The sequence below is a fragment of the Lampetra planeri genome, chromosome 40, assembly GCF_965212315.1.
Source record: "Lampetra planeri chromosome 40, kcLamPlan1.2.h2, whole genome shotgun sequence".
In the NCBI taxonomy this organism is placed as follows: domain Eukaryota; kingdom Metazoa; phylum Chordata; class Hyperoartia; order Petromyzontiformes; family Petromyzontidae; genus Lampetra; species Lampetra planeri.
The window spans coordinates 4,480,644-4,722,982 of NC_136146.1; the positions used below are offsets into that span (position 1 = coordinate 4,480,644).

A 242,339-nucleotide genomic window follows, 5' to 3' on the forward strand; every position below is an offset into this window, starting at 1 on the left:
TGACATCAATGTGACTGTCTATGCAACTTTGTGTGCAGTGTTTCAGCAGAAATGTATTCTTTTTTATAAAAATATATATATCCCTGTAGTTAGTTATATCAAGAACAAAAGATTTCGTAAGCCCAGCTTACATGTGCTATATCAATGTATCTACAAGGCTAAAACTCGTTGCTAATTTACTTTTTGAACCTTCTAACGCGCTCCGGTCAGAGCTCTCATTGTTACCCAACTCCAGTGACGCTTCGAGTCACGTGGTCTCGTCTGCACGTGCTCGGAGCACGCGCTGTCGTGTTCGTCGCTGCTCGAGTTTTAATAGTCGCTGATTTTATCAAGTTTGCTGGTGTTTTAGCGACAATATCGTGGTGATTAGTATTTGTGAACATATATCAATAACTTGTTTGGGAATGAAGTAGTATTTCGATTTAAAGCTTTCGTGACTGCAGGGATTCATCTTCTTGGTTCTTTCGGTAAAGTCACGTAGAAGGGAAGTAATACAATAATAAAAATAAAAATATTTTATTATGTTTTATTTTTACTATTTTATTACTTCCCTTCTACGTGACTTTACCGAAAGAACCAAGAAAATGAAGTAGTAATTTAAGGAAATATTGTAATTTAAAGGTGTCATTTTAATTTTGCTCGTTGCTTACGTCACTACTCTTGCCATTACATTCAGTGATGTACGGGAATGACGATGTACGAGTAACATCAGTACAAGAAACATGACTAAGGAGTCTGCATGGTCTGGTACGGGCGGAGGGGGTCCACGAGGGGTGACACCTCCAACACGAGTGACGCCACTGCCTGAGACGCAGCACATTTCAAGTAACAGGAATCGGTTAAAAAAAAACGAGACGGTCAACACGCACGATGGGGGGGGGGGCTGACACTGTGTCCAATCAGCCCACGAGGTTTTGACTCTCAGGGCTCTGAAAGCTGCCTTTCATAAAAAAAAAAACGCGTCTTTTACGTTTGACAATGTCTTCTTGCTTTCGTGCAGCTGTCGGTCACCTGAGTGCGCTTGGCAATCCGCGTGAATCTTGCGTTGACGGCAGCGTCCCAGTACCAGCATCCTGGCACAGCTGGCATCTTTGTCTTCGTGGAGAGCAGCGGTTCTTCACCTTTACTGCAGCCTTGCACCCCTCGAAGTTCCCAATCATAACGACATTTCACAATGCCAATAAAAACTCAGGGGTTTGATGAAACAAAGTAAGTTGCACACATACGTGCCCTTGCCTAATTTGGTTTTCGATTATTTACCTCCTAAAAGAGAGTCTGGCCACGTCTCGCACCGACAGAGAGGGCGTCTCGCACCCCCACAGGGGTGGCAGCGTGCACCCCAGGTGAAGCAGAAGAAGAACTACTAGCTTAGAAGACTGGGGAGCGGTGCTTCACTGCGCAGTGCACTGACTTCAGTGCGTGGCGATATCGAAACGGCTCCTCCTATGTCGACTGGGCCCCACAATGAGCGCCTGTTGCGATGTGAAGACATCGCCGCTGGGCAGACAAAGGCGGCGGCGGCGGTGTGGCGGTGGCCAGTCACACATACAGCCACACACAGAGCCACACACACAGACACACACACAGCCACACACACACAGCCACACATCTGCCACACACACACAGCCACACACAGCCACACATACAGACACACACACATACACACACAGCCACACACACAGCCACACACACACACAGCCACACACACAGCCAAACACACAGCCACACACACACAGCCACACACACAGACACACACACAGACACACACACAGCCACACACACAGCCACACACACACACAGACACACACACAGCCACACACACACAGCCACACACACACAGCCACACACACACACACAGCCACACACACACAGCCACACACAGACACACACACAGCCACACACAGACAGACACACACACAGCAACACACACAGCCACACACACAGCCACACACAGAGCCACACACAGACACACACAACAACACACACACAGACACACACACAGCCACACACACAGCCACACACAGACACTCACACAGCCACACACACACAGCCCCACACACACAGCCACACACACAGCCACACACAGACACACACACAGACACACACACACAGCCACACACAGACACTCACACAGCCACACACACACAGCCACACACACACAGACACACACAGACACACACAGCCACACACAGACACACACACCTCGTGTGTGCCGTGCCGCTCCTTCGTATAGCTGCCGCTCGGTGACAGCACTTGCCCCAGCAAGCCTGCTGGAGGCTACCCCGGCGTGGACGTGACCTTTGTCTGCTGTGTGTGTTTCCGTGTCAAGGTGCGGCGCTGTGGTTTTTTATCATTAACTGGGCTGACTGGGAAACGAGAGGTTATGGGTAGAACCCATCTTGCCACGGCCCCCCCCCCCCCGATAATGGACATCAGGAGCCCCCCCCCGCCACCTCCTCATCGCTGCCTCGTCTCACTGATGGGTTCTCCAGCATCGGTTCTCGGGGATTTTCTGTCCATGTATCTTTATTTCACGAGACCTCCTTTGCCAGTATTAAATTATGATAATCGATTCTTCCCCTTTCTGGCAATAAAACAGCTGTGTTAAGATGTTAAAACAACAAACTGAAACCTTTGCAGGGAATCATGTCTGCATTAGCCACAGATACGTGTGGTGAACATGCAAACGAAACAACACGCTCTGACAGTATGTGCAATGTCTTTGAAACTGATTGGTCCACCCCGAGCTCTCAATGTTCTGATAGTGGCATGGTCTTTGTGCTGTTCGCCTTTTGGCGTCCTCTGGTCTAACGCTGTTTGAGACGAGGCTCTAAAGAAAGCTGTCTCTGGTGTGGACCAATCAGTTTCAAAGGCAATGCACATATTCATCTTCTTGGTTCTTTCGGTAAAGTCACGTAGAATGGAAAAAATCAAATAATAAAAATAAAACATAATAAAATATTGTATGTTTTATTATTTTATTATTTCCATTCTACGTGACTTTACCGAAATAACCAATAAGATGAATCCCTGCAGTCACGAAAGCTTTAAATCGAAAAATGCACATATTGTCAGAGCGTGTTGTTTTGTTTGCATGTTCATCACACGTATATGTGGCTAATGCAGTAACATGATTCCTTGCAAAGGTTTCAATTGTTGTATTTGTATCCCCCATCTTGGCTGGCAGCAGCGAGACAGATTCCCTGTTGATGACAGTTGGGGTGAGGAGGGATGAGAATAGACTTCACTCTTCATTCCAATAAAACAGGAGGTGCTAATGATGATGATAATTTACATTTGTGAAGGCGTATTTCATCCAAGGATCCCAACGCGCCGCCGTGTCTGGAAAGCAGGGAAGTGAGATCGAGCAAGCCGCGTAGACGTCCACAGCTCTGGGGAGAAGACAGATTTAAATAGCACGAGAGAGATTCTCATCGTCTTAGTGTCAGAGGCAACGCGTTCCACAGTCAGGGGGCTGCATTGTCAAAAGCCCGATCACCCCCAGGTAACGAAGCTTTGACCTCAGAATACTAAAAAGAAGGTGATTAGAAGATCTCAAGGACCTCATTGGTGGTGTATGTAAGTGGATCAGTTCCTGAAAGCAATGCGGGGGCTAACACATTGACAGCGTTGTAGGTCAATAGCCGGGCCTGATAATCAATTCGATATTTGATTGGTAGCCAATGCAAGAGCACGGGTGTGACGTGCTCACGGAATGGCGATCACGTGAGCGTTCAAGCAGCACCATGCTGATGTCCACACACCAAGTGGACGCACGTGCTTGTGGGAAAAACAAACGTAAAACAAACACGCTCTGATAATGTTTGCATTGTCTTTGAAACTGATTGGCCTACACCAGAGACAGACAAGTATTAATAGCTTTACATAATTGCACCAATATACAGAGTGGGCACATGTCCCTGTAACTTTCTGACCCCCCCCCCCCCCCTACTAGACATCTGTGAAAAAGAGCTTCATAGCTCATCGGATTCCTCCTATCTAAATAAAGATTCTGATTGTGACAACAGCAGCAGCATGGGGAAGCACCTCATCCAGCAGTGGAATTTTTTTTTCATCGGATTACGTTCAATTACTTGCGACAACAACAACAACAAACGTGAAACTAGAGTTATTCGGATCGATAACCAGATGGATTTTAAGGAAGCCGGACAACCGTCGACATCTCCGTGTCATCTCAATGTCAGCGTGCGGTGGTGGGTCGCTCCAGGCTCTAACCACTCACCTGCCGGCAGAGCCGCCTGTGACGAGAGGTTGAACGTGGGGGGGGTTCACTGCCAATCAGCATCGGCATCGTTTCTGGAAAGCGCGGGGTGGGTGGGGGTGCATGTCAAGCCGTGCTAGTCGGAGGTTGCGGGGAGGGGGGAGTTGTGGTGAATGGAGTAGGAAGTGCCGTGTGGTCAAATAACCAGGGCGGCCGATTGGGGCCGGACCGCGTAGCTCTGCAACAATAACAGTTGAAGCGTTCATATTCTTGGTTCTTTCGGTAAAGTCACGTAGAAGGGAAACAATAAAATCATAAAAATATATTTTTATTATTTAAGAAAAAGATGTTTGTATTATTTAATCATAAACTTTTTTTTATTATTTAATACAAAGATATTTTTATTATTTAAGAAAAAATATATTTTTCTTATTTAATAAATATATATATTATTTAATAAAATATCTTTTATTATTTAATAAATATATATGTATATTACTTTATAAAATATATTTTTATTATCTTCTTGGTTCTTTCGGTAAAGTCACGTAGAATGGAAATAATAAAAATAAAACATTATAAAATAAACGTCGTGAGAATTATTTTTTTAATTTTATTATTTCCATTCTACGTGACTTTACCGAAAGAACCAAGAAGATGAATCCCTGCAGTCACGAAAGCTTTAAATCAAAATTTAACTCGAAGCGTTGTCTCTTGGTTTCTTCTTCCTCCTCCTCCTCCCCCTCCCTCTTCTTCCGTCAGATTTTTGCCATCCTCGCCTTCGCGACATGCTGCGGCTACCACGGGGAGCTGCTCTTCCAGCTGCCGTGCGGGAACAGCTCGGAGCGCCTGGGAGATGTCCACGTGCCCATCCAGTACCCATTCCGGTGGGTGCCGTCTGTGTGTGTCTTTCTCTCATCTCTCTCAGCTGTCAACCTCGCTCCCGGATTCGCCTGGTGGGGGCCCTGCCTGGCAACAGTGCGTCAGGAGGAGGATGCGCGTGACACGGGGTGCCCCTTATACATCTCAACGTTCATCCCACAAAGTCCCATCACAAGGGAGAAACACAAACAAATAGACACAAACATTGTGTATGGGCGTATTGAAACGGCTGTACGCCGTATGGACCTGAAAACTCGACTTCCCTGTACAAGAATACGGGTAACACATATGGGTTGACAGGTTTGCGAAAGGTGTATGTACTAACCTAACCCATTACCTTAACCTAGTTTTATTTTACCAGGTAAGTCGCACTGAGATATATAGCTCTTTCGTTCAGAAGCGACCTGGCTAACATTAACGATAGCTCAACGAAGTGGCTTTTCACGTGGAAATGTATAGCAGCCAAATACTCTCTAAAATGTACAGGCGTCAGGGTCGGGATCGAACCCACGACTTCCTGTATACTAGGCAAGGTAGTTAACATCTGGCCACCGCAGCACCCCTGCATTGACGAAATGCTAACTCCCACATACTGAATGTGGTGTGCCGGGTAGGGAAATACGTCCCGGGTCTCTGGTGGACTGGAATAGCCACGGTCATCGTGAGATGTTCAAACACTCGATTCTGGGGCGCTGGGTGCAGCAATATATTCTGGGACGCAGGTCAACATGGAGACCCCATTGCGAGAGGGTTTGAACCACTTGACGTGCTGTTGTGCTGGGTATGGAAATGTGTTCCGGGTCCCTGGCAACGGTTGGCTACGTACGGTGCGTAAGAAGTTCAACATACATTCACACACGTGCAGAGGGAGGGATTTGTAGACTCTGCGGGAGTGCAGCAGCAGCGGCGGCGGGATTGTTTTAACGTGTGAATGTGTGAATGTGTGCATTTCACGGTGCCCCGCGTGTGATCACCAACTCCCCACACTTGAAAATCCGGTTTCATCACAACTTGGTCTCTGTGAGTCTATGGATCACCATGTGAGTCTGTGGGTCTCTTACGTGAGTCTGTGGGTCTCTATGTGAGTTTATGGGTGTCCATGTGAGTCTATGGGTCTCTATGCGAGTATATGGGTCTTCCGTGTGAGTCTGTGAGTCTCTATGTGAGCATATGGGTCTTCATGCGAATCTATGGGTCTCTATGTGAGTCAATGGGCCTCTATGTAAGCCTATGGGTCTGCATGTGAGTCTATGGGTCACCATGTGAGTATGTGGGTCTCTTATGTGAGTCTGTGGGTCTCTATGTGAGTTTGTGGGTCTCCATGTGAGTCTATGGGTCTCTATGTGAGTCTGTGGGTCTCTTATGTGAGTCTGTGGGTCTGCATGTGAGTCTATGAGTCACCATGTGAGTCTATGGGACTCCATGTGAATCCATGGGTTACCGTGTGAGTCCGTGGGTCTCCGCGTAAGTCACTGGTAACTGTTGTGAGACCATCACCTGGCTACACTTGAGAACCCAGTTTCATCACAACTTGTTCTGTGTAAGTCCACGGGCCTCTACGTGAGCCCACGGGTCTCTACATGAGTCTTGATGGGAGTCTGCGGATCTCTGTGGGAATCTGCCGTGTCTCGGTGCAAGACATCGATGACCGAGCCGAGACCACGGATTCACGTCCCATGATCCCTGCGGCCGCCGGCTCAGCGACCCTGGCACGGCCCATTCCCCCGCATCGGCCTCCTGAGATGCGGAGAGTCGCCAGGTTCCAGTAACTTGAAGGTGGGGGGCGAAGGGTGGGCGAGGGGTAGGAGGCGTGGCCAGGCGGCAGGCGCATGGTCAAGGATTTAATTTTCACCGACATCTGGAGAGAGAAGGGGGGGGGTTGCCCTCCTTCCTCCCCCGACAAACAAAAAAATGCTTGAGCCACTTGCAATAGCGGCGGCGGTATGAACACACAGAGCGGCGCCGCGTGTCATCTCAGGGGGATAACGCCGCATTGCCACTTGAGACATGGACATCCGCACGTGTGTGTTTCTGTGTTTGTGTTTCTCTGTGTTTGTGTGTGTTTCTGTGTGTGTTTGTGTGTGTCTGAGTGTGTGTCTGTGTGTTTGTGTGTGTTTATGTGTGTGTTTGTGTGTGTTTGTGTGCGTCTGTGTGTTTGTGTGTGTCTGTGTGTTTTTGTGATGGTGTTTGTGTGTGGTTCTCTGTGTGTGTCTGTATGTGTTTGTGTGTGTCTGTGTGTGTTTGTGTGTCTCTGTGTGTGTTTCTCTGTGTTTGTGTATGTGTCTGTGTGTGTGTGTTTGTGTGTGTCTGTGTGTTTTTCTGTTTGTGTGTGTCTGTGTGTGTATGTGTCTGTGTGTCTGTGTGTTTGGCCAGATTGTGGGGAGCGGTAGTGTAGAGGTTAGCGCTACGCTGCGCTACGAACCTGCCCACTCGAGTTCTATTCCCGCTCACGGCCAACACCAGTGACGATTATCTGAACCGGTCCCGGGCCTCCCCTAGGTCGACTCAGTACCTGGTGCGTGTGTAAACATCGCCACTGGAGAGACAAAGGCGGCCGGGCGTGGAGCTGGCCACCCACCCCCTCGTGTGCCGTGCCGGCCTTCATAGGTGCTACTCGCTAACAGCACTTGCCCCACAGTCTGTCAGAGGCTATACGGGGGATCTTTGTCTTCATTCGTCATCATTGAAACTCGGACGCGGCTAACATCAGTGGCGCGACATTTTCAGACTAACGTCCGTGGCCCTCTCCTAGGTCGACTCAGCCTTAAACGAGTGTTTGGCACTGGTGGAGAGGGGGGGGTACAGGAGACGGGTGACCTGGCGGAGTGCCGATTTTTTTTTTATCCAAATTGTCTTCTTGGTGGGAATGCCGCCACCAAATCGGGGCGAGGGATCTCTTCACTGACCCGGCTAGCGACGATTGATCGAGAGCCGAAGTGCTCGTGTCAATTTTCTCCTCCTTCAATTACTCATCGAAAGGAGGGCGGCTTGCGGTCACGAGATGGACGCGCGCGTGCCCCACGTGGTCACGCATAGACTGGGCACCACGTGGACGAGATGTTAACTACCTCGTCTGGTACACAGGAGGTCGTGGGTCCGATACAGAGGTCGCAACCGGGTACCCGATACCCGTACCCTACCCGATACCCGGCTACCCGTACCCGGCCGGGTACGGGTACCCGTTTGTGACCCTGGTGCGGCCGGGAACGGGTACGGGTTGGCCGTGAGTCACTGATGAGTAACTGTTTGTCACTCATTTCCCAACGTCTTGTCTCTTCTCACAATTCAAGTTCCTAGAATCAACCCACCCGCGCCTGCAACATGGCTTCATCCCAGAGGTCGCAATCAGGTACCCGATACCCGTACCCGTTTGCGACCCTGGTGCGGCCGGGTACGGGTACGGGTAAAGAATCAAAACTTGTTTGCGACCTCTGGTCCGATACCGACCCTGACGCCTGTTGTAAATTAGTAGTTTGCGTGTCTCTCTCTCTCTCTCCGTGGTCGTGTGGTTTTTTTTTTTCCGGGTCCTCCGGGATTGTCCCTCCACATTTAAAATTAACGTCACGCGTTTCGAGTATTTGGCTTCTATACATTTCCACGTGATGAGCTGCTTCGTTGAGATTTCATTTGTGATAGCCAGAACGCTTCTAGAAAAAAACAGCTATTTAACTCAGTGGGGTTTACTTGATAAAATAAAAAATAGAGAGAGTTTAAACGTTTCGATCTAAAGCTTTCGTGACTGCAGGGATTCATATTCTTGGTTCTTTCGGTAAAATCACGTAGAAGGGAAATAATAAAATAATTAAATGAAACATACTTACGACACGTCGTGAGAATTTCATTTTATTATGTTTCATTTTTATTCTTTTATTATTTCCCTTCTACGTGACTTTACCGAAAGAACCAAGAATAAGAGTTGAAACAGTTTTATAGATTGTTGGGGTTGATTTTTTTTTGGCGAGCACCTCGTTGAGGCCGGAACGGTCAGGACGCTCCGGCCTCAGCGTTGTCTCCACAGTTGCCCGTAGTTACACACCGCACCAGGTGGCAATTTAAGGCTGAGTCGACCTAGGGGAAGCCCAGGACCAGCTCAAACATCACTTGCCACTCACAGACATTCTATGAATCGGCACAATTCCAAGTTTGCCGATTGGTAATTACCAATCCGGATATTTAAAAATGGTTGTGGATGTAGCGGCCTCTGATGTCTGCAGGGGTAATGCGTGAACTCAGTGTGTGTGTGACGTGAATCAATGAAAACATTCGTAGTCCACGTGGAATCGAAATTGAATCGGGGAAACATCGGACCCTCCCCTATAACATCCTCAACGCGTGTCCGCTTGGATATTGGGTCGATTAAGTAAGTAGCATGCAGCGAGTGTGGTGTTTATTAAAATATATAAATATATAAATTCTCATCGAACTAAATCGTGGAGGACGTTTAATATGTTTCGTGCGATCCTCGTAGCGCACGGCTGTGACGAGGGAACGGGGCGATTGACGGGCACTCTGCAGTTGCTTCACAGCAAATGTTGCTCAGAGTTCCTTACAACCGGCACGGGTTTTTTTTTGTTCCCGAGTAATTTGGACCATGGCAACCGGCACTCGTTGTGCCCAAGCTCGTTTACGAAGTCCTCGCCGCTTAGCGCGTGGCGGCGGTGTCGCCACGACGTGCTTCTGCCATCAGGGAACTACTTTCTCGCACAGCGCGCAGAACGTGTACCCCATTATAACCCAGAACGCGCACCGTTATAACGCGGAATGTGCACCGTTATAACGCGGGTTTCTGAGCGGTTAACGAGGGACTACTTTCTTGAGATGCGTGGCTGGGCGCAGTGATACAGTCCGCGGAATGAGACAGCAACACGGAGGCGTTCCCTCGGATATTTGTCCCGCCATCTCTTTTATAAATTTCTGCTTCAAATTAATGTGCATGTATTTATATGCTTATTTATACGCGGGGTTATTCATCAGTGCATTGCGTGTGTGTGTGTGTTTTTTATGAGCCAATTAATTATTTTACTCCCACGTTCACACGACGACATCTATTCACCAGCTCTAATTGCATTTTTACCTCATTGAGCGATTTATTTACTAATTGCATTTACAATATGCATACTTTAATTTTGAAGCGATCAGGGTATTTCCGAAAGACACTTCTGCACTGCATGCGTATTATTTTTAAAATATCTATGTTTAGATTTTTATAAACAAATACCTACAAAATATCTCCCATTACCATCGACAAATACATAGCCGAAGGTCCCCTGCATAACGCCTGTTTTATCTCCGCAGTTGGCGATGTTTACACACCGCACAAGGTACTCATTTCAGGCTGAGTCGACCCAGGGGAGGCCCGCGACCGGTTCAAATAATAGTCAGCGGTGTTGGCCGTGAGCGGGAATCGAACTCGGGTCGCCGGGTTCGTAGCGCGGCGCGCTAACCGCTACACCACCGCTCCCCACAATCAGGCCAAGACAAAGACAATAATCCCTCGTGTAGCCTGTAACAGACTGTAGGTGCAAGTGCTGTTAGCGAGCAGCAACCATGAAGGCCGGCACAGCACACGAGGGGGTGGGTGGCCAGCACCACGCCCGACCGCCTTTGTCTCCCCAGTGGCGATATTTACACATTGCACCAGGTACTCATTTGAGGTTGAGTCGACCTAGGGGAGGCCCAGCACCCATCCTTATAATCGTCACCGGTGTTGGCCGTGAACGGGAATCGAACTCGGGTCTCTGCCAGATCCGTAGCGCAGCGTAGCGCTCACCGCTACCCCCACCACTGTTACACATGCACACAAAACGCATGCATCACGCGGAGATCATTGCAGAGCGCTGTGGCAAAGTGCTTCTGGAGAGCGCAATTCGGGCTGGCACGGCGCGCGAAGGGGCCGCGTCACCGACCACGAATCGCCAACGGGTGCCGATTCAGAGGCCGTAGCTTCGCAAGCCAAAGCGGGGGGAGGAGGGCTCATTTTGTGCTCACTAAAAGTCAGAGATCGGAAATTCGAGGGAGGGTTTGTTTTCCTTCGTTTGTTCACAAGTTCTCCGAGATGTTTTGCGGTGGATTATTTTTTTTACTTGGTAAGCAATTCCCCGTTGCCTCCGCGTAGCCGGCTCGGACACGCGAGTCCACTGCCACAGTAAAATGCATTCTTTTTTTTTCAAATGCCGCGCAGAAAACGTCAAAACTATTTCAGATCTGAGACTTTTTATTTTGCCCTTCCCAATTTCACTGGTTGATTTTTAAAACTTCCAGTTTGACTTCAATTTAGATTCATCATTTTTTTTTCATCCTAAAATTTATTTTTTTGCGTGAAAATAATTCACCTTTAACCAGACGGGAGCCAACTTTTTCATGACTTCAAATACCACTCGCGTGGAATGTTCCTTCACGTTGGAGAAGAGCCGAAACGTCGAGCGCAGATTTGCCAGGATCAGCGATCCTTTGTAGTTAGCATCGAGGGAGCAACACTTTCCCTACTCGTCGCACGACTGTCACAGCGATATTTCAGGCATTATCAGCGCTGAGATTTATCCAAATTTAAGTGCAGCATCTTTGTTGTTTTGTGTCGTCATTGGGTGACCGGGGCTGAGACCATCAACTCGCATCGCTTGAGACTCCAGCGGCTGCCCTCGATTCGAACCCAGGATAGATCAGCTGTTCCGGCTTCGCACTCTGACCTCTTGAGCCGCCTGGCTGCCTCGCCTCTGCTGGCGTGGGGGAATGGTGGCGCAGTAGTTGGCAAGCTCCGTTAAGAACCAGATGCCCCAAGCTCACGGCTAAAACATCAGTATCGAGCGATATCCAAACCAGTCCTGGGCCTCACCTAGGTCAGCAGGTACTCGTGTATGATTAGTAGCCGCTGCAGTGTGGAAGCATCAGCACTGGCGAGACAAAGGTGGCCCACTGCGCTACCACTTGCACGCGGCACCGGCCTTCGTAGGCGCACGCTAACAGCACTTACCCCGACATCCCGGTGAAGGCTACACGGGGGATATTTGTGTCTGTGTGTGTATGTTGAACTTCTTTTGCACCGCACGTAGCCAACCGTGCCAATCGGAGGTTGGCACGGTGTGAACGCAGGGAGCGGTAGCCAAGCGGTTAGCGCGTCACAACTGCAATTCCGCTCACCTGGGTTGGATTCCTGACCGTGGCTATCATCGGCAGCGAGCGACGTCTCAACCGCTCCTGCCCAAATTCTTGGGTTTTTTCGGTAAAGTCACGTAGGTAAAAAATTAAAATTAATAAAAGTAAAATAAAATAAAAATCACGACGTTTCGGAGGCAACACAAGCTTCCGTCTTCAGGTGGAACCGTCACAGCACGATAGCTGTATCCTGCCCACCCAGCCCACCCCGGGCTACGTGAGCGGGCGGGCAGGCGGGCGGCAGGGGACCGCGACGTCTGCGTTGCGTGCGTGCGTGCGGTTTGGGTCGCCCGCAGGCTGCTGGGGGTGGTGGCGCGGGTCTCCGGCTGCGTGCCCGCGGGCCTGCACGTGCGTCTGGCGAGCGACGGCGCGACCGTGGCGATGGACGCCGGACGGCCGTCGGCGCTGCCGGCGGGCCTGGCCGGCGTGGTGCCGTCGGCGCGGCTGCTCGTCGCCGTGGGGGTGGTGTCGCTCCTCTACTCCCTCTGCGCCACCGTCGCCACCATCTTCTACCAGCGCAACTACCTGCGCAACAACCGCGGCCCCAAGATCGTACGTGCCCGCGTGCGCACGTGACCGCGCGGCCGGAAATTGATTTGAAGCCTCGGTGCCAAATATTGCCTAAGCTCTGCCGTCCTCGATATATATGAAGATATTTTCAGTCAATTAATGAGGGATACGAAGGCCAAATGGCGTATTGTATGGTTGTGCAATGTAACCTAAAAAAATACACAATCGTGAACCGTAATATCGATCGCAAAAATCTACGCGTTTTACTTATAAAAATGTTGGGCACGTAGCTGGGAGCGATGACACGAAGTGATGCTGAGGCTTTTATGACCAAATTAGCTCGGGGATTTCTCGTGGTGCTCCAGTCTTGCATTTCAGCTGTTATTAAGCAGCGAATATTCTTGGCAGTTGCCCTCAATATCCAAGGCCTCAGGCTGCTGCCTCTAAAGTCCCAGCGCTCACCCAGCCCTGGCTGCAACAGCGAGGAAATACAATTAGCATTTTGAACTACAACACACTTTGATCTGCAACGCACTCAACTTTGTTCAAACCCCATTTTAAATATTTTTCTTCCGCATATTAAACGTGGTCTCCTTCTTTCGTACAGCCCATGGAGAGCAACTGAGAGATTCAGTCGCAAGTCATTTAGCCATTCAATTGCTTTGTCTGAGAGTAGGTGAATGGCAGAATCACCGATCCACCAATAAACACCCTCAATCCATCCACTCCCTCACCCACCCTATAAGGGTAAACGGAGGATATGTTTTAATTCACGTTAAATGCGTATCGCACATTTTAATTCAATATATACATACTTTTCGGTATACACATCTTGGCAAGCAATCATCCAAATTTGACATAACCGCGGGCGTGTAGTGCCACATCTACGCACGTATACGTACAAGTGGGACGTCAAGCGATCGGTGTTGACAGAGGCTTAAATGCCGTTACCAGATTTGACACAGACTGCATTATTTAATGCGCGCTGGCACTGACGCTTAGAGGCACACAACTCCGATGACAGCGCGCGAGAGAGACGGTGAGAGGATGCGACGGAGAGAACAACACGGCCACTGACGCGCACACACAGACACATCCGCAGGCACCGCGAATGCGAAGGCAAAGATCCACCCCGCATAGCCTTGAACAGACTGTTGGGGACAAGTGCTGTTAGCGAGTATGAAGGCCGGCACGGCACACGAGGGGGCGAGTGGCCAGCACCACGCCGGGCCGTCTTTGTCCCACCAGCGGCGATGTCCACACGCGGCACTCAGCAGGCAGAGTCGGTGGCGAGAGTCTGTGTTTGTGCTTGCAACTCGAAGCGCACCTGTGACAACGACCGGACACGTCTCTGGGAAGGGGAAAAACAAAGAGCTTCATGGCTCATCGGATTCCTCCGGGACAAATAAATCTTCTTAACATTCCGCTTTGTGAGCCGCACGGCCGCGTTAACTCCCCGCTCCCCCCCCCCCGCCGCAGGACGTGTCCGTGTCGCTGGTGCTCTCCCTGCTCTGGCTCCTCGCCTCGTGCCTGTGGGCCGCCAGCCTGGCTGAGCTGCGCGCCTCCCTGCAGCCGGCACACCTCGGGGCGCTGGTCCCCGCGTGCCGCGCCGCCGCCGCCGCCGCGGCCGCCGCGGCCGCCGGGAGGGACCCCCGCGCGGCCGCTCTCCCCCAGGCACTGCCGGCGGGGATGGTGGCGGCGGCGGCGAGGGGGGCAGGAGGAGGAGTGGGAGCGGGAGGCGTGGGGCGCTCGCGGTGCGAGTGGAGGTCGGCGCCGACGCTCTCCTCCCTCGTGGTGGCGGCGGTGAGTCGGGCCACGCGGCGATTCCTCCTCAGGGGGGGCCCGGCCCCCCTCTCTCTCTCCGCCCCCCCCCCTTCTCTCTCTCCATGCCACCAGCGGCTCGGACGGGGCTCGTTTGACCGCGGCCCAACACGCCGGGTCGGTGCGGTTTGGTGGGGGGGGTGCATGGATGTAGAAGCATAGAAGTACAGTGCAACGTTAGATTTGGCTGTACTGCTCTCCACTTTGGTGTGAAAACCCCTCCTCAAAATTCGATTAATTTCTCTTTTGGGTTTAAAAATTCGCTCCGCTACTTTTTAGTTTGTCCTCCCATTGGCCAACGTTTTATTTGTTTATAGTGGTGAACAGTACTTTATAAATGCTATAAATCGTTATCACAATTACTGCCCACCACATAGCCCCGTAAGGCCTGTGACTCCTGGACATCTGTGAAAAAGAGCTTCACAGCTCATCGGATTTCTCAGAGAGAAATAAACATTCTGAATAAAATAAACATTCTGAATAAAATAAAGGCGACCTGCTTTGTCCATGGCGTTCACCCATTCAAGCACTACCCGGGGCTTAAGTCCAGGAGAATCATAATCAATTTAGTAATAGTAGTAGGTTTTTAACCTTTCAACTGGTACAAAACTGACACCTTTATACAAGGCATCATGTTTGCAATAACCACAACACAAGCAGTCAAAATGCAAACAAAGAGAAACAACTCTGATAATGATAATGATATGCACTGTCCTTGAAGTTGATTGGTCCACACCCGAGACAGCTTTTCTTAGAGCCTAGTCTCCATTAGTGTTGGACCAAAAACAGCGCACTATCAGAGTATTGAGAGCTCGGGGTAAGCATTTAATACATTTATACTGAAGGAATCCAATAAGCTATATAAAGCTGTTTTTTACAGACAGTCCTCTTGGCCTGTGAGATTCCCGATGAGATCGGCAAACACGAGTCGTGGAGCTCCGGGCGTCGGGCGGCACCATCGTGACCACGTGGCGGAGACGTGGGAAGCGCCGGCGCGCCGCGGTCGCCGCGCCGAGTCCCTAACGAAACGCTTCCCCCGCCGCCGTTCGCCCGCAGGTGTTCGGCTTCATCAACTGGCTGCTCTGGACGGGCAACGTGTGGTTCGTCTACAAGGAGACGGGCTGGCGCGCGCCGTCCCTGCGGCCCCTGCTGCGCCACGGCTCCGCGTTCTGCGCCTCCGAGCCGGACCTCGCCGCGTCCACCCGGAGGGGCGACCGCGGCGGCGGCGGCGCGGCGGCATCCTCGGCGATCGGCGACCGCGACTTCGAGCGGGCCGCCGGTGACCACGTGCTGATCGACCTGGGCGGGCAGCTGGGCACGAGCCCCAAGGCGCGGCTCCTGCAGCCGCAGGTGTCGTACCACGAGTACGACAACCCGTGTTACACGCACGGCGAGGACCCCCCGCTCGCGGAGGCCAGGGCGGCGGTGACGGCGGTGGCGGCGGGCCCGGCGGAACGCAAGGGCGACGCGCGGATGATGCTGGCCGAGGAGGTGCAGGAGGTCCTGTACCGGCGGCTGGGTGTGGCGGCTCTGCCGGCGGAGACGGTCGCGACGCTCGCCTCGCTGTCGCCCTCCTCGGTCGTCCTGTCGTTCTTCTCGACGACGTTCTGGACGCCGGCGGCAGCGGGGGGGGGAGGGCGCGGGGGCGGCCGGGCTGACGCAGGCCACCGGGCGCCCCCCGCGGGCTCGGGGCGCGCGCCTCTCGACGGGACACAGCTTCTCGGCCGACGACGAAGACGAAGACGACGAGGACGACGGCGGCGACGACGGCAAAGACATCGACGGCACGCAGCGCCCCAAGAAGGTGTACGTGAGCATCCCCAAGCTGGAGTGCCACGACGACGACGACGACGACGAAGACGCCGACGGGCACGGGAGCGGCGGCAGCGGCGGCAAACGCGCCCGACCGAAGATCGTCCACCCTAGCGCCGTCCGGAAGGCGGACGGCGCGGAGGAGGCGAGCAAACGCGACGCCGCTATCATCGACGACCTCATCAAGAAGGGCTACCTCATCGTGCAAAACGACGGGTGCGGCAAGAGCGGCGGCGACGACGACGACGGCGCGGGAGGTCGCCCAACCCGCCTGCGGAGGCAGCACCCCATCGCCAAGAGGAAGTACGCGAGCGGCGGGAGCCAGAGGTCCGCGCTGGGCCGCCAGAGCCTGGACGCCGGCGGCAGCAGGTTCTACTGCGACGACGGCGACGGCGGCCTGGCCGACCCGCACGAAGCGCGGGCCAGGAAAATTCACGTGAGCGTGCAGCGGCGCCGCTCGACGGGCGCGCGCAGCCTCAACGACGTCGACTTCGACGACGAGGGCAGCCGGGAGGTCGGCTCCTACGGGGGCGACGCCGGGGGCGGCGTCAGCAGCGCCGAGGAGATCATGGTGTCCTGCGGTTGGGGCTCACGGCGCGGCGGCGGCGGCTCCGGCATCGGCGGCGGCGGCAGCTCCGGCATCGGCGGCGGCGGTGGCGGCGTCGCGGTCGTGAAGGCAGCGCGGCCGGCGTCTCCGACGCGAAGGTCCAGCGCGACTCTGTCTCGGCCGCGCTGGGCCGAGAGCCGCAGCTGCAACTCAACCGACACGCTCAGGGTGGACGCGGCCGCGTGCGCGGGCTCGTCAGGCGGGTCCATGAGGCTCAAAAGCCCCGAGCGAGCCTGGGGTGAGCGTCGGGCAAGCTCCGTGCGTCACCACCACGCGGCAGCCGGCGCCGGGACGGAGCGTTTTAAAGGCGAGGCCGGCGGGGACGCCAGGGACGCCAGGGGCGAGGGTGGGGGCGTGCGCAGCCGGGGAAGGTCGACGGATGGGCGGGGACGAGAGGGCGGCGCCGGCGCCGGCGCCGGCGGCGTTGATAGGGGACGGTCGATGGACGGGAGAAGGAAAAACAGCATCGACGTCGTCGTCGACAGGGGGAGATCGATGGACGGCCGCGGTAAAGACGGCAGCGGTTGCAACGAAGTCAGGGGCGGTGACCAACTTGGCAACCGGCTGAACTTGAACAGGACGAGTGACTACATGTTCGAGAGACGCAACAGCACGAGCAGGATCCCGGCACGCAGCGGGAGCAAGAACCTGATCGTGACGAACGGCGGCGGCGGCGGACCACGGAACGCCGCGTCCAGCGGCTACGCCACGTGGGCCACGGCGGGCACGGCCGCGATAAGAACGTCGGCCAGCGCGGGCGACCAGAGGAACATGGCCAGCGGCGCGGTCACGTCGGCCACGGCGTCGGCCACGGCGTCGGCCACGTCGTCGTCGTGGAGCAGGAGGGACTTGGACGAAACGACGGGACCGGCGCGGCGGAGACGCAGCCGCGAGCGCAGCCGCGAGCGCGGCCGCACCGCCCCGCGGAGGAAGCGACGCAGCGCCACGGTGGAGGGGGCCCCGCGGCACGCCGAGGACGACGAAGTGGCACGGCCCGTCGGCCGAGAGGCGCGGGGGGAGGGGTCGACGGCGGCCGCGGCGACGGCGACGGCGGCGGCGACGGCGGCGGAGAAGCAGTGGTGGTGGCGGCGGGCGGCGGCCGACGCGACGGAGACATGGGGGGTCGACACGCTGCTGCCCGACCCCGAGAGGTGGCGCCGGCACGGGTGGTGGCGCGGCGGGCCGAACGATGTCCAAAGCGAGCGGCACGGCGACGACAGCAGCGAGGGCGACAGCGACGACGATGGCGGCAGAGTCGTCAATGAACAATACGCGTACGCTGCCAAACGGAGGCCGTCCACCAGAATTGAGAATTTGTAAAGATGTCAACAACAAAAACAACGCGTGTACAGAGTTTAGTGTGCTGGCTTGTGTGGGTGCGATGTCAGGGGGCGGGGTCAGGATTTGCACATGAAACTCCCACGGTTCATTCGCTGCAAGTATGTTTTGTTTGAACACGTTTAAATGCGCAAAGGAAGCGAGGCTGCGTGCATTCACCTCGCGTAACGACAGGGGTTACGTTACGGTGGCCCTGTGGTTGAAGTCGAATGGTGCCATATTTCTGGACCGTTGCTTTTTCCCAATGTTATGCAAAATCCTCCTTTTAAATTGCACACAACCCGCCTCACTTGTGTCGCTTTGTTTTCAGACGACCCAGCCAAATGAACTAAATGGAACCAGGCAGAAATGTAGGCGAGGTAATATTTCCTGCTCAGCGCATCAAACTAAAACAGTGTTAAGGTATTTAGGATAATCAAGTTTACACGAGAAAATGTGTAAAAAAGAAATAAGTTGGGCATGTTATTTACCTTAAATAATATTTACTCATCCAGTTGTCTAATTAAAACTCTGCACGACTTCATCCAATCACTACTATACTGTTGCTAGTACTCTACAACAAAATAAGTTTCGTATCCCCTTATTTTTAAAAAAATTTTCCAATGTAACGGAGCAACAAGGCTTTGAACATGTTTTTAAAGTTGCACAGCAGAACATTTGCGACACAGCATGACAAAGAAACAACGTGCACGCAATGAATGCATGCGATTTTTAATTCCCCTGATTGCAAACGGGATGGCATCTTAATCCAACAGTAAAACAACAACAAAGTTGTTATCATATTCTTTGGGTCTTTCCGTAAAGTCACGTAGATAGGTTCAAGGAAAAATAACAAAAAAACTACGACGTTTCGATCGCAACACAAGCGCCCCCACCCCCCCATTTTTCCTGATGACGACCGCTTGTGTTGCGATCGAAACGTCGTAGTTTTTTTTTCTTTGTACCTATCTACGTGACTTTACCGAAAAACCCAAAGATTATGAATTCCTGCAGTCACAAAAGCTTTAAGTCAAGATTTTAAGGTGTTATTACCGTAAACTAATGTCGATGACATTTTGTTCGATCCAACAATCGACGGCAACACCGTTGTGACATGAAGTTGCACGCTGCTCTGCAACTTTGTTGGAACCAAGCTTTGAAATGTGTTGCCCCCCCCCCCCCCATACGTAACACAACGTTCTGATTGGCTGGTCGTGGTCACGTGGTCAGCACGTGGCGATGTTAAATCCAACATGGCGGGAAAAAAATGTCATGCATGTGGCACAAAGGCATTCTCTTTATTCTATGGAAATGTTCGATAAGAGAGGCAAATAATATATGTGATGATAAGCAACTTACGTAACTTAGTGATTTCATAGTAATCTTATTTATTCATCGTAAATGCCATGCCACCTGCAGAATCACCCGACGTCAGTCAAAAGGCAAAGGACAAAGTCACGCGATCCAAATCACGTGCACCCTATTGGCAGAGACATGTCACGTGGCTGAGTGGCCGAGTGATCGAGTGGGCATGGCTATGTAAAACTAGGTGGGGCCGAAACAGAGGAGGGGGGGCACTTCCAGCTCACCGCGTGTCCATGTTGAGCCTCCCAGAAATGGTGTCTCTTTACATTAACCCTTTCGCGTTCCGAGACATCTGCAAATTGCAAGATGGGTGGTGGTATCCCATTCACTGCTGAATCCCGTAATGCGTAAGCGGCTCAGCGTTAGTTTTATTTATAGGGGCGTAGCGCCCTTGGAAGAACAATTGATGACGTACACGTACGTACGTTATCGGAACGGGAAAGGGTTAAGCATCACCCTTGCAACGGAGGGCAGTGGCATCGCGTGCATCCCTAATGCGCTGTTGCTAAGTTGTTGTCCTGCGTGACGTAACAAGGCTCACAATTGGACGGTTGCGAATTCAATTTCCGATCAGGGGGTGACTCGGCCCATTGTCCCTTTAGATCCAGCACCTTACGCAATGACTGGTGGGACGTCGATGGAGGCTGTCCTATGGACATTCTGTCTCCCCGCCATAGGAATGTGTGCCGGATCAATATTCCTAGTAGAGTTTAGTTAGCATGGAAGTTGAATGTATACGACTACGACTCGCACGGTTAAGTTAATTCGAAGATGGCCAAAATGTAACGCGGCCATCGCCAAATTGTCACACAATGCACACGCATCGGGCAGGCTTAGGCACTCGCTGCGGGTTATAAAAGCTAATCGCAATTGTTTTATGCAGGGACATCGTAACAGGGATGCGACACAGGATGCCATTACCATTGAGATTAAAAAGAAAATAATACAAAAATAGTCCTCCCTGTTGTCAGCCCCACTGTGTTGCAACAACTTTATTAAAAGTTTGTATCCGCCTGGCGTTTCCGCGGGATTAGCGTGCCACTAAGTCTTGACCCGCTGTTGCCCATCTGCTCGCCTGGGTATGAGCAATTTCCCTCATTTCAAAAGAATGGGACTTAGTGGACACTTTAGGCATGCTGCTAATACTTGATAGCTGATAAAAAAAAATTGCCCTTTTGAATTTAATTTAAAGTCCAAAGAAAAAACGCAGACACTAATTTGTTTTGTGAGCTGAATTCATAATGTCTACTCCAAAAAAAGATTGCCTTCCCTCGCCTCTGCCCTCCCAGCAGTATAAATAGGTAGACTGCAGTCAGTTGATTGGCAGGTCGCGTATGGTGGGGCAAAGTGTGTGTATTTTCACCTCTACCAAGATTATCGCTTTGTGCAAAGATATCCATCGTCATCCTGTTGCTAAAACTGGCACCAATCATAAAAAAACTGTAGAATACTTCACAAGTGGCCCAGGACTCGATAAAGATTTAAGCAGGCTCCGCTTTGAGTTAAGGATTGCAGATCTAACTAAAACATTCTTGCGGCAATGCATTCTGGGAGTAGGTGTACAGACATGCCGGGCAATATAGCCGTAATGAAAGATAAAAACCACTGCCATGAATCAGGTGAAGTGCTGTAAATTTGATTGTTTTTGGCCAATAATTAGTATCTACGTTGGTTTAAAGATTACTAAAAAAAGAAATGTAGTGTTTGTGTTTGATTACCATGGTCAGTAATTGGTTATTAATGATATCTGTTTGATTACTTGAGATAAACGCATGCAGCTTTCACCAGTGATTGGCTAAATTGAATGTTTGATTTTTTGAAAGGTAATAATTATCATTGCAGGCACTTTGCCTGCTCTCCCTCCCCCAACTGTGATTTGTGCATGGCTGTTTGTGCTTTGAATTTGAAAATAAAAGACGGGCGACTGGGAGGTGTCTCGGTGGCTCGGGGCTCACGATGGCCGTGTCAGCGCGCACAGCCAATAGATCGTGAGCTCAATTTCAAGCCGCCACATGTCTCAAGCCGGTTAGCAATGACCACACTTAACAATAATCCCGTAAATTTTATAATTTTTTGTTGTTGCTTAATTTGGTACGGTTCTTCTTCGAGGCATAAGATTTCGGTTTGATTGCCATGCGACAAACGCAATATTATGCAGGGGGGGATTTAAGGGTGCACTGGCCAGTGTGGATAAGAGGCCCCATGAAGTGGATTCAGAAGTCGTTCTGTGGCATCTACTTCCAGGGGGAGAGTTTCTGACACGGGGAACAACAGGTCGGTGCACCTCTTGCCCGTGAGAGTTCCGAATTTTAAAAAATGACGTTGCCTCGGATCGTAACGGTTTTTGCCGATAAAAAAACAATTGTTATAAATAAATAAATAGATGATGGAGATGGGTGAACGGCTCAGGGGACTCATAATGGCCGTGTCAGAGCACCGAGCAAGTGCCTGCTGTAGATCCTTTCAAATCCCACGCTCCCATCTGTGATTAAACCAGTTCAAGTGTAGCCGGTTTGATGACGGTCTTAGCCCAGTTATCAATGACTGCTTTGAAAAAACCCGTCATTAAAATAAGTAAACCATTGATTTTGTGCCCGTATTGGTTAAGGCCGTTTATAATGATTTATTTACGAGCTGGCGGAGCAGAGCAAATTGTGGCTACAGGGAATGCCATCTAGCGGCTGGGTAACCATAGCGGCCCTCGAAGAGAGTCGGTGAATGCCCTGACACGATGCGTGGTGACATAATGAGGCTCTGCTCCCTACAGAGAGGGGTCTGGATTGGATCTTAAGTTCGTTTCTAAAATAGTATTGTTTTGTGGGGTTTTTTGTCAATCAAAGAAAAAGCCTCGCTGAATCTCAGGACTCTTTTATTTCTGCAGGAGAGTCCTTCGTCGGAATATTTGGGCAAAGTTCCATTGGCGCGCACGTTTCATTTGCGTGCGAGGAAACCGAGCAGAGAAACCCGTAACACGTCCCCAGAGCAAACGAACGAATACGCTGCGGTCACTCCAGCAACCTGCTTTGCTGTACGGCCATCTCATGCTCCCGCAAGGCTGATAGTCTCGCTCGATGAGCCACCAGCCCTGCGTGATTGCATCCATTGTTGTCAGTACGTCCAGAAAAGAGACATCAGGCGTGGCCTGGGGGAAAAAAAAACAACTTGATAACCCACGAATACAGTATGTCCTCGTTTAACGCGGTAAATGCGTTCCTGAAAAGCGCCGCGTGTTACAATGTGCCACTACGCACACACACGGTGAGCTGGCGGGACAAATAAACGAGGGAACACCGTCGCGTTGCTGTATCATTCCGCGTACTGCACCGCACCGCTCAGTCGCCCAGCTGAAGAAAGTAGTTCGTCATCGTCCGCTCAGAAACCGCGTTATAAGGGAGCGCACGTTCCACGTCATTACGGTGCACTCACTCCGCGTTAAAATAGTGCGCGCAATCCGCGTTGTGCGAAAAGTATTCCCTGATGGAAGAACCGCGTTGCAACGACAACCCGTTATAGTGTGGACACCACGCGTTAAGCGAGGACTTACCGTGTACATGGACCTGACGACCCACGTGTTTTAAGATCAGCCATGCGAGAGTCGCCAGACGCATTAGTTAGCGATGTTGCATTGCCAGTGGTGCACAAGCAATGGTTCTTCATAATAATACTAATCAATAATAGCACGTGTTCATAGTACATACACCCTCATGTGCTATGAATAAGTGATATCATGGGCCATGGTCTGAAATGTCGCATGTGATATATTTTTCAATTTAAGGCCAATGTGTTAATGAGGAATGTGTTGAGTTTTTTTTCATTAGAACACTTTAACAACTATCCACTTTTGCAAGGGGGTTTTTTCTTCATTATATTATCTTCCCACACTTGGCCGCAAAACAATCATTTTAATATTTCACTTGATTCATCCACTTAATCTCCCCGATGCAGCAAAAGTCTACATTCTGCAGAAATAACTTGTACGGGTTATGAATATCTATATATTTTTCCCAGGAGTGTTCTTGCTCTGTATATTAATTGAGTGATGGCCAAGGCCAATGGGACCCAGAATCAAATATCTAGAAATTAAAATATGAATCCAGGAAAAGTTTACTGAGTCTCAAAACTTCTTCAGGAGGGTGCTGCGTGGGGCTGTTTGACCCATTCCATTCAGAACGATTTGGCTTGTGGGAATAAACTACGGTACCTGGAGACAATCCACTACTACTAGGGTACAATACTCAAAGATGCTCCGCACAGACGAATTCAAGAATCCGCTCTGTGTACTGCCACGGTGGCGAGACGTCCACTCCCCTCGCCTGCATGTTCTCTCTGCCCGTGGTCGCGTGGGAATTTATCTCTGGGTCCATCCACACGTAGGAAGGTGCGTGCAGAGCAGTGGCGCTTCACCTGGAGTGCACGCTGCACCCTCTGGAGGTGCGGGGTGCCCTTTCTGGGGGTGCCGAAACGTGGCCAGATTTTTGTTCGAAGGTAAATCATCGAAAACACAAATTAAGCACGGGCACGAAAGTATAACTATTTTGATTAATGAATCCCCGTGTATTTGTTAACGTTGTAACAAATGTAACGATTGAGAACGTAACGGGGTGCAAGGCTGCTACAGTAAAGGTTAAGAGCCACTGGTTTAGAGTATTTGGCTGCTATAAATGTCCACGTGATGAGTCACTTCGTTGAGCTATCATTTGTGGCCAGGTCGGTTCTGAGCACGAGCCGTACAGCTCGTGGACCTTACCTGGGAAATTAAAAATAGTTTAGATCTCCTGACCACCACCCACATCGAGTGGGTTTGGTAGTTTCACGCATTAGCACGATTCACCAACCCCTGATTCCAAAGGGCAGAGCATAGGTGCGCCTGAAGGGGCTCTGGCCAAGTGTTTTGGGACCAGCTCTTGAATGTCGAGCCAGCTACCGCATTCTCCAGATTAGTATGCACCCCCCTCCCCCACCCCCCCCCATATATTTCAAATCAAACAGTGTGCGTGCGCGCTGACAGATTTGTAAAGGTCTGTTGACACCGGGAACGAGTGTGTTTTTGGCTACGTCTTACAATCCAGAGAATGCGGTACGTGTATGCAAGGCCAGCTGAGTGAAGTGGAGACGGCACCACAGCAGCGGCAATAATTAGACCCTGGGTAATCATAGCGTCTCCCCCGGGGTAGTGGGACCCTGGGTAATCATAGCGTCACCAAAGACAAGATGGGTCTCCAGTAGTGACGGTAACTCCGCAGACACTGGTGAGAAGGATTAGCTACTGCTCAGCGCCGCTACCAGCCAAACAACCGCTTTTCCGATAGGTCGCGGGTACAACCGAGTGAGAAATTGATGAGTTTCTTGTGGAAATTGTGGTCTTAAAAAATTGTAAACGTGCAATGCTGTAGTAGCGATTAAGACGATGTTGCACAGTCGTTGTACCAGTGTGCGTTCAGCTCGGTGTGAATTTCCCATACGGCAACTGAACCTCGTGGCAACGAAAATCGCGGATTTCAAGCGCTCAGAAAGTCGGAAATGTCTGCGATGGATTTGTGTCATGATTAAAAAACTTAGAAAAAAACTGTGATCGGTGTCTCTGTCTTCTCTGTCGTTTAACTCTACAGCGGCGATTCTAATGACTCGGGAAAGCCTCACTGGGTCTCAATTGCTTGTTTTGTTTGTTTTAAAAATACGTAAACATCCCTGTATTATGTTGGACTTCTTTCGCACCGTACGTACGCAGCACAGCCGTGCTCATCGAGAGGTGCGGGGGGAAGGGCAACAAACTCCAATTCAAGAAGCAGCTCTGAAGAAATTCGTTTTCAAATCTAGATTTAAAAGTACATTGCTCCAGTGGCGTCGCGATATTGGAAAGAAGAGCGTTCCAGACGGCCGCAGAAGCGCATCTGAAAGCGCGCGATGCAGTGGCCGTCTTTGTTCGATAGCCAGCAGCCAAAATCCGCTGCTGCAAGGATGAGCGGAAAACGCGTGGTGATGGTTTGTGCTTTGTGCTCGTGGAGAAAACTCGCGCAAACCAGTGGGTAAGCCTCAAACGACATGCAGCAACGTGCTTGGTTTAGTGCTGTACCTCGGGGTGGTGTTGGCGATGGTTATGACAATGGTGATGATATTTATCGGGTAATTTTGGCAATGGTGAAGCTGGTGATGCCTGTGCTGCAAAGGTAAGCCACTGCATGAATCATCACATTGCATAACTCATCCAGATTTCTATTCAATTGTAACGCAAGGCATACGGCAACCTTCAGCACCAATACGCGTTACATTCAACCAAGTGGAAGACTCATTCATCCGTGTTTAAATCCGGCTCTGCAGTCTCGCCAGCAGAGGGTCTTATCCTGGCCACTGTGTGCATGTGTACAGCTCTTTGGTCAGTCCGGTGCGAGCTGAGGGCCTCCAGGTGTTGTCGCGGATGTTGGGGGCTTTTTCACGACCGTTCTACGCCGCACCGGTCAGTGCAGGCGGAAGGTGTGGAGAGCAGAGACCTTTGCCGGATTAAGCGAATACGGGGCCTGCAGCATATTTTATAAAGGGGCCATACATTTTTTTTGATAAACACGTAAATATGAAAACACACACTTTTTTTACTTGCATAGTAAAATAACTGTATGTGTTCATTTGATATACAGCCAGATAATACGGCAAATCGCTAACCTTAAACACCCAGTCGTTCATGAAAGTTGAAGGCAGTATAGTACTATAATAATTGAGCAAGTGCAGAATCACTGAACCGGAATTTATAGCTTGAAAGCATTTAGCGCGGGGCCCTTGAAAGTGCGGGGCCCGTAGCAACATGTGTAGCTACTTTTGCTACCAGGATAATCCGACACTGGCATAGACGTGGGCGCACATATGTATGGTACGGCAATCGATTTTACCGCACTGCCCACTGTGTGCCTCCTCTGCCTATAACGCCGGGGCATGCGTACTACTTGTCAGCTTATAACACCCCCATCAAAGCACACTCCAGCCTGAATCTTGCTTAGCTTTCGGAGAGCCGACGATTTCCGACGCAGGTGATTTGGTCAAAGGCAAATCTTGGTACTGTATTTTAAAATATATATTTCTATTTTTCCTGTCGCTTACTTGTAAAGAGAGGCCGGTTTACTGTGCGGCAATATTGCTTTTCCGTCCTCCTTGCTACGTCGTAGAGATACTGGGGGCTGCATAGCAATTAGTTTGTAAAATTTAAATATATATCCGTGGTGTTGGCTCTTATGATTTCTAAATTAATAAAACCGTATTCTCCGATTATAAAACATCTGTTATCCCCCATTGTATGTTAAAGGAAACGGGGATGCGTCTTATAATCCAATACATCTGTGTGTGCGTAACAGACACTGGTCACCAGTTCAGGGTGTGTGTTACTATCTGGAGCGTCTTATCATCCGGTGGGTGGTTTTTTTTTCTTTAAAGACAGTTCTTAAAAATTGTGCCTTCAAGTGGGAGTTTCATGGCTCCAACCTTGGAAGGTCATTTTGCAAGATTGTAGTCTCAAATTCGGCGTAAAAAAGTAAGGTTGAATCAATAGGTCGGGAGGAAAAAGTTGGCCGCAATCGAAGCTAGCATTGAAAATAAGAGACAAAAAAATCAAGCTGTCATTCATTCACTCACTCATCGATCATCACCGTGAGTTTTGGCCTCGTGGCGGTTTGTCAAATAGTAAATCATTTATGGCACAGTGGCCTATCGGACCACCTCTGTCCACCCAGCAGTATAAATGGGTGCATCACGGGCGATCAGCGGGCCGCGCGTGGTGAGATGAAGTGTCGGTACTCTCGTCTCTTCCACGACGTTTGACCAGCACGGAATTAGGCTGAACACCCTTTCGAGGGGGCTCTCCAGAGCTCCCTGCAGTGGAGGATAATCTGCCACCGTTGGCACGAGCAGGCAATTGCAGGGCTGCGCTTTTACCTTTAGGCCACAAGGCAAAACCTCAACGCTTTTGCGGCGGGAATATATTATTTCATGCAAAGTATGTACATAATAGAGGTTTTTGGGTTAGATCGCGCAAATTATGTGTCGTTAAACCCGCCACCACCCGACAGAGCAAATTAGCAAGGTTCGTCACGTAAGCCTAAACATGCCAATGCATTGCTAGCTCAGCACACCGGTGTGTTAAAGAGTAAACCCACAACATCTACAATTCGAGTTCTTCTAGCTACGACGTAAAGTATGCCGTAGCTAAGTTTCCCATATGGAGGGAGGTGGCACCAGTGCCTTTGAGCGCCACGCGTCGAGCCTGGGGTAACCCGAGTCCGATTCCACGTCACACTGAATGCCAGCGATGAGTGATAATCCCAACCATTTCTGGGCACACCCCCTTCACTAACCAAGTAATTAGTCAACCCCCCCCCTCCCCCATGAGTGACAAGGCACTAGGAGGCCTTCATTCAACAGTGGGTTGACAAATAGCTGAAAATAATTGCGTAGAATTTTTACTTAAAACGTTCGTGAATGCAGGAATTAATTTGTTTGAGTTCACTGGTTAGGTGTTCATGGTCGGAGATACATTAAGCTCTATGGTGTCGCGTTTTGATGAGGGAATTATCCTAATCAAAAAGAGACCAGATGGCTCAATGAATCATTATGTTTACAGAAAAGTAGCCCATACTGACGCCGACCTAAAACCTGATTCCCACCACCATCCGTCCCAGAAGAATTCCCTCATCAAAACGCTACACCTTATGGCTCAATGTATCTTCGGCCATGAACACCTGACCAGTGAACTCAAACACGTACACCAGGCTCTCAAGGCGAATGGATATTCTGACTACACAATCCGCAAAGCCATCACCCCAACAGTGAGGAAGGAGCCATCTGAGGATCCAATCAAAACCATCATCTTGCCATACATAGCACGGGTAACCAAAAATATTTCCAAAATTATGAACAAACACAAGATGTTGTTGTCTCCTGCATTGGCATTGGCTGCGCCACCCACGCTGCTGCTGGTGCTGCTGAGACACTTGGGCCACGCCCATCTCCAAACCTTTATAAACAGTTTGCCTTTGGAGGCTAACCCTCCTTTTCCTGATGACGACCGCTTGTGTTGCGATTGAAACGTCGTGGCTTTTTTTCTATTAAAAAAAATTTCAGGCTGCAGTCCACATTATAGACTGTCAGTACACTCAGCCAGCTTAATAACCATTGCTACAGTCTACATTTTAGACTGCCAGAAGAACACTCACCAAACTTAATAACCAAGCTACAGTCCACATTATAGACTGCCAGTACACTCACTTCGATTAAGAACCAGGCTACAGTATTATTTTTATTATTCACTTACATTTTTTTTCTATATACGTGACTTTACCGAAAGAACCCAAAAATATAAAAATAGTGTAGGTTTACATTTTACTTTGTTTCGCCAGGTGAGAGCTCAAGAGACCAGGATGACACTCATTTACAAGAGTGGCCCGGAGCATTGGTCGGGGTATAAATTCCAGTTTGAGTAATTTGTGGGTAATTTTTTTTTTAATTGGCAAATGTGAACCTTGACGCCAGCTGAAAATTGCCTGCTCACTTAGGCCGCGTCACCGCCCAAAATATAAAATAATCCGCGGCCAGATGGCCCGATGGGTAGAGCGAGCTGGCTTGCATTCGGAAGGCTGCGAGTTGAACTCCTGGTTGGGGAGGAGGGACTGACTCATCGCGGCATTTTAGGCGATTTGCTCCATCACATCTCATTTTTATGCTATCGGCATACCCCATTTTCATTGATTTTACCCGATATTAACTCTGTGACTTATGATTGCAAGTTGTTGCGAGTCAGTGACTGCTTTAGTGTTAAAATATGGTGCTGTATTTTTAGGATAGTGTGTTTATAATATCATTTTATGTAGATATCCACATTTATTTTATATTTTTCTTCCGCAGTTTTTATTGAAAATGCAATATTTGATATCTCAAAAACCTGATGTGATAGACAAACACTGATGCCAGATTTGGAATCAGCACCCCAAAATTACCTTATAACCATTGGAATACCTTATGCCAGAAAAAGTGTGTATAATCCCAGCCGCATTGGTGGCACACCAGCAAACGCTCGCCCGGGGTTGAAATTCAGAGCCTCGTCAGCATTGCCTTAACACAGGTGGGGGGGGGGGGGCAACCTGCCGCTCCGGAGCAGCATGCGGCTCCTCAAGGGCTGGGTCGTGACCCCTATTTGTTCAGGAGCGGCTCTTGCAATATTGAGGGAAGGGTGGGGGTTGTTAACCAAATTCGAAAAAAATGGCTCTTCTTTGTCATTTTCGTTGCCGACCCATGCCTTTACCAATGCTGGAGAAATTATAGCAATGAATTACGTGCTGAAATAATTGGATACCCCAGCTCCAATTGTAAAAAGAATTACAATCATCATTCTGCATTCCTTGACCACAACCATGGCCACGTTATAATTGAGGCAACAGCGCCGTCTGCTGTAAGCATGTGTGAACTGCAGTCTTCACACGATACATTCAAGACGCAGTAGAGCGATTTCACGAGTAATGTCGTGTGTGTTAGGGTCGTGCAGGGTCACGCTGAGGTTCGGCGCCGGAACAAGACACCACAGCCAAGATGATTTAAGGGCCACGTGGGGACACGGGGCCATGGCCAAGGGGAGTAAATTAAAGAGGACGCGGTTGATGAAGGCGCGGACAACGAGGTAGGGAGATGGCAAGAAACCCGCTTGTGGAAAGTTCCAGAAGATGCGGGAGAGTGAGAGAGAGAGAGATAAGGGGTGTTTGTCGAAAACTCACGAGCTCCACAAGAAGATAAAGGGGCTGAAGAAAGAGCGTCCTGCGAGTGTGTTGTTGCTGAGTGTGCGTCACTGGAAAGATACAACTCCCATTCATTAATAATGCACATGACCAGTTGAACACGCGACTCATGCAGCCAGCTATGGCTGCAGGGTTTTGGTAGTACATGTTGTTTGTCGTTTATTGTGAAAATTCCGTCACAGTTCCTATGATCACTGTTTCATTGCTTTATTTTGGTGATTTCGAAAAGTTTACTGGTTTGGCCATGTTTGTTTGTTGTAGTACGCAGTAAGACTGATGGCCTTAATCTAAGTTGTCTTGTGGTTGTTATTGTTGTTTGACTTGCATCCCACTGGGATTTTTGCACAGCGTTGGTGTACGGTGTTTTTTTCTGCAATATTTTGCTGTCTTTTCTTGGATTTTCTGTTGGCACTCAGTCACATATTCACTTTAAGATGTTTTCTTGTTCATGTTTTTGTTTTTTGTTTGTTGCGGTTGCACCCGATTCAAGAGCCGAATGGCTCACAGGGCTCTATACCTAATCAATGAACTTGAACTTGAACCAATAGCATCCATGAAAAATGTTGGGGGTTGTTTTGGCTTAGATCGCGTAAATATCAATGCGTCGTTAAACCCGCCACCAATGTAGCATCTGGAACGCGCCAGGCCGACCGCATGAGACCTGTGACGCCACGTGGGTTCGGAGCCTGGACGGTTCAACGGTTCGATTCGGCCACCCTGGTCAATGCTGCGATATTAACGGTTGACGTTGAGGGCGTCAAGGTACAAATACTGGACATTTGTGAAAAAAGAGCTTTATAGCTCGTCGGATTCCTCGAGTATAAATCAATATTCTGATTCTGAATTTTAAAAGATTATATTTATGCTCGGCAAACTTAGCAATCCCCCCCCCCCCCCAACTTCGAAAACTTTGCAGGAACTTCCTAATAAAAGCGTTGGGACTCGGTGAGTCTTTCATAGGTGAAACAAATCGTAATAATATGCATGTATGTTGACCTTCTTTTGCACCGTACTTAATCAACCCATAATACATAACACTTTTATAACATTAGAATCAAAATCTGTAATTGTATTGGAGGAATCCGATTAACTATAAAGCTCTTTTCTTGGTTCTTTCGGTAAAGTCACGTAGAAGGGAAAAAGGGAAATAATCAAATAATAAAAATATAAAACAATAAAATTCTCACGACGTTTCGACTACAACACAAGCAATCATCATCAGGTGTGAAATCCACAGCAAGAAATTTTGAAAAAAGTGGCGATTTTGTCTTAAGGTCAGCACCACGGACAGCGATTTGGCAGTTGGTCAGATGGACGAGTCGATCTATGTTCGGAAAAGAGGAGGGGGGAGAAGAAGAGAATGGAATGCGGTCTGAAAGTCACCGTAAGCGTGAACACAATCAATTAAGACCCGAAATGGTTGATCAAATCCTTCCAATGATTGCTAAGCCAGAATCCATCTTCTCGGTTGAAATTGTCTCTGTGTTTGTATATGTGGATAGCCTCATGAACGAATTTCCCTTCTACGTGACTTTACCGAAAGAAACAAGAATATAAATCCCTGCAGTCACGAAAGCTTTAAATCCAAATATAAAGCTCTTTTTCACAGATGTCGAGTAGTTTCACAGATGTCCAGTGAGCTTGGGCAGGACATGTCACTTCCGACCCTAACGCCTGCTGCACATTAGGAGTTTTTATTGTTCTCTCTCCCACGTGGTCGTGTGGATTTTTCTCCAGGTCCTCTGATTTTCCCTCCACGTTTCCACACTATAAGCCACTTTACATTTGAAGTTTTCGTGACTGCAGGGATCCATACTCTTTGGTTCTTTCGGTAAAATCAGCAATTGTTTCTTGCTGTGGTTGTCCCACCTGATGACGGACGCTTGTGTTGCGCGTGATTTAACTTAATTGATTTTATACCTCAGTGACTTTATCGAAAGAACCAAAGAGTTTTAGCCACTTCATTTAGCTATCATTTGTGGCCAGGCCGCTTCTGAAAAAGAGCTCAATAGCTCAGTTGGCCTTACCTGATTAAAAAAAAAAAGTTCATCGAAATCTATTTTGACTTTGGACTTAATTAGAAAATTTGCATTAAAAATATTCAATATCCTGGGTCCGGCTATCTAACAAAAAAAAATCTAAAAGCTTATTGGGCTTCATCCAGTAAGATGTAGCATCGTTTCGTTTTATTTGTAAATTTTTGTTAAGTGATTTGTTTGACATTTCCTATACTTTGCACTATCGCGTTTTTATATTGTTTGTTGTTGTAACATTCTGACCTTTCCCCTACTGGATTTCTCCGGTATAAATAAATATTCTGATGAAGTCTCCCAACGTGACCAAGCCCAAGCCTGCCTAAGTTATGAAAACGACGTTTCCGGCGTTGTCCATATAAGAAATAGTTAATGCGCAGATGATCTCAATCCATAAACTATGTAGCCTATAGAAAATTTACATAATTTATGCAACCGTGTATGAAGCACCCACGTTGCCCATATAAGGAATAATTTATGCACGGATTATCCGAATCCGTAAACGATGTAGCTTATAGAACATTTACATAATTTATGCAACCGTGCATGAAGCACCCACTTTGCCCATATTAGGAATAATTTATGTGCGGATGCTTCGAGCCATATCGCGCTGTAACAGGATGAAATGATCTTGACTTAAAGCTTTCGTGACTGGGTCTTTCGGTAAAGTCGTGACTGGGTCTTTCGGTAAAGTCATGAGGCGTGGCTTTGACCATATAAGGAATTCTGGAACGGGAATCCACGTGTTTTTCATAATTCAATGCTCGATTGAACGGGAATCGACCTTCATCGAGCACGGATCAAGCATGGTGATTCCTGTCACGTGATTTTTGGAACGAACCCGACGAATTGTAGATCTAAAGATTTAATTTGTGGATCAAAAAAGCCCATATTCAACTGCCCCTTGACGCTGATTGGCTTACCCCTTCATTAACATAATTTATCATTCATTCGGGCGCGGATTAAGTTGATCTGATTGGCCGTGTCGGGTGGTGAAGGGTTACGACACATTTATAAATAACGCGATCTAACCCAAAAACGTTTATTATGAATAATTTTGGTCGCGAAAGCCTACGTGTTAAACTAATTTTATCTGTTAACAACGCGCCTCTTATAAATTAACATAATTTATGTCCCAGTGTCGCACGGTCCCCTCCCATGTTGCCCATATAAGGAATAATTTATGCGTGGATGATCTCGAGCCGCAAACCTTGAAGCCGCGCCTCTTTGAAAAATTAACATAATTTATGCGACCGTCCCGCAAGGTTCCCGCCCACCTTGCCCATATAAGGAGTCATTTATTCGCACGCCTCTGCCATAATCTTCAGTTCTTCGCGCGCACTGCCCTGCTCCGACATGTCTGGAAGAGAAGGTATGAGCGTTAAATGCGTTTTAATTTACCGCGTTTCATTCGTTTTACAACACTCGCTTGCCGTGGATGCGTCCTGCCTTTTGTTGTTGAAATGGATTTTAATTTCGTAATTCGTCGTCTAAGAGATGGGGAGAGAGAGGGGGGGAGAGAAACGTGGTGTTTTAAGGATTCTAGAATAGGCCGTTGAAGGTTAATGTTTTTAACGCTTTGTTCCCCACAGGCGGCAAAAAGAAGCCTCTGAAGGCGCCCAAGAAGCAAGCGAAAGAGGAGGATGAGGCGAGTACTCAAACGTAGAAGATTATGAAGATAACTCGCGATGATGGCAATCTAGTACCACGGGACAGATTACATTTCGTACGGTGCATTGGCGTAACGTGCACCGTCCACCGTTGTGATTGGCGCATTGCGGCCACGTGACGTGGGGATCCGGCCAATGGGGTGCGGCGGCTGTTGCCTTCGACGCTTATCCGTATTAGGAAATGTTTTCTCTGCAACAAGGCCCCTTGAATAATAGCAAATAAAGAGGCTTAACATTTTTTTACTTAAAGATTTTCTTCAGTAACCGAGTGCAACTGTGGGTACTGGTTTTGTAGACTATCAGCAGTGGGTTGCCTTTGGATGGACTTTGCCCCCGGCATACGAATATGGAATATCCACAGCAATCTGAGGCCTGCGGGTTTAGGCACTGTCAGCTTCTTGGTAATAGAGCCAAGTAGATGTTAACATGAACATTGTTTGTGATAACTTGAATCATTAATCGGTTTCCCTTAATTAAAAATCCTTGTCTTGGTCTAATAAAGCAAGCTTGACGTACTGGTACTTTAGATTATTTTAGCCAACTTGTTTAATATTTGTGGCTCGTGAAAAACGTGTGTGGTTTGTTATGTTGTCCAATATTTAATTCCTTATGAGCAATGTGTTTAGGTGATACAAAGCTACGAGGTCTGCAAGTCTTAAAATCGGTTTTGTTGAGTTGAAGAATGAGGCGTCAGTCCACTGTTGAGCGTTTTCATTTATCTGTAAACGTTTATTAAATACGGGCCTACGTCGTTGATGATATCCGCAGTTATCCCATAGAGGCCTTGCGTTTTCCCTGCTTTAATACTGTGAAGGGCAGTGTATGATGTTTAGAATGTCCTCCTTTTCGTCTGACGTTTATTGCCATGGGTATTTGTAATGTTTTGCGACTGAGATCTGCATATAAACGTTGGGCAAAGAAATGCACTCTACAAAACTATTCACAGCGACCTAAAATGTTTTCCAAAAACTAGATTTAGGAATAATATTCAGGAATATAAGGTTTTCAATCCGTGTATATGATTAACTGTTTAAACGTAGAGATCAAAAACATGGATACTGACAGTGGAGCACAGGCTTAAGACGAATGCAAGAAGCAAGGGGAGATTCATGTTAAGAATTGCACTGATAGATTGAGGAATACATTGATCGTGGAACAAATGCTAACCTAACACAATTTATTGACTTGAGGAAAGTAAATTGGGCTTGGGCAGGACACTTCACTGGACGGTGGTCGATGACGAGACCGGTTACAGAATGGCAGTCGAGGGAAAGAACACTCGCAAGAGGATGACCACCATGGAGATGTCGCGATGAAATATGCTCGTGCAAAGTCGCGAGATGGATTGCGGCCTCGCAAGACAATGAGGGATGACGTAGTTTGTGGGGGAGTCGATCATCCAGCGGTGGATGGATAATGGCTTCTGGTCAGAGGTAATTGTGTATGTGCACTGTGTGTTCAATTTATAACCCCTTTGCAGAATGATGCTGAATTCAAGCAGAAGAAGAAGGAGGAGCAGAAAAAACTGGAGGAGCTAAAGGCCAAGGCTGGGCAAAAGGGACCACTAAGTACGTACTCAAGATGTAGAGGTCCATTGTCGGCAATGATTAATGATCTGTACGGAGGAGAGACATATCCCTTAGCATCTTTCAAGTAAAACCCTGATTGGTGCAAGTTTCTTTGATCCTTTGAATTACATTGAGATACATGAAGAGACACGTGGATTCGAGAACATATGCGGGAATAATGACCTCATTGTTGAGGCGTTTAAGAAAAGTAAGTGAATCATAATCAAAATATGTATAATGGATGAATCCGATGTGCTATTATAAAGCTCTTTCACAGATGTCCAGTGAGCTTGGGAAGGACATGTCACTCGTAGGGATGAAGGCTGATGGTCAAGTATCATTAGTGTGGAGATAAAGGAATGGAACCTAAGGACATCCATCGACGAAATGGAACAGTGAAATCGGCTCATTGGCAGGTGCTGCGTGGATTATTACACCGTAGAATTGAGAGATAGCGGCGACTCGGGGAGCCCTAAGACCCAGCAGTGGATTGAACACGCATGATGGTGATACCAGGAGTGGGGGGACCTATGGTCCATGACTTAATTTAATCCGGTCCACTGCCACATGGCGCCTACCACTTTGAAATGGCCCACAAAAGATATTTTTCCATCGCTGCAAGCACCTTAGCTGCACTATAGCTGCACTCATCTGGTATTGGAGGGGAATATTTTCAACTTGGCAACACTGTTTCAAATATTAGCACACTCAAGTCAACCAGAAAATGTGAGCCCTAATTAAAATTCACATTATTATTGGATAACACCGAGGTGTGTGTCCTAGTGTGTGTGACACTAACAAACGATATATGAAAGTCCTATTCAACCCTCGATAAGGAAAATGTTCCAGAACCCTGACCAACATAAACCAATTTCAAATAATATTGAGGTCACCTTTAGTTTTAAGATATGGATGTTTGAGGCGGTAGTAATGTCTCTTGGATGTATGGGTCAGAGAGACGGATTTTAACAAAGCAACTCAAAAAGATACGTCTGACATTTGAGTTTAGGTGCAAGTGGATAATTCTAATTATTTCCTGGCACTGTGGGGCAATTGACTTTGAAGCTTGGATGATGTGGCAAGACAGCATTATATCTCTAACCAGGGAGAGGAGGCTGTGAAGGGTAGAAAGCATGGACACAATGGAGGAAGGGAGGTTGCGGAGATGGGCATTGGGGTGGCACCCAGAGATGAACGATCAAGGGGATTACTGTGCAGCAGTTGCTCCATCTGGCAGAAAGAAATAAGCGATAAAGAGACGTGGAGGGAATAAAGAAGGAGCATACATTACGTTGAGGAATATGATCAGAGTAGAGTAAGGCTCCTTGGAGGAGTGGTCCTTTGATAAAGGTCAGAGGTCTCCTTTGCCCAGCTGAGCAAAGGACTGCTCCTCTACATTTGCAGCCCTGAACCACTGGTCGAAATTCCTCATTTCTATCACAGAGATGGGTCTTCCCCATAGGACAAATGTTGTAGATTTTGAATGCACAACCTAAAGAGTGCAAGTCGGGCTCTGCAACAGCGCTAAAGGTATAATTCAAGCGCAGTTGTCAATGGGAGACAAAACCGAAAGCAGCAAACACTGAACTATGGTGTAATCATGGGCAGTTGGAACCTGAATTGGAACCCAACTCTCAAGTGTTTTTTGCTTGGGGCTTCTAGAGAAAGCAGTTTCATTCCCCCCGACACCCCCCCCCCCTGCCCCCTTTGAGCCGCTCGGCTATCTACATCATTTTCAAATGCAATTGAAATGTTTGAGAGCAAATTGCAATGGCTTTGAACGTGTCCCCCATTACATAAAAAAGAATTGCCTCCCCACACCAGAGGTAAGTAATACACCAACCAGACTGCAGATCACGAGCACATACGACCCAGATAACAACTTAACATACTGTTGAAAAAGCTATAACTCTGTGAAGGAAAGGAAATTGAATGTTTGCATGTGATATCTATAATACAAAAGTATAAGCATGAATTAAAGAGAAATATGTAGTGAATAGACTGCCATTCTACGAAAAAATGTGCGCACATTTGTGTGATACTTTGTGATTCTATTCCCTTTGTTGTAAAGGTTAATGCTGGAAAATATCCGATATGAACCTGCGGTGTACACCATTTATTTCTGTTTGATTGCAGTGTGACATTCATGCACGCTACCTCGGCCATCTTGTACAAGTTGTTGATGCATATATATATGTACTTTATATTGTATAAACACAGTCTTTCTATACATACTTTTTCTAACAGTGGTATGTATGTGATGCATGACATACTGGACGCACAAACAAGGTGTTCCATCTTAACGGATTATCCAGGTCAAATATTTAAATCCATTCAACAAATTAAAGCGTCTTTTTTTCCCCCTTACATATAACAAATTAAACTTGTTTTGTTTTATTAAGTCAAAGCTTGAACTTTCTTAAATAATGTGGAGCAGTGCTCTCCTTTGGTAGCCCTAGATCAGGGATGGAAATTCCGTATTCCTGTGACGAGGCCCAGCCGCTTCAAAGCACAATGACGGTCGACCGCACACACACACACACAGTACATCTCATTTTGTCGTCTTTGCCGGGGACCCTTGACTGGAATATAAACTCGACCTTGCCATTGTGAGTTGGGTACTCTGACCAAATCGCTGCTCCACACGTATAATATTTTCGTAATAATAAGGGATAATGCTGTGTTGTGTTATTTAAGACGCATTGGACTTACAATCCAGAGGTCACCGGTTGAAACGGTGGAGCAAGTTTCTTAAATCCCCACCCGCCACTGCCCACCCAGCAGAACAGACGGCTACACCACGGCATGTCGATCGGCAGGTCGCATGTGGTGGGGTGGAAGCCCTTTCGCCGGCAGTGATGTGAGCAGATCAAATGCAGGGCTGTGCCATTTATTTATTTAATATGTATTCAATATTTATTCGTTGATATGAGCAGGTGTGCAGAAGTTAATTGTGAGCGTTGTCCCTTTGTGTTTGTTGATTTTCTTTTGAGCGCTCGATAAGCACTGGATTTTCTTAGGCCACTAAAAACACTCAATAAGCAATTGGGCAAACCGCTCAAAGCAAGTGGCATCTGAAAATTAGTCTTGAGATTGTCTTTCCTGGGAAAATGGCTGTTGATTTTTAGTGTTATGTAATCGAATGGAAATGCAGGCATTGCGTCATTTGGTTTGTTAAGTCAAGTCAAGAAATCGGTTTTAAATGTGACGGTTGCCAGTTTATATCGCAATCATCTCGGTGTTATCCCTCCATGGTTGATCAAGATGAGCACCACTTTTTAAATCCTTTATATTAAGTTCGCTTGCTTGCTTGCTTGCACGCTTACGACCGTGCAAATCTTTTGGTCGTTTTTTAACCCACTTCCCGTGATCCAATCGAGCTGACATTTTGCACACAGACTCGTTGTGCGTGACAATTTATTTTCGTGAAAATGTTTTTCCATAACTTTACACTTTTTAGGAAAACAAAATTCTATTTAATTACCAATTGCTTAATGGTGGCAGGCAATCATCTGACCCATAGGTGGCAGCCATCTCAAGCCAGAGGACGAGAGGACTCTAGCCGCCACGCATATAAAGGATTTATAGTGAAAAACTTTGTTTTTACGGGTTAATTTTTTGAAAAATCCAGTCATCCTTTTAAAAGACTGGCCTGCTTCATGGGAATGTGACATTTCCACCTAGCTCAATGGTTGCCAATAGAGAGAATCTCTGCCCCAATGTTTGTTTTAGCACAGAGGCTTCTTCCTCAGAGCTCCACTGTCTTGAATAAAGTGACTAAATCTTTGTCTGTATGTCCACTCAATCTAGCAGATTTCATCTCGTCTGTCATGCATTGGTGGGTAATTGTAATTTTTCGTCCAAGCAACGTCATCGTTGACCGAAATAAAAAGCATTTGGTTGAAGAAAGTTTTCTGGTTTTGTAATTGAAATTATCACTGGTTGTGAGGCTCATGCCATGTCAGTCTTTAATTAAATATGCACTTTGTTTTTCAGCTGGTGGTGGAATAAAGAAGTCTGGGAAGAAATAAAGTTCAAGTATTTGCTCAAGTTTGGCCCATCCAAGCAACAGATGTCATTTGTGTTAGACTCACTGTTGTCCATTTGATCAAATGATCATTTCTGGGTTATTGTTTTTGCTTTTTGTTTTAAACCGATATAGGCTATCCAACCCTGGAAGTTAAATGTGTTAAATAAAGTACATACAAATGTATATATTTGTTTACTTGCTTCATTTCATTGCTATTGCCAAAAATTGTTGTAACTGTTTATGGGGATAATAATTAAACGGTGTGTGTTTGATGATTTGGTTGTCAAATGGACCACGCCACTTGAATGTGGAATTGTCACCACTGCAACTGAATTGCCAAGTGGCGACCATCGCCCCACGGACATTTTTTTGAAGTGTTGTGCATTCCTGAATCTGTAGTGGAAATTCTACATTTCTATGTAGTGATCAGTCTACTTAGCTCAACTACTGTCGACTTTTCACAAAGCATCACACAATTTATTGAACCAGGTATGGAGGTGGTTGATCTGGTGCTGGCATCGCAATGTACAGTCTGTTTTGTCAGTCCACTGCTGGATAAGGGCCTCCCCACAGTGGGTTGTGGGGGTTATTGTGACTACGTCATGCTGGTAACACGTGGGAAATAACAAGCACCTGGGGAAAATCCACCGCATATCAGGGAGGAAAAGAAGTTCCTGCATAGATGGAGTAAAAAAAAAACAATTGCTCTTCTGCCACCTAAGCCAAAACCTACACCTGGTACTCCTAAAACACATTCCTGCGGAGGGAGCTGGTGGGAACTTTGGGTTGCTCGGTCAATGGCCATGGTCAACGGCGGCGTGGTGTATTCTGCAAATATGGCTGACTGAGGGTGGGCACAAGCCGGCGTGAGTAGATTAAACATGGAGTTCAGTCCCTCCAGAAAAACGCGATTATGCGATCGCATGATTCCATGCAAAATCAGCCAAAGTCCGCATATTTATGCGGGAGGCGCGTTTTTTCAAATACGCCGCACTTTTGCCGCATAAATTGCAGATTTCCGCGCGCAAAATATGCGGGCTTGCATGATTTCATAATCCCCGCATTTTCGTTGCAAAAAGTCACATATATCTTAGCAGAAAGTTAAAAAATGTTGCGTTTACTTCACACAAGCGCAGCCATTTCCCCTGTTGCCATGGTAACGTTATGAAGTGATGTCACTCATTACGCGACATCATTGAAAAGCTGCAAACCCCGCGATGCCAATGAAACCATGATGAAGCCCGCAAATCTTTCTCATTTGCCAACAAACATAAGCGCAAAAGACCGCGCAAAGCAGTTTTCCCAGTGTGTTACATCTGTTTGTTAAGGTCTGAAATAAAACAAGATGAGAACTTAAATATTCCCAGCACTTTCTGTGATGTAGTATGCTTGCTTATCATAGGAAGTAATAAGAAATGACTCTTTACATTAAAGTAGTAGCCTAGTGAATAGGGTGTTGGGGGAATCACTTTTTTTTCTCTTTTTCATCAAACCGCAGTTTTTGCAAGTTCCCGCAATTTTTGCAAGTTCCCGCAATTTAATCGCATAAAATTGCATAAATATCCCGCATATTCCATCGCATTTTTTAAGAAAACGTGCCGCATAATCAACGATTTTTGCCCGCAACAATCACCAAAAAACTCCGCGTTTTTCTGGAGGGACTGGGAGTTTTATAAGGGCACCACGGGGTGACCAGCCACTTCCCACCCAGTCCCACCCTCCCCTCTCCACCCAGCCCCACCCCTCCCATTTTTGGATGCACGACGGATGGACAGACACAATAATCCCCTGTGGGCTGGTGGAACCAGGTGGTTCCTACCAGTAATATCCACTAAATACACTTTTTTATTTTACCAGGTAAGGGCCCACTGAGGTGTATAGCTCTTTCAAAAGAGGCCTGGCCACCATTGGTAGTTCAACGAAGTGGCTTGTGTGGCAAATTATAGCAGCAAAATACGTTAAACACATGTTTCTAAACGTTCAGGGAAAACCCGGAGAACCAGGAGAAAAATCCACACGACTGCGGGGAGAACATGCAATCTCCAAATATACAGGTGTTGGGGTCAGGATCGACCCCACGACCTCCTGCATACCAGGCAAGGCAGTTTTCATAACTCTCCACCGTGGGGCCGATCCGAGTTCAGGGGTCTGCAACCTGCAGCTTCAAAGCCGCATGGGGCTCTCAGGACTGCTTCGTGTGACGTTATTAATGAAAGGACCGTCTTGTATTCGCATGCATTGCGCTTCTTGAAATATCGAGGGGTTTTTTTTCCAATTTGAATATTATGGCTCCTTATGTTGGTTAGCGTTTTTGATCCTCGCTTAGTTTCTGAGATTCGTGAAAAGTAAAAAAAATTGCACACTTTTATTTGCACTCAAGTAGCATATATATTATTTTGACCCCAGAAATAATCGAATTGTATGTGCTGAATAAAAGTGGGTGGCTTGCATAATGAAATTGAAACATCGAAAGGAAGCCGCCCACTTTAATTCAGTGTATCAAATTTGTTTAATCGTCGGCTCAAAATAAGTTAATTTCATCTTTCGAGTGGAAATAAAACTGCGTGCATTGAAAACGTGTTTCACCTTTTTTTTTACCGTGAAAACTATCGTAACTAACTGCTATTTTTTTAAAGCAAGCCGTGGAAATTCCACATTCTCATGACCGTGCCAGTATTTCAACCGTTAAACTTAAGTATTATAATCTTGGTTATTTCGGTAAAGTCACGTAAAAGGGAAATAATACGTGACTCTTCCGAAAGAACCAAGAATATGAATCCCTGCAATCACGAAAGCTTTAAATCGTTAAACTTCTGGTCTAATTTCCCTGCCAGCCAATAGGAGCGAGAAGGCGGTGGGGGGGGGGCGTGGTCGTGATGACGCGGTCACGTGGTCGTATATAAGGTGATGTCACCCCGGTCCCGTGGCAGATCAACAGGAAGCGTGAGCAGCGCAGCTTCAACAGGTACGCCAGCTTTATTTACGATTTATACAACAACAACAACAACCCACAGGATATTACTCTGTACACACTCCAACGGTACACGCAAGTGCCGCGTTCGTGCGTTAATTCACGGTGGACGCGGCTTGCGACTGAAAGCGCAGCTGATGAATGACGTCCCATTCAGCAGAGAGAGAGAAGTTGAACAGAGTTCCTGTGTCTGCTGTCAACATTGCACCGCCGTGTACCATGCGTCGACTTGTTAGGGGCTATGTCGTGTTGCCCGGCACGTTCTGCGTACTCGCGGTGTGCGCCGTGTTGTTACGTAAAGTCGCTGCGCTCTGCCACAGCGAGTGCACGACTCGTTTCCACACAACCTTGTACCAATTTTATCTAACGCCGATCAATGATGATGTAGGTGATGGGTGGTGACGATGAGTCGACATCGGACCCAGGATTTGAGCCTTTAACTTTGACAGCGAGTCGTGCCTTCTAAATACCGCGCCTACGACGTATATATATGTAGAAGACATACACTGTGGTTATACTGGTAGGAACCTCCTGGTTACACCAGCCCACAGGGGATTATTGTGTCCGTCCGTCGTGCAGGGAGGGGGTGGGGAGGGAGGGGCTGGGTGGGGAAGGGAGGGTGGTGCTGGGAGGGGAGGGTGGGGAGGGGGAGGGTGGGGCTGGGTGGGGCTGGGTGGGGCTGCGTGGGGCTGGGTGGGGCTGCGTGGGGCTGGGTGGGGCTGCGTGGGGCTGCGTGGGGCTGCGTGGGGCTGGGTGGGGCTGGGTGGGGCTGGGTGGGGCTGAGTGGGGAGGGTGGGGCTGAGTGGGGAGGGTGGGGCTGGGAGGGGAGGGTGGGGGGGGGCTGGGTGGGGCTGCGTGGGGCTGGGTGGGGCTGGGTGGGGAGGGTGGGGCTGGGTGGGGAGGGTGGGGCTGGGAGGGGAGGGTGGGGAGGGGGAGGGTGGGGCTGGGTGGGGAGGGTGGGGCTGGGTGGGGAGGGTGGGGCTGGGTGGGGTGCGGAATACACCACGCCGCCGTTGACCCTGGCCATTGACCGAGCAACCCGACGTTCCTACCAGCTCCCTCCGCAGGAATGTGTTTGACCGAATGGTCTCCAGAAGATTGGTTATGTTTGAGCCTGGTTCGAGCGCTTGGGCGGCTGATGCCGGCGTACACAGACAGGTGCTATAGGCTGCCGCTCGGCCACGCACCGTCCCCTGCCTTGGTGACTGTGGCAGGATGCTCCTGCGTCTGTCTGCGTTCTCCGCCTTTCGCCGGATCAACGGCACTGACCAGAGAGCTGTCAGCCCTTGCGATGGGACTTTGTGGGATGCACGTTGAGATTTATAAGGGCACGGGGTGAACAATAAGCTCTGAATTGGTCTGTAACAAGGTAGGGCACTGACAAGGGGGTTTGACAGGTGTGTGGTGAAGTATGGTCAAGTAGGTGGAGTTATGGACCTCATCCAGCAGTGGATTGACAAATGGGCTGCGCACTGAGTGCGTGCGAGTGGGAATTATTTACGCGAAAGCTAAAGGTGCAGCCCTGCAATTTCTGGCCTATGCCACCGCTTTGGGGGAAGGGCCTCCGCTGGAGTATGTTGCAGTATGTTGACCCTGGATCAAGGCCTTCGCCCGCATGCAGGAAGTCAGAGTCGGTAGCCGGTTTTGAAAACCCATCTCTTTAATGTGGCCTTCCCTCTTTAGTTTGGTCGGTTGTCCTTGGTTCTTTTTTTGTTTCCTGCTTTTCATGCAATGCGCATTGGGATCCTGGGATGGACTGCGCATTATACATTGCATCATTATTATTATACATCACAACACGTCTTCGGGGAACTGAAGCGCTCGTCACGTGACACGAAGTGTCGTGCCTCGTCACCGCTCAGGACGGGGCGTTCCTGCACAACCTGGGAAACGCATCGGGGGGGGGGGGGGCAGGGAAATAACAAATGGCTTTTTCAGTTCCCAGTAGAGATGTGGTGCCTTCCATGAAAATGTGGAATTTCCACCACTGGCTCAGGGCAGCTGATGGAGATCATTACCACCGTGCGCTCATTTCACCAGGGAGACACTTTACCTGCACTCTGACCTCCAATGCTTCTTCCTCATCCAGCACTTCCATTCAGCTCATAACCACAACATCGTCTCATACCCCAATGTTGTGGTGGTGGTGGTTCCAGTAGCAGCTGCTGCTGCTGCGCTGGTGACGGTGGTGACGGTGGTGGTGGTGGCCAAGAGGAGGAGCTACAAGAGGGGGGTTGCGACAGCAGAAGCTTTGACTGCCCCCACCAACCGACGATCAGCAAGATGGGCGGGCGACGTGGCTCGGACACGGAGCGCCGGCGCATCGTGGGTCCCGGCTCGAGCGAGAGCAACCTCGGCGGCGACGGCGCCGAGCCCGCCGGCACCGGCCCCCCCACGCCGACCTTCATCTTCGTGCTGTGCGCCTTCTCGGCCATCGGCGGCTTCCTGTTCGGCTACGACACGGGCGTGGTGTCGGGTGCCATGCTGCTGCTGAAGCGCCGCTACGCGCTGAACGCCGCATGGCAGGCGGCCCTCGTGTCGGCGGCCGTGGGCGCCGCGGCGCTGCTGGCGCTGCTCGGGGGCTGGGCGGCGGACTGCGCGGGCCGGCGCCCCGTCGTGCTGGCCGCGTCGACGCTCTTCGCGGTGGGGTCGCTGGCGCTCGGGCTCGCGCAGGGCCCCGTGGTGCTGCTGGTGGGGCGTGTGATCGTCGGATGTGGCATCGGTGAGCGGTTCCTCCCCCACCCCCCCCCCCAACTCGTGGCAGTTGCTTTCGTACCCGATGGCGATTGGCTCCGCGATTTCCGCTGCTTTCGATGGCGAGTCTGTAACTGCCCCAGCTCTCTGTCGCTGCTGTCCACTTCTCCCAGATGTCGCCTCTCACCACCGCCCCATTCATTGCTGACCCCCCCACTCTCACCGCTGCCCCACTTATTGCTGCCCCCCATTCTCACCACCACCCCATTCATTGCTGACCCCCTCACTCTCACCGCTGCCCCACTTATTGCTGCCCCCCCCCCCCATTCTCACCACCGCCCCATTCATTGCTGCCCCCCCCACTCTCACCGCTGCCCCACTTATTGCTGCCCCCCCATTCTCACCACCGCCCCATTCATTGCTGCCCCCCCCCACTCTCACCGCCGACACCTTTACTGCTGTCCCCCATCCTGACTCTCGCTTCCTCTCTCACCACTTCCTCCTTGACGTCCATGCCCCCTCCCTCCCTCCCTGTGCCCACCTCCCACACGTGACAGGCCTGGCCTCCATGGTGGTGCCCATGTACATCGCCGAGGCTTCCCCCCCACACTTGCGGGGCCGCCTCGTCACCATCAACGCGCTCTTCGTCACCGGCGGGCAGTTCTGCGCCAGCGTGATCGACGGCGCCTTCAGCTACCTACCGCGCGACGGATGGAGGTGAGCCGCCCGGCTTGCGGCCACGTCCTCGTGCGCCACGCTGGCTAGGAGATGTTAACTCCCTCGCCTGGTCTACAGGAGGTCGTGGGTTCGAACCCGACCCTGACGCCTGCTGCTGTATATTTGCAGTTTGCGGCGTGTCTCTCCCCGTGGTCCCGTGGATTTTTCTCCGGGTCCTCCTGGTTTTTCCCTCCACATTTATGGACATGAATTTCAAGTATTTGGCTGGTATAAATTTCCACATAATGATAATGAGCTATCATTTGTGATAGACAGGTCACTTAAAAAAAAGCTACATAGCTCAGTGGGGCCTTACCTGGTAAAATAAAATAGCCAAAACAAAAAATAGTTGACGATGTTACCGGCTCCCACCTTCCGATATTTAAACCAGTTCTTTGTTTATCGTGTGTGAGCAAACCTGGAATGCCAGCTTATTGATAGAGCACTCGGAATGTTGTGAATTCTAATTCTACCCCCGCCCCTCCAGAATCGTCTCGGCCCATTAACATTATTCCTCCCGAGGTCGATCAAATGTGCACCGCTTTGTTGTAAGTCAACAGCAGTTGCCCTGGGCAGGGACTGGTCCCACCAGCATAGATATGTTGAGTGTCCACTGCTTAATTAGGGCCGTGGCCAGAGATAAGTGGCCACCACGCGCGCCCATTTGAGCGCCGAGACGGGCTGTTATTAGTGCGCGACTCTATACGCTTTGTGGCGCCGCGTCAATATATCGACGTGCGTCGTATCAATTTAACGCCGCGAGTGTTTATCACGGCACCGCTGTGTCGTGTGTCGTCGGCGTCGCAATGTGGTCTACGCGATTGTCTTCGTGGGGAGCGGCGGCGCAGCGGTCGTCGTGCCGCGCCACGACAAACCCGCCGACCCGAGCTCGCAGCCAACAACGGCAGCAACGGCTATCCAAACCCGGTCCTGGGCACCCCCCCCCCCCCCCCCACAAGGTCGACTCATCCTTAAAAATTGGTATCTTGTGCGTTTGTGTAAACAACGGCGATGGGAGGGGAGAGACGAAGGTGGCCGGGGCGTGGTGCTGGCCACCCGCCTACTCGTGTGCCGTGCCGGCCTTCACAGGAGCTCGCTAACAACAGCACTTGGCCCGGGCGGTCTGTTGTAAGGCTATACGGGGGACCTTTGTCTCGTCGTGTTTGAGGATTGTCTCTTGTTGCACGGCACTGTTGAGCGGGAGCCCGGCGTGCTGTAGCGGTCGGCACGCTGCGCTTGCAAACCGGAGGTGGCCAGGTCGATTCAATCTCCTGCCTCTGCAGCTGAAACGATGGCCAGTTTGCTTAATCCCCGCCCCCAACGCCTCTGCCCACTTAGCGGCACAAGGTAAATGGGTACACCAGCTAGTCGATGGGCGGGTAGCATGTGGTGAGATAAAGTGTGGGTACTGCCGCCTCTTCCAGCATGAAAGAGAGTCGGCCAAACCATCCTGTAGCGAGGAGCTCTGCTAGACTTCTCTCTCTCTCATGGATGCCCTTCCGCCAGCAAGTGTGCAGAATTCACATTTCAGATCTCCAAGCAAATAGCAGGGCTGCACTTTACGTTTTTCCGTTGAGCAATGACCACTGATTCGCCCACTGCGCTCGGGATTGGCAATGGAAACTCACCTTGATGTACCAATTAAATCGGGGCTGCCCAACCGAAACGAAGGCACACGGCACGCACGATAACTGAACCCCCCCCCCCTGCCAGTTTAACGTATATAAAGAAATAAAAGTGCACGTGTGGTTAGTACGGCGTGTGGAGAGAAATGTTATCTGGAAAGGCCACGTGGACATAGTGGCAGACAGGTCAATGAGCTTTCAATTCTAGCTGTCATTCCCCTGCCTGCCTTCTTGCACACCAGCTGAGCTTCTTGCTTCTTTAATTTTTTTTATTTTCATAATCCCGTTCCCTGTGGACGCAGTCTTATTTTGTGAAATAATTGAAGCCAGGTTTCGTCTCCTAATGCCTTTTAATTATCCTCCCTCCGATTTGCAAATGGTAACCACAAGCAGAGTGGATTATGGAAATGGTTTTGTTGAATATTCGATGCGTGTCAACATCACGCCGGGTTGAATGACAGAGGGATTTGGAGATGTGACCCACGTGGCTCTGCAGTTGTCGTTAAGAGTGCACTGCGGAGACAAAGGTGCTGGCCACGCCAACCCCTCGTCATGCAACGTTCCGGCCTCGATAGACGTTTGTGATGGGAATACCGCGATTGCAAATTGTGAGTCGAGCCCATCGTCATTATCATCATCGTCGTCGTCTCTCCAGGGGTTTATAAAATGAGCACCACTTTGGGAGCAGCCGTTGTGGAATGGGGTGAAGATCTCCTGCCACAGGACTGTGGAAATGTTGCCACGGGCCGCAGGGGCTCCATTGGTGATGGACATCACTTGAGACTCATTTGAGAATGGAGGTGTTTTTGATGTGCCTGAACGTTCATACAGAATATAATTTACTGGTCACTGATATGTGATGGCCGATGTAGTATTAACGAACCGTCTGGAATACGCCCCATCTAATCCCTGCCTTGCAAGCTAAGCGGAGTTGCGCAATTGCTGGACGATGGCCTCTTGACACCGGGTCGGTCTCGGCGGTTGTTCGGCCATACTTCACCTGGCTGGTCAACGTGGGTTGATGAAGGGGAGCCAATGTCGGTGCAGATATTACTTCGCCACTGCTGATAGCCATGACCAGGAGTCAAACTCAGGTTACAGAGTTCATGGCGTAATGCGCGAACCATTGCCCCCCCCCCCCCCACCTATTGAGATTTAACAATTACAAATCTGGTGTGAGCTTCTAATAGGTTGACTCGGCATAAACAAAATCAAGTCCCTGGTGCAGTGTGTAAATATGGGAAACGGGGCGGCAATGGCAGTCTTGCATGGTTCCCGGCCATACCAACCTGTTTTGTGTGTCTTGCCAACGTCAGTAGGTGCTCGCTAACAGCTCTCCGTTTACAAGCCTACACTTGGGGTGGAGGGGGGGTGGTGGGGAGGGGTAGCGAGTCTGTGTGTGTGTGCGTGTACCTTTAAAGCAAGTCTGCGCACGTGCCCGGCGGGTTTACGCGGTTGCCCGCGTGTCGCACCACGCTGCGTGTCTGGGCACGGCGATCCGGGCATTTATCAGGAAGATTGGAAAAGATTGGAGAGAAAAGAAAAAAACGGCTCTCATTTAAATACATCGCCCACGATGGGGAGGAAAGGATGTGCGGGCACGGTAACGACGATGACCCGCAAGTCGTCCTCCCGAGATGTCGGCCGTGGCGCGTCACGCTCGGCGCTTGAGCACTCGCTCACGACCCTCGACTTAACGGTGGCTGTGTTCGCGAGTCGGAAGCGTTGTCTTCTCGATCGAAGCGAGCGAGCCTGGGGTTGACGCTCCTCCCCGTTGGCGGTGCCGAAGCCGGCGGTGGGAATGTCGCTGCGCCGTGCCGCCAAGGTCCGCCGGGCTGTGTTGGATGCCCCACCGGCACGGTTCGTTGGAGTCTCCGTTGGGAATTGATCCTTTGTCTCTGGGGGTTTTATCGACCTCATTCAAAACTACTGCCTCATTATAATACTTTAATAATGGATGATGCCTTTTTGTGGGGACACCCTGTACATCTAAAAACACACACACAAATCCCCCAGCGATATAGCTACATAATCCCGTCGTGTGCGAGCGGTCCCAATTTCCAACGGAGCCCTCTCGGAGACCCGAGGGCTTATCTCTTGCCAGGGTTTGATGAGCTGTGGGTTTGGTTTGTCATTGAAACCACCGCACATTGACGCAGTATTGGAGGGTGCTGCCCTGGAAACCGCTTTGCTCACGCGCCTGCTGGCGGAAGGGCCTTCACTAGAGGGAGCGCTAGAGAGCCCCTCTCGAGGGTATTTTTGGCCTACTCTTCCACGACGGTCAGATGCACTGCAAGAGGCGTCTGACCGCATACGAGCTGCCAATTAGCAGGGCTGGCTACGTACGGTGCGAAAGAAGTTCAAGTTCAACCTGCCCATTGACTAACTGTGGTCTACTCATGTATTCTGTTGGCGGTATAGTATGACCGGTGCTAGAGATGACATTGCAAACATCAGCAAAACCTACATCTATGAATTAACCTACCCTATGTTTAAGTCCGGTCAGCCTGTTGGCTTTCCAGACGACAACATTCAGCGGCATTTGTTTCTGAAAATAAACTCCGGAGCTGTTTCGGCCTTCTGGGCCTCATCAGCAGCCTCAGGCTCGTTAATCAAATACTGATGGATCACCGTTCTACTATTGGCGACAGCGTTCCATATACAATCTAAAATATGTAACCCCCGTTCAGCGCCACAAGTAACAACGCGTGAGATTCTAGGGTTGGCGATATATCAAATTAAATTGTGGAGGTCTTGGTTGATGAGTAAGGTGGCTGTCGTTGGCAAGAGAACGCGGAGACCCCTTGCAGTTTGCACACCTGTCAACCCCTTATCAGTGCCCTACCTTGTTACAGACCAATTCAGACCTTATTGGTCACCACGTGCCCTTATACATCTCAACACAAGGGAGAAACACAAACAAATAGACAAAAAAATGCTTTTGCCCGTATTGGAACGGCTGTACGCCGTATGGACCTCAAAACTAAATTTCCCCGTACATAAATACAAGCTGAACCGAACGAGTTGACGGGACTGAGTTTGTGCCGTGTCTCTGCGTTGGGTTCTGCGGCAGAATGTTCGGCAGGAAAGGGAGCCGACGGATCGGTGTCGGATTTCCGTGTTCCGGTTTATTGACGCCGGTCCGCGTCACTTTCATTGTCCCATCGTTCACTCGCCCCTCGTACGCGCGCTACGGGGACACTCCCTGGCATACGCAAACTCTGCAGACGGAGCCAAAGGTCCCCTGTGTAGCAAATGCAAATTGCTGTGGGGCGCTTGTACTGTTGGTAAAAAGTACCAATCAAGGCCAGAAACGGTTCAGCTGCGATCTCTCCAGTGCCCATTGTTCACGCACCCTGCCACAGATATTCCTTGACGGCTGAGTCGACCCACGAGGTGTCCAGTACCGCTTACGGACGTTGCCATTGTTAGCTGTGGCTCGGAATCAAACTCGGGACGCCGGTTTCGTAGTACACGGACACACGGTGCGCTCACCACTCCCCATATCCCTGGCACACACACATACAGACGCACGCACACACACACAGATGCACACACACACACACAGACACACACACACAGACACACACACAACAACAACCGCCATTCGCCACTAAGTGGCGGTGACGTCACCACGACGCTTGTGCCAGGCCATGTGCACCTTGAGGCCACGTGAAGTGTCGAACGCCTGCTGGCAGGAGGTCACGGGGCAGACTCAGGAGCCACGGGTCAACTGACTGAGATGACCGAGATGACTGACTGATGCACCACCTGTGCCCCCTACTGTGCCAACTCACTGTGCTTTAGCCACCCGGCGCTCCGCTCGTTGTTGTGAGCGTCGCTCCTCCACCCTCCGTTTTTGTTGGAGGGCGACTGCCTCAAACTGCCCAGTAGCGTCCTTCACGAGCCTCCTCCACAGAGGCCGATCTTGACACCGCTGGTACCGGTCATCGGCAAGTCCACTCAGCTCCACGTCCTCCTGTACCACATCACTCCATCTCTTCTCTAGCCCGTGCCGCGCCCGTTTAGCCCCCTCGATCCGGCCGAACAAAAGCTGTTTAGGCATGCGGTGGCTGGGCATGTGGGCTAGATGACCCAGCCAACGCAGCCTTGCCTGTCGGAGGAGCTCACCGATGGGACTTTGCCCAGATCTTTCAAGGATTTGTGAGCTCCTCACAAATCCAGCCTGGTTAAACCCAGGATGGATCGTAGGCAGGCCAGCCTAAATGTTTCTAACCGGCGAAGATGCTCCATTAGGGGGGTCCACGTTTCGCTAGACACACACACATAGACACACACACGGTGCTCTCGCCACTCCCTAGTACCGCGCAGTGTTGCACGGGTACAAACACATCAGCTGCTGAATTGGGCATCACGTGCCTGCTGTTAGTCGGGAGACCTCGCACCAAACTCCACGGACTTGTTAGACCGGCCGTGAACACGGAGCCCACCTATAGCCCGAGGGGGGCGTCTAAAACAACCGAGGCAACTTGTCCATAGTATACAGGACGGCCCGATTGGTGATGATGACCATCATCACCACCACCATCACCACCATCAGAGAGGGCAAGCAAGCCACACAGACAGACAGACAAGCCAGACAAGCCAGGCAGACAGACAGCCAGACAGACAGACAGACAAGCCACACAGACAGACAGTCGGCTGGGGCCACGTCCCAGCATCGGTCCACGACTGTTGTCTAACTTCATAAATGACGAGCAAAACGCATTGTGACATGAAAAAAACTGCGTAAGCCATAAAAACCATAAAGTTTCAAACAACAACGTAACGAACCCGTCAGCAGTTCCTGAAGAAGTGCATCCTGGTCCTGTTGTCTGAGGTAGCCGTCAAAATAAATGTGAGCAAATTGTGACCAACTGATGACCGGCAGCATTGGTGCAGAGGCGGACAAGTTTAGAGCAGTTTTGTACTCGCCAATGTACGTCCTGACTACGTGTGTTTGTTTCTGTGTAAGCGAGTGTGTTCACCCACGTGTCTGTGTGTGTGTGTGTTCCAAGTCGGGAGTGGTGGTGCAGCGGTTAGCACACTGCGCTACGAACCCGGCGACCAGAGTTCGATTCCCGCTCACGGCGAAAACCGGTGACGATTATCTGAACTAGTCCTGGGCTTCCCTTAGGTCGACTCAGCCTCAAATGAGTATCTGGTGCGGTGTGTAAACATCGCCACTGGGGAGACAAAGGCGGCTGGGCATAGCCCTGGCCACCCACCCCCTCATTTGCTGACAGCACTTGCCCCAACAGTCTGTTAAGGCTATACGGGAGATCTTTGTTTATTGTGTATTCCTGTGTCCACGTGTCTGTCTGTGTGTTCACGCGTCCACGTGTCTGTGTTCACGTGCCCACGTGTTTGTGTGTTCACGTGCCCACGTGTTTGTGTGTTCACGCGCCCACGTGTCTGTGTGTTCACGCGCCCACGTGTCTGTGTTCCACATTCTTGATCTCCGTGCCCTTGGCCACTTCTCACGAAGTCTCTTGTTGCCATAGGCATCCTTCCGTGGAAAATTTAAAATTCATACACCGCTGCCCGCGGGGGGAAATGGCGCTCCGTCTATTAGCCCGCCCTGAATAATGAGACCTGTCCAGAAACTGATTAGTGTGGACGCATGTGGCTCACGCTTAGGGGACAGTGTGCATTAACCCGTTCCGTCTTAACCGAAAGTAACAACCCCAGTAATTATAACTGAGAGCCGGAATGTCTCCCCGCTTAAACGAGCAATGGGGCACTGTGACTTTGCTATTATGACCTGCCATGTTCTATCCGCTGCTGCTGTCGCCATTGCTCATAGTCCCGCGATGCATCAATCTATACAGCACCTGCACGTGAACCGATTTCACCGCTCCGTCTATCCCCTCCACGTGAACTGATTTCACCGCTCCGTCTATCCCCTCCACGTGAACTGATTTCACCGCTCTGTCTATCACCTCCACGTGAACTGATTTCACCGCTCCGTCTATCCCCTCCACGTGAACTGATTTCACCGCTCCGTCTATCACCTCCACATGAACCGATTTCACGGCTCCATCTCCTTTCGGGAACGTTTGTTCCTTAAGCCTCATGATGTGTCCTGCCCAAGCTTCACTTAAGCTTTCATTGTGTGATTTCTATAACTTTGAACAGCACCAAAGGCCAGATTTATTTAAAGGCATTTCCCACCGGGGGAGGCGGTCTCGTCGGAGAGGTTGGCCACGTCTCTCTTCCACGTTAATCATTCATCCACCGTGGAAGGACGAGAGGCTTTCAACCACAGTACAGCCCAACCAAACCGTGAGAAGATACTAACAGTCCACCACACAGCCTCGCAGTCTGTAACTCCTGCCGGGCATGGTGTACGTATGCCCATCCAAGAGCTGCACAGCCTCAGCTCTGCTCAGCTTGCAAGATGTGACATCGGTCAAAATCGGAGGTTACAATACAATGGTGGGCAGCAGAAGGCAGTGCAGCAAAATCGATAGTTGTGCTGCTCTTCTATGCTCCCCTGTCCTGCGCTCGCCACGTTCACCATCCCGAACTGACCAGCGATGTGAGGTATGGTTAAATGACTCCCCGTTATTCGTACAGCACGGTGGACCCCCTCATCCAGCAGATCGATGATAGGGCTGTACGGGCAAACGCCTGGCTGAGTTTCACGGTTCGTTCTCGGTTCCTGCCTTCGATAGTCGAAAGGTTCTCTGTTTGCTGCGGGCGAAAAATGTTACGCCAGATTAAACCCGTGCACGTGATGGAATAATGTGTAAACATCCATACAAAGAGGTGAGTAGCCCACTTTGTGCATTTATTTGTTCTGGTATTTTTGTTCTTTTGACCCGAAGGTTTTGCCCGATTTGTGCTATCGGCGTCGCGTCACGAGACCACGAAATTCACTCGCATCTCTGGAAAGCGGATATCACAGAGCTACCGCCGAGATCTCTTCAAATGACCTCTGGTCTACACAGAGTAGAGGGCAGAGCTTTCCCACCCAGCCAGCCTGCCGTCGAGTGTAGCGTTCATTGCATGACATTCAAGCGGACGTTTGTAACACCCGGGAGATTGGAGTGCAAAACCAATTTACGACGTTGGAATTATTTTTTGGTGACTGGGCTGTGACACCTCAACTCGCTGCACACGAGATACCAGTTGCATCACATTCGGCTGCCTGGATTCGAACCCTGGATTTCAGCAGTTGCTGACTGAACTCTCTGAACTCCTTGAGAATGCCGGACGCACCCCGCTCGACAACCTACTTGCTCCACTACCGCCGCCTGGAGCAGGAAATTCTGCCGGCAAAACCAAACCGCCGCCCACGCTTCTATGGCCGTCGGGTCGCGGTTCTGTGGCCGTCACGGTTGGCAAATAAAGCGGGGGGAATTAAATTACATACGCCGGGCTCCGTACATCGTCTGGGGAGATGTGCAAATGTGCGCAGCGCTCTAAGCCAAGGTGCCTGCGAGCGCCAGAGCCCACACTGTGGCGTCTAGCGCTGGGAATCCGGGGTGGCGTCGCATCGCACCGGTTAGATTAGTCGGCTAGCGGACGGAAATTCTCGAGTCTTTTTATGTTCAATGTTCGCCTCTGGTCAAAGTCCTCGCTGTTTGTTGCGTTAACCATGGACTGTTCCCTGCCATTGGAATGTGGAATTTCCACACCTAGCTTAAGACCCACAATAGAGATGATAGCAGCTCCATGTTTGGTTGAAATGGGAGACTTTTATGCATCCTCATGATCCTAAAATATCACAGCTCGCGAGAATGTATCCCGATGCTGTGACTGGGCGTCACGTCGTGAGACGGTGTCCCAAGGAACTCTCACGGGGCAGTGCAGCCACAGCCCTTTGTATTTAGAGGACGGCCCGTGGAAGTGGATATTACAGAGCTACATTTGAAATCCCATTCAGGTGCCCTCTGTTCCAGACAGCAGAGGGCAGTACTTACCCACTCACCCTGCCACTCAGAGAAGTGTTCTGGGTCATGGCAATGTTCTGGGTCAACCGTAAAATTTGAATTCAGCCAAATTGAGTTCAGAATTGTAATGAGACTATCGACTGAAGACGCCTGTATTCAAACTCAGGGTCTCAGCGTCGCCAGCTCGGTGCTCTTGACCTCTGAAAACATCCGACCACCTCCAGAGATCGTGAGACGACAGTGGACATTGTAACAGTGCTCTTGCTCATTTAAATCCAGGCAATGGTATTAATAATCGTTTAATTGAATATCATGTTAATCGTATATTCTTGGTTCTTTTGGTGAAGTCACGTAGATAGAAAACAAAAAATAATCCATTTCAAATAATAAAAGCAACAAAAAACCCACAATACATTTCAAAAAATATATAACTAAATAAACATTTTATTATTTTTTTCTTTAAAAAAAATTTGACAATAATAAAAGCAAAAACCCACAACGTTTCAATCACAACATAAGCGGTCTTCATTGCATCTCAAAATACTCTCCACCTATTCTATTTTACATGAAAGAAAAACCCCCCACAGATGGAACTCCCAAACAACTTAAGTGCAGAAATTGACAAAATGACGTGCCCCCCCCCCCAAAACGATAACCTTTCTCAATTCGAGAAACACGTTTACACATCGATTACAACTTTTTTTTTTACCAGTGTCGTTTGTTGCTGACGCTTGATGTTTTCAGCCTTTGGGCCTGTTTCTCAGCAACTGTGTTCTTGTAAATAAAATAACTGCACCTGACGGAGAAAACTAAAATCATCGTATTAAAATTTGATTCCACTTTTTGGTTCCTGAACTCAAGCTCTGAGTCTTCAATGGTCCGGCTCGATTGACTTGTGTAATGACGACTTGACGCAACTTCTCTTGCGATGGCACTTTATTGAAGACGCGTTCACTTGACATCCGGCGGAGACCCACACCGCAACGGCCCCGAGTCTCCCGTGCATCCCCCCCTTACATACGGACACGAGGACACGCCCCCCTTCTCCATCATTCTCGCTGACTCTGGATGCTCGCTCCACCGGCAGTCTCCACCGTTGCCTGACCACGCTCCCTTATCGATCATTCCCGTAGCCACCAGTCCCTTCTCACTCACAACTGATACCCCTGTCATTACCTCCCGTAGCCACCAGTCCCTTCACACTCACAACTGATACCCCTGCCATTACCTCCCGTAGCCACCAGTCCCTTCTCACTCACAACTGATACCCCTGTCATTACCTCCCGTAGCCACCAGTCCCTTCACACTCACAACTGACTCCCCTGTCATTACCTCCCGTAGCCACCAGTCCCTTCACACTCACAACTGACTCCCCTGTCATTACCTCCCGTAGCCACCAGTCCCTTCACACTCACAACTGACTCCCCTGTCATTACCTCCCGTAGCCACCAGTCCATTCACACACACAGCCGACTCCCCTGTCATTACCTCCCGTAGCCACCAGTCCCATCACACTCACAACTGACTCCCCTGCCATTACCTCCCGTAGCCACCAGTCCCTTCACACTCACAACTGACTCCCCTGTCATTACCTCCCGTAGCCACCAGTCCCTTCACACTCACAACTGACTCCCCTGCCATTACCTCCCGTAGCCACCAGTCCCTTCACACACACAGCTGACTCCCCTGTCATTACCTCCCGTAGCCACCGGTCCCTTCACACTCACAACTGACTCCCCTGCCATTACCTCCCGTAGCCACCAGTCCCTTCACACACACAGCTGACTCCCCTGTCATTACCTCCCGTAGCCACCAGTCCCTTCACACTCACAACTGACTCCCCTGTCATTACCTCCCGTAGCCACCAGTCCCTTCACACACACAGCTGACTCCCCTGTCATTACCTCCCGTAGCCACCAGTCCCTTCTCACTCACAACTGATACCCCTGTCATTACCTCCCGTAGCCACCAGTCCCTTCACACACACAACTGACTCCCCTGCCATTACCTCCCGTAGCCACCAGTCCCTTCTCACTCACAACTGACTCCCCTGCCATTACCTCCCGTAGCCACCAGTCCCTTCACACTCACAACTGACTCCCCTGTCATTACCTCCCGTAGCCACCAGTCCCTTCACACTCACAACTGACTCCCCTGTCATTACCTCCCGTAGCCACCAGTCCCTTCACACTCACAACTGACTCCCCTGTCATTACCTCCCGTAGCCACCAGTCCATTCACACACACAGCCGACTCCCCTGTCATTACCTCCCGTAGCCACCAGTCCCATCACACTCACAACTGACTCCCCTGCCATTACCTCCCGTAGCCACCAGTCCCTTCACACTCACAACTGACTCCCCTGTCATTACCTCCCGTAGCCACCAGTCCCTTCACACTCACAACTGACTCCCCTGTCATTACCTCCCGTAGCCACCAGTCCATTCACACACACAGCCGACTCCCCTGTCATTACCTCCCGTAGCCACCAGTCCCATCACACTCACAACTGACTCCCCTGCCATTACCTCCCGTAGCCACCAGTCCCTTCACACTCACAACTGACTCCCCTGCCATTACCTCCCGTAGCCACCAGTCCCTTCACACACACAGCTGACTCCCCTGTCATTACCTCCCGTAGCCACCAGTCCCTTCACACTCACAACTGACTCCCCTGTCATTACCTCCCGTAGCCACCAGTCCCTTCACACACACAGCTGACTCCCCTGTCATTACCTCCCGTAGCCACCAGTCCCTTCACACACACAGCTGACTCCCCTGTCATTACCTCCCGTAGCCACCAGTCCCTTCACACACACAACTGACTCCCCTGCCATTACCTCCCGTAGCCACCAGTCCCTTCACACTCACAACTGACTCCCCTGCCATTACCTCCCGTAGCCACCAGTCCCTTCACACACACAGCTGACTCCCCTGTCATTACCTCCCGTAGCCACCAGTCCCTTCACACACACAGCTGACTCCCCTGTCATTACCTCCCGTAGCCACCGGTCCCTTCACACCGCATGCAGGCTCTATTGTCATTACGCTTGTAAGCTGCAGGGCCAGCATGGGCTGCTGACCCGCCCATGACTGGACACCTGTGAAGAAGAGCTTTATAGCTCAGCTGATTCCTCCTGCAGTCGAAATCGAGATTCTGATTCTGATTACTCGGTTCCTCAGGCCTCCGTCTGACGGGGCCGTGCGACGGTAACCGTGCCGCGGCGATCGCATCGCCGATGTCTGCCGGGGGAGTGCCGGCACGACGGGGAGAATGAGGATCGTGGCGAGGATGGCTACGGAAAGAAGAGTCTTTGGGATGTTTCCTTTTCATTTATTTCTCCGCTCTTAACCTCTGCTGCAAGAGAGTGCACGCTGTCGGCTCCTGGCCGTGATTTGGGAGACGACCTATTAATTACGTCTGCCGGGAAGATCAATGTGAGTAATTGAAGCCCCCTAACGTGTAGCATTGCAATCTGGCACGGGGATCTCTCGTTAAGTACGGGCCGCACATTAAAGGTGGGGGTATTTTTTTCCGCTTTCAAACATCTCAGCTCTGAGTGGAGTGTGCGCGTGCGTGGGTAGCGGTAGTGTAGCGGTTAGCGCGCTGCGCTACGAACCTGGCGACCCGGGTTCGATTCCCGCTCACGGCGAACACCAGTGACGATTATCTGAACCGGCCCTGGGCCTCCCCTAGGTCGACTCGGCCTCAAATGAGTACCTGATGCAATGTGTAAACATCGCCACTCGGGAGATAAAGGCGACCGGGCGTGGTGTTGGCCACCCACCCCCCCTGGTGTGCCGTGCCGGCCTTTATAGGTGCTCACTAACAGCACTTGCCCCTACAGTCTGTTAAGGCTATACGGGGGATCTTTGTCTTTTGTGCGTGCGTTTGTGCCTTTGGTGAGTGGTGGGGAGCGGTGAGTGCGCTGCCCTACGAACCAAACCAGTGATGATTATCTGTACCCAGGCCTAGGCCTCCCCTAGGTCAACTCGGCCTCAAAAGGGGCACTTGGTGCAGTATGTAAACATCGCCACTGGGGAGACAAAGACGGTTGGGTGTGGTGCTGGCCACCTACCCCCTCGTGTGCCATGCCGGCCTTCATAGGTGCTCGCTAACAGCACTTACCCTAACAATCTGTTAAGGCTATACCGGGGATCTTTGTCTTTGCCATTGGTGAGTGGTGGCGCTATGGTTAGCGAACTGCGTTGCGAATCCAGCCACCCGAGTTCGATTCCCGCTCACAACCAATAACTGGTGCAACTTTTAGCCGGTTTAGAGCCTCTCCTAGGTCGACTCGGCCTTAAACGAGTATCTGTGTGCGGTGTGTAAGCAACAGCAGTGGGAGGGGAGAGACAAAGGCGGCCGGGCGTGCTACTGGCTACCCACCCCCGTCGTCTGCCGTGCCAGCCTTCATCGGAGCTCGCTTGCCCTAACAGCACTTGCCCTAACAGTATGTTGCAGGCTATACGGGGGATCTTTGTATTCGTTTGTTCTACCGTTTAGAATTAAAGTGCAGGGATGCTCCTGTCGTCTTGGCACGGTGGTGCAATGTACCCCCCTGCCCGTGTCTCGTGTGGTGGAGTCAAGTGTGGGGACTCCCACCTCGTCCACGACGTCTCCGTCGCGGTTCAAGTCCAGTTTTCAGCCGCCCGTAGTTTAACCGGGATTCTCTTAGCGTAGCGAAGTTGACAGGTTCAGTACCATTTGCTAAATCGCTTGAGCATGCAAAAAAATAAAACAAAAATCCACTAATTTGCTTTTCTGAGCCGTCCGTCTCCGAATGCTAGAAAGTCGAATTCATTCACCGCTCGTCTGGGAGCGTCACTGCGAGTGCGTCATCGGACTCCGACTCCACTCGCCAAATCCGTGGCGTTATCCTCCCGGGCCATGTGGCGGAGTGTTTTTTTGTTTTGTTGTTATATCACTTGAATTGCTAATGCAGACTACATTAGGGGGGAAATGAGCACCCCCGCTAAAATCCATCCTGGCCGGTGTCGGTTACATAACTTTTCAGCTATTACTATGCAAGTTGACGAAGGCTTGAAACGCACAAAGTCAAAGATCCCCCGTAGAGCCATCACCAGTGCTTCTTTATCTTTACTGCAGCCTTGCACCCCTTTGGTTCTCAAATCGTAAATCTTTTTTACACTTAATAAACACACGGTTTGGTTAAACAAAGCAGTTGCACTTACGTGCCCGTGCTTAATTTGTGTTTTCGATGATTTACCTTCGACAAAAATCTGGCCGTGTCTTGCACCCCCAGAAAGGGCATCTCACACCTCCCAAAAGATGCGTGATGCACCCCAGATTAAGAACCACTGACCGAAACAGACAATTGTGGCAATTGCTGTTCACGAGCACATATGAAGGTGCTCTCTTACTCAGATGCGCAGCGCAGTGCGCTAACCACTGCGCCACCACTCGCCAATGGCAAAGACAAAGATCCCCCGTATAGACTTAACAGACAGTTGAGGCAAGTGCTGTTGGCGAGTACCTATGAAGGCCGGCACGACACACAAAGGGAAGGGCGGCCAGCACCACACCCAGCCACCTTGATGTTTACTACACACCGCACCAGGTACTCATCTGAGGCTGGGTCAAGGCTTAGGAGCGGTAGAGATAACCGTCACTGGCGTTGGCCGTGAGCGAGAATTGTATTGGGGTCGGCGGGTTCATAGGGCCACGCGCTTAATCGCTACACTACCGCGCCCGACTTGAAATGCATGCTCACTGATGCACGCGTACGCGCATTCTGATACGCGCCATTCTGACACACGTCACGAACGACGTGCAGTATAAATTTCGATTTAAAGCTTTCGTGACTGCAGGGATTCATCTTCTTGGTTCTTTCGGTAAAGTTACGTAGAAGGGAAATAATAAAATAATAAAACAATAAACAATTCTCACGACGTTTCGGCCACCACGCAAGCAGCCGTCCTCAGATGAAGAACAGGGCTGTCAGACGCTGTCTTTCCGACAGCCCTGTTCTTCACCTGAGGACGGCTGCTTGCGCTGTGGCCGAAACGTCGTGAGAATTGTATTATTTTATTATGTTTTATATTTATTATTTTATTATTTCCCTTCTACGTGACTTTACCAAAAGAACCAAGAAGACGTGCAGTATGTACACGCGCACAAAACACGAGTGTGTGTCGTTTGCGCCCCAAAGGCTGTCCGTACGTATTGTATGTACGTTGAACTTCTTTCGCACGCATCGTATGTCGCGAACCGCGGCCAATCGGAGGTTGCGGGGGAAGGACAACAAAGGCGAGTGTTGTTGGCAAGCACCCATTCAGGCCGCCACTCGGCCTCGTTGCCTCTGTGTTCCAGAGTCGAGGGTCGCTCGCTTGCAGCGAGAAAACGAATTGAAGGTTGAACAACGCAGAAATATGCCTGACGCCACGCGTTGTCTTTCGAGTGCTGTTAGCGAGTGACCTATTAAGGCTGACGTGTTACACAAGGGGGTGGTGTGGCCACGACCACGCCCGGCCGCCTTTGTCCCCTCAGGGCTCCAGTTCACACAATGCAGCAGGCACTCGTTCGAGGCCGAGTTGACCCAGGGGAGGCCCAGCACCAGTTCAGATATTTGCCACAGACGTTGACTGTTAGAGGGAATCGAACTCGGGTCTCTTGGCTCGTAGCGGAATGGTGAAATTGGCAGAATCGTCGAAACGTCCAATCAATAAAGAGGAGGGCCTGTGGAATTGACGCTGGTGTAATAATCCTTCTTGAGACGGCTTCGGAATCAGTCCTTTTTATTTCCACTTCCACAAATACACTTTACTCACACACTCTCCGTTGCTGGCAGACAACGGAGAGAGGGCAGACTTCACACCAAGTCCCCACCGCGCACGTGGCACCCAGAGCCCCCGTCCGCGCGTGACTCCTGCTCTTGTCGTTCCCAAGTCTGCTCTCGATCGCTCTCTCTCTCTCTCTTAATCCCTTCGTCACGTGGTACCCCCCAGCCAATCATCCATAGACAGCGTTGACCGTTCTCGATGGTTCCCTGTCAATCCCGGGACCACGCCTCTGATCCGGCTCCCCATTAGCTGGGGCCCCGAATGGCCAGGCCAATCACCCCTGCTGACATGCCGAGATCACGCCGAGGCCATGCTCCCTGGCTCATCCCTTATTGGCTACAAAGCAGGACCGGCAAGCCAATCCCCACGTGAACCCTCTATGGCTGTTATTACACTGGTATTGAGTCTTGATTCCAACCAGCCACACTTTTCTATGGTGATTCCACGACGCAGACTGGGCCCCATCGCTCCTCCCTTCTCGCCTGAATGACACCACGCTGCAATCGGGATAGGAATCGGTCCGATTCTGTGGGCTAGCCATCGGCAATGAATTTCATTGGTGATGCTGCATTGGCCTGAATCATCACCATGTTGTATGTGTGTTGAACTTCTTTCGCATCGTACATAGACACTCGTGCTAATCGGAGGTGGCTGGATGCAACCAACTATAAACGAATCGCAATAAAAACAAAATTACTTGCTTTTATTTATCCACTTTTCATGATGTCTCAACTCGCCCAACCTCTGCTGAGCCGGGTTCGCGATAGAATCTCAATAGAATCTCATTTATTCTCTTGCACAAATTTTCCCACGTGGCAGAATCCTTGCCCGAGTCTCCGGGCAACGGATTCGATATTTTAACACGGGAGTCGCCCCTTAGAGAGAAGGGCCGTGGTTCCTGCATGGAAAATGCGTCTAGATATTAGATATTATCTACAAGTTAATAGCTCGGTGGGCCTTACCTGAATATTTTTTAAGTGATTGATTTTTCCTTTCCTCTGCTTTGCATTCGTGTCCCGTTTAATGCATCGTTTGTTGTAACGTTCTGACCTACCGCGGCTGGACATCTGTGAAAAAGAGCTCATTGCATTCCTCCAGTATAAATATTCTGGTTCTGAATGATCCAAGGGGGTCGTATGGTGGGAATAAATTTCGAATGACCTGCAGGCATCGGCCAGGTCTCGTACACACACACAACAACCATTCTATTCCGTCTCCTTGGGGCAAAAACCGTATCACCGCAGCACCATATTGCGTCTGGTGTCATTGTCGGCAGGGTGGACGGGGACGGGATTAGGTGGGCGGATTTGGGGTGAGAGGTCACGAACCGAATTCGCGAGGGGTCGCGCCGTAATTGGCTGTCGGCGAGAATTTTCGGCAGGCAGCCTCCTCCTCTCACGCTTGCTCTTTGCCCCCCCCACCCGCCTTGCCTGCCCTAGAACGTCTCTGCCACCAAACCTTCCAATTACATCCCCCCTTGCTCGCTCGCTCTCCCACTGCCCCCCCCCCCCCAATACATCCTCCCAACCGGTGCCTAATACCACCTGTCCATGCCTGCCACAAACTGATAAATGACACGGGGAGAAGGAAGACGGAGGGGTGGGGGGGGAAAAACATACATCAGATGTGGTGGTGGGTGGTGGGTGGTGGTGGTGTCCCGTGGGGGTGGCTGTTAGGGTTTAGCGATGGCGATTGTCCGTCTCAAAGCGGCGAGTGATTTTCTCTCCGGCAGGAAGGGGAAAAAATGTCCAAGCGCCGATTGATTGGAACAAAAAATTGCGACCGCTATTTTCCGCTCCGCGTTTCCATTTCGGGTTTTGTTGGCACTGTGCCCCTGGCGCTGCTGTTGAGCACAGGGAGTATTTAACTTTCATTCGTACATTCCATGAATAATCGTTGTCATAGTTGACATTGCTTATATTTAAAACAATAACTCACAACGGTCACCACCCCATTGATATTCCTGGACCTTGCTCGAATTATTGTTTGTTTCTTCGCAGCTCGGCTGTCGACTCTATTTCACAGAAAAAATTACCCTGACCTAAATCGTAGCCCTATTCAAGGGTAATCATAATAACAATATCGTGCGGCCCTTTGTGAATCCGCTGCTGGAAGAAGGCCTCCCTGTGCCGTGTCGCTCGTGGATATGAGCCGTGAGCACATTTGTTACGTGTCGTGCATTGGTGTGTTTAGTGTTAGCAAGGCATGTTTTCTGCGAGGTAAGAGTATTACGTTGTGTGCTCGTGTGCAATGTGGCGCCGACATTCCCCGCGTGCATATGAAATTTCCTCCTGCACAGTATCCTCGCCGCAGCCTTCGCTCCCTCCCCTTGAGACGGGAAGACCTTTATCCCCTTTAAAAATTTCGCTCGTGCCCCCCACCCCACCCCTGCCGCCGGCAGGTACATGCTGGGCTTGGCGGGCGTGCCGGCCGTCGTCCAGTTTGTGGGCTTCCTCTTCCTGCCCGAGTCGCCTCGCTGGCTGGCGCGCAGCGGCCACACGCAGCACGCGCGCCGCGTCCTCTGCCGCATGCGCGGCACGCAGAACATCGACGAGGAGTTCGACCGCATCCAGGTCGGTTGCTGCCCCGCTGGCTCCTCCGGGTAACTGTTGTGCGGTAAAGCGCAACCTCCCCCCCCTCGGTTTAACGGTGACATCGGTTGACGGCTTTTCCGTTACCGCTTCGCCTCCCATAGAGGTTTCAATTGCCGTTGATGAAAGGTAACATACTCTTAGGTTTTTTCGGTAAAGTCACGTAGGTAAAAAATAAATAAAAATAAATAATAGAAACAAGTCTCCGTCATCAGGTGGGACCATCACAGCTAGATTTACTGATGACGGAGACTTGTGTTGCCTCCGAAACGTCGTGATTTTTAATTTTATTTCTATTATTTTATTTTTATTATTTATTTTTTACCTACGTGACTTTACCAAAAAAACCTAAGAGTATGAATCCTTGCAGTCACGAAAGCTTCAAATCTAGAATGAAAGATAACGTTTACGTTGGAACGGATTAATGCTTTTATAACGTGTAATTCCCATATTCGATTAACAGTTATTTTAGTTAACAGTAGTTTTCGTGGAACGAATTAATTCTACGCTTTTATTACCTGCAATGAACAATTTCAACCTCCGTAGGCCCTGTGCCTTTCCTCCTTAGGCCCCACCCCTTCCTGATCATGTGATCAGGACTCATCATCACTTCCTCTTTCAGACCCGCACCTTTCCTTTTGAGGACCCGCCCCTCCTCCTTCAGGCTCCGCCTCTTTCTGAATAGGTCCCGCCTCTTCCCCCCAGACACAGGGTTGGGCTGGTTTGGGTGGTGGTGGTGGGTGGGGCGGCTCCACCAAGATGACCAACATCTCAGAGCAATATGACAATATAGGGAATCCTCTACTTATTAACGAGTTATTTTCCAGAGTTCTCCAAAATATACGTTTTTTGGGTTACTCGGCGGGTTTAACAACACATTAATATTTCCGTGATCTAACCCACACGTAGGCTTTCGTGACCAATATTATCCATAATAGAGGTTTTTTTTGGGTTAGATCACGTGAAATGTGTCGTTAAACCCGCTACCGGGGCGGCGGGAGGGGGTATAACCTCTTATGGATAATATTGGTCGCGAAAGCCAACGTGTTAAACTTCCAGAGGTCTTGTTCGTAACTCGATTTTACTCTTGTCGATTCCAAACATGTTGTACGGCATGTTCACTAAACACGGGGAATGGCTTTAAAAGTTGTATAATCACCTGTAGATGTAGATTCCACTGGTTCTTTATGTTCTGCAGATGTAGATGCTAATTCTCTGGTGCTCCTAGTTTCCTCTCTACTCTAATGAAAAACTTGGTCTGAACAGGCAACTGGACGTACGAACACCTTCGTTCGTATCTCTGAAAGTTAATAAGTAGAATGTTCATAACTAGAGGAGTGCCTGTAAATTTCTCTTCAGCTTTGCGGTGAGTTGAAACAATTAATTGTAGTAATTTTAATAATGTTATATCGCGTCATCATTCATGCATAATTGGATCTCACAATCGCCGACGACCCAACAGACAAACTGGAAGGCAGCTACCAGGCAGTGAGCCGGCATCACCAACAATTGCCCAAGCTCTGCAATCCTCTATATATGAATATGTTTTCAGTTAGTGAATGACGATTGTTTATACAAGTGGTGCATCAATCGCTTGTACATGTGACGGTGATGTTAGTTGTTTTGGCTATCGGGTGGTGGAGGGTTATTTAATAAAAAAAATTGGCCAGATCACTTCACGGCATAACCCAAAGAAATCTACAAGGAATCGGAGTTGCATCGGAACGATCCTCCGAGTAAAGCCGCGTGGCATTGTGCTCCCAGGAGCGTTGTCACGAGCGCAGTAACTGTGGTTATGATGACGACGACGATGACTGCGATGATGATGACGGCGACGACGATGACGGCGATGACGAGGGCGATGACGGCGATCATGATGACGACGATGACGACTGCGATGACGACTGCGATGATGGCGATCATGATGACGGCGATCATGATGACGATGACGGCGATGACGGCGATGACGGCGATCATGATGACGACGACGATGATGATGATCCAGGCGAGCATCACCGCTGAGGAGGAGGACGATGGCAGCAGGGAGGGAGACGCGATGTCACACCAGCCCCACTCGCGAAAAGGTGAGGGGAGGATCTCCCAGTTTGTTAACTCATTCGATCATGTATTCACTCCTCTGCTCACTCATTCGTCTTTTGACATGTTCATAAATAATTTCACTCATTAATTTGTCTGTGCATCCATTCACTCATTTATTTATCAATATGCTGATTCGTATACATTTTCGTTAAACAAAAATGTAATAATTCTCCTATTCAACAATTCACTCATTCATTAATCTATTCAGGTCACATCTTCTTGGTTCTTTCGGTAAAGTCACGTAGAAGGGAAATAATAAAAGCTGCTTGCGTTGTGGCCGAAACGTCGTGAGAAATATTTTATTATGTTTTATTTTTATTATTTTATTATTTCCCTTCTACGTGACTTTACCGAAAGAACCAAGAAGATGAATCCCTGCAGTCACGAAAGCTTTAAATCGAAATTTAACCGCCACTACGGGGTGGGATTCCTCAAAACTTTAAGATCCTTCTTAGATATACGCTCCAAGCCTGGGGTGTTTCATTCAGACGCTGTCTTCCGGACAGACCTGTTCTTCACCTGAGGACGGATGCGTGCGTTGTGGCCGAAACGTCGTGAGAATTATTTTATTATGTTTTATTTTTATTACTTTATTATTTCCCTTCTACGTGACTTTACCGAAAGAACCAAGAAGATGAATCCCTGCAGTCACGAAAGCTTTAAATCGAAATTTATTCAGGTCACACTTGCAAATGAGACTTTCTTGGTGTCTTGAGCTCATCTGGATAAACATAATTTGTTTTACTTGATCTCTCCATCATTGATTCATGAATTAATGAAGGAGAGAAATCTAAGATGGGTAATAAGAATAAGAATCAGCAGAGCCTGGGAAGTCAAGTAGTCGACTGCGTCACAGCGTTGGCACCTAACGGAAGAACACAAGCGACGACGGGGCGTGGTGACCTCTTGACCTTGACTTACGGCACTTTGTCTAGAGCTCTGAACAATCTCGCATGCGTTACGGCCCGTTCTGCCAATCCACTGCTTGATGAGGGCCTTCCTTCGTCCCGCTGGTCGGCGCTGTGCTCGATGAATGCCGGGGATTGTAGTACTGGGGATTTTTTTTTTTTATTGAGTGAAATTTTGAACAACAGACATATCAGACACTAGTACATCTAATCGGCATAGATCATTGCTTCACTGCAGCTCAAAGACTCACTCCTACAAGGCGTGTGTTGAAGTTAGGAGATGTACATGTGTTCGACTTTGCTGCAGCATACTCTTAGGTTTTTTCGGTAAAGTCACGTAAAAAAAAAAATAGCTGTGACGATCCCACCTGAAGACGGAGACTTGTGTTGCCCCCAAAACGTCGTGATTTAATTTAGTTATTTTTTCATTTATTATCATTTTATTTTATTATTATCATTACCCACGTGACTTTACCGAAAAAAAACAAGAGTATGAATCTTTGCAGTCACGAAAGCTTCAAATCTCGACTTTGCTGCAGCAGGCCGGACCGCCTGCTTTCGAACACACGGCGGTTGCCCGTCCAGACTCCGACCCCTGCTTAGCTGCCGCTGAGATCTGATGAGATGGGACGCGCTCCGGGGCATTCGCACAGGCGGAGCTATTCATAGCCACACCTGCCCATTCATCGGCTTGACCTTGCCTCTCCATGTGCCCCGTGCCCCGTGTGTGTGTGTGTGCGCGCGCTCGAAGGCTGGGTGCTGTGGAAGATGATAAAGCACCCTCCTACGCGGCGAGCACTCGTCGTTGGCTGCGGCTTGCAGATGTTCCAGCAGTTAGCCGGCATCAACACAGTGATGTACGTACGCACCAACACGTGCACGCAAAGACAAATATTGCCCCCCGTATAGTCGTAATGGACTGTTGGAGCAAGTGCTGTTAGGCTGGCACGGCACATAAGGGCGTAGGTGGTCAGCACCACACCATAGTGGCGATGTTTACACACCACGCCAGGTACTCATTTGAGGCTGAGTCGACCGGACAGAGGCCCAGGACCGGTTCAAATATTCGGCACCGTTATTGATTGTAAGTAGGAATCGACGTCGGGTCACCGGGTTTGGTGCGCAATGCGCTAACTGCTGTGCCACCACCCCCCACACACGCACAAAAAGACAAAGACAAGATCCCCGTATAGCCTTAACAGACTGTTGGGGCAAGTGCTGTTAGCGAGCAGCACCTATGAAGGGCAGTAGAGCGCACCAAGGAGGTGGGGGTAGTCGGCACCGCACGCTTGCCACCTTTGTCTCCCCAGTGCTGGTGTTTAAACGCTGCGCCAGGTCCCCATTGGAGGCTTAGGTCGACCTCGCGGAGACCCAGCATTAGTTGAGACGTTCGCCACCGCTGCTGGGAATCTTTAAGTCGGGCCGCTGGGTTCGCAGCGTACTGTGCTAATCACTGCGCCGCCGCTCCGCCTTCAGCAATGACGGCATCTCTGAATCCCACGGCTAGGCTACGTACGGTGCGACCAGAGGTTCTACATAACGACAAACACACAGACATACGCACAGACACGCGCACAGACACGCGCACAGACACGCGCACAGACACGTGCACAGACACGCGCACAGACACATGCACAGACACCCGCACAGGCACAGGCACAGACACACGCACAGGCACAGACACACGCACAGGCAAACGCACAGACACACGCACAGACACACGCACAGACACACGCACAGACACACGCACAGACACACGCACAGACACACGCACAGACACACGCACAGACACACGCACAGACACACGCACAGACACACGCACAGGCACACGCACAGACACACGCACAGGCACACGCACAGACACACGCACAGGCACAGACACACGCACAGACACAGGCAAACGCACAGGCAAACGCACAGACACGCGCACAGACACGCGCACAGACACGCGCACAGACACGCGCACAGACACGCGCACAGACACGCGCACAGACACGCGCACAGACACGCGCACAGACACGCGCACAGACACGCGCACAGACACGCGCACAGACACATGCACAGACACCCGCACAGGCACAGACACACGCACAGGCACAGACACACGCACAGGCAAACGCACAGACACACGCACAGACACACGCACAGACACACGCACAGACACACGCACAGACACACGCACAGACACACGCACAGACACACGCACAGGCACACGCACAGACACACGCACAGGCACAGACACACGCACAGACACAGGCAAACGCACAGGCAAACGCACAGACACGCGCACAGACACACGCACAGACACACGCACAGACACACGCACAGACACGCGCACAGACACACGCACAGACACACGCACATACACACGCACAGACATACGCACGTGAGCCGTCGCTCGGCGAGGCCAGCGGACATTACGGATGACAGATAATGATTAGCCGTCACGGTCCTTGCAGACATTATAACATTTATGTGTCAGTTAAAATATATACCGTGAACGTATACTCATAATGACAGAGATCCCTCAATTCAGCCTTCGAGATTGCATGGGTAGTGCTGTTCGCGATCACCTATTCACCAGAGGGGTGGTCGTGTACCCGGCACTGTGCCTTGCCACTTTTGTCTTCCCGAATGCTGCTGTTTATAAGCCATGTAGAGTATTCATTTAATGTCGATCCGACCTAGGGGTGATCCTGTCCTGAAACTCAATCACCATTTGCCGCACATCTACACAAAGACATGTGCGCACACACACACACACGTACGCTGCATCGTGCACACATACAAAGACCGACACACATACACGCACGTGCAATAACAACAGCCTCCATTCACCACTAAGTGATGGTGACATTACCACAGCGCTTGCGCCAGGCTAGGTGCGCTTTGAGGCCATTTTGAGGTGTGAAAGCTAGTTAGCAGGAAGTCACAGGACAAACCCAGGTGGCACCTCCGATTAGCACGGTTGGCTACGCGTGGTGTGAAAGAAGTTCAATATACATACATGGGTTGACTGACTGAGATCACTGGCAGATGCATCACCTGTGCTCCTGGCTGTGCCAGCTTGTGCCTCTATTTTGGCACATTCAATCGCACTCAAAGACAAAGATCCTCCAGTATAGCCTTTAACAGACTTTTGGGGCAAGTGCTGTTAGCGAGCGCCTATGAAGGCCGGAACGGCGGACGAGGGTGTGGGTTGCCAGCACCATGCCCGGTCGCCTTTGTCTCCCCAGTGGAAATGTAATTTGAGGCTGAGTGGACCGAGAAGAGGCCCAGGACAGGTTCAGGCAATCGTCGCTGGTGTTGGTCGTGAGCGGGAATCGAACTCAGGTCACGGGGTTCGGAGCACAGCGCACTCACCGCTACACTACCGCTCCCCACATTCACACACGCGAACATATTAAATGACACTCTTATGTAAATAGATATAAAGTCACGAGGATGGTTCTTATTAAAATACAATTCACGATTGAGATTGTTTCTTGCTCTTGAATTATGCATAACCGTGAAATGTTGGCCTAATCGAAGAATGTTTCAGAGTTGCTACCTTGGCCCTTATTTTAAATACAGACTACCTTAACATTTCATGCACGCACACATGCACATCGACTCATGCGCGCGCACACACACACACAGATGCGTGCGCACACTTTCACACAACTCGACAACCGCCGTTCACTAACTGGCGGTGCCGTCACCACGGCACTTGTGCCAGGCTAGGTGCACCCTGAGGCCACGTGAAGTATTGAATTATTGCTTGCTGGAGGTTACGGGATAGACCCAGGTGCCCATGGGTGGACGGACACGCTCGCGCACACACACACACACACGCGCGCAAACATGCGCGGTGCCAAATTTATTCATAACATCGGACGTGTGGCATGCAAATGCAAGAAAAACCTTTAATATTTTATTGCCACCTTGGAAAAAGATCACGAAAGTTCGGGTATGAATGTTTTAGCTGTGGGGGAAGTGGCTCGTTTGATGGGGCAGGAGCTGCCTTTGAAATCGGAGTTCATTAGCCGAGCAAGTGGCAAACAGACACTCGTGCCCATAGGCCCGGACAGTTTTACTAATTTACAGCTCCTTGACAATCTGTTGCCGGATCAAGGCCTCCCAATGCCCTGTTGGCGAGCTGGGTTGTTTGATCATATTTTGCCGCACTGGTCAGCGTGGGCTCGGGTTGAACGATAGGCCCAGGTTAGTGTTCCAAGGTCGCTCGCCACTGGTCTTTGTTGACAGTGGCTGGGAATTGAACTCGGGTCGCCAGGTTCACAGAGCGGTGCACGACTACACGACGCGTCGCCACTGCTGCGGTCACCTTGGCAATTGTTATTCCCAGATTATTCTTCTTCTGTCGATTCCATCCCGATTTTGCAATTGGCAGAATGTACATTTGGATATTCTGCCAGCAAGCAGCGCGCACCACCCTGTGTCAGAAAAGCGGCCCTGGAAAAAGATCTCACAGACCTACTTCTGATTCCACTTGAGTGGACCTCTTGATCCCCACTGGAGGCACAGCTGTTAATGGACTGCAAAGAGTTGTGGTCACATGTTACTCAAACTCGAATATTAAATGCACAGAGCTGGAATTTGGCCAAATGAAGTAATAACCCAAATGTGATCTCAAACAGTATTACATTAACACGCGTCTGGGATAGAGTTCCCTACTCGAGAAACTAGTATCATCACACTTGTCTGAAACCTGGGTTTTACCCACGGATCTCAGCAGTGGATGATTAGCACCGTTGGCTACGTGCAGTGCGAAAGAAGTTCAACATATATATACAACTAGTTCATGAAGCCTGTCTTCGCAGTCATACGTTTTCAATGAATATAATTAACCTGATATGATTTTGAACAATTTTTATCTACAATCAGACACTAAACACTACTAAAAAAAATACTTATATTTAAAGAGGTTTAAAGATTCCGTTCTTTTTTATTAGAAAGAACAAATATATATTAACTTTAAAATTTTACCGTTTTCGAATTATTCAAATTTGAACATAATAAAATGCGTATTTTTTCGTTCAAAACCGCTTGCGTCCGAAATATCTCAAACAATAAAAGTACTGTAGAACCAATGGTTCTCGCTTTAATTTTATTTGCCATTTAATGCTCTATCATACAAAACAACGCAAAATATTATTTTGAAAGGTTTCTGAATGACGCACACAAACATGTTCATGTGGCACTTAAAATCGAGATTTGGGGGCCTTGAAATGAAAAATCTCGCATTTTCAGATTTTTCCTGTTGTTTGTGTCCTAAAAGCTACCTAAGTATCATATTTCAGCTTTCCACCTTGTCGGGAAGTACTGTAAGGTTTGCTCTGGATGCCCTTGATAAAACTCATCATTGTGACCTATACAGATAGACTGGCCTAACATCCCTCCTTGATCGCAGAATCATTCACCAGGCTTTGCTTATTAGAAATGTCCTTGGTTCCAATTCGGCAGAGTATTTGTTGGATCTGTTGACGCCAGACCTAACCTGAGGGAGCTCATTATTGTTTTTGTTGAATGTTCCAAGGTACAAAACAGGTTTTGGTAATCGGGCATTCTCAGTGGCCGCCCCTCGTCTCTGGAGCAATATCACCACAAAACTTGATTCGCAGTTACCACCTTCACTCAATCATCTGAAATCAACTTCTTTTAAGTGCATTCCTGCCAATCTGCCACTGCTGAAGCAAGTAGATGATGGTGATTGTTATGGTTACTAGTGCTACTTCGAATTAGTCGTTTGCACAGGGAAGCAATTTTTCCAAAGGCGTTTCTATTCCTCGTTTTGCAATATTTTATCGAATCTTATTCCTCACTCTAGATGCACTATTTTTGCAATATGTTTCTCTAATCTTAATGTTCAGTTTAGTTAAATATGTAATTTCTAATTAAGTAATATATTGTAAACAAAATAGACTTTTTTCATTTCTGTATTTATTCTATTTATAATTTTTATGCGACCTGTTGCAAGCGTCGTGTTTTTAATGTGACAGTTTTTCTATTTTGTTGATGAAACCCGATTCAGGAGCTTCTTAGCTCACAGTGAAATTCTAAATAAAGTGTTCAAATAACCTGTTTTGAGACATACAGATGAAGGTCTTTATTTACTGTCTATAGATGATCTCACCCCTCAGCCACATAGCTTCCTGACAAGTGCTCTGAGGTATTCTAAATTCCAGCTGTCTGCAGGTGGGGGAGCAAGGTGGAGAGATGTCATGAATGCAGAGTAACATGATAGCTGCCGCTTTGAAGTCGCTGTTTGAAGCCAGACGTGTGTTTTCTTGTGGGGAGAATGCTACTTTCGTGTGTGACTTCTCTTGCAGCAGACGCAGCATTTGATTGTTTTTTTTCAGGGTTCACCTTTCTTTCATTCTAGAACTCATCGCCGGGAGAGGATGGCAGCAACGTGATTGAACTCTTGTGGGTCAAGTGCGTGACTGTGCATGCGTGCGCGCGTGCATGTGTTCGATCGTGTGCGTCTGCGTGCTTGCATGCAGTGTGTGTGCGTGCGTGCCCGCCCATGTGCATGCATGTATGCGTTTGTATGGATGCATGTGTGCACGTGTGATGGCTCACGCCTGTAATCCTGCTCTTGGGAAGGCACAAGTTTACGAATCGCACAGATCTGGAAAACTCCACAGTCAGATGCGTTTGATGACAATGCAGTTAAATGGGGTTGTTTGAGCATTTCTCCTTTCTCATGCATGGGGTTTTCTCCAGGTACCACGGTTTCCTGCCGTATTCAACTTTCAACAACAAAATTGGCCAAACATTCCGAAGCAGAACGCTCCGGGGAAAAAAACAGCCTCGATACTCAATACGGAATTCGATGGGTAAAGGAATTGCGTCGTCGTCATTTCCGTTGTGCTCGCCAGAGGCGTGTGTCTGTGCACCGTACCCTGGCGCACGAGCCGATGTGTCGCTCCGGCACCCTTGGATGAATTGCCGCGGGTTCAGGCTGGCGATGTGCGCTCGTGCGCGCGTACGGAGGTGACGGTGAACACGAGAAGTAAAGTTGATGGTTTATTCCATCGTCTGTGTGCGTATGTGCGTGTCTGTGTATACGCACGCATGCAAGCACGCGCACTGTGGAGGTAGGTTAGCGAGTTGTGCGAGGAACCCGGCAGAGACTCAAGTTCGATTCCCGCTCGCGGCCACCAACTCCAGGGGCGATTATCTGAACCGTTCCTGAACCAGTCCTGTGCCTCCCCTAGGTTAACTCGGCCTTAAATGAGTACCTCGTGTAATGTGTAAATATCGCCACTAGGGAGACAAAGGCGGCCGGGCATGCTGCTGACCACCCATCCCCTCGTGTGCCGTTCTGTCCTTCATAGGTGCTCGCGAACAGCACTTGCCCCAACAGCCTGTAAATGCTGTACAGGGGATATTTGTCTTTTTGTGGCTGTGCACTCGCGGTTTCACACCTCTGCCTTCCGCCCGCCACAGTACAAATGGGACGGTGAGAACAAGAAAAAATAGCATGCTCTTTGCATCGAATTCCAACCCCAAATCGTGACGATTCATTGAATATCTCGGCGAAGGTGAATGTATGCATATTGAACTTCTTCCGCACAGTACATAGCCAACCGTGCTAATCGGAGGTGCGGGGTTGTTTGGGGGGTTGCGGTGTAAATCCTAAATTACTAATGCGTGTGTGTGTCCATGCGTGCGTGTGTGTGTGTGTGTCCGTGCGTGTTTGTGTGTTTTTGTCCGTGTGTGTGTGTCCGTGCGTGCGTGTGTCCGTGCGTGCGTGTGTCCGTGCGTGCGCGCGTGTCCATGCGTGCGTGTGTGTGTCCATGCGTGCGTGTGTGTCCGTGCGTACGTGTGTCCATGCGTGCGTGTGTGTGCGCACGCACGCGTGCGTGTGTGCGCACGCACGCGTGTGTGTGCGCACGCACATCTGCGTGTGTGTGCGCACGCACATCTGCGTGTGTGTGCGCGCATCTATCCGTACGCGTGTGTGTCCATGCATGTGTGTGTGTGTCCATGCGTGTGTGTGTGCGCGCGCATCTGTCCGTACGCGTGTCTACGTGCGCACGCGTGTGCCTGCGTGTACGTCCGTGCCGCCCGCCTGCCCGCCCATCCCCGCAGGTACTACAGCGCCACCATCCTGCAGATGGCCGGCGTGGCGGACGATTCCACCGCCATCTGGCTGGCGTCCGCCACGGCCTTCACCAACTTCGTCTTCTCGGGGCTGGGCGTGTGGCTGGTGGAGCGCGTGGGTCGCAGGCAGCTCAGCCTCATCAGCATGGCAGGTGCCATTGTCCTCACGGGCTCCCCCCCCCCAACCCCCCTCACCGGACGTTAAATTTGCGACGCGTCGGCTCCGTCGCGTCGGGACGGTTCTCCGCGACTGTTGACTCCCAGACTTGCGCGACGGGCTGTGACGGGGCTCGCGTTTTTGTTCAATAAAAGCAAACTTTTGTTTTTCATTTGCGCCGCTTATTCGTTCGCTCTCGGAGAGAGAGGGCGAGAGAGAACCATTCGGGGAGACGCAGGCGAGGCGGGTAGTGGGCCAGATACCAGCGCGGAACTATTGTCCAAGCTCTGTCGGCCTACGTTGGGATGTTGATTGGCCACCTCACCTATTAATGTTTATTTTTAAATCCTTTATATTAAGTTCGCTTGCTTGCTTAGGACCGTGCAAATCTTTCGGTCGTTTTTTAACCCACTTCCCGTGATCCAATCGAGCTGACATTTTCCACACAGACTCGTTGTGCGTGACAATTAATGTTCGTGAACATTTTTTTCCAAACTTTTACACTTTTTAGGACAAAAATATTATATTTAATTACCAATTGCTTAATGGTGCAATGCAATCATCTGACCCATAGGTGGCAGCCATCTCAAGCCAGAGGACGAGAGGACTCTAGCCGCCACGCATATAAAGGATTTATAGTGAAAAACTTTGTTTTTACGGGTTATACTTATTCACTATCCGGATAACTTGGAAAAAACCCACACGTGCGTTGTTGGACGGGGTGGGGGGGGAGTGAGGGGTGGGGGTAACACTCAATCCTCTTGCAGGTTGACGTTAACCCACTTGCTGTACCGCCGTCATACCCCGCAAAGCCAGGAGATGGCGACCTCGATGACGACGGGTGGGGAGAGGTTTCACGGACACGTGTGTGTGTGTGATCCACCAACCCCAGCTTGCACAGTGCTGCATTACTACAGGCCATGTGCAGTGTAGCCACCAGCAATCGGAGTTCGTCGCTGTAGCGGTTAGCGCGCTGCGCTACGAACCTGGCCACCCGAGTTGGATTCCCGCTCACGGCCAACACCAGCGACGATTGCCTGAACCTGTCCTGGGCCTTTTCTAGGTCCACTCGGCCTCAAATGACATTTCCACTGGGGAGACAAAGGCGACCGGGCATGGTGCTGGCAACCCACACCCTCGTCCGCCGTTCCGGCCTTCATAGGCGCTCGCTAACAGCACTTGCCCCAACAGTCTGTTAAGGCTATACGGGGGATCTTTGTCTTTGTCGTTGCACAGGCACCACGCTGAGCCTCGCCCTCCTGGGCTGCGCCTTCCTCCTCGCGTCCCAGACGTCGCCCCCCGTGATTCTGCACCCCCACGACCCAGCAGTCACCAACTCTTCATGCATGGCGTACAGGTGACAGCATCGCACGTGTGTCCGTTTGCATGTGTGGGGAGTGGTACGGCTAAAACGCAGCAAGTCGGCACCGTAGGGGGCACAGGTGGTGTATCTGTCAGTCATCTCAGTCAATCGATGGCACCTGGGTCTGTCCCGTGACTGTCAGCGAACCTTCGGCACTTCACGTGGCCTCAAAGTGCACCCAGCCTGGCACGGTCACGGCGGTGACGTCACCGCCACTTAGTGGCGGTCGGCGGGTGTTGGTATTGGATTGGGGACTAGTAGGGAAGTGGTTGGCGCGCTGCGCTATGAACCCAGAAACCCGAGTCCGACCAGTAATAGTGTCGATTATTTGAACCAGACCTGGGCCTCTCTACTAACTTGGATTAAAAATGGTGCGGTGTGTACACATCAGTACTGGGGAGACAAAAGCGGTCAGGCGTGGTGCTGGCCACCGACCCTCCCTCTCGTGTGCTGTTCCGGCCTCCATAGGTGCTCGTTAACAGCACTTGCCCCGAGAGTGTGTTATGTCTGTACAGGGGATCTTTGTCTTTGTGCCCGTGTGTGTGTTGGGCGCAGCGTGTGTGAGACGTGCATGCTGGACCCCCGCTGTGGCTTCTGCTTCGGGATGAACGGATCGCACGTGGACAACTCCTCCTGCCTCCCCGCCGACCCCGACAACACGGACCAGGCCACCTGGGGCAGGTGGGAACTCGCACGCACGAATGTATGTGAGCGCATGTGTCACTGTGTGCGTGCCCATGTGTGTGGGGAGCGGTAGTACAGTGGTGAGCGCACTGCGCTACGGACCCGGAAAACCGAGTATTCAATTCCCGCTCACGGCCAACACCAGTGATGATTATCTGAACCGGTCCTGGGCCTCCCCTAGGTCGATTCAGCCTCAAATGAGTACCTGGTGCGGTGTGTAAACATCGCCGCTGGGGAGACAAAGGTGGTCAGGAGTGGTGTTGGCCATCCACCCCCTCGTGTGCCGTTCCGGACTTGATATGTGCTCCCTAACAGCACTTGCCCCAACAGTCTGTTAAGGCTACACGGGGGATCTATGTCTATATGTGTGTGAAGGCGGCAATGCAGTGGTTAGTGCACTGCGCGATGAACCTGGCGACCGGAGTTCGATTCCCGCTCTCGGCCACCAACAACCAGCGACGATTATCTTCTGGGCCTCCCCTAGTTCGACTCGGCCTCAACGACTACTCGTTGCAGTTCTGTTAACATCAGAACTCACAAGACAAAGGTGATGGGGCGTGGTCCTGGCCACAACTGCTTGTGCAGCACACCCGAGTCAGGGTTCAACGGCCCATCCGTCATCATTATAATCATCACCTCCGCCACGATCGCTCCGGGACGGAACGATGACAGCCGCCGCCAGTTGGCGACGAGGGTCGTTGACGCGATCGTTCCTCTTGGCCGCCGGCGCCGGCCTTGCAGGTGCAGCAGCACGAACGCAACACAGCGGGCGGGCCTCTCGTGGGCCTACAACTACTGCCCCACGCCCTACTCGTGGCTCGCGCTGCTCGGACTCATCCTCTACCTCATGTGCTTTGCCCCCGGTGAGCGTTCGCGCCCGATCTTTGTTCCTGAATAACAGTATGTACAGTTGAATAATGTTAAACTATTAATGTTATGCATACTTAGACAATGTGAGACTCTTTTACCTTTTTGTTCAGCAATGTCACAGAGCGTGAGCGGTGTATTTGTTGTGTTCTCCGTGTAAGTGTAAATGTAGTTTTACGGCATAATTGCTGTAATGGAGTTTGTTTGTTTTTAAAATGTGGAATTGCGGATAGCTTTTATGTTGTCTGCCGGCCGGATCGCCCTTTAAAAAGAGCTTCTTAGATCTTTGGGCTTTTATCGAGAGAAAAAAAACTTCCGATTATCCCAGTCGTACCGTCGCGTCGTCAATGACACGGGGCGGAGGGGCAGAATCCATTCGGAACTCTTGCGAAGCGCCGCTACCCATCCTCATAAGCGGGATAACCGCGGTGCTACGCTGCTCGCTTTGTGTGAACGTGCTAGGCATGGGCTCCACGCCGTGGACCGTCAACTCGGAGATCTACCCGCTGTGGGCGCGCAGCACGGGCAACTCCATGTCGGCCACCGTCAACTGGGTGTGCAACCTGGCGGTGTCGCTCACCTTCCTGCAGCTGGCGCAGAGCCTCACGTACTACGGTGGGCGACGTGTGCGCACACGCACGCACAATGGCGAGAGCTCCTCAGCGTGACCTGTCACGGACTGCTTGCTCGGGGGGATAATGCTGTTGGCGAGGCGGCTGTTAAGGCCGACACGGCCACATGATGGCAGTAGGGGTGGCCGGCACCACGCCCGGCCGGCACCACGCCCGGCCGCCTTTGTTTCCCCAAAACTAAGGTTTGTACGCTGCGTCCGACACTCGGGAAGGCCAAGGAGCAGTTCAGATAATCACCACTGATGCCGGCCGTGAGCGGGAATCGGAACGCTCCCCACTTGCTTACACGCGACAACAACAACCACTGCCGTTCACCACCCAAAATCTTCATCGACCGTGAATAGTGACAGTCGGCCAGACCGTGACCCCCAAATCGTCACCACAAATCCTGACAGTCGTTTGAACCTCCCTCCCCCCTAACCCCCCCCCGCGACCCCGCGACCCCGCAGGCGTCTTCTTCATGTACACGGGCCTGGGTCTACTGGGCGTGCTGTTCATCGCGACGTGCGTGCCGGAGACGCGCGGGCGCACCCTGGAGGAGATGGAGGCGCTGTTTGCGGGCGCGGGGTCGTGCGTCTGGTGGCCCGGCCGCTCTGGCGCCGGCTCCGCCCCGCAGCAGGTGGAGTACATCCGCGTGACGGGCGCCAACGGGCAGCTTTCCGACACCTCCGACGCCGAGTGACGGAGGAGGCGGTGGTGGCGGCACTCGCCGCGTGTCTGCTCCGACTTCCGGTCGCCTCTTGGCCGCCTCTCTTTTCAGCCTGCTTCGCCATGCCCCCCCAACCTGCCCACGGACTGACCCACGGTGGCGAGATGTTAAATACCTCGCCTTGTATACAGGAGGTCGTGGGTTCCATCCCGACCCTGACGCCTGCTGTATATATGGAGTTTGCGTGTTCTCCCTGTGGTCGCGTGGATTCTTCTCCCGGTTTTTCCCTCCGCATTTAGAATCAGAACCTTTAAGAGTATTTGGCCGCTGTAAATTTGCACGTGATAAGCCGCCACTTCGTTGAGCTATAATTTGTGGCCAGGTCACTTCAGAAAAAGAGCTGTATAGCTCCGAGGGCCTTACCTGGTAAAACTAAAATTATTTGGAGTTCAAATGGACCCTGTCCGTCCATGTCTGTGTGCCTGCATCTCCTGCCCGTGTCTGTCCGATTTCGAGCGACGGAGGCAGTGTTGTTCCGTGCGTCTCGGCGGAGCGGCCAGACGACCGTCCGTCTCTTGGCTGCCTTCAGTTTTCCTGCCTCACCGCCCGTGGCCTCACTGCGTCTCCCGTCAAAATCGATATCTGTGCCTCCTGTTCATGTCTGTTTCTGTGCACGTGCGTCTCTCTGTCCCTCTTCTATGATTCCCTGTCTGTCCTTTTGTATGTCTATGTCCGTATCACGTCTGCATCGCTCTGCCTATTGTCCATCTCCGCGTCTGTTTCCCCGTAAGAGTATCAGTTGCTGTTTTGTGTATCTCTGTCTCTGCGTGTGTGTCTCTAGCTGTGTCTGTCTGTGCCTGTCCCCATCTCTTTCTGATTCCTTTTTCATTTCCAAACCCAAACCTCTTCCTCTATTCGCCCTGGTGTCCAAAGCCTTAACTTCCTTCTGCCACCCATATTCAGCAGCAGCAGAAGCAGTAGAAGGACCGTTAGTAGTTCAAACAACAACTTGAGCTGTTTTGTCTTAACTGTCATCAGTAGAAGCATGATTTTTACCATCATCAGCACGATCAGCATCATCAACATTGGCATCAACAGCGGGGGCAGCAGCAAGAATATCATCATCAGGATCTTCGTAATCATCAATCATCATCTTTAGAAGCACTGGTATCATCATCAGTGACATCGCCGGCACCATTGGCAACAGCAGTAGGAGCAACAACAACAACATTCTCATCTGCGGCATCCTCATCAGAATATTTGGTGTCATCATCATCATCACCAGCAGCAGTATCGGTGATGTCCCTAGCAGCAGCAGTGGCAATATCATAGTCTCCTTTAGTAACAATAGCAACTGCATAATCATCAGCAACGGCAGCAGCATGACCCTCCACAGACCACACATGCATCAACCCACCCCTCCCTCTGTCTGCCGTGTCCAGTCTAACCATGCGTAATGAACGTTCGGATGAACTGTACAAGTCGCTTACTTGCACTGGTGCCCCCCCCCCCACCCCCCTCCCCCAGCATTTGATCATCTGCTGCACTTGTACAATGTTTCTGGAGGCAGAAGTTGCCGCCCCCTCCCCACTCACGATAACATTCGAGTCGAAGAAAAGCAAATATGCTGACGGGCACTGAGAGGGGGTGAACGCGCCAAGGAAATTTCTGTCGTACTTTATTCCAGTGTTACGGCGAATGTGGAAATAGGACGGGCACTCGGAAGGACGTTGTAGATGTTATGGGCTGTGGTTGATAACCTTACCCTGATTTCCAACAAAAAAATCGGTGTTCCCGTTTCAAGCTTGGCTCATGATGCAGGCAATGGGGGGGGGGGGGTAGGGCTTTAACATGTCGACTTTCGCGATCAATATCCATAAGAGAGGTTTTTTGGGTTGGATCGCGTAAATATAAATGTGTTGTTAAACCTGCCACAACCCAACATAGCTAATTAGCAAGGTTTGTCACGTAAACAAAACATGGCAATTCGTTAAGACGTTTTCAATTCCAGTACGACGTTTCGCCAGTAATTACAACATTTACATCATCAGGCAAAATCCTGATGATGGAAATGTTGTGGGTTTACTCTCCAACACACTCTACTAGTAACGAATTGTATGTTTTGTCTACGTGACAAACCTTACTAATCGGCTGTGTCGGGTGGTGGCGGGTTTAACGACAAATATTTACTCTCACCCAAAAAACGACATTAAGGATAATGAGAGGGCTTCGTGAGTAGTGGGCGGGGTTTAGAAAAGGGGTGGGCGGGGCCAGTGAGGAGTGGGCGGGGTTAGTAAAGGGGTGGGCGGGGTCAGTGAGGAGTGGGCGGGGCAGAGGAACAATTATTTGCCTAATGTCACGATTCCAATAATATAATAGCACAATTTTGGTTGAACTGTCGATACCGTACGCGAGCGAACAATGCGAGGGCAAGAGACGGGGGGAAATTAGCATTGAACCCAAGAATGTACAAATACGTGGCACAATGTATACAACACGAGTACTGTTAACAGATCGATATGCTCAGTGTTGGAACGGTGTTTACATTCATGTGAGACGATCTATATAGCCTTGAATTGGTGTGTGATAGGTAAATGATGTGCTGTGTAGTATATATACAGATGCTGCTGTGATTATATTGATGTTCTTAGAATCTTTGTACATTATTACCAGAGCCTTGTACACATCATGCGTGGATAAAAAAAAGAGTTGGGCTTTACGTAGTAGCGTTTCCACGTTGTACATGTGCGATCGTGTTTAACAGAAAAGAACTTTGTTCACAAATAAGAAAGTTCACACTCTAAAACACACAAACTTTTTTTGTTGTCCGCTCAAATGGGTCCCATAGTTTATGTGCAGTGCTCTTGCCAATAACGCCTGGTAATCTGGCAGGATTTGTTTGACAAGCCTGACTGGCGATGGAACCCAGAAAGTTGACGCTGGTCCCCACAGTGTGCATCCTTAAACAGAAGCCGGTGGCTAATATCGCTCTGGGAAGTTGAGAGGCTGAGGGACTGCAACATTTCCAGTTCTGTGTAGAGACAATTCTAACAATCATACAGTTATTTAAAAATCCATATTTGAGATGGCCTGGTGGTGACCCCTGGTTTCAGCCGCCCTTGACGAAACGGGAGTTCTCAGGCCTAGCGAGCTGATGGTCTCAGCCCAGCCACCAATAACTGCACACACCCACAAACCCCTTCGATGTTACGTTTGGTTTTAATTCCACCCAGCCCAGCTCAGATTTTCAATATCCTCGGTTGTTTGCCACCCCGCCGAACCACTCTGCAGAGATCGTTCGTGAGGGAGCGCCCCCCCCCCCCTCGAGTGTTGGGCGAGAGGCCTATTCTTGTGGGCACCACTAGAATAATAGTAGCGCCGTGATCTCCACTTCTGGTCCCCTCTTCTGGGGCTGCCTGATGTGGTGACGTGATTGATGCCGTCTGACTGGCACTGGCCAGGCGTCTTGAGAAAGAGGTGGGGAGTCTCCCCCACGCTTTACCCCACCAGACGTGACATTTGCCCACCGACTTGCTGTGGTTGCACCCATTCCTACTGCTGGATGGACAGAGGTGCGGGATGAGGAGGGCGGCGGATTTGAGAAACGTTCCCGGGATATTGAACCAGGCGACCTCTGCGTCGCAAGTCCCAGTGTGCTAACCGTTGCACAATGGCAGCAGCAGCAGCAGCATCCTCTATTAGTAACAATCATCAAACACAGGGGTGGGACGCGCAGCAAGAGGAAGATTATTTCCTGATGTGACATTGCGTGTATGCGTGTGTGTGTGTGTACGTGCAACGTGCGTGTGTACCAAAAGCAAGGTGACGTCGGCTGGCCCCACGATGTTTCCTGATCAATGTTCACGGACCGGCGATGTATCGCACGGGGCCACGATGGTATGTGCACTCACAATGTCCGTACCGGTGATGGTGGTGCTGGTGGTGGTGGCGGCGACGGAAAGTCTATTGCATGAGCTCGTTCATTCGATGATTTAAAGTATAAATTTGTGTCTGATTTCACAACGTGGATCAGGTATCTGAAAAAATCAGGGTCGATCGCAGGGTTTCTTCAACTCCAATCCTCACAACCCACCCCCATGTCTTTCCGCGTTTACCAAGTTGCTCATCCCACTCAAGTGAACTTGTGCCCATGCTGCAAGCGCCCAATGATTGTTAAACACGACCCACGTGACGCGCTAAGCAGTTACATTGAGATCTGTGTGTGCGTGTACACGGGTTACACGTGTGCGTGTACAAGGGTTACACGTGTGCGCATACACGGGTTACACGTGTGCGCGTACACGGGTTCCACGTGTGCGCGTACACGGGTTCCACGTGTGCGCGTACACTGGTTCCACGTGTGCGCGTACACGTGTGCGCGTACACTGGTTCCGTGCGTGCGGTGTGCACGTGTCTGCGTCACGTGTTCCAGCTTCATATCTTAGCGCGTCACCTGGGACGTGCTTAACAATCATCAGGTGCGTGCGGCGTAGAACGAGTTCATTTGGATGGGAGCAGTAAATTGATGAACGGGGAAAGACAGAGTGGTAGTGAGGGGTCGCGAGGACTGGAGTTTGTGAAACTCTATCCTATCGTGTTCCTGTGAAAAGTTATTCTGGAAAGAAAGTTGATCAATTTGAATGCACAGTTCCTAAAACCGGTGTGGTTCAAATGATTGCCACGTGGTTTTACACCATGTACGCCAAAACCTTGCCCATCGCAATCGGCAAACCCACGATCCGCACACTTTAAAGGCCAATGGAAAAAATATGGTTTGGTGCACGGTTCGTGATACAACACCCGCTCCTTTCCGATTATAAACATGAAACGAGAAGTATTTTAATGTAATTTACGATTACTATTTTCTCGAGTGCTAAATATAATTTGTACAGTAAAATGTACAGAATTATACTAATTAACGTAGTGTACAGCACTGTACTGTACACACGAAAACATGTACCTGAAAATAAAGATAAGAGTTAATGACATGTGCAGTAAATATGCAGTACAAAAAAGTACGACGTACTTTTGCTTGCTATTGCTGATGATGATGATGGCATGTGTATTCTTCTACGGCAGCATCATTGCGAGCAGTTATAAAGTACAGTACTTCTTTACGATGCATAATGCACCCTCGATACATTTTGGCCCGAAAGGTCAAATCCGCGATGGGAAATCACGCGATGAGCAAAGTTTTAGTGTATTGTTACCAGTTGCTTTACCGTACTTCGATGCCAAGTCAGTACCCCACCCCCCTCCTCCCTAAGCCCCCCATGTTGCCAACCCCTGACTGACCAGCATGGTGAAGTATGGTCAAATAACTCCCCAAGACCCCACATGGCATGGGGATGCGCCTCCAGCATTGCGTTGACAAACGGCCGCACATGTACACGTCCACGTGTGCACATGTGCAGCACATATGCATTTCAAGTGGTGGTTCATTGTGCTCACACGGGCATCGGTGATATGGCCTGTCTCCCCACACCAGCCAGCCCCGACCTCCCATACAGATTAATTGGCGTGCATCTAAATTTGCTGCCGTCGCTGGGTTCATGAATAAAAGCATTTATGTATCTGTGGTGGAATTGTACGCAACAGCCTGGCACTAACCACTGCTTGCAAAATCGTAATTGACAAAAAGCCCATTTGAAACGGTCACTCGACACCAGCGTCGTCGGCGACTGCCACCATCGTCCGATTTCCTCCTTTCTATCACGCAGTGCGCACATTCAGTAATCCAGCAATTGCGAAAAAGATTGCAAATTACGAACAAGCGAGGCAACCCAGTCCATAGAGAGAGCCTCCGTTTTATTTTTCGGTGAACCATTTTCGCAGATACTTAGAATAATTCTACATGAGGACAGCATTGTTATGCGGTGTACATTTTTTATGCATATGTGAAAATGTGCGCTGGATTTGCCGTTTATAAATGCATCGGTATAATGTTGCGCGTTGTGGGTTAATGCATTGTATTTTTCCTTTTTAAAAGATCATGGGATCTGCGGCTTCCACGGATGTTTTATTGATGGACGAGCCGAGTTGGCTGCCAGGGTCGGGATGGAATAAGTGCCAGCTCCTGTGCTCGTATGATGTGGTGTGATGTGGTGTCATGTCTGTCGGCTTCTGCCAATTGACCTCATGAACCCAGGTTTGATTCCTGGATGTGGCACCTACAATAAAAGTCTTCACACTCCGGCTCTAAAGCACCAGTGGAGATTCACCATTCCTATGCCAGGAGCAAGTATTTCCTTGGAACAACCATTGTTGATTCCCCACAGTGGTATTGTTTTTCAAATCCCTGTGAAGATGATGAGCTGAGGCTACCCACGACCTGTGTAACCTTCTGATCCGCCCATATTGAACATCTGAAAAATTGCTTTCTCGCTCATCGGATTCCTCCAGTATATGCTGATTCCGTCTGAACTCTCAACCTTGCCTATTTTAACTGGTGACAGTAATGCCCATCACCAGTTAAAAGAGCTAAAATAGCCATGCGCTTGGACCTCCCCTAGATTGGCTCAGCCAAAAAATGATCTATTGTGTTCCCTGCGTGTGCGGTGAGAGCGCTATGGTCATGAAGATCAGCGCCGTCGAGACGAAGGTGGTAGGGCGTGCGTGGTGCCGACCGCCCTATCCCCGCAGCGTTGTGTCCGCGCCAGCCTTAATAAGTGCTCTGCTAATGGCACTGGCCCCGACTGTCCACGGTTATCGTCGATCTTTGTGTGTGCTTACTACGTAAGAGTGGCGGCGCAGTGATTAGCAAGCACTCTGTGCTACAATTCCAGCAAACCGGGATTGATTCCTGGCCATTGATTCCTGTATCTATATTGCCAGTGACAATTGCTGTTATCTGAATCTGGCCAGTGCCTCCCTTGTTGTGGTAAAACAGTGATATCCTTTATTTAAGCACGAGATGAAATATTGGCCCGTTAAAATAAATGATACTTTTCCTCCTTATTTCAACGGCGGCCTGGGCATAACTGCATAGGCGTGAATAGCAAACACTGGGGAGACAAAGGCGGCCAGGCATCTATGGTGCAGGCCTCTGTCACCTGCCAGCCTTAATAGGTTCTTGGCAACTGCTCCTGTTGTGAGCTACAGTGGGGGGTGGGAGTGTAATGAACAGTTAGTTAATTCAGAGTGCTTGGTCCGTCTGTCTCGTAATCTTTTTTTAATAACCTTTGCACTTTTTTGATCGTGACTTTCTCATTAACAACTGTGCCAAAAAACATTGTCCACAGCCATCGATGGGTAATACTTAACTGTTTATAAATGTATATTTTTTAAGGTACACGTCCAATCGCAGTGTATATGTGTGCGTGGGTACGCGTGGTGTTTTGGCGACGGGCCAGGGTTCACAAACTTCTCTCTGATCACATTGATCCGGATTACAATCCAGGCCATGCACTTCCGGCAATTGGAATGCTAACGTGGCATCGGCCTCCCCCTAGGTTCACTCGGCCTGATACAAGCATCTGGCACAATGTGACGTATACATTGCATTGGGGAGGCAAAGGCGGCTGTGTGTGTGCGTGGTGCCGATTACACCACACGTGTCGTACATAGTGCCGGCCTGAATAGGCGCTCGCTAACAGCACTCGGTATAAGTCCCTTTGGCTAATTAGACCTCTATGTATGTGTGCTTTAAAAATATATTAAGCACATAAATTCGTCTGAGACATACGATGACGGGCGGTGAAAACGTTTTGGGAGCAAACGTATTAGGCTTGTTTTGAAGCCCAGTCTTAAATATGAATCGTGTAAGTGATTAAGTGTATTGATGTTTGCTGTGGCTATATTGGAAAATACACTTAACGACTATGTATATGGTACTTTTAATATGCGGTCGCAGGCCCATGTTTCAAATATATATGTGTAGAGGTCTCCAGATCGGAGCGGCAATTTTCTTCAGTGAAAGATGAATGTGCTCGTAAACTAACGTACGGATTTCTCTTAAGATGCCATCAAGCGTTTTACTGTAATATCATTTGTACTTTTTTAACGTAGACTTTCAGTTGACTTTTAATTTCAGTTTGGTGTCCGTGGACGGCCAACTCGAGTTGACCCAAGTGCGCCCGAGTTGGTCCGATTTCTCCCAGAAGCTTGAGTTGATGGGCAATGCAAGTTGGGTACAGCAAGAAGTGTGGCGTCTGTGATTGGCTGAGTCCACCACTGGAGCTAGCCACGTGACGTTGGGCGGTGGGCCACAACTCCCGGGTACAACATTGCAATGTCCCCGTGCCCGCCTACGCTTTTGATTTCTAACATTTTCGGTGTTGGGGAATGCAGGCCGGATCGTAAAGCGAAATCGGCAAATTAATTCATTCATTATTGAATTTTTTTTTGGGGGGGGGGGGGGGTAGGCCACGTAATAATCTGGCCGAGTGTGTCATAAGACCCTCCACCACCCGACGTAGCCAAACATTAAATTGTCACGTGGTGCAAGCGTTTTTTTTATTAACCTGAATAACAATTCTCACAACCAAATTTGGCAATTAAATACAAAATATGTGTATGTTAACGAAGCACTGTTTGGTGACCACTTGCATCCTCGTACCCCACGTAACCAACCGCCGTTGTGATTGATTTGTCCCGCGTACTCCCTGGAGATGGAGCAGCATGTACCTCTTGGGGTTCACGTACTGCAGGTTGGGAACCACGCTGCCTTAGGACAGAGGTTTGTGTCTGAACCAAGCACCATTGAACATAAAACAAAACGGGAGATATTTTGGGGGTTATTTGGTTGCGTTGGTGAAACAACTTTCAGTTTGCACACTTTTGCGATTGGGCACGCACGCTTGACAACTTGGGATGGGAGAGCCCAAGTCAAATTAACGTTTAACAAAACATTTGCACAAATTGCATCGTTTCACAGGTGGTGGAATGCCCGTCATGGACGTGTTCTCTAAAAGACCTGGGTTGGAATCATCTGGCATCTCTCTGCCAAAGAGTCAATCCCATGGCCTTGTTTACATGAGGGAAGATGTTTCGCTGTCCTGGGTACGGGTGCTTTGTTTTATTTGAAATATTACTCATCCCAAAAAATGTTAATCAATGTGGTCATGATGTCTTAATGTACTAATTACCGAGGTGTCGAAACTATACCGTGATGTATGATGTATGCTGTGATTTGGGACAAATGTGATGTGCAAATAAATGACCAATATCTTACATTGGAATCCAGGATGTGTTGTTTTATTGAAATCATTAGTCATTCGTCAAGGCAAAGTCGCACTGTGGTTTGAAGCAAAACTGCTCATTTCAATTCTCTGTCAGGGATGTGCCATGGTGGCAAGATTTTAACTACCTCGCCTGGTTTGCAGGAGGTCGTGGGTTTGATCCCGACCATGACGCATGCTGTATATTTGGAGTTTGCATGTTCTCCCCGTGGCCGCGTGGATTTTTCTCCTGGTCATCCGGTTTTTCCCTCCACGTATAGAAACATAGGTTTAGACTATTTGGCTGCAATACATTCGTTGAGTTGTCATTTTTGGCCAGGTCGCTTCTGACAAAGAGTTATATAGTTCAAATACATTTTAATTCGTTGAAATTTTATTAATTTGTCACTTTTTTATTTCACCAGGTAAGTCCTACTTAGCTCAAGTGTATGTAGCTTTTTTCAGAAAGCGACCAGGCCACAAATGATAGCCCAATTAAGTGACTTGTGGGAATTTTTTCGCAGCAAATACTATAAAGGCACATTAAGGTCGCTATAAATAGGCGTTATAATAGTCCGTTAAGGCCAATTGAGATATTTCACTTGTCGGCAGCAATGGGAGGGGTGTCAATTGTGGTTCCAAGTTCGTTGTGTGGCCAACGACGGCAATTATTTAGAAATGAATAATTCACACTGTTAACCCTATCATTTGTTACTAATGTGCTTGCTACCCTTATATATTACCAAATTCTGATACGACGCATGGCCTACAAAGGGTCCTGCTCTCTTCCAATCCAGAGTGGTCTAGATGTGACTCTCCAATTAGTTTAACCCTAACACTTTTGTTCCTTTTCTGTTTTAAATAAACCTGACTTTAAAAAAAAGTTTTAGCGAATGAAATGGCGGGTCACGGGACATGTGAGCCACCCTTCCAATCCAGAGTAATTTAGATGTGACTCTCCAATTAGTTTAACCCTAACACTTTTGTTCCTTTTCTGTTTTAAATAAACCTGACTTTAAAAAAAAGTTTTAGCGAATGAAATGGCGGGTCACGGGACATGTGAGCCACCCTGTTACAATGCAGGTGGTCTCTAGTGTGTGAGTGTGTCTATACACCCACACCTGACCTCACATTACACAACACACTGCCTTAGGCAACGCTCGGCTTAACTCTTGTGAGTTCAGCTGTTCCATTATTTATTGTCGTGAGTGCGGCGCTGACACGGCATGACTGGACCAAAACATAAAAGAGAGCTTTGATTAGCCGTTTCGCAACACCGCATAATTTATAACATTACAAAGTTAAAGGTCCCCCCCCGTATGGAATCAACATACTTTTGGGGCAAATGCCGTGAGCGAGTAACCTACTAAGGCCGGCAGGGCACACCACCAGGCGGCCAGTACCACGCCCGGCCACCTTTGTCTCCCTCGTGGCGACGTTCACACACCGCACCAGGTACCCGTTTGAGGCTGAGTCGACCTAGGGGTAGGCCCAGGATCGGTTCAGATAATAGTCACCGGCGTTGACCGTGAGCGGGAATCGAACTCGGCAGGTTGCGCCACCGCTCCCCGCCAACGTTGCAGCCGCTGTGGCCCCAAGCGCACGTGGCGCGCTCGTAGGCGTGACGTCACCGCGGAGACATATGATTGGGCAAGCTCTCGTGGCCACGCCCTAGAAAAGAGCCACGAGCCAATGGCAAACGAGCGTCTCATCGCGCGCAGCGTGGGCACGTCGACGGAAGCTCGCTCGTGATTGGACAACGCTTCATGAATATTAACGCCGCTTGGAAAAGATGATGTGGAAAATACGGGGGGGGGGAGTGTAAGGTGGGATCAATATTGTCATCCAATCGATACGCGCGTCTCATCGCAGCGTGGGCTCGAGTTAATAAAAGCTCCACTCTGATTGGATAACGTCTCATGAATATTAATAAGTTCAGGGAAAGCCGGGGGGGGGGGCGGGCGCCAGGTAGTTGGGGGGGCTGTTATTTAAAGGGACCGGGGCAATTTTTGTGTTCGTCCAATCGCCGCGCGCGTCTCACTGCGGCGTCGGTTTCGCGCCAATGAGAGCTCGGCCGCGATTGGACGAGGCGGAAATTGTGGGCGGGGCATGCGGACTACTTAAAGGCGCCCGCGCCTCGGGCTCTGGTTGATGAGGAAGTGTTTGGCTCCGGGCTGGTTGCGCGTTGTTTTTGGGTTTTTTGCGTTGTTTTCTATTTGGTTTATTGCTTAGTTTGGAACAGATCGGTAACGGGGTTTGGATCGATGAACAACCGTCATCAGCACCTGTCCCAAGCGGACGTGATGGACCTCCTGCGGCAGGAGCTTCGAGACGACGAGGATTTCCACGAGAAGGAGACACATTTTTTCGTTGTCCTGGGCGCTTCGGTTCGTTTCCCCGTTCATTTTATTTTCGCGGATCCATTTACGAGGCGGAACCCCGTTTGGTGATGTCTCGATTTTTGTTTAATATCTGCGCGGTATACACGCGAATGTCGTGCGGAGTTCCTGTCGCAACAAAAGCCCGCGGTCAGTGGAGCGTGTGAGTGAAGGATGATGATGATGTTGGCAAGGAGGAGGATGATGATGTTAGAGGCGAGAGTTTAACGAGGAGTCTTGACGTTGGAAGGCGCAGCCCCTGCAACTGCTTGGCTCGTGCCGATGCCGAGGATCTGCGTGCTGTTTGGCCGCTAAGCCGCACGATCACTTGATAAGCCACTTTTCGTTGAGCTATAGTTTGCGATGGACAGGTCGCTTCTAAAACAGAGCTAATTACAGCTTCATGGGCCCTATCTGGTCAAATAAACATCTAAAAACTGTCGCTGCAATCCACTCGCTACTGAGAGATGTCATCTCATAGGTTTAGTTTACGATGTACACGTGTTGTTTTGGCCTACGCTTCCAAGAACTTGTTAACCAGACGTGTCACTTGGTGAGCTTCCCACACTTCACTCCACATTTCACTCGACCTGGTGATTTGTAACAGTGGCTTTGTTAAAATTACTGTTGCAGTACTTTTTAAATCCTTTATATTAAGTTCGCTTGCTTGCTTAGGACCGTGCAAATCTTTCGGTCGTGTTTTAACCCACTTCCCGTGATCCAATCGAGCTGACATTTTCCACACAGACTCGTTGTGCGTGACAATTAATGTTCGTGAAAAAAGTTTTTCCAAAATTTTACACTTTTTAGGACAAAAATATATTTAATTACCAATTGCTTAATGGTGCAATGCAATCATCTGACCCATAGGTGGCAGCCATCTCAAGCCAGAGGACGAGAGGACTCTAGCCGCCACGCATCTAAAGGATTTATAGTGAAAAACTTTGTTTTTACGGGTTATACTTTTTTCTTGTACAGACGGTCCCGAATGGCATGGAAGAATGGGCCCTCCAGAGTGCCCAATAGTGGAGGCCCCATCCACCAGCACTGGTGTGGGCCAGCAATTGTAGGGCTGCTCCTTTACCCTTTTAAAGTATTCACTTTAAAAGATACATTTGCCATGTGCCATATTCCTAACATCATAAATGAATAAACTCATGTGCATTTGCACGCGCACACATTTCCGTGCATGTATCGCACACGGCACAAGCTGTGATGCTGCATATACTCGATTTAATTGTACGTATTGTTTTAGTTTCATTAGTTCTACTCAATATTGTATTGCCAATAGAGGGACCTCTCAACTCTGAAATAACGCGGTCGCCACCGCTTGGCATCACCAACTAATCTCTGCGCGTGATGCCTGCACAGAGTTAAAGTGTCAATTGTCCAGGGGGAGAGGGCTTCAGGGATTGAAAGATTCCTGCAGAGTTCGCTGTTCTTCATAATCCGTTGAAGGAGCGCAGACTACATTGGCTCTTATCTACTGTTCTATAAGGCTAAACTATTTTTAGTTTACCAGGTAAGGCCCACTTGAGCTATATATAGCTTTTTCAGAAGCGACCTGGCGGCAAATGAGAGCCCAAAGAAGTGGTTTATCACGTGTAAGTTTAGAGCAGCCAACTACTTTAAACACATGTTGATTCTAAATGTGGAGGGGAAAACCGGAGGACCCGGAGAAAAATCCATGCGGCCACGGGGAGAGAGGCACGCAAACTCCAAATATACAGAGATCAGATGCTGGATTGTAATCACTGTGGGTTAGTGTCTTTAAGTTTCCCATTTGGTGATGTTCTGATGTTGTTTATGGTGTTTACACACCCACTGTCTTGGAGGAGGTGAATGTCAGAGCCAGAAGGGTGGGTTGCGATGTTTGGGGGCTTCCAATGAGGCGTTTACTCAGGACGTTTTAAAAGGTTGAACGGAGCTCGTCAATATTTGTATTTACGGAATTGCCAGTTAATCGCGCCTTATTCTAAAGTCCTACGATGTTTTTGGTTGGTTAAATTGATAACCTGTTTGTTCACTTCGTATACGTACAATATATCATTACAAATCTCAGTCCATAAGCCCAGGCGAGATGTGTGACTTGTCGGTAGTAACTAGAGTGGGGTCATTGTCTTTATGTGGACAATAACAGTGCATTGTGCAAAGAGTGTGTTAAGAAATAATTTACTCGTATTAGCCTTGTAAATTAATTGTAACCACTGAACTTTTGCGACCTTACGTTGCACCAATACCTGCCCTGGCCTGTGGACTATATTCTACATTGATTAGTCCTGGTCCTCTGTGTTATTCACCTTGTGGGGAAGGTGCAGGCCCTGCAATAGCAATGGCTGAATGGGTTTTACCCGGTAAATTACATTTAAAAAGTAGTTTTATTCTGTGATTTGCATTCCTTTCCTATACTCTGCACTCCTATCGTATTGTTCGCTGGTGTAACTTTCTGACACGCCCCTACTGGACATCTGCGAAAAGGAGCTTTAGAGTTCATCGGATTCCCCCTGCAGTATAAATAAATATTCTGATTCTGAAAGGGCACGAAATATCAGAGAAAGTTTGCATTGCGGTTTTTTTCGCATCAGGATATGGGCGAGTTTGAACTTTGCTTTTTGGGGCCCATGACATAATTTGCATGAAGTCAATATTGCACAACCTTATTACAGCAGTGCTGTGAAGGAGGAACCAGTCTTGTTGTCGTCGTGTACTTTGGTCCACACTGTGTGTGCTCAGTGTATTGGTAATGCTGATGATACTGGTAGGAACCTCCTGGTTACACCAGCCCACAGGGGATTATTGTGTCCGTCCGTCGTGCAGGGAGGGGCTGGGTGGGGAGGGGGGGGGTGGGGAGGGTGGGGAGGGTGGGGGGGGTGGGGCTGGGTGGGGGGAGGGGCTGGTCACCCCGTGGTGCCCTTATAAAACTCAACGTTTAACCTACTCACGCCGGCTTGTGCCCGCCCTCACAGTCGGGCATATTTGCGGAATACACCACGCCGTCGTTGACCCTGCCCATTGACCGAGCAACCAACGTTCCTTACCAGCTCCCTCCGCAGGAATGTGTTTATACCGCCTCGCCGCCACCACCACCGAACGGAGGGCCTGGGTTCAAAGCCCCGTTTGTGGCATTATAAATATGTAATGCGCTATCCATATTTTGTGTTGCTGCATTGGAAAATTACAACACAAAACTCAACACCTTCGTTAAGAACACGACACTAAAAGGGGCGATGGCCCTTTTTTTGATTTGGAGAGCGATGTCTCTCGTGTGTTTTCATAGCAGATATCTAATTCTCTGTTTGGTTGTGCATAATATATGCGACATTGTTTACGTGGTGAGATAATCTTTAATTAAATCCGATGGTGTGAATCTCGTTGGGATTAATAACGCAACTCGGTAAATTTTTAAACAAGTTGTTAAACTTGGCAAGCAATGATTGCAATAAACCCATGGCTTGCTCAAACAGTGCCGTATTTACAAGTACCCACCTTTGTGGCTCAGGGTTGTAACCTCGTGGTCAGTGCACTCGGCTAACAACCGAGCTACATAGGTTCGTATTCATAATTCGCGTCGTTGTGGAGAATATAAGTAACAGTATGCATACGTAGATTTAGATATATTTTATTTATTTCAGCAGGAAGGGCACAATAAGTTGAGGCTCTTTAATGGACGTTCTGCGATGGTACCGGTGCTACCCAGTTCATATCTTTGTTGCAGTCGTAAATCAAATAAGTAGGCAGACAATATGTGCTGATGAGGCAACTGGTGTGTCGAAACCGATTCGGAGTCCTCTTGTATCAATGCCACTGAAGTTATGCACTTATCGAAATCTATATGTCTAAGACTATAAACGAAAGAGACAGCGTCTGGTTATTGTTACCTAGGTTCAAAATAAATAAGCAGACAAAGATGCCTCACTCCACAAAAGTTTTTTACACATCCCTAGCAGCCACATGACCTTCTGGGAGCACATCATTTCAGCAGCATTGGTTCAACACACGCCAACTATGGACCGGTTTTGACATGCAGTGTCTTGTGAGCAGAGACAAGTTTGCTTGAACCAATGCCGACGATTTGCCACGTAGGTCCACATCCCTCTGTCAGGGTACGGTAATATAAACGCAATTGTCACATCGTTAATTGTCTTTATGTGGAAGGCTTAGCCATTGGCTGCCACGATCTTTCCACTGCTGCATGAAGGCCTGCCAATGCTGCCGTCATTCCTCACTGTCCCTGCCATGTCGCAACGCATCGCCCGCACACGAGCCGATCCCATCGCTCCGTGTTGTCCAGTGGTGTTGTGGACTGTGGGGCATGTTCCACACTCTGGCTGCCTTCAGACCATCGGCCATCGTCCCTTCTTGCTATGCGCTCCTGCCCAAAGCCCACTGAATGTTTCGTGATAACCGTCAGCCTTGTCTATCCAATTCCCATGTGCTCTCGAAGTCCACGTGTCCCTCCTCCTCCTCGCACTGTCATTCCGAGCGTGTATTTTTCCTTCTTCACGCTTCCGCAGTTTTTCAGATTGCTTTCCGTTGTGTCGGTGTTCGTTTTCCGACCCGTACGCTCACGGCGAGGAATGTCCACCACTTTAGAACATTCTTAATTAACCCGCATTGACCAGCGTGGCGACGTGGGAAAATAACTCCCATAACCCACGTGGCGCTTGGAGGAGCCATCATTCTGGAGTGGATTGACTAAAATAATTTGCTTGTAAACACACACAACACACAATAATGCCATTCGACGAATTAAAATTTTATAATTTATTGCACAAGACATAAGACTAATAATGGTTAAATAAAGACGATTAAAATTACCGTTTCAGTTTATAGACTCGATTTTGCAACTTGTGGAGTTACGTGCGACACCTGTTACAGCACGTAATGCCCCCCTGTTGTAACGTCTTTACCACCTACTGTCCAGCAGAGGGTGCACATTACTAGTCCATGCGTTTCTGCATTACATTTTAATGCATGCACAGCTCTTATCAATCCACTGCTAGATGAGGACTTGCACATCATGGGGAGGCTCTCCTCTTCCCGAGTGCACGGTGCGCCTGTGATAGATTGAGGGATTGTTTTACTTCACGCACTAATCACATTCCACGGGGGTGGACCTCATGGCACTTGATAACGCACTGCACGACGAACCTGGAAACCCAAGTTCAATTCCCGGCCACAGGTAACATCAGTGGTGAGTCGTATCAGAACCGGCCCTCCCCTCCCTCCCATGACCGACATTGGAGAGGAAAAACAACTCGTGACTGACATGTGTAGAGGCCTTCATCCAGCAGTGTATTGAGAATGGCTTTAATTGTATTTGTTATCACCTAAAGAGGTCACTCCATAGCCTGTTGTAGTTGGGATTGAACCCTCAACTACAATGTAAAATGGTTTAGTGGAGAGCGCCCGCTGGCCCGAAGCAGCCTTGCTGTGCGACGGGGTCTTTGGTGCAGTAATTGGTGACCAGGCTGAGACCATAACCTCACTTAATTGTGAGTGGCCGAATCCCAGATTTTAATCCAGGACCTCATTGGTGTACCAGCTTTCTACTCTCTCGCTCTTAGCCTTCTTAGCCCCTCGAGCCAACAGGATACATCCTCACAGTGCAGCCACACTGCTATTGAACATTACTCATTGCTCAATGACTTTGCACAATTTTTCAAAGTCACGCTTTTTCAAGAAACTTGGGGCACTTCTCATCTCTGTTTAAAACCCTTAGCCCGGTCGTGAAAATTCCACATCACTGTAGCGGATAGTGTAAGCTTTGTGTAGGCATGTATGGTCATTTGACCGTACTTCACTGGAGATTGTGGGTTGACTAAAGGGGATACCTAGGACCGGTTTGGATATCACTTGCCAGGTGCGCTTACAATTGTGCTACCATTGTGTGTGTATATATATAGATAAGTAGTTTGCGAACAGGAATTGTCCCTACTGTCTGAAGGCTTAATAGAACAATATATTTGCATGTCAAGATAATGTGGATATGAATAAGGGCAGTTTGTACATTGCGCTATGAACCCCGTAACTTGAGTTTCATGGCAGGAGACCGATAGCAGAATGGGGATACAACTGGAGAAAAGAAAGGGTAAGACTTGAATCGAACCGAATTCTCACCCAAGTTTCTTTCTCAGTGGTAGTCGTCGAGCCAAACTGGTCGTCACATTTCTCCTTTACATTTGAGCCTCGGCTAGTCACCATAAATGATACTAACCCTGATATTGCCGAGCCAAGGATGGGGAAAGCTGATCGGTGATAAAAGCACTTTAATATCTCCCTGGGTCTTGTCGTTTGGTCCTCATCCACCCAACACAGCCCATCATTGCCCTACACTCTACAACAACACTGTGCCGCTAAGGGGCGCTCCGGATGATTTGCATTTAGGAGCACAGATCGGCAGGGGGCGGCATTTCGATTTCAGACACTTGCTTTAAATAATTCAACCAATGTCATTGTCCTGTCGCCTTCAGGCAGTCGGTCTGCTTCCAAATAGACCATATTCATCAGTACATGAGATTTAAATATTCGTATTGAATGCCCGCATGCTGATGGACAATAAAAATAAAGGTTGTGGCATTTATAGACTTTATTCCAGTGGTCGATGCCCAGCCGTTGGCTGACATCAGATGACGAATGATATCTGAACTGGTCCTGAACTCCGCCTACCCCCTGCCCACACTCACCAGCGTGGTGAAGTGTGGTCAAGCAATCCCCACAACTGACACGGCATGGAGAGACATTAAACCAGCAGGAAATTGCCACAGAGCTGGAATAAAAAATGCACAAAATAGCTTTATATATATAAAAGATAGATTTTTAAGAACTGACTTTCCGTTGTCACGAGCGGTGTTGGTGCAATTCAAAAATAAATTACATTTGTTTTTCGTTGCTCTCCAACTGAGGTTGAAAGCAGTGTCACGTTAGCTCTGTCCATGCGTGTGTAACACAGAGTCATGGGTGATCCAATGTGAATGCAATGTTATCAAGTTGTGTTGCTATTCGGGACTTACCCGATGGTCAACCTGACGCATCTATCAAAGGGTTGACAGATTGGCAGGTCGGTGCTCCGTGACGTCTAACCAGTGTGGAAGAGTAGGCCAAAACTCCCTGCAGAGATGCTCTCAAGATTTCACGCCTCGGTAGTGGGGGAGGCTCTTTTTCCAGCGGCAGCGGCGCGCGAGTGAGCAATTGCAGGGGGCTGCCCGTTGAGCACCACCGCCTTGCCCACGTGCCCCCCTCGGGCGGGCAAGTTGTCAACTTATAAGGAACTTTGCAAGCGGCGTCTCACCAGACGCAACATGATCCCACGGCGTCTTCCGACGCGCCTCGCACTAACCCCAGCAACTCTCTTGTAGAAAAAAAAACCCGGCAAGTCCCCCCCCCCCAGCCTCACCCCCCTTAAGCTGTAGCCGCTCTATTTATAACTTTGTCCAAGCATCCGTTCGCTGTGCACGTTCGGTTGTTCGACTCGGCAGGCATAATTCACGTGGCGAATGCGCTACCAGCTCCGTTACTCACGAAATTCGGAAGACCCAGGCACGTTTTGCTGCTGCTGATTGTCCTGAAGATTTCTGTGGGATTTCGCGTCGCGGGGCCAAACGAACCCCAGTGTGTCTGCCGCAGCAGTCAGGTCGACATCCTGCCGCCACGGGTCTCGCCCCCCACACACACCACTGGCTGTCCTCCAGATCTGGCCACTAAAATTTCCATCGGACGCGCAGCTGCCTGGAGCCATCAATGACAAGCGGGACATCGCTCCTCCCTGCGGGTGGACAGTGTGGCACTGTCCTCAAAGCGTGGCTTGAAACAAGTCAATCAGTTTTTCACATTGGTAATTTAAACAAGCTGGATTCGACTGACGTATGATTGCGAAAACGCCGTTCGTTTATTCGTCTCCGGATTGGAGGCCTGCCCTGAGCCATGTTGGTCATGGGGGGGGGAGGGGTTTGTTTAACATACTTCACCACGCTGGTTCGTGCGGATTGCTCAGGTTGTTGCCTGACCATAATCCATGGTCCGGGATCGAACCTGGATCGCAGGCTGTACCGATTCGGTCTGTGAGCATTCCCAATTAAATACTTCATCACACGACGCTTGTAACAATAATGAATTGTTGACGAAACTTTAGTATAAAGTTGAGTTTTTATTAGGTTTTTGCCCTCTTGTAAACCGGATAAATTGATCAAAGTGTTCCCCAAAACTTGGAGACCTACTCCTTGGAAAAAAATTATATTTGCAAATATGCTAAAATAATTATTTCTATCCATTGGCTTCTGTCGAACGAATAAAATAATAAAATACTTACCCGAACACGTGTTGCAAAGCATTACATAATACATACACCACGATTTTTTTCACTGTACGAATAATTTGAATAACATTTTCCTAGGGATTTTTTTATATAACAGCCACTAACGGGCATTGCTCCCAGTGGGTTCGTATTGCAACTCCCCCATCACCACCACAACCACCCATTATCGTCACCAGGACCATCATGACCACAATAACGATCATCACCACCACCGGCCACTATGAACACCACCACCACCACCACTTAGCGTACCGTTGACCACTCCCCCCCCCGCCACACACCTCAACGGCACAGACAGAGGGAGGGTCTCACTGGCAGAGTCACCTAAAACCAGTGACAGCTGTCCAGACGGGGGGGGCTCAGGAGCAGGAGGAGGAGCAGTTGTGATCATAAGACGGCGAGCAGGCAGACGTGCGCACAGAGAATCGGCGGGGGGCGGTAGCGGTGGCGGTGGCTGCGTTGGGGACCACGTGCTGCTGCGCGGAGAGTTGGCGTGAGACCCCCCACACATGGGCTCCGTGCACGGCGCGGCGAGACGCGAGTGCCATGTGGGATCGTCATCCAACCAGAGCCATGTCTTCGTGATGTTCGGCGCCACGGTGAGAGAGAGAGATGGAGAGGGGGTAACGGGAGAGAGTTTGGTGTTAGCCACCGCTTCATTCTAAGCTGTGGCTTGCTTGGGGTTTCCCCACTGTCGGTGAAGCCGATTATGAGTGAAGATTTCAGAGACTGCGTTGGTTTCTGGTATATGTGGAACTTCTACAATCTTTGTACGTGGAACTTTTTTCGCACCGTACGTGGCCAATCGTGCTAATCGGGGGTGGTGAATAAATCCTGCGCCTATCGGACGTATATAATCAGATTTTTATGTTTATAAACTTCATTTTATTCTGGCTTTTCGTGGCTACTATTTTCGTCGTATAATACGGTAACATTTGTGTATTTCTTTTTATTTGTTGGTAGTCGAGTGAGAAATCGACATTCCTTGGAATGAGTTTCTCGTTGCTATTGGCCTACCGAATTGATTGATATTTTAAACAAGTGTTCAGACCGACTCGCCGCACCGCGCCGTCTCCTGCCGATTGCGTGGCCCCCACCGGGTTTAGGAGATTGGCACGTCTCGTGTTTGATTCGTGTGCGGTCAACGGCCGACCACAGAACACGAGGGTATTTTCATGTTGAAGGAACGCGTTAAAGTCCCAAGAGCACCGAGTTCCAGGGATTTTGTCCGCGGGGTTTCTGCGCCCCCTTCCCTTGTTACGGTTTGTGTCTTTTGTACGGCTCTCTGTCGAATGGGAAACAAAGAGACGACGTGTGGTGGGACGTGTGAGCAGCCTACACAGTAATGTTCTACCTGGCGTGGGCAGATTCATATTTGGAAGTCTTTCGCGAAAGACTCGTGCTGTTATGATTATCAGGCTGTCATTTAGTAAAGAATTTGAATCGGCGCATCATTATTTGCGTGCGTGCAGGGTGTGTGTGTATATGCGTCACTCTGAGTAAGCGATTATGACTGTCGGAATGGCTTTAATTGTGTTAATGTTTTGCACTCTTCTGTCTCATTCTATCTCTTACAGGGAGATCTGGCCAAGAAGAAAATTTATCCGACACTCTGGTGAGTGCTGTGGCGAGCGAGTGGGTGAGTGAGGTGAGGATGATGGTGATGCCTGGATGCATGAGTTCATTAATTTGTGAGTTTTATGCCAAAATTATCGTCATTAACCCTCCATCCACCACCCCACAAGATTGTTGCATTTACAAATATATTATTTATCCATGCCATTGTATCAATCAGATTCTGACTGCTAAAGCCCCTCCTCCCTCATTTCTGGCTTGACACTTTTCACTAATTACTTTATCATCAACTTATGACGATGTTTTACTCAAACTATTTAAACTATATAGTTCAACGAAGTGGCTTGGCTTGTGGAAATTTATAGCAGCCAAATACTCCAAGAGCGTGTTTCTAAATGTGGAGGGAAAAAGCGGAGGACCCAGAGAAAGATCCCCACGCCACCACGGAGAGAGCATGAAAACTCCAAATATACAGGCATCACGATTGTGATCGAACCCACGACCTGCATGCCAGGCGAGGGAGTTAACATCTCGTCACCGTGTCGCCCCTTCATCAGGTAACGGACACGTAAAATCAAGTGAGGCCAAATAATCTGAGTTAGTTTTTTGAGTCAGCTGGCCAGGACTGGGCAAAAAACTTGGCTCACTTTTCGCCCAGGCATCTAACATAAAACTAACAATCGCATATTCTAGAATCACAGTTAAGAGATCAACAATATATATTCGACTAAAAATAATTAAAATTAATAAAAATTTACTTAAAATCTCATCAATTGATCCTCGTCCTATCCGGGACACTGTTCCAGTGACCAACCAGGCTATATTTAATGTAAAACAACGTGAGAGCTGAACGCCACGAGAAAAATGTTGGCAATTAAAACGCGTTACTTGAACGCCATCGGTCTGGGCGACTCTGTGCATTTAGCGTGACATCAGAAACTGCCAAGGCAAGGGTCCAGTCCCATTGCCTCGTCATATGGGACTGGTCGCTTTCATAGCTGTCAACCCATACGGCTTACTCGTATTCTTGTACAGGGAAATTGAGTTTTCAGGTCCATATGGCGTACAGACGTTTCAATACAGGCAAAAAAAAGTGTATTTGTTTGTGTTTCTCCCTTGTGATGGGACTTTGAATGAACGTTGAGATTTCTAATGGCAGGGGGTGACCAATAAGGTCTGAATTGGTCTTGAATTGGGTAGGCACTGATAAGGGGTTGACAGGTTTGCGTTTTTAATACGCAAATTATTTCAAACAACCACCTCCAACCTGACACGGCCAATTCGTAAGGTTGTCTCGTGAACAAAGGGCGCCGATTAGTTACTGTTTGAGTACACCGGTTGTGTGTTAGAGAACACTGCACAACATTTATAATTGAGCACGACTTTTCACTGCCGATTACACAGTTACGCAATCTAACCCAAAAACTATATTGTGAATAATATTGGTTTCAAACAGCCTACGCGTAAAAAAATGTTCAAACAAATTTGTAATAAAACAATTTCACTGGTCTTCTATTTCAATTGGCATTTCAATTGTTTCTTATTATTGTTAAAGTATTAAGCTGAGCTTTATTGGTCAGAATATGAGTAATGCATAGGCGCATATAAATAATATCTTTGTAAATGTGAGGTGGTTGAGGGGTCAAATGACAACTTTTGGCACGAAACCTTCCCCGTGGCCGAACCAAAAAAAAGGTACCCTTGCATTGGCTATGAAAAAACCTGCGGTTTAAGTTAATTAGTGAGTTTATAGGTGAGTGAGTGAGTGGTGAATAGTCCAGTGTGGGTCACTGGGTGCATTTATGCGAGTGATTCGGTGACTGAAGTGAATACAGTCGCTGAGTAAAGTGGACGAGCGAGTGACTCTAAGGATACTGTGATGAGTGGAGTGTGTGGCCCAAGTGAGTCTATAAATGAATTGGCGACGGCAGTATGTGAGAATGTTGATTAAGTAGCCGAGTCGGTGGATGAAGAGTTGGTGGTGAGAATGATGCCTGGGTGCTTGAGTTGGGTGAGTTCGGGGCATATTCACTGGAAGCATTTTCAGAACCTTACTGTCACACGATGCCAAAGCAGGCAACTCGACAGTCAAATGTGGGCCACGTTATAAATGGCCCTGACCCGATTATTTATTGCCGGCTTTCACAAAGAGGATTTCCCATGTAATTCTCTCGTGCGCACGCACAAGCCACAGTCGGCAACTGTACACGGTGGTGGTGGATGTGAGATTCGCGTTGTCAAACCGGCACTCTCCGCTCTATAATACACACCCAACAGCCTTTGTCTATCCACTGCTGGATGATGGCCTCCTTCGTGCGTTGCGGCTCATGGGGGTTGGGGGGGCGTTATTTTTTGTTGGTACTTCTCAGCGCTGGTTAATGTGGTCTGGCGTCAGTATCTCTGCAGTATCCACTTCCGGGGGTAGTTGTCCGAACACGGTGCTTGGCAGCCGGTGGTGTCGCGGCGACGTGGCAGGCGTGCCGCGGTGAGTTTGGATTTATCGACAGACATCAATGTGATCATCGCTGACATAGACGCGCATGGACATTGAAATGAAACAACAGACAGTTATACAGAATAGTTAACACGGATACAGGGGCCGATACATTAAAAAAAGTGCAGTCGACGGACGCGTCGATGTCGAAATGAATGCGGTAGATAGACAGGAATTTTAATAAAACCATGAAATAGACTGATGAACAGACGACCATCCAAACACCCCCCCCCCCTCACGCTTTTGGTTAATCGGCTGAGCTGCGTGCCCCCCCCCCCCCGGGCGAGCGATTTAAACCCGAGCCTCGTGCGGCATCTGCCATTATAATTGAGTCGCGACGAGGCCTGGGGAAATACGCTGATCGAGGGGAGAGCGACACGGCGCGATTGGAGAAATTCCACATTTCCATGCCGGCATCGAGTCCGTCCGTCCGTAGCGGCGTATCACATGAAGAGAAGTGCGCTCGCACAAAGGCAAAGATCCCCCGTATAGCCTTAGGAGAGTGTTGGGGCAAGTGCTGTCAGTGAGCACCTATGAAGGCCTGAACAGCACACGACGGGGGGGGTGGGTGCCAATGACAGGGTGCGTCCAGGTTTTTTGTAGTTCCACAAGAGGCAGCACATTGACTTCCCTGTACAAAGTGGAGCAGACTCAGCAGGTCGTGCTCCTGTGAAGAGGCGATGCGCACGATTTAATTTTGATCCGCTGTTGATGACGATGGTGATGATGATTGTGATGAAGATAGTGCTACCTTTGCTGCCGATGATGAGTTTTGTACTGATGATAATTATGTTTCTACTAATCGTGATGGGGATGGTAATGTTGCTGCTGATGATGTTAATTATAGGTCCATGTTGACCCAAGCCTAGGTTTGAACCTCCAAACCTCTCTGTTTGTCTAGGGCTGCTGCTCTACACTGAGCTATAGTGTAACCCTATACCTGTGTATGCAACAAATTGCATTGTTAATTGTGTACAAAACACACACGATGCTCATTAAAATGCATTAACATGCAACACCAGTTGTATAATTAAGCTGTGAATTACCGCACAAACGGTTTCTGTAATGGCTTCTTTGAGCGCAACTGGGGAGATTATAGTGTTTTGATTCTTGTGGATACTGAGCCCACAACCTTGCCCTAGGTTGTTAAAATATAATTGAAATGGAGGAACGTTGATTTAATGTGGGCTTACTCCCACGTTGAATATTTCCTAGTGTGGTTGAGCAGTGGTGCAGTGGTTTGCACACTGCACTACGCACCTGGAAACCTGAGTTTCGATTCCCAGCCAAGGCCGCGATTTGCACCTCCGATTAGCGCGGTTGGCAGCTTCACGGTACGAAAGACGTTCACCATACGTCCACGGCTCACATCAATGGCGAGTCATTTCTGAACCGGTCCTCTGGCGCACAACTCCACAGCCAGCCTATGAGAACCTCGCGTTGCATGGTGGTCACCCATCCAAGCTCGTGAGATCTCATGAGATCAGATTGGAGCTCGTTTGCCGGTCGCGCCCGAGGTGGCTATCCCGTGTAGGGGGGCACCCATTCCGGTCGGGAACCCCGCAAGGGAGACGGGACAGAATGTGTTTTTCTTTCACCATCCCGCACTGACCGGTGTGGTGAAGTGCGGTCAAACCCGTCCCTCGCGCCCCCGTAACCAACGGCACTTAAACCCATGGCCTCCCCAGCACGTACCCCTCATTTTGTGCGAGCGGTTGTGGCCGGACTGCAATCGGCAGTAGGCTACAGTTGTATGGGGAGGACATTTATTCGTTGCTTTAATTGGCTGGGATGCAAAACGCACATAGGCTATTAGTCCACAATTGATGTGCATTACCATTATGGAAATTGTGTCGGCTGCAGTGTCGGAGGATTAACCCCGATTGCTTTTTGTTTTTATTATAATTTGTTTTTGCCAGATAACGTGCCGGGAAGGTGCAAATGGCGTTATGGTTAGCGGCGCACGATGCCCGACGTTTTTGTCCACATGCTGGGAGCGTATTCAGGAACCGATTTGCTCTAAGCAATTATATTCAGGTTTCCCTCGCTCTCCGCGGGAGTAGATTCGTTCCAAAAAAGGGCCCACAAAGCGTGATCACGTAGCACGGACCGTACAGTCACCCAACCCACAATGCACCGCACGAGACAGCTGTCTGCCGAGTATCGTGTACACCACACACACACACAATGTTGTCCCACGTTCGACCGCATAGCCTCCGCACCCGAGTGGATTCAAACCGCGCAGAGCGAATTTTGAGTGTAAATACGTTAGCCACATACTTACAATGCGTAAGTCGCACCAATCGAACCCGCGTAGCGCGAAGGAAACCTGTACGGCGAATATATATAATAATTATATATTATAATGTATTATTAAGGGAGAAAGTGAGCTGCTCAATGGGACAGCAGTGGTGCAAAGTGCCAGGCGTGACCCGACTTGCCTGCGGCTCGCACATTAACCCCCATCACCTCCGCACCTCGGCCAATTAGGTTAAATTGCCAGGAGTGGGCGCACTGATGCACGCAAGCAATGGGGGGGGGGGGTAACCTTATAGTGGGGGGCTGGCGGACCGCTCTGAGACGGAGTCGTGAGAAGTGAATTGGTGAGAAGGGACCGCGCGGCAGAAGAGCTTTGCGAGGGAGTGACGTCGCCGCAAGTCGGTTATTATTTCGAATGTACCTGACTGAGGTAACCCTGGGTTCCACCGTCATCAATCAAACGCACTGCATTTATTAAAAGGCGCGCTCGCTCATCCGCCAAGCGATCGTGCACTCTGACAACAAGCCGAAGGGGGTCACAGCAGTTGGATGACCTTTCGGTGCGCCGCAGCGAGTTGAAACCTTTTGGCTGGCTCGTCAGCTTTTAGAAAATTAAAATAATAATAGTGGTGCCCCGCGTGAGAGAATAACATCGTCCGGTCGCGTCAGCGAAACCGAGCTAGCGCCGCTGAGATGTGGGGTTTGGATCCGGGGCTTCAGCCACCCGTGATTAAATTGGGTGCTCGAGTGTGGCGGGTTTGGTCATTAAAAAAAATGTCATGGAAAGTTGTCACAAGCCCGGGGGGCGCGGGGGGCGCAGGCAGCGCAGGCAGCGCTGTGGAGGCCAATGTTGGTGGATCTGTGAAACTGTCAGAGCCCCGGGGCTGTGAGGTGGCTAACAGATAGGTGGCAGTGCAACTCGTGAATCATTGAATCCATCTGTGCAAAGCTTTCCATGTTAACCTACTTGTATTGTATCTGGGCAAACAAAACTGTAAACAGAAAACAAATATGACCAATGAAAATGAAATGGTAATAAAAAAAACTGGGGAAAAAAGGCAATCGAGTGTGTGGATTTCAATTTAGGCCCCCAAATTGTGACAATCAAATTCCCAATGGGGTGGATTGTCTCCTGCCTAGAGTGTGACATCACGTTTGAGCCCATCATGGTGTAACCTGACGGTTTAAATAAATATTGGTTCCCCCAAAATATTTGTGCCCCCAGAAACGATATTTTGGTGACTTATTTGGTCCCTCATACATGTGTGTACCCCAAGGTTCAGGGCAAACGCTAGGGTTAGATGTTATAGTTCGGTGGTTGGGGTTACTGCCTAGGTGTTGGGGTTAATTGGGAGTGGTGAAAGGTTAGGTGTTTGGGTTATTTGATAGGCTTGGTGTTAGAGGTTCGGGGGAAGGGTTTATTTAGACATTCGAGTAAAGTTAGGCCGGAACAGATGTCATGAAATGTTAAAACGATACATTAAATCGAGCAGCCGTTTCACAATTAAGTCTAGAAAGTAGTTTCAAAATTAAAGTTTTGGTCAAATATGCACGGATACAGGCAAACATGAATTATATATTTTTTATTTCCTGAAAGGGAAACCGATATTCTCCAATATTGGTTGCGAGCAGCAAGCAAATGATGCGGGGCACAAATATTCTCTGCGAACACGGCCAGTACGCTAAACTCTTAACGAGGCACATTTTCCATCCATCAACATTAGCCTTTAATCCACCAAAGGGGCCACACTTTAATTAGTTCAGATTATCATGGCTCACACGGTGACACCCTCGCGTCATCTCGCGTTTTCTCACATTAACACCAATTAATCGAATGCCCTCGTTATCTCCAGAGGTCCTGCTTGTGAGGTGGGCGCGTGTCCTCAGGAGGGTGGGAGGGGGGTGCGTAATGTCTGCGCTGGAGCAAATGCGCCAGCGGGTGCCGAGAACCTGGGTTTGAATCTGGTTTTCGTCTGCTTGTGGTTTAAACTGGGTGTTCGTTTGTAGTGTCTTTGGTAGGCATGTCATGGATTGCTTGATCATCAATCCACTGGATGGCGGATGGGGGGCACAGAAGTACAGTACAACGATGGATTTTGTTACACTGCACACAACGAAGCAGAACCTTGCAGCCGATATCAGAATCTTTATTTAGACTGTAGGCGGAATCCGATGAGCTATGAAGCTCTTTTTCACAGATGTCCAGTATAGGCGGGTCAAATTAAATTAATGGAGGTCACCCATCCCAGCACTATCCAGGCTCTACTCCACTCAGCTTCCGAGATCTGATGAGATTCAGTGGATTCCTGGGTGATTTAGTCATAGATGAAGCCAGAATAGATTAAAATCTAACAAAAAATTATCAGCTCTTTTAAGGCCACCATTGCTTTGCTACCCTTCACTCAGGGACTTGCAAGCAAACTCACCAGATGCAAATGGGCCTCACCAATTGGTAAAATCTTTATTTCGCCACATTATGAAGTCACAGAAGAAACACAACTTAGTTTGCATGTACATCTGGGATGCGGTCTACAAAGATATATATATACACACAAAGAGTTGGTTCATCGGACCAAAATTGGTTTATTCATGTTGCTTTTATTGAATAAATCTCAGCGTGAGAACATTCATGTTTTCGGACAGAACCGTGCTGGGCTACTTGAATGACCCCAATGCGATTTCCCAAATGCGGGCGATTTGGTCGCCACTTAGCGATGCAGTTTTCCTCCGTCAACCGCCGTTGTTCGAATTGCCTGCGCGTGTGTGAAGGTGGCTGTTCAGGGATGGGCTGCTGCCGAGCGACACGTACGTGATCGGGTACGCACGCTCCGCCATCACCATGAAGGACATCCGCGAGCGCTGCCTGCCCTTCCTGAAGGTGACGATGAAGCCGCCTCCGTTGGGGGACGGCGGAGGACGGGGAGGAGAGACGACCTCGCTCGAGTCAGATGTTTTGTTTATGAACGAAGGTGAAGGTGCAGGCCCTGCAATTCCTTGCCGATGCAGCTGCTGGCCAAACCGAGCTCCTGGTGGCGGTGGTGGCGTGTGTGAAATCCACACCTGTGAAATCCACACGTGTGAAATCTACACGCCAACCCAGGAACCTACCCGGCTCCTTGTGGCCCCTTATCGCTGACAAAGTCATGATGAGGCAGCCAGACCCGAGTATAATGAACGTTGTACCGTGTGTGGCTGTGATGGTGGTGGTGGTGACAGGTGGGAAATCCACACACGAGAACCTCGGGAGTGAGAGTCCAGAGATTTTTCTGGCCTCGCGATCGCTGCTATGGAAAAGGGCCATTGTCCAAGACATGACTGATTGTATTTTGTTCCCACTTTGGGGCAGTGTTATTGGTGAATTTGATATTTAGTTATTTGACTTTGTGTACGCCTGCCAACGTAGAATTATATGTTTTTGTTAACATTGTCTCCTCTTAAGACGCAGGCCTTCGCACCATCTTGAAGCAAAACATGAAATCTAATTGATGAATTTAATTGGTGGAAACCCAACCACCAGCACCATCACTACCAACAACGACCATCACCTCTAGCAGCAACTTCCCTTACATTAACATTAGCTACCCCACCCATGCTACTGACACTTGGGCTACGCCCAATTTTAAACCTTTATAAACAGTTTGCCTTTAGAGGCTAACCCCCTTTTCCTGATGAAGACTGCTTGTGTTGTGATCAAAACGTCGAAGTTTTTTGTTATTTTCTTTGAACCTATCAATGTGACTTTACCGAAAGACCCAAATAATATGATTAATTTGGCCGTAAGAATAGTTCTTAAACCTACCGGGTGCGTTAAACGCTCGTACACCACGTGACTAGTTTCAAATTATTTGACTACGTCAGATGGTGGAGATTCTTAGAACAACAACAGAAATTTGGCTGCACCATCGTTGTGGCCTACGTACGTACGTCTGTACGTTGAACTTCCTTCACATCTAGATTTGAAGCTTTCGTGACTGCAAGGATTCATACTCTTAGGTTTTTTCGGTAAAGTCACGTAGCTAAAAATTAATAATAAAAATGACTTTACTGAAAAAACCTAAGAGTGTGATTGCTTCGCATCATACGTAGCCAACCGTGCTTAATCGGAGGCCTAACCCAGCAGTCAACAACTGCGACTCATCGTCCCCGTCTGCCTGTTGTGTGGCCGCGTCTGTGCTGGAGCCAGGTGCGAGCGGGCGAGGAGGAAGCCCTGGAGAAGTTCTTCACCCGCAACATCTACGTGTCGGGCCAGTATGACGTGCGGCAGCCATTCGAGAAGCTCGCCGCCCAGCTGGACACGCTCGCCCACGGCCGCCTCTCTAACCGCCTCTTCTACCTCGCGCTGCCGCCCAGCGTATTCGAGTCCGTCACATCCAACGTGCGCTCCACCTGCATGAGCACCACGTGAGTGGGCGGTGGGGGCGGCGGTGGGGGCGGCGGTGGGGTTGGCGGTGGGGATGGCGGTGGGGATGGCGGTGGGGATGGCGGTGGGGATGGCGGTGGGGATGGCGGTGGGGATGGCGGTGGGGATGGCGGTGGGGATGGCGGTGGGGGCGGCGGTGGGGGCGGCGGTGGGGGCGGCGGTGGGGGCGGCGGTGGGGGCGGCGGTGGGGGCGGCGGTGGGGATGGCGGTGGGGGCGGCGTTGGGGGCGGCAGCGGGAGAGGTGGGGGCGGTGAAGGCTACGAGGGAGGTGGGGGCGGTGGGGATGGCAGCGGGAGAGGTGGGGGCGGTGAAGGCTATGAGGGAGGTGGGGGCGGTGGCGATGGCAGCGGGAGAGGTGGGGGCGGTGGGGGCGGTAGGGATGTTGGGGGTGGTGGAGGTGAGGGAGTTGGGGGCGGTGATGGTGGTAGACATGGTCGGGTCCGCCGTGGGTGTTTTCATAGTAATTCCTCTCCGTTCAGATACAAAGGTCAACGTTATTAATTTCTGCTGAATTGAGCATAGGGGCAGGGCTCGTTTCCAGTTTACAGGCCACTGGTGGAAGTTCCACATTTCTATGATGGGGGCGAGTCTCTCCAAAGGGCGACCGCTGTTGACTTTCCCAAAAAAGTGTTTCTAATTTTATTGACACCGATGGCCTGATGAGCCGAGTCAACTCCCAACCAGGAGTTGAGCTTGCTGCAACCTTGCGATTGGGAACTGCTCGTCCTGCCGCCTAGCCACCTGGCCGGCCGGAGCTCCTTTGTAAAATGCAAATCCTCGCCCTCATGTTAGATGCTTTTGTAAATCCGGCTTGCGTTGACGTGGCGTGCGACGAACTCTCGATGCGGAGCGACGACCACGACGACCGTAACGATGATCGTCGTCGCCTCCCCGCGTGTCGCCAGCGGCTGGAACCGGGTGATCGTGGAGAAGCCGTTTGGCCGCGACCTGCAGAGCTCGGACAAGCTGTCGCAACACCTGGCGCAGCTGTTCTCCGAGGAGCAGATCTACCGCATCGACCACTACCTGGGCAAGGAGATGGTGCAGAACCTCATGGTGCTCAGGTGAGCGCCGCCCTGTGTTTGACCCCCTGTCGTCACCTGGCTAAATAAATACATCGATTTGTCCTCTTTTCCGCATCATCGTCATCTTTGATCAATCCAGTGCTGGATGAAGGGTTCCCTAAGCCGTCACCATTACATATCATTCCCCCCCAGTGGCGTAACCTCGAGCTGTTGCGTTTCTGTTTTTGTTGTGTTTGTAAGCGTGTTTGTTATGCCATCGGTGTCTGTAGCAGTGGTTCTTAACCTGGGGTGCGCGCACCCCCCGGGGGTGCAAGACATGGCCAGATTTTTGTAGGTCAACAATCGAAACAAATTAAGCATGGGCACGTAAGTACCACCACTTTGTTTCATGGAAGCTGTGTGTTTATAAACATGCATTTGAACCTTATGGCGGGACCCCGGGGTCCCGAATAAACGGAAGTCAAAATCGCAATTGATTAATTTATTTTTGGCGACTCCGTCCCACCGCGCACATAAACGCCGCGACCCACCTGGTGCGGATCGTTTTGTTGCCGTGTCGTGTCCAAGCGCAGCGGCGAGGACGAATGCGCAGAAGAGCTGAACAAGCGAATGCGCTCCATGCTCGGGTGTGGGCAGGATCATGAGTCTTATCCAAAGCTGCTCAAACTGCCTACACGACTTAAGTCCTTCATTTGTCATAACAGTTTGCATAATAGAGTGAAACTGCTCTCTTATCTTCATTATTATTTGTGACCTAATGTCTGCAGCCAGCATCAATCGATGACAATCCTATTACCTGCAGATATTTAACAGATGAGATGCGTTGCACCGTTAATTCCTCCTGTTTGATGCTTCTCTTGTCCGTATGCATCTGTGCAGATAGGTTTTTTCTTTTTTGCGGTTAAGCCATAGTCCCCACATACCACTCGTATCAAGGCTGATAAGAGGATCGGCGACCCACTACTCTGTGGAGTAACTTTGTTACAATATGAACAGCGCATTGACAACGCGTACTATTTTACGTACTGTTTACAAAGTATGTTCACAAATCCACACTGAGAAACACGATGATTGACGGAGGGGTGTAAATATTTTTTTAGATAGTGTATTTAAATAGAGCTCCTGCAGGCAAGTAGTTTTCAGTTTTAAAGGCATAGTTTAACAAGACAACACTTGCCACCATCCTTCAAACCCATTGGTGAAAAAGAGCTAAGTTTTTGTTTACATTATAATAAAATGTTTATGCGAGAGCCGGGGGCTTATGGGACCCCCCGGGGTCCTGCCTCAAGGTTAATTTGTTTACGTTTGAGAACCGAAGGGGTGCATGGCTGCAGTGAAGGGCAAGAACCACTGGTCTATAGCAATACAGGGCACCTAGGTCTTTGTGGTCATACATTAGTTTGCATATGTGTGCGTGTACGTTTGTGTCTTTTTGCACGTATGGTCATGTGTCTTATAGCCTGACACAAGCGCCGTGGTGACGTCACCGCCACTTAGTAGCGAATGGCGGTTGTTGTTATGGTCATGAGTATTATTGCATATTTGTCAAATTAATATTGTTTAACGAGGTAATTATTGATGACCAGGATAAGTCTCGTTACCAAGCATGACTTTGGTCACCAAAGTGACGCATGTTCGCAATTCAAATAAAATGTATTGTCCATGCGTGAGTTGTGGGAAGCGTCAATACCAGTGACGATTATCTGAACCGGTCCTGGCCTCCCCTAGGTCGACTCGGCATGAAATGAATACCTGGTGCAATTTGTAAACATCGCCACTGGGGAGACAAAGGCGGCCGGGCGTGGCGCTGGCCACCCCCACTCCCTTGTGTCCCACAGTGTCGGCCTTCATGGATTCTACTCGCACTTGTGATTGTCCACATGCTCAGTCGCTCTCCTCATCGCAGGTTTGGGAACCGGATCTTCGGTCCTATTTGGAACCGGGACAACATCGCGTCGGTGGTGATCACCTTCAAGGAGCCGTTCGGCACAGAGGGGCGCGGCGGATACTTCGACGAGTTCGGCATCATCAGGTGGCTAGGAGATGTTGACTACCTCGCCTGGTGTACAGGAGGTCGTGTGTTCGATCCCGACCCTGACGCCTGCTGTATATCTGGAGTTTGCGGTGTCTCTCTTCCCGTGGTCACGTGGATTTTTCTCCGGATCCTCCGGTTTTTCCTTCCACGTTTAGAATCGTGCGTTTAGAGTATTTGGCTGCTATAAATTTCCACACTAAGCCATTTCGTTGAGCTATCATTTGTCACTTTTCTGAAATAGAGCTACATAGCTCAGTGGGCCTTACCTGGTGAAATAAAAAATATTTTTAAATAGTTTAGTTTTTAAGGTGCGAGTCCCAACAGTCTGTGATAGGCTACACACGGGGGGGGGGGGGGTCACATTTGTATTTGTCTCTCACTGGCGTGATTAAGATCGTTTCGGTAAGACGCAACATCAAACAGATAATATATGTTGTCCTCTGCTTAAATAATTTAAATCGTGTTGATTTAATGGCTTCATTACAGTTTTTGTTGGGAAGTGATGTGACGTGTTATTCTACACTTGTAGATATGTGTCCACATGTTCCCTCCTACCACCATGTCGCCTTTTCATCCCCCCCCCCCCCATTATCCCCTTACTTTCCCCTGTGTCTCCCACGTGTTTCCACATCTACCTGCTCGCGTCCGGATGTCTCCGGTTACATCTGCCTTGTCCCCCCGGGTGAATCCCTGTGTCCCATTGCATCCCCTTTGGCATCACCACTTTGCATCCCTGCCCCCCTCCCTGTGTCCCCCCCACCGCGCCTTGCAGGGACGTGATGCAGAACCACCTGCTGCAGATGCTGTGCCTGGTTGCCATGGAGAAACCGACGTCCACGAGCTCGGACGACGTTCGCAACGAGAAGGTATGTCGCTCGTCGCGTTCCCCCGCCCACTCGCTCGCGTGCGACCTCGGAGGCACGGAGCTGCTTCTGCAGTGGACAAACAAAGGGAGGAGCTTCCCTAATAGCGTGCCGCGGTTGCGAGATGTTAACTACCTCGCCTGGTATGCAGGAGTTTGCACTTTCTCCCCGTGGTCCCGTGGATTTTTCTCCGGGTCCATCCGGTTTTTCCCCGTACGTCTGTGTCTCTGCTTGCGTACATCTCCGTACGCCTATGTGTCTGTGTAAGCCTATATCCCTGTGCGCAGGTGAAGGTGCTCAAGTGCGTGCCGGAGATCTTGCTGGAGGACGTGGTGCTGGGTCAGTACGTGGCTCGGCCTGGCGGCACGGGTCCCGGCGAGGAGGGCGGCTACTTGGACGACCCCACGGTGCCCGCGGGCTCCGTCACCCCCACCTTCGCCTCCGTGGTGCTCTACGTGCAGAACGAGCGGTGGGACGGTGAGCGGCAGGCGGCAAGCAGAGGACCCCCCCCCCCCCCACGGAGAAACCGCCGCCTCAGCAGAGCAGGAGCTTCGTAAGCTTCCTGTGGAGAACGGCAGAGGTCACAAGCCCTGACCAGTTACAAAGAACCCCACTGTGTCGTGCGTGAAGAAAAAGCGCGGATGTGCTGCTGTAATTGTCAAACGGAGACCCCTACGGCCCTATAATGAAAATCGAAGGCCGCAAGGTTCCCGTGGCTCAAAGGGGGAAGGCATTGTGATTCTCATCGTGCAACACAGAGGCCCAAGGACAGAGCACTGGTTCTGGGGCTCTGTTGAAGGCAGTGAGACCTTTGGTTCTGCAAAGTGACAGCTGCTAGGGTTCTGTAATTGTGGATCGTGTTCGTGCACTGCCGTCTATGCGGGGCAATCGGCGAAGGGCAATTCCGTGTTAATGCTTGGGGTAAGTTTTCATGTTCACGTTGGTTGGTAACGTTTCGGCGATCGGGATCGGTCGGTGCTGGTTGGCGCTGTCGCTACAGTAAGCGTTGGCTTCGGCACGCGACCTCTGATCCTGAGGCCCGTCCCCTCGCCGCCCCGTACAGGCGTTCCGTTTGTGCTGCGCTGCGGCAAGGCTCTGAACGAGCGCAAGGCCGAGATGCGGCTGCAGTTCCGCGACGCGCCGGGCGACATCTTCCAGCGGCAGTGCAAGCGCAACGAGCTGGTGATCCGCGTGCAGCCCAACGAAGCGGTCTACATGAAGATGATGACCAAGAAGCCCGGCATGCACTTCGCTCCCGATGAGTCGGAGCTTGACCTCACCTACAGCAGCCGCTACCGCGTGAGTGTGTGTGTGTGTGCGCGAGAGTGAGTGTGTGTGTGTGTGTGTGCGCGAGAGTGAGTGTGTGTGTGTGTGCGCGCGAGTGAGTGTGTGTGTGTGTGCGCGCGAGTGAGTGAGTGTGTGTGTGTGTGTGTGCGCGTGCGAGTGAGTGTGAGTGTGTGTGTGTGCGCGCGCGAGTGAGTGTGTGTGTGTGTGTGCGCGCGCGAGTGAGTGTGTGTGTGTGTGTGTGCGCGCGAGTGAGTATGAGTGTGTGTGTGTCTGCACGCGAGTGAGTATGAGTGTGTGTGTGTGCACGCGAGTGAGTATGAGTGTGTGTGTGTGCACGAGCGAGTGAGTCTGTGTATGTGTGCACGCGAGTGAGAGTGTGTGTGCACGAGCGAGTGAGTATGAGTGTGTGTGTGAGCACGTGTGGGAATGTGGGAAGCGGTGGCGCATTGGTTGGCACGCTGAGCTACAAACCCAGCGAGTTTCATTCCCGCTCATGGCCAATACTAGTGACGATTATCTTAACCGATCCTGGGCCTCAAAAGAGTACCTAGTGCACCCAGCCATCCTCGTCTCCACTGGAGAGACAAAGGCGGCTGGGCGTGGTGCTGTCCATGCACCCCCTCATGTCCCAGCACAGCCTTCGTACGTGCTCACGAACAGAACTTGCCCCAAAAGTTTGTTGAAGGCAATACGGGGGATCTTTGTCAGTGGAATGTGTGGGTTGTGTATTTAGATTGTGTGTAGATCGTGTGTTGGGTCATGTGGAGGATGTTTGTGATTAATTTGTTGTCCTTCCCTCGCACCTCCGATTAGCGCAGTTACGTACGGCGCGAAAGAAGTTCAACACATACATAGATACATGCTGTGTGCATAGGAGGTATGTATGCTTGTACATGTGTGCATGCGAACTTGTGTGTGTATGTGTCTGTGTGTGCGCGCAGGACGTGAAACTGCCCGATGCTTACGAGCGCCTCATCCTAGACGTGTTCTGCGGGAGTCAGATCCACTTTGTGCGCAGGTAACGCTCGCACCACTCCACAGCCTCGTGCGTCGTTGGCACAAAGCGGGGAACGCAGCACCGCGGGCGGTGACTGACGCACGGCGTTTCGCACGTGAATGTGTTTTGCGAATAGGTGCGCGTGTGTGTGTTTGGGCGGATTGCGTGTGTTCAACAGCGACGAGCTGAAAGAAGCGTGGAGGATATTCACTCCTCTGCTGGAGAAGATTGAGAAGGAGAAGATCAAACCCATTCCTTATGACTACGGCAGGTGCGTGCGTGACCATGTATGTGCGTGCTGCGTGTGCATATCTTTTTGTGTGTGTGTGTGGGGAGCGGTGGCGCAATGGTTAGCGCACTGCGCTACGAACCCAGCTAACACCGGTGACGAATATCTGAACCGGTCCTGAGCCTCCCCTAGGTTGACTCGGCTTCAATTGAGTAGCTGGTGCGGTGTGTGAACATTGCCACTCGTGAGACGAATGCGGCCGGGCGTGGTGCTGGCCACCCACCACCCCCATGTGCCATGCCCGGAAAACAGGTGCCGTAGTGTGAATTAAAGGGATTGTCAGGTGGTTAAAAAGTTAACTTGGAGATTATATCAAAAACATCTGAATCTTTGAAATATCGATCGCAGAGGTTTAAAATACCGGTGTCGGCTTACATTGGTCTAATGCTTTGTTTCCTGTGCGCAAACACACACCTATGCACACACCTATGCACACACCTATACACACACCTACATAACACACACACTCATACACGCGCGCGCACCTGCACGCACACGTACACGCACCTACACTTACACGCGCACGCATACATGTACACACACGCACCTACACACGTACACACACGCACACATAGCCGTGGACCCAAGGAGGCGGACGACCTGCTCAGCAGAGTGGGGTTTCGCTACGAGGGAACCTACAAGTGGGTCAGTCCTCACAAGCTCTGAGCTCGGCCCACTCCGCTGCTAGGCCCCTCGGCCCCAACACCCCGGAAACCGTTTTCTAAACACCGTCGTCACCTTTTTTCGTACGAAGAAAAAGTAGTCTGCTTCCTCGCTCTCGTCTTGAATTTCACGTCGTCTCTCCAATCTCTTTCCCAGCTGCCCGTGGCTGAAGCCGCTCGATTGATTTGTTTTCTATTTTTCCTACCTTTAGTTTCACCTTTGGAGAAAAGGGACGTGTCGGTGATGGGGGGCGGGTGTTTTTTGTTTGTTAGCGCAGGGGCACTTGTACGAATGTAAGCGCTTGTGTATCGTAAATAGGGGGGGAGGGTGGGGAGTGGGTGTAGGGTGTGGCGATGGTAAGAGCAAGCGAGTGTAGTTGTTTTCGTGAGGAGGCGAGGAATTCGAGTTTACACAGGGTGTCGTGCACACGTGCGATGCATGAGACTCAGTTTTGTCAGAGGCGGATGCGAGCCGTCCTCCACGTTGAACGGCAAAGAAGGCGGCACCCTTCCCACCCACGGTCTTTGATCCAGAATCTTTCTCCGCGTTCTGGGTATAGTGACCCTGGGTGGGGGAGGAGGGGGTTGGTGGCTGGGGGGGTGTCCTTCAGTGAGCCCGGATTCACCGCTTTTTCACCGGCACATCCGAGCCAGCGTGTAGGGCCGCTCGCGGGTACGTGTGCCATTGGTTTTCCGTCGGCTGTTCCGCCGAGCCAGAAGCAACAAACGGTGAAACTCGGGCCTTGCAAGACGATTTGAATCTGGCTTTGGGCCAAAGCGGGAGCCAGGGGCCCCGGTGGGTTTTTTTTGTTGCGTCTCAACTCGTCCGTCACGTGTCACGACGTTGGCACGGCTCGGCTTCTGCAGTGGAAAAAAAACACCTGAGCCGCCACATCAGGCTGTGGCTGGGTTGTGTACGGTTGACCAGATGGTCGTGTTGGCTGTATCGGAGCACTGAGTCGGCATCAATTAGCGTTCTGGATTCAAGCCCTGGGGTTTAATTATGTGAGACTTATCATCAGGGCTTCAGACCTATTGCTGTAGATGTTGTATTTACCTTGTTTAAGGCTTGCTGTATTGCTAGTTTACTGGACATCTGTGAAAAAGAGCTTAACGCTCATCAGATTCCTCCCAGTATAAATAAATATTCTGATTCTGAATGCACTTCTTCCGGGAGCTGAAATCGGAAACGCACATTTGCAGCTCTGCACTTCTGCACTTATTTCGAGCTGCTGGAATTTTTTCAGTTTTTTTCAACGATTCGTTATAGTTGTGGCAATTCCGATTTCAAAAACTATATCATGGGTCCCGCTGGGTGGCTTAAAATGGGAAAATGTCTAAGCACTAATTTGACGCTGCTGAGATCCAGCAGTTTTCGGCCGTTTGTTGTTTAACCGGATTGTCAGCTGGAGCATTGATGCCTGTTGACTGCGCAAACAAATCTCAAGGCCTTTGTTAGGTGGCTGGGAGTGTCTACAGGTAGTCCCCGAGTTACGATGGTCCGACTTACGATATTTAGATCTTACGATGGCGATAGCGATACGACTAAATTGTAAAATATTTTTTATTTCGCGCGGCAGGCAAACGCAGCAGCGTGCGAGGTACGATACTGTACGTTGGGACGCTGCCGGGATGTACGCATCTCCCGCCTTGTGTGGTGCAGATAGGATTGTTTCCTGAAAAAACTTTCTATTAAATTGCAGTTCATATAGGTAGGCTAAGAATTTACCTTGTTTTTTTTACTTTACATTTTACTGTTCAATACAGTATTGTAATTACTAAATACATACAGTATGTAGTTTATACAGTACGGTACTGTAAATTGCTCTGTTTTGCTAAATTATCACCATTCTTTAAGACTCCTGGGTAGGCTAGGCCATCTTCGACTTACGATATGTTTGACTTACGATGGGGTCGTCGTAACGCATCTCCATCGTAAGTAGAGGACTACCTGTGTGTGTTTTTCAACGCCAGGCAGTACGTTTGATGCAATACTGCCTGGCGCTGAATTCAAATCCCACATGTTGCTTGCGTGCACATTACGCTGAAACAACGCAATCGACTAGACGAACTACAACCTGGCTGCGCTGTGTGTTGGGTAACGTGGTTTTGCCCAACTGCTCGATTTTTCTTACAATTCTTGTTTGTCCGTGACGGACGGCGCGTGACGTCACGAGACAAAAGCCATTTCCCTTTGGAGCTCTCCGGCATGAGGAGTGAATCCGATCGCCTTGTGTCGGAGAACCACCTCGAAAGATGAGGTTTCAGAACAGACTTCTGAAACCACTTCAAATAGCCCCACTCGGAGGGGAGGCTGTGACTCTTTATACACCCGTCAACAACAACAACATGTTCATCACGTGGCAGTCGGACGGCGACACTGAACTCGCACATCTTGACGACTGAAATTAACCAAGTGCAGGTGATGATTAGAATTATCATCATTGGTGACCAGGCTGACACCCTCATCTGCTTCCACTTGAGAAATCCAGTTTAATCGCGGGCGGCTTAAATCTGGATTTCAATCCAGGATCTCGCTCGTGCTGGCTTAGCGTAGTGTGTCTTGACATGGCATTAGCACCCCCCCCCACCCCCGAGTCACCTGACCCTCTTAGAAGTTACATCTGAATGTCTTAAAGCACTTGTAGGCACAAAGTAAAATTGAAGCACGGCATGGCCCTCTCAAACACTTTGTACAATCATTCGGCAATGAATCGTTTAATCGTTCGCGATGACATTCCACATCGACCGCTTGCCTAAGCATATGTTTTGCAAGTGGCTGAACATGCTAGAACAAATAATAAAAAGTGTTATTTTCATGCGCTTACAGCTCCCGATTCTCTTTCCTTCTTTGCGCATGTTAATTCCACGTGTTGCGTTGGTTGTCTGTGTGTGTGTGATGGACGTGGCGGCGCGTGTGAAACACTTGTGTCCATGTGTGCCCTGTCAGCACTACCGATAGGTGCTCACTAACAGCAATAGCCACTTGGTCGATAGACTCAACAGGGGTGATCTGCCGAGTGCATAGTGTGGTGGTGCAGTGCCCGACAATCGCAGCATCCTGGGTTCGATACCTGGCCCATTGCACAAGACCACTAACAATCGGCATCTTCACTTGGTCTGAGACTCCTCCAGGTTGACTGCCTTAAGTTAATGCCCTGGCACACTGCGTTACCGTGAACACGTGCAGGTTAGAGATGGTGAAACGTGTGGTGCTGGCCACACACCCCCCCCCCCCCCACCCCATTGTGTATCATCCCAACCTTTAACTGGTGTTCGCTCACGGCACTTTACTCCCAACAGGATTTTTGTATTTCTTGTGGTGCGAGTGAGATGTGTAAAAATCAATCGGTCCTTTTCTCCTTTTCACTAAAATCTCACTCTTACCAATCAAACGTGAATGCCACGTCGTGCACACACACTCCCACGTGGGCATGTTGTGTTCATAAACCATTCCGGATAAAAAGTGAAAATTCTAAAGATTCACACGACTCCAGAGTCGGGAACGAGGTCGCTTGGATGGGCACAACTGGACAACGCACCTCCGATTCGCGTGGTTGGCTACATACGGTGCGAAAGAAGTTAAACATACGTACAGCGGAATGAAGTGTGTCTATTGAGGACAATCGTTGAAGGCGGATCGGGATCAAACATCGCGACACGGAGTCGATTGAGAGCAAGATGGCACGTGCCTCTCGAGATTTGCATGAATAGCAACAATGTACAGAGAAAAGGAAAAAAAGTAAGTTTTTTTTATGTATTCTAGATTTGAAGCTTTCGTGACTGCAAGGATTCATACTCTTAGGTTTTATCGGTAAAGTCACGTAGGTAAAAATAAATAATAGAATAATAGAAGAAAAACTATAAATCTTAAAAATTTTAATGTTCGGCCAATGTGTGAAGCCCGCTACCGTCTCTCGGGAGAGCAGCGCTCGACTGCTGAATGAGAGCCCCAGCGAGTGTCATTCCACACGCCGCGACAGTCATCGACGTTGCCTCTCAGCTTCCCTGAAAATGCACTGCAAACTTGTGCCAATATAATCTTGATTTGTGCCAATATAGTTATTCAAATCTGGTCTCGCACACACACACATGTACACACGTACCGGATGATAAGATGCACCCCCAGATTTTTCTCTAAAATTTGGGGGAGGGGGGTGGGACGACACGTGTGTCGATAATGTGGAGAATACGATAATCGTGTGATTTATTATCCCAGATTACATTGGATGTGTTTTCAAAATGTGTACCTCTCGAACTAGCCTCAACCACGATGGGGTGACCGGGTGGCTCGCAGAGGTCTGAGCCGTCACAGCTGAATTAATTATGGGATTTTAATACAGGCTTCTGAATGTAATTAGAGCCAGGTTCTCCAAGTGTCGTGTGCTGATGGCCTCAGCCTGGTCACCAATTACTTGTATGCCAACAATCACATACTACACGTTTTATTTTACCAGGTAAGGCCCACTGCGCTGCTGTATATAGTTATTTTTCAGAAGTGACCTGGCCACAAATAATAGCTCAACGAAGTGGCTTATCACGTGGACATATTGAGCAACCATATACTCTAAACGTGTGGCGGTAAAAACCGGAGGACCCGGAGAAAAATCCACGCAAATCACGAAATAAATACTGGCAAACATCTGTGACTTAATGTTGCACGACAGTCTCTTTTATTGCATTTGTGTTTTTTTTTTGCCCCCCCCCCCTCGCCCTCCCTCGTCCCAAGGTGGCTAGTTGAGCACAGTCGCAGCCGTGGAACTTTTCCTGCTGTCACCACCTCCCCCCTTCGTGTCGCGGCTCCATCCGCCCCGACAACGACCCCGTTGCCAGCCACGACTGGATCCGCGAAGCCCATGGCCACAACTGCCCCCACACACACGCGCACTTCACGACTCCCATTGAACTCGACTTGAAGAAGCAGAGAGCTTCTCGACCGTCTTGGTGTGGTGCTCCCTACCCCCCTCCCCACCACCACCCCCCCCCCCCCCCCCCCCCCCCCCCCCTAGTCAGAATCAGAATATGTATTTATACTGGAGGAATTCGAGCTATAAAGATCTTTTTCACAGATGTCCAGTCGGGGCGTGTAAGAATGTTACAACGACAATACAAAACACGATAGGGGTGTAAGTTATAGGAAAGGGAAACAAATAACTTCAGAAATATCTACAAATGAAACTTAACAAAAAATGTATCTGACCAAGTAAAGCCGACTGAGGTGTTAACTTCTTTTTCAGAAGCGACCTGACCACCAATGATAGCTCAACAAAGTGGCTTTTATCGTTGGGAAATTTATAGCAGCAAAATTGTAAAGCAGTCAAGATCGCTGATCATCCCTGTCCCTCCCTCTCCACTGGCCCACCCCTCCAACAGACCTCAGGTGACCCCAAGGCCACCTCAGGCGCAGGACACACGAGTGATCGCGTGGCCCACGCATCGAGTCGACACGGTGTTCAAAGTCAGGCGATTGTTTCACGTTGCGAATTACTGGAGTGCGACTTGTCACCACAGGGTGGCGCTGATGCACGAGATTCACACCGTGTGGGTGCCGTGCAGGAGAAGTTTGTGCTGCACGGTATCCATGCCGCAGCCTCGGCATTCTCCCGAAAGGTTTTTGTGTTTTACTTGGTCAGAAGGGTAGAGGTGGGGGTCACCCATGAGTTAAGAACTACTGACTTGAAGAAAGAGGGAACCCAAACAGATGGGGGTTATATGATTTGATTATTTCTTTCTCGAAACTTTCATATCCAGGCGATGTAGAAGTTGCAATCTGTAAGCACCGATCTACGATTGGACAAGAGAAGCCCAAGCATCATGTTCTGATTGGACAGGAAGGGCCCGAGCACCAGGCTTTAATTGGACAGGGGGGCCGAATCACCGCGCTATGGTTGGACAGGGGCGGGGGGGGGAGCAATCACCGTGCTATGATTGGACAGGAGAGACCCAAGAACTAGGCTGTGATTGGACAGGAGGGGCCCAAGGACTGGGCTATGATTGGACAGGAGGGACCCCACTTCATTGCTTGAACCCCACGGCTGTAACTCCCTGCCGGCGATCCTTCTGCAACGGTTGTGTGCCCCCGAAAGAGGACACTTAGCCTGGCACTGCCACTTTCGTGATTGAATGCTGGTTTGTTTTCTGTAAGTTTCTGGTGTTCATTCACTATGATGACAATGCTGTTCAACCCAAGGCCTAATGGCTTGGCTTGTTTTCTCATCCATTTTCTTTTCATTCTATAATTATTCACGGGACCGATTTTCGTGGTACAAATGGGACCAAACGTTTTTGTTATTGTTCACGTGTGACATTTCTATTAAATCAGTTTTGTTTGAATGTGCAGAAAATGTTGATTATCAAAACCCATGACATCTGTAATACACAACTACATTCCATCACCGAAGACATTCGTTCGTAATAAAGAACGTTTGGTATTCGTGCTATAATTGCAGCGCAAAGGCCAATAAAGTTAACTGTCTACAATTTTCAGCAATAATTTTGCGAACATGAAGGTCAAAGTGTTCCGGTGCTCAAATGAGCGTGGCGAAAACCTGCCGAGTCGGTGATAGAAATTCCATGGCAGGGACCAATGCTTTCATAGGCCAACCCACTGTTAAGATCTCACAACATAGTGCCCCTTTTTTATCGACCGTGACGGGTTGATGATGGGGCTGAGTCGACTTGACTGGTAAATGAACTCACAATCTTAACATTGCGAGGCCACTGCCCCTGATGCAGAACGAATGTGTCGTGGCATAGAATAAGTCATGTAGCAGCTGCTGGCAGGGAAGGGGGTCTGCGGCTTCCAGCAGCCATGACGTCAGCAGACCACGTGATACTCCAGAGGGAGATCTAGGGGGGAAAGGTCACAGAAGGGGCACACCGAGAACCCGCTGGGAGGTTCTAGAAAGGGGGCGTGGCCAGGGGCGGAGCCAGGCCACGCTGACAGTATATAAGAGGGGCCCCTGTAGGGGACCTCGGGGCTGTCGACTAAGTGGGATCCCCGTCGTCGTCAACGTTCCTTCGGAGTAGGCAGGTAGGAACTTGGTTGGACAGCGCATTCATGCACGACAGACAAATAATCCCTGGTGGGCAGTGTGGAAGCTGTTGTTCCTACCTGTATAAGTGTCGTGTATAGTGTCGTGTGTAGGTTAAACGTTGAGTTTTATAAGTGCACCACGGGGTGACCAGCCCCACCCCTCCACCCTCCCCACCCAGCCCCTCCCTCCCCTCCCCACCCGGCCCCTCCCCACCTAGCCCCTCCTCACCCTCCCCTCTCCACCCAGCCCCACCCCCAACTGAATCACCTTGAGGCTAGGAATGTTGAAAGAAACACGAGGCAAAAAGAGCCGCTTTTTTCTTTTCAAGGCTTCCATTTTATGAATGGAGCCACCCTCCCCCAGTTCCATTTTGTGAATGAAACATCGCCCGTCTCCTGATTGGCCCGAGTCGCGGCGGTGCCCCCCCACCACTACCCCCCCCCCCTCTATCAACCCCAATCCACCGCTCCCATTGGTCGGCGCCCCCGAGCCAATGGGAGGGCTCTGGTGGGGCGGGGCCATGCACGACAGACAGACAAATAATCCCTAGTGGGCAGTGTGGAACTGTTGTTCCTACCATCGCCACTAGGGAGACAAAGGCGGTCGGACGTGGTGTTGGCCACCCACCCCCTCGTGTGCCGTGCCGGCCTTCATAGGTGCTCGCTAACAGCACTTGCCCCCAACAGTCCGTTAGGGCTTTACGGGGGATTTTTGTTTTTTTCTGTGTTGAACTTCTTTCTAATTCGGGGCCTGTAGAATATGTTGTAAAGGGCCCCTAAATGAAATTTAAAAAAAAATATTAAAACACATTTTTTACTTGCACAGGAAAGTAATTGTATTGTTTCATTTGCTATACAGCCAGATAATACGACAAATCACTAACCTTAAACACCCAGTCGTTCGTAAAAGTTGAAGGCAGTATAGTACTATAGTAATAGAGCAAGTGCAGAATCACTGAACCGGAATTTATAGCCTGAAAGTGCGGGGCCCGTAGCATATGTAGCTACTTTTGCTACTGGGATAATCCGGCACTGCTCACCGTACAAAGCCAACCACGCTGATGGGCGATGCGCACTGAGTGACAGCGCCTGCCACGTCCACCATCACGACAGCGAGGCAGCCTCGACAACCACCGTGATGCATGGAGGCAGAGCCGGCCCAGCCACTAAGCGACCCTTGCAATTGCAAAGGGCCCCGTGGCCAGCAGAGGGCCCCCTAGAATCACTGCTAGCGAGTGGGTGAAAAAAATCATACATCAAAGGGGCCTCCAACCAAATTTTGCTTAGGGCCCCCAAAGGTTTAGGGCCGGTTCTGCATGGAGGGAACCCATCCAGGCGTTATCCAGGCTCAACCCCGCCGAGCTTTCCAAGATCTCACAAGATCGGGCGCACCCAGGGTGATGTAGTCATAGACGAGGCCAGGATAGATGATCTAACAACAACAACAAATGGCTGAAGTTTGGTTTTTTTTTCCAGAACACACTTAAATGACGCTTTCAATTACACTTGAATCGCGACGTTCTTTCAGCCACTTGCAAACAAACTCACCAAGAGGGAACGGCTCTCGCCCAAGAGTTAAAATCTTTATTTCACCACGTGGTGTGTGTGTGTGGGGGGGGGTGGTCACAGAAGAAACACAACTCAGTTTGCAGGAACAGCTGCGATACGATCTGCAACAACATATATACACATACAAATCCTTTATATTAAGTTCGCTTGCTTGCTTACGACCGTGCAAATCTTTCGGTCGTTTTTTAACCCACTTCCCGTGATCCAATCGAGCTGACATTTTTCCAAAATTTTACACTTTTTAGGACAAAAATATTATATTTAATTACCAATTGCTTAATGCTGCCATGCAATCATCTGACCCATAGGTGGCAGCCATCTCAAGCCAGAGGACGAGAGGACTCTAGCCGCCACGCATATAAAGGATTTATAGTGAAAAACTTTGTTTTTACGGGTTATACTTGTTACGGAATAAATCTCATCAGCGGGTGAACGCCACTCTTGTATGGAAGGCAGCAAACCCAATGGGATTTGCCCAGGTCTGTCAATTTCAACTAATCACAATTGTGTCTGCATCTTGTTGTTATTAGTATTGGTGTAAATACGTGAAGAAGCCATTCGATTACCGACGACACCATATGAGGACGAATCCAATTCGGTCTTCCGACGTGAATAATACCACCGTTCAGTCCATCAGTCAACCGGCGTCCCCAGACCAATATTACCGAATGGCATTCAGTTTAAGGAGGCAAAAACTCTGGACCAGTTTCCACCTTCGGGGTCTCGTCAGCAGTCGCGCTTGTTAAAAGCACATTGCTGCTCGATTAACCGGACGTTATATATGACAGCAAGAGCCGAATGATGTGGGCAACGTCGTCGCCAGCCACTTGCAATCGGCCCCACTCAGCCGTCACGAGAGGCGCCTTCAAAGCGTCTGCCGGAGGTCCGAATCGGAATGATTTGACTCGTGCTGGAGAAATCCTATGAGCTATAAAGCTCTTTTTTCACAGATGTCCAGTAAGGGACATCTGTGAAACTGTCAGCCACCCAACACTTTTGCATTACCGTCTTCAGATCCGCGATTGGTCAAATTAAACGAAACCTCCAAATCGATGTGAACGAGTGGGCCATCAGTCCTCAGTGCAGTCGATGATGAACGGATCGATTCGAGTCCCTTGTCTACCCAGATTTAATCGCTTGTTTTTGTTGTTGTTGCGATACTGCATCGGCACAAACGACAAAACTTCAACACATTCACGAACAACACTGCGGCCCTATAAAAGTAAAGAAAGGAACAAGTAAACCCAGAAAAACAAAGTTTTTCACTATAAATCCTGTATATGCGTGGCATCGGGGCGGCTAGAGTCCTCTCGTCCTCTGGCTTGAGATGGCTGCCACCTATGGGTCAGATGATTGTCTGGCAGCATTAAACAAGTGGTAATTAAATAGATATTTTTTCCCTAAACAGTGTAAAATTTAGGAATTTTTTTCACGAAAATGCATTGTCACGCACAACGAGTCTGTGTGCAAAATGTCAGCTCGATTGGATCACGGGAAGTGGGTTAAAAAACGACCGAAAGATTTGCACGGTCCTAAGCAAGCAAGCGAACTTAATATAAAGGATTTAAAAAAAAACCTATAAATGATGGCCGACGTGAAGGTGAAATGTCCGGGCTACTGACGCATGTCAAATCTCCAGTAGTCGCTCCACAGATCATCAACAGAGAGGATCCATCGCAGACTTCGGCCGTGCTGGATCCTCTCTCTGTGTACTGGCGCTGAAGTCACCTTGGTGGGGTCACAGGGACCAGCGATCCTGATTAAGGGGGGATGGGGGGGAGGCACCATACCAATAAGGCCCGGCCTAGACCCAGGGCTGGAACATGATGTGCTCTGCACATTCGTTGCCCTTCCCCCGCACCTCTGGTGAGGACGGTTGGCTACGTACGGTGCGAAAGAAGTTTAATGCGCGTCCACTTTGTCAAATCAGAATGAAAATAACCGTTTGGGAAAGTCCTCCCCCCCCCCCCCATCTACTTGTTTTTCAACCGATTATGTAAGACTTGAAACGTATTTGTTTTGGTCATATTTAGAGGCCCTTCATAATACGAGGGCCTACGCAGTAGCTTGCCGAGCTTGTACCTACACCCGGCACTGCCAACGCCCTCCATCCAAGTGTCTGTTATCGCTACCCTGTGACCATTTAACCTGTAATTGCAGCACTCACAACGCAAGCAAACAGATCAACTACACCCATCATCATCATCGTCCCGCCAGGCCAATAAAATGCATACCACTTTAGAGGAAGTTGGCCCTGGCCACGGAAGGGAAACATCCACTCCCCAACCATGAGAATGTGGAATGGGTCAGGGACACCCAACCGAGATGAGCACTGCCAACCGGATGTGACCGAGCAGGCGACAGTCGACTACTTGACACTGTCTACAAACAACTCGCCGTTTTCTCTCATTGCCCATCATCTTCCCTCCCCTCAACCACTCCTCCACTCCTTACCGTCCCTCCCCGACTCTTTCGTGATTCCCTAAGTAACCCTCCTATCGGGGTCACTCATTCCTCAAGCGCTCCCACGCCATCTAAAATCGTTCGAATCTCTCATCGCGCGGCGCTTTCAGATGCGCTTCTGCGGCCGTCTGGAACGCTCTTCCGATATTAGGATGCCACTGGGAGATATGCACTTAAGTCATCTCGATTGAAAACTAATTTATTTCGAATCACTTTGTGTGATAGTCTGCTGTCCTTCCCCCGCACACTCCGATTAGTGCAGCCGGTTACGTACGGCGCGAAAGAAGTTCAACGTACATTAATTCGTACGTTTTTTTTTCCAACTACACCCAGCGCCTTGAGTGAAGGTGCTTCATACGTGAATATAAAATAATATTCGGAGTTTCCTTTCTTGAGGCTGCCCTGTAGCTCTACAGCTCCGCCTTGGACCGTTTGAACCATTGTGGTGGAGAGGGAAAAACCGCGAATCACTCCGTAACTGATCACTTTACTACCGCTACTATTGCCATGGAGGTTTGTTTGCCAGTTTAAATCAAGCCGATGCACCGATACATAAAATAGGCGCTTTCAAGAGGAGCAGTGTGGGTTTACAATAACCCACAATGCATCAGTCCCGCGCGTACACGTGATGTTATTTCGCACCGTATTTTAACCATTAAAACATTCTCAATTTGCACATTCGGGAGAAAAATAATAATATAAACACTCGGAAAACGTTAAAACTATTATAAATTATCCAGGAATAAATACAAAAAAACGAGCAGTGATTAAATAAACAACCATTTTTTTAAATCTCTTTTTAACACCTGGCAGCCCTTTGATTGGTGGAAAACCAACCACCGCCGGGTTAGATGTCCACCACTCGCATTATCACTGGCTGCTGACATTTGGGCTTTGCCCATATCAAACCTTTACAAACAGTTTGCCTTTAGAAGCTAACCCCCCTTTTCCTGAAGACGACCGCTTGTGTTGCGATAGAAACGTCGTAGTTTTTTTGTTATTTTTTGTTATTTTCTTTGAACCTATCTAGGTGACTTTACCGAAAGACCCAATAATATTAATTCCTGCAGTCACGAAAGCTTCAAGTCAAGATGTAAACAACCATTGCACGACTTGTTGTGTAACTTCGGGCCACACACCCACGTGACCTGGATTATACGAAAGGGAAGGTGAAACCCAAACCAAAGACACCCCGCTGAAATTTTTATTTAAAACTTTCGTGTCATATTCTTTGATTCTTTCGGTAAAGTCACGTAGATAGAAAAATGATGTTAATAAAGTGAATAGAAAAATTATGAAAATAAAATAACATATTTTCCTGATGACCGCTTGTGTTACGATCGAAACGTCCTGGTTTTTGCTTCAATTTTTATTCACTTTACGTATTATTATTATTTTTCTATCTACGTGACTTTACCTAAAGAACCAAAGAATATGAATCCCCCGTAAAGCCTGAAAGAATGTTGGGGCAAGTGCTGTTAGCAACCACCTATGAAGGCCAGCAAGGTACACGAGGGGGTGGGTGGCCGGCACCACGCCCGGCCTCCTTTGTCTCCCCAGTGCACACACCGCAGCAGGTACTCTTTGAGGCTGAGTCGACCTAGGGGAGGCCCAGGACCAGTTCAGATAATCGCCACTGGTGTTGGCCGTGAGCGGGAATCAAACTCGGGTCGCCGGAGTTCGTAGCGCAGGCCGGGAACGCTACTGTACCGCTCCCCACTAAAACCAAACACACACACGAGTGTGTCAAAATTAAGACAAAAGAGTAATAAAGGCGCAGCCCTGCAATTGCCTGCTCACGCTGGCTGAAGGCCGACCTCACCACCCCAGGACTCGAGGAAGCTCTTTAAAAAAACCACAGTGCCGTTTTGGCCGACTCCTTCGACGCCGTGGCCAAACGTTGTGACCCCCACACTTGACCCCACACACACGCCACCTGCTGGACAACCCTGGCCCACACTCTACTCCACACACACTCCACCTGCTGGACAACCCTGACCCACACTTGACCCCACACACGCCACCTGCTGGACAACCGTGGTGAGCACAGCCGCGGGTGGACCAGGGGGCGGACGGGCGGGAGGGGGATTTAGGAACCCGGTCAACCATCAACACCACGGCAACACGGAGCTCATTTAGAAATGATTATCTATTAAATTAAAATCGTTCTCCGACATCTCTCCGACGACACGCTGAGAGGGAGAGAAAGAGAGCTACACGGCAATAATTGTTTGAGAAAAAAGGTAGGTAGGGAGAGAGAGAGAAACGTCGACTTTCTCAGAGACGACAGCGCCGCGTGTACGTACGGTGAACTTGAACTTCGTTCGCACCGCTGCTACGTAGCCGCCAAACGCACCATTCAGTTCAAAATATATCACGCAAACGACCCTCTGTAGAGCCTGTAACAGACTGTTGGGGCAAGTGCTGTTAGCACGTACGATGGCTGGCACGGCACACGAGGGGGTGGGTGGCCAGCACCACGCCCGGCCGCCTTTGTTTTCCCGGTGCCGATGTTTACACACCGCACCAGGAACTCATTTGAGGCTGAGTCTACCTAGGGGAGGCCCAGAAACCGGTTCAGACAATGGTCACCGGTGGTGGTGGCCGCTCCACCGCTCACCGCTGCACCACCACTCCCCACAATACACACACGCAGTCGCATTTGCATCGGACATCTAAGGCAACGGGTTTCTATATTGCATACAAGCTCAGCTGCTTCGCCATCGATCGGCGATTAAGGCCCCTCGGGACAAGCGGACGATCGCCGTCAACGGCAAAATCGCGTCCCTGGGAGACCGCGGTGACTTCACAAAGTGAGCCCACTGCTCCGAGCGGCCGACGTTTCATGCTTTCCGTCAAATCGCCTGCACAGGTAAAGTTTGTTTTGTGTGTGTGGGTGCAGGTGGCGTAAATGTGAAGTGTGTCGTGAAAACCCACCTCCTCCAGCCGAAACGCAGCAAATCGGTAAGGTCGGTCACGTGAACAGAACGTGCCAATTTATTAATTCTTCAGCGCCACCAGTTGCGTATGAGAGAGCAAAACCCATAACATTTACACAGAATAGAATTATAAACGTTGTACGTTTGCTCTCTGAACACACGAAGTAGTAACTAATTGTCACTTTCAGTTCAGGTGACAACCCGTCCTAGTTGGGTGTGTGTCGGGGGTGGAGGTGAGGGGTGTGAGACGCGTGTGCACATTACGCGATCTCTAACCCGACTAGTTTTTGTTATCGTGAACAAGATCGCTCGTGAAATCCTCACGCGTTCAATTTGCCTGCGCAGAATTCGTAGAAAGGAAGCAGCCTCGCGATTGGTTGCTAAAAACAAACTGAAAGATGTTGTATTTTACCAGGTAAGTCCCACCGAGCTATACAGCTCTGTTTTCAGAGGCGACTGGCCACAAATGATAGCTCAACAAAAGTGGCTTATCGCGTGGAAATTTATAGCAGCAGCCAAATAGTCTAAACGCACGTCGATTCTAAATGTGGAGGGAACAACCGGAGGACCCCGAAGAAAATCCACGCGACCACGGGGAGAGAGACACGCAAACTACAAATATACAGCAGGTGTCAGGGTCGGGATCGAACCTCCTGTATACCAGGCGAGGTAGTTAACATCTTGCCACCGTGGCGCTTGACCGACTGGCACATGGCGATGGCGATGCATGCCCATCGCCCACGGCGCCTTGCCATGGGGGGTCGGTGGGTCACAACAGCCGTGTTGGATGCAGCACAGCAAGTAGGTCGATAGCCTGCCACAAGGGCGGTGTTTCCTCCGGGGCACTCTCATTTCTTCCTGCACAATTTTTTTTTTCCCAAAAGGCCGAGCATCACAAGGCAGGACTCTCTTGAAAAGAGTCTTGAGACTCCACGAAGCTTTGCTGAAGCAAAGTTTTGCGTTGGCATTACCTGCGGCGTATATTCGACACCGATCACTTTGTTTTCCCGTTCTTTACGCCCAGAAGTGAACGCGTCAACTTTTTTGACCTCGAGCACAAAAAAATAAAAATGCAGAGACCACACGCAGAGGGGCGCGCAGAGATTGTGAGACTCAAAAGCAGGCACAGCGAGTGGCCACGTCTAAGCAAGGTCAACGCTATCTACAATTTCACAACCATTAAACAATCACCGATAAATCCTGTACAAAGTGTAAATATGTACAGCACACCAAATGTTACACTCACAACTACGGCTACAGAAGGCCACTTGGCCTCATAAGTCTACTTGGTCCTAAATTCACGTCTGGCTTTCCAATCCCAGCAATCATTGTGGGCCTTGTGCTTTTCACCCCCAAAGATAAAAATGTACAATATAACAACAATGTTAGAATAATGTCAACTTGTAACGCGAAGCCGCCGCACAGTACCCGCTCGCTCTCGCACAGAGCGAGAGAGAGTGGACGACTCAGATACTGGAGGAGGAACCACAGACGGGCTTGAAGGCGAGCCAGCGCCAACGATTGCCCCAAGCTCTATGCTCCTCTATATATGAAGGCATCATCGGCCAATTAATGTGCGTTTATACACGTGGGAGGAATCCGTAGTGCCCGGTAAAAGCCCCACGCGTGCGAGGGGGAAACGCTCGATCCCACACAGACGGAGCAGGCCGGGGGCCACATTTGTTGCTGTGCCGCCCTCCCCTGGCACGAACACCTCGGCGCCCGCGGGAAGGGAGCTTCACACCATCTGTGCGTGATCCACCAACCCTTGCTCCTCGCTCCTCAGTGCTGGATTACAACGGAATGTGGGGCGCAGGAAAGATTTGGAGATGTCAATGGGAGGAGGAGGAGGTTGTGATGGGTGGGAACACCTGTGCAGGATGGGGGAGAGCAGGTTATGGAGCTGGGCACTGGAGGTGCCAACCAGAGGTTGAGGTCCAAGGGGATGGGCGGAAGCCAAGGTGGTGATGGTGACGGGACGGTAATCGTAGCCCTTGGATCAATGGCGTCAACTCTGCAATGCCTGCAAACAGCCATCGGAAGCGGTGGCGGAGGACGGAAGCATCCGGAGCAACCGACCATGACGGCCTCTGAATGTGGCTCAGCCATAGAGAGTTACGGATATCCAGACGCAAGCGGTGCAAATGAAGCCTTTAAATTACGTTTCAATAAATATATATACTTCTACTTTCATTTAAATATATATTATTTGATCGATTTCAAAAGCTCCTTCGAATGGAAAGATTTTTTTGTTTGTTAAAGAATCCACCACGGATGATGCGAATATATTTTTGTTTGTTTCTAAAACTCGTCGCACGCTCCCAAACTCGTCCCGTGAGACTCCGGGGGGTGACTGCCCGTCTCTCGGAGCGGCCGTCATCCCACCGGCCGCCGAGAAAGCCGGCACCACTCTGCACAGAGTCGGCAGTGGCCACCCTGTGGAGATCAACAAGACGGTAAATACTGCCCGCACCCCCCCCCCCCCTGCCATAGGAATGTAGTCATCTTTCACCAAAAGGAGAAGCGAAGGGCATGGAAGCGGTTCCCGCCGGCCAGCTCGAGCAGGGAGACACCGCTGTTGTTGTTGTTGTTTTGTTGTTGTTGTTTGTTGTTATTTGTAAGCGCGTCAGTTTGTTGCGCTTGCAGGGGGGGCAGCGAGGCTGGGTGGCTGTCGGTGTGCAGCAGGAAGTGGGATGTCGGAGGCGGGCAGGGGAGAGAGAGGGAACGGCCGTGGCCCACACATTGTCAACTTGTGACTCGGCTTGAGTTCGCCATCCCTCCGGATGCGTTTGTGCGTTTGTCCGGCCGTTTTGTTGCGGGGGCGTCCACCCGTCCGTTCATCCGCCCCTCCCGGTGGCCATCAGCCGAATCCCAGCTGGTCTTCGATGCCGCGAGCAAACAGCCTGATGAGCTGCCCGTGAACCCTGCGACAACACGGAGTTGCAAGGCAAACGTGTGAGCGCTCCTTGGGAGCCACGTTAAAGTGTGTGTGTGTGAACGTGCGTGTTGTGTGGGGACAGTAGGGGGAACTGGTGGTGTATCTGCCAGTCATCTCATTCAGTCAAACCATGGCGCCTGGGTCTGTCTTGCGACCTCCCCCCCGTCTCCCCCCCAAGCTCTCCCTGTCTCTCTCCCCCCCGTATCTCCCTCCCCCTCCCCCATCTCTCTCCCACCAACCCCGTCTATCTCCCGTCTCCCTCTTCCTCCGTCTCCCCCCCCCGTCTCCCCCCCCCCCCCCCGTCTCCCGTCTCCCCCCATCTCTCCCCCCCCCCGTCTCCCTCTCCCCCCGTCTCCCTCTTCCCCCCCCCCCGTCTCCCTCCCCCCCGTCTCCCCCCGTCTCCCCCCCCCCCCCCGGCTCCCTCCCCCCGTTTTCCTCCCCCCCCCGTCTCCCTCTCCCCCCCCCACGTCTCCCCCCCCCCCCGTCTCCCTCCCAGCCGTTTCCCTCCCCCCCCCGTTTCCCTCTCCCCCCCCCCGTCTCCCTCTCCCCCCCCCCCCGGCTCCCTCCCCCCGTTTTCCTCCCCCCCCCGTCTCCCTCTCCCCCCCCCCACGTCTCCCCCCCCCCCGTCTCCCTCCCCCCCCCGTTTCCCTCTCCCCCCCCCCCCGTCTCCCTCTCCCCCCCCCACGTCTCCCCCCCCCCCCCCGTCTCCCTCCCAGCCGTTTCCCTCCCCCCCCCGTTTCCCTCTCCCCCCCCCCGTCTCCCTCTCCCCCCCCCCCCACGTCTCCCCCCCCCCGTCTCCCTCCCAGCCGTTTCCCTCCCCCCCCCGTTTCCCTCTCCCCCCCCCCCCGTCTCCCTCTCCCCCCCCCCCGTCTCCCTCCCCCCGTCTCCCTCTCCCCCCCCCGTCTCCCTCTCCCCCCCCCCGTCTCCCTCCCCCCGTCTCCCTCTCCCCCCGTCTCCCTCTCCCCCCCGTCTCCCCCCCCCCGTCTCCCTCTCCCCCGTCTCCCTCTCCCCCCCGTCTCCCTCCCCCCCGTCTCCCTCCCCCCCGTCTCCTTCCCCCCCCCGTCTCCCCCCCCCCGTTTCCTTCCCCCCCGTCTCCCTCCCCCCCGTCTCCCTCTCCCCCCCCCGTTTCCCTCCCCCCCCCCGTCTCCCTCCCCCCCATCTCCCTCTCCCCCCGTTTCCCTCTCCCCCCGTTTCCCTCCCCCCCCCGTTTCCCTCCCCCCCCCCCGTCTCCCTCCCCCCCGTCTCCCTCCCCCCCGTCTCCCTCTCACCGCACGCTGATGTCGGTCTCGTGGAGGATCTCTCCGTCGCAGTTCCACGTGCTCCTGGTGTTGCGTGACGAGCGGCACGCGCACAGCGACTGCTGCTGCTGCTGCTGCTGCTCGTCGTCGTCGGCGTCGGCGAGGGCGTCGCTGCTGGCGCCGCACGCGTTCTCGTTTAGGTCGTGGAAGAAGCCCTCGCCGCCGTCGTCGCCGACGCCGTCACCGCGCCCCGACGCGCCGCTCAGGCCGCAGTCGCCGCTGCGCTCGCTGCCCCCGCTGCCCTTGCCGCCGCTGCCGCCGCTGCCCCTGCCGCCGCTATCGTCGTCGTCGCCGCCGCCGCCGCCGACATCGTCGTCGTCTTCGTGAAGCCGCGGCTTGAACTTGAGCTCCGTCACGCGGTACACTTCCACAAACGGGAAGTCGAACTGGGGCGGCCACGCCGGAGGGGAGAGCACGGGGGGGAGAGGGTGAGGTGGGAGGGTTCGCACGGCCCCGTGCGTGCGCGCGTGACACCCGTAGTCGCGTGTGTCGGTGTGTCGGTGTGTACCAGCGCAGCGTGTCGCCGTGCGCGGTCGCACCTGGTCGCGTGTGTCGGTGTGTACCAGTGCGGCGTGTCTCCGTGCGAGGTCGCACCTGGTCGCGCTTGTTGGTGTGCCGCAGGAGGAAGCGCGTGAACTCGAGGCGCGAGCACTTGCGCACCACGATGAGGTCGGCGGCGCCGTCGGCGAGGTGAGCGGCCGGCGAGAGCCCCTGGGGGCTCTTGGGGCAGGCGCAGCTCATGCAGGCCACGTTCACGGCCACAAACTCCCCCTCCAGGCAGCGCCAGCCGTCTACGCGCGCGGGGCCACGGAGGATCTCGCGGTTAGCGCCACACGCGTGCGCAGAGACCAACGCGGCGTGGGTCTCCCCCCTTTCCCACCGGCGCGTTCCGAGCCGTGCCGGCCACCGCCGCTGAGCGGGCGGAGACGCGGAGGTTCGAGCGAGTGACCTGGGGCGGACTCGGTGGGAAGGCGGCCTCGCCGCTACGACTTATTCGCCATCATTGTCAACACACGCCTGGAATCTTCTCCAGGTGGTCTCCAGAGCGCGGAGGCACATTTATTATGGCATTGTTGCAAATTCTCAGAAGTGTTAACACATTTTTTTGAAGCACCCTGTACATAGGTGTGTGTGCAGTGTGTATTGTGTGTGCAGTGTGTGTAGTGTGGGCAGTGTGTGTGTAGTGTGTGTGTGCAGTGTGTGTAGTGCATGTAGTGCGTGTCGCACGTACCCGTGTCATCGGTGGGTAGGGGCGTCACGGAGGATGGGAGACCCCCCCCTTCCTCCTCATCCTCCGCTCCCTTGAGCTTCTCGGAGGTCTGCGAGCAGATTTCACACCTGCAGGGGAGATGGGCGCAGCCACGGCCACAGTGAGTGGCGTCGCGGTGGCGGACATGCCGCCCCTTGATGCAGGAGATCCGAATTCCACGCCTGCCTTTGTATGAACACTCATTCATTGGCGGTAAACACCTTAATATAGAGAGGACTGCAGAGCTCGGGCGGTTGTTGGTAGTGCCAGCCTCACGGCCTGGCTGCTGCCTTCCAGCACGTGTGGTGTGCTTCCTCAGTGAAAAACAACATGAATTCTAAATATCTGTATGATGTATATATGTTGTATTATGTTGAACTTCTTTCGCACCGTACAGTAGCCAACCGTGGTCATCGGAGGTGCGCGGGTAAGGATAACAAACTAAAATACGAAAAGAAAGTTCTAAAGAAATGAGTTATCAATCTACATGATTTCAAAGTGCATCGCTCCGGTGGCTTCAGAATATCGGAGGGAAGAGCATTCCAGACGGCCGCAGAAGCGCATCTGAAAGCGCGCGATGCAGTGACCCTCTTTGTTCAATACCCAACCAAAAGCCGCTGCGTACATGATGACCGCAGCCCACGTGATGATGGTTTATACTCCGTGATAAGATCAGCAAGGCATTGTGGTTCATTTATGGCAAGCACTTTGTGTGTGTAATGAGTGCGACCTGGTTCTCCCCTAGGTAGACTCGGCCTAAAATGAGTACCTGGAATGGTTGTGTTGTCATGAACACAAGAACGTGGTACGAGATTTAGAAGGTGGCATGCGTGGCAAACCCATTCATGGGCCTCTCCAAGGTCAAATAAGCCCGAAATGAGCACCTGGAGCGATGTGTAAACATTGACACTGGGGAGACAAAGGCGGCCGAGCGCGGCAATGGCCACACCTCCCCCTCATGTGCCATGCCGGCATTAATAGATACTCCACCGACAGCATTTGCCCAAAAAGCCTTTAACGTTATATTATCGATCTGTGGTTCTTGTGTGTGTGGGTGTTGTGCGCGCACATGATTTATTGAAATATGAAATGAATCTTAAAATAATTTCCGATTCACTTGCCCACGATTTAAGGTCACGGTCCAAAGTCATTCACGGGCCATTCTTATAAAACGGTAAACAAATACATCAATAAAACAATTCACTCTACGTATCGCGGGGCGGGGAAGAGGCGTGGGAACAGGCGTCACAGTGGTTAGCAGCCTGCACCACAAACCCGGCCACCTGAGTCCGATTTCCCAGCCAGAGGCGAAACATCAGTGACGATACATGATAAAAATAAACCCCTCGCAGTGGGCGGGCCTTCGTCCGGCAGCGGATCGCCCGAGGGGCTGTAACGGCGATGTCGCTGTTTGTTGCTGTTGTTGTACGGTGGCGCGTGAGGGCGCGTGAGGGCGCGTGAGGGCGCGTGAGGTCGCATGAGGTCGCGTGAGGTCGCGTGAGGTCGCGTGAGGGTGCCTGACTGCGCGTGAGGGCGCGTGAGGTCGCGTGAGGTCGCGTGAGGGTGCCTGACTGCTCGTGAGGGCGCGTGAGGGCGCGTGAAAGCACGTGAGAGCACATCAGGTCGCGTCAGGTCGCGTCAGGTCGCGTGAGGGTGCGTGAGTGCTTGTGAGGGCGTGTGAGGGTGCGTGAGGGCGCGTGAGGGCGCGTGAGGGCGTGTGAGGGCACGTGAGGGCGTGTGAGGGTGCCTGACTGCTCGTGAGGGCGTGTGAGGTCGCGTGAGGTCGCGTGAGGTCGCGTGAGTGCTCGTGAGGTCGCGTGAGGTCGCGTGAGGTCGCCTGACTGCTCGTGAGGTCGCGTTACCCGCTCCGGCAACGCTTCAAGTCTCTGGGCCCGGACCAGGATGACCCCGCCAGACGGAACTCGATCTTGCCCTCGTAGCGACAGTTTTTCATGACAGTCTTGAAGCCTGCAGGGTGAGCAAAGGGACAGAGTTCGAGCTCAGGTCACGCACACAACTCCACCGAGTATTTCCACGTTGCTGCATCACCCTTGCTGCCCATCTGAAGCTTGGTTCACTCCCCCGATTTTCATGTCCGTATTAGGCCAAAACACAGAGCTTACTTGCACCTAACTTTATTCTTGCGTCTCTTGCTCCCACGTTGTTGTTTTTTTTGCTCAATTTGTGTGCGTTTATGTCACTGTTCGAGTACGATACAGAGCGTACGCACGTCTTTCTGCCACGTCTTGCTGTCGTACTATCCTCGCACTGTATTTGTTTCATCCGCGTGTGTACTCGTCCTCTGCAATGTTCATGTTTTTGTAAAATAGCCAGGAAACTCGCCAAAATAGGATCATCCATGCAACAAATCTCCAACTTGGGACTTTCTACCACTTAACCCGCCCACTCCACCACTCATCCCGCCCACTCTCCCGCTGGACGTTTGGAGAGCTCTACCCGAGAAGTCGTATCGCATGGGCCCCATCCAGCGTCGCGTCTCGCTGTCACGCAGCACGTCGCCATAGAAGCCGTAGCCCAGCAGCGACACGGAGTAGCGCAGCAGCCGCTCGCCCTGTCGCACGCTGCACACGTCCAGGGGCTGATCATCACCTGCATGGGAGTGGCAGCACAGGGAACACGGCTCACAACAAACACCCACAGACTCACACAGAAACCCACAGAGACCACGCTCGCACAGAAACCCACAGACTTACACAGAGACCATAGGCTCACCAAGAAACCCACAGACCAAGCTCACACAAAAACCCACAGAGACCTTGCTCATACAGAAACCCACAGACCCACAGAGACCATAGGCTCACACAGAAACCCACAGAGACCTTGCTCACACAGAAACCCACAGACTTACACAGAGACCATAGGCTCACACAGAAACCCACAGAGACCACGTTCACACAGAAACCCACAGACTTACACAGAGACCATAGGCTCACCAAGAAACCCACAGACCAAGCTCACACAAAAACCCACAGAGACCTTGCTCATACAGAAACCCACAGACTTACACAGAGACCATAGGCTCACCAAGAAACCCACAGACCAAGCTCACACAGAAACCCACAGACTTACACAGAGACCATAGGCTCACCAAGAAACCCACAGACCAAGCTCACACAGAAACCCACAGAGACCTTGCTCATACACAAACACACAGACCCACAGAGACCATAGGCTCACACAAGAGACCCAAAGACCCGCACTAGCCTCTGTGCGATCCACCAAAACCCACGTTCAAGCCACGGGATTGCATGTGTGCCAAGATCGGGCAGAGAATGGGCGGTGAGGTAAGCGGGAGGGATGCGGAGGGGCAGCCTGCGTACCGATGATGATGTGCAGGGCAGACGTGACGGGATCATTGGTCCCCACCGTGGCAAAACACACGCAGTCCGTGGAACCTGGAGGGAGATGACGACCAAACCGTTACACCACCGCCGCCACCGCCGCCACCACCACCGCCACCACCAACGATGCAAATCACATGACTATCACCACCACTGCCAACGATGCAAATCACATGACTATCACCACCACTGGCAACAGCGTTCGTGGCTTCACTGTTACTACTATTACCACCACACCTTGATGATTAAATAATTTTCGTGTATGTATGTACGGTGAGCTTCATTCGCACCGCACGTAGCCAACCGTCACTGCCATCGGAAACAATAACAAACATTATTAATCCCGCCCCCGGCCCTGCTTGGCCCCGAGCCAGATTCAGATGTTTTGAGAAGCTGACTCATCGCGGCTTCATTCCGGCACGGCACGGCACATAGCCAGCGGACAAAACCACCCGGACCACGTGGCTCGTCAGGCTGGGCCCACAAGGATGTGCCAGTGGAAAAGCAGGTTGGGGGGGGGGGTGTAGGGGGCGGGCTGCCACCTGCAGGGATGATGCCGATGCGGAGGGGGCACGGCTGCAGCGGAGTGGCGGAGTCGTGTTCGTCGAGGCCGGCGTCCGACTGAGTGCGCCCGATGACCCCGTGCATAATCTCACTGAACATGCCGTCTCCGCCCACACACACCACACTGTGGGGGGGGGGGGCGATGCGGAGGGGGTGGGCACGCAGACGTACGCACGTGCACAAACACATGAAAGGGCAGGTGAAGTTAGTAGAGGCGTACGATTCGATTTGGATAGATGTGGCATCTAAAAAAGCAACTGCCTCTGAAGACGAATGGATAAAAGGGCACGTAGGTTGTGTATGAACACACAAACGCGTGTGATGACACACTGTATGCACAGACACGCGCATACAGCCAGTCGCACACAAGGACAAACACACACAATCACGAACACATAAACATGCAGGAACAGACACACGCACACAAACATATACTGACACATACACAACCATACAAAGATCACGTGTATAGACCTGAATAGGCCGTTCTGGCAAGCGCTATTAGCGAGCGCCTACGAAGGCCACGATGGCAGACGTGGGGGTGGTGTGGCCAGCACCACGCCCGGCCACCTTTGTCTCCCCAGTGGCGATGTTGTTGACACACTCATATGAGGTCGAGTCGGAGGTTCAGATAATCGTCACAGGTGTTGGTGGCTGTGAGCAGGAATTGAACTCGGGCCTCTGCCGGGTTAGTAGCCCAGCGAGTTAATCGCTTCGCCACCGCTCCCCAAAACACAAACAACAACAACCGCCATTCGCCACTAAGTGGCGGTGACATCACCACGACGCTTGTGCCAGGCCATGTGCACCTTGAGGCCACACACAAACACACACACACACGCTCATACCCATTGTAACTGCTGAGGTCTTCTGCGAGCAGGAAATCTCGGGCGTGGTTGGCTCTCTCCGTCACTACGCGGCAAGGACAACGAGAGAAGGGATCCACCGTTTAGTGACACGCGGGAGACCCTCCTGCGGAGGCGGTCGCCGCTCGCGAGCACTGCGGTGCCGATGGGCCCGGTCGAGACCGACCCCGCGGCGTGAACCCTGACCCCCCCCCCCCTCTCTCTCTCACCGATGACGTGCGCGTATATGGACGCGAGCTCAAGCAGCGGCTGCACGCGCTGCCGGTAGATCTTCTCGCCCTCTCGGCGGCCGCCAAACGGGTTCACGAAGACGAGCAGCCTCTCCGGACGCTCCACTTCTGCAGGGCGCGGGGGGGGGGGCGACGGGCGGGCAGGCGGGAGAAATCGGAGGGGGGGACGAATCAAAGAACATTTAAATATTAACTTTTCGTATAAAATTTCAAAAAGATGCTTCCGGTCTTTACCAAACCCACGGTGGGTCGCACCGGCCGCAACCTCGACGCAGGGTGGGGAGGCCCCAGCCGGCAGTGGACTGTGGAATGGGCTGCGCGTGCACTATGCACCGCCCCATCCTGGATACGCTGTCACGCAGCTTCGGTAGGGCCTAATCCCAGCCGGGTCGCCTACGGCTGTGGCTCCTCTCGTCGTTACGCGTCGCCTGCTCCGGTCTCGCGGCGACCCCGGGAAATATTCGGTGGAGGAGCTAAGCTCCTGGGGGGGTTGGTGGGAGGGGGGGGAGATGCCCATGGCACATCCGTCGCACGCCATCGACCGCGTTCCGGTGGCGTGACTGTCGCGTGTTGATCATGCGTCGGTTGCACGACCATGACTCGTCAGTCACACGTGGGGTGGGGACAACGGCGGCGGCGGATGGTGGCGGGGGAGCGGTGGCGCAGCGGTTAGCGCGCTGCGCTACAAGCCCGAGGACCCAAGTTCGATTGCCGCTCACAGCCAACATCGGTGACGATTATTTAAACCGGCCCTGGGCCTCCCCTAGTACCTGGTGTGTAAACATCGTCACTGGGGAGACAAAGGCGGCCGGGCATGGTGTTGGCCACCCGCCCCCTCGCGTGTCGTGCCGGCCTTCATAGGTGCCCGCTAACTGCACTTGCCCCAACAGTCTGCTAAGGCTATACACGGGATCTTCATTTTATCTTTGTCTTTGTGCGGTGCCCTTCGTGGTGGCCACTTGCCTTGGCCCGTCAGCTGTTTGCGCACCGCCTGCACCCAGCGGGCGGCCACGTCCGCATGCTCCGTGGAGAAGGTCACGTCGCTCACCGCCCACTTCTGCCGAGACTCACGGCGCACAAAGTACACTGGGGGGCGGCGAGGGGGGGGGGGGTTAGAAACAAAACCTGAGTGGCCATGGTGTGCGGGATTGATACAAGCCCCGGCATGGACTCGAGCTCAATTCACGATTATTCGAGCCAGCCCGGGGCCTACCCTACGTCGGCTCAGCATTACAAAGAAGCACCTGGTGTGGTGGTGCTGTGGCCACCCACCCCCTCGTGTGCCGTGCCGGCCTTCATAGTTGCTACTCGCTAACAGCACTTGTCCCACAGTCTGTCAAGGCAAAAAAGATGATCTTTGTCTTTTGCGTGTGGGTTTGTGCCTGCCTGCATGAGTGTGTTTGTCGAGGTGCCTGTAATGTGTGCGTGCCTGCGTGCACACATGTGTTAACTTGATTTGGATGTGTACATAGCCTTGTGTGTGTGTGTGTGCCTTTGCTCAAGTTTCAAAATTTGTTTAACCAGGTGGGTCCTCAAGAGACCAGGGTAAGCCTCATTTGCAAGTGGCCTCATTTGCAAGAGTCACCAAAATGATAACAGCAAAACGAATGAACTAAAGTGCATAGTAACGTCCGGGTTAAATCGTGCAGGTACAATGGCAATGTTCAGCTTTAACCCTCCGTCACCCGGCAGAGCCAATCAAATCAGCTTGTCACGTCACGGGCAAATATGCCAAATGGATTTAGTTTTTTTTAGCCAAACCAGAGTAATATAAAAAACAAGCAAACTTGTGACAAGTCTAAATGACATTTCGCTGGCGATCACATTCAGAATCCCCAGGCTGTTGTAGCAACAGCAGCTCACGTGTCGTGTGATTGATCTTCCTGATCCAGGTTCACGAAGGTGCCGTGCGGTGACGTCATCAGCACAACAATCGTGCCCGTGATCCACTTTAGTAATTAGTTGATAGTTGATTGGTTGTGATTGGCAGGTGAGATTGGTGTGAAAAGGCGAATCTGTTTAGCGGTTGGTGAAAAGAGTATATCCTAAATCATTATTTTAAGGTGGGTTGTGTTAGGAATTTGTGTTCGGAAGTTGTGTTGGAAAGTTTGAGTGCTTTTGCGATTATAGTTTTAGCGGTGAAGCACGGCAATGCAGCAATCAGAAATCGGTGCAAAGTCAGGCGTATAAACGCGGCAGATCGAAGACATTTCACGAAGTCGCGCAAATAAACTTGCGCCAGCCGCCTCGCCGCAGGTTATCTTACAGATGAATCGAGGTAATACGGACAACCGGAAACTTTAAACGGACTATCGGGGGCGACTACGGCACTCGTATGGAGAGGGCAGACGGCATTACGGCTGTCCACGCGTACCCGTGAACGCGTGCAGGTCGGGGCGGGGTCGCGACCTCTGCCACTGCGCCGGCGCTTGCTCCACGGGCCAAACGGCGAGCACCTCTGACAGCAGCGCCACCTTCCAGGAGGGGCAGCCTCCTGCGCCCGCAGACGGGAACCCCACAACCCACGGTTAGCATCAACGACAAGAGACAGAGTACCCCCCCCCTCCCCCGCACGCAACCTCCTGAAGCCGATAACAATCTGTTGGGGGCAAGCGCTGTTAGCGAGCGCCTCCCTTTGTTCAAGCCCAGATGCCTGCGTATGTACGTGCGTTGAACTTCTTTCGCACCGTACGTAGCCAACCGTGCTAATCGGAGGCGCGGGAATGTTAGCCGTGGCCGGGAATCAAACTCGGGCGTGCAGGTTTAGAGAGCAGTGCGCTATCCTCAGCGTCGCTGGTCCTGATAGCTGGCATTGCTTTCTAATGCTGCCGGAAAGGCCCAGACTAGAGGCAGCCCTCGAGAGGGTGTTTTTGGCCTAGTCTTCCACGCCGGCCAGAAGTCTTGGGAAGGTGGTGGGAGTACCCACACTTTACCCCACCACTCACAACCTGCCGATTTGAACACAGTGGCGTACACCCATGTATGCTGCTGGGTGCAATTGCGCGTCTTCATATCAGGAAGTATTTATAACCTCTAAGCAAAGGCAGACACGAATACCTCTTTTTTGACAACCGGTGCAAAACGCGACCTAAATTTAGAAGTTGCTTCAGTTTTGAGAAATATGCTCTTGTACAATCCGGCATTACCTGTGCAGAGCTTTAAGGTAAATATCTCCTGGTGTGCAATGGGTTAACTGCGAGTAAACCAAACAAACCAAACAATCTCCGAGCCCCTCTTCACTGGAATCAACTGCCCTTGCACGTCAAAACATCATCCTCGCTCACGACCTTCCGCTCAGCTCTTAAACCCCACTCGTTCTCTCTTGTCCACCCTTCCTTCTCCCCTCGTTGTCCTCCCCACTCGTACCAACGCCGCCTTCCCTGTGCCCAGCTCCCCCTGGTCACCCATCATCAATCCACTCATCTCATTTCCATCTCCGTTTATTCCACGTATCGTCACCACCACCACCAGCACCTCATTTTACACGTATCCCATCCACTCATCTCGTTTCATCTCACCAACCATCTTGTACCTTGATTAGTTCACTGTACAGCGCCTCAACCCCTTATCGATGCCCTACCTTACTACAGACCAATTCAGACCTGATTGGTTACCCCGTGCCCCTCATACATCTCAACGTTCATGCCACAAAGTCCCATCACAAGGGAGAAACACAAACAAAAAGACACAAACATTGTTTTGCCCGCATTAAAACGGCTGTACGCCGTATGGACCTGAAAACTCAATTTCCCTGGACAAGAATACGGGTAGCACGTATTGGTTGGCGGTTATGATATGATATATACGATATGAACACGTTGTTGTTGTTATGCTGCTGCAACTGCTGCGTTGGCCGTGGTCCACCTCCAATTAGCGTTGTTGGCTACGTACGGTGAAAAAGAAGTTCACATGGAAACAATAACTCAACACGTTCATCAATAACACGGTGGGGCACTAACAGGAAACGTATCTAATAGGTGACGTTTTGGGCAATGCAGAGGCATCTCTGGTGGGTGCCACGGTAACCAACTGTTAACTACCTCGCCTGATATACAGAAGGTCGTGGATTCGATCCCGGGTGGAGTTTTATCTGGGTCCTCCAGTTTTTCCCTCCACATTTAGAATCAACATTCGTTTAGAGTGTTTGGCTGCAATCAATTTCCACATGCTGATAAGCCACTTCGTTGAACTTTCCTTTGTGACCAGGTCGCTTCTGAAAAATAGCTGTGTAGTTCAGTGGACCTTACCTGGTCAAATAAAACAAATACTAACATCTGGAGACTGCAACATACTCTATATACACCGCAAGGCCCCCGATAGAAATGACATTTTACAAAAAATATGTTCAGATGCACCGTCTTAAATTGGCACATGAACGGTGACTCATTGGTAGAAATATAGTAACAAACAACCCTTTCCTTGGCCTAACAAACCAAACTTCGAATAAACCACGTAAGCCAATGCAAATGTGTAACTTCCTGGCTCAAGGGGCAGTCAATGCAGAAGAGCGCTTCCCAAAGCCGTGGTCTGCGCAACTGTGCAGCCTTCGCATAAAAAAAAAACTGCTGACTGGGCAGAAGCCGTCAAACTCACTACACTTGAATCTCCGGTTTAGCCAAAGCCAGGTGGAGTGCGGAGATCAACATTTGGAAGAAAATGTGGCACGACAACAATTTATACAAGGGTGTGTGGGACAGGCAATTCATTATAGTACTGAAATAGATTTTAATAAGCCTCATACACACCCAGAGGCATTAGACCACGCCTAATTGCATGCTTTCTAATGCACTCTTAAACTTTTGTTCCATTCTCTTTTGCCTGTGCCAGTGGCTTCTGGTCCATCCGTTCGGCTGCGTTTGCTACTTTTTCACAGATGTCAAGTAGGTCCAATTTGGATAAGCAACGATGAAATTGGACCCCCCTTAATCCATCGCGAGATGAATTGTTATACGGGAAGGATGGCTCAGGCTCGGTGAGGCCTTCATCCAGCAGCAGGTTCATCCTGCTGATGACGAAACATTTCCACGACAGCTGCTGACAAATTGTTCGCCACTTTATTGACCGCGGAGGAAATATGGGGCCGAGTTAACAACCCGTCAAAGGCCTTGTGACCTTGTGACCTTGTGATTGCAAGCCGAGCACTCTGACCACAGCACCACCAACAGGGAATGTGGAATCTCCACCACAGATGCAGTGCCATTGTTGGAGACGACTGCCCCCCCCCCCGATTCCAAATCGAAGAGACACTTCTCAGGATTCGCAGGTATGCTTGCGTCCACACATCAACAACTCAAAGCGCCTGGCATCACGTTGCATCTCATTGCATCACATTGCATCTCATTGCATCTCATTGCATCACATTGCATCTCATTGCATCTCATTGCATCACATTGCATCTCATTGCATCACATTGCATCTCAACTCTTTCTATGTCCTGCTGCAGCCGAGCCAAGGGGGTCCCACCCCACCCAGTGGCAGCTGTCCCTACATGGCGCAAGGCGCATGCAGAACCTGCTTGCGAACGGGCCTTGGTCTGCCAGTAGGTGGCGATGCTGCTACGTGGTTTCTACCAATTAAGTAATTGGAGAGACATTTTTCAAACTTTTGACCTTTGAAGATGTTTTTTTTAAACCTTATCTGCTGCAAACGTCACAACGTCCATCCATCAATCCGGCACTCCAAATAAAACAAGAAACCCACCAAACCCTAACAAGCTGTGTACTTTCAAATCGAAATTTAAAACTCATTTCTTTAGAACTGCTTTTTGTGTTTAGTTTGTTGTCCTTCCCCCGCACTTCCGATTAGCACGGTCTGGCTACATATGGTGCGAAGGAAGCTTGACATACATACATACGTACATACGTATGTACGTAGGTTATGACAATCCAATTCCGCATCGTTGCACTGTTGTTACCATGCCGCAGTGGGTGGAGAGGCGAGAAGACCGTGTCACAAAGTCACACGGACGACCTTCGCCAATGCCGGGAGGGGGGTGGCGGCGGGGGGGGGGTGCACGGACACAAAGGTGTGGTCGTGGCGCCGCGCTGGTGTCTCTCAAGTTGTCGATGGAAAGGCCGACGCGCACCGTGCTTTGTGTCCCGTTTACGTCTCGCCCCGCTCGCAGCCCCCCCCCCACCCCCCGCTGCGTGATTGCATAATGTCACGCCACGCCAGGCGATGTTCCCCTTCGTCCAAGCCAGGTGGGAGAAACTCGAGTGCCGCATTTCTCGCAGAGAGGGTGGCCCAGGACAGACGGCGTCGCAGAAGAACAGCTTCCATGACTTTGTTCTCTTACTCTGAGGCCATACCTTCATGCGGCCCCTCCTGTCGTGGGGTGTTTTTTCGTGGCATGCAAAAGAAACCAACATTTCCGACGATCGGAGCTGTTCAGAAACAATATGCTTAAATTGAGTGAGAACCTAAAATTTGACAAGTATTTTTGGTTTTGTTTGTGCAGTCATTGGTGACCGGGCTGAGACCATCCACTCACTGCACTTGACCACCCGGGTTCGATGATGGCCGGGCAACTGCCTGGATTGGAACCCAGGGTTTTAGCCGTGGCGCTGGCTCGGCACTCCGACATCTGAGCCGTGCGGGGCCCCTTCACCGAACCTGACCACCGTCGGAAACGCAGCGGTGGGTAGCACTGAAGAGGGATCCATGTGTGGTGCTGGCCACGCCATTCCAATGTTTGGGGCGCCGCGGTGGCGAGATGTTAACTACCTCGCCTGGTATACAGGAGGTCGTGGGTTCGATCCCAACCCATACACCTGCTGTATATTTGGAGTTTGTGTGTTCTCCCCCCGTGGTCACGTGGATTTATCTCGGGTCCTCTGGTTTTCCCCTCCACATTCAGAAACGCTTGTTTAGTGTATTTGGCTGCTATAAATATCCACGTGATAAGCCACTTCGTTGAGCTATCATTTGTGGCCAGGTCGCTTCTGAAAAAGAGCGATATAGCTCAGTGGGCACAATCTGATCAAATAAAAAATAGTTTAGTTTAAACAGTTGATAGTTGAGTTTGCACTTATTTTGTGTGCAGTGGGAAGACGATTATTGTTCACACAATGCACTACAATCTCAGCGACTTTGGTTCGAATACTGGTCAAAAACGTTCACCACCTGCACTAAACCTTATCTGAACATGAACCTGCCATGTACACCTCCCACCACCACCTACCTAGGTCACTGAAGTCGTAAATGAGCACTATCTCATATGGGCGGTGACGTGAGCGCCAGCACTGGGGAGACGGACCAGGCTGGGCGAGCTCGACGTTGGACCCAGCCGCGTAGCACCTGTGCCGTGCTGCCTCCAACAGGTGCTCGCTAACACGGCTTGACCCCGTCAGGTCCAGATAAGAACAGCTGCACCTGTGTCTGCGTGGGGAGAGGATGCTGGTTAACGCTGCTACCCCGGCTACCCAAGCCCGTAGTTTGTAGGGGCGCAGAGAAAGATCGGTAACCACCTGGGAATTGTTTAAGTTGCCTTCGATGGGGTGGGGGTTAAAACTTACCATGCGGGGGCACTGCTACTAATAATAGTGGTGCACTGTGTAGGACCTCGCCAGAGTTACCGACCGGGCATTATCATCAGGAGGAGACGCTTTATTCACAGCTGGCCTATCATCATCACCGTCACGTGCCCCAATACTGGATAACCATACGACTGTGGCCATATCATCATCACCATCACGTGCCCCAATACTGCAATACTGGATAACGATACGACTGTGGCGGCAGGTCGTGAGTAAGGATAAGTGCGGTGCTGTGCTGAACTTTGTAGAAAAGATTAATTCTGTACAGGACCTGTATTCTGACAAAGGTTTACTTTCGGCAGCCTTGCGATTCATTTCCGCCGACTAACCACTTCTGCATTCAAAGTCCACACCGTGCCGGTACAAGAGCTGGTACAATCTTCATTGTATAGCGAGTCGCCAGAGCTAATGATAATACATTTACCCGTCTAACCTTAGTAGACTGTTGGAGCAAGCACTGTTAGCAAGTAGTAGGACCTATGAAGGCCAGCACTGCACACAAGGGGGTGGGTGGCCAACACCACGCCCGGCCGCCTTTGTCTCCCGAGTGGTAATGTTTACACACTGCACCAGGTACTAATTTGAGGCTGAGTCAACCTAGGGGAGGCCCAGGACCGGTTCAGATAATCGTCACGGTTGTTGGTTGTGGTGATGGGGAATTGAACTTGGGTCGCTGGGTTCATAGTGCAGTGTGAATTTTCAAAGTTGGCAATTTTGGACCGTAAGGCCTGCACACAAGTGGGCTGCCCTCTTCGAATAACTCCTCGTGACACTTAACGTCCACTGTGCAGCTGCTACTGATGTGTGTTGGACAGTTAATGAACCCACAGCAAATAATCAGGGAGGCCTGACAGATGCAAACCGCGAACCTCTGATGCAAACCGCAAGCGGTGAACGTGCTACCAGTTAGACCGTGTCACTGCCCCAATGGTGGCTATCCCTTGCTGATGATTCCCAGCAAGGATGAAACTGGTATGCGGTTGTCTCGCTGCTAAAAAATAAGCTAATAGCTCAGTGGGCTTTACCCGGTAAGATAACAAAGTTTTGTTTTATTCGTATAAATATTTTTAAAGTCATTTGTTTACCTTTCCTATACTTTGCACTCCTATGTTGTGTTTTATTGTTTTTTGTTTTAACGTTTTAACCCGCTCCTACTGGACATCTGTGAAAATAAGCATTATAGCTCATCGGATTCCTAAAGTGTAAATAAAGATTCTGATTGATTCTGAAAAAACGTGGCCACAATTTTGACTCTTTTTTGTTGGCAGTCTAAAGCGAGGCTAGATTTGAAGCTTTCGTGACTGCAAGGATTCATACTCTTAGGTTTTTTCGGTGAAGTCACGTAAATAAGAAATAAAATTAAAATTAATAAAAGTAAAATAAAAAATCACTGTGAAAATGAATAAAAGTAAGATAAAAAATCACTGTGATTTTAAATTTTACTTTTATTAATTTTAATTTAATTTTTTACCTATGTGACTTTACCGAAAAAACCTAAGAATATAAAGCGAGGCTCTGCTACAGTATACAAGCGGCGTGGCGGTGTCACGTGGCGGTGCAAGGCATGATGGGGGAGACCGATCCCTACAAGTAACAAATCACGCCTCTTTTTTGCCGTCAATAAAGCACATTTTCCCGCGCAGCTTGACTCTGCGACGAGAGTTAAGTCACTGAAGGTCACCACGGGAGCAGGACAGCAATTGCTCAAGTCACGTTCGAGAAGGACGCCAATCTGCGCCCCTCTCCAACCGGTTGTGACCGCACTGCAGGCCGGCAGACTCCCCATCGAGCCGGTCACCTGTGCAGTCGGCGACCCTTTTTAGTGGGCCTCTTAAAGGGACGCTCCCCCACCCCCCCCCCCCCCCCCGGCTGCGGAGAGGTTATTTTTTCCCGTGGCCGTGACAAGCTGTCGTGCCAAACAAACGTGAGGCCGGCCGCGGGCCAACAGAGGATGCATCGGAGAGGGCCCTCCTCTTGAGGGATGTCGGTATCACTTCTGACTCCCTCCCTCACTCCCCCGTAGCCTCAAACGTGCCTTCCTTATTCCGACAAAAAATTCCCCTTTGTTTGGTGCAAAAAGTCTCTCCGCGTTGCTGCTCCACGTTTCTGCGATACCCTTGGCCGCTCATCTACAGCTTGGTTCTGTCCCTTCACTCCCCCTCTTTATTTAACTCCGAGGCAAAAAAACAAATGATGCTGACTGGCATCCCGTACCGAACGTTTTGTCTGCTGCCTCTAGCTCCCAAACATGTTGGCGCTGTCTTGTTTTAGTTGAGCGTGAATTCACGTCACCATCAACACCGTCAACATCAACGCTTACTTGCACAGGTGTGCGTAACTTTCATCTGCCGCGTTTTGGGCTCTCCCATTATGTGTCGGTTTTTGTTTGTTCATGCGTCTCATTTGCGAGCAGTCATATACCGCGTTTGCGAGTTCTGCAATATTCCTTAATGACCGCTGTACTCGTTCCTCTACAATGCTGAAAGTTGTTTTGTGGTTGCTGCTGTGCTCACACCGCGGATCTCCTGCGTAAAATAGCCCCCCCCCCCCCCCCCCGGGGCAACTGGCTAAATGCGGTCATACATCTAATAAATCAAATGTGATTTTATATTTTGGGCACCTTTGACCATATTTTAAAATACGGTAAAACGAGAAAAAATTTAAGATTGACATGACAGGGGCATGCAAGGCATGAAGAATGGGTGGTCACCATCGAGGGTAGATGTAGCGGTTAGGGGAGGGGAGATGGTCACGATAGAGGGGTTCGTAGGGGATAGGGGAGCATGGGAGAGGTGAGACCACGATAGAGGGGTGCGTGGGGGTTAGGGAAGGGGAGGGAAGAGATGGAAGGGTGGGGGTAGGGGAAGATAATGGGCAGTGGAGAACAGGCGAGGCTTCAAGAGAGATCCAGGAGGAGGAGGGAAGGGGACTGCTTAAAATAAACTCAAACTCTTCTTCTTGAAGAGGCGACCGGGAATACAACACTGGGGGACGGCAAGGTCGGTAACTCCAGTTGATCGTCAGCAAATCTCATTGCTCCCAAGTCAAAAGTCGATGGGCCACTTTTGTCGTTTTCTAAAACCTTACGAAACACGCTAAACACGGCGGCAACGTCGCGCGAGGCTGACATCGCGTCGTAAACACCGACATCACATCGCGGACGAAATTCCATCGGGGCCACCACCCTGGGGCTCGAACCGCTGCACCTCCTGTACGTCGTAGCAACGTGCATGGCTTGAAGCTCGCGTAAAACTCGTGCCCGCGGTTGCCAATACACCAGAATTGCTCATCTCGTGTCACGGACACACACCTGGCAACCCCTTATCGATGCCCTACCTTACTACAGACCAATTCAGACCTTACTGGTCACCCCGTGCTTTTATAAATCTCAACGTTCATCCTACAAAGTGCCATCACAAGGGAGAAACACAAACACATAGACACGAACATTGTTTTGCCCGTATTGAAACGTCTGTATGCCGTGTGGACCTGAAAACTAAATTTCCCTGTACAGGAATACGGGGTAGTAAATCGTACGGGTTGACAGGTAGGGTGACAGGTAGGGTGACGAATTACGGCTGTCAGGAAAAACGGGATAAAAATGGTGCGGCGGGCGGAGGTGCTGGCGTCGTGGTCAGGTGCCGCTGTGCGTGTTGTGACGTCGGTGGGTTGGAGAAAGAGGCGGGACTTGGCTCCACAGGCTCTGTGACGTTGTTGTCTGCCCCCCCCCTCCACCCCCCCCCCCACCTCCGGTCGTGACATCTCAAACAACCGGATTTTAATAAAGGGAAAGGCATCTGGAGCATTTGCCCCCCCCCCTCACCTGTCCCCTCCACTCCCCGACAAAGACCTCCGTGTAGCCCCGGTCGACTGTCGGGGCGAGCGCTGTTGGCGAGTAGCACCGTCAACGAAGGCCGGCACGACACACGAGGGGGTGGGTGGCCAGCACCACGCCCGGCCGCCTTTGTCTCCCCAGTGGCAATGTTTACACACTGCACCAGGTACTCATTTGAGGCCGAGTTTACCTAGGGGAGGCCCAGAACCGGTTCAAATAATCGTCACCGGTGTTGGTGGCCGTGAGCGGGAATAGAACTGGGGTCGCCGGGTTCGCAGCGCAGCGCTCACCGCTACACCACCGCCAGTGCGGATTGCGAGCGGGGTTATTGACCACAAGGTGTTGGGCAGTGCGTGTCGGTGACGGTGGGTGGGGAGAGCCCACGGTGACAGGACAAGAATAGATTTGTGGGTTTTTTCACGTGCTCAATGTTGCACGTCCAGGCACTTATTATCCAGGCTCAACCCTGTGCGCGTTTACGTGAAATTTGGCCAACGCACGCATGGCTGTTACCCCGTCGGGTCTGTAGCGTAAGTAACCCGGGCTACGCGTTCCAGAATGCCAAATATGAGCCCGAAGCTTTTGTGTTAATGAGTAGAGGCAGTCAGTTAAAGGTCAGAGCGAAGGAGTGCCCTGGTATCATCATCGGCGAGTGCAGCATCAACTCCCGAACCTTGCAACGCGTCACTTGCAGCGATGACGTCAGTGGACCGCCCGCCCCCCCTGATCACGCGCGTCTTAACCACGTCTTGCTCAAATCAGACAAGTCATTTCATCTTGCAATGCATCGCCGCGCAAGACAAAAATTCGCTCGCTCTCCAAGAGAGGGAATGCCTCGCGAGGCGCGAGGAGGAGCCGCAGATAAGTGGGAACGCTCGCCAGGCGGGTGAGCTGGAGACACCTTCTGCCCAAGCTCTGCGGTCCTCTGTGTACGTACGTACGTGGAACTTCTTTCGCACAGTACGCAGCCAACCGTGCTAATCGGGAGGTCCAACATGAAATTGTTAAGATGTCTTCAGCCAACGACCAAGGGAAACCAGAGCACCTGGAACAAATCCATGCGTGCGAGGGGACAACACTCTATCCCATGCAGGCAGAAACAGATGGAGTCTACAGGGTGGTAGTCCATATGAATTGTGACCCCCCCCACCCCCCCAATTAATTGACCCCTAACATTTTTTTCTCATTTGCATATTTCTTTATGTTTTAAAGAAATCTTAATAAATAAAAACATTTGTACATAATTAAATGGGGGGGAGGGGATATGGGCGTCTCGACGCTCACGGGAAGGGAGTTTTTCGCAACAGCTGCGGTGTGTGCACCACCACTGCCCGACTTTAAGCTACCGCCTCAAGCCTAGGTACACCTTGACAAGATGGAGAGAACGCCATCGTTGTAGATGGGGCAATCTCGTCGGGTGGTTCGTGGGTTAATGACAATAATTTTAGCGCGTAAAACTACCGCGTGGCCCCAATTCGCAATCGTGACACTGATATGGCCGCGTAAAAACGGCGTTTAGAATCTTCGCGTCTGTGTCACGAGCCGTGCGTGTGCGCAGGCGAGTGCGTGTGCATGCGCCACAGATTGTATTAGTATCAACAAGTGATAGGCCTCCACTATGTCCTTCCACCGCACCTCCGTTTAGCATGGCGGCCCCGAGCTACGTACGGCGCGAATGAAGTTCAACATACGTACATAGATCGACTCAGCCTCAAGTGACTACCTAGTACGGTGTGTAAACATCGCCACTGGGGAGACAAAGGCGGTCGGACGTGGTGCTGGACACCCACCCACCCCCTCGTGCGCCGTGCCGGCCTTCATAGGTGCTACTCGCTCACAGCACTTGCACCAAAAAGTCTATTGAGACTATACGGGTGATCTTTATTTGTGCACTTTGAGTGTGTGCAAACAAAGGTTCTAATCCGTGTCTTTCTCTGCAGCTTGTGTATTGTCGGTGGGGATTTCCCCCCACCGAGATTCAATTCAAACCGAACCCACAACCCCAAGGGACCAAAGGAAGCCCTCCCGCCGCTCCGCAATGCATGCGTTCCAGCCACCTCTCTCTCTCCCAGCATGGCATTCACGTGACAATGGAACCTACAACAATACGTGCACGCAGTGGCACGCCACCGGTTAGACCTGCAGACAGCTGAAGCATTCCAAGCGCTGTGCAAATGAGCAAACGCCGTGCCCCCTAAAAATAACCGGAGCAATCCACAAAGAGAAGCCATCATTGCACTGTCTGTTGGCTTCCAGAGTATACTTATAGCAAGGGTTTATGTAATCAGTCTCAATAAACAAAAGCACGGAATGTGTTTGAGAGTGATTTCCCAAGGTCTTTGTAAATGTTACTTACGGGGGCTCTTTTTATCGTGCACGACTGGATGATAGGCCTACCTATGTCGTGGGGGGGATGTTTGGCCACATTTCACCACGCCGGTTCAGTGCGGCCTGGTGAACGTTGGTTCAAATATCACTCGCCGCTGATGTTAGCCGTGGCTGGGGAAAACGAAGTAAACCTCGCCGGGTTTGCAGCACAGTGAGCCAACCGCTGCACCACCGCTCCACCCAAGAATGTAATACAAGTTTAAAATTACAAAGGCATCTCCAGACGCTGTAAAAGGCATAACATCCAAATAGTAAACTTCAATATAAACAACAACAACAAGAACAACATGTCCTGACGCCTACCACAGAAGCATGGCGATTTCACAAACAGCTCGGGGCCGCCAATGGAATGAGCAACAACTCACCCACCCCCCCATGCTAGCGGCGTGAGCAGAGACCCCGCGAGCTGCCTATTGTCATTGCTTAGTGCATCACTCCTCAAGGCGGCGTCTGAAGTTTGAATGACAATTGTCCTTTATTTGCTCAGGAAGAACCTTGCTGTGTCTATTAAAAGGGTGCCGCATTATGGGATGTTTGGCATGAACACTGATTCAGGAATGTGTGTGGTCAGCCTCATGGGGCCGTAAGCCATAAGAATTTAAGTTGTTGGTCGTAAGCTCCAAACCCCTGCTTTATGGGTTGGCACAGATTGGAATGGAACTTGTGATAAACTGAAAATAACCATTAGCGTCGTTGTAGAGAATATAAGTGACAAGATAAATAACCAGACTATGCGTTCTTCATATATGCATCTCTTCTTATACGATCAATCAGCCGCATGGCGTACTGGGAGGGCATGATTTCAGCAGCATTGATTTAAGACAAGTGAACGCTGGATGGGATTTCGATGTACAGTTGAATACACGATGACGCGATGTGGTGTGGGTCCAAAACCAAAATAAGACCTCATCCAATACCTGCACAGGGCCCATTAATCTCACTTAATGGACTAGCTTGCAAGTTTGTAACTGAAAGCCCAAGAATGTTAAATTCACTGCCTAAAAAACATTGCCTTATCAGTGTGTGTGTGTAGGAAGCGATCAATTAATGCATTTAAGGAATTACAGGAGGCACGTGGAACCTGGAAGGCTGCCTTTGTCATTTCGACTGCACTCTAAGTGTTTACGGTTGATCAGGGCACTTTATTTAAATCGTATTAAATGTTTAATCTCCCAGTAACAGAGCACCACCAATCCAGATTAAACAGTGGTTAAGGCCCCCTGGAGGTCAAATCTTCTGCAAGGTCAACATGTCGCGTAATCTAAATAAACTGACAATAAAAAAATAAATGTACAGCCCCTTGCCAATCCACTGCTGGATGAAGGCCACCCCATGCCCATGTTGGTTTTTGTGTGGGTGGGGGGTGGGTTGTGTGATCGTAAATGTGACACACGTTCGTCAATAATACTGTCTTAAAAGGAACAAAAATCATATAATTATACACCACACTGGTCAATGTGAGTTGATGAAGAGGGTGGGGGGGGGGGCGTAGGGACCCAGGACCAGTTCAGATATCACTGGCCACTGCTGCGAGCCGTGGCTGGGAATTGGGACTCGAGTGGCTGGGAATTGAACTTGAGTGGCCAGGTTCTGTGCAACAAAAGAACCACTGCACACCGCGCACTCCACCCAGATGGATGAGCGGGTTACCGGCAATGAAACGTGGAGTGCCCCGTCAATAATAAACATGCGGAGCTTCCATTACGACCTTTGCTTGGCAAACACACGCGTGACGGGCGCACGCTTGAACGGTCTCCATGGATGGGTTTATGGCCTACTTTCCGCTGGTTTGTGAAGGCACTATTCTCTCTGTTATCCTTTTCTGTGTGAAAAAAATATTTGTCGAGACCAATTTAAAACACCAACTTAAACAAGGCAGCCAAGTAAAGCCTGTTTAGATAATAGAGACGGGGGGGGGGGGCAATTCTACCAAATGAAGAAGCGGTTTTTAAGTTGGTGGCTCTTTCAGCCATGGACTATGCTATTGGAATCCTACTGACCCCAAGTGTGCCTTAGTCTGCCTAATTGAGATCTGATTACGTTTTATATGACGCACACATTAACATTATAGAAATATAAAAGGTAAAATGTAATTTTCGCCCATTGCTATGTAATGTTACGGCTGGCTACATACGGTGCTAAAAAAAGTTCAACATACATTCAGTTTGGGCTAGACACCCGAACAACTTCTTAGCTCAACCGGCTCTGCCAGTTCTCAATAAATTCGTCTGTCTAAGAAAAGTGAAATATAAAAAAAGAACCATAGAAAGTCACACCCTGGAAAGCACAATCCAAGTAGTCACAGTGCTTTACAGAACTAAACGGTGAGGTCTCATTGGCAGTGGTGCACACGCACAACACTCAACACACTCGCAAAATAAGAGGTGTACACCAGGTGACGTTTCGGGCAATGGTCCTTCTTCACAGCACATGAATGGTGTCCCCATTGGATGCACACTGATGGCAACACAATGGCCAGAATTGTCCACAACAACCCCCATTCGTCATCGCCGTAGAGCGTTATGGGTAAAAACAAATGCAGAGCCACAACTCTCTCTAGATCCTTTATCTCCAAATGTAAATCGACATGCAGTAAGTGTTAGTCCATCAGCCTTCTTGAATTTCCGGGAAGATATTATCGAGCAATGTTTGTTTACATAAGCGAGAAAACTCTGGATCAGTTTCCACTTTCCATGAGCTGAGTGAGGCTTGTTAATCAAACGCTGATAGAGTACCAAATTGTTATTGGCAAGAGCACTCCAAATAAAATATGTGAACCCCGTTCATTAACACAAAGAGGCAATGCCGTACACAAACTCATTATTTATTTCACAGTCAGACGTGATGGTGAGATTGGGTGAATGTGCGTAACTTTTTAACGCACGAATCGCTCGATATTAAAACCAATTGTTTGCTGATGCTGCTGCTACGCCGGACCGAGTGTACAGAGGACAATCAACAACAACAACAACAACAAAACTAACCAGCAACACACACGCGCGTGCTCACCACGCCGGTGATGTCACTCACCGCACATCAAAGTCGTTCGATTACACAAAAGTGTCTGGGGGACCGCGGGGCCTTTTCCGAGTCTCTTGAAGACAAACAGAGACGAAGACATCCCCCCGTGTAGCCTTAACTGTCTGTGTGATGTTAGCGAGCACCTACTGGACATCTCTGGGGGAAAGAGCTTCATAGCTCATGGGATTCCTCCAGTAAACATTCAGATTCTGAGCGCGCACCTATGAAAGCTGGCACGGTGCATGAGGTGGTGGGTGGCCAGCACCACGCCCGACCCCCTTCGTCTCCCCAGTGGCGATGTTTACACACCGCACCAGGTACTCATTTGAGGCTGAGTCGACCTAGGGGAGGACCGGTTCGAATAATCGTCACGGGTGTTGGTGGACGACGTGAGTGGGATACGAACTCGGGACGCCGGGTTCGTAGCGCAGCGTAGCGCTCACCGCTACACCACCGCTCATTAAGACAAACTCCTCTAAACAGATACACACACACAGTGGTGTGTGAATATTCTCTAGGACTAACTCGGGTCTCTGAGCAATACGACAATGCAATTAATTCATCCCGGCGAGCCTTTGAGACGCAGACAACACTACTATCTGCATCGCGACTTGGATCTCAAGTTTGTGTTCTGGATGTTACTCATTAACTCTGCTCACTCTTTTAAAATACCGTATATTGGCGAAGGTAGTGTATTTAGCGATTGGTAATGGTACGACAATAAACACGATTGGGAGGCGATGTTAACATAGTTTGTTTAACGCTGCGTTGGGAAGAGCACTGGGCAAACAGCTCGTTCGAGTTAATCTTGGATTTGAAGCTTTCGTGACTGCAAGAATCCAAGAAATTTGTCTTGCTGCGGTTTTCCCACCTGATGATGATTGCTTGTGTTGCAATCGAAACGTCGTGATTTATTTCTACCTACGTGACTTTACCGAAAGAACCAGAGAGTATAGCCCGTTCGAGACGCACAAATCATCCGCACACCTCCTCCCTTGCCTTTGACATTCCTCCAATAATGTGTGGCCAGGTCGCTTCTAATAAAACAGCTATAAAAGACAACCTCAGAGAGCACAGTGAGATTTACTTGGTAAGATAAAAACAATATAGTTTACTTTTATTTGTATATATATTTTTTTGAAAGTGATTTGTGTACTCTTCCTAGACTTTGCACTCCTATCGTGTTTTATTGTTTATTGCTGTAACGTTCTGACCTGCCCCTACTGGACATCTGTGAATAAGAGCTTTATGGCTTATCAGATTCCTCCAGTGTAAATACATCGTCTGATTCCTCCAGTATAAATACATCGTCTGATTCCTCCAGTATAAATACATCGTCTGATTCCTCCTCTAAGACACTGGTGGAACCATCAACTCACCCAATCAGTCAGTCACCCACCCACCACTGGTTCAACCATCAACTCACTCACTCACCCAGTCAGTCACCCACCCACCACTGGTTCAACCATCAACTCACTCACTCACCCAGTCAGTCACCCACCCACCCCTGGTTCAACCATCAACTCACTTACTCACTCACCCAGTCAGTCAGTCACCCACCACTGTTTTAACCATCAACTCACTAACTCACCCAGTCAGTCACCCACCCACCCCTGGTTCAATCATCAACTCACTCACCCAGTCAGTCACCCACCCACCCCTGGTTCAACCATCAACTCACTCACCCAGTCAGTCACCCACCCACCACTGGTTCAACCATCAACTCACTCACTCACCCAGTCAGTCACCCACCCACCACTGGTTCAACCATCAACTCACTCACTCACCCAGTCAGTCAGTCACCCACTCCTGGTTCAACCATCAACTCACTCACTCACCCAGTCAGTCACCCACCCACCACTGGTTCAACCATCAACTCACTCACTCACCCAGTCAGTCACCCACCCACCACTGGTTCAACCATCAACTCACTCACCCAGTCAGTCAGTCACCCACCCACCACTGGTTCAACCATCAACTCACTCACCCAGTCAGTCAGTCACCCACCCCTGGTTCAACCATAAACTCACTCACCCAGTCAGTCACCCACCCACCACTGGTTCAACCATCAACTCACTCACTCACCCAGTCAGTCACCCACCCACCACTGGTTCAACCATCAACTCACTCACTCACCCAGTCAGTCACCCACCCACCACTGGTTCAACCATCAACTCACTCACCCAGTCAGTCAGTCACCCACCCCTGGTTCAACCATCAACTCACTCACCCAGTCAGTCACCCACCCACCACTAGTTCAACCATCAACTCACTCACTCACCCAGTCAGTCACCCACCCACCACTGGTTCAACCATCAACTCACTCACCCAGTCAGTCACCCACCCACCACTGGTTCAACCATCAACTCACTCACTCACCCAGTCAGTCAGTCACCCACTCCTGGTTCAACCATCAACTCACTCACTCACCCAGTCAGTCACCCACCCACCACTGGTTCAACCATCAACTCACTCACCCAGTCAGTCAGTCACCCACCCCTGATTCAACCATCAACTCACTCACCCAGTCAGTCACCCACCCACCACTGGTTCAACCATCAACTCACTCACTCACTCACCCAGTCACCCACCCACCACTGGTTCAAACATCAACTCACTCACTCACCCAGTCAGTCAGTCACCCACCCCTGGTTCAACCATCAACTCACTCACTCACCCAGTCAGTCAGTCACCCACTCCTGGTTCAACCATCAACTCACTCACTCACCCAGTCAGTCACCCACCCACCACTGGTTCAACCATCAACTCACTCACCCAGTCAGTCAGTCACCCACCCCTGGTTCAACCATCAACTCACTCACCCAGTCAGTCACCCACCCACCACTGGTTCAACCATCAACTCACTCACTCACTCACCCAGTCACCCACCCACCACTGGTTCAAACATCAACTCACTCACTCACCCAGTCAGTCAGTCACCCACCCCTGGTTCAACCATCAACTCACTCACTCACCCAGTCAGTCACCCACCCACCCCTGGTTCAGAACATCACCAGGGCCGATGCGCGCATCTCCTTCACGAATGGAAATCTAAAGACACAATCCAGTGGCGCTATTGTGGCCATGCAAACCGAACTGTGGACCGCGCAGTAAACCCACTGTAACCTGCGCTCCTTCAACAAAGGATGAGGAAGAGCGAAACTCCACGAACTCTCAACTCTTTCCCTGCATGCCCCTCTCTATCTCTCTCTCGCTTAGTGGCGAGCGGACCTCGACACTCGCATCGAGCTGCTGAATATATTTGCAAAACGCACGAACAAAAATGCTGCATCAGTCGGTGAGATGTGTCAGTCGGCCAGATTAGCTCAAGTTTCAGACCAGATGACAACGACACAGTTATTCGGGAACTGCTGATGGCTGTGTTTGTTGTCGCATGCTGATGTTTGACATACGTCTGTGTGCTGTTGTTAGAAACTCGTGATTCTCCAGCCGGCATTATTATTCTGCGGTGATTAAGCTGACGATGCCGGGGTTTTACGCGTCTTTCACATATTAGAATACGATCATAAGTAGCACTAACATCGCAAGCAGCACAATAACAACTTTAAAACCTTCATGCAGCTTCCTGAATCAAAGCAAGCAACAGCAGCAAACACAACATAACAAAATCTCATTTCGAGATGTGCCGTGTTGAACTTCTTTCGCACCGTACGTTAGCCAACCGTGCTAATCGGAGGTGCGAGGGTGGGAAGGACAAGAAACACTGGTCACAATCCCCATGGGCGCACAGAGGTCGTTTGCAAGGATGTCTCAATTGACACGTAACACAGCAAACACGTTGTGTATGCTGGACTTCTTTCGCACCGTACTTAAGCAAACCGTGCGGGGGGGGGTGGGGACAACACACGAAACACAACAGGGCTGTTAAGAGAACAGTTCTAAAAAAGTGTTTGCTGTGGGGGTGAATTGAATGTGACATCTCCAATGTGGAGCACTGGAGTCAATGACACTGTCGTCTGTGGGGGGAGGGGGGGGGCGATGTCCAGGCGCTCACCTCGCCGAGCCTTGGAGCCACTGCTGCTGCTGGTGGTTGTTGTTGTGGTGGTTGTGGTGGTTGTTGTTGGTCTCCAGGAGATGCGGTCGCTGGCCAGGAGGACCTCACACGTCTTGCGCTTCACACGCAGCTCGGAGCCGAGCAGGCAGTCCCCCCCCTCCATCGTGTCGCCCCCAGGTGGATTGCCCAGCGGCGGCTCTCCTCTCGCTGTCTGTCCGCCCGCCTTCAACTCGTGAGCTTGGCGATGGAGGAGCTCCTTGGACCTCGCCTGACCGGCCCGTGCTATTGAAAGCCTTCCGTCAAGACGCCACCGAAGACCTCGTCAATCCCTGCCTCTTGGAGCATATTCGTCATCTCAAGCGCACGGTGCACAAAGTACCGACACGCTGCTCTCGATTAGAGTGACCGCCCCCGACGACACGGTCGTAACTGAAGCACTCTTCTCAATCGGTGGACTCCTTTTCACAAGGACGCTCTTGTCAAAGTGGACATTCCCAACCAACCCCACCACCACCACCACGGTGCTCCTGCCCCTGACTCTCTCTAGCCCTCACCGACTGCCCAATCTGACTACGAGACGGTGGTCACGGTGGAGATTGCACACGCACCACCATCAACCACCACCACAGCCGCCGCTGCTGCTGCTGACTGCGAGTGGACGGAGCCACAACACGGAAGAGGGAGGGGGCACTGAGATGACCGCCACCCTCGTGGATTCGCGTGGTCTCAGTGAGTGGGCGTGGTCTCAATGAGTAGGCGTGGTCAAGCAGGGGTGGGCGTGGCCTAGTGATGACAGGCGTGGCCGTAAGGAGAAGGCGTGGCCTCAAGGAGCGGGCGTGGCCTCAAAGAGTAGGCGTGGCCTAGCTAGATGGGCGTGGTCTCAGTGAGTGGGCGTGGCCTAGTGATGACGGGCGTGGCCCTAAGGAGTAGACGTGGCCTCAAGGAGTAGGCGTGGCCTCAAGGAGTAGGCGTGGCCTCAAGGAGTAGACGTGGCCTCAAGGAGTAGGCGTGGCCTATCTGGGGTGGGCGTGGCCTCAAGGAGTAGGCGTGGCCTGGGGCGATGGGCGTGGCCTGGTGAAGTTGGCGTTTTGGACCCAGGGATTTTAATTAACTTGGATCAGAATCATCATCAGTGTATTTATTTACGGGGAGCGGGGGGGGTTTATTACTGGAGGAATTCAATTAGCTATCAAGATCTTTTTCTCTGTCACTCACCCAGTCAGTCAGTCACCCACCCACCCCTGGTTCAACCCTCAACTCACTCATTCACCCAGTCAGACAGTCACCCACCCACCACTGGTTCAACCATCAACTCACTCACCCAGTCAGGCAGTCACCCACCCACCACTGGTTCAACCATCAACTCACTCACCCAGTCAGGCAGTCACCCACCGACCACTGGTTCAACCATCAACTCACTCACCCAGTCAGACAGTCACCCACCCACCACTGGTTCAACCATCAACTCACTCACCCAGTCAGGCAGTCACCCACCCACCACTGGTTCAACCATCAACTCACTCACCCAGTCAGGCAGTCACCCACCACTTGTATGGGCGGGTTAGAACGTTACAAACAACAAACGAGACGACACAATACGAATGCAAAGTATAGGAAAGGTAAGCAAATCGCTAAAACGTATATACAGTACAAATAAAACTAAACTATTCTATTTGACTAGGTAAAGCCCACTAACTGCCGATATAAACACATTTGCTGGATGAAGACTTTGGAAGGCGTCCCAGCAAACATGACAACGTTGACAAGTGGTTGGTACCGTTGGACCAACGTTTCGATATTTGCTGGGCTTCATCCAGCAGTGGATTGATCATGACTGATATTGATGACAGCCCTTTGGGATCATCCCCACGCCGTTTTAGTTATGGACATCAATGAAAAACAGCTTGAAAGCTCGTCGGATTTCTCTAGTGTATAAATATTCTGATTCTTTGAGCGGTTCAGAGTCCACTGATTGTGAGCCGGAGCCCAGGCAGTTGGAGGCAGTCGCCCTCCAGCAACAACAGAGGGCAGAGGAGCGACGCTCACAACAACGAGCGGAGCGCCGGGCGGATAAAATCGAGAAAGGTGGCACAGTAGGTGGTACAGCTGGTGTGCATCTCCCTGCCAGTCATCTCAGCCATCCCATGGCACCTGGGTCTGTCCGGAGACCTCCTGTCCAGCGAGCCTTCGACACATCACGTGATAGCCTCAAAGTGCACCTAGCCTGGCACAGGCGCCGTCACTTGGTGACGAATGGCCCGGGGCTGTTGGTGTTTGGGTGCGCTAATCACTGCACCACCACTCGCGCGGAGGAGGGGGGCGTGGTTTCGAGTCGACTTGACGCCTTGCGATTGGTCAATTCTTTCTTCGTTACCCGCCGACGCGCGGAGACTCGCCAGCCAATCATCGGTCGATAAATATTCAAAATCCAACCGCCATTGGTGTGTGTATCGTTCTGGAGTAACCTGAATGGTTTGTTGTACGTAAGTTTAGAGTTGTCGTTTTAAAATTTCGTGTCCGCTTCAAGTCACAGCTGTGTGATAATTACACACAGGTGAGTAATTCAAAACATTGTTACAAAAGCCGATTTCGCTTTGGCCTACTGTCGGTTAAGGCCTAGAAAGTTGTGACGCCTACGGTCTTTCCTGAAAATCTGGCCGAGGAAAGCGACCCCGGCACGGCGGATTCGACCGGCCTGGTAACCCAGCGTGTACCCCGGTACACCTTTTGGTATTGTGTGGTATATGAAACACACTACTGTTATCTCTTTCGATTTATGTGTTTATATAATCCTGCACGAGATTGCTGACAATATTTTCATTGATTTAAAATATTTTTACTTGGATAATCAATTATCACATGGGATGTAATCAATAGCTTTACTTTATTTTTACATTACCAGCTCGCAACTTGGGCACATATCTACAAAATAATAGTTGTTTGCTCCGTGCTTTCGTGACATAACGTCAAAATATTTGTGTTACTACCACTGATATCGTGCTCACGCACCAGGGATCTCCCCTGTGGAATAGCCGGCGAAACTGGCTAAGCCTCGTGTAACAAATGAAATAAACTAAAACTCGGTGCATTTCCTACAGGTGCTGATCATTTTTGCCTTTGCAAATCCCCGGGTTTGAAGGTGGTTGGAGGAGGGAGGGAAGGAAGGGCGGTCATGAACGCCGCCGATAAGGAGAACGAGACGGCCACTCTGGTGAGGAGAGCACAAAATGAAGCATCGTTCTCTGAGATGGCATTGTGCCTGCCGCATATGCACTTGAGCCCAACTTTCTTCAGACATCTGTGTTTTACATTCATCCCAGCCGAGTTTGAGACGGGTTGCATCGTCCATGGAGGGCGCCAGATGTTAACTGTCTCGCCTCGTATGCAGGAGGGACGTGGGTTCCATCCCTACCCTGTGACGCCTGCTGTATATTTGGAGTTTGCATTATTTCTCTTCCCGTGGCCGTGTGGATTTTTCTCCAGCCACGGTTAGAATCATCATGCGTTTATAATATTTGGCTGATGTACATTTCACACGTGATAAGCCACTTCGTTGAGCTATCATTTGTGGCCAGGTTGCTTCTGAAACAGAGCGATATAGCTCCAGTGTGGGTCTTATCTGGTAAACAAAAATAGTTTTAGGTAGATGGTCACTTATCCCAGGTCACAATCGAGAGCTGGCACGGTTGAGGTCCTGGGTATTAGGCAATTCTATAAATTGCGTAGGGCATGATGTGTCCAATTTCGAATTTTCTTCAGGATTTACGCAAGGGGATAGTGTACAATTACGTGGGCTTTTACAGGCGGTCGAGACCACCGTTAATTTCCGTCATCACGTACACACGTGCACTCTCACAAACATGCGCAGGGAGATGCAAAGACGCGCACTGACACAAGTTCAAATGCAAAGAGGATTCGAAAGTGCTGCCCCCTACTATGTATACCAGAGGCCACTTGACGGGATCTTCAGAGGAAGCTCTGTGGTGTCTGCTTCTGTGGGCTGTTCTCTAACACACAGGGTTGCGCTGTTCTGTGAGAGATTCCAATGGATTCTCCGTCTCGTGGCACTTGATGCCGATAATCAGGATGACATTTGGCGTGAAAGGCCAAGGCAATATTTAAATAATTCGTAGGTGTGCAAGGTTAATAATAATCCATGCTGTGATGTGGTTTAAGAGCATACTGAAGATGCTAGAAATATCATGGCAGGGCAAGTGGGCATATAATGGGTTATATTGTTTTGTCTTATGTTTGCAATCCAGTATCTCCATTTGTTTTTGGTCTGTTTCATTTGTACCACTTGTTTTTCTCCAATAAGCTCAAGGTCCACACATTGCATTTAATGTCTAGCATTTGTGGAAGTACATTTTTTTTCATAATAAAGGTTTTTGGGTTAGATCGCGTAAATATATAAATGTGTCGTAAAATGTTTTGCAGTTTTACTCATGTATACCGAGTTGAAGAATATTTTTTTTCATGGAGCATTAGGACATCTTTACTTGCCGACAGGATAAGGTAAGCAACTTTGAAGGTCACAACTGAGCGTTGCAGGAAAGCATTGTAGACATAATCAAAAAGAGGAGATTGAGATGGGTAAGGCAAGTATGCAAGATGCAGGAGCTCAGGTTACTAAGACAGGCATTGCGATACCAACCACAGGTTGGGTACAGTATTTTAAGCTACATTTTGTGTCTTTGTGTCTGTCCTGACAGCCGCATCCTAAGCTGGTGATTCCGAATATCGCAAGGACTTCAAAGATTCCTCTTGTTTCCCAGAATCCCTCAACAGTTTTCAAGGAGCCTTCCTCGGTCACCAAAAAGGCACCAGTGTCTGTCAAAAAGACTGCAGTGCATATCCAGAGAACGCCACGTGTCACCCAGAAGACAACGCAGCTTAACCACAAGCCTTTACCTGTCATCCATAACATTCTGACATCTGATCAAAATACTGATCCAGTCGAACAAGGGATTCCTCCAGTGACTGAGCGGCAGACTTCACTAACTGTTCATAAAGCAGCTCCAGCTGACCAGAATGCTCCTTTGGTTGACAAAAAAACTACACCCATTACACAGAAGAGGCTGCCGCATGCCCAGAACGCTTCTATGAATTACCGGACGAATCTTCCAGTTGACCCGAAGACTCCTAAGTTCCACCGGAAGAAGCTGCCCTCTTCCCGGGTGCTGACTGCAACGTCTTCTGTCATAGCGTCGTGCTCGCTCACACCGCTCTTCCACCGGCTGAAACTGCAGGTGAGCGTGTGGGGTGCAGCACGGTGAAGTTGTTCTGCCAAAGTCTCCCGCGTCGTTCCACGTTCCAGGCCGTGACCCGCTCGTTATTCTCGCCGCTCTTCATCTCGCCGTATCAATTGCTTTTTCTCAGTAAACCTGGCCGCACAAAGATCATCACCTTCTTTTTCACATCTCCTATGGCTAAACTATGGAACTCTTTACCCACATCTATCTGTCTTTGCACTTGATTGCAGTTTTTAATACACGACAGCTCCGTTTGTCGCCAAGTGATGGCAACGTACCTCCGATTAGCGTGGTCGACTACGTATGGTGGGAAACAACTTTAACATACATACATACATCATCGCAACACTGCCTGAGAGCATGGTGTGGCCAGCACCTCGCCCCCGGCCACATTTTTTGCCCCATTGCTGATGGTTACACATCGCACCAGACATGAGTTAATGCTGAATTGACCTAGGGGAAGTCCAGGACCAGTTCAGATATATATGCCACTGATGTTAGACATGACCAGGAATTGTTCTCATGTTGCCAGAATCTTTGTGCATTGTGTCAACTATTGTCCCACGACACACAAACAGATACTCATATATGGGATTTTAGGATATAGAGCTAATTGAGGTATATATATTATGGTGCGTGATATACTCTGGTGTGTCGACGCCAGGATGAAAAACACGAGCAGTCAAGTACACGACCTATGGGGGCGCCGATTGCTCAGGACAAGTGTGCGGAGTTTGAGCAATTCCCCACAGAGACTCTGGACAAACAGGTGACCAAGCAGCACTCGCTGTAATGAGCTGTACAGAGTGGCGCTATGTGTGCAGGATATATACTAGACGTGTACTCATTCACCCCGTTTCCTCCTGCGTATGCAATTTGGTGAAATTTCCATTCAAAAATGTATTCCGTTTGGTCTTATTTTTATGTTTAGTTCAGGATGGTCGTCATTTTGTAAAATTTTTGTCTCGTTCATTTTCACTTTACCAAAAGGGAATAACTATTCTATTCAATTTGGTGTGATTTTTAAGACCATTTTTTACATTTTCTTAGCTTCAATATGGCAAATGATGAGGGGGGGGGGGGGTGAATCACGTGACTTGTGTTTTTGCACATTCAGTGGTGACTGGGCTTAGTACTCTTAGTTCTTTCGGTAAAGTGACGTAGATAAAAAATTAAAATAAAACAATAAAAATCACGACGTTTCGGAGGCAACACAAGTCTCCGTCATCAGGTGGGACCGTCACAGCCAGATTTGCTGCTGACGGTCCCACCTGATGACGGAGACTTGTGTTGCCTCCGAAACGTCGTGATTTTTATTGTTTTAATTTTAATTTCATTTTTTACCTATGTGACTTTACCGAAAGAACTAAGAGTATGAATTCTTGCAGTCACGAAAGCTTCAAATCTAGAATGACTGGGCTTAGGTTTCCAATGCCTCATGGGGCCCGCCTCGTGTGTTCGTGTGATATTCCCCAGGCCGACCTGGTTACTCAACAGGCCCCACTTGCGGAGGTGAGATCTGTAGCATGTGGCACATGTTGTATGAAACTGCTCGGTGTGTCCTTGAAAAGAGCAGGCTTATTCGGGGGAGGAGATTCCTGGTTCTTCTTTCGTTTAGCAGAGATGGAAAAGCGACAGTTTGGGAACCACGTTGTACTGTAGTCGAATGCTTAGTCAACCAATCCGAGGAGGATGTAGACGATGTATGGATAGTACACGGATGCCGCAATCATAGGCGATGGGTTTGATGGTGTGGACGGTATGCCGGTATATCCATATTTTTTTACAAAACCCTGTTATTTACATGAAGTAAAAACAATTCTAATTCAAAGCACATAATAATCGTTATACTATGCACATATAGAACTACAAAGGAATCGAAATTTTAAAAAAATCACAGAAACCACCATAAATCACAAGCCGTTTGTGGAAAGTAAAATCAAACGCTCCGGTAATTACTGAAAACAATTCCGTGATCTGCAGGGACAACACGGTGTTGTCCGCCAATGTTATTCCGGGTTGCACGTAGCACATTACGTGGCTGTGTTGCCTATACTGTAACATGTTTAGTGTGGATATAACATTACGTATTTGTGTTTTCTGTGCATGCAATCACAACTTGGCAGTCTGAGCAAAACATCCAAGAACAACACAGGCCGGCAACAAAACGAGACATGGGCGCGCAGACTCATGAAGAAGACGTGAAATGGCCAGAGGAACTCGTCGAAGACGCTACGACTAAACAGGTGACGGCACAGCAGTGCCCTGGGACCAGTCCACACAGTGCGACAATCAAATTCATTTTTCGATTTAAAGCTTTCGTGACTGCATGTAGAGCCCTTTCTCAGTCCGCTGCTGGATGAAGGTCACCCGCTCGCCACGTTGGTTGTGATGGTTGTGCGGTTTGGCATCCTTCGCCAGGACTAATTGAGATGTATCTTTCGCTCGCCTCTCATGCCAACCGTGGTCGGGAAGTGAGCTGAGGTTGCCGGGTTTCTCACAGTGCACTAATCACTGCACCCACCACTCCACCCCGACTATTTATTGATGCTAAATTCCTCTTCATATGCACATTCTTTTTGTTAAGGCGCTCTTCCACCTCCAACCCAGCTTATATATAAGCTCCTAGCTTGGTAGTGTATCATTCTTCACCTGAAGACGGCTGCTTGCGTTGTAGCCGAAACGTCGTGAGAATTATTTTATTTTATTATGTTTTATTTTTATTATTTTATTACTTCCCTTCTACGTGACTTTACCGAAAGAACAAAGAAGAAGAAGGATCTTTGTATATAATATTTGGCATTGGCGTGAGTGTGCGGTATTAACAGTGTGCTTTCCATGTTGCATGTTATGCTTTGCATTGCATCATGTCTATGTTCCTTTACGTGCAAGTTTGGCAAGATAGGATGTATGCACACACAGTGAGATGGCGGGAAAAAGAACAGATGAGGGTGTGCCACCGCGAACTTTACCATTCTGCGTACTGTACCATTCCATGTACTGTATCATACCACTCGACCACACAGTTAAAGAAAGTAGTTGATCGTCGACCGCTCAGAAATTGCGTTGTAACGGTGAGCGCATTCCGAGTTGCGTGTAAAGTGTTCCCTAATGGCAGAACCGCGTGATAGTGAAAACGCGTCGTGTGAAGACGCGTCAAGAGAAGACTTTGCTGTCGTGTGGCGCTGTAAGCACTGCCTGGTGCGGTATGCAGTTAGGCTGCAAAGTATTATGGGAACTCTTCTACTGCTGATCTTGGGAGCTTCTATAAGTTTGACACCTGGAGCCTTTGGCATTTAAACTGAATCTTCAGAATCCTCTACCCGATCTGGTGCGACTCGGGCTACTGGCAGAGACGCCCAGCTGAGGCACTGTAGGAGAGTCTTCAACGAGCATCAGATAGACAGAGCTGAAAATCATTATTATAACTTGGTGTGATGTATTTGCTGTGTGTCTGTGTGACGTAATGTGACGTACTTCCCTTAATGTAATATACGGATTTGTGTGTATGTCAGGCAGAGCAGCATTTCCTGGAGTCAGGCGAGCAGTTGACAGAAGAAAACATGGAGACTTGGGCAGATGGAGAGGGGCCTATACGTTTAGGGCAGGTCACCAAAGAGACCATGGATACACAGGTGAGCAAGAGCCTTGTACTATGACCAAATCACGTGCAATGTGCCCGATCTCATCGCATCTTGAAAGCTCAACGGGGATGAGCATGAACAATGCTTGGATGGGCGACCACTGCATGCCAGGTGGTCAGGTGACTGGGGGGCTAAGCGACTTGATGGGCAGTACAGAACAGTGAATTGTCAGGTGGCTGGGGAGCTAAGCGACTTGATGGGCAGTACAGAACAGTGAATTGTCAGGTGGCTGAGGGGCTAAGCGACTTGATGGGCAGTACAGGACAGTGAATTGTCAGGTGGCTGGGGGGCTAAGCGACTTGATGGGCAGTACAGGACAGTGAATTGTCAGGTGGCTGAGGGGCTAAGCGACTTGATGGGCAGTACAGGACAGTGAATTGTCAGGTGGCTGGGGGGCTAAGCGACTTGATGGGCAGTACAGGACAGTGAATTGTCAGGTAGCTGAGGGGCTAAGCGACTTGATGGGCAGTACAGGACAGTGAATTGTCAGGTGGCTGAGGGGCTAAGCGACTTGATGGGCAGTACAGGACAGTGAATTGTCAGGTGGCTGGGGGGCTAAGCGACTTGATGGGCAGTACAGGACAGTGAATTGTCAGGTGACTGGGGGGCTAAGCGACTTGATGGGCAGTACAGGACAGTGAATTGTCAGGTAGCTGAGGGGCTAAGCGACTTGATGGGCAGTACAGGACAGTGAATTGTCAGGTGGTTGAGGGGCTAAGCGACTTGATGGGCAGTACAGGACAGTGAATTGTCAGGTGGCTGGGGGGCTAAGCGACTTGATGGGCAGTACAGGACAGTGAATTGTCAGGTGGCTGGGGGGCTAAGCGACTTGATGGGCAGTACAGAACAGTGAATTGTCAGGTGGCTGAGGGGCTAAGCGACTTGATGGGCAGTACAGGACAGTGAATTGTCAGGTGGCTGGGGGGCTAAGCGGCTTCATGGGCAGTACAGGACAGTGCAACAAATTCCACTGTTTTCCTGCACATGCGATGCTCTAACATCTAAGCGGCGTTTCGCAAACCCACGTTGACCAGAGTGGTGACGTGGCCAAATAACCCCCACGACTCGTACGACACGTGGAGGCCATCATCCCAACAATGGATTAACCAAGGCCCTCCCGTGTCCACGTACGCAGCACTGCCTGAGAGCAGTGTGCATGTTGGTGTGACGCGCAGTGCTGTGTGTGTAGTGTTTTGCCCGGGGTACCCAGTTTTTAGGTATGGAACGTATAATTAATTGTGACGATTTGTCATGTTTCTGGGAATCGTAATTTCGTTGCAAAATAATTAGGTTGACTTTTGCAGTGCATGTAGAATGTGTAGTGGCTGCAGAGTTCACATCTATGCAATGATTGCATAAATAGTTTTTCGGTTTAAATGAATCGATTCTTACGTTTCGCTATTTGACGCAGTGGTGATGTCACGCTAACACAGGAGGGCATGGCATCCGCTGCCGTTGTGGTTTTCATGTTTGTAATGTTGCTCCCAGTCAGAGCAGCAGACACGGCGGCCGCAAGGCGAATCGGTAGCGATGGACACGGAGGCACAGATGGACGTCGAGGAGCAGCAACAGTTGTGGCAGTACATTGAAGAGGCCGTGGTTCAACAGGTTGGCCCTTGAATACACTTTCCATAGAAGCAGTGTGGTATGTGAAAAGTGTCCCTTTCAACAAAATCTCAGTCTGTGTGTGTGTACACATATATGTGGGGAGCGGTGGGGCAGCGGTTAGCACGCTGCGCTATGAACCCGCCGACTCGAGTTGGATTCCCGCTCCTGGCCAACACCAGTGATGATTGCGGAATCGGTCCTGGCCCCCCACCCTCCTACATCGTCTCAGCCTCAAATGAGTACCTGGTGCGAAGTGTAAACATCGCCACTGGGGAGACAAAGACGTGGTGCAGGCCATGCACCTCCTCGTGTGCCGTGCCGGCCTTCGTAGGTGCTCGCTAACAGCACTTCTCCCAAAAGTCTGTTAAGGCTACACGGGGGTCTTTGTACGTATATATGACGACGCTTACAACAACAAGCGGAGCGCTGGGCAGCTAAAACACTGTCCAGTCGGCACAATGGCGTGGGTATATCTGCAAGTCATCTCCGTCAACCCATAGCACCCGAGTTTGTTCTGTGACCAGCCGGTGAGCCTTCTCGACTTCCCTTGGCTTCAACGTGCACCTAGCCTGCCACGGTGGTGACGTCACAGTCATTCGCTAGTGCTCTTCGGCTGTTGTCATGCATGACGTGCGTCGGCCACTTCTCTCGTTGCGAGGGCCTCTCACGGTGACAAACTCGGCTGATGTGAATGTGTTGGATGCCCGCACGTACGTACGTACGTTGGAACTTCTTTCGCACCGTATGTAGCCAACCGTGCTAATCAGAGTTGCGGTGCTCCGACCTTACGGGTGAGTACGGCGCGCGTGTCGATGATGGGGTGCAGCGTGGCTCCAACGCGGAACTCGGTTACCGGGGGCTGTACGAGCGCGTGGCGGCGAGAGCCATCGAGCTGGAGGGGATCGAAGAGGAGCACGTGGAGTTGTGCGAGCTTGTTGGAGAGGCGATCGCCAAGCAGGTGACTGCAGAGGCACAAGACCGGCGGCACAGTCCCCGCAACGCGCCGACAGCGTGCACGCACAACCACCACAACAAGCGTGCGGCCACGCGGCGCGACTAAACTGTCGGGACATCCGCCAGTGCCATCGGAACATTGGCAGCGCCGCTGATGCGTTGCTAGTGTTGTTAGCACTTTACCAGCCCTGTCAATGCACCACCACCAACAGAATACACCCTCTGCAGCGAGCACAGTACACATAGTAAGCGCAGCGCGGTTACCACGCACAACCATCTCCCTTCTCTCCGCCGGTACAATCCCCCTACTACCACCAGCATGGAACACATCCACAAGGGTTGTATTTTCTGGGTCTCCTAGACCATTTTCATTTCACCTCCCTGAGAAATTCAAGCAAGTTGGGTCATCTCTTGGACTGTTGGAAGCTACATTGACCACTGCCTCTGCGAATGTGTGTCCCAGAACACCAGGGCGGAGGACAGCGAGCGGGTGGGAGTCCTCGCGCATCGCGTCATCCAGGACCTGATGACGCAGGTGGAAGAAAAGAACCTGCAGGTGCGTCTCGTAGATTCCTTCTTCAGCTCTTTCTTTTTCACTTATCTCTTTTTTACCATACGAAGCCTCCTCGATGGGAAATCTGTGCAATCTTTTGGCTCGATGTAATTGTTTGGGTCGGAGCCGGTGGCGCGGTGGTTAGTGCACTGACCTTCGAATCTGGCGGGCCTGGGTTTGATCCCCAGCCACGGCTAACGTCTGTGGCAAGAGTGTTATCTGAACCGGTTCTGGTGCACCTCCTTTTACCAACCCCTATTGATTGACGAAGAGCCGTAGGAGGAGGTTAAATCGCTTGGGGATGGTGAACGATTGCTTGGTAGAATGCGATGCCGTTCACCGTAGATATGCGTCTGTGGTGTTAAGACGGTGGCGGAATCGCAGGTAACAAGTGGGGGCGGGGGGTGGCAGGCTGCGGCACGGGTACCGTGCGGGATACATTTTGAACGCTCGTCGCGGCGACAAAAACCTTAACCCAACCCCTACGCCTCCCCTCCCGTTTCCTTGCCCCGGCCGAACGGCTCAGCTGGAGGAGTCGACGCAGATGCTGGACAACGCTCGCGTGATGATGAGCACGCTCTGCAACCAGCTACGGGCCAACGCCGAGCGTCTCCGCCAGGAGCTGCGCAACGTACGGCAGCGGCACGGGGGCGTGGGGAGGCGGTGGCGACTCTCGCGCTGTCCAGCCTTGAGCCCTCCCACCCCTTGCAAGCCCGAGCATGGCCGCTGGGCCTAACGGGGCAGGGGAGGGGCGTGTGGGGGGGGTGGGGTTGGGGTGCAAAACCACACGGGCTGGGATTTAATGCAACTGCCAGACACGACCGGCAAGGCACAGCTCGTACAGGGGGTCACGACAGAGGCGACACGCACACGGTGGCTGGGTGTCGAGATGGTGCATTGTTTTTGAGCTGTGTGCCTTTTGGCGTCATCTGGTCCAACACCATGTGAGACTAGGCTCTAAGGAAAGCTGTCTCGGGTGTGGACCAATCAATTTCAAGGACAGTGCATACATTATCAGAGTTGTGTTTTTTGTTTGCATTTCGACCGCAGGTATTGTGGTCAATGCAAACATGACTCCTTGTAAAAAAGGTGTCAGTTTTGTTGCCAGATAAAAGGGTAAAAAAAACAATTATCAGTATTTAAAAGCAAAACTACTTTTGTTTTTTCCAGGTCGGGCCCACTGAGCTGTGTAGCTCTTTTTTTCAGAAGCTACCTAGGCACAAATGATAGCTCAATGAAATGGCTTATTGCATGGAAATTTATCACAGACAAATATTCTCAATGCATGTTTCTAAATATGACTTTTTGACGTTGATTTTAAATGTGGAGGGAAAAACCGGAGGTCCCGGAGAAAAATCCATATAACCAAGGGGAGAAGATGCAAACTCCAAATATACAGGCGCGTCGGTGTTGGGATTGAGCCCACGACCTGTATACCAGGCGAGGCAGTTAACATCTTGGCACCGTGGCTGTGTGGAGTGAAGAGGGCGGTGTGTCTACTCGACGTGCATGAATGTACCGTGCGACGCGTGTCACAGGGTTCTTTTGTGCGAAGGGGGAACCATGAAAAAAAGTCAAATTTGAAGAAATTGAAAATCTCACTCTGGAAACTCAACATTGCAACGGCGTGCAGAGCAATGCGGCTGTTGTTGTTGGCTGTGTCTCCACACTGCGCAGGAATGAGCGTGCGCCGCCAGGCTGTCCCAGTCTGGTTCTGCACTGCAGAGTAACTGCGGTGACCTTGGATTGTGCATCTCAGAATTGGCTTCTAAATTTCAGTGCTTTCACCGGTGTTGATTTTATTAACATGTTTTTGTTTCGCCGGCGCGTGACGACGCTCTTTGCAGAGTTTGCGAAATGGGTGCTGCCTCGTGGAATAGAGCTCTCAAAGCGACGACTTTGGAGGGGAGGAGGGGGGGTTCTTGTGTGATGTTGGAGAGACCCATGTACTCCTCGAACAGACTTGTGCTCATGTGTGGCCGTAGTTTGACTTGTCATGCCTGCCCCTGTGACAGATGACCGAGCAGCTGAGTGAGGAGAGGGCGGAGTGGGCAGCTGAGCGACTCAGGTGAGCACTGCGCAGGGGGTATTGAAGCCTCAGAGGTGGCGGAAAATGAAGCTTCAGTGGGACTGCGTTAACAGCGGCACAACGGCATAGCCTGAAGAAACTCTGCAGCCATCGGGTGTGTGTGCGCGTGCATGTGTGTGTGTGCGATCCAGGCTGGAGGACGAGTGCTCGGTGCGCTCCTCCGAGGTTGTCGCCACCCGTGCCGAGTTGGCGCTGCTGCAGAAGTCGCTGTGGTCAGCGCTCGAGGAGCTGACTACAGAGAAGAAGCACGTACATCAGCTGACTGATGAATGGCGCGAGTTGACAACCCGCGTGGAGAACATACAGGTGAGGGTGCAGCACAGTGCCTCCTTCCCCCCGTGTCTCTCCTTCCCCCCCCATTGTCTCCTCCCTTCCCAGTGTCTCCCCTTGCAACTTTAACTCCCCCAAAAAATGAGGTTCCCTTTTAAATGGACTAGCTTCCCAGCTTGTTTTTCAGAGTTAACAGAGCACCATCTATTAACTTGGTCAATATATATACACACACAAACACATGGACTCATTGCCAATGTACATAACACTGGACCACACATGATTTCTGAATGTTAATAATGGTAGCGGTTGTGTGTTTGTCTGCATGTGGCCTCGCAGTTCCTCGAGATTGAGAATAAGTTCTACATGGATGAACGCGTGGCGTGGGAAGAGCGGCTGAGTGCCACCTGGTAAGTTGAGAGCGGCTCGATTCCATGTTTAAAGCAATCAAACCACGAATTGCTTAACACTCGGAACACTTGGGGGGGAACCCCACTGAAAGACTTTTGACACTCGATGAGGCTTTCCTGGGCAAACGAATGGAATGACTACATCTTCTTTCGTACGGCTTATGTAGATGCAGTGCAACAAATTACAATTTCACTCGGGTGGTCAAGCCAGCGGAGTGTATCATCGCTGTGATGTCTCCTCCGTATCTGTGGATCGGGCATTGTGTCATATGTTGGATGTATGTTGAACTTCTTTCGCACCATACGTAGCCAACCGTGCTCATCTGTTCTGGATGACCATAGTCGCACACTGAAGTTTTACATTTACCATTAGTGCATTAGGTATCCTCATCTGCCATGGCTCGCTGGTGATCCCTAGTGGGGGGGTGAGATGGGTGCACTGTTGTATGTTGGCGAGAGGCTATCCAGCGCCGATGGTTTGGACGAAGGTCAGAGCCAAAAGCCTCGTGCAGCCGTAAAGCGGCATTCTTTCACTGTCCGCCCGTGGGCCGGATGTGACTTGCGATGGCTCTTAGAGCGGCCAACTGAGAGATGCGGCCCGCCGACACGCGAGGGGATGCAGATGAGTGAGAGGAGAGAGATCACAGCTGTAGAAGAGAGATGCAGATTAGTAAGATGGGAGAGAGAGGTAAGAGGATGTGTGTGTGTGTATGAGCGGTAGTATAGTGATTAGCGCACTGCCCTTCGAACTTGGCTACCCGAGTTAGATTCCCGCTCCCGGACAACACCGGTGACGATTATTTGAATCGGTCTTGGGCCTCCCCTAGGTCGACTCGGCCTCAAATGTGTACCTGGTGCGGTGTGTAAACATCGCCACTGGGGAGACAAAAAAGCCGGACGTGGTGCTGGCCATGCCGGCCTTCATAGGTGCTACTCTAACAACACTTGCCCCAACAGTCTGTTGAGGCTATACTGGGGGATCTTTATCTTATTTTGTCTGTGAGTGTCTCTGTTAGTATGTGGCCACCCACCGCCTCGTATTCCGTTCCGGCCTTCATAGGTGCTACTCGCTACGAATGAACAGCACTTGCTCCAACAGTCTGTCACAGACTTAACGGTGGTGGTGGGGGGCGGCGTCTTTGTGCCCACAGCCGCGAGCTGAAGGCGTTGCGGACGGCGGAGGGTGCCGCACGTGACGAGACGCGGGACTTGCGCAGCGAGCTTGCGCAGGCAGAGCGCGAGGTGACGGCGCTGCGCAAGGAGCTCCATGCCAAGGAGCAGGTGGAGATCTCGATCCACGCTCTTACCCCCCAACCTGCACCCCTCGGTTTAACGCGTAGTTCTAGGCTCTCGCGACCGATGTTATCCATAGTAAAGGTTTTTTTTGTTGGTTGAGGTCGCGTAAATATAAATGGGTCGTTAAACCCGCCACCACCCGGCATAGCCAATTAGTACGGTTTGTCACGTAAACAAAACGTGAACATGTGTTAATGTTTCAGCACACCGGTGTGTCGAACAGGGAAGCCACAAAAAATGTACAATTCAAGTACGACGTTTTGCTGCTGATTACAACCAGCCTCATCAGGTGATAGCCAGGATTGTGAAGAAGGTCCTCTGTTTAGCTCTTAAATCGAGGGGTAAAGGTGATGTCATCAGTGTGGGCCTGTCAGGTGTGAAGACCAGAGAAAGGTTAATGTCGTCCTATCAGTTACAATGGATCATGTCCTCCCCTCCTTCCCTGCTCTCTCCGGACTGAGCACAATCGCACATCATCATCTCAGTATCATCATGAAACCGCATGTACTTATACGCAAGAATGGCAACAGCAGAAGCAGGCCATGCACGCAGACCGCAGTGCAACAAAGCCGACATTAATATGAACCGTTGTCAAGGCGCCCTTCCTCCCCTAACCCAAGGCGCCCTTCCTCCCCTAACCCAGCTTAAATATACGCTGCCAAGCTTGGTGGTGTTCATTCAGACGCTGTCTTTCCGACAGACCTGTTTTTCACCTGAGGACGGCTGCTTGCATTGTGGCCGAAACGTCGTGAGAATTGTATTTTATTATGTTTTATTATTATTATTTTATTATTTCCCTTCTACGTAACTTTACCGAAAGAACCAAGAAGATGAACCGTTGTGTTTCGAGGTGAGATTTCACCTGCGGGAGGTTCTTAGAGCAGGATCGGCAAAGCCGGTGCTTGTCCAGCCGGCACGTTAGCGTCCACCCAGATCTGTCGAGTAACAACCGGACGAATGAATGAAAAATGTACCGTTGCAACGTGCGGAGACTTTTGATTTGCGAGCGCGTGGCTGTCGTGGCGATGCCTGTGTTTTTATTTATCTCATTGCACGGTTGCGCAGGAGCTCCAAGGCATCCATGAAGCGTGGACAGCGTCGGGAGCACGGGCGGAGCAGGAGACGGCCTATCTGCAGGAGTGCTACGAGCTCAAGCTACAGCTGCAGGTGAGCCTGTGATTAGTGCACACCTGTCGACCAGAGGTCGCAAACGGGTTTTGATTCCTTACCCGTACCCGGGTATCGTGTAGGGTATGGGTACCCGATTGCGACCTCTGGGATGAAGCCATGTTGCAGGTGCGGGTGGGTTGATTCAAGGAACTTGAATTGTGAGAAGAGACAAGACGTTGGGAAATGAGTGACAAACGGTGACTCACCAGTGACTCACGGCCTACCCGTACCCGGCTGCACCAGGGTCGCAAACGGGTACCCGTACCCGGCCGGGTACGGGTAGCCAGGTATCGGGTAGGGGTACGGGTATCGGGTACCCGGTTGCGACCTCTACTGTCGACCCCTTATCAGTGCCCTACCTTATTACAGACCAATTCAGAGCGTATTGGTCACCCCCGTGGCCTTATAAAGCTCAACGTTCATCCTACAAAGTCCCATCACAAGGGAGAAACACAAATACACGTTTTTTTTGCCCGTATTGAAACGGTTATGTGCCGTATGGAGCTGAGAACTCAATTTCCCTGTACAAGAATGCGGGTAGATCGTATGAGTTGACGGCTATGATAGTGACACCCCGGCGGGTTAACTACCTCGCCCGGTGTACAGGTCGTCGTGGATTCGTTCCTGACCCTGACGCCTGCTGCTGTTTATTTGGAGTTTGCGGTGTCTCTCTCCCCGTGGTTGCTTGGATTTTTCTCGGTGTCCTCCGGCTTCTCCCTCCACGTTTTAGAGTATTTGGCTGCAACACATTTGCACGTGATGAGCCACTTGGTTGAGCTATAATTTGTGGCCGGTCACTTCTGAAAAAGAACTACATCGCTCAGTGTGGGGCCTTACCTGGTAAAATAAAAAATAAAAATGTTTAAGCACTGGACGGGTAAGGCCTGCGCAGCTCAATCGCCAATGACCACGCACCTATCTCAGCAGGACAATTTGTAGTGGTGATCAACAGGCAGGAGCATTGCGATTATAATTCTAACATTGTTTAGTTTTATTAGCATTGCATCTCACAATTGTTGAGGAACCATGGACAAGCTGGAAGGCAGCCAGGTGGTGAGTAGTTGGCAACAGTTGCCAAAGCTCTGCAGTCCTCTAATATAATAAGATGCTTTAAGCCAATTAATGAGTGTTTCTCACTCCAACAGATGACTGCACAGAAATAATTCTTGTGATGAGATGTAATCATTTTTCGTTCTCAGAGCTGGAATTTAGTGATAATAATTTCCCAGATTTAACCGCGATGTTTTTTGTTGTGTGTTCGTTGGTAATCTTGCTGAGGCCACCATCACCCGACAGAAGCTGGCGTACTCACAAGCGACTGCCGAGATTTGAACACAGCAGCTCAGCTATTGTCATCTCAACCCGGCCTCTTGCATAACATTCTTCTTTGATGTTAATCAACAGGACATTGTGGGCGTGTGTCCGTCGTAGTTTAGCGTACTCTGCTACAAACCCAGCAACCTGTGTTTGATGGTTACGACCAATAACGGTGGCAAATATGTGAATCGATCCGAGACCTCCTTTAGGTCTACTTGGCCTTAAATGAGTACCTGTGGTTCTGGTCACACCGCCTTTCTCAAGCGCCGTTCCAGCCCTGTCCGTACAGATCGGGGGTCGGAAACCAAAATAACAAGGGGCATTTTTTTTTTCGAATTCGGTACAAAACTCAACATTTCAAGAGCTGCAGTGCGCGTGAATACACGCACACGCACGCATTACGTCACGAAGGAGTCTGTACAAGAGCCGCACACGGCTCCAGTGCCGCGTTGTTGCCGACCCCCGGTCTAGATGTTCGCTTTACGGCATTTTGCCGCCCCCCCCACCCCGCGATCCTTTAAAGGCTGAACACGGTGGCCGGTGGAATCTCCTTGTCTTTGATGCGAAACGCAGAAGTGCGAAGAGAGACTGACGGACGCGTGCCGGGATCGACACTTGGCGCAAGTCGACATCGAGATGCTGAAAGAGGAGCTGCTCCAGCTGGCCTCCGCTCAGGTCCGAGTACGCGGCGGTGCCGTCGGGCTGCGCTGCAGGGGGGTGCGCGGGAATCTCAAGGCCCCCCCCCCCCACCGTGACCTCACGCGGCCCGCGGACACGCGGCGGGGGAGAGGGGGGCCTACCCGCTTCGTCCAAACCGACCCCTGCAAATAGCATTTGTCCATCGCTGCAAGCGACTCAAATCGGAATCTTTATTTAGACTGGAGGAAATCTGATGAGCTGTGAAGCTCTTTTTCACAGATGTCCAGTGAGGGCGAGGGCCTTCCCCGTTCAGGCGGCGGGGGTTGTTTGGCCATACCTCGCCGGGCTGGTCAGTGTTGGTTGGTGAAGTTTGGGGGAGCGTAGACATAGGATAATATAGTACAGTACAGCAGTGGGTTTTGCTGCACTGCCCTCTGCTATAACGACGCAGCAGCAGCTGTTTTATCCACAGCGGTGACCCCCACCCAGCCTCGCTTAGTTTCCAATATCTGAGGAGTTGAGGGGCATCCCGGGATGTTGGTGTTTAGGCGCCGTCCGTCATCGCGACGGCGAGCGACATCGTGGGCACGATTCCTCTCGCCACGCTGGTGTGTAGCTCTTCAGGAGGGCGGGAGGGGGCGAGATGGTTCCCAGCTTTACTTAGTCACGAGGTGCGTGTGGGAGGGAAGCCCCGAGCCCTAGGATCTCAACACTGCTGGCTGAGTGTCTCAGCCGGAGGGGGGAGAGAGGGAGAGAGGCAGAGAGGCGCAGGGACCGAGGGAGGCAGAGCCTTTGTCTCCATTGTGGGCCTCGAGTCTTCATTGGTACACGGTCAGCTCCGCCTACCCACACGGACACAGACAAAGATGCCCCAGTATAGCCTTAACAGATTGTTGGGGCAAGTGCTGTTAGCGAGCACTTAAGAAGGCCCGATTGGCACACGAGGCGTGGGTGACCAGCCCCGTGCCCGGCCAGCTTTGTCTCCCTAGCGGCGATGTTTTTACACATCCCACCAGGGACTCAATTGAGGCTGAGTCGACCTAGGGGAGGCCCAGGACCGGTTCAGATAAACGTTACTGTCAGCAAGAATCGAACTCGGGTCGCCGGGTTCGTAGCACAGTGCACCAACCGCTACACTACGCGTGTACACATACACGCGTGTACTCACATGTATGCGTGTGGACGCACGCACACAGCAGGAGCCGAAGTCGGACAAAACGGAAGACTGGGTCACTGAGAAGATCCAACTGAAGCAAGAGGTGTGTGTGTGTGTATTCGCAAAACGACTTGTACAGCATTTCTTTTAAAAGTATACTCAAGTGTATTGTGTGTAACGTGCACTCCCGTGTGCGTTACTGGGTGGAGTGGTGGCGCAGTGGTTAGCTCATTGCATTACAAACCCGGTGACTCGTGAAATTCCTGGCGACTGCTAACGATCAGTGGTGCGTGATAAATGATAGTCATGGGCCTCCTTTAGGTCGGCTCGGCCTTCATTGGGTACCTGGTGTGGTGTGTAAACAGCACCGGGGAGACGAAGGTGGCCAGGCATGGTGCTAACTCCACCAAACTCGCCTCTTGCATTGTGCCAGTCTTCATAGGTGCTCGCTCACAGTACTTGTGCGAGCTCTGACAGTCTGTGCACGGCTATGTACGGGGCAGTTTTTGTATTTTATGGGTGCATTAGGTGCATGTGGTGTGGGACCCCTGACTCTCAGGAGAGGGTTACAATGTGGCCGTAACCACGCCACGTTGCGTCCCTTTCGCCTGCCGATAGTGGGGCAGGTTTAAGGGCAGGTTTGGCTCCGGAGACGACACAGAACCCTTGGGCAAGCGCTCGTTGTGTCGGCGGTACCCTCCTCCACCCCCACCACCCCCGTCGTGTGCTGCAGCTGAGCCGGATGACGCAGATGAAGCTTGAGAAAGAAGTGGAACTCGGAGAATGCAACAGACGTTACAAGAGACACGTGAGTGGGTGGGGGGCGCATACAAGGCTGGTGTGTGGGGTAGCACTGCGGCTGGCGCACTGCGACCCGAGTTGGACTCCCGCTCACGGGCCAACACGAGTGACAAATATGTGGGCCTCCTCAAGATTGGCTCGGCCTAAAATGAGTAGCCGGTGCCGTGTGTAAACATCCGTCACTGGGGAGACAAAAGGCATTCGGGTGTGGTGCTGGCTACCCACCCACTCGGGTACTGTGCCGGCCTTCTTAGGTGCTCACTAACAGAACTTACCCCAAACAGTCTGTTAAGGCTATATATTTATATATAGGGGATCTTTAGTCTTTGTATGGCTATCGGACGTTGTCCTGTGAAGCCACACTCGGCTCTATCATAATCTAAACCTCGGAGACGCCAATAGCGATGAGCACTGCCTCGCAAGTTCGGCACAAGAATGACAACATATTAAATGTATATTGTGTCGGACAGATGCTTTTTTTAAATGTAAAAAAAAAATAATGAAAATTAGGATAGAAGAGGAAGAGAGAGAGGGGGAGTTAGGGCAGTTGGAGTGGAGAGGGTGAACGAAACACTGCAACACAGCCCACGACGTAGCCACCCAGCTCCTCCGCCTGGCATCAGAAACCTCGCACAGAGCAAGCAAAAAACGACAGATCACGTCCCTCCTCAATCCAACCCTCCGATCAGCACGGTTGGCTACGTACGATGCGAAAGAAGTTGTACATATGCACACAATCCCCCTCCAAGTGCCAGCAAGCACAAGCGCACAACCTCGTGGTCGGACGGCGCTTTCTCAGTTGCAGCGCCGCATCTTTGGAACAACCTCCCCGGGGCAATCGGCTCCGTCGCTGTACTCAAGTCACTGCTCAAACACACATCCCTGGACGCTCGCACACAACAACCGACTCGCAACCGCAACTTGCTTGTTACTTATTATTATTTTAACTGTATAGAATTGTTTATTTTATGTTTGTGTTTAATCAGAATCATATTACATTTATACTTAAATCTATACCTGAGGGTTCAGATTAGCTATAAAGCCCTTTCTCACAGATGTCCAGCAATGATGTGATGATGGTGCTTTGGGGTGGCCGATTTGTGCCACCAAAAATACATTGACTTGAGTGGACGGTCCATTGCCCCTCCCTCCCCGGGTTGATAACCTTGTGGGGTAAGCCAACAGTGGTGGTCCTACGGATGGACTCGCCTCTGCCATGAGGGTGTGGAGTTTCCGCCTGTTTTCGGGGGGGGAGGGGCTTTGAATGGTGATTCTCTCCTGACTTTCACTTGTCGTGGCGTGGGTCGCGATCCGTCCGTCCCTGTGCAGCGCTACGTGCTGGAGGAGAACGAGAAATTGGCCAACATCGAGGTGGGGGAGCTGCAGTCCTTGATCGCCAGGGCGATGCAGGTGAGCTCCTGCCGTACCCACGGTGTGCGCGGTGATCGCAAAGGGGGAAAACGTAACCCCCCACCCCCCGCCCACCAGGGATAGCAGGGTGGTGATAATTTAGTTTATCGCGTAATATACAAGAATCTTAACGGCTTCAACCTGCTCCCGATGACGTACGTGTACATCGTTTGAACGGAACCGGAAGAAAAACATAAACTAGCGATCGGTAGCGAGGCTCCCACGAGGCCGCGCGGGAGGGCGTGGCACAGTTTGGCGCCAGCTATCAGAGTTCGGTGGTGTCGCTACGGTTCTCTGCGGCGAGTACAACGTCTTTAAGAACAACGGCGCGACGCCGATCTAAATCAAATTAGCGCTGAACCGCTCGCGCGTTCCGAGATTCCGTGGTGAGCGGGATCCCTCCCGCAACTTTGCAGCCATCTCGGGACGGGAAAGGGTCAAGTCATTTACCCCAGCGTTTTGATTGGCTGGGAGGCCACGTTCCGGCCAGTGCCTGGCGGGGGGGAGGGGGGGGGAGATGCACGGGGGGGGGGGGGGGTCTAGGGAAGTGTGTGTGGTTGGGGGGGGGGCTGACGAGAGCTGTGGGGTGGGAAGGGGGTTGTCACGCGCTCTCCCTGTGGCGTCCTCGTGCTGCATGCGGCCCTCGTGTTGTGTGCGCGAGGATGTTAGTCGTGGGGGGTGGGGGGGGATCGTCATTACCACCAAGGCAATGTCTGACCAAGCGGCAGCTGTGGGTTGGAGCGCCTCGTGGTGCGTCCACTCGGCCCTCAACGAGCACCTGGCGCGGCGTGCAGCAAACATCGGCACCTTGGAGATGCAGGCGGGGCCGCCGTGCTTCCGCCCAGACCACCACACGAGCACCAGCGGTGCCCCACGCCGTGGGTTCACTTGTCACCCCCCAGTGGTCTAAGGGGTTTTGCAGATGTTTTTTTTCTTCTCTTTTTGCGTCCGTATGTGGGTGTGCGAACGCCCCGTGTGTGAACGCACGTGTTGGTCGCAGAAACTGCAGTCGGCTTCTGCTCATGCCCTGGGGTGCAAGGCCGTCGCGGACACCATGGACCTCCTGAGCACTGCGCTGATAGAAAAAAACGAGGACGGATGCGGCGACTCCTGAGCACGTGTGTGGCTTTGTGGCGAGCGGCAGCGTCGCGGTTGGCGCACTGCGCCTCGAAACCGGCGACCCGAGGTTCGATCGCCGTTTCACGGCTTACATTGGTGACGAATATCTTAAGCCGTCCTGGGCCTCCCCGAGCTCGACTCGGACTTAAATATAAGTACCTGGTGCGGTGTGTGTGTGTTTCCATCGGTATCGGGGAGACAAAGGCAGCCGAGCGTAGTGCTGCTCTGCCGACCTTCGCAGGAGCTCGCTGAACAGAACTTGCTCCAAACAGCTGTTTTAAATGCTGAACGGTCATATTCGTGTTCCCTTGAAAGTGTAGAAAAAAAAACCAAGGTAATCGTGCAGCCCTGCAGTTACCAGCTCCTACCACTGCTTGTGGAAGGCCCTTAATTGCAGAGCGCTCCAGGAAGTCCGCTCTTTAGAGAGGCTATTTTGGCCACCTGGCAGCAGATCGACAAAGGGCCCGGCCCTTAAGACGTGGCTCACGGTGGCTGTGTCGGTACCGTCAAAATCAGAAACTGGAATTTAGTTTGTCTCCTCCGTTTTAAATGACATCGCCAGAGGCAATTTACATGCAGAGTGCCTCTCCATGACCTCGTGTCCGGGACGTACCACCGCAGCGTCAATAGCGCTCCAGAAAAAAACCCATCACGTTGTCAAATATTTGAGAGTTAAAAAATAATAAATAAAAATGCCATTTTATCTGGGGATTTTCAGGAGTTGGGGGGTCCTCCTCGTATTTGGGTGTTTGGCCAATGGACTTAAATTAGTCCGTGGACGAGGGCAGTAGAGTTTGTTGTCCTTCCTCCGCACCTCCCATTATCATGGTTGGCTACGTACGATACGAAAGAAATTCAGCATACACGCAAGTTTCGATTTCTGTCTGAGCTGCGGGGTTTGCCAACTCCTTAAGACGGTAAGTCCTCATTTAACGCAGCAGATGCCTTCCTGAAAAGTGCCACGTTCAGAGAACTATTTCCCCACGTAATATAACGATAAAGTTTGGCGGGATACGACGTGTACTACTACAAATACCTTGAGGGTGTACGCCGCCGCGTTACTGTATCAGTTGCATCGCTCAGCCGCGAAGCTCAAGGAAGTAGTTCGTCATTGATCGCTCAAACCGTGCGATTTATAACGGCGCGAATTCCCGCGAAAAGTGTTCCCCAATGCTCTAGAGCTGTATTGTTGTGGCAACGCGGTTCACACACGCGTGCGGTTAGCATCCTTCCTCGCCGAATGTACAGGTGTGCCAGCTTGCTGATGTATATATTCATGTTTTCCTCTTGCCTTTGTTCTAAAAGTGACTGTGGTTCATTCTATGACAGTCCATTATACATAAACCCAGTATGTACAGCTGTAGTTGTTGCAGTATTAAATTAACTATCTCTAGAGCTCTTGACTGCTGCTGGGTATGGCCCACCAACCAGTGGTTAAGGGGTCGTGGTATTGTACGTTTTTAATCCACATTTGTAAATTTGTTGCGGCGACTGGCTTGGTTTTATCAACTTGTCGGGAGCGTCTTGCTTTCTTCCGCGAAGCATTTCAAACAAAAAGAATCGACTTAATCCGGATGCAGTAAAAAACTCATCCAATAAATGAGATTGCAACACTTCTTGGATTAATGTTTTAAATCCGTTTCAAATACATGTTGCTGAAGTGTTAAATTGTTGTTGTTTTTGTCTAAATTACAGTTTTTAACGTGGCAAAAATAAAAATAATTGAAATGTCACTGTGGTAAGATCTCTTGTATCACGACCCATTGGGGCTCGTGCAGATTGTGACTGCCCATAGAGTAGAGCGCCACTCGGTATTACCGTATTATCGGGACGATGAGATGCCTGAAAAGTAGGACGCACCCCAAACGTGTGCCCCAGTATCAATGGAGTAACGCAAATCTGGTCGCACACACCGACCAGATAATTACAAGCCCCAAACTTTCACTTTGAAATGTAAGATAAAAGTGTCACAATCTAGAGAAGAGGTGTTGGGATGCCACGGTGGCTAGACGTAGCGACCTCGTCTGGTGTAGAGGAAGCTGTGGGTTCGATCCCGACCCTGAGCCTGTTTATTTGGAGTTTGCAGATTCTCTCTCCCTGTGGTCCTCTTGGTTTTTCCCCTCCACTTTGAGAAACATGCATTTAGAGAGGACAGTATTTGGCTGCTCTACATTTCCACGTGATGAGCCACTTCGTTGAGCTATCATTTGTGGCCAGGTCGCTTCTGAAAAAGAGCTACGTAGCTCAGTAAACGTGACCTGGTAACATTTAAAAAAGTTTAGTTTAATGTTAAGGCACATCGACAACAGTTCCCCTACTCGACGAATCGTGGCTAGCAGGTCAGGAACTGAAATGAAGACCAGAGCACAACACTACTTTAATCCGTACTGGCTTTGAATGTGTGTAGAATGCTTGTGAGCGCCTGACCGGTGATTACAACATCGTGCATGTTTATGAAAAATAATAGGATTTACCCCTGCTGGCAATAAAACAGGTGTTAAGATGTTAAAACAATGCATAATATAGTATCAGGTTGTTTGCACGTGGTTAATGCAGACTTGATTCCTGAAAAAAGGTATCTATTTGGCGTTTAAACGTATAGACGCCACCCCCCCCCCCCCCCCGTTTTATCGCCAGACGGGGTTAAACACCTTTACTTGGTTTCCACTCTTTGATACTTGCAACAAAAAAGGGTCCGATGATGTGTGCACGTGTAGATTTGTTACTAGGAAAGCTCTCCAAGTGACACAGCAACTTGTGTGTGGGTGTCGCCGTGAACACGAGAGCAATGGGGTTTTGTTTTACTCCATTGCGTGCAACGTCAGTCGAGCTCAGGGGTCTGCAACCCGTCAGCTCTCACGACCGTCTCGCCACGTTACTTATCAAGGCCCACCGACTCGTATTAACCGCACACATTGCGGCTCGTGAAAGTCTTTTTGGTAAATCTAATTCGAACCAAAAAATTGCTGTTATTTTAGTTGCCGACCCCTGGTCTAGCTGTTTGCGGGCACGTCTACAAAGCAACGTATTCAGACGTTGGTTTGCAAGAGCCTGGATGGCGTGATGATGTTGATGTTGGTTGGTAACATCGGTAAGGCATTTGGCATCACTGGTGGTCAAGGCAGCGCGTGTTATTTTTTTGTTTTCCAGAAACGTTCTTTTTTATTGGTTTCCGCGATGCACGGTGAACATGGAATGCAAGCACGAGGTGTCCCGTGGGTGGTGTGTCGTGTGGTTGTGCACGGGTCATCCGAATGCATCACGATCTTATCGGGGTCGACATGGGAGCAATACATCGTGATTCAAGGGGTGCATTTTTTTTTTAAACCCACAAATTAAGAGGACCGTTTTTTTTTTAACTCTTATAGCCTCAATGCGCAGCTTGGTCTCATTCTGAGAAAAAGCAATGGTCACTTTAAAAATACAGCGACTGTGAAATGCACCAGGAGAGACCGCGCCGTTTTTCAGCGTCCGTTCAAACTCCAGGGGGGTTGTGAACAAAAAAGCGTCGCATTGTGGATGCATTTTAGTTTGAATACCGACACGCGGACATTTAAAAACAAAATATGGAAGCATGCAGCGAACACCACTCGCGTCTTTCCGTCAAGGCTTTTTTGCAGAGCGCATTTGGACAAATCCTCCCTCTCTGCCAGCTGATCTCTGGACTTGTCCGCCCCGGTTCGTTTTACTCAACACCCGGGGGAGTGGGGGAGACACCGGCTGGGAATTCCGAGTCGTTGGTTGCGCAGCGCACGGAACCACCCCCGTGCCCCTGTGCTCAATTAAACCGCAATGCATCACATTACTTGGACTTTTGCTTCGCCTACAGGTGGCGGCAGCAAAAGGCGTGGGGCAACGTTTGAACCGTTGCCGACACTCCACCACTGTCGGCAGAGAGGAGCGGAAGGGCGGCTCAGACACCACAGACGAGAATGGAAGTCTTTGACATCAGCCCATCGCTTCCACCCTCCCAACCCCCCAGTCCTTGCACGCCGCTGCCATCTGAAATCACTCGCTTTTGCCACGTTTTAAATTACGTTAAGTGCCTTTAATCATTAGGCGCTCTATAAATAAGATCGCGGGGATGCGCTTGCCAACCTGTAGGTTTCCTCCGACCGTGCATAAACACTCACGAATTGACAAGAGTCCCTTCTACACAACCCAATCTGTACCGCCGGGATTGCTGAAAGATTGCTGCAGGATTGCATTCACACATCACAAACCCACTGGGTGGTCACTTGTAAGTGGGGGCTCGTCTGGGATGTCACCACTAGGGGACAGCCCAACAATCTGCGCTGTCCCAGATCTCCACGTTCATGGGAAACATTTGGGGTGGAAATAGACTTGCCGATCCTGTGTCGGCTCAAGTTAATAATAATTAGTGTCTTGCCTGGGGGGGGGTGGCGTGAGTGGTTGGGTATGCGGGACAGCGCCACAGACACGAGTGGTAGTGCCATGCAGGCGATTTCAACCTCCAAACATCTCACGGCCCACCACACACCACGAGTCATTTGAAAATGTTACATGTCCTTTGGCAAGGAGGTTATTTTTATTTCCTCGCAGACCCCCTGCAGGCAGTACTCGCCGCGTGGATCACCAAGGGTTGCGCAACGATGCATTTGTTGAATGTTCCCTTCACGAAGCGCGTGCAATTGGTAGCAACGCTTGTGCCTCAACCCCCTCCCTCCCAGCACACAGCTCCGAGCTCCAACCTTGCTGCTTTCGAGCACATTTAAGAGCAGAGATGCTCCGTCGTGTTGAATCGCGGCGTCGCCAGTCACGGCGCTTGCTCGATAGTGTGGCGCGTACATTTTGCGCAGAACGAGGTTGGCTTTTGTTTGGCGGTGCAAGCCGAGCGTCAAGGCGACCCTGGCGTGGTCACCGCGTGATTGACCGAGTGAGTCCGAGGATTCTCTGTGCGGTGACGCCGGGATGCAACTGCGAGCTGGCAGACGCCGTGCACGCGGCTGTCCCTCGGCACAGGTGGGGCCAGAGCGGTGACAGCTGAATCAGCAGAGACCGGTGACACTCGGGGATCCGCAAGAGTTTTTTTTTGGGTTAAATCGCATAAATGTAAGTCGTTAAACCCGCCACAGCCAATAAGGTTTGTCACGTAAACAAAATGTAATTGGTTACAAGTTCAGCACATCGGTGTGTTTGAAAACAGGAAACCCACAACATTTACAAACTCGAGTACGACGTTTCACCGTTAGATACAACCAGCTTCATCATACGATGGCCATAATTGATCGTAAAAGACGACGCGTTAAACACCGACATCACTTGGATTGTCGCTTTAAGGGATTTCTCGCATTGAAAGTCGATCTCGCCATGCCCCTGCAGGGTCTATGCCAGTGGTCGGTAACCAAAATGAGAATTATTTTTTATCCTCCCCCCCCCCCCCCCCCCCACGAATTCGGTTAAAAACGACAAATGAACCTTATGGCGGGGTCCCATAAGCCCCCGGCTCTCATACACTGCTACGACGTAATTTAATGTCTGTTGAAGGCGAACGATACGGCAATCTATTCCTCTCGACGTGCTCTCCACGATGCGATAATCAAAGTTTTGTTTCTTCTGCACATTCGCCCTCGCTGTGCTTGGACGACACGACAACAGAATGATGGTGGGTCGCAGCGTTTATGTGCGCGGTGGGACGGAGTCGCCAAAAAATGCATTACGATTTTGACTTCCGTTTATTCGGGACCCTGGGGTGCCGCCATAAGGTTTCTATTTCAAGAGCCGCAACGCGCACCAAATACGGTGGTCCTCTATCAAAGACGTCACGAAGCAGTCTCTTAAGAGCCACAGGCTGCCGACCCCGGGTCTATGCTCGACCACTTCACACCAATCACCTTCTAAATTCACCATCTCACTGGAGGAAACACTTGCAGCCTCCTCTTCGTCGAAACCCAGAACGCCGAGATAAGTTGCCTTTGTCACGCACGCGACGTTGGGGTTTTTTTCATCTTTGAATTATTGAATTGCTGTGACCATCGAGTGTTAATCCGAGACACTGGTTGATACTTTGACGTTATTGAAATACCGAGAGATTAGCAGTGTTTTTGGGTGCTGGAGTGGTTGTTACGAGCCCATGTATTATATTTCGATTTAAAGCTTTCGTGACTGCAGGGATTCATCTTCTTGGTTATTTCGGTAAAGTCACGTAGAAAGGAAGTAATAAAATAATAAAAATAAAACATAATAATATTTTATATAATAATTGTATTTTATTATGTTTTATTTTTATTATTTTATTACTTCCCTTCTACGTGATTTTACCGAAAGAACCAAGAAGACCCATGTATTATGTAACTCGATTCCGAGTTCCTATCAGGCTGGTGAGATCTATGAACTTTGGGACAAAATGTGGTCACTTTTAACACACATCTGATGCCATACAGATGACAGCACTTGCTACCTATGGGAATTGCAGCCTCGAATTGAACTTGGGTCACCTCACCAGGTTCATTGACTTGGCGGTTCCAACCCAGGTGGCTCATGAAGTGAATCGTGAGAACCACTTGACGTGGGGGTGAAGATTATTCACTCGTTAGCCATGTCAATAAATCTGGACAACGAAAAGGTTTTGCTACCTTAGGGGTGGTACCAATATCTGGCCCGACCAGTGAACCGAGCGTGCCGCCCACTGCACCACCCACCCCACAATGGTTTTAGATTTTATAAAAAGAGGGGGGGGGGGTATAAGGGTTATTCATTGCATGCCACACCCCCTTCCAAATAAATTATATTTAGGGACACAATTTGATGCAAGAAGCTTTTACATCGCGGTAAAAACGGTGACTACGAGTGGCTGCAATCATCGCACTAGAACCCAATTTACGAACGACCCGCAGATTTTTAATTCAATCTTGACTTAAAGCTTTCGTGACTGCAGGAATTCATATTCTTTGAATCTTTCGGTAAAGTCACGTAGATATTTTATTGTTCTGTCTACGGGATTTTACCCAACGAATATTTTAAATTCATTTATTTTAAAAACCCTTTTGTTGGAGACCTTGCCACAAAGAGTTTGTCAATAAACATTAGCTACAAAGGTTTTTTCGGTAAAGTCACGTAGGTAAAAAAAAATAATTAATAAAAGTAAAATAAAATAAAAATCACGACGTTTCGGAGGCAACACCTGAAGACGGAAGCTTGTGTTGCCTCCGAAACGTCGTGATTTTTATTTTATTTTTATTAATTTTAATTTCTTACCTACGTGACTTTACCGAAAAAACCTAAGAATATAAAACCAAAATAACGAATACACAAACGTACGCATGGAGAACTTCTTGCGCACCGCACGTAGCCAACCGTGCGACTCAAAAATAAATCGGATAGCCAACCTGGAACAAAAAAAAAACTTGATAGAACCAAAATACATAAACTATATATTTGTATATATATATTAAAGATAACCAAATGCTAACCTTATCGGAATGCATTTCAATACTATTGGTGCTAACTTCTGCACAACGGAGACCTTTCCTCACGTGGGTTATCAAGTTTTCTGACTGCAACTGCTTGGCAACTCCTCACTGGACGCGCCACTCATGTTGGTTGGTGGGGGGGGGGGGCGGTGGCGGTGCCGGCGGAGGAATTCCGTCGGCAACGAACCAGGAGGAGTCTCCTGTCGACAAGCGTTCACAACCACCGGCTCATCCTCGTGTGGTGACACCAGTTCCCCGTGAAGGCTTCGGGCTTTTGCCAAGTGAAGAGGAAATGCTAAATACATCAGCAACGCAAGAGGGGGGGGCGGAGTGGGGGGGGCAGGTTGACCTTCGAACTGAACGTCGCGGTTGAGAAAAGACCGCTTGGCCCGGCGCGAGCGCACAGAGCCATCCCCGATACGACAATCGATGCAGCCGCATCACGTTTTCCAGTACGACAGTTTGTACATTATTAAAACAATGAACACTAGGGGTTTCGACCGTTATAATTATTATTTACAAATATAGTCCGCAAGTAAAACGTTGCTATGCACAGACAAAAATTCTTCCTGCAAAGATCTTGAGATTTTGTTGTTTGTACTACCCCCTTGCCCCCCCTCCCCCCACCCACCCCGCCCCCCCCCTTAATAACCCCAATCTCAAACTTTCAACCCTTCTGGCCGTCGTCAATATTCCAGGAAAAGTCCATCCGGTCGTTGACAATCGAGTTCAGCGAAGACTCCGTCACTCAGCCCACAGCCACCCCCACCCCCACCCCACCCCCACCCTGAATCTTCAACTGTCATGACTTGGCACGTTGGAAGAAAGCCTGGAGAGAGAGAGCAGTGGGGTAACACGCACACCCACACACCACGGGTCGATCAGCTGTGACCGGAGATGATAAGACACAGATTTGAGATTCACATTTGCCTTTTTGGGCTGGGTTAGGCCGCAGAATTGTCCCGATTGGAATTTGCGTCGTTAGGAAACCCTTCACCACCACGCAAAAAGGTGAATCGTCGCCACGGTCAAAATGAGCAAATCGTAGAATAGTGGCTGCGAAAAGCCACGTGGGTAAGGATTTGAACGCCGCACAAAGGGTGCGTTTGCATAAATGTAGGCGATTTTAGTGAATAGTCCTAAAAATACATATTGGGGCGTCACTTTGAAACTATTCGTTAAATCGATCATCACCAGCCATGATCAATCCACTGCTGAAATCGAGGCCTCCCCGCACGTAATGTCGCCATTGGGGGTTTGTCCGATGACCATACTTCACCACGCCGGTCAGAGCAGGTTTTCAACTGAGGGGAAGGATCTCGGGGACCGAGCGGTTCAGACATCGCCGAGCCAGCGATGTTCCCCGTGGCGAGGAATCGAACTCAGGCCCCCGGTGGTGGTTCACGGCCGCGTGCACACAGGGCACCGAATTATGCCACCCGGCATCGACCAGCGTCGTGGAGCATGGTCGCACAATGGATTAAACACGGGGTTTTAAATTAACGATCACTCACTCACCTTGAGATAGTTTTTGAACACTTTAAGGTCTGCCTGCTCCAGTGCTTGGCAGAACTCCTGTGGGGGGGGAGAAGAGGCAGCTGGTTAAAGAACAAGCCTTCACAACTGCACTCCCCACGTGGGCTTTTCATACTCGGTCATCATCTCAGCTGACGAGGCCTCGTTGAGCCAACGGCTCTTGGGACCGCCGGCAGTTACAGGACACTGCTATTACAGTTCCATATATATCCAGTTACACCGGTATCCAGAGTTACATTACGATCCAGATTTACAAAGGAGATCCATTGAATTGCATAGATGATCCAGTTACAGACCCATCGAGTTATGTATAGTTCCAGAGCTACAAAATCCTTCAATCTTCAAAAATATTACTACTCTCATTAAAAGTAAAATTATAAAATAGTTCTGGTACATTAAATCAGATTAGCAGGCAAGGTCTCCTCCACATATCCATCATTCCACACAACCCATCGGCCCCACGGCCTTCTGGGAGTGCATCGTTTCAGCTGCACTGATTCCGTGCGAGTAAAACTGGCCCGGTTTCGACACACAGCGTCTCATCGGCAGTCATTTACAAAATTAATTCCCCAGGAGACTCGGGCGGCCGGGGGGGGAAGGGAGGGCCCCGTCGGGTGCCGTTACCTCGGTGACCTCCGGAGCCAGGGACAGGGTGGGGAGGTATTCGCGCTGCAGAAAGTGAGTCAACTCGGGGCCCTGCACAGAGGAGCAAAGATAACGGACGCATGAGGAACTTCTTTCGCGCAGTACATATCCAACCGTGATGATGAAATCGTAGATGGTTCGAATTCACTCTGCGTGCGGCTATGCGGTCGGACGTGGGACAACATTGTCCACACGCGCACAATGTCGTGTACCACACACACACTACTCGGCAGGGCAGCCCATCTTCCCAGTGCGGTTTCACTTCGTGAGCCCCTTTTGAGCGCAACTACTACTCCTGCTGCGTGGAGCGATGGAATCCAGTACCAGCCCAAACGTGCGGTGCGTGCATGGGTAAGAGAATGGCGCACACCAACTATAAATTAAACTATAAACGTTTTATGTTACCAGGTAAGGCCCACTGAGCTATATAGCTCTTTTTCAGAAGCAACCTGACCATAAATGATAGCTCACAGTGGCTTATCATGTGAACATTTATAGCAGCAAAATCCTCCATGCATGTTGTTTCTAAATGTGGAGGGAAAAACCGGAGGACCCAGAGAAAAATCCACGCGACCACGGGGAGAACAAGCAAAACTTCAAACATACGCGCGTCAAGGACGGGATCAAACCCACAACCTCCTGTATACCAGGTGAGGTAGTTAACATCTCGCAACCGTGGTGCCCATTACGCGGCGAGACAGACGATCCAGAACACGAGCGCGTCAGTGTGGGAGATGTCTCAACTCCACTTACCCGTTTCTGAAGAATTATCTTCAGCGTGGAGGCGCACTCCGCAAGAGCCTGTGCACGGATAAAAACGGAAACAAATTCCAACGTTTAAACGCCAGCAACTGCACCCCGGATTTCACTCGCTATACGAGTTGGTTAGAGGCAAGGCGATTTTTATTTTTTGCCATAGGGCTAGGTGATTTGCTTTGTAGGGCGAGGTGATTTTGTCAATAGCAAGGCGATTTGGTAATAGCGTTAGGCGATCTGGAGGTAGTTCGGCAATTTGGACAATGGCGAGGTTTGGTCATAAGCTCCGATGACGACGTACCAATATGGTCTGAGCGTCCATCAGATCGAAGGTGGGCTTGAGTGGTGCCATGAAGCACGCTGGGACGATGCTCTTGTACATGAAGTCCCCGAAGCCAGGCAAGCCGTCTTTGCCGCCTGCGTGATGTCAACGGGCAGACGCACCACGCAGACGCACCACGCAGACGCACCACGCAGACGCTGCCATTTTCCACTCCACCGGCCAAACAGGACACGCGGAACTTTTCTCAGCAGGTAAACTTCCAGAAGTCAACTCGTTCCGCAGCTCACCACGTTTCCAATACCGCTCACCACACATTGTACAACACAGCAGGCAGTTCACAACACAACTAAACTATTTTTATTTTAACAGGTAAGGCTCACTGAGCCTATAGAGCTCTTTTTCAGAAGCTGCCTGGCCAAAAATTATAGCTCAACGAAGTGGCTCATCGTGTGGAAATGCACAGCAGCCAAATACTCTAAACGCACATCGATTCTAAATGTGGAGGGGAAAACCCGGAGGACCCAGAGAAAAATCCACACGGCCACGGCGAGAGGGAACACGCAAACTCCGAATATACAGCAGGCGTCAGGGTCGGGGTCGAACCCATGCCCTCCTGTATAGCAGGCGAGGTAGTTAACATCTCGCCACCACCGCACAATAAGCAGGCTGCTCACCGCACACAAGGTAACTCACCCCACAGCTCAACGAGCTTGGAGAGGATGTTGAAGCAGATCTTCTGGGCGACGGGATCAGGAAATTCCACGGCGCCCTGGATCACCGTGACGAGCACCTGCTCCATCTGAGCCGATCCTGCGAGGATGGACAGAGCGGAGAACGAAACCCATGGCTCGCATCGCGGGGTCCAGCGACGCGCTGCTCGACGGACGACGACGCGATTGCGTAATGCGGGGTTCATCTCAAACAACTGCAACCGTCGACAACTGCAACCGATCCATTACCGCTTCACAAGGGTTCAACCGTAGCATCGTCATCTGCCCATCGATGGCATAAACGACGACACCGGACGAAGGTTGGGGTGGGATTGACGACACTACCGTTGTTGCCCACCCTGGGCGAGTCGGCGCAGCGCTCCTCCCCCACACCTCTAGCCAATTAATTCTCACAGCTTGAACATTCTGCGAAAAGCGATTGAAAATCACCCACACCTGGGACTACGATGTTATCGGCAACCCGGCTGAAAGCGTCAACTCGCGACGCGCGAGAACCCCGGTTTAATAACACCGCATTGAAGGGCAGCCTCTCGGCACGGCGCCTCCCACCCCCCCGGCCGCACGGCCAGCCCCGGTAGAACGGCTCGTGGGGCCCCCAGCAGCGGCGGTGGCGCCGCGTGGTCGACGCACCTTGGCTGGAGATGACGTCAGCCACGCCGCTGCTCACGATGCAGTAGATGAACTGGAAGTAGTTGCGGCGCAGCGCCTGGCGGTCCAGCGCCGCCGACTGGTCGTTCTCCTCGGCGGGCCGCGCCAGCACCTCGAACACCGTCGTCACAAGCGGCACAAACACCTGCTGCAGAAACGGAACTATCTGGGCCTGTGGGCGGAGAGGGGGGGTGGCGGGGGGGGGAGATGGGAGAGGTGCGTTTCAGTACGTCTGTTGTAGGCTCGACGGCCACACGTGGTTTAGCTGTACAGGGCAATGTTTTACTGTGCTATGCTCCCAACAGCCATGCTGCCCGCCTTCACCAACGCGTGATAACCAGCGTGGCGCAGTACGGTCACACAACTCGTTACAAACATCGAGCAGTGAATTGGAAAAGGGCTGTGTGCAGGTTTTTTTGGGTTAGATCGCGTAAATGTGTCGTTAAACCCACCACCCGACACAGCCAACTAGTAAGGTGTGTCACGTAAATAGAACGTGCCAATTCGTCACGAGTACAGCACACCGGTGTGTTGGAGAGCAAAGCCACAACATTTACAATCCGAGTACGACGTTTCACCAGTAATTACAACCAGCTTCATCAGGCCAGATTTGTGCGCTTGTCCACTCCAGTACGGTGTGGAATAAGCCTATAAATTGTCTCGGCTATGCCAACGGCCGCTGCTACCGATTCACCGCAAGCAGATTGAGCTTGCAGTGACGATCCGAGTCGACGCAAGTCTAGCAGCGGGACGAGCTCCGAGACGTTGCATGCCACCCCACTGCTGGATGAGGCAGCTGTACAACGTGGCTTTCACGAGTAGACTCTCCGCCGCCCTAGCCTGCCACACCACCCGCCCACCGCCGTCCGGCACAAACTCGCCGCACCTTGAACTTGCCGATGACCTGGTTGAGGAGCGGGATGAGCTCCTGGATGTCGCGCGGCTCGCAGTCGCGCAGCGAAGCCTGCAGCGCCTCGGGGAGGAAGGGCAGCACCTCCTCCTCCAGGCACACGACCATGCGGTGCAGGTAGGTGCGCACGGCGCCGCGCAGAGCCTCGCGCTGCACGGGGCAGCCGAGCGCCGGCAGGAAGAGCCGCAGGCACTGCAGGTAGACGTCGGCGCAGCCGCACTGGCGCACCGTCTGCTTGCTGCTGAACGCCTTGCTCGTGCGGCTGCGAGGACGAGGAGACGATGATGGGCGGGTGGCGGGGGGTGGAGAAGGGCGGAGATAACGAGAGACAAGGGGGAAGATCGTTCAGGGAGATCAACACATAAGTTGCGGTTAACAATCTCATAAATGATAGAGCGCCTTCACTCAAGGTACTTAACGTAAAAAAACAGTGACAATAGAATGATTTAATGGTAGGGGGGGTGCAACGGTTGGTGGGGTGGGGGGGGGCATCACCTGACAAAGCCGACCGCGTGGCTAAGGCAGTCGGCGATGGCCGCCTGGCGCTCCTGGTCGGGCTCGTGCAGCAGCTTGGCGAGCAGGCCCGGGAAGGCCTGGGTCAGCGGCAGCAGCAGGTTCCCCATGAGCAGCGCCTTGCGCTCGGCCGGCGTCTCGCTGCTCACGATCAGGGCGCCCGCCATCTCGTAGATGAACAGCTGATCCTCGCTGCTCAGCAGCCCGTGCAGACCGTTCTCCTGGGCGGGCAGCGGGAGGGCGCGACAGACGGCAGGATATGGACACACGGGCCGGCAAAGGGCGTCCCTTGAAAGAGACTTCCAGCATTGGTTGATAGTTCCAGAATGGCCCCCAAAGGCCGATGGAACTCTGGATATGATTCCGCTGATCAGAGAGGGGTTTGGATCGCTGTGAAGCTACCCCACCCCCAACGACTGACCCCACCACCCACTGCTGCGGTGTCCCCGTTCTTAAAAATGCGAAGCAGCAACACGGAGGCGGACACATACCCTTGGCGTGAGGGTGAGGAGGTCCTGCACACGAGTCAAGATCTCCTCCATGAATGGGAAGATGTGTTTGCTGCGAACACAAGGGATGGGAAACAACCCAAATCAATAATCCTGCCAACAACAACAACCAGAACCGAGCAACTAAAACCATGCGTACGCGTGGATTACGTCACGCTTGCCTCCCAAACGCGCCGCATTCATCTTCCGGGTAGGGAATTTGTGATAAAGTCGTCGCGTTCAGAGCCGTACAACGGGATGACGTCGAGCGGCGCTTGGCAAGCTACGTTCGATTATGTCACAAGTAACGGACGATGAAAATAAACCGCTACAACGGTCTTCGCCTCGTTCATTTAACATGCTTTAGGTACAGAGTCATCAAAAAACGTTTCTATTCGTGGCATTCCTACAGCACAAAAGGCAAAAACGTTGCCGTGGTCACAGCTTTCAAGAACACTTCCATCTCGGGCCGACGGAGTCTAGAGACAAATCGCGGAGCAGCAAGCGGCAACGAGGTCCACGCAGACGGCGACCCGGACGCCGCGAACGTGCGGGGGGGGGGGGGGAGGGGAGGGCCGCACCTTGGACGTCACCAACCAGGAATGCCGCGGTGCCACGCGGGGCCTCACCTGAGCACCTTGACGAAGCGGGAGAGCAGGTAGGAACAGCGGCTGCGCACCTTCAGGCTGCCGTGTCGGAGACCCCGACCGTCAAGGAACGCCATCTGTGTGGGAAGGTGGGGGGGGGACGTCGTCGCTTTTTGTACGCAAGTATAACTTCTTTCGCGCCGTACGCAGCCAATCGTGCAAAATATCGGGAGGGTGCGCTTTGCAGGGCAAGGCGCACGCAACGTCGCGTTGACAAATCGCGCGCCCGCACTGTCGTCCCGATCGCGCTGCGTCGCGAGATCGCATCGCGGCGCCGTATCGCGCAGCTGCCATCGGATCCTTTTGGCAGAGGACACGTCGCAAATTCATGAAATAATTTCATTCATTTTCATTCAGTACTTTTCTTGAAAAATGGTATTCCGTCGGCGTCATATCCACGTCACGTGGTGCCACAGTCATTCAAAACTTTGCAAGAGCAGCGCATCACTTGGTGTTTGAGAAGGGCCTTGTGGAAGGAGGATGTGCAGACCTTCTCGTGAGGTCACCTCCAGTGACCACTTACCCACACGAACACAGTAGGGGAGCTGTGTTTCTCATGCACCCAGCTACAAAACATGTTGGGCACTTGCCAATAATAAAGAAATGTCCACCTCGACTTCACATCCTCCCGTACCACATCAGTCCATCTCTTCTCCAGCCCTTGCCACGCCATTTAAAAAACGACACCCAAAAAGACAAAGATCCCCCCCCCCCCCCATAGCCTTAACAGACTGTAAGGGCAAGTGTTGTTAGCGAGCACCAATGAAGGCCAGCATGGCACACGAGGGGGTGGGTGGCCAGCACCACACCCGGCCACCTTTGTCTCCCCAGTGGCAATGTTTATACACTGCACCAAGTACTCATTCGAGGCTGAATTGACCTGGGGGAGGCCCAGGAACGGTTCAGATAATCGTCACCAGCGTTGGCCGCGAGTGGGACTCAAACTCGTGCCACCGGGTCTGCAGCGCAGCGCATTAACAAGAACACCACCGCTCCCGCAAGCACACAGCCGCACAGGTTCTTACCAGAACCTCGGGGATGTGTTGCGGCTCCAAGGAGAAGAACTTGTCGTAGCGGACCACCGTCTCGAAGAACTGCAGGGTGACGGCCGGGTGCGCGTAGTGACTCACTCCCGACGTGACCATCTGCAAGGGGGGTGGGGGGGGGCACGCCGGCAAATCGGTTCCCGTCGGTCACCGCAACAGGGCAGCCCCCAAGACAGCAATCGATGCCCACCGGCTGTAGAGAACTGTTCTAGCGTTGTCGTGTTTTTATTTTGCCCGTTTGCCTAGGAAAGCCTCGCCGAGTCTCGAGACTCTTTTACACGAAGGGCCCCTGACCCAGGTTTTCGCAATAGGAGGTCGATGTTGTTGTTGCCGTGTGTAATCCCATTTCAGTAATTTGCAGGTATTTTTTCTGTATTGGGATGTTTGGGCCAATATTCGCTTTTTTTGGAGAGAACGTACAAACTGTACGCAGAACGGTGCGCCTATGACGGCAATCAAACCCAGCGCCCTTGTTGTAGAACACTTGAGCGACACACGGGTGTTTAGCTACAACCACTGCGCCAACCCTGCCGCCCTGCTCGTAAAACAACAACTCGCCCGTAGCGAGGAGACAGGCACGGGGGGGGGGGGGGGGGGGGGGGCACCTCCAGGGGGCTCGGGTTCGTATTGGGCTCGCATGGTGGCCGTGAGCGCCAGGGGACAGGGGGACGTACAATGCGCATCATCTCCTGCATGGCCGAGGCCTTGGCCGGGTCCCCCGAGAAGTGGACGCCCTGCGACACGGGGATCGCCTCGCCCAGCATGTAGAGCAGCCGCAGGGCCACCTCCACCTCCAGGAACTTGGCCTCCTTCCAGTTCCTGTCCACGCCAAAAAAACACGAGACCAACGAGACATGAGGAGGGCACCAGCAAATTCCACCCCCACCACCCCCCCCCAACCCAGCGCAGCCCTCTCGACAGATACGCCATCCGGGGTACAGATGGCGGCCCATGGGTACAGAATCCGGTGGCTGAGACTACGAGCAAGATCGCCGCTAGGAGACGGAACGACGAAAATCGGTTCACGAGCACGGGGGCCAAACGGATCGCCGCATCGCGAGACGGGTGGGAAGACACGGCGAGACGGTGGCACGGTCGGTGCGCTTACTGCAGGGTGGCGGTGACCACGCGGTGCACGGTGATCACCAGCAGCTCCGGTGCCACCTGCGCCAGCTTGTCCAGCAAGAGCTTGAGCTGCTTGCGGTACTCCATGAACATGGCCTCCTCCTCTCCCTGCGCCACCACAGGTCACACACGCCACACGATACAGGAGGCCATGGCTTCGCTCCCAACCATGACTGACGGCTGCTGTTTATTCGAAGTTTGCGTGTTCTCCCCGTGGTCGAGCGGATTTTTTTCCGGGGCCTCCGTTATTTTTCCCCCCTCCACACTTAGAAACATGCGTTTAGAGTATTTGGTTGCTATAAATTTCCACGTGACAAACCACTTTGTTGCTATCATTTGTGGACAGGTCACTTCTGAAAAAAACCTATAGAGCTCAGCGGGCCTGACCTGATAAAATAAAAAGTTAGTTTAGCGAACCGTGCATGCACCGAGGCCTCGAATTGACAACGTTGTTTAGTGGTGTTGCTGCTGCTGCATTGGCAGTGGTGCACAACGCACAATTAACAAAGAACCTGACATGTCAATAATACTGCCTTCAAGTGGGAAAAAATGTCTATGCTTGCTTATGGCAATGTTCAGGAGTGAAATAACAATGTCGAGGTCTGCTGGTCACAAGAGGCTTTCAAGAGTGTGCAGTTTTGCCGTTCCTACTCCTCCGTTGAAGGAGCGCCCAGACTACAGTGGGTTGTACTGTATGGTCCTTAGTTTGGGATGCATGGCCACAAACCGCACGAATGCGGCTTTCCTTTAATTTTCCATCTATGAAGGAGATGTGCGCATCAGCATGGCGATGTTCTGATGCACCAGTGTCGTGGAATATCTACAAAGGGCCATTGCACGGAACGTCACCTATTCTACAATCTCATTTTAAGGCAAATGTGTTCTTTTACAAATGTGTTCCTCCAGGTGAGGGCCCACTGATACCACAGTTAGCAGGGAATGAAGGAAGAAATGGAATGGAAGTTGCGCGCTAGTGCGTAGTGCAGTGTTCTTCATTGCAAAGCCCGCGGGCCACTGGCGGCCCCTGACCTGCGGCCCCTGACAATACACAAATGTGAACCCACCCCCCCCCCCCCATAATCGTGCTGCTGTCAAACACCGATGACGTCTTATCGGCGAAAGTGTCCCCCGCTCCTCCTCTGAAAATTAGTGAAGAACACCGCCGTAGAGGCTCACTGCTTGTGCAGCATGGCCAACACAGACCCAGGCCCCGGTGTCGATTCCGTGCCAGAACTGGGGCTTCCCCTGGGCCATGAATAGCAAGCCATGAAGTCAACCTGGGTGTTCAACCGCTGCACTCTGGAGGTACCACAAACAACCACAGAGCAAACGACCCCCAGCCCCCGTACCTCATTCTCGAAGTTGAACTCTTCGTCGTATGCGAGCTTCTTTATGATGGCCATGAGGATCGCCTACGGGAGGAAAAACAAAAGCTCAAAGCTTAGACACAAACCTGTCAGACCCAGGGTCAACTACATCTACAATTACAGCAAATTATTTGGCGAGGCGGCTGCTGCTGCTGCGTTGGCAGTTGGCGTACAAGCACAGCTAACAAATAACTAGCACTCACCAACAACACACTGTGGCCTTTTCATTCAAATCACACAACCGCAACTGTGATTGACCAAGACTCCGAAATCCGATAACATGCAACAGTCCAGCCGACAAAATGCAAAACAGTGTTCAAAATGCATGCACACTTACCTCTACGTTTGCCCTCTGCTGGTCTGACAATGACGGAAGCTGCAAATGTAAGTAACACGTAGAAGAAATTAGAAAGCACGGTAGAATGTTGTGCTATTTAACTTTAACATTCGTGGTGGCTGTAAGGTACCTACTCACTCACGTGTTGGCAGAGGGCACGTACACAGTTTAAAACTAGAAATAAAGTTTAAAACGGCTTAAAAACGAGAGTTCCGCAGATACGCGATGCAATCAATCCACTGCTTGACGACACAAACGCCGTGCTGGTCACAGGATTTGTTTGACCGTACGTTACCACGTTACCACACTACCCTAGTGTTGGCCGAATGCAGTGGGGGTGGCCGGATGGTCCGGTTACCGGGTGCAGAGTATCGCGTGTTAACCATTGCACAACTAGCTGCACCGCTGCACCATTAACCACTGCACCCGTTCGTACAACCAGTAGGTGGCAGAGTCGCGGCACCTGCTTGACAGCGTGCAGGTAGTCGTAGCAGAAGGTGGTGACGTTGAGAGAGATGTCGTCGTCTTCGTGCGCCAGCAGCTCCAGCACGACGGGCACCTTGCTCTCGGCGCCGCTCAGCGCCCGCTCAGAGTTGGCGACGTCCCCGCTCTTCGCCAGCTTGCTGGCGCTCTGCAGCAGGCTCTGCCCCATGCCATTGAGCAGCTTAGAGAAGCGCGCCAGGAAGTCCACGTCGTCATCCTGCAAAACGAAGAGGGGTGGGGGACAAACGAGCTGCTCGTGAGACGGACGGGAGTGATTATTTTTATACTAGGCAGGTAAGGCCCACTGAGCTGTGTGACCTGGCCACACATGATAGCGCAACGCAGTGGCTTATGATATGGACATCTAGAGCAGCAGCCAAATACTCTTAAACACACGTCAATTCTACATGTGAAAGGAAAAACCGGAGGAACCGGACAAAATCTACGAGACCACGGAGAGAACATGCAAACTCCAAATATACAGACGTCAGGGTTGGGATCAAACCCACGACCTCCTGTATACCAGGCAAGGTAGTTAACATCTGGCCACCGCGGCCCCCAGGTAAATGGGACTGTAGCGAGATGAACGGGACACTTCACAGGACTTGAAGAAACAGAGCATGAGATGAAGCAAATCGTTGTTCGGATGAAGAGCAGGCAGAGCCTGCACCAATACGGTCAATCTCAGAATTCCAGGTGGGCACTTTGTTTCCGGTCATGGTAAAGTTGATCACATCGCTCCTCCTCCCTCCATGGTTGCTGGCAGACAGCTGCCTCAAACTGCCCAGTAGTCCTTCACAAGCCTCCTCCAAAGAGGCAGATCTTGACACCACAATAACTGGTCATTAGCAAGTTCAGAAAACCAGGTCCTTCCCACACCACATTAACCCATCTCCAACCCATGCCATGCTCATTTAGCGCCCTCTATACGGCCAAGCAGAGCCTGCTTGTGCATGCGGGTGACTGGTCACAATACAAAGATCCCTCCCGACATAGAGCCACAACAGACTGTTGGGGCCGGTGCTGTTCAACGGGCAGCACCTAGGAAGGCCAATGGGGCGCACGAGGGGCTCGTGTGATCAACGCCACCCCCGGCCAATGTTGTCTCCCCAGTGGCTGACGTCACGACACACCGCACCAGGTACTCATTTGAGGCCGAATAGACCTAGTGGAGGGCCCTGGACCGGTTCAGATAATCATCATTTGTGTTGTCCGTGAGCGGGAATCAAACTCGGGCCGTCGGGTTCATAGCGCAGCGCGCCAACCGCTACACTACCGCTCACCACACGCGCACACACCACACACGTTCTTCGCAAGTGCTCCAAATGTCTCCTGCCGACGCCGCAACTCAGGGTGCGGAGGGGTGGGAGCCACGGACCTGCTTGAGGTTGAAGAAGCCGGCGGCCTGCAGCACCTGGCTGAGCAGCTCCACCAGCTTGGTCTTGTCCACGGGGTCCATGCCTTTGCCGACGATCTCGAAGAGGCAGTCGCACGCCGACTCGCGCAGCATGTCCACCGACAGGTGGCTCAGCAGCAGCCCCACGAACCTGCGACGGGCAGCCAACCCCGCACAAGACACAGATCCCCCCCCGTGTAGCCTTAACAGACTGTAGGGGCAAGTGCTGTTAGCGAGCACCTATGAAGGCCGGCACGGCGCACGAGGGGGTGGGTGGCCAGCACCACGGCCTTTGTCTCCCCAGTGGCGATGTTTACACACCGCACCGGGTATTCATTTGAGGCCGAATCGACCTAGGGGAGGCCCAGGACCGGTTCAGAAAATCGTCACTGGTGTTGGCCGTGAGCGGGAATTGAACCCACGTTGCCAGGTTCGCTAACTGGTACACTACGACGACGATTGGGTTTTAGAAGTGAACTTTGTCAGATCTATTTGAATGTTTGCGTGGTTTGATTTTATTTCTTTCTGTAACGATTGCGTTTGCACCGATTTCTATTTGCTCGTTTTTGCTGCATTTTATTTAACTTCAATGTTCTCCTGTGCTTTGACGCTATTGGCTTCTGTCATTTTAGTGAACCAGGCCACTTCCAAATGAGACTCCTTTCAAGTTCTTACCTGGACTTAAAAACAAAACAAAAGTAAAATTTAAACCCGCAAAATCGATTACAATTGTAAATGTGGGATGATGAATAAATAAAATACTGTAACTGGTATTGGCCAAATATGCCAATGGTGAAAATTACCTGCAGATTGCTCAATTGGGATCACGCACAGCAGCAGCAACATCGTTAACCCCAATGTGAAACCTGAGCAGGACCCTCATAAAAATTAGCCTCGAGACTCGACAAAACAATAAATGAACCACAATACCTTGCTGATCTCGTCAAGGAGCTTAAACCACCACACCAATTACAATCACCGAGCAGCAGCGGCTTTTCGGCTAACCATCGAACAAAGACAGTCGCCGCATCGCACACTTTGAGATGTGCTTTCGCGGCCATATGGAACGCTCTTCCTTCCAATATTAGAAAGCCACTGGAGCTATGCACTTTTTAAAATCTAAGATTAGAAACTAATTTCTTCAAAACTGCTTTTTGCGTTTAGTTTGTAGTCTTTCTCCAACACCTCCCCCGATTGGCACGTTCGGCCACGTACGGTGCGAAAGAAGTTCTACATCTATACAACAACGAAGAGGCCTAGCAGGCTACGAGGTAGTCCAGGCAGAAGAGGCGTGTGCGCACCTGTCGTTGGCGATGAGGTTGATGTCGATCCAGGAGACGTAGGCTCCGATGACGTCCAGGCACAGGCAGGTGAGCTCGGCGTTGCTGCACTGGTAGGTGTGCAGGATCTGGTACCACGACTCCACCAGGTCGGGCACGCAGTGCTCACGCATGTGGTCCTTGATGAGGATGTTGCGTCGCGCCTCCTACCGCCAACACGCGATTTCACGCGACGCGTTACACGGCGAGGCACGCACACACGCACGAAGAGTGAGGACCCATGCGTTAAATCACCAGCCCATTCCTCTAAATTCTGAATTGGATACTCTCTAGAACTGCTCATTGTGTTTCGCTGGTTCTCCTTCCCGCTCCCGCCCCCCCCGCAACCTCCGATGAGAACGGTTGGCTACGTAAGGTGCGAAGGAAGTTCAACATACACACAGAACACGCCCGGGTTTAATGAAATCATTAAAACCGTAAAGAAAAGTAACGACGATTTAAAGCTTTCGTGACTGCAGGGATTCATCTTCGTGAAGAACAGGTCTTATCGATAAGACCTGTTCTTCACCTGAGGACGGCCTCTTGCGTTGTGGCCGAAACGTCGTGAGAATTATTTTATTATGTTTTATTTTTATTATTTCCATTCTACGTGACTTTACCGAAAGAACCAAGAAGAAAAAAAGTAACGACATAAAACAATGACTTGTTAATTGGGCGATGTTTGGAGCAATGGCCCTTCTTCATATCATCGCACATTATTACCATGGCGACGGACTACAAGGAAAAGTCATTTGGCTTTGAGGGGATGATGGCCAATGGTCAAGAATAATAACGGGAGTGGTAGCCAAGGAACAACACGCGTCGGTGAGGACGTCCACAGGAGGAGACGGAGCACTGGATCGAGTTGCCGTGTGTAGGTGCTGGGCGGATTGACGTATGTATAACTTCTTTCGGACCGTACGTAGCCAACCGCGCGAAATCAGAGGTGCGAGGGAAGGATAACAAACTAAACACAAAAATCTGGTTTGAAAAAAATTTATTTTCAATCCAGATTTAAAAGTCCATAGCTCCAATGGCTTCCTAATAATGGTCACATTGCAGGACCGCCAGAAGTTGCAACAAATTTGGAGTAGGCCTTTCATCTAACAGTAGATTGACCATGAAGGGCGATGAGATAACAGTTCAGGTTGCAGATTAACCGTGCTTCCAATGAACATGTTTCTAATAAACACATACAGAGCATGCGATTATAAAATGCACATGCGGGCTGGTTTAATTATTAGCAGCTCGTCACACTTAAAAGGTCAGGAACTCAAGGTCCTCATGATCACAAATACGCTGGCAAGTGACCCGATTAAGAAGCAATAAGAACGTGTCACAGTTTACACGCGAGCTTTCACGACCCATATTATGATTCTTAATTAGTTTATTTCGCGTTTGATCGTCGTGTAAGTAATAAGGTCAACGTGAGAGACACGCTTTGTTAACGCCCGATGGCCCTGGATAGAACCTTCAGCGAATCATCGTGTAAAACGGTCAAAGTTTTGCTGGCTCATGTCAACATTCGTTCTCCGGTTTGCTGCATGAAGCCAAACAAATCGATTGCCATATTTTTCCCGGCGACAACTTGATTCGATTGGCTCCGGCAGGTAGCGGAGAGTAGTAGTTCAAAAATTAAGTCTACCAATACTAATAGCTATGAATCGACAAATGATTAATACAAGTCTTCATCCTCAATGTACATAGTATGCTTTGTGGCCACATGTACATATGTTTGCTTTGACATGGTTTTCTTTTCATTCGGGCAGCCCCTCCCCACAGTCATTACCTAAAATAACTCAAAGGTGACTGTACAAACGAGTGAATTCTGAGAAACTCAATCTGTCTGTCGCGGAATAAGTCTGATAGTCATACGATTTACCAAGAGCCCATCGAGTGCTCATTTTCACTGCAAGGAACCAGGCATTCTTTGAAACTGATTATGACCTATGACCTAGATTTTAAAACGTGCCAGCCTGGTCATAACGTTCCATGGGAACAGTGGAGAGGTGTGTGGCAGTGCCGTTGTGAACCAGCTCCAGGTGAAAACTGCCATGGGCTTGGATGATTCATCAGCAAGGATGCTGCACGATGATTTCCGCACACGTCTTTAGCAAGAAAACCACGGGCAGGTCAGCTCGCTGGGTTAAGTGTGCGGTTTGGGCCGAGCGAGGGTTATACGTTCCATTTGGAACCTCTCCCAGCTCGCAATGCACCACCTTGTGCAACGCAATGGACCCGGCTGATGATCTCGCAGGACAACTCTTGAGCCACCTCAAGAAAACCAAACACACTTGTGTTTCACTCTTATGGAGGAGTCCAATCCATCACGAATGCACACAGCGATCACAGATAGGGGACTCTTTGGAACTTCACCATTGCATGTCCGTTGCAAAACTGGCTTAAACTCAAGGATGGATATTGGACATCTCCCAATGCCGGTGACTAGTCCTGGGCCTTCCCTAGGTCGGCTTGGCCTCAAACGAGTACCTGGTGAGGCGTGTAAACATTGCCGCTGGGGAGACAAAGGGCGTGGTGCTGGCCACCCACCGTGCCGGCCTTCATGAGGTGCTCGCTAGCAGCATGTGCTCCAACAGTGTGTTAAGGCTACACGTTGTTGTTGTTTTGGTGGCGGTGATCGTGGTGCAGGCAGCAGGGACAATTTAACACATAGGCTTTCGCGACCAATATTATTCATAATCAATGTTTTTAGGTTTAGATTGCCCAATGATGCTGGATGCAATTACCAGCAAAACGTCGTACTCAAATTGTAAATGTTGTGGTTTCACGCTTCAACACACCGGTGGGCTAAAGCAGTGAACTATTTGTCTTTGGTCAACGTGACACTTTTTTACCGATTGGCTGTGTCGGGTTGTGGAGGGTTACGACACATTTATAAATAACGCGATCTAAACCCAAAAACGTTGATTATGAGCAGGGACAATGATCACCCCCCCGCCCCGCACCTCGGGCGTGTGCAGGATCTCGCGGTCCACCACCTCGACGTCGATGGCCACCAGGATTCGTAGGTAGAGGTCGACCCCGCCTGGTGCCGAGCCCACCACGGAGAGGACGTCGAAGAAGAACTTGGGCCAGGTGGTCGGATACTCGGAGATGAAGAGCAGCGAGAAGATCTGGGCCGCTTTGTTGCGGACAAACGGCTTCTCTGGCGTGTCGCGCACGGTCTGCGAGGAACAACAAATGCACAGAGGCACCTTTAGGAGCGCGGAGCTGGGACAAGGAATGTGATTAGAAAAAAAGGCCCGACACCAAAATTGCTCGCTCACACAGCTGTTGGTGGTAGGGCCTCCAGGAGAGGGAACTCCTGGATTATTCACTCTTTCATTGCACTTGGGAATTCTGCCCAGATAGAAGCTTTGTTCAATTTAACACGTAGGCTTTCGCGACCAATACCATCCAGAAGAGGTTTTTGGGTTAGATCACGTAAATGTATGTGTACAGCAGTTATACTGCTGTATCTTTCTACCTGATGACGATTGCTTGTGTTTTTATTCTTTATTTTTTCTACCTACCTGACTTTACCGAAAGAACCAAAGAGTATGGATTCCTGCAGTCACGAAAACTTCAAATCAAAATTGTATCGTTAAAACCCGCCACCACCCCACACAGCCAACTAGTAAGGGTTGTCACGTCAACAGAACGTGCCAATTCGTCACTAGTACAGCATACCGGTGTGTTGGAGAGTTGTGGATTGGCTCTCCAATACACCGGGGTGCTGTACTAGTGACGAATCGGCACGTTCTGTTTACGTGACAACCCTTACTAGTTGGCTGTGTCGGGTGGTGGTGGGTTTTAACAACAGCTTTGTTCAAGTTCCACATATGTTGTGGTCGTTTCACGACAATGTCCAATCAATATATATTTTTTAAGTCGCTTAATGAGCACACTAAACTTTTAGAGGAGGAACAGAAAGTGGAACACATGTATTATAGAACATACAAAAGTGGGCACAGGCAGAATATCAAAACTAGAAGGGATGAATGCCGGTGGTCAGGACTAACAACCTGCGAGCACGTGCCCACCGCAGGGATGGAACGATGCAATGGGCTCGTGCGCAGGTGTTCGATGAACCGTTGCATTTGGGCGAGAGACAACGATAGCTTTGGGAGTCCTTGATCCAGCTGTGGATCAATCGTGGCAGAGGACGACGACGACGACGCGGATGTCTATAAATTGGGGTCACCCCCGCCAACGCACGCACCTGCGTCTGTAACCAGGTCATCATGGTGTCCCGAATGAGCTGCCGCTGGGCGCAGAGCAGCGCCGGATACCTGCGGTGGCAGACAAGAAATCGCACGGGAGGCTCTCGTTAAAAGCCTCTCAAAGATTACACTATGTAACACCATTTTTGCTCCTGGGTAGGAAGTGTTATTTTCTAATTGCTTACGCCTCAAAAGTATAGACAAGTATAACCCGTAAAAACAAAGTTTTTCACTATAAATCCTTTATATGCGTGGCGGCTAGAGTCATCTCGTCCTCTGGCTTGAGATGGCTGCCACCTATGGGTCAGATGATTGCATGCCACCATTAAGCAATTGGTAATTAAATATAATATTTTTGTCCTAAAAAGTGTAAAATTTTGGAAAAAAATTTTCACGAACATTAATTGTCACGCACAACGAGTCTGTGTGGAAAATGTCAGCTCGATTGGATCACGGGAAGTGGGTTAAAAAACGACCGAAAGATTTGCACGGTCGTAAGCAAGCAAGCGAACTTAATATAAAGGATTTAAAAATGGCTATTATTCCCCACAAACTTTCCATAACAGGTTTTTGGGTTAGATGGTGGAAATATAAATGTGTCCTTAAACCTGCCACCACCAGACAAAGCCAATTAATAAGGTTTGTCACGTAAACAAGAACATGTCAATCCGTTACTATGACAGCACATCGGTGTGCTGGAGAGTAAACCCACAACATTAACAATCTGAGTACGACGTTTCACCAGTAATTACAGCCAGCTTCATCAGGCGACAGCCAGAGTTGTGGAGAAATCCTCCTTTTTTGGTCTTAGAGGGATAAATCTGATGTCACACAACGCATCACTACACCCCGTTATCGAAATAAGTCACATTGCGAGGTTTATTTGGGAGAATTTTCACCACCAATATAAAACAAGCTTTCAATATGCAACCAGCACACGAGCAGTAAAATACAGGACACCTCATTAGAGAACTTGTAAAAGTGAAATGCCCGTTTGGTTGGGTGTCAATAAGTCTCGCAGACTTCGTGAGAAGTAATGCACCTGTGCTTGATGTGATGTTCCAGTACTTGAAAACAGAAGAATTTGATGTGGTCATCACTGAGAGGAAACACACACGCACAGAGTTAGCCGAACCAAAATGTCCTTCATTGTGTCAAATCCTCAAGGTACATTCAAGAACGTGAGATTATTTTTGGTGGTACGTCTGCCTTGTTAACCGTGCCAGAAAATTGGCACCACAGAGAGTCGGACAAACTGAGGCTTGTTGCTGTGTTAACGGATTCTGAACCACGGCCAAACTAGGCTGGGAGTGGCACTAGCAGGTGACATCATGGACGTGAACTCCGCACAAGAGAACACTGCAGAGCTTTCCTCTCAGGATTACACGCCGCTTTTAATTACCTGTAGAAACCACGAATGAGGGCATCGGCGCACAGCTGCCAGCCATCTTCGGAGGCTTTCAGCTGTTCAAAGTATGCCAATGCCTACACAAACGCCACAGAAAAAGCCACAGTCATTACACCCAGCGAGCGAATACAATTTAACAACAAGTAAACCCGTAAAAACAACGTTTTCCACTATAAATCCTTTATATGCGTGGCATCGGGGCGGCTAGAGTCCTATCGTCCTCTGGCTTGAGATGGCTGCCACCTATGGGTCAGATTGTCTGGCAGCATTAAACAAGTGGTAATTAAATATTTATTTATTTTTCCCTAAACAGTGTACAATTTTGGAAAAAACATTTTACGAAAATGCATTGTCACGCACAACGAGTCTGTGCAAAATGTCAGCTCGATTGGATCACGGGAAGTGGGTTAAAAAATTACCGAAAGATTTGCACGGTCCTAAGCAAGCAAGCGAACTTAATATAAAGGATTTAAAAATACTATATTTTACTTCTTCCTAGAATGATCCCCACCTCATGTGGAGTCTGCCTTGGTGTTACTCTCTCTCCACCCACTCCCGGGCACGGGCCATCAATCGTCACCTCCACTCCACAGGGCCTACGTATCTTGGTTCACCACTCCGATCCACCTCTTTCTAGACCTTCCTCATGTTCTCCACCCTGGTGCTTCCATGCTCATCATCTTCGTCCCAGTGCAAGTATGAACGATATGCCCCAAACCATCCGAGTTGACTTTTTTCAGCTCGTCTGTTACCACCAACACCTGCCTAATTTCTCACCTGTCGTTTCTGGCCCGGCCTACTCTTGAAAATCCCCATGATCCATCTCACAATCCTCATGATGAGATAGAGCTTCATAAATCATCAGATTCCTCCAGAATATAAATGTAAAACCTGATTTCTAAAGTGCACACCATGTGCGCCTCCGTAGTATTTATACTACCAACATTCAGACCCATATTTCAATATAAAAAAATGTTGTACGTAACAGTTTTAAATAAAATCTGCCTTTTTTCATGGTTATTCAACGTCTAAAGTTAATCTCACATGAGACAATATATTACAGGCATTGTGCAGGTGCCTTCAATTAATGCGAGCACTAGATCTCAATGAAACAAAAAACAAAGATCCCCGTATAGCATGAACACTGGTGGGGGCGAGTGCTGTTAGAGAGCGAGCACCTATCAAGGTTGGCACGGTACACGAGGGGGTGGGTGGCCAACACCACGCCCGGCCGCCTTTGTCTCCCCAGTGGCTATGCTGACACATGTCACCAGTTACTCATTTGAGGCCGAGTCGACCTAGGGAAGGCACAGGACCAGTTCAGATAATCGTCACTGGTGTTGGCAGTGAGCGGGAATCAAACTCGGGTGGCCTGGTTTGTAGCGCAGCGTGCTAACCGCTACACTACCATTCTCAATGACACACCAAATGCACACGCACATCTGTAGGAACAAAACAAATTCCATCAGGCTGAAAACAGCTTTTACGCGGCTCACCATCTCTGCCTGTGCAAACAATAAATTGCACATTCAGCAATCGTACTCGGGAGCAACCAAAATAAATCAATGGGTCACTAACAATGGAAACTGCCAACAAGAGGTCTCAGCACAATGTAAGCATGGCTCCCAACGGATTTTCACGCAAACAAAAGGAGCCAAAAACTTGTTAAGAATAAAAAAATATTCCTCGTGTGATATCGGCATGCCACAAGATGAACAAACCATTCGGATCTCCCACAGCAGTGCAACCCTTAGTTTGAGAATGGCCCACGGACAGGGCTATCACAGCGACCTCTCAGAACTCAAGTGGACCTCTGGCCAACAAAGGTGAGTATACAGCACTATCACCCACTGTGCTACGAATAAAAAAAGAACCAAAGAGTATGGATGCCTGCAGTCACGAAAGCTTCAAATCAAGATTGAATAAAAGATTTTTAAAGCGCTGGAATTTGTCCACGCACAAAGAAATGTCATGCGATGTGTTCCAGTCATTGGTGAAGTTGAGACCAACTTATGAGACATGAAAACCCAAGTGCCAAAACTAAATGGGTATTATACATGTTGTTGTGGCACAACATGAACATCTTGTTGCAATACTGTACTTAGTAACTAACAAGTACTTATTTTCCTCAACCATAAAAAACACTTGGACAACTCAAGACAAGCACACAATGATGAAGTTAATTGTCATTACACTTTACCTACATCCAGACGTTACAACCAACATAACATCTGTGACTCATGGAATTAGTGCACAATCCATTAAATTCCGAGTGTAATTTAAACACTCCATCATTCTTTCCAGGTTCTCAAAATGGCACCAATTAAATAATAATAAAAATGCAAGTGCTCTTTTTAACAGTGCGTGGACATCCAACAAGTCTAGGCTATTCAAACTATACCGTGCCTATCTTGTATCTATCATAACCCAAACATGTATTGTAGCAGTTCGAGCAGTGACATTTAGGTTATACAGCAAGCATATGTATTGACAAGCTAAACCCGTGAGCATGTGTTCAACAGTAAAATGAGCTAGGCATGTGAATATACAACCAGTTTACAGAGCTTGCTCATGTTAAATCCATTTCCATTCACTTACGGTCCCCTAAATTTGCTATTTCTGCATTGCGTCCACCACCTACCCTTGTTGAAAAACCAGTCCAATAAAGCGACCTTCCTTATATAAACAAACACTATTTCAATGTGGTCTTACCTGGTGTTAACCAAGGTTGTAACTAACGTCCATACTTCATTACAATCATAATGATACCCTTTGTTTATCTATGAAGCTTCACCGAGTGTCAAGACTCTTATTTCAGAAGGAACCCACATTATTGGGATGTGTGGCCAATTATATTATTCATGAGAGTGTGTCTTCACGTGGGCAGAAACCAGATTACCTGGAGCAGATAACCCCGCGAAGCTCTACACAGATGTATACGGAGCAGCCGAGGGGCTTGGGAGTTTAACACATTTGTCTGATCCACCGAGCCTCACATCCAAATAGCTAGATTAAAAGGCAGACATCACAACAAACTGCCAATGGGGGCCATGAACCCTATTACCGTAAGGGCCCTCAGGATAGGCTTGATCCCTCTGTGCATGTTAGAGGGGTATCTGCCCCCTCCCCCGCCACCATATCCATAACCAGCAAGGCATTTGCACAACATTTTTACACACTTTTGCTTGAATAGCAAATATTCGGGAAATAAAAAAACCCACACCTCCCACTGCTTTGTCACAAAGCAAATATGTACATTCACATCCGTATTGTTTGTGCCCTGCAAGAGGGCCTCCCAACACTGTGCAGGTTGTGGCAGGTATTTTGACCAAGACAGCCTTTTTTATCTTACCAGATAAGGGCCATCGAGCTATATAGCTCTTGATAGCTCAACGAAGTGGCTTATCATGTGGAAATTTATAGCAGCCAAATACTCCAAACCGCATGTGGATTCTAAATGTGGAGGGAAAAAAACGGAGGATCCGGAGAATAATCCAAGCGACCCCGGGGAGAACATGAAAACTCCAAATGTACACACGTCAGGATTGAACCCACGACCTCCTGTATACCAGGCGAAGTAGTTAACACCTCGCCACCGTGGCACCCCAGTCAGTATGGGTTGGTATGGGAGGGAAAGAGGTCCAGTATTGCCCACCACGTAGCCACGCAAGCCCTATGACAAGTGCACGGTGCTCACCCAGACAAACACTATCCAGGCTTAACTCCGCTTAGCTTCCGATATCTAACTAGATCAGGAGAAATATGGGTGGTTTGGTCATAGGCCAAGAATTTAAAAACAGTTTAATTATACAAGGGTGTTATATAACGGCAAGAGCACACATGAGGTTGACCACTTCTTGCAGCCATGTGCGAGTGTATTGCATCAGACGCAGGGTGATGGCGGAATGCGTGATGAGCTCAGAGGCACGTTGCAACCAAATTGCACCTCTTATGGACGAACACAACCGACTGCTCACTCCAATTACAGCCATACGCAACGGTAACGCATCTCTTTCTGGTGTATGCTGTGCGCAAGCGTTGCATCATACTTGGCGCTACGGGCGAATCTGTTTTGACACGCGTTGCCAATGTTGCTGGGGCATTGAGATGTTGCGATGCACGCGCCCACTGGGCCAGCATACGAGACGAATCAGCCACCCGCAATTGATTAGAGGCCTCTGAAAATATTCTCTTTTCCTGCACAACAAACTATGGAGCCCCTCTAAAAAGGAGCGATGTCGTTTCACAAGGCAGATTTCGCGAGAAAATTGCCGACCGCGTGTGTCGGAGACCGACCGACGGATTGCTGGATCGCGTGGCTGGGAGACAGCACGGTTTGCGAGGTTTCCATCCAAATCATGGCCGATTATCAATTTCTTACTTACTAAAGTCACTAAACGTGGTCTCATAACGAGTCTTTTTTTAAAGTTAATGTTGTGTTTCTTTAACAGAACATGTGTGTGTACATCACGGCGTGGGCAAGTCGCATAGCGGCTGGCGCAATGCGCTCAGAGGCCGGGAAAATTTCGAGTTCCATTCCCGGTCACGAACCACATCAGTGGCGAGCTATATTGTAATCGAATCTGGGCCACCCTCTCCATCAGCTCCTCTGCCCACTTCACCAACTCTTGGCTGACCGACGTGAAGTATGGTCAAACAACCACAGACGACTAACACGGCATAGGCCAGGGCCACCATCTAGATTGAAAACTAATCGCTTTACAACTACTTTCCGTTCAGTTTGATTGCCCTTCCCGTGTTAACGTACGTAGCACGGTTGGCGACGTACGGTGCGCGCAAGAAGTTCTACATGCATACACATCCAACAAAGGATCGACAAAAAGATTGAAGTACATTCTAAATGATACGATAGAATTGTAAAAGAGAGACGAGACGGCTTCGCTTACCCGGTGCTGCGCACACGAATCGGCCACGGGCCCCAAACCCCGGAGCGCCTGCTCATCCATCGCAACACTGCCCATTTAACCGCTACGACAAGGTCGGTTGTCGTCTTCGCTGGTCCTGCGAAACAAACAACACACGCACCAATGCTCGGGAACTCACACAGCAGAGCAAATTGACCATGTGGGGCCGAATGTTAAGTGCTGTTACTCAAGTCGCTATTGTAATTTCAGCTACAAAAGCGGTCTCTAGAACTGTAATTAACCACAAGTAAGTGATACTATATACAAAAAAAGCAGTAACTATGATCACTCAGCTTTAAAGACGTTAAACCCTCAAAAGCTGGACACCACGACCACCCGGTGAATTAGGCGGCCTCGCCTGGATTTCAAACCGAAGCCTGAGCGTAGGCCCCTCGGTGACGGGACAGACGCCGCCTAACCACGTTGCGTCGGGCGGCATTGACGCGTAAAAACTTCGCGCGCGGTTTTTTTTTTTAAATCACGGCTTACACGTCCACGCCAGCAGACGCCGCGCGCATTCCGTCCGCAGTTAACTTATCACGGCGAGACGATTGGATCGGGGCGAGTTAACTCACGGTTCACGTTAACCACGCGTGGTGGCCGCCATGTTTTAACGCGTGGCCCCCCACCCCCCCTCGTGCGCCACCGACGCTCTCCGAATCCGGCCACCCGATTGGTCAATACTTCCCGCCCACACTTGTTGGTGCACCGACAGCGATTGGTTCATTTGCGGGGCCGCGTATGCGCGCATCCCATTGGCGGGTTCCCCGGTCACGAGGTGCTTCTCCGTTGTGTGGGAATGCGACGTCCGCGATCAATTGGGTGGTGCTCTCGATGGGGGGAGGGGGGGGTCAGAGGTTGAATGTTAATCGGTCGGTTAATGAGATGCGCCGATTAATTACTGATGGACATTAGTTGGTGATCCATAAATAACGGGTTTTTGGGGGGTTCGATCGCGTAAATATGAACGTGTCTAAATTTCGATTTAAAGCTTTCGTGACTGCAGGGATTCATCTTCTTGGTTCTTTCGATAAAGTCACGTAGAAGGGAAATAATAAAATAATAAAGATTCAACATAATATTATTTCCCTTCTACGTGACTTTACCAAAAGAACCAAGAATATGAACGTGTCGTTAACCCAGTTGGGAAGGGTTGTCACGTCAACAGAACGTGCCAATTCGTTATTCATTCAACACACGGGTGTGTGTCTAAACGAGCGTTTAGAGGATTTGGCTGCTGCTATTGATGTCCACGTGATGAGCCACTTTGTTGGGCTATCATTTGTCGCCCAGGTCGCTTCTAAAAAAGAGCTGCATAGCTCAGTGGGACTTACCTGGTAAAAACTAAAAAAATCGTTGAATATTTTATTACGGATATTATCAGAGCATGTTCACCACAGGTACGTGTGGTTAATGCAGACTTGATTCCTTGCAAAAGGGTTCTATTTTGCGTTTGAACATCTTAACACCTCCTGTTTTATTGCCAGAAAGGGTTAACCCTAACCTATATTTTTTCATCATTTGATACTGACAAAAAACTTAATTTTTTTTGCTGTAAATTGTTTGGGGCCACACTAAAGGCCATCGGGTCCCACACTAAGGTCACCGGGGCCACACCAAAGGTCACCGGAGGCCACACTAAAGACCACCGGGGGCCACACTAAAGGTCACCGGGGGCCACACTAAAGGTCACCGGGGGCCACACTAAAGGTCACCGGAGGCCACACTAAAGACCACCGGGGGCCACACTAAAGACCACCGGGGGCCACACTAAAGGTCACCGGGGGCCACACTAAAGGTCACCGGGGGCCACACTAAAGGTCACCGGGGGTCTCACTAAAGGCCACCCTGTCCCGCACTAAAGGTCACCGGGGGCCACACTAAAGGTCACCGTGTCCCACACTAAAGGTCACCAGGGGTCTCACTAAAGGCCACCGGGGTGGCCCCCACTAAAGGCCACCGGGGTCCCACACCAAAGGCCACCTGGGGCCGCCAGTGGCCCGAAGAACGCTGCAATTCCAGGCATGGGTTTTGCTCGACTGCCCTCTGCTGTTGGAGTAATTTGCAGCCCTCCCTCTGTGAGTGACTTCTGCCCCTCCACCGACATCCACGCAGACCCCGGATGTGGCTGCCCCGGATGTGGCTGCCCCCACGCACGCGCTGGAGGCTTCTGGGAAGCTCTCGTGATGGACTTTCTGAAAGCGGAGATCGTGAGGAAAAGGAAACTTATTGAGGATAAAAATCTCGTGGAGGTACCCCCCCCCCGTCCCCCTCGTGCGATTGTTAACAACAAACACCGAGTTACACGTCTTGTCGTTGTTTGCGCTGTTAAAGTGGTAATCGTATTATTAAAGACGGCGTCACGCAGGGGCCTAACGCCGCAGGCTTCTCTCGATTTTTAAGCAGAGGCTGATTATAATATTTTACCGCATTTAGTAATTTAGCAACAACAAAATAACGCGCGTGTGTTTGTGTGTGCGTGTTATAAAGTCGTGTTCGTTTCAATCGGGACGAAAGCTACGCACGCGTTAACTGTATGGTGTTCTACAGTACTGTACAGGATATATGAGTTACATTTATTAGTTAAGCCACTGAAATACTGGACAGAAATCATTTGGCGCAACTACCTCGATGGGAAATGTGACTTTGATGTGTCGGATGTAAAATGTTTGAAGACGGAAGTTGAAAACGTGTTGCTTCAAATCCTTTATAAACATCTCCCAACGATGATAACAACAGCGGTACTGTACACGTTCAATATTCTAGTCGCCTGTTCAGAACATAGCATGGTGCGATTACCATAGACATCACTGGGGTACAATATCTGTAGATTACACAAACACAAATAATAGTCAACAATTGTCACAGACAAGAATATAAGGCAAATAGGCCACCCTGGCCTTTTCTATGTGCTATGAAAGGCAAATTGCCCGATATGTTACCGTCTGTCTCATAGTTTTGCGACGAAACGATCCATCTAGCTAGCTAGCACCAGCAACACCGGCAGATTTGATCTCTCAATCTCATAAGTGGACGATCGTACGAGCCCATTGCGCGCGTCTCCTTCAGAGAGGCCCGCATTGCGACTGTGGCCATGCAGCCAACACTCAGGGCCACGTTGTAACCTGGGCGCCTCTTCAATGGAGGAAGAGTTAGAACCACATGAACTCCCTCGTCTCCAGCTACTCTCGTGGCTGGCAGGCCTAGACATTGGCATTGGGCTTCTGAACATGTGGGAAATGTGTAAGATTAGAACAGGAGTGCACGTACTCCACTGGTTTCTTCCTTTAGCTGTCATGCTGTTGTTTGTCTCGACAAGCTCTCATCCAATTGTAAGACATGTCCAGCCCAAGCCCAATTCAAAACTGCTGTCCCCTAACTTGCATATTTTCCTTATTATCTCAGTGTAAATACAAGTATTCATCGATCCATGCTTCTTTGCGCACTTTTCAGATGTATATATTTGTTTACATTGTACGTAAAAATCTCCTCGTGTGTTTTTTTGTTAACCAGGGAAACAAGAGGTACTTCAAGCGAGGTGAATTGGCAAAGAAAGAAGAGGAGGCATACTATGAGAGATGCGGCCTCAAGGTATGATGACCCTGAATATTCTTGATTCTTCCAATGCTTACAATTCTGCATCTTGTCAATTGGAGTACTGCGTGGGGCTTATGTGAAAGAAAACACAAGCTGACCGGACAGTCTATTAAGGGAGCCTCTTATTTTGCTAGTGCATGGTTCTTCAACTAGTGGGCCTGTAAACCACATCTGGCCTGTGAAAGCTCTTGGAGTGGCCCGCCAAGATATATGGTTCACTAAGACAGAGATACAGATTATAACTTATATATTTCATGCTATGATGTCAAGTAGCCCGCTAGCACATGCTAATTGTATCATGTGGCCCACCAGAATATATAGTGAAATTACCCTATGTTAGAGGATTCCACTGTGTAAGAGAATGTGCTCACAGAAACCCACATTAAAATGTACACGTGCTTTATAAACATCCCGATGTGCATTGAGACTTATGTTTGTTATTGAAATGCTGTATTGAAAGTATCTAATTGAGATTGTGGCCCAAAAACTATGCATATCCTGCTTATTGATATTGGTAAACTATGTGGTAAGTTTCATAAAAAAAATAGTTTTGGAAATGTACTTTAAGTGAAAAAAATTTTAAGTGTCCTCAGATGGATGGACAGACCAGTGGACATAATATTTCCACAACAGAAAAAATAAAGGCCACTGATCCCTTTCAGAATTTCAATATGTTATTATTGCATACTTTGCTTTTACTTGACACCTTTTGGTAGAGATGTGGAAGCGGTGACTTGTAACTGCCAAGTGTGTTGATGTTGTGCCAACAGAGGGCTTCTCACAAGGCTGCCGAGGTATGGTAGCAGACCTCAGGCTGCTTATACAATTGGTTTTTATTTTATTCCTTTCCACTTGCTACAAATTCCTTTAACCAGTTACATGCCAGTTTGTTCTGTCAAATAGCCTTTGGATGGTTTGATAGTGTTTTTCTGTAAAGGCATGAAACTGTTTGAAGTAATTTTGTAGTTGCTTGCAGGAAAATATTTGCGATATTTATGTGGCTGTTTTGGTTTGCAAGCTGCTTTCTCGTTTTTTATTTTCATGATATCACATCTATGCTTTACGTTTAAGGAATGAATCTTATTATTTCTAGATTTGGCTGGCAGTTTCTACTTTCTCTTGCTTTAAAAAGAGAGCAGGAACTTCCATTCAAACAACTTCTATCGCGCGATGTGATTCGCACGCATGGACCATACAATAAGATTCCGGTGCAGAGAAGTAAGGAATGTTTAAGATGGTAATGTTGGTTGGCTTATTAAATATGTTTTAAATGTGAGTAAACTCCGCGTGTAAGGTTGTTCCACAAATGTATTGTAATATATAACTTATTTTCTGCTTGAAATTCATGTTTTGCATTAAACCATGTTCTTTTCTCACAATCGTTTATCTTGGGAACAATTTTAAATTACTATCAAATAATTTGCTTTGCTCAAAGGCTCAAATGTGAATGGGCAGTTCCACAAATGGGAAACCAACAGTTATAATTTAACAATCATCTTATTCTTGAAGGTAATTATAGAAAATGTGGCTTAACTTTAGGAACGAGACAATCGCGTACACAAAACTGAATGCACCATCCAACCTCCTTTCTGTCTTGAGTGCATCCGTCACCTTTAATTTTTATGAGCATTTCCCCATTATCTAGAAAGGTGGACAATTCATTTTTTTATTGAATTGCAATCCTAAATTTTGGACATGGAATGCCACAGTAAAAGAGCCACATTGTGATTATATTACTTAATACCTCTGTCTTGAAAGTGTCTGAAATGTCAGTCCAAAATTGTGGAACTGCCCTTCTGCCACCGCCAAATAAAACCACAAATCGTCATATCAGTAAGTTTCACAATCTAGTTGAGGCTTTCTTACGGCAAAATTTACCAAATAAAAGTTTAGGAGCTGATTACGAGATAGATTGTAAAATAAACTAATACCATGGGTGCAATGTGTAACAGAAACAACCCCAGATGATGCCCAATCAGCAGGAGGAGAAGGAGATTGCCACGAGCAGCATGATGGACATGGAGCTCATGGGGGAGAAGCTGCCTATGACGCTGAGCCGACAGGAGGTGCGTATTGACAGCGTGATGATAGATTTTTTGTCATCGGCTAGTAACATCCTGCTGCTGGCCAAAGGCTCTCCCCACTTACATTCCTTCTTTGGTCACTCCTGTCCGGTAGTGGACTCTGAACTCTTTGATGTCAACTCACCTTTTGTCTTACGCTGCCTTACTCTGCTTATGTCGCCATTCTGTCGGTCTCCACTCTGCAGTTACTTTTGTCCAGGTCGTGTCAGTTTTTGTTCACGATGCGCGCTGCCCATTTCCATTTGATTTATTTGCTTTGACAACAGCGTTGGTCACCTTTGTAAATTTTTTGTCATAATATACCTTTGTTTATAACCAGATAGAAAAAAAAACATGGAAACCCAGCAGTCTCTCAACCATGATTCTCATAATCCCATCATGACAACAAATACAAATGTAAATACTCTTTTCAAAATAATGTTTTAATCATAATGACTACACATCTTAAACATGGCATGTATTCAATCTTGATCTGAAGCTTTCGTGACTGCAGGAATTCATACTCTCTGGTTCTTTCGGTAAAGTCTCGTCCCTGCAGGCCACAAACCCTCCCCCCTCTCCCCTGTGAACTCCAACAGCTAAACTCCTCCCCTCCCTTCCCTCTCCTCTCCCGTGCCTATATAAAGCCACAACAGCAGATTTTTTTTTTTCTCACCTGAAGACGGACGCTTGTGTTGCGACCGAAACGTCGTGTTTTATATTATTCGATTATTTTATTCTATCTACGTGACTTTACCGAAAGAAGCAGAGAGTATGGCATGTATTTTTTCTGCACTACAAAATACACAAAAAACCGTGCCCATCGCTGGGTGCTGACAACACGTGAACTGGGACCCGCGATGGACTGCGTCGGAGACAACATGGGGACAAGATGGCGCGTGTGTTCTTCCACGGCAGCGTCATCACGAGCATTGCAGCCACCATGCGTAGAGAAATCTCGCGGTCAACTGCTCATGATTGAGCCACAGGAGCACGATCGGCAAACAATACTTCAATGAATTTTATGCGAATGGTCAAATCCGCGATGGGAAAACCCACGATAAGCAAGTTTTTGGCGTAATACACTTAATTTTCTGGGAGCGGGAGGGGAGGGAAGCCTGGATAAAACAAATAGAGGTATTGTAAAAGATATACGAATTAAGTGATAAAAACATGGTCGTTTTACCTACATAGAACGGGTGTGAAGACGTAGAATGTGGTCATTATTCCAAATGGAAATGCAGTTAACAAAGTACATTTCATTTAACCTGGGGAAAATGTAACAATTGTGAAAGTTATTCTTATAATGCTAAAATCGCGCGTTTACATTTATTTGTCGACTTTTGCAGCATTGGGTCAATGACCCGCGACGAGTGAGGAGCGGCTGACAGTGGAACCAGCGCCTCCGAATAATATTTATTCGTTTGTAATCCACCACCCGGATAATCGCGACCACAGGCAATCGGATAGCCAACAACTGTGAGTGATTACTAGTCTCGTGCGTGCTGTGTAAACGCTCTCTCCGCAGGTCATCAAGCGACTGCGAGAGCGGGCAGAGCCAATCCGACTCTTCAGCGAGAGCGACTATGATGCGTTCCAGCGGCTGCGCAAGATCGAGATCCTCGCGCCCGAAGTTAACAAAGTGCGTGAACCCGGGTTCTATATAAGCTATAAACTTTTTATTTCACCTGGTAATGCCCACTGAGCTATGCAGCTCTTTTTCAGAAGCGACATGGCTATCACAAATTATAGCTCAACGAAGTGGCTTATGACGTGGACATTTATTCCAGCCAAATACTTTAAACGCATGTTGATTGTAATTGTGGAGGGAAAAATCAGAGGACCTGGAGAAAAATACACACAATCACGGGGAAAAATGGAAACTCCAAAATATACAGGCGCCATGGTCGGAATCGAACTCACGACCTCTTGTATAGCAAGCGAGGTAGTTAGCGTCTCGCCACCCGTGGTTAAACGGGTTCCTAGTGGCAGTGGTTTGACAAAAAACCCCATAGTTACATTTGGTTTCGTCACTTAATTTGGCTGAATTTCAGCTCTGAGAATTCAAATGTTCAATTTTATTGGCATTCGGTGATCACTTTCTGCAGGGTGTGTTATTCAAAGTGGGTGACAAAGTGCTTTTTTAAAAAAATTTCATGAGTTGTTTGCAAAGTCATCTAATGGGGGCGTTCTCTGACACAAGGTGATGCTCTGGTAGCTGCTTAGTTCTGATAGTGCAGCTTTACTGATGACATTGCTAGCACAATTGGTTGAGATTTGGAGAAAAAACTAAATAAAATCCATAAAAATATTTCTTGCAACTTATTTGCCATTTAAATAGCATTTTACTTTAACATACAATGAAATGTTTGCGTGTACTGTTCACTTTTACTCAGTGACTTTAGTTCTAGTTTTATTTTTGCCACTTCTGCAATTGTGCTCTTGGGTCTTTTGTTACGAGACGGTTTTAAGTTTTCACAGAGTGGTGCGTCGTCCCGTGGAAACAGATTTCACAGAACTTTTGATCTCAACTCAATGAAAATAATTATAACGTAAAGCGCTTTTGTCAATCCACTGCTGGTTGAAGGCCTCTCCACAACGTGCCGAGATGTCAACTACCTCGCTGTGGTATAGGTCGTGGGTTCGATCCCGACCCTGATGCCTGTTTTTTGGGAGATTCCGTGTTCTCGTGGACGTGTGGATTTTCCTCCAGGTCTTTCGGGTTTTCCGTCTACATTTAAAAAAATGTGTTTAGAATATTTGGCTGCTTTAAATTTACACGTGATAAGCCACTTCATTTGGCTATATTTTGTGGCCAGGTCTCTTCTGAAATATAACTCTATAGCGCAGTGGCCCTTACCGTGGTAAAAAAAAAAAATGGTTTATAGTGAGTTTTATGTTGTCAGTTGTGAGGGTTGTTCGAGCATATTTCTTTCTGGCCAATGCTGGGTTTGTGATAGGGAGGCCCAGAACGGTGTAAATATAAATCGCCACCGATGTTTAGCCGTGGCCTGGCATTTTTATAGCACACTGTTGTCAACCAATGACACCAGCATTTTCTTGGCTTTACCGAAAGACCCATAGAATATGTATTCCTGCAGTCACGAAAGCTTTAAGTCAAGATTTTCTCCACCCACCACTGACACTGCTGTACCTCATCATTCCAGTAAGGGGGCGCATGTCCCCCATGCACAGGCCTTGTGGTGGGAAACGTTTGTCGCGTGTTCTAGATTTGAAGCTTTCGTGACTGCAAGGATTCATATTCTTAGGTTTTTTCGGTAAAGTCACGTGACTTTACCGAAAAAACCTAAGAATATGTTTGTCACGTGACCAACGAACCAGCCAGCCACTGCACTTTACGACTCTTTGTGGATACGTACATGGGCAGCCCTTTTTGTTAATCCACTGCTGGATGATGATGTCCTCCACTGCGGATTGTGGGAGTTGTTCGACAGTGCTTGCACCACGCTGGTCGCTGTGGGTTGGTGAATGTTGGGTAGCACGCACGTGGACACGTAGAAGCGCAGTACCACAATGGATTTTGCTCCACTGCCTTATGCCGCCCACCACCTAGTTCTTCAGCCTATAACACCTGTTACGCATGTCGAGACAATCATCCAGAGTATTATAAACTCTGCTTAGATTCAGAGAATTTGACTAAATTGAATGCATTCTGGGTACTTTACTCACATGCAGAAGATGTTATTAATAAGCACATCTGGTGTTCACGGCATACTGATAGCTAAAAAGCCATCGCGAAGGCGTGAGGGTAATAACTAATGCGTCACAAATACACAAAGATCACGTGTTCACCAAATAATTAAAATAACACTTTAGTCGCAGTCAGCCGAATTGCTACCTGTTTGAACTATCCTTATGTTGTTGCACATAGAAGAAGAAAAACTGATGATGCAGGCAGTGATGAGAAGGAAACTGGCACCTATTTGGACACATGTAAGATGGACAGGGAAATTAAAAGTGTTGTTGTGCCGCCAAATGGAAGGAACCGTAAAGAGAGGAAGACCTAACAGCGAATGGTTTAACGACGACATGAAAGAGATTGGTGCCAGAAAGATGTGCGCTATTTGAGCATGACAAAATGTGCAGTGGACACTTGTCCATGGACTGTGATGATGATTTGCCTTTGCTGACATTCTCGTCAAGCCGACGGCCCGTCCAATCGCCCGGTGTTCTTTCCACGTCTGCGGTGCAGGGTTTGAGAAACGACTTGAAGACAGCCATGGACAAGATCGACCTGCAGTACCTGAACGAGCTGGCGGCCGGACAGGAGACGGAGGAGGAAGGTCAGAACGACCTCAAGGTGCAGGAGGAGAACACCACCATCGAGGAGCTGCAGGTGAGTGTCGAGGTGGCTGGTGGTGGATTGCGTTTCACATGCCTCATCTTGGTTCTGAATTTGTGATGGAGAACTTCATTCATAAGTTGGTATACTTGCCAGCCACAGTGGACGCCCGTTTGAGTACGAGGCCATCTTAACAGTTTAACGACCTGGTAATTTGGAGTTTGTTGACACACAGGTGTGATTGTGAGCGTGACATGACCTTGCTCATGTGGCATGGCCTTGCATTGAAAACAACGTAGATTTGTCCAACAAGACAATTGGACAAATCTGGATAACTCTACAACTCGTGCATGTTTTATTATCATGCTTGTTTATGCAGGAAAGCCCTACTGAGCTTCATGACTCTTTGTCAGGAGGATCTTGCTAAGTTTTCGCAGTCGGGGTGGGGGTGTGGCGAATGGCGATGATTGTTCTGTACATTCCTCAAGAGTAATTTGCAGGAAGTTATCTATTTTGTGCAAATCTAGACGACAATGCCGGCACACAGTGGCCCCTCACCGTGCATGAACGTTGTCACGGCCTAAACAAATAAAACTTCACCTTAACGTCCGTTGTGAAGCAGATGGCACGTATTTGTACGTTTTGATGCACCCGCGATATTAATTACTCTTATTTGTTTCCAGCCCGCATGTGCTTTTCTGTCTGAGTTTCCCATAATTTTCAATAGCAAAACATGTAATTGTTCTACGAGTTATCTTTGGCGACACAAAATGTGTTATAAGCTGTTACGATGAATTTTGGATAGTAAATTATAAAAGGAACAGACAAGGCTGTTTGACCATGTAAAAATGTAATTGCATTTTTTCCCATCAGCCTGTGTGGCCTTATTAAATACCCAATGTCCATAAACATTTGATTTTTAATGTTCTTTCATTTGCCAACATTGCAAAAAAAATACAGTAGCCAGGAAGGCCAATAGACTGATGGACCAAAAAGTTTATTTTCATTTTAACATCAGAAAAGCCAAACTTATCTGTCCTGCTAATGTGTAGCAATGTCGTTATAAAAATGTGCAAACTGTCTCTCAATTTACTCTGGTTATACAACAACCCTCCGCCATCGTTCACAAGAGAAAATGTCTTCATAACGACATTGTGGGTGAGGGTTTAAGAATGTGGCCATGTTTATAACGCACGCTTTGCATGCATGAACTTGAATAAGGACGCTGACTGCGGTGCCACTTTCAATGTCGTTTTCTAACAGGAATTGGGGAAAACTCTGGGCACAGAAAACGACCACCAGGATATGGACCTGATTCTGAAAGTCTTAAAGGTATGTCATTGAGACAAAATGTTTGGGCACACCAACAGCCACACGTCTCAAATTAGATATCCCTATATCACGATGGCAATGTTTTATATTTTCTCATGCATAAATATCAAACGCAAGCGTGTAACTGTTCTGTATTTCCCTCTAGCTGTTTGGTGAATTGTGATGATATGGGATCATGAACAGCTTTAGAAACCAATTCTTATTTGTCTCGTTTATGTCGTCTCATTTGTTCTATCGGTATTTGCACTGTCCTGTTTGTTTTGTCTGTCCTGCACGTTCTGTCTATATTATATCTGTACTGTTTTGTTTAGTACTGTAGCATAGACCGATTAGTATGGGTGCTACGTACGGTGCGAAAGTAGTTCAACATACATGCATAGATGCGATAGAATATGAGAACGGTAATGGGTGTCGCCGCGCTGCGTTCTGCTGCCCGCTGCCCCTTAACCCTCTGCCTGCCGGGGGTGGGGGGGGTGTGACAGTTCCTGCTGGGCAGCTGGGCTAAGGAGCTGAACAGCCGTGAGGAGCACGTGAAGAGAGGCGTGGCGGGGAAGCTGGCCAGCGCCACGCACAGCCAGACCGAGGCCTACCTGCAGCCGCTCTTTCGCAAGCTCCGCAAAAAGGTTTTCCGCTGCCCTGCAGCCCTGGCCTCGCCTGAACCGGCCTGGCCCACCCCCCACCCCCCGCCTTCCCACCCCCACCCCCCACCCCCCGCCCCCACCACACACTCGAGCGCGTGGCAGCGTGAATCGACGCTGTTTTTATCTTCTCGGTTTTATTTGAAACGCCAAAATAAATCGTCTGGTCAACATTACAAACCAGGGCATGTAAAATGAGCAATTGAACCCCCAATTATTTCTTTAGGCAATCACCATACGCTCTAGATATAGTTTTACAGTTTTTCATGCACGTTACATTTTGATAAGATCATTTAAAAGACGGGTGCTGGGGGGGGTATTCATATTAGAGACATTTAATTCATGAATTCAGCAGCAATGGGTGTTTCATGTTCAATATAAAAAAGAGTGGGGGGCACTTTTTTTTTACTTGGAACTGTTCACTGCGGTAGTTTTGGGCAAGTTGGAATAACGCCATCGAACAGAATTCCAGCAACAGCAATGATGACGATAGCTGATGGCAACATTTGTCAATTGCCTTGCGCAATACTTCATACGGCTGCACTGCATTGCCCTTTTGGGTCTTCCCCTTGAGCGTGTTCTGTGTTCTGACAGCTAATGCCGTCACTGCTCTCGCCACGAGGTCATTGTTCCTCTTAGCGACGTCTTTCCCCGACTCGGTGTGCGCTTTGTTAGTCACTGCAATGTGAGGTTCGCGAGCTGCAAGGTCGGTCGCCTTTTGAATTATTAATGTGACACACGCCTCTATTGTGGTTTGTGTACATGCGCGTGTGCGTGCTCGTGTGTATGGGGAGCGGTGGTGTTGCGCTTAGCGCGCTGCGCTCCGAACCCGGCCACCCGAGTTCGATCCCCACTCGCATCCAACACCAGTGACGATTATCATCACCGGTCCTGGGCCTCCCTTAGGTCGACTCAGCCTCAAATTAGTACCCGGTGCGATGTGTAAACAGCAGCACTGTGGAGACAAAGGTGACTGGGCGTGGTTTGGCCCCCCACCCCATCGTGAAGGCACTGGAGCTATGCAGTTTTAAATTTAGATTGAAAATTAATTTCTGTATAATTGCTTTTTGTGTTTAGTATGTTGCCCTTCCCCCGCACTCCCGATGAACACGGTTGGCTACGTACAGTGTGAAGGAAGTTCAACATACATACAGGGGCTTGCTAATGGCACTTGCCCCAAAATTATGTTAATGATTTAGGGGGGAATCTTTGTCTTTGTGTCTGTGAAGAATCTGTCATCGGACATCAAGGAGTACCTCACGGACATCACCAAGTTTGTGCTGCAGAGGGAGTACGTGAAGGTAATCCCGAGACACGGACCCCACAGTTCTGTGCACCGAGGACAGGGAGTCTGCAGCACGAAGGGACGGGAGAAAGGAGGAGAATGAGCGACCTCCAACTGAGCGACGGTTAACCGGGGAATTTGATAGATGGAGCTGAGAGTACGTGGAGAGGAGTAGTGTTAGATGAGAGGGTAGAGGTAGGAAAGTGCGTGGTGAGGAGTAGATAGCAATCAGAAGGGAGAGGTTGCAGATTGCCTGGGGAAGAGTTAGAGAGGAGTAGAGTCAGGTTAGCATCTATTTATACTGGAGGAATCTGATGAGCTCTAAAGTTATTTTGCACAGATGTCCAGTAGATGACCAGATGAGAGGGGAGAGGTCGACAGGGGTGATTCCATGGAGGATCTTCAAAAAAAAGTGAGTGCAAACTCAAAATGATCCAGGATCAGAGCATCGCTGCGATGTGGTCTCCTGTTACAGGTGCCGCATTCTCATCGCCACACCCACCTCCGGCTGCAAACTTAAACCTTCCTGCGCGCGCGTCCCCCTAACGTTGTTTCCTTCGGTGGGCGGTGGGGGGGCCCTGGCAGGCCAACGATGTGTACCTGCAGATGGCCATTGGCAATGCCCCGTGGCCCATCGGGGTCACCATGGTGGGCATCCACGCCCGCACGGGTCGCGAGAAGATCTTCTCCAAGCACGTGGCGCACGTCCTCAACGACGAGACGCAGCGCAAGTACATCCAGGTGAGCGCGCCGGCACCCACGGTGGCACGTTCGCCTGTGGCCCGCTCGCGCATAGCCCACGCCCAGAACGGACGACAACGTCATTGTGAATTCGGTTTATGATAAAGTTGGTCGTAACTCTGGCATTGGGTGCTGTAAAGTTACAAAAATGTTACGAGAGGCATTGACCGTTTATAGACATCCCACTGATTAATAATGAAACTGTTTTTCCTTCAACGGGTGACTGGATTATTGTGAAAGCGATGGCTACATGTCTTAGAGGAGACTCAAATCTGTAAAATGACGATAAAGCCCCATCATAGCAGAATCGCAGCGCAAGCCGGAAAACCATACGTGTCGAACAACACGCAGAAATGTGTAAAAAGTGCAATCTTTATGCATCATGATAAAACCATCGGCGGTTCCTGAATAAGTGCACTGTGGGCCTCTTGTCTGTTCATAGTTCATCAGATTGTGAGTCGATGTGACCAACTGATAGCAGCAGTGAAGCCACGATAGTCGATCACATTTGCTCAAATGTATTGATGACCTCAGAATAGGACCACAATGCACGTGTTCAGGAAATGCTCATCGTTTTTTTTGCATAATGCACAGATGCTGTGTGCTTTGTACACATTTTTGTGTGTTGTTTTAATCTTCGAGGACAGTTTTGAAAGATTTGGCATATTTATTGAGACTCATGGGAGACATCAGAATCAAAACATTTATACTGGAGGAGGAATCCGATGAGCTATAAAGCGTTTTTTCACAGATGTCCAGTCGGGGCGGGTCATAGCATTACAAACAAATCACTTAAAGATATACATATAAAACTAAACTATGTTTTATCTTCCCAGGTAAAGCCCACTGACATGGAACGAGTCCGAAATAAAATGTTGTTTGGCCATAATGCATCCCTATTATTTTAATGACTTATCTATAAATGAATCGCCCTGTATTCACACACAATGCATGCATGCTCGCGTAAGCCTCGTTTTATCACCAAGCGAGCGCCAAGATTCATGTCTTGCAAGACAGATCTGGGGCACAAATAAAGAAGGCAGGATGCACGTAACGCATTGCATAAAGAGGAATATCTCGATCGTAAATAACGGACAAAAGTGAGATTAAAGCGCCACTATCGAAAGCAATGAAACTTTAAGTACAAAGTAAACAACAATCTTACGGCCTTATTTGTTTACCGAATGAAGTGCAACGGATCAGTGCAAGGTTCCAGCACCGGCCACCCACGACATTCAGTGAGCGTCGTTGCAGTCCACGGCACAAGCACCCTGGGAGATGGCCTTTATCGCCACGGTAGCGAGATGTTAACTATCTGGCCTGGCTTACAGGATGTCATGGGTTATATCCCGACTCTGATACCTGTATATTTGGATTTTGCATTTCTCTCTCCCCGTGGTCACATGGATGTTTCTCCTGTGTCTTCCGGTTTTCCCTCCAAATTTAGAAATGTGCATTTAGAGTATTTGGCTGCTATAAAGTTCCACGTTCCACTTCGTTGAGCTATCATTTGTGGCCGGTCGCTTCTGAAAACGAGCTATGCAGCTCAGTGGGCCTTACCTGCTAATTAAAGAATGCTTAGTTTAATCCCGCACCACGTGGATTATGGCCGATGACAAAGAATGCATTCTTGCGACTGGTAACAGACGTCGCCTGCTTTCTCTGTCGGCTTTTACGTCACACCTCGTGTGGGGCACATTACTCGGTGCGTCTGCAGCTCCGACATCTTACATCATCGGGGAGGCGGGGGGTGCCCTGCCGTAGGGAGGGTAGATCCAGAGGAGACGGAGCAAAGAAATGGGTTCGTGCGCACTCCGCTGGGTCCATTATCACATCCCAGGATCGCGAAAGATTGCAGAGGCCTTCGTCCGGCAGCGGATCGATCCTGGCCGATGATGACGGACTGTTTTTTTGCGAGCAGCCGATCGACGTCGTTGCGATTGTCTCTCTTCTACAGGGGCTGAAGAGGCTGATGACCGTGTGCCAGAGGAATTTTCCCACCGACCCCTCCAAGTGTGTGGAGTACAAGGCCCTCTGAACAGATGCCAGCCTCTCCATCCAAATCTCCCCCCCCCCCACCTTGTAAATGTACCCGACCGCATTACCGTATTTATTGTAAATGTATCCGGCCGCGTTACCGTATTTCTGTTGGATGGCAGCCACCCGCCCTCGAGAGCGCGCGGCGAGATGCCCACCACCCGCGCTCGCGTGAATACATTAAAACTCCCTGGGGTGGGAGGGGGTTACCAAAGCTCGATCTATTTCTGGTCACTTCCCATTTTTCATTTGCAAAATAAAAAGGGGAATGAAGAGATGGCCAAAGTGTGCATGGGAGAGAGACGGGGCAAATGTAACGCGCGCTGATAAGGTAAGGAGTCTTAAAACATATGTAGGATGTAGGTGTATTGTGCACGTACGAGGCGTGTCTGTGGTTCAAGCCCATTCGCTCACAGCGATTTGATGAATCGTCATGGTTTCGAGGTTGTGCTTGGTCGCATTTTATGTTTTTTTCTTTGTGCCAGTCTCCCTCGCTGCATCAGCCTGCATGTAACGCGACGAGCAAATCATTTTATTAACGTTTCTCACCATTATAAATGTTTGTAAACCTTTTTGTATATGATTGTTAATAGTTTCACGCTCATCTGTGCATGTGCTGTGAGTGTAATAATTGATTTTAGTCAATTGGTGAATCTTTCCACGTGTGACACGCGTGTGCGCATTACACATGTACACACGCACACACACGTGTAAAGTCTTGGGCTTTCCCAAGAAATAACTACCAGGATGTGACTGCACACGTCTTGAATAAAAACACTTGGCAAATTCGTCAGTGACACTGTGTGGCCTTAAACGGAAAAGTATGTAATAGGTGACGTTTCGGGTAATGATCCACCTTCATGGCACACGTCTTGAACAGGCTGTGGGCTTGAATCGTTCTATGGCTAACGTACCAATGCATCGCACGTCAACGCACACGCTGCAGTCCGCTTCTCAACGCTTGAAGTGCTGTGATAGGTGCTTGCTAAAACACGTCCTGAATTCACCACCGGGTGGGATAGATGCATTTAAACAAAAACATCTTGAGTACAAATATTTAACTTGCATTGATTTAGATTGCAAACTAAATGAACCTTTTCACCAGTTATGCAACGAGCATTTGGCCCTCAAGGAAACAAAGATACTGAAATGTAAACTGTTGGTATGTTTTGGTATTTCGGCAAATGTAGTTAAACGTGTTTAATAAATAAATCAATTTGATGATATCGAGTACGTATTGTAAATACTGTGGCAAGTTCGGCATTTAACGTGTCCAATCAAACAAGAGGTTGCTTAGTGTTCCAGGTTGGTGTTGATAACTTCGTAGTTTTTGTTCGTACACGCACGCTCGCTCAACACGAGGAGGCAAAATGCGTTCATCGTTTCTGTCGTGCGAGCGTGAGAATGTCCGTGGCCGCACCCGTGGCCATTGTCTCGTGTACGCGCGGAGGCGCAGTAAAATTCACCCACTCCACTATTTGAGGAATGTGTTACCACTGTTTCTAGATTTGAAGCTTTCGTGACTGCAAGGATTCATATTCTTAGGTCTTTTCGGTAAAGTCACGTAGGTAAAACATTAAAAATAATAAAAATAAAATAAAAATCACGACGTTTCGGAGGCAACACAAGCTTCCACCTGAAGACGGAAGCTTGTGTTGCCTCCGAAACGTCGTGATTTTCATTTTATTTTACTTTTATTAATTTTAATGTTTTACCTACGTGACTTTACCGAAAAGACCTAAGAATATGTTACCACTGTCTCACCCCCGCTCCTCCGGTTAGCATGGTTGGCTACATACGGTGCGAAAGAAGTTCAACATGCGTGAGGAAGAGGTTGCCTCGGTGGCGAGATGTTAACGACCTCGCCTGGAATACAGGAGGTCGTAGGTTCGATCCCGACCCTGACGCTGTATATTTGACGTGTTCTCCCTGTGGTCGCGTGGATTTTTCTGCGGGTCACTGGCTTTTCCCTCCACGTTTCGAAACATGCGTTTAAGAGCATTTGGCTGATATACATTTACACGTGATAAGCCACTTGAGCTATCATTTGTGGCCAGATCGATTCTTTAAACGAGCTACATACCTCAGTGAGCCTTACCTGGTAACAGAAAAATATATAGAGACTGGGGGGGGGGGGGTTGCACTCATTCGCTAACTGGTCCGAAACCATCAACTCTGTCCACACTTGAGGGCCCGTGTTTAAATCACGGGGCTTGAACTCGGCAACTTCGGCGGTGACAGGGCTGGCCGCTTCACACGGAGACGAGTTTCCTTTCTGACGAAACCAGTCGTTGACTAAAACCATTTTGGAAATTGTTGAAAATTGTCACCCACTTGGCAAGGGCAGCTCGAGACGTGTTAGGTCAATCGCGGATTCGTTCCACCGCTTTGCTTGGCTCGTGCAGTTTGGCACGAAAGGTTTCCATATCGCCGTGGGGGTGGTGAATGGCGAGTTGCGCGTCGGTTGCGATGTGGCACAGTGAACCCTACAAGGGAAGGTCTTTGTGCGAGTTTGTGTACCCCAACGTGTCCTTGGAGAGCAATAAGTGGGGCCAAATCTTAACAGCGAAGTTGACCAATAATGTTTTAACCAGGGGGGTGTAGTTTTATTAACTTCCAGTATATGAAGCAATTGTTGATTTTATATTTAAGTTGTCAAAGACTAAGAATGTTCTGTATAAATTATGGACACAGCTTCCTGACCCATGAGCACTGCCTTGAGACCTGGGTAATGCAGCGAGTCAATACATCGGAGCATGCATTCTGCCCTCTCTCTCTCCGAGTGTGTGTTTGTGCTGACGTTATAATTAAGTGGTGTTGACATGTTGAGCACCTCGTGCTCGCGCGTCATTGGCATTGAAGTAATCAGCTCAAGTGATACAGCAATTTATCCCATTTATATTGCTGCTGGATGAACACCCTCCCCATGCCGCGTTGATCGTGGGTGTTGTTTGGCCATACCTCGCCACGCCGGTCGCTCCGGGCTGGCGGTGGTGGCTGGTGAGGAACGCTCTCGAATGATCACTCCCCACTGATGCTAGCCGCGCCCGGAGACGGTGGGGACCTCCGATCGCCAAGTGCCCAACCCGCGATGCCGCCGCTGTTTAACAAATCCATCCGCATTCGCGCCCACCCCACGATTACATCACCAGTGCGCCGCAGACCTCGTCCAATTTCACCGTCTTTTATTTAACAAGCGAGCATTCGACACCTACGATTAGCACGCATGGCTACGTACGGTGCGAAAGAGGTTCAACGTACAGTGCGGCAAAGACGTTTGCGAGTTTTTTTTGTGTCTTGCCGGCGCCAGAAAGACGTGTTTCTGCTCATCGCTCAGGGCGGTTCGGGAGTCGCAGAGAAGCGAGCTTTCACAATGCCGTCGAGCGGGGGGGGGGGTGTTCGTCTATTTAGCCTGTGGTGAAAATTGTGGCTTTACCACCCCCCACCCCTCCTTGCTGAGCCAAGCAAGCGTCTCTCATTAAGGTCACGACAACAATAATTGGAGCCGTGGGGGGTGGTGCTGTTGCTAGGCACAGCCGTTCAAAGGGAGGGGAAAAAACCAGGGCCAGGTGTGGTAACGTGGCCAGGTGTGGTCACGTGGCCAGGTGTGGTCACGTGGCCAGGTGTGGTCACGTGGCACGGCTGTGTGCCTCTTCTCTCGTCGTCGTCATCGTCGCAGCGGCCTCCCGTGCCAAAGCGCGTGCCGCGGATCCGTCTCGCGCAGTCCGAGTGCAGCTGTTGAGCGCGCAGGCGGTGCAGCTGCGCCAGTGACCGTCGGGAGTGATTCCAGGCCGTCATCGGGTGGTTGGGAGGAGGAGGGGTGGGGGCCTACGCATGGTTTTTGTTGGGGTGGTCTTTTTTTTTAACATGAATTACAAACATTACATTCTGTACTACGAGTTACGTTGATTTATATTATTTTGGTGCCATAAATGTCCAAATGATGGGTCACTTGTTGAGCTATCATTTGTGGTCGCCAGGTTTGCTTCTGAAAATGAGTTAATACCTCAGTGGGCTTTGTCTGGTCGGATGGGGATGGTTTCGTTTTATTTGTTTGTGTTTTTGGTGATTTGTCTCCGTTTCTTGTACTTAGCACCACTATTATGATGTTGTATTGTTGTTGTCGTAACGTTCGAACCTGCCCCTACTGGACATCTGTGAAAAAGAGCTTTATAGCTCATCGGATTCCTCCAATATAAATACTTCGTCTGATCTTGACTTGAAGCTTTCGTGACTGCAGGAATTCATATTCTTTGGGTCTTTCGGTAAAGTCACGTAGATAGGTTAAAAAAATAACAAGAAAATAAACAAAAAACTACGACGATGGGTGGGTGGGTGGGTGGCGGTGGGTGGTATATTATAATATATATGCGGATAGTATCATAAATTCATTGTCTTTGGAACGGATTGTTCTACACCAGAGACATCCTTCTTTATGGCCGAGTCTCACCAGTGTCAGACCAGAGAACAGCGCCAAAAGGCGAACAGCACAAAGACATTGCCACTATACCATGCCACTGTCGGGGCATTTAAAGCTCGGGATGAGCTGCAGCTACAGAATGGGACCTTTTTTGCCAGTATTTGATCAGAGCATGATTTGTTTGCGTGTTCACAACAAGCACTGCGTGTGGTTAATGCAAACTTGATTCCTTGTAAAATGTTTGGTGTTTGAACATCTTAACACAACTCCTGTTTCATTGCCAGAAAGTGTAAAAGCTATTCTTATCTTTTCATACTTTGATACTGGCAAATAAAAAGTCCCATTTTAAAGTTGGCAAACCTTCCTCATTGGTCTTGGGCACGCCTCTCACCAGCTCACGCTCACCGGCTTGGTTCGGCAACAAAAATAACAAGAGGAAGAGCCACGGTTTGTTTCTTCTCACGAATTTCTAGAGCCGCACTTGCATGAGGTGCTATAAATGAGCCACCGCGCGCGGCTCCGAAGCCGCCAGGTTTGCAGACCCACTGTGCTGGACGGGCAGGCAGGGCAGGCGAGACAGGCAAGGCAGGGCAGGCAATGCAGGCAGGGCAGGGAGAGGGCAGGCGAGGCAAGGCAAGGCAGGGCAAGGCAGGCAAGACAGGGCAAGGCAGGGCAAGGCAGGGCAGGCGAGGCAGGGTAGGCAGGGCAGGCGAGGCAGGGCAGGCGAGGCAGGGCAGGCAGGGCAGGCGAGGCAGGGAGAGGGAAGGCAGGCAGGGCAGCGCAGGGCAGACAGGGCAGGCAGGCAAGGCAGGGGTGGGGGTCTCGCGTGCATCGACACAATGATGGGCGGCGATGTTTTGGGAGCGGTGTTGGTTTACTGCCTCGCGTCCTCGTTTCTACTCCACTCGTTGCCAAACATTTCTGTGTTTTCTGCGAATCGCGTTTGTTTGCGTTTTTCGCCGCGTTGGTTTACTGGGTGCACAAAGACAAAGATCCCCTCGTATAGCCTGTAACAGACTGTAGGGGCAAGTGTTGTTCGCGAGTAGCACCTATGAAGGCCGGCACGGCACACGAGGGGGTGGGTGGCCAGCACCACGCCCGGCCGCCTTTGTCTCCCCAGTGGCGATTTTTACACACCGCACCGGGTACTCATTTGAGGCTGAGTCGACCTCGGGGAGGTGACCCAGGACCGGTTCAGATAAACATCACTGGTGTTGTCGTGAGCGGGGTTACACACATACAGACATACACACGATGATCGTGAAATTCAATTGACGGCTTTTGGCCTTGATATCAGAAATTTGCGCTGTTTTTTTTTCCTGCACAATGATTCTCTCATTCGTGCTTTCGTGGTCTTGCTCGCCCGCTAGATAATTTCATAGCTGTCAACCCATACGACGTTTTACTCCGTGTTCTTGTGCAGGGAAATTGAGTTTTCAGGTCCATAGGGCGTACAGCCGTTTCAATGTGGGAACACAATGTTTGTGTCTATTTGTTTGTGTCTATTTGTGATGGCACTTTGTAGGGTGAACGTGAAGATTTATAAGGGCACGGGGTGATCAATAATGTCTGATACTCTTAGGTTGTTTCGGTAAAGTCACGTAGGTAAAAAATAAATGATAAAGTAAATAATAAAAATAATAGAAAAAATAATAGAAATAAGTGATTTATTATGTTATTTATATTATTTTTTCTATTATTTTTATTATGTATTTTATCATTTATTTTTCACCTACGTGACTTTACCGAAAAAACCTATGAGTATGAATTCTTGCAGTCACGAAAGCTTCAAATCACAAGATATAATGTCTGAATTGGTCAGTAATCAGGTAGGACACTGACCAGGTGTTGACAGGTGTGAGATTCTCGTTACGAAGCGCCTATTGGACCAAACTAAACACACACAGACACACGTATTGCCCTGTGTTGCAGGCAAAGTAAACACAATAAATAAAGTGTAAGGTGGGCACAGTGACTTTTGGACTTTGCTTGACATTTACAAGAGGAATAACGTTACATTGTTAATTATTTGCAACCGTTACAAAGCGTTTCAATTGTTCATTATCACCAAAGCCTGTACAATAATATAAAGCGGTTTAAAAGTAAGAGTTTTTCCGTCGTGCATTCAAGACGTGACGCGAGTGTGAGATGTAATCACGGCACTTGTGACGACAGTACTGTGAGAAGAGCACAGACACACGATCACAAGTTCGTTTCCTGAGCACTCTGAGCACTGCGAAACCCACTGAGCCAAAAGGTCGAAGGGGCAATGTTTAGAGATAGAGAACCGGTTCCAATAGAAAGTCTATGGGGCAATGTTAAGAGATAGGGAACCGGTTCCAATAGAAAGTCTATGGGGCAATGTTAAGAGATAGGGAACCGGTTACAATAGAAAGTCTATGGGGCAATGTTAAGAGATAGGGAACCG

The 242,339-nt window shown here is 50.0% G+C and overlaps 6 protein-coding genes and 1 long non-coding RNA gene across 15 annotated transcripts; 5 read left to right on the forward strand and 2 right to left on the reverse strand.

Moving 5' to 3' along the window:
• Positions 1 to 33,723: 33,723 nt before the first annotated feature.
• LOC144731746 (uncharacterized) lies at positions 33,724 to 39,938 on the forward strand. The gene is made up of 4 exons (XR_013588009.1): positions 33,724 to 33,859; positions 34,080 to 34,135; positions 35,638 to 35,725; positions 39,722 to 39,938. It is a non-coding gene; the product is annotated as an uncharacterized LOC144731746 (long non-coding RNA).
• Positions 39,939 to 42,669: 2,731 nt separating this feature from the next.
• Positions 42,670 to 89,695, forward strand: SLC2A13 (solute carrier family 2 member 13). 4 transcript variants are annotated; one of them, XM_078612955.1, is made up of 14 exons: positions 42,671 to 42,720; positions 44,883 to 45,448; positions 45,978 to 46,137; positions 64,866 to 65,037; positions 67,061 to 67,139; positions 68,815 to 68,920; positions 76,161 to 76,324; positions 77,566 to 77,686; positions 78,248 to 78,373; positions 79,118 to 79,239; positions 79,706 to 79,858; positions 80,325 to 80,494; positions 84,343 to 84,421; positions 89,400 to 89,695. In XM_078612955.1, the coding sequence occupies exons 2-13, from the start codon at positions 45,010 to 45,012 to the stop codon at positions 84,376 to 84,378; spliced, it is 1,848 nt and encodes a 615-aa protein (XP_078469081.1). In that variant the 5' UTR covers positions 42,671 to 42,720; positions 44,883 to 45,009; the 3' UTR covers positions 84,379 to 84,421; positions 89,400 to 89,695. The 4 variants fall into 4 exon arrangements, with proteins under 4 accessions (XP_078469078.1, XP_078469081.1, XP_078469079.1 ...); XM_078612952.1 differs by lacking the exons at positions 84,343 to 84,421; positions 89,400 to 89,695 and adding an exon at positions 80,973 to 81,640 and having other exon boundaries at positions 42,670 to 42,720; positions 44,886 to 45,448; positions 80,325 to 80,906; XM_078612953.1 differs by having other exon boundaries at positions 84,343 to 89,695.
• Positions 89,696 to 91,819: 2,124 nt separating this feature from the next.
• Positions 91,820 to 124,613, forward strand: G6PD (glucose-6-phosphate dehydrogenase). Of its 2 annotated transcripts, XM_078612957.1 has the most exons (13): positions 91,820 to 92,069; positions 101,952 to 101,989; positions 109,472 to 109,580; positions 110,886 to 111,103; positions 112,028 to 112,186; positions 114,054 to 114,179; positions 114,955 to 115,048; positions 115,333 to 115,522; positions 116,109 to 116,344; positions 117,274 to 117,350; positions 117,508 to 117,600; positions 118,194 to 118,263; positions 123,010 to 124,613. In XM_078612957.1, exons 1-13 carry the CDS (start codon positions 91,947 to 91,949, stop codon positions 123,019 to 123,021), a joined length of 1,545 nt encoding a protein of 514 aa, XP_078469083.1. In that variant the 5' UTR covers positions 91,820 to 91,946; the 3' UTR covers positions 123,022 to 124,613. The 2 variants fall into 2 exon arrangements, with proteins under 2 accessions (XP_078469083.1, XP_078469082.1); XM_078612956.1 differs by lacking the exon at positions 123,010 to 124,613 and having other exon boundaries at positions 118,194 to 121,109.
• A 2,265-nt stretch (positions 124,614 to 126,878) lies between these two features.
• On the reverse strand, positions 126,879 to 164,319 carry CERK (ceramide kinase). The gene is made up of 13 exons (XM_078612958.1): positions 163,589 to 164,319; positions 145,169 to 145,288; positions 143,758 to 143,880; positions 142,774 to 142,902; positions 142,547 to 142,610; positions 141,677 to 141,822; positions 141,114 to 141,188; positions 140,230 to 140,382; positions 139,635 to 139,740; positions 137,755 to 137,861; positions 137,118 to 137,314; positions 136,494 to 136,909; positions 126,879 to 135,211 (listed from the first exon to the last, which is right to left on the reverse strand). Exons 1-13 carry the CDS (start codon positions 163,749 to 163,751, stop codon positions 135,148 to 135,150), a joined length of 1,863 nt encoding a protein of 620 aa, XP_078469084.1. The 5' UTR covers positions 163,752 to 164,319; the 3' UTR covers positions 126,879 to 135,147.
• Positions 164,320 to 165,979: 1,660 nt separating this feature from the next.
• On the forward strand, positions 165,980 to 189,007 carry LOC144731749 (uncharacterized). 3 transcript variants are annotated; one of them, XM_078612961.1, is made up of 21 exons: positions 165,980 to 166,142; positions 166,687 to 166,799; positions 168,301 to 168,837; positions 169,505 to 169,609; positions 170,317 to 170,352; positions 170,967 to 171,086; positions 172,356 to 172,475; positions 173,973 to 174,092; positions 174,919 to 175,050; positions 175,510 to 175,602; positions 176,126 to 176,230; positions 177,615 to 177,667; positions 177,820 to 177,994; positions 178,298 to 178,368; positions 179,520 to 179,649; positions 180,730 to 180,831; positions 182,725 to 182,826; positions 183,987 to 184,049; positions 184,680 to 184,754; positions 186,077 to 186,157; positions 187,158 to 189,007. In XM_078612961.1, exons 2-21 carry the CDS (start codon positions 166,761 to 166,763, stop codon positions 187,269 to 187,271), a joined length of 2,373 nt encoding a protein of 790 aa, XP_078469087.1. In that variant the 5' UTR covers positions 165,980 to 166,142; positions 166,687 to 166,760; the 3' UTR covers positions 187,272 to 189,007. The 3 variants fall into 3 exon arrangements, with proteins under 3 accessions (XP_078469087.1, XP_078469090.1, XP_078469089.1); XM_078612964.1 differs by having other exon boundaries at positions 182,725 to 182,821; positions 183,985 to 184,049; XM_078612963.1 differs by lacking the exon at positions 165,980 to 166,142 and adding an exon at positions 166,149 to 166,286.
• A 2,789-nt stretch (positions 189,008 to 191,796) lies between these two features.
• On the reverse strand, positions 191,797 to 220,159 carry XPOT (exportin for tRNA). Of its 2 annotated transcripts, none has more exons than XM_078612959.1 (25): positions 220,071 to 220,159; positions 219,478 to 219,592; positions 214,565 to 214,647; positions 214,205 to 214,261; positions 213,162 to 213,231; positions 211,906 to 212,124; positions 208,922 to 209,106; positions 207,603 to 207,771; positions 206,205 to 206,441; positions 205,742 to 205,780; positions 205,387 to 205,449; positions 204,021 to 204,145; positions 203,587 to 203,731; positions 202,892 to 203,011; positions 201,849 to 201,943; positions 201,223 to 201,292; positions 200,714 to 200,952; positions 200,195 to 200,480; positions 199,291 to 199,480; positions 198,623 to 198,739; positions 197,948 to 198,063; positions 197,644 to 197,691; positions 196,870 to 196,941; positions 196,228 to 196,284; positions 191,797 to 195,538 (listed from the first exon to the last, which is right to left on the reverse strand). In XM_078612959.1, exons 2-25 carry the CDS (start codon positions 219,550 to 219,552, stop codon positions 195,512 to 195,514), a joined length of 2,904 nt encoding a protein of 967 aa, XP_078469085.1. In that variant the 5' UTR covers positions 219,553 to 219,592; positions 220,071 to 220,159; the 3' UTR covers positions 191,797 to 195,511. The 2 variants fall into 2 exon arrangements, with proteins under 2 accessions (XP_078469085.1, XP_078469086.1); XM_078612960.1 differs by having other exon boundaries at positions 219,985 to 220,071.
• A 1,435-nt stretch (positions 220,160 to 221,594) lies between these two features.
• On the forward strand, positions 221,595 to 236,717 carry PRPF18 (pre-mRNA processing factor 18). Of its 2 annotated transcripts, XM_078612968.1 has the most exons (11): positions 221,595 to 221,747; positions 223,009 to 223,086; positions 223,863 to 223,886; positions 225,045 to 225,158; positions 226,684 to 226,797; positions 229,369 to 229,512; positions 230,722 to 230,790; positions 231,273 to 231,413; positions 232,658 to 232,729; positions 233,299 to 233,454; positions 235,412 to 236,717. In XM_078612968.1, exons 1-11 carry the CDS (start codon positions 221,682 to 221,684, stop codon positions 235,490 to 235,492), a joined length of 1,059 nt encoding a protein of 352 aa, XP_078469094.1. In that variant the 5' UTR covers positions 221,595 to 221,681; the 3' UTR covers positions 235,493 to 236,717. The 2 variants fall into 2 exon arrangements, with proteins under 2 accessions (XP_078469094.1, XP_078469095.1); XM_078612969.1 differs by lacking the exon at positions 223,863 to 223,886.
• Positions 236,718 to 242,339: the final 5,622 nt, after the last annotated feature.

Excerpts from the sequence above, each read along its gene's own strand:
- XPOT (XM_078612959.1), bottom strand. The coding sequence starts at position 219,552 with ATGGGCAGTGTTGCGATGGATGAGCAGGCGCTCCGGGGTTTGGGGCCC. Across the intron at positions 212,125-213,161 it reads TGACCTGGTTACAGACGCAG|ACCGTGCGCGACACGCCAGA; the intron begins GTGCGTGCGTTG and ends TGTTCCTCGCAG. Across the intron at positions 206,442-207,602 it reads GCTTCTTCAACCTCAAGCAG|GATGACGACGTGGACTTCCT; the intron begins GTCCGTGGCTCC and ends TTCGTTTTGCAG.
- CERK (XM_078612958.1), bottom strand. The coding sequence starts at position 163,751 with ATGGAGGGGGGGGACTGCCTGCTCGGCTCCGAGCTGCGTGTGAAGCGC. Across the intron at positions 141,189-141,676 it reads CATCGGCATCATCCCTGCAG|GTTCCACGGACTGCGTGTGT; the intron begins GTGGCAGCCCGC and ends ATCTCCCTCCAG. Across the intron at positions 140,383-141,113 it reads TGCCCTGCACATCATCATCG|GTGATGATCAGCCCCTGGAC; the intron begins GTACGCAGGCTG and ends ACTCCCATGCAG.
- PRPF18 (XM_078612968.1), top strand. The coding sequence starts at position 221,682 with ATGGACTTTCTGAAAGCGGAGATCGTGAGGAAAAGGAAACTTATTGAG. Across the intron at positions 225,159-226,683 it reads TGACGCTGAGCCGACAGGAG|GTCATCAAGCGACTGCGAGA; the intron begins GTGCGTATTGAC and ends CTCTCTCCGCAG. Across the intron at positions 231,414-232,657 it reads TTCGCAAGCTCCGCAAAAAG|AATCTGTCATCGGACATCAA; the intron begins GTTTTCCGCTGC and ends GTGTCTGTGAAG.
- SLC2A13 (XM_078612952.1), top strand. The coding sequence starts at position 45,010 with ATGGGCGGGCGACGTGGCTCGGACACGGAGCGCCGGCGCATCGTGGGT. Across the intron at positions 46,138-64,865 it reads CTACCGCGCGACGGATGGAG|GTACATGCTGGGCTTGGCGG; the intron begins GTGAGCCGCCCG and ends TGCCGCCGGCAG. Across the intron at positions 79,859-80,324 it reads GCAGAGCCTCACGTACTACG|GCGTCTTCTTCATGTACACG; the intron begins GTGGGCGACGTG and ends GCGACCCCGCAG.
- LOC144731749 (XM_078612961.1), top strand. The coding sequence starts at position 166,761 with ATGAACGCCGCCGATAAGGAGAACGAGACGGCCACTCTG. Across the intron at positions 177,668-177,819 it reads TGGGCAGCTGAGCGACTCAG|GCTGGAGGACGAGTGCTCGG; the intron begins GTGAGCACTGCG and ends TGTGCGATCCAG. Across the intron at positions 184,050-184,679 it reads AGATCCAACTGAAGCAAGAG|CTGAGCCGGATGACGCAGAT; the intron begins GTGTGTGTGTGT and ends CGTGTGCTGCAG.
- G6PD (XM_078612956.1), top strand. The coding sequence starts at position 91,947 with ATGAACAACCGTCATCAGCACCTGTCCCAAGCGGACGTGATGGACCTC. Across the intron at positions 101,990-109,471 it reads AAAATTTATCCGACACTCTG|GTGGCTGTTCAGGGATGGGC; the intron begins GTGAGTGCTGTG and ends GCGTGTGTGAAG. Across the intron at positions 114,180-114,954 it reads GACGAGTTCGGCATCATCAG|GGACGTGATGCAGAACCACC; the intron begins GTGGCTAGGAGA and ends CGCGCCTTGCAG.